Raw genomic sequence first — 218,107 nt, forward strand, 5'->3', positions numbered from 1 at the left:
TAGCCCATGTTATATCTTGCATTTTTTAGGAAAAACTGCTTGTAGCATGAAAAGTGCCCATTGCAGATAAAGCTCAAATTCGAAAAACAAACACATATTCCTGTTCCCCCGGCTCACCGAAGACCAAAAAACCATGAGTTTTGCAGATCTGAGGTCTCCTTGCGGAGATAGCCCATGTTATATCTTGCATTTGTTAGGAAAAACTGCTTGTAGCATGAAAAGTGCCCATTGCAGATAGAGCTCAAATTCGAAAAACAAACACATATTCATGTTCCCCCGCCTCCCCGAAGACCAAAAACCAGGAGTTTTGCAGATCTGATGTTTCCTTGCAGAGATAGCCCATGTTATATCTTGCATTTGTTAGGAAAAACTGCTTATAGCATGAAAAGTGCCAATTGCAGATAGAGCTGAAATTCGCAAAACAAACACATATTCATGTTCCCCCGCCTCCCCAAAGACCAAAAAATCATGACTTTTGCAAATCTGATGTTTCCTTGCGGAGATAGCCCATGTTATATCTTGCATTTGTTAGGAAAAACTGCTTGTAGCATGAAAAGTGCCCATTGCAGATAGAGCTCAAATTCGCAAAAGAAACACATATTCATGTTCCCCCGCCTCCCCGAAGACCAAAAAACCATGACTTTTGCAGATCTGATGTTTCCTTGCGGAGATAGCCCATGCTATATCTTGCATTTGTTAGGAATAACTGCTTGTAGCATGAAAAGTGTCCATTGCAGATAGAGATCAAATTCGCAAAACAAACACATATTCATGTTCCCCCGCCTCCCCGAAGACCAAAAAACCATGACTTTTGCAGATCTGATGTTTCGTTGCGGAGATAGCCCATGTTATATCTTGCATTTGTTAGGAAAAACTGCTTGTAGCATGAAAAGTGCCCATTGCAGATAGAGCTGAAATTTGCAAAACAAACACATATTCCTGTTCCCCCGCCTCCCCGAAGACCAAAAAGCAGGAGTTTTGCAGATCTGATGTCTCCTTGCAGAGATAGCCCATGTTATATCTTGCATTTGTTAGGAAAAACTGCTTATAGCATGAATAGTGCCCATTGCAGATAGAGCTCAAATTCGAAAAACAAACACATATTCATGTTCCCCCGCCTCCCCGAAGACCAAAAAACCATGACTTTTGCAGATCTGATGTTTCCTTGCGGAGATAGCCCATGCTATATCTTGCATTTGTTAGGAAAAACTGCTTGTAGCATGAAAAGTGCCCATTGCAGATAGAGCTCAAATTCGCAAAACAAACACATATTCATGTTCCCCCGCCTCCCCGAAGACCAAAAAACCATGACTTTTGCAAATCTGATGTTTCCTTGCAGAGATAGCCCATGTTATATCTTGCATTTGTTAGGAAAAACTGCTTATAGCATGAAAAGTGCCCATTGGAAATAGAGCTCAAATTCGCAAAAGAAACACATATTCATGTTCCCCCACCTCCCTGAAGACCAAAAAACCATGACTTTTGCAGATCTGATATTTCCTTGCGGAGATTGCCCATGTTATATCTTGCATTTGTTAGGAAAAACTGCTTGTAGCATGAAAAGTGCCCATTGCAGATAGAGCTCAAATTCGAAAAACAAACACATATTCATGTTCCCCCGCCTCCCCGAAGACCAAAAAACCATGAGTTTTGCAGATCTGATGTCTCCTTGCGGAGATAGCCCATGTTATATCTTGCATTTGTTAGGAAAAACTGCTTATAGCATGAAAAGTGCCCATTGCAGATAGAGCTCAAATTCGAAAAACAAACACATATTCATGTACCCCCGCCTCCCTGAAGACCAAAAAACCATGACTTTTGCAGATCTGATGTTTCCTTGCGGAGATAGCCCATGTTATATCTTGCATTTTTTAGGAAAAACTGCTTGTAGCATGAAAAGTGCCCATTGCAGATAGAGCTCAAATTTGAAAAACAAACACATATTCCTGTTCCCCCGCCTCCACGAATACCAAAAAACCATGACTTTTGCAGATCTGATGTCTCCTTGCGGAGATAGACCATGTTATATCTTGCATTTGTTAGGAAAAACTGCTTATAGCATGAAAAGTGCCCATTGCAGATAGAGCTCAAATTAGCAAAACAAACACATATTCATGTTCCCCAGCCTCCCCGAAGACCAAAAAACCATGACTTTTGCAGATCTGATGTTTCGTTGCGGAGATAGCCCATGTTATATCTTGCATTTGTTAGGAAAAACTGCTTGTAGCATGAAAAGTGCCCATTGCAGATAGAGCTCAAATTCACAAAAGAAACACATATTCATGTTCCCCCGGCTCACCGAAGACCAAAAAACCATGAGTTTTGCAGATCTGAGGTCTCCTTGCGGAGATAGCCCATGTTATATCTTGCATTTGTTAGGAAAAACTGCTTGTAGCATGAAAAGTGCCCATTGCAGATAGAGCTGAAATTCGCAAAACAAACACATATTCCTGTTCCCCCGGCTCACCGAAGACCAAAAAACCATGAGTTTTGCAGATCTGATGTCTCCTTGCGGAGATAGCCCATGTTATATCTTGCATTTGTTAGGAAAAACTGCTTGTAGCATGAAAAGTGCCCATTGCAGATAGAGCTCAAATTCGAAAAACAAACACATATTCATGTTCCCCCGCCTCCCCGAAGACCAAAAAGCAGGAGTTTTGCAGATCTGATGTCTCCTTGCAGAGATAGCCCATGTTATATCTTGCATTTGTTAGGAAAAACTGCTTATAGCATGAAAAGTGCCCATTGGAAATAGAGCTCAAATTCGCAAAAGAAACACATATTCATGTTCCCCCACCTCCCTGAAGACCAAAAAACCATGACTTTTGCAGATCTGATGTTTCCTTGCGGAGATTGCCCATGTTATATCTTGCATTTGTTAGGAAAAACTGCTTGTAGCATGAAAAGTGCCCATTGCAGATAGAGCTCAAATTCGAAAAACAAACACATATTCATGTTCCCCCGCCTCCCCGAAGACCAAAAAACCATGAGTTTTGCAGATCTGATGTCTCCTTGCGGAGATAGCCCATGCTATATCTTGCATTTGTTAGGTAAAACTGCTTATAGCATGAAAAGTGCCCATTGCAGATAGAGCTCAAATTCGCAAAAGAAACACATATTCATGTTCCCCCGCCTCCCCGAAGACCAAAAAACCATGACTTTTGCAGATCTGATGTTTCCTTGCGGAGATAGCCCATGTTATATCTTGCATTTTTTAGGAAAAACTGCTTGTAGCATGAAAAGTGCCCATTGCAGATAAAGCTCAAATTCGAAAAACAAACACATATTCCTGTTCCCCCGGCTCACCGAAGACCAAAAAACCATGAGTTTTGCAGATCTGAGGTCTCCTTGCGGAGATAGCCCATGTTATATCTTGCATTTGTTAGGAAAAACTGCTTGTAGCATGAAAAGTGCCCATTGCAGATAGAGCTCAAATTCGCAAAAGAAACACATATTCATGTTCCCCCGCCTCCCCGAAGACCAAAAAGCAGGAGTTTTGCAGATCTGATGTCTCCTTGCAGAGATAGCCCATGTTATATCTTGCATTTGTTAGGAAAAACTGCTTATAGCATGAAAAGTGCCAATTGCAGATAGAGCTCAAATTCGCAAAACAAACACATATTCATGTTCCCCCGCCTCCCCGAAGACCAAAAAACCATGACTTTTGCAGAATGATGTTTCCTTGCGGAGATAGCCCATGCTATATCTTGCATTTGTTAGGAAAAACTGCTTGTAGCATGAAAAGTGCCCATTGCAGATAGAGCTCAAATTCGCAAAACAAACACATATTCATGTTCCCCCGCCTCCCCGAAGACCAAAAAACCATGACTTTTGCAAATCTGATGTTTCCTTGCAGAGATAGCCCATGTTATATCTTGCATTTGTTAGGAAAAACTGCTTATAGCATGAAAAGTGCCCATTGGAAATAGAGCTCAAATTCGCAAAAGAAACACATATTCATGTTCCCCCACCTCCCTGAAGACCAAAAAACCATGACTTTTGCAGATCTGATGTTTCCTTGCGGAGATTGCCCATGTTATATCTTGCATTTGTTAGGAAAAACTGCTTGTAGCATGAAAAGTGCCCATTGCAGATAGAGCTCAAATTCGAAAAACAAACACATATTCATGTTCCCCCGCCTCCCCGAAGACCAAAAAACCATGAGTTTTGCAGATCTGATGTCTCCTTGCGGAGATAGCCCATGTTATATCTTGCATTTGTTAGGAAAAACTGCTTATAGCATGAAAAGTGCCCATTGCAGATAGAGCTCAAATTCGAAAAACAAACACATATTCATGTACCCCCGCCTCCCTGAAGACCAAAAAACCATGACTTTTGCAGATCTGATGTTTCCTTGCGGAGATAGCCCATGTTATATCTTGCATTTTTTAGGAAAAACTGCTTGTAGCATGAAAAGTGCCCATTGCAGATAGAGCTCAAATTTGAAAAACAAACACATATTCCTGTTCCCCCGCCTCCACGAATACCAAAAAACCATGACTTTTGCAGATCTGATGTCTCCTTGCGGAGATAGACCATGTTATATCTTGCATTTGTTAGGAAAAACTGCTTATAGCATGAAAAGTGCCCATTGCAGATAGAGCTCAAATTAGCAAAACAAACACATATTCATGTTCCCCAGCCTCCCCGAAGACCAAAAAACCATGACTTTTGCAGATCTGATGTTTCGTTGCGGAGATAGCCCATGTTATATCTTGCATTTGTTAGGAAAAACTGCTTGTAGCATGAAAAGTGCCCATTGCAGATAGAGCTGAAATTCGCAAAACAAACACATATTCATGTTCCCCCGCCTCCCCGAAGACCAAAAAACCATGACTTTTGCAAATCTGATGTTTCCTTGCGGAGATAGCCCATGTTATATCTTGCATTTGTTAGGAAAAACTGCTTGTAGCATGAAAAGTGCCCATTGCAGATAGAGCTCAAATTCGAAAAAGAAACACATATTCATGTTCCCCCGCCTCCCCGAAGACCAAAAAACCATGACTTTTGCAGATCTGATGTTTCCTTGCGGAGATAGCCCATGTTATATCTTGCATTTTTTAGGAAAAACTGCTTGTAGCATGAAAAGTGCCCATTGCAGATAAAGCTCAAATTCGAAAAACAAACACATATTCCTGTTCCCCCGGCTCACCGAAGACCAAAAAACCATGAGTTTTGCAGATCTGAGGTCTCCTTGCGGAGATAGCCCATGTTATATCTTGCATTTGTTAGGAAAAACTGCTTGTAGCATGAAAAGTGCCAATTGCAGATAGAGCTCAAATTCGAAAAACAAACACATATTCATGTTCCCCCGCCTCCCCGAAGACCAAAAACCAGGAGTTTTGCAGATCTGATGTTTCCTTGCAGAGATAGCCCATGTTATATCTTGCATTTGTTAGGAAAAAATGCTTATAGCATGAAAAGTGCCAATTGCAGATAGAGCTCAAATTCGCAAAACAAACACATATTCATGTTCCCCCGCCTCCCCGAAGACCAAAAAACCATGACTTTTGCAGATCTGATGTTTCCTTGCGGAGATAGCCCATGTTATATCTTGCATTTGTTAGGAAAAACTGCTTGTAGCATGAAAAGTGCCCATTGCAGATAGAGCTCAAATTCGCAAAACAAACACATATTCATGTTCCCCCGCCTCCCCAAAGACAAAAAAACCATGACTTTTGCAGATCTGATGTTTCGTTGCGGAGATAGCCCATGTTATATCTTGCATTTTTTAGGAAAAACTGCTTGTAGCATGAAAAGTGCCCATTGCAGATAAAGCTCAAATTCGAAAAACAAACACATATTCCTGTTCCCCCGGCTCACCGAAGACCAAAAAACCATGAGTTTTGCAGATCTGAGGTCTCCTTGCGGAGATAGCCCATGTTATATCTTGCATTTGTTAGGAAAAACTGCTTGTAGCATGAAAAGTGCCAATTGCATATAGAGCTCAAATTCGAAAAACAAACACATATTCATGTTCCCCCGCCTCCCCGAAGACCAAAAACCAGGAGTTTTGCAGATCTGATGTTTCCTTGCAGAGATAGCCCATGTTATATCTTGCATTTGTTAGGAAAAACTGCTTATAGCATGAAAAGTGCCAATTGCAGATAGAGCTCAAATTCGCAAAACAAACACATATTCATGTTCCCCCGCCTCCCCGAAGACCAAAAAACCATGACTTTTGCAGATCTGATGTTTCCTTGCGGAGATAGCCCATGTTATATCTTGCATTTGTTAGGAAAAACTGCTTGTAGCATGAAAAGTGCCCATTGCAGATAGAGCTCAAATTCGCAAAACAAACACATATTCATGTTCCCCCGCCTCCCCAAAGACCAAAAAACCATGACTTTTGCAGATCTGATGTCTCCTTGCGGAGATTGACCATGTTATATCTTGCATTTGTTAGGAAAAACTGCTTATCAAAAACTGCAGTTTTATTTGCGCATGCCCAAGATGGCGGACGTGCTTGGCTGAGCTCCGCGGGGAGCTCTGGCAATTTTGGTGACCCTGGGAGCCCCACAGGAATGTCATTCTCTCTGTATCGGGGTCTGGATTAGGGTCGAGGAAAGCTTCTGATGGTTACTCTTGGAGCTGCTGTGCTGCTTGTCTGGCTTTTCGGAGGGCCCCGGCTGTTCGGAGGAGTTTGGGAGAGCCGTGCAGGCCCGGAAGAACTGGCTGAGCCCCGTGCTGTGCTTTTCGGCGCCGACCAGCTGACTGTGCTCTGCGGCGCCGACCAGCTGTTTGTCGGGGCCGCGGGAGCTCAATGAAGCCAGAGGGAGCGGCTGTGCTGTTTCCTCTCTAAGTGCTGTGCTGTGCTCTCTAAGTTTGGAGTTTTGGAGGTTCGGGAGAGCCGTGCAAGCCCGGAAGATCTGGCTGAGCTCCGTGACCAGCTGACTGTGCTCTGCCGCGCCGACCAGCTGTTTGTCGGGGCCGCGGGAGCTCAACGAAGCCAGAGGGAGCGGCTGTGCTGTTTGCCGTCGGCTCTCTAAGTTTTGTTCTGAACCAGCCCTCTTCTAGCAAACCCCTATTCAAAAAGAAGAGACTGGAGAGCGTCCAAGGCTAAAAGGCTTCTGCCAAGATTTAATTACGCAGTTAACAAAAACACTAGAGCTTGTCTTCTCAAGCGGAAAAGTTGCTTTCAGCAACCAGCCCCTCCCCAAACACTCCTTTTATAGAGAGCTCAGGGCGTGGTCTCCCTGTGCCTCCTCCCGAGGAGTCCCATAGCCTTTCTTTGTTTGTTCCTGCTCGACTGCCTCCTGCGTCGGGCGTCCTTGAACAGGGCCAGCTGTGGGTCATCATCCTCCGCACTCTCGGGCTCACGCAGCTGAGAAGAGGTCCCCGGCTGAGGACTCTGCAAAGCCTCCAAACCATCATCAGCCGGTTCGTCTCCCTCCTCCCCCTCATCTGAGTCCTCCGATACATCGGACCCGGCTGTCGGACCCACAGGCTGGCCCTGAGTCACAACAAGTTTGGAGTTTCGGAGGTTCGGGAGAGCTGTGCGGGCTCGGAAGAGCTGGCTGTGCCCCGTGCTGTGCTCTGCGGCGCCGACCAGCTGATTGTCGGGCCGCGGGAGCTCAGCTGATTGTCGGGCCGCCGGAGCTCAACGAAGCCAAATGGAGGCCTCCGGAGGCTCTGGAAGAACGCGGAAGAACTCAGTAGAGCCTTGCTTTGTACAACATCGACTGGCTGGCTGTCGGAGCTGCAGGAACCCAGTGAAGCCTAGAGTAGTGTGGTGGAGGTCTTGGAAGATCCTGGGAGACCCGCACCCCGCGCCCCGCCAACCTGCTGATTCTGGCTGCGGCTATGCTGTTACGGGAGCCTGGTGGAGTCTTGCGGAGCCCGGAATAACTCGACGGAGCTTGGCGACCTTGGGGAGAACTTTCCAGTTGCTTGAGAAGCCGGATGCTGGTTGATTTACGACTGCTATTATGAACTACGGCTTGGAGCAGCGTCAGCGTTTTAAGTTGGAGTGGTGGAGATGGCCCTGGTTGGCGTCTGGGACGGTTGGCGGTGAAGGAGTTGGAGTGCCGCGACCGCCTTGGTACGGTGACTATGGTTGGGTGGTGGAGTATGGACTTCTATGCCTGGACATCTGGAGGCATGGACTATTATAGCTCAGTGGACCATATCCTTGAGCCCCACTCCGTGACTTTATGGGTTTTTACCCTAATCCATCTCGCTGACTGGTTTGCCCTATTGTCCTCCCTTTTTCCTTTCCCCTTGGGTTGTGGAAGGTGCCGGGTGTATAACCACTGTGAGAGAGTGGTTAAGAGTTAAGAGTTTCCATCTGTTCCGTCTTAGAGGTGAGAGCTCTAGGCGGTATCTCTCTCCCCGGCTGTATATCTCAGGCTGCTCCCCGGTTCTGACCGTTGTGAGAGAATGGGGATTGTCCCGGGGTTACCCAGCTCTAGTGGCAGAAGAGCTGGGTTTGCAGTCTGGATATTCTCCTTCCATTTTAAGATCCTCCCATTTTATTTATTTTGATCTGGGTCTGTTTTTGCTGTATTACCCAATTATTATCATGGTTTTGAGGTACTCCAGCACGGTTTTACTCGCCCTCAGGGGTGCCCCCCCATCCTGGGTGCGACCCGCCTTACCTTTTAATCTGCCTCTTGATGACGGGCCCGATTGCTGGGACCCTGAGAGGTGGCCGGGCAGGAACAGGGGCCTAAGATATAAATTTAATAAGAGGCCCCTGATTACTTTTTTAGCCAAATTTTTTGTAGGGTTAGGGAGGGGGGAGGGTTGTGGTTGGTAGGAGATGGGGGGTAATCCGCCAACTGTTGTTCAGGCCAGGCCCAGGAGAGATCGCGTTGAGGGGGAGCCGGGGTCGGTCATCTCCGGAGCTCTGGAGCGGGTCGTGGGATTGCCAATTCCCACGACGATAGGGAATGGCAGCAGGTGTAAGATCAGAGGGCCGTATCGACCTCCGGGAGGGCTTCTCCGCTATTTACAAGCGGTGAGGCGCTCCGACCCTCTGTCTTCGACCCAAGGTTCTGGGAGCGGGGATGTGCAGCCACCTGAGCTCCGGCTGGTGTACCTGAATGCCAGGTCCGTTGCTAACAAGGCTCCTCTCGTCCGGGATCTGGTCGAGGGTGAGCATGCGGACCTGGCCTGCATCACGGAAACCTGGTTGGGCCCAGAGGGTGGTATCCCCCTGGTTGATCTTTGCCCACCAGGCTTCCGGGTGCTACACCGGCCTCGGACTCAGGGTAGGGGTGGGGGAGTGGCTGTGGTTATGAGGGAGACCTTATGTCCGCAGGAGGCCACCGTTCCTCAGATAGTTGGGTGTGAATCTCTCCTATTGAGGTTTGGTCCTAGGGCGCAGTTGGGCTTGCTGCTGGCGTACCTTTCGCCTAGTCGCGCAGCAGCAGCCCTGCCTGAGCTTCTCGATATCCTCTCAGGGCTGGTGATTGAGTTTCCCAAACTTATGGTTTTGGGAGACTTCAATCTACCATCCCTGGGAGGAGCATCTGAGTTAGCTCGGGAGTTCATGGCTTCCATGACGGCCATGGACCTGACGCAGGTAATTCATGGACCGACTCATGAGGGAGGCCACACCCTTGACTTGGTTTTCTTATCTGGTCGGTGGTTAGATGATCTTGGTGGGGGCTCCCCAATTGTTATGCCCCTGACATGGACCGATCATCATCTCCTGCGGCTGGTCTTCCGTTTTGCCACTCCCCACCGTGGGGTTGTTGAGCCAACTAGATGGTTCCGCCCCAGGTGCTTAATGGACCCTGAGAGGTTCCAGGCAGCACTGGGGTCCCCACATGCCTCCTCAGCTCACAGCTCGGCAGATGCCTTAGTGGAAGCCTGGGAAAAAACGGCCACGGAGGCACTTGACCGAGTTGTACCCTTGCGGCCCCTGACCCGGCGCAGATCCCAATGGGCTCCATGGTTCTCTGCGGAGCTCCGGGAGATGAAGCGTCGGAGACGGGGCCTAGAGAACGTTTGGAGGTCCAGCCGATCTGAATCCGACCAATTGCGACTAAGAACCCATATTAGGTCTTATCTCGCAGCGATGAGGGTAGCGAGGTCTAATTACTTCGCTGCCCTCATCGCGTCCGCAGATAATCGCCCGGCCGCCCTGTTTAGGGTGACCCGCTCCCTCCTTAATCAGGAGGTGAGTGAGGAACCCTTGCAGGGGCGTGCCGAGGAATTTAGTCAACATCTGTCGGACAAAATCGCTCGGATTCGGACCGGTTTGGACTCCGACTGGGCAGTATCGGACGATCAGGACACGAGCGGTCTTGTCAATGTCACCTGGGAGGAGTTCGATCCTGTAACTCCGGAGGAAGTGGACAGGATCATGGGGAGGCTGAGCTCCACCACATGTTTATTGGACCCGTGCCCTTCCTGGCTGGTTTATGCAGCCCGGGAGGGGACACGAGGCTGGTTCCAGGCGGTTATATCTGCCTCTCTGAGTGAAGGTAGTTTTCCCGCCGCCTTGAAAGAGGCGGTGGTAAGACCTCTCCTCAAGAAGCCTGCCTTGGACCCGGCTGTTTTGAATAACTTTCGTCCGGTCTCCAACCTTCGCTTTCTTGCGAAGGTTGTTGAGAGTGTGGTGGCGCATCAGCTCCCTCTGGTCCTGGATGAAGCGGATTATCTAGACCCGTACCAATCGGGCTTCAGGCTCGGTTACAGCACGGAGACGGCATTGGTCGCGCTGGTGAATGATCTCTGGAGGGCTCGGGACAGGGGATATTCCTCTGTTCTAGTCCTATTAGACCTCTCAGCGGCTTTCGATACCATCGACCATGGTATCCTGCTGCGGCGTCTCAGGGGATTGGGAGTGGGAGGCACGGTTCTTCAGTGGTTCTCCTCCTATCTCCTGGGACGCTCGCAGTTGGTGTTGGCAGGGGGGCAGAGGTCGACCGCGAGGCCTCTCGCTTGTGGAGTTCCTCAGGGGTCGGTCCTCTCGCCTCTCCTGTTCAACATCTACATGAAACCGCTGGGTGAGATCATTCGTGGTTTTGGAGTTGGGTATCATCAGTATGCTGATGATACCCAACTTTTCATTTCGACCCCAAACCACCCCAGTGATGCCCTCGACGTGATGTCCCGGTGCCTGGAGGCGGTCCGGGTCTGGATGGGGAGGAACAGGCTTCGACTCAACCCTGACAAGACTGAGTGGCTGTGCGTACCGGCATCTTGGGATATTCAGGATATCCCACCCCTCATTATGGGGGGTGAGTCATTACCTCCTGTAGATAGGGCTCGCAACTTGGGAGTCCTGCTAGATTCACAACTCTCCTTAGAAGACCATATTGTAGCTGTGACTAGGGGGGCCTTCGCCCAGGTTCGCCTGGTGCGCCAGTTGCGGCCCTATCTAGACCTTACGTACGGTCACTCATGCGCTCGTGACCTCTCGTCTTGATTACTGCAACACTCTCTACATGGGGCTACCCTTGAAGACCACTCGGAGGCTCCAACTGGTACAGAATGCAGCCACGAGAGTTGTACTGGGAGTTTCCCGATACTCCCATGTCACACCTTTGCTCCGCGAGCTGCATTGGTTACCAGTTGTCTTCCGGGTGAGGTTCAAGGTGTTGGTAATGACCTACAAAGCCCTTCATGGCATGGGTCCAGAATACCTTGGGGAGCACCTGCAGCATGAAAAGTGCCCATTGCAGATAGAGCTCAAATTCAAAAAACAAACACATATTCATGTTCCCCTGGCTAAGCAAAGACCAAAAAACCATGACTTTTGCAGATCTGATGTTTCCTTGCGGAGATAGCCCATGTTATATCTTGCATTTGTTAGGAAAAACTTCTTAAAGCATGAAAAGTGCCCATTGCAGATAGAGCTCAAATTCGAAAAACAAACACATATTCATGTTCCCCTGGCTAAGCAAAGACCAAAAAAACATGATTTTTGCAGATCTGATGTCTCCTTGCAGAGATAGCCCATGTTATATCTTGCATTTGTTAGGAAAAACTGCTTATGTCATGAAAAGTGCCCATTGCAGATAGAGCTCAAATTCAAAAAACAAACACATATGACTTCCGGTGGCGACGCGACGCCGAAGACAGCCGTCTCCGGGCTGCCCGCTCCGCAGCTGTGTTTTTTCCATCGTAAACAGCGCCGATCAGCTGTTTAGATGGATTTGAAGCCCCCTCCTCGGGAGAAGAGGAGGGGGTGAGGCCCCAGGTAGGGGTTGAGCTCTCCGTGGCCACCTGAGCTGAGAGTTTGGGCGGCTGAAGGATTGAGCCCCCCCAAAGCCTGGGTTGCTCCGAGCTGCGCAGCGTCTCTGCTCCGTGATTTTTGGAGCAGAGCCAGGCGTTAGCAACCACCCCTGCCAAAAGGAAATACTTTTGAGTATCAAGATGCAGGCAGAGCGGTACAGGAGGTCAAGGTGATGTGGACTTTTAGCTTTACTCTCTAGCTCAATGGTTTTTATAGCTTTAAAGTGAAAGTGCGCAATAAGTGAAAGTGGGGAAAGATGGCGGCCAAGACTTCTAAAGCTCTTCGGAGTGCGGGGTCTTCCCCGGTGCAACAGACCTCGTTGCAAGCTTTGCTTCTTCCTGCATTTCCTCCGGCACTGACACTTAAGGATTTACAAGATGCCCTTGAAAAGCATTCACGGTTAATGTCTGATATGATGGATGAAAAGTTGAAAAAGCTGGAGGAGAAATTGGAGAAGAAGATGGAAGAGAAGTTTAGAGCAATGAGGGTAGACATGTTGTCTATGATTGAAAGTGTAGCTGAATGTGTGCAACAGCTGGGTGAAAAAGTGGAGGATCTCAATCAAAAGAACTCTATATTAGAAGCAAAGGTATTAGAGAATGTATTAGAGAATGAAAATATAAGGGACAAAATGGACGGAGAATTGAGCCTTGTTCAGTACCAACAGATGCAGTATGCTATTAGAATTAGGGGTTTAAAGGAGAATTCTAAGGAAGATTTAAAACAGCTGATCTCTGAGGCTTTGGAACCGGTATTGGGCCAGCCAGCATCTGAAATTGAGGGAAGTATGGATAAAATTTTTCGTGTAAATTCATGGATTGCAAGACAGAGGAAGTTACCCAGAGATGTGGTGGTCTATTTTACAAAGAGAGTAATTAGAGATGAAGTCATTCAAGCTGCTTATGATACTAAATTGGTAGTTGCTGAGCAAGACGTTTTGGTTTTAAAAGAGATTCCTCCAAAGATTTTAAGGAGAAGGAAAGATTTTGCATTTCTTGTACAGGAACTTAAGAAATGTGATGTCAAGTTTAGATGGGAGATTCCAGTTGGACTGGTGGTGATGCACGAAGGTAAAAGACATCGTTTGGCTACTGTGGCCCAGGCACGTGATTTTTATAGCAATGTGTTAAAAGCAACCCCCCCTATCACTTCTGGAAGCTGCAAAGGGACATGGCGAGGGAAAGCCTCAAGATGTTGCAGATAGACAGACAGAGGAGAACGGTGCTGGAGAGGATCAAGTTACAGCCTCATCGGTTGCTGTTGGAGAGCAGAGGATGACGCGTGCCGCCCTAAGACGAGCGAGACGAGAGCAAGAGCAAGACAAGCAGAAAGTTATGGAACCTCCAAAGCGTACTTATAGTGAAGCTGTGGGAAGGGCGCGGTCCAAAGAAGATACAGGGGTCATTTCAGACGTGCTCCAAAAGCTTTGGAGCGTCAAGATTGGTGACTAAATCTCTAATTTAGAATATCAATGGATTAAATTCATCATAGAGGAGAAAGAAAGTTTTTCAATATTTAAAACAATTTAAGACTGATGCTATTTGTTTGCAAGAAACGTATATTAGGGTTATGGACTAAAAGTATTTATTGAATTTAAGATTGGGTACGCAAGCTCCTAATCAATAACAAGTTGATTTTTCTTAACTTACTACATATAAAGGTTACTTAATTGGATTATAAATTTTTTAATTTTTTTATTTTATTTTCATTTTAGATTGGAATGGTGTCCTAGACATATAGATGGATGATCTGGAACTGTGAGACATTTGGTGTGATATATGCAAGAACTATTTTTGATCATAGTTTAGTTTGGTTGGAGATTAATAAGGTTAATAGAGATAGGCGCTTTTGGCGCGTAATTGAGAATTTGTTTAGAATTTAGAGAAATGTGGGAGAATGTAAATAGTAGATGGATTATTTTTTTCTTTTTTGAAATTAATATGAATAAGGATTGGGATTAAGAAATTTTATTTAGTATTTGAGTAAAGTTCCTTTTCTGTTTTCTTTCTTTTTTTTCTTATCTGTTCATGTTGAAATTAATCATAAAAGGCCTGAAATGCAAGCAATAAGGTCCCTGGAGAAGACATTCTACCAACTATGTAACTGATAAGAAAATATCCCTAGTTGTTGGCCTAGTTTCTAGGTTTGCCCCAGGTGAGACTGCGGGAGAGGAGGAGGAGGGGTTGGCTGTTGTCATCCATGGTTTGTTAAAGGCTCTCAGGAGGCTGCATTTAGACCTGTGTTTTGTCTCAGGGTCTGCAGGAATATTTCCCCGGCCTGGTGAAGTATGTTGTGTGGATAAGGACTTTGCAGGAAGAAAAGGATCCTCATCTTATTCCAATTATACACTGTGGTTCAACTTCTCACCACTGAATTAATGTACTTCGGGGTTCCCCTAATGCACCGACCTATTGGCCAACAGGTTCAAACTCAGAAAACAAACCAGGGTTAAAAGCTGCAAGTGTGAATGCAGCTGTTGGTGAAGTAATCAGGTTAAGTGGGTTGTATGGATATCGCCAGAGTGGTTAAGGCATTGGGAGACCATGAGTTATAGTCCTATCTTGATCACAAAGCCAGCTAGATGACCCTGGGCCAGACACTTTCTCAGAGCCCTAGCAAAAAGGCAATGGCAAACCACTTCCAAAGAATCTTGCCAACGTCAGCTCCATCTGTGGCCTTTGACAACCTTCACAAATGGCTGGCTGAGGTTGTGGGCCTCACTGCACCTGGCTTCATTCTTGTAAGCCCAGTGAAGTGACCTCCAACTTGCTAAACTCGGGCAGATTTTTGCAGCTGGTTCTGCTGTGCAGAGGCAGCTGGTAAGCCCTGGTTGTGACCAGGAGAACAAGTTTCAAGTCCTCATGAAGGGAATGGGGGTGGCAATGAAGTAGGGCTCCTGGAGGTTTGCATCCCTTTCTGGCAAGGGAGGGTGTGCTGGAAAAGAGGAAGGCAGGCAAACATCCCTACCCACCGATCAGACCGAGCAGCGACAGGCATGGTCAGAGACCTCTCCTCCAAGGGAGGGGCTTCCCTTGCTCAGCGGCACTGACCCCACAAGGTGCCTTCCACAGCTTCCATTTTATGATTTGTGGCAGTGGGTTCCTGGGTTCCTAGCAGGGTTAGACTAGATTATCATGTCATAGCTGACATTCCACAATTCTCTGAATGTGTGCAAAACAGGTTGTCCTTGACTTATGAACATTCATTTAGATTAGAACTACTGAAAGTTACCACACAGCTGAAAAACACAACTTAAAAGCAGATCATTACAGTGTCCCTGCAATCACATGATCACAATCTAGGTGCTTGGCAACTGGCTCACATTGATGATAGTTGCAGCCTCCCAGGGTTACCTAGTGACCATTTGGACTCTTCTCAAGAGGCTCCCAACAAGCAAAGTCAATGGGAAAGCCAGCAGGGAAGGTTGCAAGTCATGGTCAGGTGACGTCTTACTGTACAATGAATTTCTCTGTCCTCATTGTGGTTTAAAGTCAAGGACTTCCTGGACTCTGTTCCTCTAAAAGGATAGATCAGTTTGAGGGACTCTCCAGAATATCATTAATTCATACTAAAGTTGCTAAGACTGGTGAATGGCTTTGATAGACAGCTAGACAACCGGATTTAAACCCTTTCTCAATTTCCCAGAACAAGACAAAGGGAGATTTTGGTCCAAGCAAAGTAGGAGTGAATTTCAATGATTCTGCTTGCGTTGTGCTTGAGATCTGAAGGAGAAAGGGCTTTGGGGATGGGGAGGAGGCCATGGAGAAGCCCCCAGTCAGAAATCTGGAGGAGGCTGAGAAAGTGAAGGAAGAAAAAGGAGATAGAAACATGAAAGAGATAGAAGATAAGTCCATTTCCCACTGATCTCATCACTGGCAACAAAGTGCAGGTGCCCACAAAGAATAACAGAATCACAGAGTTGGAAGGGACCTTGGAAGTCTTCCAGTCCAGCCCTCTGCTCAAGCAGGAGACTCTGCCTTAAATTCACCCCTTAACCCACCCACCCCCTCAATAAAAATGTACAGCTGCTGAGAAAAAGCCGACATTTTCAGTTCAGCTCCCTTGGAGGCACTGCTAGGGCACCAAGCCTCTCTCACAGCCTCTGAGAAGCCCAAAGGTGGAAATGCAACATGCCCAGTCTGAAAATGCCTCCCCCTCCCCAGCCACTCCTCCCTTCCTCCTGCTTCCTTCCAAGAGAAACTCCCAGCAGCCTTTCCCAATGTCCCCAAACCATTGGGGATTGGATGAGTGGGGGCAAAGCCAACCACAATCTTGGTAACAGGCTGAAAATCCTGGGTTGGTTTCAGGAAGCCTGTTTGTTGCCAGAGGCACCTGGACCCTTCACCAGAGCAAGGGGACCGTTCAGCACCCACCCAATTTGGGTGGGGGAATAGCGGAGAGGAGCCTCACATAGTTGCAGGATTGGGGAGGGTCACGTGTGACCATTTGCACCCTTGATGTGCTGGCAAAGCAGGAGATTCCCACATTGCTTCAGTTGTAACCTGCCATTTTTATTTAGGCTTGTTATAATGGGAACTCTGAGATGCCAAGTCCAGGAAAGAAAGCAAGCTGGAAAACCCTGCAAGGAGAACTCGAAAGCAGCTTAAAAATCAGTAGAAAAACTGATGTCTCCTTCAGCACGAAAGAATGTTTAGGAGAGATTGGAAAGTCGGTTTCAGGGCTGAACCAGCGTAAACCAGTGTTTCTCAACCTTGGTGACTTTAAGATGGGTGGACTTTAACTCCCAGAATTCTCTAGCCAGCTAAACTAAAGAAACATTGGGGTAAATGGCAGTTGACTGCACAATACACAATTTACATTGCAGTCTAAAAGTTTTGAGGGTCATTCAGAGAGGTTGAAACAGATGCCTCAAACCTCTGCATGCACCCATTTTGCTCCTTAAACCTCGTTCGATCCAAGAAAAATCACAATTTTTCAATCCTCCTTCCTCTCTAGGGGTGCTGAAGGGATTGAGAAAAAAACATTGATGGTTTTCTGCACACACACACACACACACATGCCACACTTTGCTAGTGCTAGCTTCTATGTAGCGCAATGTTTCTCCATCTTGGCATCTTTCAAATGGGAGAACTTCAACTCCCAGAATTCCCCAGTCTACCCTAACCTTAATGTGTGCTGGCTGTGGAATTCTGGGAGTTGAAGCCCACCCATCTTGAAGTTGCCCAGGTTGAGAAACAGTGAGCCAGTGTGTGAGCTGAGTTTAGTTAAAGGTGCTTAAAACAAGTGACATAACATGGCATCATTCTCTGAGCACGATGCACATGATGTCACCATGATGCAAAAACGGGCTTCCTTGATGTGATGATGGTGCAGTGGACTAAAGCAGCCCATGGTGTTTTCCAAGTTGGATGGTTCCATAACAGGCAGAGTACCAGTGTCCTGCCTGACTGAGCCTGTAAAGCTCAAGGCTATTTGATTCATTGTAGCCCCCAAAGCTGCTTTCAAAAACTGAGACCCTCAGGGGGGAAGCCACCTGGGGGCTAACCAAGCATCTGATGCACCCCGAGTCCAGTAGGACCATGAGAACCTGCTTACTCCCAAGAAGGAACCAAAACCTTCACCCTGGCTGTCATAGGGATGATAGTGTCATTTATCATTGGGTCATCTTCCCCCTTGCGGTCACTTTGTACAAGACTGGGCCCGCTTTGGTGGGGGTCGGAGATCCCTCCTCCTCACTGGATTGAGGAGAGAACTCCATAACCTGCTGTCCCACATGTCTTCTGTTTTGGCTTCAAGGGGGCCCTTTTCTCTTTGTTTTGTCCTTCCTGAAATTGGTAAACCAGCATGCACTTGGGCCAGTCTCTCATATGGCTGGCCAGACTGTGTAAGTGCACTCTGTCCCTGGCTGCTTGCTTTGCTTCAGCATGTGGATGCAGGCCCCTCTGTGTTGAGCTCGTTCAAAAACAGCAACTGTGAGAGGGACTTTGGAGTCCTAGTGGATGATCCCTTAAACATGAACCAGCAGTGTGCAGCAGCAGCCAAAAAAGCTAATACAAACCTTGGTTGTATAAACAGAGGCATAGAATCAAAATCACGTTAAGTATTAATACCACTTTATAAAGTCTTAGTAAGGCCACATCTAGAATACTGCATCCCGTTTTGCTCACCACATTACAAAAAAAAATTGAGATTTTGGAAAAAGTGCAAAGAAGAGCAACTAAGATGATTAAAGGCCTGGAGACAAAAACATATGAAGAACGATTGCAGGATTTGGGTATGGCCAGTCTAGAAAAAGAAGGACTAGGGGGGACATGATAGCAGTATTCCACTATTTGAGAGGCTGCCAAAAGGAGGAGGACGGGGTCAACTTATTTTCCAAGGGACCAGAGGGCAAGACAAAAAATAATGGATGGAAACTAACCAAGGAGAGAAGCAACCTGGAATTAAAGAGAAATTTCCTAACAGTGTGGACAATTAACCAGTGGAATGGCTTGCCTTCAGAAGTTTTGGGTGCTCCATCATTGGAGGTTTTTAATACTGGGCAGCCACTTGTTTGAAATGATATAGGGATTCCTGCTTGACTAGAAGACCTCTAAGATCCCTTCCAGCTCTATTCTGATTGTTATATAGTACCAAGTCCCTTGGGACACCCACAGATCAAGAAAGCCAAGATGACAACTAAATCAGAATGAGTGAAACTCCCATCTGTTTTTTATGTGACACACCCATTATAAAAAGATGGTTTTGATCACACTATTGTGGCTGCCAACTTGATTTTCTTGCCTATGCTGGAAGCCTGAACTGAGCACCAGTAACAGGGATGAATGCCTAAGAATATCACTCTTGTCATGCAGTTTGTATCTTGTGTTTCATTTCCCTTTCATTCTGATCTTTAAAAGATTTGGTTCTATTTCAGTTGTGAAGGTCTTTGCCAAGTTCTTTTTCCAAAATGAATGGATCCAAAACCATAACTATCTTCGGGTTTTTGTTCCTTGGTTCAACCTGAGCACTGGACTAAGGTCCAGAACGCCTTTAGTTGGGATGATGCCCTTTTAGTCTTTGAAATCTGGATGGAAATCAGGTTCTCATCAGGTATCCAGCAATCGTATAATGTAGATGTGAATGTATCCATAATGGTACCATCTCAACTTTAATAAACTAATGTCTAATTAAACTTTTATTCTCAGTGTTGCCCACCCCATGTCTACGATTGTTTACCCCACTTTCCGCAATGCCAGTAATCCTGGGAGTTGCAATCCCATCTGGAGAGTTCCTAGTTTAGGAAAGGCTGGTCAACAAACATGATCCCCAAATCCCAATTCTTCCATTTCTTTTAGTTAGAGGCTAGATCAGATTTGTCTTCATTGGTCTTTCAGGAGGAAAGTCTGGTTGAGTCAAAAAGGAGTTCTTCTGAGAGAAAGACTACTGAGGAATGAAAGGAGGTCAAAGCAAGGAAATTCCACAATTCATGGTGGAAGCCTGTTTCAAAGGAATGCTTGTTGCCCTGTCCTCTTGAAGAACCATCTCTGTGCCTGTTGCTTCTCCACAGCCAGGTGTTATGTTCCAACACATAGAAACTGTAATTGGCTAATCTCACAGAATGGTGACTTGCCCCAAGAATGAAGGAATGCAGGAGATTCAGGTCTCAAGTTGTAACATCAGATAGGGATGATGGAAACTGTTGACCAGAGGGATTCCAAGTTCTTGACTGAGCATCCAGTCTGAATTTATTTATTTATCAAATTTATTGACTGCCCATCTCACCTGAGGTAATTCTGGGTGGCTTTACTTAAGGTTCTGTCCTGTTCATCAGGACAGAATAAGGCTATAAGGATCTGGGAATCCATCTGAGTCTTGGGATACCTGAAACCCTAAAATGTAGAATTTTTAGCAGAAGGACTTACTAGTAACATTTCTTATTGAATTTTTATAAAATGATTGCTGTATCCTATTCTGAGCCATTTTCACTACTGCCTGGCTTAAAAGCTCCCAAGGGTTCTTCCACTGTTCTCTAAAGGTCATGTTTCTGACTACGCATCAGTTTGAAGCTTTCGTCCAATATAGATCGCTTGTTGCGTCTCAACTTCTTTTGTCTCTTGAGGTGAATGATCACACCAAGAAGAACACTGGCAGTGATGAAGAGCACAACCCCAGCAATAACAAGAGTAATAATTGCTGCTTCTAAATGTCTATGGTCTAGCCTTGAGCCAAACAAAATGATGTCATGGGAGATTTTTTCTTCAGAAGCTTCCACATGTTCTTCTCCAGAAGGACCCCCAGTTACCTCATCAGAAGTTTCTGCTGGAAATAGAACAAATTATGTAAAAGCCAAACTACGAAAAAAGAGGAATTAAATAACTTAAGCCACTGAAAACTGGAAAACAACAGCGATAATCATATAATAGTTGACTGAAGTAAATAAAAAACCATGGCTAAACTGGAAATCCTGTGAAATCATTTAGAATTTGGGATTGAAATAAATTGGCCAAACAGAATCTCTTGCAGTTGTGTCATTCTTGAGCTTAAGCCTGGGTTCATATATTACACTAGTCCCTGGTTTTTCCTGAAATTGCCAAGCCAAAACCAAGAACTGACCTGTCTTGTTCATACAGTATATGATTCAAGTACAGCATGGCTGAGCATGATGTTTAATCATGCTTCAGCTAAAATGCCATAGCTAAGACGCAGCAGCTTTACCTATACCACAGCCTGAAATCAGAAAACCATGGGTAAGAGGCAATCCTGCTAGCATAAATTGTGATGAATAAGGGTGCACCAGTTAATATTAAGAGAATTTCCAGAAGACAGAGGAAAATTGCTGGAGAGTGAGTTGTAAGAGATTACCGTATATACTTGAGTATAAGCCGACTCGAGTATAAGCCGAGACCCCCAATTTCACCCCCAAAAACTGGAAAAAGTTGTTGACTCGAGTATAAGCCGATCCGCCGTTCTGCAAGCCTCTGCCGCCAGCAGAGGCTCGATCCGCCATTTTGCAAGCCTGAATACACAGGAATACCCTGTGTGGCCGCGGCTCTCGGGGAAGCCCTGGCTGTCAGCTTCCTCGCTCCACGCTGCCATTCGGGGCCCGCGCGTTCCCCGGGCAAATCGCGGCGCCCAGCAGGCGAGGAAACACGCCCGCTCCAGTCGCCCCCCCTTCCCTCAGGAGACGCGAAGCAAGTGACCGCCCGGAGCTTACCGAGGACTTGCTTCGGTGCTTCCAGGATCGCGCGCACCTCTCCCAAGCCGCCGCCGTCCGGAGACCTGCCGAAGTTTGGGGAGGTTTGGGGAGGTGCGCGCGCACCTCCCCAAACCTCCCCAAACGTCGGCAGGTCTCCGGACCTCTGCGCCCTGCCTGCCTGCTTCTTTCCGCAGCGGAAAGAAGCAGGCAGGCAGGGCGCGGAGGAACGGACACCTGCCGACGTTTGGGGAGGTTTGGGCGCCTCCCCAAACCTCCCCAAACGTCGCCGGGTCTCCGTTCCTCCGTGCCCTGCCTGCCTGCTTCTTTCCACAGCGGAAAGAAGCAGGCAGGCAGGGCGCGGAGGAACGGACACCTGCCGACGTTTGGGGAGGTTTGGGCGCCTCCCCAAACCTCCCCAAACGTCGCCGGGTCTCCGTTCCTCCGTGCCCTGCCTGCCTGCTTCTTTCCACAGCGGAAAGAAGCAGGCAGGCAGGGCGCGGAGGAACGGACACCTGCCGACGTTTGGGGAGGTTTGGGCGCGTCCCCAAACCTCCCCAAACGTCGCCGGGTCTCCGTTCCTCTGCGCCCTGCCTGCCTGCTTCTTTCCACAGCGGAAAGAAGCAGGCAGGCAGGGCGCGGAGGAACGGACACCTGCCGACGTTTGGGGAGGTTTGGGCGCCTCCCCAAACCTCCCCAAACGTCGCCGGGTCTCCGTTCCTCCGCGCCCTGCCTGCCTGCTTCTTTCCACAGCGGAAAGAAGCAGGCAGGCAGGGCGCGGAGGAACGGACACCTGCCGACGTTTGGGGAGGTTTGGGCGCCTCCCCAAACCTCCCCAAACGTCGCCGGGTCTCCGTTCCTCCGCGCCCTGCCTGCCTGCTTCTTTCCACAGCGGAAAGAAGCAGGCAGGCAGGGCGCGGAGGAACGGACACCTGCCGACGTTTGGGGAGGTTTGGGCGCCTCCCCAAACCTCCCCAAACGTCGCCGGGTCTCCGTTCCTCCGCGCCCTGCCTGCCTGCTTCTTTCCACAGCGGAAAGAAGCAGGCAGGCAGGGCGCGGAGGAACGGACACCTGCCGACGTTTGGGGAGGTTTGGGCGCCTCCCCAAACCTCCCCAAACGTCGCCGGGTCTCCGTTCCTCCGCGCCCTGCCTGCCTGCTTCTTTCCGCTGTGGAAAGAAGCAGGCAGGCAGGGCGCGGAGGAACGGAGACCCGGCGACGTTTGGGGAGGTTTGGGGAGGCGCCCAAACCTCCCCAAACGTCGGCAGGTCTGCGCGGAGGAACGGAGACCTGGGGAGGTTTGGGGAGGTGCCCAAACCTCCCCAAACGTCGGCAGGAGGAACGGAGACCTGCCGACGTTTGGGGAGGTTTGGGGAGGCGCCCAAACCTCCCCAAACGTCGGCAGGTCTGCGCGGAGGAACGGAGACCTGGGGAGGTTTGGGGAGGTGCCCAAACCTCCCCAAACTTCGGCAGGAGGAACGGAGACCTGCCGACGTTTGGGGAGGTTTGGGGAGGCGCCCAAACCTCCCCAAACGTCGGCAGGTCTGCGCGGAGGAACGGAGACCTGGGGAGGTTTGGGGAGGCGCCCAAACCTCCCCAAACGTCGGCAGGAGGAACGGAGACCTGCCGACGTTTGGGGAGGTTTGGGGAGGCGCCCAAACCTCCCCAAACGTCGGCAGGTCTGTGCGGAGGAACGGAGACCTGGGGAGGTTTGGGGAGGCGCCCAAACCTCCCCAAACGTCGGCAGGAGGAACGGAGACCTGCCGACGTTTGGGGAGGTTTGGGGAGGCGCCCAAACCTCCCCAAACGTCGGCAGGTCTGCGCGGAGGAACGGAGACCTGGGGAGGTTTGGGGAGGCGCCCAAACCTCCCCAAACGTCGGCAGGAGGAACGGAGACCTGCCGACGTTTGGGGAGGTTTGGGGAGGCGCCCAAACCTCCCCAAACGTCGGCAGGTCTGCGCGGAGGAACGGAGACCTGGGGAGGTTTGGGGAGGCGCCCAAACCTCCCCAAACGTCAGCAGGAGGAACGGAGACCTGCCGACGTTTGGGGAGGTTTGGGGAGGCGCCCAAACCTCCCCAAACTTCGGCAGGTCTGCGCGGAGGAACGGAGACCTGGGGAGGTTTGGGGAGGTGCCCAAACCTCCCCAAACGTCGGCAGGAGGAACGGAGACCTGCCGACGTTTGGGGAGGTTTGGGGAGGCGCCCAAACCTCCCCAAACGTCGGCAGGTCTGCGCGGAGGAACGGAGACCTGGGGAGGTTTGGGGAGGCGCCCAAACCTCCCCAAACGTCGGCAGGAGGAACGGAGACCTGCCGACGTTTGGGGAGGTTTGGGGAGGCGCCCAAACCTCCCCAAACGTCGGCAGGTCTGTGCGGAGGAACGGAGACCTGGGGAGGTTTGGGGAGGCGCCCAAACCTCCCCAAACGTCGGCAGGAGGAACGGAGACCTGCCGACGTTTGGGGAGGTTTGGGGAGGCGCCCAAACCTCCCCAAACGTCGGCAGTTCTGTGCGGAGGAACGGAGACCTGGGGAGGTTTGGGGAGGCGCCCAAACCTCCCCAAACGTCGGCAGGAGGAACGGAGACCTGCCGACGTTTGGGGAGGTTTGGGGAGGCGCCCAAACCTCCCCAAACGTCGGCAGGTCTGCGCGGAGGAACGGAGACCTGGGGAGGTTTGGGGAGGCGCCCAAACCTCCCCAAACGTCGGCAGGAGGAACGGAGACCTGCCGACGTTTGGGGAGGTTTGGGGAGGCGCCCAAACCTCCCCAAACGTCGGCAGGTCTGCGCGGAGGAATGGAGACCTAGGGAGGTTTGGGGAGGCGCCCAAACCTCCCCAAACGTCGGCAGGTCTGCGCGGAGGAACGGAGACCTGGGGAGGTTTGGGGAGGCGCCCAAACCTCCCCAAACGTCGGCAGGAGGAACGGAGACCTGCCGACGTTTGGGGAGGTTTGGGGAGGCGCCCAAACCTCCCCAAACGTCGGCAGGAGGAACGGAGACCTGCCGACGTTTGGGGAGGTTTGGGGAGGCGCCCAAACCTCCCCAAACGTCGGCAGGTCTGTGCGGAGGAACGGAGACCTGGGGAGGTTTGGGGAGGTGCCCAAACCTCCCCAAACGTCGGCAGGAGGAACGGAGACCTGCCGACGTTTGGGGAGGTTTGGGGAGGCGCCCAAACCTCCCCAAACGTCGGCAGGTCTCCGTTCCTCCGCGCCCTGCCTGCCTGCTTCTTTCCGCTGCGGAAAGAAGCAGGCAGGCAGGGCGCGGAGGAACGGAGACCTGCCGACGTTTGGGGAGGTTTGGGGAGGTGCGCGCGCACCTCCCCAAACCTCCCCAAACTTCGGCAGGTCTTGGACGGCAGTGGCTTGGGAGAGGTGCGCGCGATCCCGGAAGCACCAAAGCCTCGGCCGCACACAAGTCCTCGGTAAGTTTTTTTGTTGACTGGAGTATAAGCCGAAGTGGAATTTTTCAGCCCTGAAAAATTCAGGCTGAAAAATTCGGCTTATACTCAAGTATATACGGTAACAATATTTCAGGATGATTATTTGGGACCACAGGAAAAGAACAATGGAAGAGAGAAAAGATTTCAAATTTTGAATATCTCTATCAATCGTGATATCTGAAAGAGATATCTGAAAAGAAGTATGAAAAGAAAACACGGTACCTGTAATTTTGAATACATGGTATCTGCAATGCTCTGCACCTGAAAAGAAATAAATTGCAGAATCAGGACTGTTTTGTGTAGCACAAAGGGAATTGAGGATCACAAAGCAGCTCAAAAGATCTGTGTGTGGAATCCAGCTTCTACAAAGAGAAGTGAATCTGGATCTACTTTTTCGTTAAGCATCACATTCAGCCCTTGAACTGCGGCAAACAGACATTTATGTCCATCCCCAGAACTCTATTGTGCTGCTGGATTAGCAACTGAGACTGAGGTTTTGAATGGTTCTGACTGAATCGAATACTGGAATGGACCTGGACTGCACTTAGATAGAACAGAGCTGGAAGGGACATTGGAGATCTTCTAGTGACAGCTCAACCAGGAGACATTTCAGACAAGTGACTTTTTTATGTTCATTTCAGTTTTAATAACTTACAGAGTCAATATGAATTGATTATACAACTGTTTTGTACTTCAACTATTTTTATAAGCGTTTTTATTGAATTTTTTAGGGTTAGGAAGGGGATCAGGATTTGGGATGGGTTTAGGATCGGGATTGGGGTAGGAACGGGGTTGGGAACAACCTTGGGGTTGCCCCCCAATAACATTTTCAAGCTTTAGCAAACAGACTATTGTCTGGGTACATATGTTCAATTAACACTAATTAATATAACAGTAAATAGCTATAATATATATGCTAAACGATAATCATAAATGGTATCAGTTAATACATATCATTCTCCTTACTAATATAAATTCAAAATAACATATAACATTCATTTCTTGCAAGTTCGTTTTCCTAACCATTGGTAAAATTTATCCCATGTTTTAAAATAAATTGAATCCTCTTTCTCTTTAATCTGTAAGGTTAATCTGTCCATTTCTGCTAAACTTTTCTTGATTAAAATCTCCTCACTTGGTAGGTTTTCACTTTTCCAGTATTGGGCAAATGCTATTCTCACTGCTGTCAATACATGCAATATTAGATACTCATTCTCCTTCTCATACTTAGCTCCTAATATTCCTAACAGAGACAATTCTGGTTTAAATTCAACCTGTATTTTAGTCATCTTTTCCAACCCTGTATGTATCTTAAGCCAGAACTTTTTTGCTTTAGGGCATACCCACCAGATATGGTAGTAGGTACCTGGCCTTTGTTTACATTTCCAGCAATTATTCGAAGTATTTTTAAACATTTTAGCTAATCTTACTGGTGTCATACGCCATCTATAAAACATTTTATACAGATTTTCTTTATATGAAACTGCTTTAGTCAACTGCTTTAGTCCTTCGGGAGAAGGGCGGGATATAAATAAAATTAATAATAATAATAATAATAATAATAATAATAATAATAATAATAATAATAATAATAATAATAATAATAATAATAATAATAATAATAATAATAATAATAATAATAATAATAATAATAATAATTTTTGCCAGTCTTCCAGATCTATAGAATATCCAAAGTTTTTTGCCCATGTTATCATTGTATCTTTTACTTGTTCTTCTTCCATCTTCAAGTTTCTTAATTAGGTTTTCATCTGTTTTTAATAATATTTGATCAAATTCTGTCTGTTATTTATAAAATCCCATTGTCTTTGCATCTTTTCTATATCTTGTTTGAATTTGCAAATATGGCCACCATGCTAAGTCAATACCTTGTCGATGTAAGTCTTGTCTGTCTTTCAATTTTCCTTCCTTATCTAGAATATCTTTGTAGGTAACGACTTTGTCATAGTTAATTAAGTTTGGGTAAGCAAAAGCTTCCATTGTTGAAAGCCACTCAGATTTTGTGCTTTATTCTTTCCCATTCTGAAAGAAGTACATTCCTTATAAAGTGATTTTGGAAGTATCTATGTATTTTACTTTTCTCGTACCATAGAAAGGCACGACAACCAATTTGTAGGTCATGCCCCTCTAGGTACAATAGTCTTTTATTTCTCAACGTAATCCATTATTTAAGCCTGAGGTCTTCAAACTCGGCCCTTTTATGACTCACGGACTTCAACTCCCAGAATTTCTCAGCCAGGCATGCTGGCTGAGGAATTCTGGGAGTTGAAGTCCATGAGTCATAAAAGGGCCGAGTTTGAAGACCCCTGATTTAAGCCATGGTAAAATGGCTGCTTGATAATAGTCTCCAGTCTGGGAGTCCAAATCCTCCACTATTTTTAGCTTCTTGTAACATTTTTACTTTGATTCGTGTTTTCTTCCCTTGCCAGATAAATCTCAATATTGTTGCATTTAGGTCATCAAAGAAAACCTTTCCCAATTTTACAGGGATCATTTGAAATCAGAACAGTACTTTCGGTAAAATATTCCATTTTGACTGTAGCTATTCTTCCTAACAGCGACAGTTGAAGATTTTTCAACTTTTCCAAGTCCAGTTTTATTTGTTTCAACAATCTTTCATAGTTTGACTCAGCCTTCCATCCTTCCGAGGTAGGTAAAATGAGGACCCAGATTGTTGGGGGCAATTAAGCTGACTTTGTAATAATGCTGCTTGGTGTGTGTGTGTGAAAGCCCTAATAAGCACGCATATACATAGAATGAAGGCTACTGCTAAGTTTGTAAGCCGCCCTGAGTCTTCGGAGAAGGGCGGGATATAAATGGAATTAAAATAAAAAAATAAAATAAAATAGTTATCTTCTTTTAATGTTATACATCTTGCTGTTAGGTGGATTCCTAGATACTTAACTTTTTTAGTTATTTGTAGGTTTGTCTTTTTTATGTTGAGTTTTCTGTTTGTCTGTTAGGTTTTTTGTTAATACTTTATTTATTTATTTATTTATTTATTTATTTATTTATTTATTTATTTATTTAATTAATTAAATTTTTATACCGCCCTTCTCCTTACTCAGGGCGGTGAACAGGGCATATCTTAAAACTACAAAAGTACAAAAGTTAAAAAAGAATTAAATTATTGCCCACAATAAAAACAATAAAAAATATATATGAATATTAAACCCCTAAGTAATTCCCCATCAGGCCAGGCCAGCTTGTTCAAATAAATGGGTCTTTAACCCGCGCCGGAAGGAGCGGAGATCCGGTGCCATCCGGAGCTCAACCGGCAGCTGATTCCACAAAGCCGGAGCGCCCACAGAGAAGGCCCTCCCCCTGGGGGCCACCAGCTGACATTCTCTGACTGGAGGCACCCTGAGGAGGCCCTCTCTGTGGGAACGCACGGGGCGGAGGGGAGTCGACGCCGGCAGCAGGTGGTCCCCGAGGTATTCCGGACCCATGCCATGTAAGGACTTAAAAACCATCACTAAGACCTTGAACCTCACCCGGAAGACAACTGGTAACCAATGCAGCTCGCGGAGCAAAGGTGTAACATGGGAGTACCGGGAAACTCCCAAGACAACTCTCCTCTCCAGGAGGACTCCCAAGTTGTGAGCCGTAGGGGGGGTAAAGACTCACCCCCCATAGAAAGTGATGGAACATTTTGAATGTCCCGGGATGCCGGAATGTACAGCCACTCAGTCTTGTCAGGGTTGAGTTGAAGTCTGTTCCTCCCCATCCAGACCCGAACCGCCTCCAGGCAACGGGACATCACAGCGAGGGCATCACTGGGGTGGTTTGGGGTCGAAATGAAAAGTTGGGTATCATCAGCATATTGATGATACCCAACTCCAAAACCACGAATGATCTCACCCAGCGGTTTCATGTAGATGTTGAACAGGAGAGGCGAGAGAACCGAACCCTGAGGAACTCCACAAACGAGAGACCTAGGGGCCGATCTCTGCCCCCCTGCCAACACCGACTGCGAACGTCCCAGGAGATAGGAGGAGAACCACCGAAGAACTGTGCCTCCCACTCCCAATCCCCTGAGACGCCGCAGCAGGATACCATGGTCGATGGTATCGAAAGCCGCCGAGAGGTCTAATAGGACCAGGACAGAGGAATATCCCCTATCCCGGGCCCTCCAGAGATCATTCACCAGAGCGACCAATGCCGTCTCCGTGCTGTACCCGGGCCTGAAACCCGATTGGTACGGGTCCAGATAATCCGCTTCATCCAGGACCAGAGGGAGCTGATGCGCCACCACACTCTCAACAACCTTCGCAAGAAAGCGAAGGTTGGAGACTGGACGAAAGTTGTTCAAGACAGCTGGGTCCAAGGCAGGCTTCTTGAGGAGAGGTCTCACCACCGCCTCCTTCAAGACGGTGGGGAAATTACCCTCACTCAAAGAAGCAGATATCACCGCCTGGAACCAGCCTCGTGTCCTCTCCCTGGCTGCATAAACCAGCCAGGAAGGGCACGGATCCAATAAACATGTGGTGGAGCTCAGCCTCCCCATGATCCTGTCCACTTCATCAGGGGTCACAGAATCAAACTCCTCCCAGATAACATTGACAAGACCGCCCGTGTCCTGATCGTCAGACTCTGCCCAGCTGGAGTCCAAACCGGTCCGAATCCGAGCGATTTTATCCGACAGATGTTGACCAAACTCCTCGGCACGACCCTGCAAGGGATCCTCCCTCACCTCCTGATTAAGGAGGGAGCGAGTCACCCTAAACAGGGCGGCCGGGCGATTATCTGCGGACGCGATGAGGGCAGAGAAGTAATTGCACCTCGCTGCCCTCATTGCTGCGAGATAAGACCTAATATAGGTTCTTAACCGCAACCGGTCGGATTCGGATCGGCTGGACCTCCAGCAGCTCTCTAGGCCCCGTTTCCGACACTTCATCTCCCGGAGCTCCGCGGAGAACCATGGAGCTCGATGGGATCTGCACCGGGTCAGGGGCCGCAGGGGTACAACTCGGTCCAGTGCCTCAGTGGCTGCTCTTTCCTAGGCTTCCACTAAGGCATCCGCCGAGCTGTGAGCGACAGAGGCAGGTGGGGATCCCAGCGCTGCCTGGAACCCGAGAGGGTCCATTAAGCGTCTGGGGCGGTACCATCTAGTTGGTTCCGCATCCCCACAGTGGGGGGTGGCAAGACGGAAGACCAGCCGCAGGAGGTGATGATCGGTCCATGACAGGGGCATAATAAATGGAGAGCCCCCACCAAGATCATCCAACCACCGTCCAGATAAAAAAACCAAGTCAAGGGTGTGGCCTCCCTCATGAGTTGGTTCAGAAATTACCTGCATCAGGTCCATGGCCGTCATGGAAGCCATGAACTCCCGGGCTAACTCAGATGACCCTCCCAGGGATGGTAGATTGAAGTCACCCAAAACTAGAAGTTTGGGGAACTCAATCACCAAACCGGAGAGGACATCGAGTAGCACGGGCAGGGCTGCCGCTGTGTGACTAGGTGAAACGTACACCAGCAGCAAGCCCAACTGCGCCCCCGAACCAAACCTCAAAAAGAGAGACTCACACCCGACTATCTGAGGAACGGTGGTCTCCCGCGGACATAAGGTCTCCCTAATAACAACCGCCACTCCCCCGCCTCTACCTTGAGCCCGAGGCCGGTGTAGCGCTCGGAAACCTGGTGGGCAAAGGTCAACCAAAGGGACCCCACCCTCTGGACCCAACCAGGTCTCGGTAATACAAGCCAGGTCCGCATGCTCACCCTCCACCAGATCCCACACAAGGGGAGCCTTATTAACCACGGACCTGGCATTCAGGTACACCAGCCGGAGCTCAGGAGGCTGCACATCCTCGCTCCCGGCACCTCGGGGAAGAACCAGAGGGTCGGAGCGCCTCACCGCTTGCAAACAGCGGAGACGGCCCTCCCGGTAACGATACGGCCCTCTGTCCATACGCCTGCTGCCATACCCCAGTGTCGTGGGAATCGGTAATCCCACGACCCGCTCCCGAGCCCCAGATGTAACCACAACCCGCTCCCCCCGAACGCCGTCAGACCCAGGCCTGGCCTGCAACACGGTTGTATGGCCACCCCCCACAGCCAGACAACCACTACCTCCCACCCCCCTCCCCAACCCCCTAAAAATTTGACTAAAAAATTAATCAGGGGCCTCTTATTAAATTTATATCGAGAGCCCCTGGCCTTACCCGGCCATCTCTCAGGGTCCCAATAATTGGGCCCTTCATCGAGACTGGGGATAGGAAAGAAGGCGGGACGCACCCAGGAGAGGGGGGCACCCCTGAGGGCGAGCAAGTCCGTATCGGAATATCGGTACATACAGTCCGAGCAAGTCCAGAGAGGGCAGTCCAATGGTTAAAAAATCCAACAGGAGGTTCGAAGGTAAGGAGTGGAACATTTGGGCCATCCACCAACCTACTGCCACTCGGTTGGATGCTCCCAGGGGCAGACCACAACCCGTCCTCTCACAACGGGGCGCGAGTCTGCTCCCGGGGATGGTCCAAAATGCACACCCTGGGTGGGGCAGAACCCATAGAGCTCCCACCTCTATGGGGCTGCCGATGTAAAACAAGCCACTCTCCCACTGTGGCTTGTGCCCAGGTCCGTCCCAGTCCAAAGGGGAAAAAAAGGAGGCAGATGGAGAATTAATAAATAAATTAATAAATAAGTTGGTAGTCCGCTATGTCGCCGCCGTTGCCACAGCCATCGTCGCTGCCGGTAAAACAGGCCAGCGGGCCTCGAAGACGCCGCCATCGCCATCACCGTCGCCGCCATCACCTCAAGCAGCCGGAACCAAACGTGTCGCTGTCGCCATGGTCGTCCTCTCCACCGCCCAGAGCAGCCCAAGGACGCCGTCGCCATAACCGCCTCCGTCGCCGGCAGCGGCTCAAAACCAGCACAGTGGGCAGCCTTGTCAATAAAGTAGCAAGCAGCCGTCTTCTCCGCCGCCAAACGGCCCGAAGACGCCGCAGCCGCCAAAGAAACAGCACAGGCAGGTCCAATAATAGAATGTCTCCGCCGCCGCTGCCGCCAGAATGGTCTGCAGGCATCTCGCACAGGCTCTCCTCCCCTCTCCCGGAAGCGCCGATCAGCTGGGGCTCCGAGGACGCCGAGAACTCCGAGGACGCTGAGAACACTGCCGAAAACGGCCGAAAACCGTCCAAGACAGCAGCGCCAACCCAACGGCCCATGGCGGCCCAAAACAGCTGGAAACACCCCCGCCGCCAACCGCAGCCTCCTAGGAGAGGCCCGGAGACACCAGGGCAGCAGGAACCGGCAGGCCGAAGAAGCCGAGCCCAGCAACACCGCGGAAGACGAACAGGCGATGGAAAAGGCAACACGCAAATGGAACAGGCAAATAGCAAAACTACCTCCTTATTTGCCTCATAAATTCAGCTTCATGGATTTAACAATCCACATCCCCTACCCAGAGGGACCAAAAAGACCCCTGAGGGGCTCCCAAGGGACGCCCAACAACTGGAGCTCACGGAGCTCAGCCCGACACGTCCGCCATCTTCAAAAGCCGGAAGCCTTTTTTTTAGTCTTATCTATATTTATTTTCAAACCTGCCAGTTCTCCAAACTTTTCTATTTTCTCCAACGGTTAGCAGCTGTTTCAAGTGGCTCCTCCAAAATAAAAACCAAGTCATCCGCAAAGGCTTGTAATTTATATTTTTGTTCTTTTATCTCCAATCCTTTAATTTCTATGTCTTGTCTAATATTTCTGGTCAATACTTCCAATGTTTATATAAATAACAGTGAGGATAATGGACATCCCTGGCTTGTACCTTTTTTGGTATCTAAGTTTTCTGTATAGTCTCCATTTAGGATTATTCTAGCCATTTGTTTATGGTAAATTGCTTGAACTGCATTTATCAAGTTTTTCCCGAAATCCATTTCCATCAACTGCTGGAACATAAATTGCCAGTTTAAGTTGTCAAAAGCTTTTTGTGCATCAAGAAATATTAATGACATCTGTTTCCCTGGATGATTTTCATAGTACTCCAAGACATCCAAAATCATTCTTAAGTTGTTTTTTATCTGTCTTTTAGGTAGAAAGCCATTTTGATCTGTATGTATGAATTCAGTCAGGAATTTCTTAATTCTTTCTGCCATTATTGAAGCAAAAATTTCATAGTCCACATTTAATAACAATATTGGTCTATAGTTTTTTATTTTATTATTATTTTTCTGTATATATTTTATTGGTATTTTTTAACATAACATAAATCATTCAGTAATTTGTAAACAGTATGTTGCCTGGGTAACATTTATAAGACAATCTTTAACAACTGATTTCTATAATCTATATTCCATACGTTAATTTCATTTGATTTTCCCTTTTCCCAAAGTATCTTTCTTTGCAAAACATTAGATTAAGACAATTCTCATTGTTTTGATAAACAACAATTAAGTATATAGTTTTTCCAATAATTCTATTTGTCATTTTAGTTGCCTTATCGTAAATCCTGTTACCGTGCTTATTTCAGCTTATTTCTCCCCCCAAATTCTAAATATTCTTACTAGTGACAATTTTCTCAACAATTAACTACATTTACATTGGTGGATTTAATTCTATTTTTTCCATATAAGCCCTCTCATACTTTTATATTTCTTAATCAATAAGTAAAAAAGTAAAAAGAGAAAAGTAAAGAGGAGAGAGACAAAAAAGAGGAAAGAAAGAAGAAAGAAAAAAAAAGCACGGAGATACAAAAAAATAACATACGACTTAAAATATGTATCCCTAATTTAATATATATTTATTCCCTCAATTTCTTATTCTTTTTGACCATAGCTGAGAATGTATTTAATCTATTTAAACTTTAAGCATTCCATTCAGTAAATCTAATCATCTAATCCTTTAACTCTCATTCAAAACACATTTTTAATGCTTTTCTTATCATCACATTTAAATAACTAAAACGTTTGCTTTGTTTAAATCATTTCAACTTTTTTTACAGAAAAGAAAAAAAAACATATTGTATTAATTTTAAAAAAAATCATCCCTCTAAGAGTAATATATTCCAAAGTTTTAGTTTTTCCATTTCTTTAGCCATATTCAAACAAATGTCTTATTGTATTAGTTAACAAAAAGTTCATTTCTCTAAGAGTAATATATTCCAAAGTCTTTCCATTTTTAGCCATATTCAAACAAATGTTTGTTTTTTAAATATTCTCTCTGATAACTCCCATCATCTATTTTCTTGATTTCCATTTTAATCTTTTTTCTCTGGCCATTGCCTTTCTTAATCAGTATGTTTTGCTGCATCATTCGTTTCCCTGTGAAGTATTTTTTCCTCATTCTTTTCCTTATCTTCAAAGTTGCTTAGACATGTTGAAATATTTCCCATTTGAATTAAATCATGATTTTTTATTTTATACGGTTCCATCTTTAAGTCTCTATTCTCAGAATTATGTTCAGTCTAGAGATGACTGAAAATACAGTAATATTTTCCTGGGAAAATTCTTGGAGTGAAATTAAGTTGGAGATAAGTTGATTCATATTCTCAAGGTTGCTCTGTATTTCTTTGTGGTTTAAAATCATTGTCCTTTGAAATGGTTGCCGCTTATCATATGTTTCCTTTTGTAAAGTATTCATTGCTTCAGATTTGTTACTCTCACTTTGTTTACACAGCTGCATTTTTAAAGAACTTTGAGGGTCAGAGAAAAAAAAATCCAGTAGGTGTCAGTGTTTGCTCATTTTTCAGGTCTTTCTAGTCTTTTTTTTCTGTCTCTAAAGGGTAAGTTTCGCCACTTCCGGTAACCAAAAGGAGGGAGTAAAATCCCCCTCCTTTTTTCCCCCCTGGAGATCTCTTATTTTTGGGACTTTCTTCTTCAGGAAAATAGGTAGGATAGAGAAAATCAATATTCTTACCGGATTCAAGCATGCTGTTTAAGATCCGTTTAGTTTAAAAGCTTATGACTTCTGTTGTTTTCAGCTATGGCTGGACATTCTGTTGGTTTCTGGGAGGCTTCTCCTGGACTGTTTGGAGAGACCACCATCTCTCCTAAGTCCCTGGGATTTCCTTCCTTCATTCCACTCCTTCAGGGTGGGTTCTGGCCCCTTAGGGTCCCCAACAAAAAGAAATTTCAGCCGAAGGGTTCGGCATTCTGAATCTTCCAACTGCTCTGCTGAAAAACAGGAACCGTAAGCCCTGGTCTGTAGTTTTTTATATGTGTCAGATCAGTATCTTCTTGATATTAGCTTCAGTCCACGACTTTGGTATTTTAGTCTCCAAAAAGATTTCATTGCACAGTTCTATCAACCTCAGACCTAATACATCTTGTAATGCAATGTAAAATTCTGCAGGAAGTCCATCTGGCCCCAGAGTCTTATGTTTCTTTTGTCTTTTTATGGCTTCAGTAATCTCCATCATTGATATTTTCCCATTTAATATATTTCTGATATTCTCCGGGATTTTTGGCAAGTCTGTCTCTTTGAGTTTTGACTGTCTTGTCTCTTCTTAAAAACCTCCAGTGATGGAGCGCCCACTATTTCAGAAGGCCAGCTGTTCCATTGGTTAATTGTCCTCACTGTTAGAAAGTTGCTCCTTAATTCCAGGTTGCTTTTTTCTTTGATCAGTTTCCAACCATTGTTTCTTGTCCTGCCTTCTGGTGCTTTGGAGAATAGTTTGACTTGCTCTTCTTTGTGGCAGCCTGTTGTGGCTGGTTAATTGTTCTAACTGTCACTGGTTAATTGTTCTAACTGTCAGGAAGTTTCTCCTTAGTTTTAGGTTGCTTCTCTCTTTGACTAATTTCCATCCATTGCTTCTTGTCCTGCTTTCAGGTGCTTTGGAGAATAGCTTGACTCCCTCTTCTTTGTGGCAGCCCGAGATATTGGAACACTGCTATCATGTCACCCCTCACTCACCCTTCATTAAACTAGACATACCCAATTTCAGCAACCGTTCTTTGTAGGTTTTAGCCTCCAGTCCCTTAATCTTTGTTGCTCTTCTCTGTACTCTTTCTAGAGTCTCAACATCTTTTTTACATCGTGGTAACAAAAACTGGATGCAGTATTCTAGGTGTGGCCTTAACAAGGCATTGTAAAGTGGTATTAGTACTTCACTTGATCTTGATTCTATCCCTCTGTTAATGCAGCCTAGCACTGTGTTGGCTTTTTTGGCAGCTGCAGCACACTGCTGGCTCATATTGAAGTGATTGTCTACTAGGACTCCGAGATCCCTCTCACAGTTACTACTATTGAGCAAGGTACCACCTATGCTATACCTGTGCATTCGATTTTTCTTGCCTAAATGTAGAACCTTACTTTTTTCACCACTGAATTTCATTTTGTTAGATAGCGCCGAGTGTTCGAGTCTGTCCAGATCCTCCTGTATTTTAAGCCTATCTTCATGCCAGCTTGGTGTCGTCTACTTTTTTGGATCTTCCAGCTGCTGTTCTCTACTGATCCATCACTTATCCTGAAACTTTCCTAGTTCTGGAATTTCATCCTTGCTTTCCAAGGAGGTCAGATATGCCTTGGAGCCACTGAATGATTTTGACGGGCACAGTCCCGAAAACAGATTAAGCCCATGACCTTTCTTCTTACAACACAAGCTTTCTTCTTACCTTGGTGGGGTAGGATTGTGAAAAGGGCCTCCATGCCAGCATGGATATGGTCAGCCACATGGCAGTGAAGAAGCCAGGTGCCAGGATTGCCAACCTGCATCTCTACCATTTCGAAGGTCCCAGGGAAGAGATCCACCACATCGGCCTGGTAACTCTTGCCATTCTGACACACAAAATGGAAGGATAATGAGTGAAAATCTAGAACAGGGGTAATAGCTAGAGGGTAATGTTTAGCTACTACCAATTCCACGGCCAGAAAGCTAGGCATTTTATAAGTTTGCTCAACTTAGTTTGCTTGGTGAGATGTGGGGAGAGGAAATAAATCAACCTGCCAAGTTGGGACACACAAATTAACTGCAAGACAGACTCTTTCCCCAGATTGATTTTATAAGTGGGGTGGGAGGAAGCCTCTGCATCAGTTTTGGGAGAGACTTACCCGGTAAATGAATGTCTCTGCATGGAAGTGAACGGTGTGCATGTCAATCTCCTGGCCCATTCCCAGCAGATACCAGTTCACCCAGTCTCCTTCACACATCTCCAGTCCGGGCAAGTTTGCATATATTTTACCATTGATTGCTAAGGAAAGAAGAGATCTTTGCTTAATAATGATAGGGCATTTGTCTCGTGAAGAATCAAAGAACCACTCACCCTTCCAAAATGAGCCTTTGCATTTCTCCTTAGCATCAGAGCCTTTTGTCTCTGAAAAACTGTCAGCAATTATTCTGCCTGCCTGTGACTCGATCACAGCCACCATAAACAATGTGGTTAACTACAATCTTTATCCCAAGGAGGACTTTGAACTGCATTTCACTTTGCTGCTCTACTTTTGGAGTTTTGGCTTCTTCTCTCTCTCATGTCTTCTGTCAAATCTTGCCTAATGAAGAATTTAGAGACTATCATAAATTATATAGACCAAAAGGTCTATACAAATAATCCTCAACTTATGACCAGTTGCTTAGCAACCATTCAAAGTTACAATGGACCCCCCCCAAAGGTACTTATGATTTGGTTCTGAAGTTTCAATGACTTCCCCCCTCCATCACATGATGCCCATTTTTGGCGCTTGGCAAATGGCCTATGTTTACTGCCATATGCAGCATCCTGTGGTCACATGACCACGAATTACAATATTTTTGCCAAAACCCAGGTTCACTTAATTACTGACCCCCCTCCCAAAGCCCTCCTACAATTGTGTCGGTCAAACTTTACAACTGTCACAACTTCAACTGGTAGGTTCCATTATGGTTGTAAATCAAGGCCTGCCTGTAATTGCTTTGTAGAGGTAAGAAAATCATCTTAATCAGAACAGAGCTGGGGCTGAAGGTTAGAGAACAAGAATATAAAGTTCCGGCATTTGCAGACGACCTAGTCTTTGTCTTAGAAGAGCCATTAACTTCTGGCTGCCGACTTATTGATAGGATACAGAAATTTGGTGAAGTAGCTGGATTACAAATAAATAAAGAAAAAACGAATATTATAGTTAAAAACATGACGGGAATACAGAGATTAGAACTACAAAATACTTTGGGCTTCCAGATAGTTCGTAAAATTAAATATTTGCGTATATGACTGTCTGATAGATGTTCCTCAATAAAGGTGGATAATCATTTAAAATTGGTCGGACAATTGGAGAAAGACTTAGAGAAATGGGGTAAGCTACAACTTTCGCTAATGGGTTGGATAGCTTTGATCAAAACCCAGGTCTTGCCTAGATTGGTATTCCTTTTTCAGACGGCCCCGGTTAGATTAGATAAAACTTTTTTTAGGAATTTGGATAGGAGTACCAGTAGATTTATTTGGCAGGGCAAGAAACCCCGAATTAGGTTAAAAATGATGCAGAAACTGAAAGAACAAGGTGGATTCAGGGTTCCAAATTGGCAAAACTATTATAATTCGGCGATCCTGGTATGAAATTCGTGAATGGGTCACACTGGCACGTAAACGTTTGTTGGTAATTGAAGGCCACGATCTCCAGCAGGGGTGGCACGCCCACCTATGGTGGGAAAGAGGTAGACCCCCAGAATACTTTACTAAACATTTTTTATGTGGAGTTTTGATTGAGATCTGGGCCAGAATTAGGAAAATATATTATAATAAAGTGCCACCTTGGACCTCACCCCTGGAAGCTGTGATCTATCCGACTTTATACAATTTTGAGAAAAAGTTGACTTATAAACAGTTATTAGATCTAAATGGGAACTTAAAAACAAAGTTATCACTTCAGGAACAGGGGTTAAATTTAGATTGGTGGACCTATCTGCAAATTAGTAGTAAATACACGAAGGACAGGCAGAGGCCTGGAATTTGTCGAGAGCTCCATACCCTGGATAGGATTTTGTTGGGAGTGGATGATAAGATCTTATCTAAGTGTTATAAATTTTTTATGGCTATGGAATTAGCTGAGGAGGGCGTGAAGGCCTTGATCCATGCCTGGGTGAGAGATTTAGGTTGCTCAATAGATATTGAGAGGTGGAGCGAAATTTGAGTTAAGAACATTAAGTTAACACGGTCAATAGCATACAAAGAAAATATATATAAAATGGCATATCATTGGCATTTACTGCCGGCCAGGCTCGCCAAAATGTTTCCGGGAACATCCCCAATTTGTTGGAAATGTGGTGTCAAAGAAGGCACATATTTCCACCAATGGTGGACCTGCCGAGAGGCTATGAATTTCTGGAAGAATATTCAGAAATGGCTAAGTGAGATGTTGGGATACCATATACAATTGTGTCCTGAGGTATTTTTATTGGGGATAAGACCACGAAATATAAACAGAACTGCGTGGTACCTGTTGTTACATATAACCACTGCTGCAAGATTGGCGTGGGCCCAATATTGGAAGATGGATGTTAGCCCACCCGACCAAATAGTAATTCAGAAAATAATGAACTGTGCGGAATCAGATCGGCTCACTATGATGTTAAGGGGATGAGGGGACACAGATTATTATTTGTCTTGGAGTCAATGGTAAAATTGGATGTCAAAAAGAGCTATTAATTGAACTTTATTACTTGTTATATGCAATAATTTTTCCTTTCTTTGTGGTTGCTTTCTTATATGTAACGGGACAACCTTATTTCCTCCTCGCAATGTGATGTAAACTGCTATTGACTTAATGTTTGCTTGATACACAAATAAACAAATAATAATAAAAAAGAACAGAGCTGGAAGGGAAGGGACTGTGAGACTCACAGAAATTGGAACAAATCTGTGAGAAGGACAGAAGCAATTATTAGGGGACTGTCAAATAAAACCTATGAAGAACGATTGGACAAGTACCTTGTTTCCCTGAAAGTAAGACACTGCCTTATATTATTTTTGCCTCCAAAAGAGGCATTAGGTCTTAATTTTGGGGATGTCTTATATTTTTCGTGACACCTGCCTCACCTCGCGGTGGCGGCACCAACAGCCCTGTGTGGCTGCTGGCCCACTTCTGCTGTGGCCGCTTGTGGTTGGAGGCTGTGCAGCCCATCGCACCACTGCCACCACAACGAGGTGATGCAGGTAGAGGAGGGGGTGGAGCTGCCCCACGGGCCCCGCACCCGCTTACTGGTACTTCAGCCCCCACCCACCAGGCCATTTCTTGATAGGCGACCTTTCATTCCCCTTCTGAGCTAGACGGCCATGCTATGGCGGATGGGATGGGCGGGGTAGGCCCAGTCCACCTCCACCATTTCGGAGCCAGGGGGGAGTGCCAGCGAATGGCTCTGCTGCCATTGTGTGCTGCTGGAGGAGAAACAGCAGGAAATGGGGCTGCCATTTCCAGTAGGGAGATGTGGGGCAATGCAGGGAGCAAGCAAGTGCTGTTCTCTGCTCTGCATCCCTGCACAGAGCCATTGTGTTCTCTGTTCTCTGTTCTCCATGAGACAGGCAACAAAGGGCTGGTGGAGGCAGGCGACCGAGAGAGTTGGTGGAAGACAAAGAGATGGCAACTACACCCGGGCAGGGTGAAGCTTAAGCCCCTCCAGCAGCGCACAGCAGCAGTGGAGCCTTTCGCCGTCACTCCCCCCTGGCTCAAAAATAGTGGAGGGGGACCGGGCCTACCCTGCCTATCCCATCCGTCGTGGCATGGCAGTCCGGCTCGGGAGGGAACATTCACTGATCAAGCAATGGCCTGGCGGGTGTGTGTGTGAAGTACCGGTAAGCGGATAGGAGTGGATGAGGCCTGTGGGACAGCTCCACCCCCTCCCCCACCTGCCTTGCCGTGTTGTGGTGGCAGGGGCATGATGTGCTGCATGGCCTCCTGCCCCATTGCGACAGCGAGGTGAGACAGAGTGGTCAGGGTCCTAACTAGGGCTTATTTTTGGGTAGGGCTTATATTAGCCCCCCAAAAAAATCAAGGTACGTCTTAGTTTAGGGGAGGGGCTTATTTTTGGGGTAACATGGTATGTTCCCAGTTATTGATGTTAGGCTGATTTTTCTGTAGTTTCCTGGGTTCTGTTTTTTCCCTCCTCCTTTTTTAAAGATGGGAACCATATCAGCTCTTTTCCAATCCTCTGGTAGTTCCCTGTGCTCCAGGATTTTTTAAAGATATGGTACAGTGGTTCTGAGATATCTGCCAGTTCCTTCAGAACTCTGGGATGTAATCCGTCATCCTGGTGATTTATATGCATCCAGATGCATATAACCATTTTCTTGCTTATTTTAATTTTTATTTATAGTCTGTTTTTTACAGCTATGTTTTTGGCAGGTTGAGCTATAGTTTTTTTTTTGTGTGTGAAGACAGATGCAAAGAATGAGTTAAGCAGCTTTGCTTTCTCTCTACTGCCAGTTACTTCATTGCCATCTTTCCTTGACTTTTTTTGTTATTTATATGTTGAAATATTTTTTTAATTATCTTTGACTTTTTATTCCGTCTGAGCCTTTGCTTTCCTGACTTTATCTTTGCATGTTCTGGCTGTCTGTTGATATTCTGCCTTAGTTATGTGTCTGTCTTTCCATTTTTTGTATTTTTCCTTTTTGTCTTTCAGTTTATCAGAGAGATCTTTGTGCAGCCGTGTTGGTTTCTACTTGGATTTCTTGTTTTTGTTTTTCAGTGGTATTGTGTTGGACTGGGCTTTGTGATCATATTTTTCATGCCTCTTGAGTTGTTTTCCCCTTTAGGATTTTTATCCATGAGTTTTTGCGTAGGGCTCTCTGAGTTTGTTAAAAAATCAGCTCTTTTGAACCTTAAGACACTGGTTGGATTATATTCTGTTGTTTGTGTTTGCATTATATTGAATTCCAAATGTCAAGGTTCCGACTAATGAACGCAACCAAGTAAGCACCAATGAGATGATTCAATCTCTTTATGCTAAACTTTATTGAGGACATCATTTCAGCATGACTGAAATCAAAACCAGCTCTGATTATTTCCTGTACGAACTGCTATAATTAAAACATACAATTCTCCCTTCCCCTATTAGTGCCTGTCACATTGTCCAATCAAGTGTCAAAAGTTTGTTATGAGAAAGTGTCTTTGTCAGTTGGTAAACACCTGCTGAAACATCCTTGATTCACATAGTTGGATTTTTTTGTTGTTTGGAGTCTGCATTCTATTTTCCCCCCTCCCCTCACCCAGCGTGTTGGCAAGCTAAGAAGCAGTAAGGGTGGCAATATCGTGCACACACTTTAAGCTTGAAGTTTCCATATGTTGCATTACAGTCTCTGCTATGAGTCCTGAGAGTGGTGATCCCAGGGCTATTCCTCTGATTTGTTGGTGTATCTATTCATGAAACTGAAGCTAGAAAGTGAGGAAGAGGTCCATGATTCTGGACATTTCAATACATGAAACAATCAACAACTTCTTCAAAGGAATAAAATTCACAAGGAAAGAAGAAAATAACAGGCTATCCTTTCTGGTTGTTGTTATCAGCAGAGGAAATGATAGCAAATCAGAAGCACAACTCTATCACTAACACTAACCAAGTGCTCCATTACCAAAGTTACAACTCAACTCCCCAGAATAGAAGCTGTATAAGAACATTATTCAGATGAATACAAACACACTACAACAACCCAGAACACCAGAAAAAGAAAACAGATGTTTTATACAAATATCTTTCAACCAAATGGATAACTACACAATTTTTTCAAAATGTGCCTGACCAGTCAACCCACCACAGCACAACCAACACAAGCTATGGAAAGTATAACACTATCAAGCATAAAAAATATCTCAGAAATAACCAACAGACTATTACAACCACACATCACTGTAGCACAGAAACCAACTGAACTCCTCCAAAATATCTTAACTAAACCAAAACACCAATTAGCTCCCACCCCCCAAAACCCAGGAGTCATCTATAACATACACTGTAAAAAAATGTAACAGCCACCACCATGTAGGACAAACTGGCAGAAGACTAGCAAAGCGCATCCGTGAACAACTGGTAAACTCCTTACCATCTGGTAAACTTGCAAGATTAATTTTTCTCGCCATGCACATATATACATAACCCAAACTAGACTGTTGTTTCTCTGTGTCATATAATATATATGGGTATATGCATAATTCTGTATTTATTTGTTTATTTTTATCATATTTATGTAGTGTATATTGGAGGTGGTGATCCTTTGAGAACTGTATGCAATGAAATTTCATTTTAATTAGTGTACATTCAAAGTGACAGTAAAATTATTATTCTATTCTATTATTCTAACTAGCAGTATCAAGGCTGAATCGCTAAGATGCCTGCTAACTTCTATCACTACTCAACATGCCCTACAAACAGAGTGTAGGGGTAGAAAGCGTAGGGAAGAAATGGGATTCTAAGAAGCCGTTCACAGACCGTGAGAGCCTGCAAGAATGTTAAGGTCACTAACACAAGTGTCTGATGGAGAAGTGGACCATTCCCATAACAAAGTAAAGATCTATAATTGGACAACGTGAACACACGGAGGGTTGAGGTTAAGGGAAGCTATTGTTTAACTAGGCAGATTTTCGCATGGGAAAACCAGAACTGGTTTTGCTTCTTCAGTTCCAAGATTGCAAGGCACTGATGAAACGGCAGGGCTCAAGTTCTAAGATGGCGGCGCCTGGAATGGCTGCGGCTGCATTGGCTCTTGAAGGTGAATAGTTTTGGGAGGGACAGTAAAGGCTATAGGCCACATGATCAGGAAGATTTTAATGTGTTTGAGCAACATGGTGGAACTAAGGTAACATACGACATACGACCGACAATCTTTGCTGGCATGGCGAGTTTCTAGTTGTTTTGGAACTGTTGGTGAGACCGTTAAAAGTCGTTGGCGCTGTTTGAATTTGTTCTACCAGCAGCAAGATCTGACTGCTGGCCCAGTGATGGATTCTAATGCAAATCAGGGCTGTTTCCAGAGGAGGCAGAGGAGGAGAGGACCTGGAGCTTATGGAGCGAAGGAACTGGATGAGGCTGTCGGCAGGCCCAGAGGAAGAGAGAGAGGCTTTTGGAGGAGTTGGTGGCGGCGGCAGCAGTATGCTCCAGGGGCGAAAAGAAGCAAGGCCTCTTTAAGGAAAGGGTGGAAGAGTCAGCATCAGAAAAAGGAAAGAAGGCGAGGTTGTCAGAATACAAGCTAACTTGAGGGCTAATCCACATGGAGCCCCATTTCCATCTGTCCTGTTTGCCATTGTTCACTCCCTAGAGACTAAAATGGACAATGTGAAATTTGAGCAGGCCCCGAACAAGGAGTATATATAGGAGGTGATGACCCTTTGAGAGCTGTATGCAATGAAATTTCATTTTGATGTATGCCGATTGGTGTACATTCAAAGTGACAATAAAGTTATCATCATTATGTGTACTCAATAAAGCTTATCTTTTATGGCCTTCAAAGCCTTGAAGATTTCTTTTTCTGGGTTTGCTAGTTGGACAGTTGACAAGCAGTTCAGAACATACAATGGAAACTCCTTGCAAGACATTTCATAATGCATGGACCAAAGTTTCAACATGGAAACTGTGAAATCCAAAATGCTAGGGAATTAATGGAATTTTGGCATCCAGATAAAACCATTAATAGATACATGCAGGATTGGCAACTTGCCAATCCTGCATGTATCTATTAATGGTTTTATCTGGATGCCAAAATTCCATTAATTTTGGCATCCAGATAGATGGATGGCTTATATGGATAAACATTTACACACCAGGTTAAAAGAGACAATAAAAAGCTAAGAAGGAATCATCATCATCAAGTTGGAAGGGATCTTGGAGGCCATCTAGTCCACCCCCCTGCTCAGGCAGGAAACCCTATACCATTTCAGACAAACGGCTGTCCAATCTCTTCTTAAAGATTTCCAGTGTTAGAGCATTCACAGCTTCTAGAGGCAGGTTGTTCCACTGATTAATTGTTCTAACTGTCAGAAAGTTTCTCTTTAGTTCTAGGTTGCTTCACTCTTTGATTAGTTTCCATCCATTGCTTCTTGTCTTGCCTTCAGGTGCTTTGGAAAATAGCTTGACTCCCTCTTCTATGTGGCAACCCCTGAGATATTGGAATACTGCTATCATGTCCCCCTAGTCCTTCTCTTCATTAAACTAGACATACCCAATTTCAGCAACCGTTCTTTGTAGGTTTTAGCCTCCAGTCCCTTAATCTTTGTTGCTCTTCTCTGTACTCTTTCTAGAGTCTCAACATCTTTTTTACATCGTGGTAACAAAAACTGGATGCAGTATTCTAGGTGTGGCCTTACCAAGGCATTGTAAAGTGGTATTAGTACTTCACGTGATCTTGATTCTATCCCTCTGTTAATGCACTCACTCGCACTGTGTTGGCTTTTTTGGCAGCTGCAACACACTGCTGGCTCATATTTCAGTGATTGTCAACTAGGACTCTGAGATCCCTCTCACAGTTGCTACTATTGAGCAAGGTTCCCTCTAAACTATACCTGTGCATTTGGTTTTTCTTGCCTAAATGTAGAACCTTACTTTTTTCACCACTGAATTTCATTTTGTTAGATAGTGCCCAGAACACATCCTATCTAACAACCAACACCAGATAAATGATCAAGCAGAAAACAATACCATAATCAGGAAGCTACCAAGGGGAAAACCACATATCCCCACCAACATAGGCAGAACAGAGAACAAACCCCACACTCACTCGCACTGATGAGGTTAACGAAACATCTGCAAGCTCAGAGAGCAACTCCACAGTTCAACCCTGAACTACAGATATTTTCTTCTATTGAAAATGTGTTTTCTGACAAAACCTATATACAATGAGCTCTTCCTAAGGAAATTAGAGTTGTATGCATATTGGCACTCCAGAAATCTCCCACCACTCAAGCGGAATGTGCACATGGAACCGTCAATTTTGTTTTAGAAATTTCTTGTTTTTCAGTAAGAAAGGCAATCTTCTTTTTGCAATGTGAAAAGACATCATTGGCGTTAATGCAAAAAACACAAGAGATCTACAAACCATGCATTTTGTTGCTTTCCATAAATTCTTCGTCCTGCTGGTGGGAATGGTTCCAATCACCTTGGATATAAGTCTTCACATTCTCCTCAAGGTACCAAGACTGATTTTCATCAAAAATCAAAAAGAGGAGGGCGAATTCCTTGCTAACACCTTTCCTTCTCCCGTTGGAATCCAGTGTCCCTTTACGACAAACTTTCAAGGGGCCAATGAGGCCGCTGTACAAATCCTGCCAGAAAAGGAGAGAGCAAAACTCTTTGCAAACATTTGCTAGAAGTAGAACTCCACATATTTTTCATTAACATACAAGCAGAGCACAGCCAGCTGTGTCAAGGTCTTAAAGTTTACATAGGTGTGGTACCGCAGAACAAAGGAATACTAAAACTCAGTACCATTCTATTCAGTTGGTTTCGCCTCAGCCAATGCCAAAGTGGTCCTCAGCCGGCAACCAGTTATAATGGACTTTCCCAGTCTAACCACTTGCAACATGGATGTGAAGTTCTGCCCACTTTCTGGGGCCACATTTTGGGTGTTTGGCAACTGGCCAGCATTTACAGCCACCTGTAGTGTCCCATGGTCACCTGACCACAATTTGCAACATTTTTGCCAGAATCCAGCATTTATTTCAGGTTTCCAGAAAAAAGCAATGATAATGGTTTTGTTTAATAACCACAGCATTCACTTAATGACCATGGTGTTTACAACCACTATGTTTGCTTAATGACCACTGCAAAAAAAGATTGTAAAATTGGGTATGGTCACATAGTGACCCGCTTAACAATTGGCATGATTTGTAACTGCAGTTCTGGGCTCAATTACGGTTATGAGCCAAGGACGACCTACAGAGTGTGACAGCTGTTGTAAAAGCTGCAGGCAACAGTAGGACACAACATGACAGAACTGGGGCTAAGACCAGTGTGGAAAGAAAGATGGCACCATACGCTGCAGGTCAGACTTCTTTGAAAGGAAAAGCTGCTTCTTCATCTTCTGGGCAGGAAGAACGAAGGGAAGAGAAAAGCCAAGGTACGAACACTGCTTTGAGGAGCCTGATGCATGTTCACGTCTCTTTTGCTTTATTACTTATTTTTGTGAACAGCTTCTAGCATGCAGATTTGTTTGTGAGGGATATATCACCAAACACACATACACACACAAACACCACTTCCTCCAGAAGCTCAAGATGGCATGCATGAGACTCCCTCTGCTATTTTCCCCACAACTGCTAGCCCCTGAGGTAGTCTTGGCTGAGGGAGAATGACAGTCTCAGCTGCCCAGGCAGCTGCTATGGTTGGGGCTTTAGCCATTCCTAATCTCCACCTTGACCACTAACACTTCCTTGGGCAGCTCCCTCTCATCCTGGGAGAGGACATCAACAGCAAGGAATGAAAGAATGCACACCTTGACACGATCCACTGTGGAATAGTAGATCCAACTCAAACAGGCAGAATCATTTGGTCCTGGACCAGATCTTTCAGGAACATTCCATTGATAGGTTACAATTTCTCCTGGAAGAGAGAGATTTCAACACTTTTGTTAGGAATTTTAGCTACAGAGGATTGTACATCTGAAAATTAAGGCCTTCAGATATAAAGCCCTCCTCATAAACACCAAGCTACAAAAGAGAGTACACATGATGAGAAAAGCAACATATTTATCAGCAGACTTAAGTTACTACAGGGCATCAGCTAAAATCTAGGACCACTTTTTCCCATTGTTGATTCAACAATACCTTTATTTGGAACAATAGTTTCCATGTGTTCTTCTTTGATCTGTACTAATTTTCACAAGCCAAATAGAACAGAATTTTTTATTGGCCAAATGGGATTGGACATACAAGGAATTTGTCTCGGTACATAAGCTCTCAGTGTACATACAAGCAACAGGTGATAAATCATGATCATAATCATCATAAAAATATATTCATCATAAATCATAAGATGCAATGCTTAGTGATAGGATACTAGATAAGCAAACAACATACATCATACTAGGATATTAAATAAAACAATACAAATCATAAGATACAAGCCACAAAGTTATAGTCATAAGAAGATAGGTAATAGGAAATATGAGAATAATATAGCTTTACTAGGTAATCTGACAGTGTTGAGTGAATTAGTTGTTTAGCAGAATGATGGCATGGGAGAAAAAAAATTGTCTTTGTGTCTGGTTGTTATGGTGTGCAATGCCATATAAGTGTCGTCTTGAGGGAAGAAGTTGAAACAACTTCTGTAGATAGATATTTTCACAGCCCTCTTTTTTGCTTGTGCAGTATACAGGACTTCAATGGAAGGCAGGCTGGTAGCAACTGTTTTTTCTGCTAACTACTGATGTCTGTGTCAGTCTTGTTTGGTTGAAGTGCCAAATCAGACAGTCATAGAGGTGCAAATGACAGACTCAATAATTCCTTTGTAGAACCATATAAGCAGCTCTTTGGGCAGTCTGAACTTTCTGAGTTGGCACAGGAAGAACATTCTTTGTTGTATTTTTTTGATGACATTTTTGATGTTAGGTCTCCATTTTAAGTCTTGAGATATTATAGAACCTAGAAACTTGAAGGTCTCTACTGTTGATACTGCTGTTTAGTATTGTAAAATAGGAGGTTTTTCCTAAAATCTACTATCATTTCTACCATTTTGAATGTGTTCAGTTTAAGATTGTTCCAGCCGTACCACAAGGCTAGTTATTCAATCTCATTCTCATGGTCTGAAATGAGAGCAACTCCACATCATCTGCAAACTTCAGTACTTTAACAGAGGGATCCTTTGAGATGCAGTTGTTGGTATAGGGCAGGGGTAGGCAACCTAGGCTCTTTTATGACTCATGGACTTCAACTCCCAGAATTCCTGAGCTGACTCAGGAATTCTGGGAGTTGAAGTCCATGAGTCATAAAAGAGCAGAGGTTGCCTACCCCTGGTATAGGGAGAGAAGTGGAGAAGCCTGGGGAGGAGGGCTGTGCTAATTGTACAGGTGGTGTGATTTAGCCTAGCTTTACCTGCTGCTTCCTATCTGTTTAGAAAGCTTATGATCCACTTACAAGTGTGGTCAGTCATGGCTAGCTGAATTAGTTTAGTTTGAAGAATATCTAGAATGATGGTATTGAATGCCAAGCTGAAGTCTACAAAAAGGATCCTTGCATAGGTCCTTGGAGCTTCAAGATGTTGCAGGATTAAGATTATTAATTTAAATGCTTCCACCAGCACACCCCTACCTAACTGACTGGTTAAGAATATGTAAGGACCCGCTTCAAAACCTCATCCCAAGAAAGCAGGACTCTTGGAACAAATCCATTCCAAAAGGAACTTTTATTGGGAGAAGCTGATTGCAGGCATGGAAGGCAGGATCTGAGGGGTTCCTGCTCAGATCAATAAGTTAAAAGAGCATCAAGCAAACCCCACCCCAATAGTTCACCAGGTCAGTTCAAACGAGCCAATCCCCAGTTGTTAAGTCCGCTGTGGGAATGGAGCTGATAACAGAGCCCGTTCCCATGCCTGTGAAGACATTGTTGGGTCTTCGCATCTTTCTCTTCTGCAGCAAGAGATAAGCCAGATGGCCGGAGGCACATTCCTTTCTCACCCCTGATTGACATCAAGGGGAAACAGTTCAAAGAGCAAGTGGATAGAAACAGCAGACAGGATACACTGTGTCCAAGCAAAAGGAGAAATAAACATCCGATAGGGCCTCCCCCCCTCCCCTCAGGAGAATGACAGAACCCACAGAAAGAAACTGGAAAAGGACAGAGTCCAATACCCCCCAACAAGGAAATGGGTTCTGACAGTTCTCTGCTATTGTGCAACTAAAAATTACTTGATTGGAGTGTTTGGGTTTTTCTTTTACAATAATGTTCTTTTTAGCTGTTGCTTTACAAACCATGTTTTAACTCTGTTCTTCTGTATTTATTTAAATATATTTAAATACTTCTGCATTTTTTAAGATATTTATTGCCTCTATTCAGTTTTCACAAATTGTTTGCTCTAATGAGACTTTGGGGGCTCTTGGAGGACACTGTTGTGATTCAGGGTCAGCCGGTGGGTTCGGCAGTTGGGTCGGACGACTCAGAGGAGGAGGAGGGGGGTGTTGAAGAGCTTGCTGATGATGGCCTTGAGGCTCCGCAGAGCCCTCAGCCGCGCCCCTCCCACCTGGTCACGACGGAGACCCAGCTGTGTGAGCCTGACAGCGTGGATGAAGATGACCCACAGCTGGCCCTGTTCAAGGACGCCCGATGCAGGAGGCAGTCAATCAGGAGTAAACAGAGGAAGGCAATGGGGCACCTCAGAAGGAGGCAGAGAGAGGCCACGCCCTGAACTGTATTTAAGGGGAATGTGGGAGGGCTGGTTTGCTGAAGGCAACCGCTTGGATAGTTCCTGTTTCATAGCTCCTGTTTCATGGTTGGTGTCTTGTCTTGCTCTGTTTAATGTTAATAAATTTGGCAGGCTTTATTCCAGCCTTTTGCCGTTTGTAAAGGGGTTGTCCCTGCTTTTGCTGCAGGGCCGGTAGCAAAACAGAACAGACACCATAGCAATTGCAGGTGAAAAGAGACAGAATAATGCAACTAGTGTTGTTAAGTGAGCCAGTTGGACTCCATAATTAGCTTTCAGATGACAACTGGGGAAATCTGAGATCAAAACTCCATTAAGCCACAAAGTTCCCTGCTGATCTAGGACCAAGTTTCCACTCGCAGCCTAAACTCCCTCACTGGACTATGGTATACATCAGTCTTTCTCAACCTCGGCAACTTTAAGATGTGTGGACTTCAACTCCCAGAATTCTAGCTGGCTGGGGAAATCTGGGAGTTGAAGTCCACAGACCTTAAAGTTGCTGAGGCTGAGAAACACTGGCATTAAAAAATGGGATTACTATGATCTTTATTATGGTCACTGACCAAAACAAAAAGGGGGGTGAAGGAAAAAAGAATTATCTCCTCAGTCCTTGGGGAAAAGATGGGGGAGGGGGGCTGAACAAAGGACAAGTGAGAAAAATAAAGTGGCCGCATAGAGAGCTGCTCCTTTTTACATGCCTCTTCATCGACTCAGCCTAGTCCCTGATACTCTGGATTCTTTGAATCTGGGAAAATAATTATAGGCAGGAAGGAAATCTGAGGGCAGTTTGGAAATAAACCTCCATTTGGTTATCAATGACACTCACAGATACAGAACTTCTATTATGCACATTAGAAATCTACAGCATTACATTAATTGCCATTCAAATTGAGGCACTTGTCATAATGTCTTGCAAAGTTTGAAATCCCTTAGTAGTTGCTTGGCACCAAATCTGGGATTTAGGGGGGGAGGGGTAATCAAAAACATCCCAAGAGAACTGCTTCAAAAGTTCTTGGGTGCATCTAGCGGTGTCAACGCTGTGACAATGGATGTTCCCATTATGACCACTGAGCGAAATTGCAGCCATTTTACTTTGCTTTTAACTTGCTTTCTTTGCTTATTAGGAAAACAGACATAGAAGGGGGATGGGGCAAATACTTAAGCTCAGCTAGCCATAACAATAGTGCAGCTTCGTGGGAACTGAAGGATGCAAACTGATAACATTTGGTGGGCTGAGAGAATGGAGGAGAAGCCCGGCGCTTTAAGTTAATTGGAGAACGTGATTTATGACTGTCTGAGGGTGGGAATTGCAACTTGTTACTTTGTGTCTGGGTGCGGGAAGTTTAGTTTTGGGTTCAACTATGTAACGCTGATACTTTGTTTCCTGAATAAAATGTTCTTTAAGGAAGATTCCTTGCCTTGAAGTTCTTTATTGGGTTTCATCTTTCGGAACCATGACAAGCGGTGTGCGGGCAAGAATTATCATGAACCAACACCACGCTGGAAGTGGTGCCATAGAAAATCCTGCCAAATGTGAAGATGCCAAAGGAGTACTGCTAGTGAAGTTTATGGAGCGTGATTCAACCATCAATTCAGAAGTCTATTGTGAAACGTTACAAAAGTCAGACAAGCCATCCATAACAAGCATCGAGGCATGCTGACTTCCAGTGTCGTGTTGGTTCACGATAATGCTCGACCGCACCACCGCTAGAAGCTTTTGAAGCAGTTCCGTTGGGATGTTTTTGATCAAACACACCCCTACTACAAGGAATTTCAAATCTTGTAAGACATTATGACAAGTGCCTCAATTTGAATGTTGTAATGTAATGTTGTAGTTTTCTAATGTTATAATAAAAGTTCTGTATCTGCGAGTATCTGTCATTGATAACCAAACGGAGGTTTATTTCCAAATTGCCCACATATTAGCATCTTTCTTACCAGGAATTTCTGAATTCACTACCCTGTCCATCCAGAAGCTACAGTTTACGTCTGCATTGACAATTCATATTTTTAAGGCTTTTTAAGTCTTAGGGATGGTAGGGCAGATGGTGCAGTTGTGAACTTTTTGATACACACATACACAAACACAACATGTGTAAATGAAGAAACAAAACTCAGGCGTATAGGTTGCCACAGAGAACATGTTGGCAAGACTCACCAGGTACTGCTGTCTTAGAGTCCTTGTTCTTTTCCAGGACTCCGTGGGCATGAATGGAGTAAGGCCGCATGGCTTTGTTCCTAAAAACTATGTTCAGCACATCTCCCACTTCTGCCCAAATAAAGGGACCTGGAGGCAGGAAGGACAAAGCAAAAGAACAGTGACTCAGCTTTTGCGAAATTTCAGCAGGGGTTGGTGGTGGTTCTTCTGATGAACAGCAATGTGTAGCCCCCTCCCAGTGGTTTCAGAGAGCAGCATAACTACTTTGCTTCTGAGAGAAGGAGCCAGCTTGCTTTGCTTTGTGCCACTGGACCTGGCTTCCTGACCAATTCAGAGCATCAGTTTGGGGGGCGGGGCCAGCTGTCAAGCTGACCGGTTGTGTTAAACGGCTCGCCGAAATACACAACCGCTTTACCAGCCGCTTGGGCTAGCTTTTCAGAGCCACAGTTCCTTGGAGGGGAGCCGAGAAGGATGACCTGTAGTGTGAATCCAGGTGGCGACCGGAGCGTGACAGCAGGGAAGAGCCTGGCAGACCGAGCGGGGAAGAAGACGGCCTTCAATGGCTGACATAGAGGCTTGACAGAGGGACAACACAGGCGGTGAAGTAGCTGAACAACAGGTGACTGGAACTGGCTGAAAATTGGTTCTGATGGAGGAACTTCCTTTGGAAGTTTTCCCCGGGTAGCACAGGTCAGAAGGATCCCAGGGAAAAAAGGGGGGAGTTTTTTTTCCTCCTCCCCCCCCAAAAGTGGCGAGAAAGGCTCTTTTGGGGAAAAAATACAAAAAGTCCCAAAATTGAATTTGGAATGAGATAGAGACCTGTTAGCAGGGAAAGAACAGCAATAATGAGAAAGGAACCTAGACCGGAGAGCTTTAAGGACTATATGAGATCGAATTGGCAGTAGAAGAGAGAAAGAGAAGGAGATCTGGAAGAATGAGCTGACATTTTGGAAGTGACATTTTGAAAGTGATAGCACAATTCTCTATGTGGAGCTGAAGTTAAAAAAAGAGCAAGAGGGACATCTAGTGGCTAAAATAGATTTTTTTTCTTTTTTCTTTTCCTTTCCTTGGAACTTATTGACATTGGACACATCCCCTTGGAAGTCTTTCTTTTCTTCTTTGTGGGATTATCGATAGACTTTGGATACAAAAGACTGTTTGGAGTAATAGATAAGATCTAATTGTGGCCGTGGTTTATAAAGTTTAGGCTGTGTATTTATATAAATTATTGCTATTATAATTAAGAAACAGTGAATTTGTGCTCAGAAATTAATATTTAAAATTATAGATATTCTATTTACTGCTATTAATTACCTATCTTATGTTATTTGTATTGTTATTACTACTGTTATTTTAGGTATAATTAAGCTAAGTAGGTTATTCTATTGATTGAAGTGTGGAGAGATATAGTAAAAGGGTGCGTTGGTTTAAAGAATTATTCAAAATGACGAGTATTCCTAGCCTATCCAAGGTAGGGACAGCGAAGAAGGGGGCACAGATTGCCTCAGCTACATCGAGTCAAAAATAAACTGATGAGCTTCTGCAAAGAGAAAGGTCTAATGCATTTAAAGACCTACAGGTCATGTTACAAGCGATGCAGTAGGCCATGGCTAGAAATCATGAGGAGTTGAGGAAAGAGATTGGAGAGGTGAGGAATGACACAAGCTATCTCAAAGAATGTATGCAAGTAATGGATGGAAGACTGGAATCATTCCAACAGCAGATGGCAAAGAATGAACAGAAATTACAAAAGATGGAGGAAAGGATGGAAAAGGAAGAAAAAAGAGTAGAAGAAATTAATGAGAAGCTAACCAGAGCGAAAAAAGAACTAGAAGCAACAGTCATCGCCCTAGAATCTGAAAAAGCTGACCGATACCTACGGTTTCAGAATATAAGAGAGGAAAGGGGAGAGGATTTATTGGAAATGATGGCGGACTTACTGGCAAAAGCTCTGGGAATAGGGAAAGAAGAAATGCTGAGTGAAATGGATGAGGTCTATCAGATCCATACAAACTATGCAAGACGACATAACCTGCCTAAAGAGATTCATGTTAGGTTCGTTAAAAAGTTGATTAGGGATGAGATTCTCCACAGAGTGAGAGATGAGCCATTAGAATGTAGGGGGAAACAGCTGATTGTCCTAAAGCAGGATCTACGAAGACCCTACCACTTCTTGACAACAAAATTCACTAGATATAATGTTAACTTTCGATGGTTGATTCCAGAGGCAATACTGATCTCGTGGCAGGACAAGAAGATTAGAATAGATACTCCAGATAAGGTGGAGGAGTTTTATAAGCAAAACTTTAGCAGTGAAGAAGAACTAGAGAGAGATGTCGAAGAAATGAGGGAGTCAAGGTTGGCTAGAGTAGAAGAGGAGGGACAACAGGGAAAAACGAGAAGTGAGAAGAGAGAGGAAACGGTAAACTATGAAAGGAAACAACAAGAGCTGAGAGAGGAGCCAAGGGAGACTAGAATAACGAGGGGTATAAAAACTAGATATAAGTAGAAACATGATGGGAGAACTCTAAATCCTATCTTTGATATTAATGGCTTAAACTCTCCTCAAAAAAGGAAAAAAACTTTAAATAAATTGATCAGAAGAAATTTAGATGTTATAGTTATCCAAGAGACTCACATTAAGGAACAGCATAGACAGGTGTTGGAATGCCCTAAACTGGGGAAGATGTTTGCATCTTTATCACAGCACAAAAAAAAGTAGTGATATATATCAGAGAGTCAATCTTAACCAAGCAAATCTATAAAGATACAGAAGGTAGGATTTTGGTAGTGGAGATGACAATTAACCAAAAATGGATAATATTAGTAGGAATCTATGCCCCAAATGGGGGGCAAGAACAGTTCTATAGGAAACTATATAATACATTACGGGCGATAGATTGTGAGATAGATTGTATTATGGACCATTTTAATCCAATGATAGACTGGAAGCTAGACTATAAAAGAAAGGAAAAAAGAAAGGGACACAGAAGAATATTGCCAATTTTTTTTTTTATGATGGTGGACGAATTAGAGATGCGAGATATTTGGAGAGAAAGAAACCAAGGGGGAAGCCAATACACGTACTATTCAAGTAGATATAAGACGTGGTCCAGGATAGATATGGTTTGGGTATCGACAGAACTATCGCAGGAAATGGGGGAAGTAGAAATAGAAACGAACCTTTGGGCGGAGCACAACCCGGTGAGAATCAGGTGGAGAGGGGGAAAAAACAACAACAGGCAGATGGACGCTAAAAAGAGCGATTATAAAACACAAAGAATTTAAAATAAAGCTGGAGGAACAGCTAAAGTTGTTCTTCCAGGTAAATAAAAAAGAGGATATGAACATACAAAATTTATGGGATACAATGAAGGCGTATGTGAGAGGAGTGGCTATAGCTTACATGGCAAGGGAAAATAAAAAGAAGAAACAAAAGGGAAAAAACTTAGAAGAGGAATTCCAAAGATTAGAAATAGAACTACTGTCAGAATCCATTTATATCACATTCATAAATGCATGTTTAAAACATCATCCCCCCCATGGCTTCTGCCATCTCCCGAGGAAGGAGGAGCGCATGTGGATTCAGCCTGCCTTAGGTTATTTCAAAGACCAAGGGAATCTTTTGAATTGGGGGAACAAAAGGGAGGGTTAGAGAAGATGGCATCTGGCCTGTGTCTTCTTTTAATTCTGAAGAAGAAGAAGGCAATAACTATAAAGATTTGAAGTTCCTTTTTTCCCACGAAAGGGATGACACGAAGTAAAATGATGGGGGCTGACCAAATGGGGTTGAGGGAAGGGGGGTTGAACCAGGAACCCTTTATAAAGTTTCAATTTGTAAAACAATACTAAGTCCTGTCTTGTATTTCCACAAGCAAGCATGTCCTAGTAAAAATTCCTTTTGGACTAGAACTGACTCCAAGAGTTTTTGTTTTCCTAAGACGTGGATTGGGGTGGGTCCTGACAGTAGACAGGACTTGCACTGAAAGTCAACCTGGAAGGGAGAAACCTTACCGGGGGACTTTGCAATAAATACTATGTCTGGCGACGAAGCAAGAGAGGAGGGAAGCCCCATGGAGAAGGAGTTTTCCCCCTTAATGGAATCCCAGAGACGATGGGAAGCTGAAGCAGCATATTTCCCCGGGGAAGAAGCGGTGGAGCAGCACGACCGAAAACCCCGGTGGTCGATGGGCGTTGGAAGGAAAAATGAGTGGGAAAAGGCATCGGGTGAAGTAACCCTGAGACGAAGCGACCACCAACCGGAATGGAGGCAAGAGATGGAGAGCTCCCTGCACGCTAGTGAGGAGGAGCAGATCCTGGAAAAAGCTATTGATCTGATGAAAGCAACCCTGAGCTCACTAAGGGAGGAGAGAGCTGAAAAACGCAACTGAGACAGCGCCTGGGGCCGCAACTGGAGAGGTAATGGAGGGGATCCAGCACCTGAAACCCCGGGGCCGTCCAACGGAACGGGAGTTGCTGCCTCAGCAGTAACCCCCCCCCCAGAATCCCAGACGGGGAGCAGGAGGAGGAGAGAGACCGTCCACGGCGCAGACAACGTTCCAAAGACTCCCACCCCTGGAAACAAAATTCAAGGGGGAGCCATCACGATTGGGGTTTTTCTTAACCCAAGTCCTTAGCTATATGGAAGAATACGGACGGGACATCCCCAGTGACAAAACCCGCATCCGAATTGTGCAATCCGCCCTGGACAGACCGGCTACAGACTGGGTGATGAACCTACATGACTCCAACGCCCCAGAACTCAATGATTTCAACCGGTTCATGGCATCCTTGAGGCGCCGTTTCGAAGATCCGTTGGCTGATCGTAAAGCCCAGGAGAGAATCAAAACAGTCAGGCAGGGCAGACGACCGGTGGCTGAATACACCCAAGAATTCCGAGCCATTGCCAGCAAGCTGAACTGTCCAGAAGACCTCCTCAGCCATTTCAAAGACAGGCTAAACTATGACCTGTATGATGCTTGCCTGCCTTGAGGAGACCCACACCATCTCGACGACTGGTATGTCATGGCAGAGGAGGGGGAGATAGACCTACTGAAGAGACACCATCGGGGGAAACCATGGGGCTGCCCCCCAACCGAGCAAACACGCGAGAGGGAGAACCCACCGCCCACAGCTAAAAAATCAACACGCTGTTTCAAATGCGGGAGAGAGGGTCACCGCGCCGCAGAATGCCGCTCAAAATCCCCCAGCGTAAAACAGACTCATCACCCTCCAAGAAACTAGGGAAACCCCAAGGCAACCTAAAAGAATCTTCCATGAAGGGGACAGGGGCTGTAGAGTCCACAATTCCTGCCAGGAACTGGGATTGGACTCCGGCCTACACCGCAGGGGCGGTGGATACCTCGGAAGACAGCTCAGAGGGAGAACCATTGGTAAGTGGACCCCTTCCACCTATACTTAAGACAGTGACTATATTAGCTTCCTCTATGCCTAAAGCCTTCAAAATAAAAGCTCTGATAGACTCTGGCTGCATCTGCTGCCTCATCAGCCCAACGCTGGTGGAGAGATTGAGCATTCCAGTGAGGAGGCTAAAACAACCAATCTCCTTTAGTCAATTAGATGGATCAATAGCAGGGGGGGGAACCAGCTACCCTAGCCACCTTACCAATTCACCTGTCCCTGGAGTCTCATGAGGAAGACATAACGTTTATAGTGGCCCCAGGCATGGAATGCCCAATGATTTTAGGACTGGAATGGCTGAAGAAATGGAACCCTGGGATAAACTGGAGGACAGCAGAACTCAACTTCCCCAAAGGGGAGCAGGAAAACGTAACCCCCCAAAGCACCCCCCCAACCCGAAGGGAGGAGACAGCAGCAGTGGGGAAAGAGAAGGGGTTACCAGAGATACCGGAGGAATACAGGGACCTTGCTGAGGTCTTCAGTGAGGAGCGGGCAGATGAGCTTGCCCCCCACCGCCCCACAGACTGCACCATAGAATTCAAACCTGGGGCAAAACTCCCAAAACCCAGGATGTATGCCATGAGCCCAAGGGAAATGACAGAAATGGACAGATTCATAAAGAGCCTTGGTGGAGCAGTGGGCTAATGCCTCCTTAAGTAACACCAGCTGCCTGCAATTAGTGCAGGTTCGCATCCCACCAGGCTCAAGGTTGACTCAGCCTTCCATCCTTCCGAGGTGGGTAAAATGAGGTCCCAGATTGTTGGGGGCAATAAGCTGACTTTGTAATAATGCCGCTTGGGGTTTGTGTGAAAGCCCTAATAAGCAGGCATATACATAGAATGAAGGCTACTGCTAAGCTTGTAAGCCGCCCTGAGTCTTCGGAGAACGGAGGGATATAAATGGAATTTTTTAAAAAATAAAAAAAATAAAAACCTAGAAAGAGGATTCATCGAGCCTGCCAAACCCAAAGCTCCAGTCCTGTTCAGGGAGAAGAAAGATGGTTCTTTCCGTTTGTGTGTAGATTACAGAAATCTGAACACAATTAGTGAATGTAATCTACCCCTAATGAAGGATATGCTATCCCACCTATCGAAAGGAAGGATTTTTACTAAACTAGATCTGAGGGAAGCATATTACCATATTAGGATTAAAGAAGGAGATGAATGGAAGACTGCATTCAACTGCCCAATGGGGTGCTACCAATTCAAAGTATTGCCATTTGGACTGCAAGGGGCCCCCGCAGTCTTTATACAATTAATTAATGATGTGCTAAGGGAGCACCTATATAAGGGGGTCCTGGTTTACTTGGATGACATTCTTATCTTCACAGAGACCAAAGAGGAACATATCAAACTAGTCAGAGCAGTCCTGAAAAAGTTGCGAGCTGCCCACTTATATGCTAAATTATCCAAGTGTGAATTCCATCAGGAAAAAATCGACTACCTGGGATATCGCATATCTCCAGAGGGCATCAAAATGGACCCTGAGAAGGTCAGGGCAGTATTAGAGTGGGCACCCCCCCGCACACGGAAGCAATTGCAAAGTTTCCTGGGGTTTGCAAATTTCTACCGCCAATTCATCCCCGCATTTGGCCAAATAGCCATGCCCTTCACAAACTTGTTGAAAACGAAGGGGGGTGTGTGAAATCCAGCCAGCCTCTAAAATGGACAATGGAATGTCAAGCAGCATTTGAGAGGCTAAAGAGACTCTTTTCTGCTGAACCTGTACTAAAACACCCAGATCCCGACAACCCTTTTCTAATACAGGCAGTTGCGAGTGATGTAGCAGTCGGAGCTGTATTATTACAGGAAAATGATGAGGGGACGTTGCAACCTTGAGCATATACATCCAGAAAACTCACGGAAACAGAACAACGGAGAAGGAAGCATTCTCATTAAGGTGGTCGTTATTAACATGGCGACAATTTTTGGAAGGGAATAAAATACCTTTTCAGGTCTGGACAGACCACAAAAATTTAGAAGCACTAAAGATGCCCAGGAAACTCACTCCTAAGCAAGCCCGCTGGTCCCAACACTTTCACCGATTCAATTTCACTCTCAAACACTTGCCGGGGGGGGGGGGAGAACTCCCTGGCAGACGCATTATCTCGCATGTCCCAATATAACAGCACACGAGTAACTGACTTTAAACCACTTGTACCAGAACAACAACTGGCAGCACCAGTCACCACCAGGGCACAAGTAAAAATGAAGCCGAAAGTGAATAGCCAAACCGGAATAGAATTCCGAAAGTCCTTGGAAAGCGACGAATGGTTCCAGAAAAATAGGCATGTGTGCACAATTAAAGATGGGTTACCTTGGGTGGGTGAGAGGTTATACATACCTACCACCCAGAGGATCAATTTCATGCAACTGTGCCATGATACAAAATCAGCAGGACATTTCGGGTTTGTAAAAACATTACACTTAACTAAAAGGCAATTTTGGTGGCCAGCTATGAAAAAAGACATAGAAAGCTATGTGAGCAGTTGTCAAATTTGCGCGATGGCTAAGAGGTTGCAAGGGAAATCGCCAGGACTGTTACAACCGGTGGCGAATCCCTCAGCCCCATGGAAAGAAATAGCCATGGACTTTATCGTAGAACTACCAGAAAGCAACGGAAACACTGTTGTCTGGACTGTCACAGATCTGTTTTCTAAGCAAGTTCATTTCATACCTTGCCAAAAAATTCCAACTGCAAAAGCATTAGCAAAACTTTTTGTACAGCATATTTACAGATTGCACAAGGCACCACTACGCATCATATCTGACAGAGGGGTGCAATTTACCTCGGCATTTTGGAAGGAATTTTTATCCCTGTTAGGAACTACCCAAGGATTGACATCTAGTCATCATCCTCAAGCTAACGGACAATGTGAAAGATCTAACGCAGTACTTGAGCAATATTTAAGATGTTATGTAAATTTTCAGCAGGAAAATTGGACAGACCTACTGCCTTTTGCAGAAGTGGCCTATAATAATGCAGTCCACTCCAGCACAGGTTACACTCCTTTTCAAGTAGCTACAGGCCAAAGCTTCAACCCCATACCTGAACTAACCCCAAAAGAACCGGTAATTCCAGAACTAAAGGAATGGATTGCTCAATTACAATACACCTGGCCTATTGTCAGAAGAGCGTTAACAGATGCTAGACTAGCAGACAGGAAAGGAGCTGATCCCACACCGTTCAAAGTGGGAGAGATGGTATATCTGTCCACAAAATACCTTAAATCACTCCAACCCTGCAAAAAACAAGGACCAAAATATATTGGACATTTTCCAATTAAAAGAATCATAAACCCAGTAACAGTTGAATTAAGACTACCTAAAAATCTTAGACAAAGATTGGGTGTATTACCCAATCTTTCACTGCAGCCTAATAAAGAGAGAACAACAATCTCCCCTATGAACAAAAATCCCACCACCACCACCTCCCATCATGGTGGAAGGGGAACAACATTTTGAGGTGAAAGAAATTTTGGATTCCAGAAAACATCATGGAATGACCCAATATTTAGTGGCTTGGAAACACCTCCCCTCCTCAGAAAATGAATGGGTCAGCAAACACCACGTTAAAGCACCAAAGCTGCTTAACAGATTTCATACAGAATATCCGAACAAACCGAGTTAACATTTATATATGTTTTTTTTCTTTTTCTTTTCTTTCCCTACAGATGGACATATCTTTCTTTCAAGGAGAGCGGACTGTCAGAATCCATTTATATCACATTCATAAATGCATGTTTAAAACATTATCTCCCCCCCATGGATTCTGCCATCTCCCGAGGAAGGAGAAGCACATGTGGATTCAGCCTGCCTTAGGAAGCTAGACTATAAAAGAAAGGAAAAAAGAAAGGGACACAGAAGAATATTGCCAATATTTTTTTTTATGATGGTGGACGAATTAGAGATGCGAGATATTTGGAGAGAAAGAAACCAAGGGGGAAGCCAATACACGTACTATTCAAGTAGATATAAGACGTGGTCCAGGATAGATATGGTTTGGGTATCGACAGAACTATCGCAGGAAATGGGAGAAGTAGAAATAGAAACGAATCTTTGGGCAGAGCACAACCCGGTGAGAATCAGGTGGAGAGGGGGAAAAAACAACAACAGGCAGATGGACGCTAAAAAGAGCGATTATAAAACACAAAGAATTTAAAATAAAGCTGGAGGAACAGCTAAAGTTGTTCGTCCAGGTAAATAAAAAAGAGGATATGAACATACAAAATTTATGGGATACAATGAAGGCGTATGTGAGAGGAGTGGCTATAGCTTACATGGCAAGGGAAAATAAAAAGAAGAAACAAAAGGGAAAAAACTTAGAAGAGGAATTCCAAAGATTAGAAATAGAACTACTGTCAGAATCCATTTATATCACATTCATAAATGCATGTTTAAAACATCATCCCCCCCATGGCTTCTGCCATCTCCCGAGGAAGGAGGAGCGCATGTGGATTCAGCCTGCCTTAGGTTATTTCAAAGACCAAGGGAATCTTTTGAATTGGGGGAACAAAAGGGAGGGTTAGAGAAGATGGCATCTGGCCTGTGTCTTCTTTTAATTCTGAAGAAGAAGAAGGCAATAACTATAAAGATTTGAAGTTCCTTTTTTCCCACGAAAGGGATGACACGAAGTAAAATGATGGGGGCTGACCAAATGGGGTTGAGGGAAGGGGGGTTGAACCAGGAACCCTTTATATAGTTTCAATTTGTAAAACAATACTAAGTCCTGTCTTGTATTTCCACAAGCAAGCATGTCCTAGTAAAAATTCCTTTTGGACTAGAACTGACTCCAAGAGTTTTTGTTTTCTTAAGACGTGGATTGGGGTGGGTCCTGACAACTACAACACAACCCCCAAAATAAAAGCCTGGAACAACAAATGGAAGTGATTAAACGGACGGTCTCTGGCCCTGGCCCAGAGACCGTCCTTCTGCCAGAGACCCTCAGATCTGTCCCATTCCTGCCCAGGCCCCCATAGGCACCCTTGATGCGAATGATGTAGAGCTGGCCACGCCCACCCAGTAGGCCATATGCACTCTAGCCACACCAACCCAGTAGGCCACGCCCACCCTGGCCATACCCACCCGGCCCCTTGAGGGCAACCACAATGCTGATGCGGCCCTCAATGAAATTGAGTTTGACACCCCTGCGCTAGTACATCCAAATTTCATGAACTTGGGAAAAGTAATTCCGTACAGAGATATTTTAAATGAACAAGGGGAACTTAAATCTAGACAAGAATTAAAAGAAAACGGGGAACAATTAGAATGGTGGGTGTACCTGCAAATCCAGTCAAAGACAAAAAGGAATGGGGTATACGGAGAGATTTGACAACACTAGATAAAATACTATTGGGAACAGAGGAGAAAGCAATCAAAAGAACATATAAATATTTATTGGAATATAAAATGGAAGAGGAGCAGGTAAAAGAAGTGATGATAACATGGGCCCAAAATTTCGGATATAATATTGATTTCGACAAATGGCAAACGTTATGGGAAAAAAATAGAAAGCTAATCCTGGCTACCTCATATAAAGAGAATCTGTACAAAATGTTTTACAAGTGGCACTTCTCCCCAACAAGACTGGCAAAGATGAGAAAAGATATATCACCACAATGTTGGAAGTGCAAGAAAGTGTTAGGGACATTATCATATGTGGTGGACATGTTCCAAAGCAAAAGAATTTTGGCGGTTAATAAAGACTTGGTTGGAGGAAATGTTGGGACTGAAGATAGATCTCAGAACAGAATTGTTTTTACTGGGAATGATAGATGGGAAGTTTAACAAAGGAGAGACATACAGTTGCAATAAAAAGTATGTGAACCCTTTGGGATTATGTGGAGTTTTGCATGAATTGGCCATAAAATGCGCTCTAAACATCATGTAAGTCACAACAATAGAAAAACACAGTCTGCTTAAAATAATACTACACAAACATTAGCTGTTGTCATGTTATAATTGAACATAACATGTAAACATTCACAGTGCAGGGTGGAAAAAGTATGTGAACCCCTAGCCTAATGACTTCTCCAAGAGCCAATTGGAGCCAGGAGTGAGCCAACCTTGACTCCAATCAGTGTGATGATATTGGATGTGTTGCTGACAGCTGTCCTGCCCTTTAAAAACACACACCTGTTTTGGGTTTACTGGTCTCAAGAAGCACTGTCTGATGTGAACCATGCCTTGCAGAAAAGAGCTCTCGGAAGACCTACGATCAAGAATTGTTGACTTGCATGAAGATGGAAAGGGTTACAAAAGTATCTCCAAAAGCCTTGATGTTCATGTGTCCACGGTAAGACAGACTGTCTACAAATGGAGAAAGTTTAGCACTGTTGCTACTCTTCCTAGGCGTGGTTGTCCTGTAAAAATGACTGCAAGAGCACAGCCCATAATGCTTAATGAGGTAAAGAAGAATCCTAGAGTGTCAGCTAAAGACCTACAGAAATCTCTGGCACATGCTAACATTTTTGTTGACACATCTACAACAAGGAAAACATTAAACAAGAATGGAGTACATGGGAGGACACCACGGAGGAAGCCACTGCTGTCCAAAAAAAAATATTGCAGCACGTTTGAAGTTTGCAAAAGAGCACCTGGATGTTCCACAGCACTACTGGCAAAATATACTGTGGACAGATGAAACCAAAATTGAGTTGTTTGGGAAAAACACACAATACTATGTGTGGAGAAAAAAAGGCACAACACACCAACATCAAAACCTCATCCCCACTGTAAAACATGGCGGAGGGAGCATCATGGTTTGGGGCTGCTTTGCTGCCTCAGGGCCTGGACGGATTGTTGTCATTGATGGGAAAATGAATTCCAGAGTTTATCAGGACATTTTGCAGGAAAACGTACAACCATCTGTCCGCCAACTGAAGCTCCACAGAGGATGGGTGATGCAACAGGACAATGACCCAAAGCATACAAGTAATTCAACAAAACAATGGCTTCAACAGAACAGAATACGCCTTCTGGAGTGGCCCAGTCAAAGTCCTGACCTCAACCCGATTGAAATGCTGTGGCATGACCTTAAGAGAGCGATTCACACCAGACACCCCAAGAATATTGCTACACTGAAACAGTTTTGTGAAGAGGAGTGGTCCAAAATTACTCCAGATCGTTGTGCAGGTCTGATCTGCAACTACAGGAAACGTTTGGTTGAGGTTATTGCTGCCAAAGGAGGGTCAACCAGTTATTAAGTCCAAAGGTTCACATACTTTTTCCACCCTGCACTGTGAATGTTTCCATCTTATGTTCAATTAAAACATGACAACAGCTAATGTTTGTGTAGTATTATTTTAAGCAGACTGTGTTTTTCTATTGTTGTGACTTACATGACGTTTAGAGCGCATTTTATGGCCAATACATGCAAAACTCCACGTACTCCCAAAGGGTTCACATACTTTTTCTTGCAACTGTATCTAGAGCTACATATCGAAACAGTAGAAAGCTTGGTGTATGCCCAGAACTGGAAAAATGGAAATACCCCATTGGAGAGTGAGGTCCCTTCTCTGGCCCGTTCTTCCCAGGCTTTGATGAGCTGAGCCAGAGAAGCCAGAAAGACCTGTTGTCCATCACACTTCCTCAAAGCTTGGAGGGACGTCTCCAAAGGATCCAATGTGCTGTCCTAACATTGTATCATGAACATTTCTCTACCTACTCCAATTTGCTCAACTTTCCTTCAAGCATGAGGCCAATGCAGAAGCTCTTTGGGTTTTGGAAAGGAGGGGGGAAGCAGAGAGAAGCTTTGAAATAACCTGAAGTGCTTTCTCAATGCAAATGATGTGATCCCTTTACTGGTGGTCCTTGACTTACAATGGCAATTGGGACCAGAACTTCTGTCCCAAAGACTGTCCAAGCCGGGAACGGCACCCAAGGGTGGTCAAGTGGCAGGTATGGCACAAACGCAGAAAGGGGGTAGTAATGGTACGGGTGGGAGAGACTTAAGTCAGTGACTTGAGACCTTTGGTGTCAGCTTCCCCTTTCACTTCCTTGGGAATCCAGCAGGGAAGATTGCAAGTAGCAATCATGTGATTGTGGGGCCCTGCAGTCAGTCATAAGTGCAAATGGGTGCTGGTGCCCAGATTGCAATCATTTGACTGCAGGCCTCTTGGGAACTCCATGGTGTTGTTGTGACCACAATTTGTTTCATGCCATCGTAACATTTAATGGCTACTGAATGGTCGTAGGCCAAGGACTATCTTGACCTCCCCTCACCCCCCGTTATTTCCTAAGAGCCACATATAGTTGCCCAAAGCAGGAGTCCTTATTCCATCCTGGACAAATCGTTGTTCATCCTATCTGTATTCAAAGAGAATCCTCATTTCTAGAATGGAAATCTCTTGATTGAGAAGCTGCAAAGCTTAACAGGAGTGGATCAAAGACGCCCTCTTGAAAACAATGCACAGAAAGAGTTTAAGATTTTACTAGCTGCAATGAAAATCACAGTGGGTTACCTAATATCCCCAGATGTTGCTCAGCATCTGTTCTATTCTTCGGGGTCTTGAATGTCCCATCTGTGTATTCCCTATAAACGGCTTTCTTGTACTGGGAGCCCAGTCGTCCATTCTCATGGTTGAGAAATATGTCACCATACCTGTGAATTTCAAAATTCCTTTTTGCACGAAAGATGCATGGTTAACACAAATGAACAACTTACAATGGTGTGTGCCAGACTCTCATTCATTGCTTTGGGAAGATTTAACTCAAGGAAATCTGGCTTTAACTGATCTGAACCAGGCTGACAGGAAAGCCAGGAGGGAAATCACACAGATGTAATATGTTTAAAAATATTTATCTTTATCTAAGATTTTTGAGTCCTGATGTGGCCCAAGGAACTTCAGGTTCTGCCTCTGGATTTAAGATTTTGAATGCAATAATTCTTATATAGCAATATCAAGACCTTTAAAGGAAGTTTTGATCCCCCCCCCAGTTTATTTATTTATTCTATTTCTATAGCTAATCATCTCAGACAAGTGACTTTTGATTTGTTCTGTTTTGTGTCTTGCCATACTCCTAAGACGGTTACCCCATGGAGGCTTTTCTCTGGAATATGTTTAGGATTTGGCCACACGTGGCTCTGAGGCTAACAGGTATATTGGGGTGGGCGTGGGGAGTCAAGCAGGTGGCCATAGCCAGACAATCAAAGCCCCACTCTTTTTTACATTGTCACAGTGCTCATATAAAGTGGCAGGGCTTTGATAACATGGTTGCGGCTATCATCTTGTTGTTTTTGACCCCTTCCCTGTGGAAACCTCTGCTGGGTCAAGTGGTTCCTGCTGCAGGAGGGATGCTGAGGCCTTGGCAGAGCAAGGGACTGACAGCCAGCTTCTCTACCTAGCAGGAGGAATAAGGGTGTGCCTCCTCCAAGAGGACCTGTAGCGCTTTTCCCTTCTAGATTCCTGTGCACTAGCCTCAGGAGCTGAACTGAAACCCCAGCAGGAATTAAAGGAGGAAGAAGCTTCTGCAGGGCCTGGGAAGTTGGAGGAGAAATGGCCAGTGGCAAGAACTCAAACCGCAATCAGGCCTTTGTCCGGGAGGAGACAATGATCAGGCCTGCAATCCCATTTGTGTGCCATCCAGCTTCCACAGGTTAAGATGCAAAGTGTAAAAGGGAGCAATACTCAAGAGTGTGCTGGGTGGAAGTTAGAGAAGCAAAACTAAATAAATGCTGCAGAAAATCATCTTTTTCAGAAAGTTCAAATAAGGGAGCAGCCCTCACGAGAGATTCTGCTGAGCCTGAGCTGTCCATGCCACAGTTTGTTGCCCATGGGAATAAAGTGGGGGTCCATTCCCCCTTTCTATTAGCTGACCATCCTAGCAAAGACATAACATAGGAAACCGGCTCCACCTGAAAACCTCTGCTAGCCTACAGAGCCCTCAGTGCAAATAAGTATCTTCTGCATTCTTTGACAAAGTAACAAAATTAGTGGACCAGTGAAATGCTATGGATACAATTTACTTGGACTTCAATAAGGGATTTGATAAAGTAGGCCACAACCTACTACTTAATAAGATAGAAAAGTGTGAGGTAGACATGTCTATGGAGATTCTCAGTCATCCAGGTCATAGTTATCTCCAAGGTGCTTTTTCAAGAGGCAACTGGACTTCCTTGTTTTTCTTTGAAGATGTTTTGCTTCTCATCCAAGAAGCTTCTTCAGCTCTACTTAGATGAGAAGCGAAATGTCTTCAAAGAAAAACAAGAAAGTCCAGTTGCCTTGTGAAAAAGGATGTAAGACAGCATCACTAACAGATGGATTTGTAACTGGATGATCAACTGCACTCAACATGTAGTCCTTAATGGAACTGCATCTACATGGAAGGAAGTATGCAGTGGGGTACCCCAAGGCTCTGCCTTAGGCCCAGTACTCTTCAATATCTTCATCAATGATTCAGATGAGAGCAAAGAAGAGGAATTCATCAAATTTGCACATGACAACAAGCTGACAGGAATAGCCAACACTCCAGAAGATAGTCTCAATATACAGAAGGATCTTGAAAGACTTGAACACTGGACCCTATCTAACAAAATGAAATTCAATGGTGAAAAAAGTAAGGTTCTACATTTAGGCAAGAAAAACCAAATGCACAGGTACAATATAGGTGGTACCAGGCTCAATAGCAGTAACTGTGAGATGGACCTCGAAGTTCTAGTGCAGCAGTCCCCAATCTTTCCAGCTGGGAAGAGGGGATGGTTCTGTTTGAGTGGTATGAGTGAGTACAAGTGCAAGCGGCTCCATTTGTACAAACGGCGGGCACACATGCCTGCCACTCACACAAATGGAGTTTCATGTGCAAGTGTGAGCACCCTTTGCTTCTCCAAGTGGAATTGCATGCATTTGCTCACCAAACACGTGGCCTGGTTCCGAAAAGGCTACGGCCCAGGGGTTGGGGATGCCTGTCCCAGTGGACAATCACTTAAATATGAGCCAGCAGTGTATTGCAGCTGCCCAAAAGCAATGCAGTCTTAGGCTGCATTAACAGTGGGATAGAATCAAGATCACGTGAAATGTCAATGCCAATTTATAAAGCCTTGTTAAAGCCACACTTGGAATATTGCATCCAGTTTTGGTCTCTGTGATATAAAAAAAATGTTGAGGCTTTAGAAAGAGTTCAGAGAAGAACAATAAAAATGATTACAGGGTTGGAGACTAAAACATATGAAGAACCGTTGCTGGAATTGGGTATGACTAGTATAACAAAGAGAAGGACTAGGACGTGCCATGATAGCCGTGTTCCAATATCTGAGGGGTTGCCACAAAGAAGAGGAGGTCAGCCTATTTTCCAGAGCATGAGAGGACAGGACAAGAAAGTAATGGATGGAAACTCATCAAACAGCGCTCCAACCTAGAAGTAAGAAATTTCCTGAGAGTGAGAAAAATTAACCAGTGGAATGACTTGCCTCCAGAAATTGTGGGTGCCCATCACTGGAGGTTTTTATGAAGCAATTGGACAGCCATTTCTCTGAAATAATACAGGGTCTCCTGCTTGAGCAGGAGGTTGGACTAGAAGACTTCCAAGGTCCCTTCTGTTACAACCACTAGATAATAGTTCTGTAAATAAGCTTTTGCTAATATTCAGGCAAAAAATGATCCTCCAGTAACTGAGGATCTTCCAGCCTGAGACAACAGAAACAGCCCTTCGCCTTCTTTTGAGGAAAGTCCTTCAGATCCTTATTGGTTCTTCTCCAGGCTAATTTTCTAGGGCTTCTTCTCATCTCACTAACCAGCTTCCTTACTTTCCTCAGGTTCATTCCCAACTGACCTACCTCTGACCTACATTCTGGCCTATAAGTCTAATTGATTTAAACATCTTTCAAGAGAATTCCCCCAAAACATATTTTTGCAAGAAGGATAGGAAAAGCATGATTGATTGCATCCCACTTCCTGGAAACAAGTCACCAGGAGCAGCTATTTCAAAAGCAGCATTGATACCTTTCCTCTCCAGAGTTGTTGTGCCTTTCTAATTCCCAGCTGCGGTCTGGAGCATAGTCCCACTCCACCTCCTCAGCCATGATGTAAAAGGTTCTCACTGTTCCATATTGTTGGTCTGGAAAATATGCCTTTTCCCCACACTGCCGAACAGAGTAACTGCCTCTCATTCCATTCTGATAGTGGTTGCTTGTCTGACAGTAAACACCAAAAGTGCCTAGAAGGAGGCAAACAAAACTACTGAGAAGACGTCCAGAATCAGGATGGGAGCAAAGAAACCCCTAAAGCTTCTGCACCAGCTGTGGGAAAGGCAGATCTAAGTTCATTTAGATATGGCAACAGGCCAATATTTTTTAAACACTACATGTACGCATCTTCCACTTAAAGAAACAGAAAAAATTGCTTAAACTTTTCCAGGGATTGGGGACGGGGGGCAGAAGCATTTTGATAACTTCTCAGATACCAGTTGTTGCCATGCTTGGAGAGCTCTCAAGAAGGGTTTGCTTGTTCTGAATTTACTGAGAGCAAATAGTAGTTAAGCTGTTGGATCATGACTCCAAAAACTTCAGTAAAAGTCTTCCCCCAAAGCACACTTGGTAGACATGGGCATTTGATTAGCTCAACCAACAACACCGCCTCCTCCTCCCCCTTGTATGTTTCCTTGAGTTCCTAAGGAGACAGGTACACCATCTCTCAATAGGTAAATAAAATAGTATCCATGTGTTTGTCAATTGACCACATTGCTCTACAGGTGTTAAGCTGTTTGCCTTCATCTTAAACTCAGTACGGAAAGGAGCTGAGATCAGATGTGGCAAATTCTAGAGCCTCTGGAAAGCCTAGCCTGTCTGGCCAAATGTGAGGGACAATATGGGGAGCTGTGCTTCCACACAATGTGAAGGGCCAAGTTTCTCAGTCCAGAGAGAGGGAAGAGAGGGTTAGGTCTTTACCTTGGTTATCAGGCTGCATGAGGGCTGTGGCGAAGGTGTGAGGAAAAAGACTGGTTGTATCTCGCCTCATCCCATTCATCAAGATGGTATTTCCTTGGAAAACAACCCCATGAATGTCAGTTTCACTGCCCAGGCCCAACAGGTGCCAGGAAATGGTCTCTCCCTTGCACATATCCAGGAAAGGCAAATTTCCGAAGAGGAATCCATTGATGGCTTCAATGCAAAAGGAAACGGAGAAATCAGCAGTGGGCTCCGTTTTTCAGGGGAGATTTCATCCAGTGACAATATGGGAATGCTCAAACTGAGTAGAAAGCAGGATTCAAAATCCAAAAATCAAAAACTGTGAAAAAGTGGGAGGGGAGACAATTACCAAACGCCTGGGCTGTGGCACTCACAAGGGTTGCCTCAAAGGTGTTTTTTTCAAACAGTAACTGGGCTGTTTTTTCCTTGGGAAGAAAAAGAAGACATTTCGCTTCTCATCCAAGAAGCTTCATCGGTTCTGGCAGGATGGTGGGGGCAATAGAAGGCAAACAGCTGTGGGGCTGTATGCCTGCTTCCCTCCTTCCTGCCTTTTTCCAAGGGCTTTGCCTGCTTACCAATCCCTGCCTCTTTGCTTTGCAGATGTTTGCCCATGGATGCCTCCATGGCCTTCCCTCCCTCCCACACCATTTGATACTGATGCAGACTTTTCTGTTTTCCTTTTTCCCTTTATTGCTGATGCTGCAATAATCAAAGCAGTAGTTCTCCCTACATCCTCTCCAAGTCCATGGTAACTTGCTGGAAGCAAGGAAGAATAAATTGTTCAGCTTCCCAGAAGTAAAACAGCAGAACTTCTACGTGGCAACTTAAATATGTTAAAAAAATAAGGAAGATGCCGTTGGCATGGGGTGGTATACTTTGCCCAGTCTGGGCAGAACTGAAATGATGCCCACTGGGAGACAGAGCAATGAGGTTCTACAGAAGATGGAGAAATGCCAATGAAAATATTTCACTAACTTTATGGGCCATTGCTGGATCAAAAATGGCAAGTGCTGACCAGTCAAAAACATAGGAGATCAGCAGCTCAAGGTAAAATGATTGTCCAGTAGTCACAGAGTTGAGGTTGCTGCTGGCCTGGAACACAGAACTGGAGAACATCTGAAGGGATCCAAGACTCCTAAATCAAAGCAGAACTCCCCCTTTGTTCTACAGAACTGTTCAAGCAATGAAAAGTAATATATATCTGGATTTCATTGCTGTAAGATGAAAACTTAAGCATTAATTGAGAAACTGGAAAGTGGAAAAAACAGGATTCCTAAATATTGGGATCTCCATATGCTGGATTTTAATTCCTATAATTTTCAGCCAGGATGGTGATCGACATACCATGCATTCTATTGGACTCTTTGAAGATGTGATCCTCAAATAGTTCTTCTTTTCCCCATGTGTATTTCAGATACTTCCGATTTGTGTTCAGATACCAGCTTAGGTTTTCATTAAACACACCAAACAAAAGGTAAAACTCTTTATCAATGCCTTTCTAGGAAACAACACAGAGGACATCAGGTTTTGGAATACTTAGAATCTGATTTGATAACCAAGGAGATAGTCTACATCGCTATTTCAACTAGCTCAGCAGAGAGAGGGAGGGAGAGAAGACAATAATTTCTTTTGTAGCTTAGAGTTATGAAGAGGTGAGAGACAGCAAAACATGTAAGAATAAAAAGTGAGAAACTATTAAAACAACAGGACAATTTCTATGGGACAAGCTGTGAGGCAGAGTCCTGTTAAATTATATGGTGAGTACAGAAAAGCAGTAAAAAACTTAACGATTTATTATTGTTTTCATTTAATTTTGTTTTGTTGAAGGACCTATCTAAAATGGTATAGAGTATAGGGTATAGGGTTGGACTAGATGACCTCCAAGGTCCCTTCCAACAACAACTTCTTCTTCTTCTTCTTCTTCTTCTTCTTCTTCTTCTTCTTCTTCTTCTTCTTCTTCTTCTTCTTCTTCTTCTTCTTCTTCTTCTTCTTCTTCTTCTTCTTATTATTATTATTATTATTATTATTATTATTCCAAACTGTGCTTTGTAAGAACTGTATGAAAAAGCAGTGGGGTGCAAGCTTTGGGACATTTTTCCTGCCCCTCTTCATTGGCTCAAATAAAGCCTCCTACTCTGGTCTGTGTTATTGGTTTTGCATACTGGGTTCACAGACAAAAAGGTGGAAAAAATCAGGGACTATAAAATTTATATAAAATATTTATTTTTTATTTTATTTTAATCCCATTTATATCCCGCCCTTCTCCGAAGACTCAGGGCGGCTTACAAGCTTAGCAGTAGCCTTCATTCTATGTATATGCCTGCTTATTAGGGCTTTCACACATACCCCAAGCGGCATTATTACAAAGTCAGCTTAATTGCCCCCAACAATCTGGGTCCTCATTTTACCTACCTCGGAAGGATGGAAGGCTGAGTCAACCTTGAGCCTGGTGGGATGCGAACCTGCACTGATTGCAGGCAGCTGGTGTTACTTAAGGAGGCATTAGCCCACTGCTCCACCAAGGCTCTTGTATAAAATAATATAAAATATAAAATTGTGTCACAAAGCTAAAATGGGGATCTTTGTATAAAGGATGGGACTGCAGCTACAGATACATGCTGTAAGCCACAATGTGTGTGTGTGAGTGTTGCTTTGGCCTATCACCTGTGGTAAATATAGAAAATCTGTGTTGGTAACTTTAGCATATTGTGAAGTCTCGAAATTGGCTCAGACCTCTGACCTCCTTTACCTAACAGTGGTCCCAGGAAAGCCTCTGAAAAGCCACCAACAGGGCAACATGGAGCAATGGCACTCCTCACTTAAAGACCAGTCAATGATCCACTCCTCAAAAGGTCCTTACAATCAGGTTCCAGTTTTGTCGGCCACCAATCCCTCCATGGTCACATTTTGGGCAAATGGCTTGCATCTATAGCTATTTACCATAGTATCAGGATCATGTGATAGCAATTTTCAGAATTTTTTTGCATTTCTTGTATTTACTTCCAGTTTCTGGCAAAAAAATGCCCATTGGATAAAATGGATTCATTTAATAACTGCTGTGTTCACTTAAAGACCACAGCAAAAAAGTGAGGTCATATGGTGACCCGCTTAATAACTGCCATGACTCACAGACCTAATTCTGGGCTTAATTATGGTCATTGAGCACTGCCTTTAGTTGACTTCCTTCTGGATACCGACATTTAATTATTTAATTATAAAGCTCTGCAAAGGCAGAATTAATTATTCTATCTTGTTATTAAACTGACCTAAGACCCCACCACTTAAATAACTTAGAATATTAATTTATTGCACATGTGTGTGCGTATCAGCAATTTTTATTATGCACCAACAGACAGATCTAGATTTATAAAGCAAAGCTGTTGTTTTTGCATTAGGATGAAGGTTTACAGCAACTAGAAAGAAGGTAGAAAACATATTATTCAGTTATTATCCACAAATAGGTTTGTTTACAGCAGGGGTGTCAAACTCAATTTCATTGAGGGCCGCATCAGCATTGCGGTTGCCCTCAGGGGGCCGGGTGGGTGTGGCCTGAGTGGGCATGGCCTACTGTGTGGGCGTGGCTAGAGTGTGTATGGCCTACTGGGTGGGCGTGGCCAGCTCTACATCGTTCGCATCAAGGGTGCCTATGGGGGCCTGGGCAGGAGTGGGACAGATCTGAGGGTCTCTGGCAGAAGGAGGGTCTCTGGGCCAGGGCCAAGGCAGTGGGGGCCGTTCCCTCCCTGTTTCCAGGATAGCTTTGCGGGCCACATGAAACCACTTCGCGGGCCGGATCTGGCCCCCGGGCCTTGTGTTTGACATGTCTGGTTTACAGCATGCTTCTTTTAGCTACTGACTAATAATATTTGTAGATGACTCATATAAGTTGTGATTCAACACATCTGGCAAACAGATGTAGCTAGGGAAGATGGGTCTGCCCCGAAAGCAAATCTGGCCCTGAGGCCTCCCCAGCCCTGACAATGCATGCCCGTGCTGAACTGGGCCTCTTGCATCCAAAACAGATGCTCTGCCTTTCATTTACAACTCTTCCCTCACAGGTTGCATGATTTCTCCACTTCAGATAGGCATGATCAAACAAGACAAAGTACCTGCTTGTTTCTCTCATTGAGCGTGCCAGGCCTACAGATGAGTAAGGGCCCCACTAAACCAGAGTTTGTGTCTCTTGTGGGATCCACTGCAGAAGAATACATCCAGGTCAGGCAAGGAGGATCTGAGGCTGTGGGGCCAACATCTGGTGGTAGCACCCAGATATATGTGAAGTTGCCAAATGGCTTGATGGACACTCCATTTTTGAGTAGGCCTTTAAAATGAAGGAGGGAAAACCCAGTTATTTGTACATTTTCAGTCATTAGTCCATCAAATCATCTCATAGAATGCACTGTGAGAACAGATGTTCCTGGCTGTTTCCAACTACGGGCATATCACCCTGTACAAAATGGCTATCATGGAGAGGGAGTACCCGGATATGTCTGCCAAGACAATAATCACTAATCATTGCAATATCCATTTACTGGAAGGCAAGGGTTGTTGTTGTTAGCTGCAAAGTCGTGTCCGACCCATCACAACCCTATGGACAACGTGTCTCCAGGCCTTCCTGTCCTCTACCATCTGCTGGAGTCCATTTAAGCTCATGCCTACTGCTTCAGTGACTCCATCCAGCCACCTCATTCTCTGTCGTCCCCTTCTTCTCTTGCCCTCAATCTTTCCCAGCATTAGGCTCTTCTCCAGTGACTCCTTCCTTCTCATTAGGTGGCCAAAGTATTTGAGTTTTAGCTTCAGGATCTGGCCGTCTAAAGAGCAGTCAGGGTTGATCTCCTCTAGGACTGACCGGTTTGATCGTCTTGCAGTCCAAGGGACTCGCAGGAGTCTTCTTCAGCAACAGAGTTTAAAGGCCTCAATTCTTTGGCGCTCAGCCTTTTTTATGGTCCAACCTTCACTGCCATACATTGCAACTGGGAAGACCATAGCCTTGACTATACACACTTTTGTTGACAGGGTGATGTCTCTGCTTTTTAGTGTGCTGTCTAGATTTGCCATGGCTTTCCTCCCCAGGAGCAAGCGTCTTTTAATTGCTTGGCTACAGTCCCCATCTGCAGTGATCTTGGAGCCCAGGAAAATAAAATCTGTCACTACCTCCATTTCTTCCCCATCTATTTGCCAGGAATTGAGAGGGCCGGATGCCATGATCTTGGTTTTCTTAATGTTAAGTTTCAACCCAACTTTTGCACTCTCCTTCTTCACCCGCAACACGAGGCTCTTTAGTTCTTCTTCACTTTCTGCCATTAGAGTGGTATCATCTGCATATCTTAGGTTGTTGATATTTCTTCCAGCAATCTTAATTCCAACTTTTGATTCATCTAGCCCTGCCTTTCTCATGATGTGCTCTGCATATAAGTTAAATAGGCAGGGTGACAGTATACAGCCTTGCCGGACTCCTTTCCCAATTTTGAACCAATCAGTGGTTCCGTGTCCAGTTCTCACTGTTGCTTCTTGGCCCACATATAGGTTTCTCAAGAGACAAATAAGATGGTCTGGTACGCCCATCTCTTTAAGAACTTGCCACAGTTTGTTATGATCCACACAATCAAAGGCTTTAGCATAGTCAATGAAGCAAAAGTAGATGTTTTTCTGGAACTCTCTAGCTTTCTCCATGATCCAGCGTATGTTGGCAATTTGATCTCTAGTTCCTCTGCCTCTTCGAAATCCTGCCTGTACTTCTGGTAGTTCTCGATCCACATACTGCTGGAGTCTAGCTTGTAGGATTTTAAGCATAACGTTACTAGCATGTGAAATGAGTGCAATGGTGCGATAGTTTGAACATTCTTTGGCACTGCCTTTCTTTGGAATTGGAATGTAAACTGATCTTTTCCAATCCTGTGGCCACTGTTGAGTTTTCCAAATTTGCTGGCAAATTGAGTGTAGCACTTTTACTGCATCATCTTTTAAGATTTTGAATAGCTCAGCTGGAATACTGTCACCTCCACTAGCTTTGTTGTTGCTCAGGTTTTCTAAGGCCCACTTCACTTCACATTCTAGGATGTCTGGCTTGAGGTCAGTGACCACCTCATTGTGATTATCAGGGACATTAAGCTCATTCTTGTATAGTTCTTCTGTGTAATTTTGCCACCTCTTCTTAATCTCTTCTGCCTCTGTTAGGTCCCTGCCATTTTGGTCCTTTTGCATTAAACTTTCCCTTCATCTCACCAATTTTCTTGAAAAGATCTCTGGTCCTCCCTATTCTATCTAAGGCAAGGTTTATGTTAGCTTAATTTCCAATTTATCCTTTCTTGGGGGGAAGCGAAGGTAGACGCATTTTCAAAGGAAGTGTTGGGTTGCGACCGCCAGTCATTGTTATGTTCAGAAGTTCTCAGAAGGGCTAATGAAATAAGGCAGATTAAGAATGCAAAAAAAAAAGCTTTTAAAGCAGGAAGGAGCAGAAGTTTTCCAAAACTTGGCTTCCTTCACCTCCCATAATCCATAGCCATCATGAAGGTTGGAGAAGACTCTTGTAAGGTTGCCAGTGTTCCAAATGAAGGCTTCCTATAAAACTGCTTCTCTATAACTGGAAACAGCTTCTGTTTCTAAACCCTAAAACATAATTTGCCTGACCTGTTTACTGAGTGAAAGGATCACACCTGTTATATATGTGTTTCATTCTGGAACAGATTAAAAACTGAGCACAAAGAGGTTAGAAGAACAAACCATCCTGGTATGGGGCTTCTTCCCACAGCTTTCTGGAAAAGCCGCCATGGGGCTGGATGCTGAAAGGCCACGAGGCTTTGTTGGCAAAGGTCACCTGAATGGTGTCGCCTACTTCGGCTTTTATCACTGGACCTGCAGGGGAAAAGAGACGAGAAGCTGGATGAGCCACAACCACAATGGAACCAGCTTCAGAGAATCTAGATAAATCTGGGTAGCAAAGAGAAACATCTTGCCCCCTGAGTGCCAGGGCCCCCAGAGTCACCCCAAAGCTTTTCGTGGGGCTCCCAAAACACGCTAACATTGCCTTCAAATTGTCATGTTCAATGTGATAAAAAGGGGGAAACAGAAAGGATTAGAGGCATCTTAATTTATTTTAATGCACAGGTGTCCAACCAGCAGCCCAGGGGCTGCACGTGGCCCTGGACAGCTAGCAATGTGGCCTCACAAGATTATAAAAAATATTAAAAAATAAAGGACATTTGTGATTTTTATATATATATTAACTATATTATATATTTTATATGTGGCTCAGGACAATTCCTCTTCACTCAACATGGCCCAGAGCAAGAGAAAAGGTTGGACAATGTTTTAATGGATGTAATTTGATAGAGATAATTTGAAATTATTTTATTTACTTTTTTGTCCTAACCTGATCAGCTTTTTTGAGTGAAATCCCCAGCTTATCTTTCAAATATCAAGTGAAATTCAGAGACTTCCCACCTCCCCAAATTATTCATCTGACCCCCAAAAATCTAAAAAATAATTCTGCATCTGCTTTGGTGGATCCAAAAAAGCTTATGTTATGGTAACATTCATTTCAAGTTTTAAGTTTACAGAGCTCTAGCTGGCTGGTTTTTGTTTTCAATAAAAACAGTTCAATCAAAAGTCATCAGCTGAGGTCCAGAAACCACCAAAATAACACACTAGCAATAAACACAAAATATTAGATGTTATTTAAAACATTAATTAAAGAGGAAATTCAGAATGAAAGCCCCTATCTTACAAGGCTTAATAATATCTTTCGAAACAGAAATGTTGAGTTAGAGAAATTAGGCACGAACAAGGACATTCGGTGGGCTGGAATTCTTCCCAAATTGCAGGAACATGGGCAAGATGGTGGCCTGGTGGAACTTTGACTGCACCATCTTGGCTGCCATCTTAACATATTGACCACAACTGCCAACACTGCTGCAGAATCATGCCAGCACCTCCTGAATCTGTTGCAAAAACTTTTCCCAGGATTGGAACACCTACTTCCTTTCTTGGCTGTGATCTCCCACTTCCTTGGATTTAAGAGAAAAACTGCCTGGAACTATCACCCTCCTCTCAAACACATGCAAAGTGAGTGTCAGACCTACCCCAGTCAGCCCCCTTCAAGAAAGCAAGACTCTCGAATCCATTAAGTTGAATCAAAAGAACTTTTACTGAGTAACAGGATGCACTAAAGTCAGGGGAATCTGAAAGTCCCACACAAAACACAAAGTGATTATTTTGCTTTCTCAGTTTCAGCCCCCACTGACCAATGGCAGCCAATGTGATGCTAAGATGTTTTGAGAATGCTGAGGTGCTAGGCAGATAACAGTTAACACTCAGAGGCCGATGGCCTTGGAACCAGGCTGGAACCAGATGGAAGGAGCCTGTTCTGTCTCCCCAGACAGTCCCCCTCCCTAATTACCAAGCGAACAGCAGAAGCAAAAAATCCCAAACATGCCATCCCCCCATCCCCTCTCAGCATGATGGCAGGACACCAGAGTACGAATGGTGGACCTGACATGCTGCCCCCCTGTAAGAGACGTTAGTTCTGTAGAACAAAACACAATACACAAAAAGAGAAAAGAGGGTTAAGATTCATAGCTTATTTAGGTTTATCAGGATATTATGAAACCATTTAAATAGCCTAGCAGCCTTAACATGGTGTTGATCAACCCATTCATTGTGGGATTCAGGAAAATCCTTCCACGCAACCAAATATAGATGTCTGCATGAATCTAAAATGACCTCAAAGTGTTGTTCCCCTTCTATCATTAAAGGCTCGTGATTCCTTGCCAGCCAGTGGATCTGGCAGCTGAGTCTGAGGACTCAGATGAGGAGGAAAGGCCTGGAGTGATATTAGAGTCAGAGGAAGGCTCTGAGGAGCTCCAAGACTTACGATTGGATGAAAAGCCTGGCCCCTCTACTTGCGCTCAGGCTGAGACATGGCTGGGTTGGGAGCCTGAGTTGGACATTGATGAGGAACAGTTGTGACAAATCCTGGATGTATGAATGCGCAGACAGGAGAAGTGAGTGGGACAGAGGAATGTAATCGGGCAGCTCCAAAGATAACTTCAGGAGGACAAAATATGAACGCTCTCTGCTGAACATTGACGGCTCCTTTGTGGAGATCGTAAGGAGCACCAAATTTCTTAGTGTTCACTTGGCGGAGAATCTCACTTGGTCCCTCAACACCTGTTCCATAACAAGGAAGGCCCACCAGCGTCTTTACTTTCTGAGGAAACTGAGGAAGTCACATCCTGAGCAGTTGCATTACTGCCTGGTTTGGAAACTGCACCGTTTCGGATCGCAAAACCCTACAGCGAATAGTGAAGATGGCAGAGAAGATCATCGGGGTTGCTCTTCCCTCTGTCATGGATATTTACATTACACGTTGCATCCGTAAAGCCAGAAACATTGTGGCTGATTACACACACCACTCATACACACTCTTCACTCTTTTGCCATCTGGAAAGAGGTACAGGAGCATTTGGGGTCAGACATCCAGATTGTGTAACAGTTTCTTCCTATAAGTCATTAGAATTCTTAACATGAAGAAACTGGAACTATAAATACTTGTATTTGTAGTTTTTTAAGTTTTTAGTTTAGAGTTATGTGTAGTTTGTATTCTGTTCTTCTTTTGATTTGTGTCGTCTGATGTAGCACCTTGGTCCTGGGGAAACGTTGTTTCATTTCACTGTGTACTGTACTGTATATTGTTGAAATGACAATAAAGTCTACTACTACTAAGGCATTAGGAAGCCATGCCTTGGCTGAATTATAAAAGGGGGAGGCTTGGGAGGTGCTTGTTGTGAAAGGCAACCGTTTGTGTTGAGGATTGAGTTTCTGTGGACTGTGTTTGTTTGCCTTGGACACTGACTCAGGTCTATGATAAAAGATAAAAGAGATTGGTTTTTCTTGCGGTTCCTGTTTCTTGGAAGAGGGTTTCTCCTTGTGAGTACAACAAGGACCCATTGCGACCCCATGGACAATGTTCCTTCAGGCCTTCCTGTCCTCTACCATCTTCTGAAGTCCATTTAAGCTCACACCTACTGCTTCAGTGACTCCATCCAGCCACTTCAGTCTCTGTCGTCCCCTTTTTCTCTTTGATCTCCTCTAGGGCTGACCGATTTGATCACCTTGCAGTCCAAGGGACTCGTAGGACTCTTCTCCAGCACCATAGTTCAAAGGCTTCAATTCTTTGGTACTCAGCCTTTCTTATGGTCCAACTTTCACAGCCATACATTGTAATTGGGAAGACCATAGCCTTGACTATACGCACTTTTGTTGGCAGAGTGATGTCTCTGCTTTTTAGTGTGCTGTCTAGATTTGCCATGGCTTTCCTCCCCAGGAGCAAGCGTCTTTTAATTTTTTGGCTGCAGTCCCCATCTGCGGTGATCTTGGAGCCCAGGAAAATAAAATCTGTCACTACCTCCATTTCTTCCCCATCTATTTGCCAGGAATTGAGAGGGCCGGATGCCATGATCTTGGTTTTCTTAATGTTAAGTTTCAATCCAACTTTTGCATTCTCCTTCTTCATCCGCAACAAAAGGCTCTTTAGTTCCTCTTCACTTTCTGCCATTAGAGTGGTATCATCTGCATATCTTAGGTTGTTGATATTTCTCCTGGCAATCTTAATTCCAACTTTTGATTCATCTAGCCCTGCCTTTCTCATGATGTGTTCTGCATATAAGTTAAATAGGCAGGGTGACAGTATACAGCCTTGCCAGACTCCTTTCCCAATTTTGAACCAATCTGTGATTCTGTGTCGAGTTCTCACTGTTGCTTCTTGACCCACATATATGTTTCTCAAGAGACAAATGAGATGGTCTGGTACTCCTATCACTTTAAGAACTTGCCACAGTTTGTTGTGATCCACACAATCAAAGGCTTTAGCATAGTCAATGAAGCAGAAGTAGATGTTTTTCTGGAACTCTCTAGCTTTCTCCATGATCCAGCGTACGTTGGCAATTTGATCTCTAGTTCCTCTGCCTCTTCGAAATCCTGCCTGTACTTCTGGTAGTTCTCGATCCACATACTGCTGGAGTCTAGCTTGTAGGATTTTAAGCATAACTTTACTAGCATGTGAAATGAGTGCAATGGTGCGATAGTTTGAACATTCTTTGGCATTGCCTTTCTTTGGAATTGGAATGTAAACAGATCTTTTCCAATCCTGTGGCCACTGTTGAGTTTTCCAAATTTGCTGGCAAATTGAGTGTAGCACTTTTACTTCATCGTCTTTTAAGATTTTGAATAGCTCAGCTGGAATACTGTCACCTCCATTGGTTTTGTTGTCGTTCAGCCAGTGACCACCTAATTGTGGTTATTAGGGATGTTAAGCTCGTTCTTGTATAGTTCTTCTGTGTGATTTTGCCACCTCTTCTTAATCTCTTCTGCCTCTGTTAGGTCCCTCCGTAACTGGGTTAATAATGTGTTTGATGGGGAAGGGACCCACATATTTGGGTCCTAACTTTTTCAATGGTTGCAAAGATTGCAGGTATTGGGTGGATAGATAAACACAGCCATCCACATTAAAGATTTTAGGTCCCCTGCACTCTTCATCAGCTTGCTTTTTATAAGCTTCCCTAGGATCTGCAAGGGACTTCCTCACAACTGGCCAAGTATTCCATAATTGGGAGACCCATTCTTTTAAAGAAGGCACAGGGGAAGGTCATTCAAAGGCAGCTTGGGCATGGGAGTAAAGTCTTGTTCCATAACCATTTTAAAGGGGTAAACCCTGTACTACTGTGTACCAAATTATTATATGCTACTTCCGCAAATGATAAAAAGTCTGTCCAGTTGTCCTGTTGATAATGAATGTAGCACCTGAGTACAGTTCCAATACTGAGTTCTGTGTTCACACACCCCATTAGTTTGGTGATGGTGACTGGAGTCAAGCCCCTGATCAGTCCTAAGAAGATTTAGGAACGCTTGCCAGTGCTTAGAAGTGAATTACACCCTTCTATTGGAGATTATGTGTTGTGGGGCTTCGTGTAGTTGGTAGACATGTTGCACAAAAAGCTTGGCTAGCACACGTGCTGAGGTTTTTTTTTGGCATGGGACAAAGTGCACCTGCTTGGAAAACAAATCAGTTATAACCCATATAACTGAGATTTCTGGGAGTTCTACTATGAAATCCATGGAAATTTCTCTCCATGCGGCCATTCACTCAGCCACCAGTTGGAGGAGCCCTGGGGTTTTTCCTAGCCACTGCTTGGCAGAGGCACAAATTGGGCAACTTGCCACATAGCTTTCAATGTCATTCTTTAAGGACAGCTACCAAAACTGCCTTTTAATTAAATGTAAAGTTTTTACAAAACCAAAATGCCCAGCAGTTTTGGAATCATGGCTTTTACCCAGGACCAGTAACCTCTGGCTTTTTGGTGCATACAATTTAGCCCTCACCCAGGCTAGACCGTCCCATATGGAGCATTCATTTTTGTGATTTTGAAACCACTTGTCTTCCTGTAATGAGGCTTTAACAGCTGCTGTGACATTGTTGTCGATCTGAGGCTTCTCTCTCCCTTGCGCTCTGGCCAGCTGCTGTGATGGGATTAACAGTTTGACCACGTCTGATTTGGTACAATTATACTGAGGCTTTCATGATAGGGCATCAGCCAGAAAATTCTTTCCTCTGGGAGGTAGTGCAAAGTAAAGTTAAATGATTGAAGTACTGTGCTCATTGGACTTACTTGGGTGACAGCCTCTGCAGGGTTTTCAAAGCCTCTAGGTTTTTGTGGTTGGTCTGCACTTCAAAAGGCACCTTGCTCCCTTCAAGGAAGTACCTTCATGTTAAGAGTGCCCAGTGCATGGTGTATGCCTCCTTTTCCCAGACCGCCATCTCTGTTCAGTCTCAGACAGTTTTCTAGAAGTGTTGGCACAGGGTTGTGGATTCCCTTGTTTGTTTTGTTGTAAGAGTATGACTCTACAGCCACATCCTTAGTGTCTGCCTGAATGATAAATGGGGTGTTTGGATCTGGCTATCTGAGGACAGGTTTGGCTGCAAATAAGCATTTAAGTTTCTCGAACACTGCTTGACACTCCATAGTCCATTTAAAGGTTGGCTAGCTTTGTCTTCTCTTTTTGTCTTTAAAAGGTTATTGATGGGGAGTACAATCTGGGCAAAAGATGGGATAAATTGGCGATAAAAATTGGCAAAGCCCAGGAAGCTTTGCAATTGCTTTCTGTTGTGGGGTGGAGCCCAGTCCAATACCACCTGGACCTTTTGGGGGTCTATCTCGACTCCTTTGTGTGATATGCAGTAGCCTACCTTACTTTACTCTGGTGGAAGTTGCACTTGGAGAGCTTGTCATATAACTTAGCAGCTTTTAGTTTCTTGAGTACCGCTCTCACCAATTTCACATACTCAGCTTTTGTCTCAGTGTAGATCAATATGTCATCTAAGTACAACAGCACCCCTTTTTATAAGTGCTCATGCAGCACCTCATTAATTAGCTGCATGAAGATGGCTGGAGGATCCTGGAGGCCAAAAGGGAGGACATTAAACTGGAAACAGACTAGTGGACTATTAAAAATGGCTTTCCATTCATCCCCCTCTTTGATCCTCACATGATAGTAAGCCTCCCGTAGGTCCAACTTAGTGAAAATCTTGTCCTTTGCTAAGTGCATTAGCTTTGTTCTTCATTAGGGGAAATGGGTAAACGTTCTTCAGCACACTCAATTTAACCCTCTATAGTCCACCAAAAATAAAATGGGGGTGGCCTGCTGAGGTCACACCAGCTGAATAAATCTATGGGTGAGTTTTTTACCAATGAAGGAACGCAATTCCTCTAATTCCCTTGGGGTCATCAAGTAGAGTTTTGCCTTAGGTAGTCTAGCCCCAGGTAAAATTTTTATAGCACAGTCTGTTGGTTGACAAGGGGTGAGCTCATCCGACCCCTTTTCCCTGAACACCTCCCTCAAGTCTTAGTATTCTTTAGGGATAGAGCCAAGGTCTCTTTCCTGCTCTTGCGCTGCGGCCCCTGCCCCACGCTTGCTGGAACAGCTTCCTGAACTTGCTCCAGGCCACATGCTGGGCAGGCTCATTGGATTTTCAGCAGGTCCTTCCTTCAATTTACATACAGGTTTTATTTCTTGAGTCAGGCCAACCTCAGCACCAAGGGAAGCTCTATTCCAGGAACCACTGGAATAGAGTGGTTCCTGGAATAGAGCTTAGAATCTTGGTATTGACCTCCCATCTGCATTTCTACAGGCTCAGTGACAAATGTTGCTGGGATGCCCCCTTCTACAGATCCATCTAGCTGGAACCTTCAGCTCTTTTAATTGTATCTCCAATCTTTCTACTAGGGCAGGGGTAACCAGGCATCTTGTGCAAACTTGACTCCAGGAGGGCTAGTAGGTCCCCTTCCCTAACAGCAGAAATGAAAAATCCCAAGCATACCACCTTCCTCAGCACAATAGCAGGATACCAGAGTACAAATGGTGGACCTGACAGTGATTCTCCTCTTTGTAGTTCTGCCTGTTTTTGTTCCTGCTGTCTGACTAGATGAACTGCCGGCTAATAATTCCAAAGTCTGTCTTTCTTCACTGCTGCATTATCTCTGCATCAGTAAAGATGGTTGGTTCTTCATTCTTATTCTGCTCTCATTCCTTTTCATTGTAAAATATCAGGATAGGGTTATTTCACTATCCAGAATGAAAAGCAAGAAGAATAAAAGGAAATAATCATACAGCAATGGGCTGCTTCCTGAACCGCTTCTGACTAAAGTTTTAATTGTACAGTTGCCCTGTTTGCTTACTGAATTTTACTGAAAGCAGGGCCTCAAGCTCATGATCACCTCCATTTATAATCCTGCCCTATTTGCTGTCTTTTCTCTTTTCATAAAGAAATCCATTAAACACAAAAAATAACCATTATGCAATATTTTTAATTAAATAGCGGGAAAAACAAATTTGTGAGTTTTGATTTGGATGAGTTTCTTATTATTCCAAATTATTTTAAAATATATTTGCACAAAAAATGTATGCATTTACTAATATAGTTAATATGCAGTACATAAAATATTGACTATCTTCAACAATTTCTGCACACACAAAATCTACCCTTAACATGAATATAATGTGAACTATAGTTGTGCATAATTGTGAGCTATAATGTCATCTGATAAAAAAAATTCCACCTACCTATATACAAACTTTGTTTTCCTCAAAATTGAATTGAATAAAATCCTTAACATTCTTTAGCTAGAAGCATTTTGATTTCAATACAGCTTTTAGAAATTTTGTTCTTCATTAAAGATTTCCAAGCTATCAAGCGTTTATTTATTAAATTTGTATTCTGCCTATCTCACTATCACACAAATCTGGGCTGCTCACAGTATCATAAAAGTGATATACACAATTAAAATATTATACAAACATGAAAACATCAAGCCTTAAGCTTGAAACATTGACACAGTAAATTAAATAAAGGATCAGTGTATAAATGGGATTTTTGTTGTAAAATATATTATTATAAAAAATGTTACATTCCTAAATGGAGCAATGAACAGATGTAGGCCATGTTTCTCAACTTGACTGTCAAGTTTGTAGCATACTTTGCTGGTGCGACAATTATGGCTTCTCAGCTTGCCAACGAACTTGGGGGGATGATAGGGAAATGGAATGCAGCTACAAAGATAAGGCAGACCATGTTTCACCAGATGTGTTTGATCCAACTCAGAGACATTTTCTCATAACAATATAATTGCACCTAATTGGGCAATGTGACCTATTCAGGGATGGAAGAGGGAATTCTATGCTTTTACTATAGGGGTTTGGGTTAGGGTTAGACAGAACTGTTTTTGCTTCCATACGTGCCAAAATGATATACTCAATAAAGTTTTATGTTAAGAGATTGGAACGTCTTGAAGGAGTTTGCTTGGTTGGGTTTGTCAGTCAGAACCTTGATATTGGCAACTTTAAGATGGGTGGACTTCAACTCTCAGAATTCCTTAGTCAGCATGCTGGGATTTGGGGAGTTGAAGTCCACACAGCTTAAAGTGGCCAAGTTTGAGAATCACTAATATGAGTGATCAATTAAAAACTCCCTAATCAATTAGAGATGTAATCCTGTCACATTACCAAGTATCCCGAGGTGCTTTTCTTCCTCCGTCCGCTCTTTCTCCACACGAAAAGTACCATCCGTATATTCAACATATTTGGCTTTCCAATATGTTCCGCCAAGTTGACTGGCATTTTGCTTAAAGAACAGCTGTGAGAAACTGAACACAAACAAGCCCACAATAACTTCTTGCATTAGCCAGCAGCCACAGCATTTCTTAAATCTCAGAGCTTTTAAAAGGCGAATTTGTTATGGAGTATTTAATTCTGACTATAAAGAACCGTAGTGAGTTTCACTTTGAAGTGTGCAAACAGCTTTGGCAAATCAACCCTTTTTGTTGCTTTTGAGAGGGTGGTTTAATCTTAACAATGAAGAAATATCCCTGACATTTTTATATTCCACATAATCATGCTAGTGAAAGAAAAACAATCCTTCAACAGAGTAATTACCGGTAGTTTCATTTTTAGCACTTCACATTAGATACACTAAATTCTAATCCTCACCAGTGTTTTTATTTTATCTTTTAGTTTGCAGAGTTTGTACAACCAAGTGCAAATTGATACATGGGCAGACCCAACATCTTTTAGCATCTGGAGTAGGTTGTGAGTAGCCTCCATAGCTTTCCCTGTGACATCTCTGAGCTTCCCTGTGGTTACTTTGGAAAACTTGGCTGGTTATGGCAAAGCCCAGTTGAACTAAAAACTGAACACCTGCAGGGAAATGTCAACACTGAGGCTCCCTTTTTGGCTCTTTCTCCAGGACTGAGCTGGGAAAGAAATGTTCTAAGGACCAAGCTGAGATTTCCTGGTCTAGCAGGATTGGAAGCAGTGAATGGGTGGGCCATCTAGTAGCTGTGAGAGGACACCTGTTTTGCATTCAGCAGAGTTCAGATTCAATTCCTGACATTTTCTGTTAATCCCAGAAAGAGGAAAGATGCTCCTCTCAGTTGGCACGAGCCATTCTTGCAGCTCTCATCCTTGAAGGTCCCTTGGCTGTTTTTCTTAACCCCCCCTCCCCCCTCTCTCTCTCACTCTCTCTCTCTATAAAGGTAAAGGTACAGGTTCCCCCGCACATGCGTGCTAGTCGTTTCCAACTCTAGGGGCCGGTGCTCATCTCCGTTTCAAAGCCGAAGAGCCAGCGCTTGTCTGAGGACGTCTCCGTGGTCATGTGGCCAGCATGACTAGTCGCCAAAGGCGCATGTAACGCTGTTACCTTCCCACCGTAGTGGTCCCTATTTTTCTACTTGCATTTTTACGTGCTTTCGAACTGCTAGGTTGGCAGAAGCTGGGATGAGTAACAGGTGCTCACTCTGTTACGCGGCACTCAGGATTCGACCCGCCAAACTGCCGACCTTCTGATTGACGAGCTTAGCGTCCTAACCCACTGAGCCATCGCGTCCCTAATTTATCATCTATTGCCTACAAAATCAACTGCAACAAATGCTGTTGCAATTATATTGGAGAAACATCTAAAAGACTAAAAACCAGGATACATGAACATATTCTAGCAGTTAAAAGACAGGAACAAGGGTCCCAAGTCTGGGCCCATATAGTTGAATATGGCCATACCTTTGATTTCAAAGGAGCAATAGTCATCTCTCAAGACCCCACTAAAGGTGGCCATCTATTGAAAGAGGCTTGGTTGTCTGATAATAACTCAATTAATAGACATACAGTATCGAATTATTACCACCATACCAAACTCTGAGAAGGCATTTACAACAACACAAAACATCCAAACGCTCAAATACAACCAACAAAGACACAAACACACTACTCCACCCACCTGTCAAACACCATATCAACACAACAGGTGAAATTATTGCAACACAATCCATTCCAATTGAACTAAAGAACAGACAGAATTCTAAACACAACAATGATAGCTTGCATAACCAACACACCATCTGACACTTCTACACATAAAGACAACACCACTTTTGACCACAACACCCAAGACACAAATCTTGCAACTTCACTAAATAACCACACAACAAAACAAACACACACAACATCCAAACAACAAAAGAGTGTTGAGACCATGATCAAAACTGAAATCTGTCCCACCATGCACAATAAAACAAAAAATAACAAACCAGATCAAACATCCCACAAAATCACTCACAACTGACAACCATAACACTTACCTTCATTCAAACACACCAAACAACTGTGCAAAACAAGACAGACACACACAACAACCACACACTAAAAGAGTTTTAAGATCCAACAAACCAAATCACACAACAGAACCGATCTTACAGCAACCAGGTAAAGAAACACAAAGGAGAGCGAATCACTTAAACACTCCACGAGGACATCTGCTCCCTTCCACAGCAGAATCAAGCCTGCGATGACCGCACGCGAGGGAATGAGACAACCTTGACTCTACTTCGAACGAAGAGCCTGTCAGCCAGCGCATGACTGCACGCAGCGCGACGAGGTTTACGCACCTAAGAGCTGATACGTGCCAAGCAGCTGCTAGGCACGACTTTTAAAAATCAACCAGAGACCGGCTTTTCCAACAAAGCCGGAACCACTGTGATTATACACGAGCGAGCATGTCACGAGTTGGCCACACCCACATTCCACAATTTGACCGTTATTACCATATAAGTGTATGTACTGACTCCCTTATCATTCAGCCCTTGCTCTGATGATGTCAACAGCTTGTTGACGAAAGCTCAGCAATAAAGAAGAATTTTTTCTTATATGCCGGAGCTCATCATTTTTATTTTTACTGATTTCAAATACACACACACACACACACATAAACACGCAAACACACACATGTACATATAAGGGAGACTGAGTTTGGGCTGATACAGGCAAAAAGATTTGGCCCATATTTGGGGCGACGGTGTTTCTTTGAGTTGCCGCGCATCCGTTTTTGGGGGATGTAGTTGTCTCTGGGTATCTGTTGTTAAAAGTGAATTGCTGATAGTTCCATGTGTTGTAGCCATAGCTCTATCAGGCACCATGTCACAAGCCTACTTATGACTCATAGACGCTGTCAAACATTATCAGTTACTGAAAAAGAAGCCGTAAAGCAATTACAGGATGACACATCCATCGTCATCCTCCCAGCTGACAAAGACAGAGCAATGGTTGTAATGGACCGACCTGATTATATCCACAAAGCCCTCACACTGCTCAATGACACCAGCGCCTATTGGACTGTCAAAAAAGACCCTATGACAACCCTCAGGAACCAAATTTCCAAGGTACTGGATAGATTAAAACAGCAAGGGAAAATAGGGGAGGAGGCTTTAAGAACTATGCACCCCAAAGACGCGCCCACTGCCAGATTTTATGGACTCCCCAAGATCCATAAGGAAGGAGCTCCCCTAAGACCCATTGTGTCATTTAGGGGAACTCCAACCTCGGGGCTGGCCAAATGGCTATATGGCAGGTTAAGATATCTAGTAATGAACAATGACACCACTGTGAACTCCTCTAGTGAATTTTTAAAGAAAATTAGATCCGTCAGCATAGAGGAGGGGGAGATCATGATTTCCTATGATGTCACCTCCCTATTCACCTCAATTCCACAAGACTTAGCACTTGCTGTAATTGGGGACCGCTTGCAACAACAGGGAGCGGGGCAGCATCAAGATTCACTTAGCAATGAAGATCTGCTTCAGCTTACGTCCTTATGCCTGAAAACGTTTTTTTACGTTTCAAGACACCATTTATGAACAGGTGAAGGGTACCCCTATTGGGTCCCCCATCTCTGGTGTCATTGCAGAGGCAGTCCTGCAACAGTCAGAGACCCGGGTGATGTCCACGTATCGCCCCAAGTTTGAAATTACATTGGGGAGACGGCAAAATGACTGAGTACTAGCATGAACACAAGCTCGCTATTAGAAGACAAGAACAACATTCACAGGTGTGGGCACACATGGCTACACACAACCATGTCTTTAATCTAACAGGGACCGAGGCAATTGCCAGTGACAACACTAAAGGCGGCCGCTTGTTTAAGGAAGCTTGGTTTTCAAACTACTCCTCTATCAACCGGCACATAGACCTCCCCCCTGCATACCAGGCACTAAGGAATTGGGAAGAGGAACGACATGCGCGATATGAAGACAAACAGCGCAAGCATTCACAGAGTGCCTCTTTGTATCAAAATCAAGATTGCAACAACACACAACCACCCTGCATTGTAGAACACAGGGAAGAAGAGCAACAACCATTTAGGACCTCTGGTATGAGAACACGGGCAATGACTAGAGTTATGGCTACAACACATGGAGCTATAAACAATTCACTTTTAACAACAGATACCCAGAGACAACTACATCCCCCCAAAACAGATGTGTGACAACTCAAAGAAATACGGCTGACCTCAACAAATAGACCGGTGACGCGCTCCATGAGCAGAGTGCAGACACCAACAGTATAAACGCGATCTCTCTACCCCAGCGTTCCATCCTGACGACATTGGCAGTTAGCCAATGAAAGCTTGATCTTTTAGCAATAAAAACTGTTTTAGTTTTTCTTATTCCATCCAGTGACACACACACACACACACAAACGTGCGCGCAAATCCAAGGGATGGGAATTGGGACAATGTTTTACAACTATCCCATTACTTCCTGAATGGGTGGAACCAGTCAGTTGTGGAAAGGGACAAGGAGTTGAATCCATGGCTCCTTTTATGTGGTTGCTGCAAAATTCTCTCCTCACCCCTTGCTCTTTAACAACTACATAAAGCCACTGGAGGAGATCATCCTTGGTTTAGAGAGAAATAGCATCAATACTCAGATGGATAACACACTGTACAAGTCCATTGAGCGCTGAATAGGAAATGCAGGCTTTAATTGTCTGGGCAAAACAATGTGAGATTGGATTTTTGCTAGATAGAGAATGTTTAGAGAATCATACAGATGAATTATGCTGGGGAAATGAAGTGTGAGGAAGAAGCTCAAGATTTCCCTCCCTTAAACTCTTTGGCATAAGACACGGGTCGGCAACCCGCGGCTCTGGAGCCGCATGCGGCTCTTTCAGCCATCTCCTGCGGCTCCCAGTCCTCCGGCATGTGCAGTCCCCCCCAAAAAAAAGTGGGACTAAAAAAGTTCAATCAATCAATTCAAACTTCTCACGGAAAAAAAAACTCGTGAAGTTTGAATTGATTGGTTGAACTTCTTTGGTTTATGGGACTGCCCACAAACCTCCTTTCTTCTTCGGACTCCACATGGCAGCAGCAGAGGAAGACACTGGAGAACTGCTGGAAAGGCGAGTGGGCCAATTTTCCATCTGTTGCGCCTTCCTTGGGCTCCCCTCCTCCGAACACACCACTGCCGTCTCACCCGATTCTCTTTCCACCCCACTCTTTCGCGGCAGGGCCGTTTGCCCGTTTTTCCACCTGCTGCACCTTCCTCAGGCTCCCCTCTTCCAAACACACCGCTGCCATCTCGCCCGACTCTCTTTCCACCCCACTCTTTCGCGGCAGGGCTGTTCGCCCATTTTTCCGTGTGCTGTGCCTTCCTCAGGCTCCCCTCCTCCAAACACACCGCTGCCGTCTCGCCCGACTCTCTTTCCACCCCACTCTTTCATGACAGGGCCTTTCAGACATTTTTCCACCTGCTGCAACTTCGTTGGGCTCCCCTCTTCCAAACACACCACTGCAGTCTCACCCGACTCTCTTTCCACCCCACTCTTTTGCGGCAGGGCCGTTCAGGTGTTTTTCCACCTGCTGCAACTTCGTTGGGCTTCCCTCCTCCAAACACACTGCTGTCTCACCCGACTCTCTTGCTACCCCACTCTTTTGCAGCAGGGCCGTTTGGGCGTTTTTCCACCTGCTGCAACTTCGTTGGGCTCCCCTCTTCCAAACAAACCACTGCAGTCTCACCCGACTCTCTTGCTACCCCACTCTTTTGCGGCAGGGCCGTTCAGGTGTTTTTCCACCTGCTGCAACTTCGTTGGGCTCCCCTCCTCCAAACACACCACTGCCGTCTCGCCCGACTCTCTTTCCACCCCACTCTTTCGCAGCAGGGCCGTTCGGGCGTTTTTCCAGCTGCTGCAACTTCGTTGGTCTCCCCTCCTCCAAACACACCGCTGCCGTCTCACCCGACTCTCTCCTATCCTCACTGGGCAAAACAGTGGAGCCCAACGAAGTTGCAGCAGGTGGAAAAATGCCTGAATGCCCCTGCCGCGCAAGAGTGGGGTGGAAAGAGAGTCGGGCGAGACGGCAGTGGTGTGCTTGGAGGAGGGGAGCCTGAGGAAGGCACAGCACATGGAAAAACGCCCGAACGGCCCTGCCGCGAAAGAGTGGGGTGGAAAGAGAGTCGGGTGAGACTGCAGTGGTGTGTTTGGAAGAGGGGAGCCCAACGTAGTTGCAGCAGGTGGAAAACGGCCGAATGGCCCTGCCACGAAAGAGTGGGGTAGAAAGAGAGGCAGGAGAGACGGCAGTGGTGTGTTTGGAGGAGGGGAGTTGAACAAAGTTGCAGCAGGTGGGAAAAGGGCTGGATGGCCCTGCTGCGAAAGAGTGGTGTGGGGAGGGAGTTGGGCGAGTCGGCAGCAGCCCTTTTTCCACCTGCTGTGCCATCCTCGGGCTCCCCTCCTGCGAAAACGCTGCTGCCGTCTCTCATGCCTTTCATTATTTTTTATGACGATGAGGGAATTGCAGGAAAAAGAGAGGGCTGGCAATCTTTAGGCTTGCAGGAGGGAGGAACCGTGCGACTGGATGGCTGGAGAGAAGCCGAGCAGGCAAACTTAAACAATGAAAGCAGAAGAGAGGAAGAGAAACAGCAGGTGGGGGGGGGGAAGCGCCCCGTTTCATCTGGCACAAACTCTGTGCTCAAGCCGGAATGGGGAGGGGGAGGAGGAAGAACAGTGCTTGACAAACTGCCAGCCAAACTCTTTGGGAGAGGGGGAGCAGGATGGAGAGGAGGGCAGCTTGCCTTGGAGAGGGAGGGAGGAGCCCTCCTCGTCTGCCTTTTGTTCTCTCTTTCTCTGCCCTATTCCCCTCACTGCTCTGCCCTTCTTCCTCCTCCTCACCCCCAAGTAAACTGCATGCAAAAATCCCAAAAAAAACCCCAAATCCCGCAGCAAGCTGAGATAGGCAAGTCCGAGCAGCAGCCTCGGAAGATTTGCTGCAGCAGCTCCTTCTTCCCGTCGGCCTCTTCCTCTGCTCCCTCGGAGCAGTCTTTTCCAAGGGGAGGACCAGAGTTGGATGGGGGCAGGGCAGGTGCATGTCTCGCCTTAGGGCAGCTCTACTCTTCAATCAAGCCCGCTGTTCTGTGCATGTGCGTGCACGTGCATGTGCGCACACATTTTGCGGCTCCCCAGGGTTTTGTGGGTTTTTTTGAGGGAACCGGTTCTGAGTGGCTCTTTCACTGTTTGAGGTTGCCGACCCCTGGCCTAAGAGGAAAGGAATGGAAAAGACCACCAGGCTTACAAGATTCTGTGATCAAAGCTAAATTCAATAGTTCCAGGCATTCTTGAAGAAGCTGATTCCTGACCTTTGAAGGGCTGACATCAATCCTGGAAGCCTGATGGCATTTGCTCTGCCTTCCACTTTGATCAAGGAGAGTTAAGGTACAGACAGTTTCAGTTTCTTTCCAGCATTTCCTTCATTTCCCAGGATTAATTTTTGTTCTTCAATATCTTCTCTGTGGTTCCTCAGGGGTTTCACAATACACACAAGTATGTAGTTGTGGTTTTTTTTAAATCAATCAATGAACAAGTATTTGTTTCTTGGATTCTCTTTACCTAGTTTTAGGACTTGCGTGGATCACATATCACATTTTAAGTCATATTTATGCAGAAATATTGAAAAGCCTGTTCGGAAGACACTGTCATGTGACAGTCTCAACGTGCATCAAAAACTAATACTGTAGATGGGACTGTCAATAGTGGCTGGGCTAGGTAATGCTCTCTTTAAAGCCAACTTTAGCTCATCTGCCTTTCTGGTAAGTTATCATTGTTCAACATTCATTGAAACCATCTGCATCCCAACTCAGGCAGCGAATTTAGTTAATCAGCCCATTCTTTTATTACAAAAGTACAGTCAACAGTTTAAAAATCCATTTTTTCCATGATACTTCTTGCATCACTGCAGATGCATACCTGGCTAAAGCATGTAGGCTTTGGATCCAAGGCTTTGAAACCTTGGATCAAAGGGACATACCTGTTTGGCTCACGCAGGCTTTTCCCAGTACTTGGGTCTAATCCGGAAGGGCCATAATTCCACCGCACTTCCTTGGCTGCTATGTAGTATTGCCGTAGTTTCCCTTTCAGGGCAGATCCTGTATCCTGATAGGAGCAATGCTTGACTTCATAGAGAGCTTCCATTCCCGCTGTGGAGGCCAAGAAGAGATCATGAGAGACAGACTCAGTGTCTACTCTGTCAATTTGTGGAGAAGAAAAGAGGGTGGTTCAGCGGATACAGAAAAATAATTTTTATAAGTGGGGTTAGCTGATTGTTGATGTGGTTGACCAGATCCGTCATGAGTTCTTTTATAATTATCACACTCTTTTTATGCTATTATTTGTACTGTACACCACCCAGAGTCAGCTGGGTCATTCCTACATTAAATAAATTAAATTAGGTTGTTCAGTTTTCCAGATGCAAGGAACATGATGATCTATCTCCACATTAGAGAGTTGTACAAACAGAGCAGCTTTGGAATTTAAGTGTTCAACTCAGAAATCCAATATTGATATGATAGATTAATCAGAAAGTCATTAAGTGATCTCTTTGATTCTCCAATAGACATTGGGACCCTCCTTCCCTGGGAGGGTCGTCGGAGTTAGCTCGGGAGTTCATGGCTTCCATGATGGCCATGGACCTGACCCAAGTAATTCAGGGCCCGACTCATGTGGGGGGTCACACTCTCGACCTGGTGTTTTTATCTGGGCAGTGGTTGGATGATCTGGGAGGGGGTTTGCCAGCTATTGTTCCCTTATCATGGTCCGATCATCATCTCCTGCGAATGGTCTTCCATTATGCCACCCCTCGCCTCTGGGCTGCGGAACCGACCAGGTGGTTCCGCCCCAGGCGCCTAATGGATCCAGAACGGTTCCAGATGGCGCTTGGATCTATACCCATCGCCCTCACTCACAACCCGGCCGATGCCTTGGTGGATGCCTGGGAAAGGGCGGCCACTGAGGCACTTGACCATGTTGTACCCTTGCGACCCCTGACTCGGCGCAGATCCCGTTGGGCTCCATGGTTTTTTATGGAGCTCCGGGAGATGAAGTGTCGGAGACGGGGTCTAGAGAGCGGTTGGAGGTCCAGCCGATCCGAATCTGACCGATTGCAGCTAAGAACCTTTATAAGGTCTTATCTTGCGGCGATGAGGACGGCGAAGGCTAATTACTTCGCTGCCCTCATCGCGTCCGCAGATAATCACCCGGCCACCCTGTTTAGGGTGACTCGCTCCCTTCTTAACCAGGAGGTGAGGGAGGATCCCTTACAGGGACGGGCCGAAGAGTTTAGTCATCATCTGATGGACAAAATCGCTCAGATCCGGGCCGGCTTGGACTCTGACTGGGCGGAGTCTGATGTGGAGGAATCGGACGGTCTTGAGCATGTTATCTGGACTGAGTTCGATCCTGTTTCCCCTGATGATGTGGACAGGATTATGGGGAGGCTGAGCTCCACCACCTGTTTGTTGGACCCATGCTACTCCTGGCTGGTTTATGTGGCCTGGGAGGAGACACGAGGCTGGTTCCAGGAAGTAATAACTGCTTCTTTGAAGGAGGGTATCTTCCCCGCCGCCTTGAAGAAGGCGGTGGTGAGACCCCTCCTCAAGAAGCCTGCCCTGGACCCGGCTGTTTTAAATAACTATCATCCGGTCTCCAACCTTCGCTTTTTGGCGAAGGTTGTTGAGAGTGTGGTGGCGCATCAGCTTCCTCTGTTCCTGGAGGAAACTGATTATCTAGACCCGTACCAATCAGGTTTCAGGCCCGGGCACAGCACGGAGACGGCATTGGTCGTGCTGATGAATGATCTCTGGCGGGCTCGGGACAGGGGTTGTTCCTCTGTCCTAGTCCTATTAGATCTCTCAGCGGCTTTTGATACCATCGACCATGGTATCCTACTGCGGCGTCTCAGGGGTTTGGGAGTGGGAGGAACCGTTTTATGGTGGTTCTCCTCCTATCTCCTGGGCCGCTCAGAGTTGATGTTGACGGGAGGGCAGAGATCCGCCCCGAGGCCTCTCGTTTGTGGAGTTCCTCAGGGGTCAGTTCTCTCTCAACATCTACATGAATCCGCTGGGTGAGATCATTCGTGGTTTCGGGGTGGGGTATCATCAGTATGCTGATGATACCCAACTTTTTTTCTCCACCCCGAACCAACCCAGTGATGCCCTCGCCGTGATGTCCTGTTGCCTGGAGGCGGTCCGGGTCTGGATGGGGAGAAACAGGCTTCGTCTCAATCCTGCCAAGACTGAGTGGCTGTGCATACCGGCATCTCGGGTTAACCAGACTATTCCATCTTTAACGATGGGGCACCCCCCGTTGATAGGGCTCGCAACTTGGGCATCCTCCTGGATTCACGGCTCAATTTTGAAGATCACATAGGAGCCGTGACCAGAGGGGCTTTTGCCCAGGTTCGCCTGGTGTGCCAGTTGCAACCCTATCTGGACCAAGATGCCCTACGCTGTCACCCATGCGCTCATGACCTCCCGGTTAGACTACTGCAACGCTCTCTACATGGGGCTGCCCTTGAGGACCACTCGGAGGCTTCAGCTGGTTGTGATGGGGGTTTCCCGATACTCCCATGTAACACCTCTACTCCGCGAGCTGCATTGGCTTCCGGTTGCCCTCCAGGTGAGATTCAAGGTGCTGGTGATGACCTATAAAGCCCTAAATGACTTGGGTCCGGGATATTTGAGGAAACACCTGCTACCGGCATCAAATTCCCTTCGTCCTGTGCGCTCCCACAGGGAGGGCCTTCTCAGGGTGCTGCCGGTAAAAGACTGCTGGCAGATAACACCTAGGGGGAGGGCCTTCTCAGTGGGTGCACCTGCCCTTTGGAACCAGCTGCCCGTGGAGCTTAGGACTGCCCCCGACCGTTCATTCCGCCGGGACCTGAAGACCTGGCTCTTTGAGCTTCCCGGCCCAGGCTGAGAGTTTTTAATTGGGGGTTTTATACTTTTCAGGGATCAAATTTAATTATTTTTAATTGTTTTTAATTTTTGTATTGTATTGACGTTTTTAAATACCTTGTAAACCACCCTGAGTCCTACGGGAAAAGGGCGGTATATAAATTCAATAAACTTAAACTTATTACCTCTAACATGAAGTAGGGGCTGTTATGCAGGGAAAGTACCTCCTTGTCACCTCCAAAGAATATCGAGACCTCCAAGAGGTATTTAGCGAAAGGAGTTCGGATGAACTCCCCCTCAGAGACCAACAGACTGTGCTAAAGAGATCCTGCCCAGTGTTAAGTTGCCAATACCGAAGCTGTATTTGATGATCCTCAGAGAGTTGGAAGAACTCCGGTTGTTCGTTGATAAAAACCTGGCTTGAGGCTTCATTCAGCCAGCATGACCCAGGGTGGCAGCCCTAGTCCTGTTCCAGGAAAAGGATGGGACTCTTCCTCTATGCATGGACTATAGAGGGTTAAACACTATGCATAGAGAATGTTTACTCCCTGCCTTTGGCATGCTGGCCCACCTTGCTAAGGGCAAAATCTTTACTAAAATGGACTTGCGGGAGGCCTATTACCAAGTGAGGATTAGGGAGGGGGATGAGTGGAAAACGGCTTTTAACTGCCTGCTGGGCTGTTTCCAATTTAAAGTGCTCCTTTTCAGACTACAAGGGGCCCCAGCCATGTTTATGCAATTGATTAATGAGGTCCTGCATAAGCATCTGTATAAGGGGGTGCTTGTATTTGGTTGACATTTAATCTACACTGAAACCAAAGTGGAGCATGTGAAGTTCATGAGGGTGGTCTTTCAAAAACTGGCCCAGAACGTGGTCAGCCTTAGATCCATGGGGCCAGTGAGGGACTGCCCCTGCCCCACCCCTGGAGGCATGCACAGGAGGGGACAAGTGTGTGGAGCCAGGCATCCCTGGGGAATGTCTTGCGTTTTGAGCACTTCTGTCAAGCTTGAATTGCTAATTGCTTCCTAACCATTGTAGCTGCTCAATTTGCCATAAAAACAGGGGGAGGGGGAGTCTGGGAAAGAAATGGGAGTTTGAGGAAGCCGTCCATTGACTGTGAAAGCCAAGGTCATCCAAAGCAGCTGTCTGGAAGAGAAGTGGACTGTTCCCATAACAAACAGAAAGAATGTGATTGGCCAATATGAACACATGGTGTGTGGGGGTTATGAAAAGCTATTGGTAACTAACCAGAATTTCGCATGGGAAAACGAGTTGATTTTACTTCTTCAGTGCCGGGACATGTATTCAATAAAAAATTATCTCTTATGGCACCTTAAGACTATACAGTTACTTTAATGTTGAATTTGTTACCAGAAGGTTGACATTAAACCAACTCTCATAAGTTATGAGTGCAGCCTACTTGGAGGCTTCCGAGAGGACTATAGCATAATGACATTAGGAAGAGAAAGGAAGATTGAGACCACAGCCAAACTGGGGCTGACCCTTCCTTGTGAGGCATTCCCAGATGATATGGCCCACGTGAACGCGATCGCAGGAAACCTGGAAGGGGATGCTGCAGAATGGATGGTAGCACTCCATGATGAGGGAGCTCCAGAGTTGGGAGACGCTGACACTTTCCTGGAAGGGCTCCGGGCAAGGTTCAGGGATACCACCCAAGCCTGCTGGGCAGAATCCGACATCTGCTCTTTAAGGCAAGGGAACTGAACCGTGGCTGAGTATATTAGGGAGTTTTGCAGGATAGCCAGGAGAGGGAGGGGGTGGCCGGAGCATCTGCTGGTCTACCAATTTTGAGATGGGCTAAGCAGAGAGGTGTACCAGAACTGCCTTCCCTGAGGGATCCCTGACAATCTCCAAGCTTGGTACCAGCTGGCACCACAGTGGAGCTGAAACTGATGGAGCCGCCCTTGCCGGAGCCAGGAAAAGCGCTTGCCAGCACAGAAGGGGGAAGGGCCCCTCCCCCCTCACCAGAAAGTGAGCCTGCAGTGAGCTTGCTTCTGATGCAAGAAGGAAGCAAATTGCCTGGCTCCCCAACCTGCATCAATGCCCAGGGCTCTGAGCCAACCCTAGCCAAAGAATCCAAAAAAGATGAAGGAGAAAATATGAGTGGCACAAAAGGTCATGGAGTCTTTCCCCCCCCCCCCAATCAAGCAAAGGGACCCCCGGCAAGCCTGGAGAAATCCTCTATGAGAGCGACAGTGAAGGGGAAGATGATATTCAATGGTAAGTGGAGCCATCACCCCGCTGACTGCCCAGGTGGAGGTGGTAGTTCCCCAGTCAGGAGCAAGGGGGGCCTTCACGGCCCTACTAGACAATATCACCACCAGATGGATTTATAACTGACTGACAAACCATACTCAATGGGTAATCCTTAATGGTACTACATCTACATGGAGAGAAGTAAACAGTGGGGTGCCACAAGGTTCTGTCTTAGGCACAGTATTCTTCAATATCTTCATAAATGATTTAGTTGAGGGAATTGAAGGGGAACTCATCAAATTTGCAGATGACACTAAGTTGGTGTCAACGTTGCTAACATTGAATGTTATTGCTTGACAAGAGATGATGAAGTAGTCATTTCATATGTTAAACTTGTGTATTGCTTTAAGAGACTGAATTTAAGGTTGGGAGGGGGGACGAGTAGGATTGTACTTTCAAGGCCATCTCTAACTAAAGAAGATAAGACCTTGGCGGGTTTTCTAACAGAAGGGAAACTGATTCTTTAAATTAATTGGAGAATACGATTAAATTAGAAAGGTGGAGAATTGTGTTTTAATATGTTGTACAAGGGGCGGAGATTTCAGATTCCAGCTTCCTTTGAGCAAGCATTTGCCGGTGTATTAGGCTAATAAAGGACTTTTAAGGAAAACAATGCCTCAGAGTCACTTGAAAAGCCCATAAGTCGGAAACATGACAGTTGGCAGGAATAGCAAGCACCCCAGAAGACAAGCTCAGGATCTAAAAAGATCTTGACAGACTCAAACAATAGGCCCTATCCAACAAAATGAAATTTAATGTGGAGAAAATCAAGTTTTTACACATGGGCAGGAAAAACCAAAGGTACAAGTATAGATTATGTGAAACCTGGCTTAAAAGCAGTAACTGTTCTGATTAAAGAATATAAGTACTTTTGTTTCTACACGGAGATTGGATTTTGTGCTTGAGGTGGAAAAAACTGACACTTTGATTTTGGGTTTTACTGATTAGATTGATTTGTTGTTACAGAAATGTCTAGTTATACTATTATGGAAAAGTAAAAAGTTGAGGCTTGATGTTAATACTTCATTCTACTGCAACAGAGGAAGTCAGAAGTCAATGTCTTTTTTCTCTTTTTCCTTTCTCCCCCTCACTTTCCTTTCCCTTTTCCCTCCCCATTGTGCCCTACTATTTGCTTTGTATTTTGTATTTTACTCTATAATCATATATATATTAGTATTTTTGGCTAATATATATATATATATATAATCAGCCAAAAATGCTAATGTAATCCTTGCTTGTACAAACAGAGGCATAGAATTAAAACCACATGAAGTATTAGTACTGTTTTAAAAATCCTTAGTAAGACCACACCTGGAATACTGCATCCAGTTTTGGTCACCACATTACAAAAAATATGTTGAGAATTTGGAAAAAGTGCAAAGAAGAGCAACTAAGATGATTAAAGGCCTGGAGACTAAAACATATGAAGAACGGTTGCAGGATTTGGGTATGGCCAGTCTAGAGAAAAAAAGGACTAGGGGAGGTATGATAGTTGTATTGAAAGGTTGCCAACAAAAAAGAGGGGGTCCATTTATTTTCCAAAGCACCAGTAGGTAAGACAAGAAACAATAGATGGAAACTAATCAAGGAGAGAAGTAACCTGGAGTAAACTTCCTAACAATAAGGACAATTAACCAGTGGAACGCCTTGCCTTCAGAGGTTATGAGTGCTTCATCACTGGAGGTTTTTAAGAAAAGACTGGACGGCCACCTGTCTGAAATGGTAAGGCTTTAGTTGCCCTATCCAACTATTTGGTATCGTTGGCATATTTGTTAAGTATTTTCTCTACCTTTGTATTCACATTCTCATTGTATTCACATATTCACTCATTTATTAAAATATTTATCATACAAAAATCATACTTATCACATATGAAGCTGCAATTTATTCTAGCTTTCCTTCCTTTCTGTGGTGTTTCCCTTGAATTATTTTTAGTTGTTTTTCCTGTCTTTGGGAAGAGGGAGTTCTCCTAAAAGCATTAGATTTAGAAAATCTAGAAAATGTTCTAGATCTAGGAAATGTTCAGAGTGTGATATTATAAATTGCTAGAACAACTGTGGTATCTGATTTCTTTCAGCCAAAAAAAGAAGGCCCAACTGCAGTACCATTTTTTTCATGGATTATAAAGTACTTCCTCAAAGATACTAAGATGTCCTCTGAATATGATCAAAAAGTTGAGATGACAGCTGTGATAATGGTCTAATAGAAGCCACACATAAAAAGAACAGCTTCTTCTATGCAGTGTCACAGCTGCCATCTTGACTTCTTTGACCATATCCCACAGACAACTGATTCAGAGCATGGCCCTGAAAGAAGAATGTGTTATGAGTTTGGTTCAGCTCTCCCCTCTCTTCTCAAGCAAAATGGGGAAGAGCTTGGCTCTTCTTTGTGGTGGGTGACTTCCAAGGACTGAGGGTGCTCACCTTGCAAGTGGTCAGAGACCTCACAGGTCAACAGCCATTTCCCAACATTGTGAGGGACCATTTCAGCTGCCACGAAGGTTGCTGGGAAAAGGGAGGCCACATCAGTCCGGTGTCCTCGGCTGATCAGTGTCTGTCCATGGAAGAAGGCAGTGTGGACATCAATCTCACTGCCCATCCCAAAGAGATGCCACGAGACCCGATCTCCGGCACATACTGTGATCTCAGGGAGGTTCCCAAAGACATAACCATTAATGGCTGCAGAAAGAAAGAGGAAAGTCACAGGGGGAGGGGGTTCTGGGTTAACCCTTGGATAAAACAGGACAGGACTGGCATGGGTCCTTTCCTTAAAAAGAAATAAAAATTGTAGTTACATTTTCCTAAAAAAAACAATGCCTCTTAATAATGGTTAATAACAAATATACAATAATGTAAACTATAGATTATTATAAGACAAACTATATGCTTAAAAATAATCAAAATTGAAGGGAAAAGAATTAAGACCCGGGTCGATAGAGTTGTCCTGAACCAGCAGGGCAGCCTCGTCTCCAAAAGAACTCTGGAGAGTACACTGCCCGCTGAACTTTTATTCACCTCCAATATTACAAAAATTACATCAGTCTCACACAAACAGGATACACAGAAATAATTGGATACTCAGGTGCTTATGAGATCACACAAAAACAAGATAGCATAAGATGTATGTGAAGTCTTTATCATAGCGTTTCCCAAACCTCCCACATGCCAGGCCCCCCTCCCAGCCAGGAGAGTGTGCTCTGCACTGAAGCTACAGAGAGGCCCAACTAGGAAGGCACGGAAAGGCTGAAAGGTGAAAAACCAAATTCTTGGGAGACCAAATTCTGGCCGTTCCCACAAAAATGTTTAAAAAGCCCACCAAAACAAAACCAATAAACAAAGGGGGAAAAAGTAGACATAGCCATAGTCTGAAGTACAAACTTCTTTCCAGGAATACATGATCACCTTCTTTGTATGGGTCCAAGCACAATATTTTCCAAAGGTCTTCATACACTGAGAATTTCCAAATGTTTTCAGTATAATTTAATATCACTTTAACATTTTTACACTTAACTTCCTTCAAGGAATCAATTCACTACAATACTACTTTACCAATGAAGCATTGCTAGTTGACAGGCCCATATTCTAAGGTTCCTTTACATGTAGGACCTAAGAAGGACAATGGCCGAGTAATAAACTTTTTGGATATTTTTTGTTAAGTGGGATGTCATGGTTCTGATAGATAATACCAGTAGAAATAAGAACTCTGAGGCAACTGCTTTCCTCAAAGAATACTTTTAATCAGGGCTTTTTTTCTCATAGAACGCTCAGAACGGCGTTCCGGCACCTTTTTTTTTTGCAAAAAAAAAAAAAAAAGCTTTTGCACAAGCTGTGCTGCTGTTTGCAGGCTTGGTCTTTTATGACTCATAGACTTCAACTCCCAGAATTCCTGAGTCAGCTATGCTATTGGCTTTTGGAAGCCAATAGGAATGGCTGTTGAGCTTGCCAAAAGACTCGGCAGGCAAATGTTGCAGCGAAGGGAGGAATTTTGCACTCCTCCCTGCTCTCCAACTACACCATCTCAACTAGGTAAGTAAGATATTATTTGCAAATAGGATATACAAGTATGACTCAAGGAAACTTTCCTTGCATGGAGGGAGTAGTGGTTTGTTTCACTTTGTTTTACTTTTCAAATTGCTGTAGGGAAGAAATGATGATTAGAAAAAGGCAGGAAGTTAATTTTATTAGGAAGAATTCATTTATCCCATGCTAGATCTTTGGGAGCTTAGTACCACCCGCACAGAACATTTGCTTTTCTGAAAATTCATTCAAATTCTATTCCTGATAGAGGCATTTGAAAAAAAAAGTTATTTATTAAATTTATATGCTGACTATTTCACCAGGATGACTCTGAAGTCAAGGAGAGGGCTTACAACTTCTGTTTGTAGTTATCCACGTTTCTGCACACTGAGATAATTGGCCATTGTACAAATACAGAGCCTATGATGCTTTTACATTTATATGGAACAGATACATTACCTGAAATTTTTGGAATGTGTAAAAAATTTGAACCAGCCCAGAAACTCATTTCCCATTGTTTGTGTATATAGAAAGTAAACCCTGAAATAGATTTGGAAAGAGCAAGGACTTTGATTAAATGGAAATGTTGTCAAGCATAGAAATGTTGAGTTAATTTGCAGCTGTTTCTGCTGTTTTCTTTTTATGTGCTTATGATTTTACATCGCATTTTAAAATCAGCCAAATTGAATAGGAATAAGATTGTGACTGAAAGAATACTAATTCTGAAATATAGTAAATATCTTTAACAAGTAACGTTAAATTTAGCTTTAGTGTAATTTGCTTGTTTACTGTAGCTAAAACTGGAAATTATATTTCTAAAGCATTAGTTTGGATCATTGGAAAGAAAAAAGATTTAATATTTATGATTCAAAAATATAAATATGTGAGAAACATGTTTTTAAAGACTTTTGCAGCTTGTTCTCATATATACCCTGCCACAAAGGAATAACTAAAATTATGAAATTTAGAATCTACCAAGTTTCCCTCTCATGGACAGAAGACAATCCATGGGAAATGTGAATCCGTAATAACGGATAGCTTTAGCAGCAACAATAAATCTAATTATGCTATGCATATTTAAGTTAGCCAAACCTGGAGCAGTGGTAGCAATCTTCTATCACAATGGCAAGCCCTTTAAGATTATATATTGTTAATCATATAAGTGAAGAAATGAGGAAAACTGTGGTTAAAGAAATTGTTTGATCCAATAATAAAATTTCATTGATAATTGATGAATCAACCACAATAAGCAAAAAAAAAACACACCCTCATAGTATTTGTTCGATACTGTATTGAAGGTATGGGAATGAATTCACCAGTAAATTTGTTTTTGGACTTGGCAGAACTTGAAAAAGCAACAGCAGAAGGAATGTTGTTGTTGTTGTTAGCTGCGAAGTCGTGTCCGACCCATCGCGACCCTAAGGATAATGTTCCTCCAGGCCTTCCTGTCCTCCACCATCTTCTGGAGTCCATTTAAGCTCACGCCCACTGCTTCAGTGACTCCATCCAGCCACCTCATTCTCTGTCGTCCCCTTCTTCTATTGCCCTCAATCTTTCCCAGCATTAGGCTCTTCTCCAGTGAGTCCTTCCTTCTCATTAGGTGGCCAAAGTATTTGAGTTTTAGTTTCAGGATCTGGCCTTCTAAAGAGCAGTCAGGGTTGATCTCCTCTAGGACTGACCGGTTTGATCGCCTTGCAGTCCAAGGGACTTGCAGGAGTCTTCTCCAGCACCAGAGTTCAAAGGCCTCAATTCTTTGGCGCTCAGCCTTTTTTATGGTCCAACTTTCACTGCCATACATTGCAACTGGGAAGACCATAGCCTTGACTATATGCACTTTTGTTGACAGGGTGATATCTCTGCTTTTTAGTGTGCTATCTAGGTTTGCCATGGCTTTCCTCCCCAGGAGCAAGCGTCTTTTAATTTCTTGGCTACAGTCCCCATCTGCGGTGATCTTGGAGCCCAGGAAAATAAAATCTGTCACATTTCTTCCCCATCTATTTGCCAGGAATTGAGAGGGCCAGATGCCATGATCTTGGTTTTCTTAATGTTAAGTTTCAACCCAACTTTTGCACTCTCCTTCTTCACCTGCAACAAGAGGCTCTTTAGTTCTTCTTCACTTTCTGCCATTAGAGTGGTATCATCTGCATATCTTAGGTTGTTGATATTTCTTCCAGCAATCTTAATGCCAACTTTTGATTCATCTAGCCCTGCCTTTCTCATGATGTGCTCTGCATATAAGTTAAATAGGCAGGGTGACAGTATACAGCCTTGCTGGACTCCTTTCCCAATTTTGAACCAATCAGTGGTTCCGTGTCCAGTTCTCACTGTTGCTTCTTGGCCCGCATATAGGTTTCTCAAGAGACAAATAAGATGGTCTGGTACGCCCATCTCTTTAAGGACTTGCCAGAGTTTGTTATGATCCACACAATCAAAGGCTTAAGCATAGTCAATGAAGCAGAAGTAGATGTTTTTCTGGAACTCTCTAGCTTTCTCCATGATCCAGCGTATGTTGGCAATTTGATCTCTAGTTCCTCTGCCTCTTCGAAATCCTGCCTGTACTTCTGGTAGTTCTCGATCCACATACTGCTGGAGTCTAGCTTGTAGGATTTTAAGCATAACTTTACTAGCATGAGAAATGAGTGCAATGGTGCGATAGTTTGAACATTCTTTGGCACTACCTTTCTTTGGAATTCGAATGTAAACTGATCTTTTCCAATCCTGTGGCCACTGTTGAGTTTTCCAAATTTGCTGGCAAATTGAGTGTAGCACTTTTACTGCATCGTCTTTTTTAAGATTTTGAATACCTCAGCTGGAATACTGTCACCTCCACTAGCTTTGTTGTTGCTCAGCTTTTCTAAAGCCCACTTCACTTCACATTCTAGGATGTCTGGTTCGAGGTCAGTGACCACCTCATTGTGATTATCAGGGATGTTAAGCTCATTCTTGTATAGTTCTTCTGTATAATTTTGCCACCTCTTCTTAATTTCTTCTGCCTCTGTTAGGTCCCTGCCATTTTGGTTTTTTATCATGCCCATTTTTGCATGAAACGTTCCCTTCATCTCTCCAATTTTCTTGAAAAGATCTCTGGTCCTCCCTATTCTATTGTTTTTTTCTATTTCTTTGCATTGTTCATTTAAGAAGGCATTCTTATCTCTTCTAGCTATTCTTTGGAATTCTGCATTTAATTGGGCATATCTTTCTTTTTCTCCCTTGCCTTTCGCTTCCCTCCTTTCCTCAGCTATTTGCAAAGCTTCCTCAGACAGCCATTTTGCTTTCTTGCATTTCTTTTTCTTTGGGATGGTTTTGGTTGCTACCTCTTGTACAATGTTGCGAACCTCTGTCCATAGTTCTTCAGGCACTCTGTCTATCAGATCTAATTCCTTAAATCTATTTGTCACCTCTACTGTATATTGAACAGGGATATGATTTAATTCATACCTGACTGGCCTAGCACTTTTTCCTACTTTCTTTAATTTAAGCCTAAACTTTGCAACAAGAAGCTCATGGTCTGAGCCACAGTCAGCTCCTGGTCTTGTTTTTACTGACTGTATAGAGCTTCTCCATCTTTGGCTGCAGTGCATATAGTCAATCTGATTTCTGTGTTGACCGTCTGGTGATGTCCATGTGTAAAGCCGTCTCTTGGGTTGTTGGAAAAGAGTGTTTGCTATGACCATCGTATTCTCTTGACAAAATTCTATCAGCCTGTGCCCTGCTTCATTTTGTACTCCAAGGCCAAACTTGCCTGTTATTCCACTTATCTTTTGGCTTCCTACTTTAGCATTCCAATCTCCCATGATGATAAGGACATCATTTTTGGGTGTTAGTTCTATAAGGTGCTGTAGGGCTTCATAGAACCGGTCAATTTCATCCTCTTCAGCACTGGTGGTTGGGGCATAGACTTGGACTACTGTGATATTGAATGGTTTGCCTTGGATTCGAACTGAGATCATTCTGTCATTTTGAGGGTTGTATCCCAGTATTGCTTTTCCTACTTTTTTATTGACTATGAAGGCTACTCCATTTCTTCTGAGGGATTCTTGCCCGCAGTAGTATACCTGATGGTCATCTGAATTAAATTCACCCATTCCTGTCCATTTTAGTTCGCTGATACCTAAGATGTCGATGTTTAGTCTTGTCATCTCTTGTTTGACCACATCCAGCTTTCCTTGATTCATGGATCTTACATTCCAGGTTCCTATGGAGAAAGAATCTTTACAGCATCGGACTTTCCTTTCACCACCAGACATATCCACAGCTGAGCGTCCTTTCGGCTTTGGCCCAGTCGCTTCATTCTTTCTGGCGCTACTAGTACTAGCCCTCTGCTCTTTCCCAGTAGCATATTGGACGCCTTCCGACCTGAGGGGCTCATCTTCCAGCGTCATATCGTTTTGCCTTTTGGTACTGTCCATAGGGTTTTCATGGCAAAGATACTGGAGTGGTTTGCCATTTCCTTCTCCAGTGGATCACGTTTTGTCAGAACTCTCTGGTATGACCTTTCCGTCTTGGGTGGCCCTGCACGGCATAGCTCATAGCTTCATTGAATTACGCAAGCCCCTTCGCCACGACAAGGCAGTAATCCATGAAGGGGGTATTATGTTTAGCATACTGTAAATTAGTTGCCACTTGATCTTCCATCAACATATCAAACTGGCCTCTTAGTAAAGTAATTACCTCTTTAATCTTCCCATCAGATGGATTTAAAATTAGAGCCTTTTCTTTTCTCTTAATTTCCTCCTCTAATTCTTTTCGCCTAAATTCCAATTTACGTCTGTATTTATTATTCAAATATATTAACACTCCTCTCATATAAGCTTTACTTGCATCCCAAACCATTTCAATAGAAGTACCCTTGTACATATTCATTTTAAAAAATTCTTTCATCTGTTTTTTACACTCTTCCACATTTTCTTGATATCTAAACAAATTTTCATTTAGTTGCCAAGACCGTCTGTCTCCATTATCTTTTTCTATTTCCAACCATACTGGACTATGATCTGATATAGTTCTTGGACATATCTTAGTCTTCTTAATCCTAGAAAAAAAATCATTGGTAATTAGTACAAAATCAATCCTGGATAGAGATTGATGCCTATCAGAAAAAAAAGTAAAGTCTTTTTCTTGCAAGTTTCTTTCTCTCCAAACATCTCTCAATTCCAAGTCATCCTTCATCTCAAAAAATGATTTAGGCAATCTAGCATGACTTGGTGTACTTCTAAAAAGCCCTTTTTTGTCGATTTGTATGTCCAAAACTCCATTCCAATCTCCCATAAGATTTGTAATCCAATTGGATGATCTTGCTATGTAATAATTTATAAAATTCTCTTTGCTGTTGATTAGGAGCATATAATCCAACCAGAAGTATTTTCTTGCCTTCTAGTAATAGTTCAATTATAATATATCTTCCTTGTTTATCTGTTTCAATTAAACTAGCTGATAAAGTGTTCTTAACGTAGATAACAACTCAATTTTTCTTATCAGGAGCAGAGGCAATAAACTGTGTACCCAGCCTAAAGTTTATCAAATACTTTTGATCAACTGCTTGAATATGTGTTTCCTGTAAACAAATAAAATCATTTTTAAATTGTTTTAGATATTGAAATACTTTCTTTCTCTTATGCGGGGAATTTAATCCATTAACATTCCAAGGTAGAAGCTTTGTCGCCATCTTTTGCAACCTGAAGCTTTTGGAGCGCCTCTTCCAGAATCACCTGCACTCTCTTCGGTTTCGCTCCTCCCACTGTTTCACTATAAGTAGGTTTTTGAGATGTAATTATGGCTTTCTGTTGTTCTTGTTCTTGTCTCATTTGTCTGGTCGCAGCCCGTGTCACTCTTTGATCTCTAACCTCTTCCATTGGAACCAGAATCTGATCCACTCCTGTAATTTGCTGGGATTCTCTATCTTTCAGCTGAATAACTCCTTCCGCTCCTTGTATACTCTCCCTTCGTGGCTGACACTCTCCTTCACCATTCCTCCTTTTAAATTCCGAAGATGGTGGGGGACCTGCCTTGAAAATATTAGCATAAAAATCTAGTGCCTGCAAAACTGTATTAAGACGATATCTCGTGCCTGCGTGCATCACCACCATGCCTACTGGAATCTCCCATCTAAACTGAATATCCCATTTCCTTAATTCCTCTGCCAAAAAAGCAAATTCTTTTCTTTTCCTTAAAATTCTTGGAGGAATCTCTTTCAGAATTAGAACTTCTTGCTCTGCAACTGTGAATCTATTATTATAGAAGGCTTGAATAACCTCATTTCTAATTGCTCTCTTCGTAAAATAGACCACCACATCTCTAGGTAACTTTCTTTGTCTTGCAATCCAAGAATTAACACGAAATATTTTATCTATATCCCCCATAATATCTTCTGCTGAACGCTCCAAAACCTGTTCAAGAGCCTGCACCAATATTTCTTTCAAATTTTCCTTAGGATCTTCTTTCAAACCTCTGATTCTCACAGCAAACTCCATTTCGCGGTACTGTAGCATTATCACATCATTGTCAATCTTTTCCATCACAGTTTCAGCATCTTGCATTTTAGCATCTAATTTCATGTTATTTTGACTAAGTTCTTCCACACGGTCATCCAGACGTTCAATACACACTGCCAATCCTTGAAATGCAGCCAAAATGTCTGCTCTTATCTCAGTATTCTTCTCCTCAATAAGGGGATTGTATTTTTAAAGCATCCTGCAAATTTTTATTGTTAAAGCTGGTGCGGGTGCAGGAGGAGGCATCAAAGCCTGTAATGAAGACTGCTGAACTGGCGAGGCACCAGCACTTCTAGGAACTTTGGTTGGTTTGGAAGCCATTTTAGCACCGCTTAATTCTATTGCGCACTTTCACTTTCCGCACCGCTGGCAACTTTTTCCACAAAATACTCTGAGTTAAAGTTCAAATACTTGCTATTACAGCATTCTCCTGCACAGCTCTGCCTGCATCCAGGTAATCCACATTTAGCTATCGATGGCAGGGATGGTTGCAGCGTCCTGCTCTGCTCCAAAGCCTTGGAGCAGAGGCGTCCCGGAGTCCAGAGCAAACTCAGGCTTCGGGGGGGCTCACACCCTTCAACCACCAGAGTTTAAACTCTGGCGATCTAGGGGAGCTCTACCCCTGCCTAAGTGCTCACCCCCTCCTCTTCTCCCGAGGAGCGCGTTTCTGAGCTGCCAAACAGCTGATCGTCGCTGTTTTTGGCAGCTCTACGGAAAACAGCGGGGCTGACGGCCGAGACGGCCACCACCAATGGAGCCTTGCCACCCGGAAGACGTTTTCTTCTATTTCTTTGCACTGTTCATTTAAGAAGGCATTCTTATCTCTTCTAGCTATTCTCTGGAATTCTGCATTCAATTGGCCGTATCTTTCTTTTTCTCCCTTGTCTTTCACTTCCCTCCTTTCCTCAGCTATTTGCATAGATTCCTCAGACAGCCATTTTGCTTTCTTGCATTTCTTTTTCTTTGGGATGGTTTTGGTTGCTACCTCTTGTACAATGTTGCGAACCTCTGTCCATAGTTCTTCAGGCACTCTGTCTATCTGATCTAATTCCTTAAATCTATTTGTCACCTTTACTGTATATTCAACAGGAATATGATTTAATTCATACCTGAGTGGCCTAGTGCTTTTCCTTACTTTCTTCAGTTTAAGCCTAAACTTTGCAACGAGAAGCTCATGGTCTGAGCCACAGTCAGCTCCTGGTCTTGTTTTTACTGACTGTATAGAGCTTCTCCATCTTTGGCTGCAGTGCATATAGTCAATCTGATTTCTGTGTTGACCGTCTGGTGATGTCCATGTGTAAAGCCGTCTCTTGGGTTGTTGGAAAAGAGTGTTTGCTATGACCATCGTATTCTCTTGACAAAATTCTATCAGCCTGTGCCCTGCTTCATTTTGTACTCCAAGGCCAAACTTGCCTGTTATTCCACTTATCTTTTGGCTTCCTACTTTAACATTCCAATCCCCCATGATGATAAGGACATCATTTTTTGGTGTTACTTCTATAAGGTGCTATAGGGCTTCATAGAACCGGTCAATTTCATCCTCTTCAGCACTGGTGGTTGGGGGATAGACTTGGACTACTGTGATACTGAATGGTTTGCCTTGGATTCGAACTGAGATCATTCTGTCATTTTGAGGATTGTATCCCAGTATTGCTTTTCCTACTCTTTTATTTATGAAGGCTACTCCATTTCTTCTGAGGGATTCTTGCCTGCAGTAGTATACCTGATGGTCATCTGAACTAAATTCACCCATTCCTGTCCATTTTAGTTCGCTGATACCTAAGATGTCGATGTTCAGTCTTGTCATCTCTTGTTTGACCACATCCAGCTTTCCTTGATTCATGGATCTTACATTCCAGGTTCCTATGGAGAAAAAATCTTTACAGCATTGGACTTTCCTTTCACCACCAGACACATCCACAGCTGAGCGTCCTTTCAGCTTTGACCCAGTCGCTTCATTTTTTCTGGCGCTACTAGTACTAGCCCTCTGCTCTTCCCCAGTAGCATATTGGACGCCTTCCGACCTGAGGGGCTCATCTTCCAGCGTCATATCGTTTTGCCTTTTGGTGCTGTCCATAGGGTTTTCATGGCAAAGATACTGGAGTGGGTTGCCATTTCCTCCTCCAGTGGAATATTTGATTCCTTACTCCAATGTCTTTACTCTTATGGGATGACAGAAGATTATTTGAAAAAATATTTGATTTCTCTGGCATGCGATGGCGCCGCTGTGATGATGGGATGTAAAAGTGGAGTGAAAAAATTGCTTCAGGAATAAATAGATTCCAATCATTTATTGATAAATGGTATGTCATATATCATGCTTCACCAAAGAATAGCAGAGTTGCATTCATGTGCAGAATTACTGGGGACTGAGCTGCTGAAAATCGGAAGAATTTTAAGTACCCGATGGGTGTCATCTAGTTTGCATACAGTTTTGGCTGTATGGAATAATTTTGAATCCCTTGTGTATCATTTTGAACAAGCAATGCAAGATCCTACAAGAGATAAAAATGATAAATGCACTTATGATGGCTTGAAAAGAAAAATAACATCTACAGAATTTTTATTGGACCTAGGATTGATGTGTGATGCTCTCCAAGAATTGTCAGATTTAGGTTTGGATCTACAGGACCACAACATCGACTTGTATAAGGCAAATAAGAAAATAAAAATACTGGTACAGGTTTTTGAAGAAAGAAGACAGAACTTTGGGCCCTATTATAAATGTGCTGTTGCTGCTGTAAATGATCTTCGCTTTCGTGGAGTTTTACTTCACAAAAGAGATTCAAAAAAGGATCCTCCCATTGACCCAAGTATATTTTATACAAAATTAAAGAGTCAATTGAAAAAAGATAACTTGATAGCAAAGACGATGAGTTGGCGTATTGGTCTCACGTACTTGATCAAAAACATTGGCCTGAAGATGTTAATACTCAACTGACATTTGGAGAAGTGGAAATTAGAAACTTATCAATCAGACTGCAACTAAATGAAAGAGAAATGATTCATGGATTCTGTGAATATATTCTCGAAAAGACATATCCAGAAAAACTGTTGCATTTGATACGGACTCTGAATACCATTCCTATTTCTTCAAGTGAATGTGAACGTGGGTTTTCACAGATGAATCTAATTGCCACCCCAACAAGAGCTTCATTAAAGACTAAGACAATTTCAGCACTTTTGTTCATCAAATTTGTCTTGAGACTTTTCGATCCTTCAAAGTACGTTGATCTGTGGTTACTCAGAGGACAACATTCGGCCATAGATACTAAGAGGAAGGAAAGGAGTCAAGAAGATTTGCCAGACGAGAATTGGAGAAAAGTTTGGAATTTTCTATGAACATTTGCCTTAAATACAATAAATTAAATGTATGTTAAGAATTGAATATATAATTGTTTAATTATATAAATAAATATATAAATAAAATTATATAAATAAAAGATTAACAAGATGAGAGTTCCGGCTTTTTTAGAAAAAAAGCCCTGCTTTTAATGGCTATACTTTTAATGGCTATACTTTTAATTGACAAAGATGAACCCAAGACTGAAAGTTCCCACCCCCAAAGGTTAGAAAGTAAAAGTTGAACTCCCCACCCCTACAGTTGTCATAAATCACAATCCCCAATTAACTACTTTGGTTTGCTTTCTAATGGTAGCTCCAGCCTGCCAAAACTTAGGCAGCTTGACCTTGGTTCACAAAAGAATGTATTTGTTATGGCTAAACTAAAAGCACACATCTTCCCCCTCCTATGGCAGCGGCAACTGAAAACGAAGTAAAGATGCTGCAGACAGAATCATTTGAAGGTTGACATGGGATTTATGAAATATACTGTACATTCCTTAAAAACTAAAGCCAGTGAAGAATATTTTAATTCTCTACTCAAACTATATAATGTGTTATTTAGGTTTTATTTTTATAATATTTTATATTTATGATAGTAATACATTGTGAACTTAGTTTCTATGAAGACCTCCTCTAATTCACACAGGCTCTCCAGAGTTTCAAAAGCTGCAATGAAGCCAAACAATGAACATATCAAACATTTAGCTGTTAATTTTTCCATTCAGCTCTTTTATTATTTTTGTAAAATTTCAAATGTATGTTTCTTGATGGCTGAATAACAGCAAAAATCCCATTTTTGACCCTTGTTTTCTACACATGTGCAAAAGCATCACCAGCCATCTAAAGAGAAGAATTAAATATCCTTTCCCAAGACAATTGCAATCAATTTTATTTTATTTTACTTGCTGCTTTCAGTGCTGGAAAAATGATCACATTTTGAGTACAGTGTAGGCAAAACCAAAAATTTGAAGGCTTTAGTCAAGAGAGCTAAATAACTCTCTAGTTAAGCCCATAATGGTAAATGCTATGATCTGTATCAGTTTCATTTCGGTACATTATTGAAGTTATATCCTTTTAAAATTTGGAAAATTAAAGGCACCATCAAATGAGGACCCAGATTGTTGGGGGAAATAAGCTGACTTTGTAATAATGCCGCTTGTGGGGAAAGCCCTAATAAGCAGGCATATACATAGAATGAAGGCTATTGCTAAGCACATTGGTTTGTGCTTAAATTGTAAGCCGCCCTGAGTCTTTGGAGAAGGGCGGGATATAAATGGGATTAAAATAAAAATAAAATAAAAATAAAATGGGAGTCATAACTTTAATGGTGAAATCCTGGGTATTTGTTCTTTTCATCATAAACTGATCAACAGGGGCAATGTCCTCAAAAGTGTATCGAATGATGCAATATTCATTTTCAACATATTGATTCCTTCTCACAAACTCAGTGGTATTTTCATCCATGACTTAAAATCATTTTATACTTAGGTAAGATTGAAATATTCTTATATCCTAGACAAGATATTTTCCCAGGAACAATAATTCCCCTGTATTTAATAAAGTCTGGACAGTAACATCTGAACTTTTGTCTGCTTCTTTGGGGACCATCTTATTCATTAAACAAAACATTAGCCCCAGTCAAAGCAGGAGGCAAAGAGGAGGGCGCTCACCATGCATCCTGTTGCTTTCTTTGAACTGCTCCTCTTCCTTGTCAACTGAGTCTGGCTCCGTGCAGAAGGAAGCAATGTTTTCATCCAGGTGCCAACTTTCGTTCTCATCTACCACACTAAACATCAGGAAGAAATCAAGGTCCACATCATCGCGTCTTGAAGGTAGCATTTTCAGAGTTCCTGGACCAGGAAAGAACGTGAGTGAATGAAGGACACCAACAGGGTGGAAAGTTATAGATTTCACCTGCTTCAACTTCTCTTCCAGGATGACCTGCCAACCTGGGATTCACTGCATGCAAGGGGGGGAAGGGAGGGGTCATCAATCATACTGTTGCTGCCATCTTGAATCTATGTCCACAGATCACATTAAGGCAGAGAATTGTTTATGCTGTATGAAATGATTTGTAAATCAAAGTCTGCGTTTACAATATTTCTATCTTGCAATATTCACTGCATAGAACTGCAAAGTGCCATACACCTCACTAAAAACAAGCAAGTTGTTTAAACATTACATTATGAAAAATCTTTATAAAACTTTTTAAAAACCTGGAGCAATACTATGATTTCAGGCCAGACCAGAAAGGCAGAGCAGCATCAGTTTAACTAACATCTTTGTTCGTTTTTTTAAAAAAATATATTTTATTGATTTTTTAATATAAACATCTTGACATTTGGTAAACAGCGTGCTGTCTGGATTTATATTTACAAAGTAATCACTAACAGTTAATTTCTATATTCCAAAATCCACATTATAACTTTGCTTGATTTTCCCTTCTTCCAATAATATTCTCTTTGCAACCTAAATTAATACAATTCTTATTAATTTGATAGGTAACAATTAAATACGTATAAAGATTTTTCTAAAATTTCTACCAATAATAATCTCATCAATATCATGCTTCTTTTCTATCTGGTCATCTTGGTTACACACACTGCCACCCTTGCTATTGCACTGAGCTCAGGGCTATTTAGAGTTTGGGGCATTTGGCAGTGGCGGCAGTTGGTGAGGTGGGCAGCAGGAGGTATGAAGCCTCCAGACTCCACCACTCTGCGCTCTGCCTGGTTCTCCCTCCGGCTGCCCATGGAAAGTTGTCCCTGTGGTGAGTTGGCCATGTTTAGCTATCCTGCATCAACTTGGCAGAGGCGACTTGGTGGTGGCAAGCGGGCTGTGCCAAGTTGTCCCATTTTGCCCAAAATTACATTTAATATTGTTAAACTAAGAACAATTCCCCATTAAGTCTCAAGAAAAAAGCAGGCAATGTTGTCTAAAAAGTACAAAACGGAAGCCTATTTATGTTACATCATCACCTTGCCCATCCTCCTTAATAACCTCTTGGTTATTAAGTTTAATTTCTAACCAAAATCAAATGGGCCACCCTGAAATAAGTATTTGCTTAAATTAAATTAAGTCTGAACCCTGGAACATTCCAGAAAGGTTTTGTAGCTTATTGTAGCAGAGGCAAGGTCATTGCAAAAAGGAATGACAAAACCAATCTCATTTTTCTGAGTAAATTTACCTTGTTTGCATATCAGCAAAGGCCCAACTAAGCCACTGGCAATATCTTTTGGTGCATTGACATGGGAATGATAGATCCATGTTAAACAGGCTGGATCATCAGCAGTTGGGCCATGGGCTTCAGGAACCGTCCATGTGTAAGTATGGTTTCCTCCTGGTGGGACAGCATCATCTGCCTTATGATTTTCAGAGGACCTATCAGGATACAAGGCCCCTAAAAGAAGGGATCAATGACATCATCCAGTCAAAGGTAGGTTTCACAAGAAATCTAATGGTTAATTCCTCCATCTGTTGATATATATTATTTTATATTATTAACTGTAGGATAGTCTACACAAGGTCCAAACACAATAAATTTGTCATTAGCCTTTTTTGAGTTTACCCTCTGTGTGTGCTGCCACCACGTGGCTGTGTGGAGAAATCACAATGTGGGCAGTCAGATCCTCCTACCCTATGATGTATTTCCTCTTCCCTCCCCTTTCTGGGATGGACTTCCTCCTCCTTTGTCCCTAGAGAGTCCATTCTCCATTAGCCAGAAGACATGGGGTAACTTGCAGACTCAATATGCAGATCCTGGATCGAAGCTGTTGTACTTTAATTAATCCCTTGATAAGACCTCTATGGTCTAAATAAGCAGATTTCCTTAACATTAACAGATCTCTCCAGATAGTTTGAACTCGTAGAAAACACCTTTTATATAGAAATACCTTTATTGCGTGTAGAGTTGAATACAGTAGGTGGATGCATTCAGATGACCTTTGTACAGCATTTCCAAGATATTTCCAAGGTATCTCTAAGGTTAGAAAATGGTAATACTCCCAGGATCTGCATATTGAGTCTGCAAGTTACCCCATGTCTTCTGGCTAATGGAGATTGTACTCTCTAGGGACAAAGGAGGAGGAAGTCCATCCCAGAAAGGGGAGGGAAGAGGAGATACATCATAGGGTAGGAGGGTCTGACTGCCCACATTGTGATTTCTCCACACAGCCACGTGGTGGCAGCACACTTTGCCAATATAACATCCTTTAGACATACTCGATTTGTCACACAACATTCCCAGTCAACAGTGATGGAAGTTGAGGTTCTAGAGATACATATACCTAAGGCTGGTTAAAAGCTTTCAGCTGTTCTGTTCTGAATGGGTTGCCCCATCTGATTTCCAGAGGTCCTTGCTAGATTTTGCAGGGCCATGTTGGAACTCTAAATGGTGGCTTGGGTTTTTCAGTCATCTGTCACATGCAAGCTTTCAGATGTTCATAGGAGATAAAATTCATTTACCTTCTGAATCCTTTGTGTAGAAGACACCATGAGGGTGAATGGTGAATGGGCGGCTAGCAAAATTTTTCAGGTGCACAGTAATGGTGTCTCCCACTTCGCCTCGTATGATGGGCCCAAGGAATCCCAGCCAGGCAGGTTTGGATATCTCTAATGTGTATGTAGAATCATAGTATTGCTTATAGATTGATTTCTTGTAAATCCCACCTATTCTGTCCTTGGCAGGTTGGAGGAAACTGAAGGCTACACTAGAAAAAAAAAGACGAAAGTTGAGACAATACTGGTAGCAATTTCCACCTAAATACACTCCAGTGAATTTGGTTGGATGCTAAAAGCGCTTTGAAAGTTTCTTACGCTATTTGTAGGATGGGATGGGATGGGATAGGACAGAACAGAACAGAACAGAAGCTGGAAGGGACCTTTGAGGTCTTCTAGTCCAGCCCTCTGCTCAAGCAGGAGAACCTATACCATCTCAGACAAGTGACTGTCCAGTCTCTTCTTAAAAACTTCTAGAGATGGAGCGCCCACAATTTTTGAAGGCAAACTGTTCCACTGGTTAATTGTCCTGTTAGGAAGTTTCTTCTTAATTCTAGGTTGCTTCTCTGTCAGGTCCCCAAATTCAATATCATGGTTCCAATAGATGAAACCATTTAAGAGAACTTCAAGGCAAAGATTTCTTCCTTAAAGAACATTTTATTTTGGAAAAAAGATATGAGCATGTACCGAGGTGAACCCAAGACTAAATTCCCCTCCCCTAGGTTACAAAGTTACAAGTTAAATTTCCCACCCCAAATTGCTGTCATAAATCACATTCACAAATTGTTAGATAATATGGGCACTCCTCCCAGCTGCTCCAGCCCGCCAAAATGTTATCAGCACTGACCTTGGTTCCCATACTTGTGAATTGTTTTGGCTAACTGAGAATTACCCCCTCCCTCCTTCTTCTAACTAAAAATGTGGCAACAAAGACAAAATGAAAATGGCTTCAATTCGGTTTGTCGCAGCGTTGACATCCTTATTGTCTTCCTTTCTTATATATTCTTGTGCTTTCCTTTGGGGCCTTCCAATTTGCTTTGGGGCTTGCCATGCTGCTGGGGGGGGAGGGGGATAATTGCTTTCACTTGGGATAACTTTCGCTTTCTGCTTTTCTTCTCCCACCTCTGTCCACTTGAGAAAGGAATGTGTCTCCCTTATCAGGGAGACAGTTACAGAGAAATGAAAACTGGAGAAGACCTTGTGATGCGCGCCAACTGTGCCAGTTACACACACATCATGCCACCTGTGGATTGGCTGGATTTCAAATGGACATTATGACTTTGGTGGGAGGAGGAACATTGCTGGGTTAACTATAAGCAGGATTTTTTCAGATCTCGCCTTGACTTCCCTACTGTCACTAACCCCTAATAAAACTTTCCTTTTAAGACAATGCCTGTTTCAAGAGTTCTGCTTTCTTGGGTGGTTAGCTGAGGTGGGTCCTTACATAAGGTGAGATCTGCATAGTAACTCAACCTGGAGAAGCTGCTGCCTTACCAGGAGAGTCGCAACTAAATTCCAGATGGAGGAATTCCAGGCAGAGAAATGGGTCCAGGATCTCCTGTGTTTGAAACCATATGCAAGCCTCTCCAGGGACCTGGAAGAAGCCGGACCTTCTGGTGAAGATCAAGCCAGATGGTCACTCTGGGTCAGAATCAAAATTGAGGACAATGGAAGCGGTAATGGAGTATGTGAAAAAAGCCCTCGATGAATTTAAGGTGCAGCTGAAAGAAAGCCCCGTATCAGAGGAAGAGTCGGAGAAGGAGAAATCAGAGGTCCGAGAGACAGCAGCGGTTAGAGCCCAAGAGACAGCACTACGGCAAGGCCGTCTGTCTCAAGGAAACAGAGGCAGACCACCCCAACCAGCTGATCAGAGTGAAATTTGATGGAGACCCGAAGCAATTGGCACAAGGGTTCACCTACATGCAAATCTATGGGAGAACACTGCCTACTGATGTCAAGAAGGTCCGGGTAGTTACCCTAGCTTTGGAAGGTGGAGCAACTGACTAGATGGTGACCCTGTACAATTGCAATGCACCAAAAATGTGGAATTTCAGCTGGTTTATGGCTGCCCTCTGCAGACATTTTGAAGACTGGCTGGCAGACAAGAAAGCGCAGGAACGCATAAAAACAGTGAAGCAGGGAAGGAGACTAGTTGCTAAATACACTAAAGAATTCAGAGAGCTGGCCAATCACCTTCGCTGGCCAGAAGACATCCTGGTAAGCTGTTTCCAGGATGGCCTCAATGAAGAGCTATAAAATACCTGCGTGACTTGCGGAGCCCCAGGACGGCTGAATGACTGGTGCCTGCTAGCCGAGGAAGTAGAGATTGATCAACGCAAATACCTACATCGCCCGGTGAGACCAAGCTTCAAACCGCAGTCCGAGAAATGAGGGGAGACTGCATGAGCTTCACCTGCCCCATCTCACAGCATCTCCTGCTTCAAATGTGGTAAAGAGGGACATTGAGCAGTGGATTGCCGCAGCAAGACACCGGCCAAGAGAATACCTCCCCGAGCCTCACCGCATCCCAGGGAGACTACACTGAGATCCAAAGAAGTCGTAGAGCTCCTCTGGGATCACAACCGAGAGGGCTGAGATCCGACTCCACGATACAATGGCCCAGAAGGGGCGGAAGACGACTACGAGAATGACTCATTGGTGAGTGGGCCAACTGACCCCATAACAGTGCCCCTAGAAATTTCTATACCTGGTGCTGGGAAGACAGTAAAATTAGCCGTCTGGCTGGACTCGGGATGTACCTGATGCATGATTAGCCCAGAACTAGTGGGGAAAACGGGAATACCCCTCAGGAGCCTAAAAACCCCAATTACTTTCTGCCAATTGGATGGCTCAGTTACAGGGGGGTACCCACCAGCTTTGCCACCAGACCGTTTATTTATTTATTTATTTATTTATTTATTTATTTATTTATTTATTAGTTTTTATAAACCGCCCTTCTCCCGAGGGACTCGGGGCGATGTACAGAGGAAGGAATGTATACAGATTGAACAATAAAAATAATAAAAAACAATAGTGAAAACAAACTGGGACCCCAATTAACGCTATCATGCCAGGCCGGACTGCTGGAACAAGAAACGCTTCTCATTCAAGAAGCTTCTTCAGCTTTGACTCAGAAGCTGAACTGCAAAAGCTTCTTGGATGAGAAGCGAAATGTCTTCAAAGAAAAACAAGAAAGTCCAGTTGCCTTTTGAAAAAGCACCTTTGGGATAACTGTGTCCTAGATGACCGAGAATCTCCATAGACAAGGGAATTAAATACAATTTGAATGTTTGCTCTCTGTTTATGTAATCATTAGTCCCTGGTGTCTTACGAAACTTTACAGTTCACCAGCAGAATGATGGATCCCAGAGAACTACACGTGGTCCACAAGCGACAAATCACACATTCTGCTCCCAGCTTAGTCACTTCCAGCTCCAACAGTTGAAAATACCGGTGGAAAGATTGTTCTACTGCAGCACAGAACTATACAACCACACCTATCATTAGGGATTTTATCAACCTATCCAGCTGGAGTTCTAAGTCCATGTTGCTCATGGGTGGACTTTGAGTTTCTCTCTGTAGATGAAACAGGAATCTCCCTATAACCAGTAAGATTTCAAACCATGGTAAGTGGGGAGCATTTGGGGCTGAATAAGTTGAATATAAGTCTAGCCCCAGAGATTTTAAAGATTAAATTCAATTGAGACCACAGGTTTTTCTTTTCAGATTGATGGACAGTCATGGAAGTTTGTTTTTACACAGTGAGATTACTGTATGTGCAAAAATGGAAAAAAATTCAGCACTGCCCACATTGGAGGGATGGGCAGTGATGATGATGGCACTTGCTGAGATGGCCAAACTGACTTCTTTGATCAGAGAAAATACAATATCTGTGTTTATTGCTGACTGGAAACCCTTTACAGACATTTTCTGTGAAACAAAAAAATTGAACTTACAATTTATGGTTTTGATGATTAGGCAGAATAGCTATGCTGTCATAAAACAAGAGGTAAATTTATAATTGTACTTATTACTGCTGTAAGGAAGATCAGTAGCCAGTTCTTTGCATCTTTTTCTTTCTCTTCTTTTCTATTTTCTTTTACTTTTCCCTTTTAGCCACACAAGGCAGCTACTTTGACTTGAGGGCAACAGTCAAGAAAATGTCACCAGAGAAAGAATCTAAGCAGAAACATCATCATCATAAATTCAATGGTGTCACAGCAAATTTGGCTCCAAATCATATATGTAAAACTAAGTAATCAAAATGTTACAGTGGTAGACTCAAAAAATTAGCCACTTGTGGACATATATGCCTGTGAGACTTCTAAAATACCATTTAGACTTCCCAAAATTAAATCATCAATTTAAAGCGTGCATTAAAAATATCCAAAAACTCACAAAATTAAAATTATTAGTAATATTGCCTGAAATCTTGGAGGTGAAAATGGCTGAAAATTTGTGAAAATTAGAAATCCTATAAAATTTCAAGCAGTTTTAATTTTATTAATTTCCTAGGCTTATGGTTGGACCTGCCCTCTGAAAAGGTGACTGATTACCCTGCAGCTTGTTTTAGGGAAGGGAAACTCCCTGATCTATGATGAAAACTTTTTAACATTTCCCTTTGATAATCAATGAACATTTTTTACATTATAAATACTGTAGTGTGGAAATTCTCTCATTTTTTAAAGATAAAAGTTGCTTGCCACCGCATCTCACAAGTTGTGACACATGCAATACATTTCAGGTTTATGTATGCAACTTGGAAGTGATTTGATATGCCCAGGTTGTGGGGATGGAGAAAGTGAGACTCACGAGTCATTCATAATGCTCTGTCCTGTGATCGCATTCTTTCCTAGCGGAATGTAGTTCCACTCCACATTATGGATCCCCAAATAATAGAGTCTGGTGGCTCCGTCCACCAGAAGAACCAGCGAAAGGAAATGGAGACAAAGGACAGAGAACTGTATTTGCTGAGAGGAACACATCAAAGCGCTGAAAGTCCCTCCAGGACTCGAGATCTGAAAAAAGGGATGGAATAAAAACAGTACAATATAGAATAACAGAGTTGGAAGAGACCTTGGATGTCTTCTATTCCAACCCCCTGCTCCGGCAGGAGACCCTATACCATTCCAGAAAAATGGCTGTCCAGTCTCTTCTTGAAAGCCTCCAGTGATGGAGCACTCACAGCCTCTGAAGGCAAGCTGTTCCACTGTTTGATTGTTTTCACTGTCAGGAAATTTCTCCTTAGTTCTAGGTATCTTCTCTCCTGTGCTGGCTGGAGAATTCTGGGAGTTGAAGTCCAAGCATCTTAAGCTGCTGAGTGTCAACACTGCGACTGAGCATGGTACAGCCATTTTTTGTCACATAGAATGGAGGGAGGAGGGGGTTGCCCAGGTGCTTCACTAGTCATAATAATCTTTTGTCCCATGGAAACCAAGGTCATCGGTTGCTCCCGAGCCTGCAGGCTGGGCGTTGTGAAAAAAGCCCACCAAATAATTGCATAGCTTGCATAGCTTTATGGGTGAGATTTTTAACTTTGTATTGGGGAATTGTTACGTGTGTATCCAGACTTAGTTTCACTCTGACTGTGCCAATACTTTGTAACTAATAAACATGTTCTTTGAGGAATTTGTCAGTCTCTGTGTTCATGTCTGTCGGAACCATGACACTGAGGCTGAGAAACATTGCACTACATAGGGTTCTAAGTCAGTGAGACATTACACTGGGAAAACTCAAATATGCTCTGGGTCATGGTTCACTGGGCAGTACACAAGATTCTTTCCTGGAAATATAGTGCTATATAGCCAAGGTTTGTTTGTCTGGTGGGTCTTATGACAGATTTCCAAAATGAACAGATAGATTAATATTAGATTTTCACGCCCTTTTCTCTGCAGCTCCCACAGTGTTTAAAACATCTGACCCCTGGGGCAAGGTGCACTTAGCTGGAGCCCTGCAGAAGGTCCTGAGCGATTCTGCTGACTTCCTTGAAACTGATTTCCTTCATAAAGTTTCCTTATCATGGCTAATTCATTAGCCTATAATGGGATGCAGACTGGGCACTTTTGTTCTTTTACATCATTTCTATAGCATTTTGTGAAATTGTATTTCATTCAGTAGCTTGTCAGGAAGACATTTGGCATGAGTTATTTATTATCCAAATATATATTCAAATACCCTGCAACATAGCTACAATTTGCATCATCTTGTGCTCCACACACCAGTTGCTGCTAAAAATAAACAACTGTGCTCTGGTTTGATAGTGACTTGTATTTTTAGGATTTGGCTAGGGATGGTTGTTTTTATGAGAAATCCTTTTGCAGGTTTGCAAGTAATTTGACTTTGTTGATGTGTTGACTGTAACATTTCTTTCTTTTTAGCAGCCTGGGGTTGAGATCTCTACAAATCACAAAACCTCCTGAAGAATGAATACCTTCTAATGCAGAGGAGTTCAAGTTTCCTCCTTCAAAATTCCCCAACTGATCAAATCCACGTGCACCATGGTTTTCCCCAAATTCCCTTCTTTTCACTAGAAACAATTGAAAAGTTTCTGAATAAAGTTTAGGCCCTCTGTACCCTAAACCTTTCTTGAGAGTTTGCCATTCCATTGGCATGTCCATTTGCATATGTCCATTTAGGACTGTAGTCCTGACAACAACTTTCCTTTCAGTGAACCCAAAGGGTTTGCAATTAAGTTAAAAGACGGTTTCCTTACCTTGACAAAGAGGAGTGATCCTCAGAAGCAGAAGCCACGAGAAAGAGTGAAGACGTGCTCCAGAAGCATTTTCTTCCAGCACCTGAAGTCCCAAGGAAATCTCTTGAGATTTAAAGGAGATGAGGAGGGGCAAAGTCTCACTCATAAACCTGCAGCTGACTGTGGGCCTTTCTGCAAGGTCTGCGAATGGACCAGGCAGGATATGCACATTTATTCATTTGCACCTCTTTCATTTTTAGTTTAAATAACCAGGACAACTTTGGCATAATTTCCAACAGGTGGTACGCTAGTTTATGATGGGAGGAACCAGATGATAATATAGCAATAAAAAATAACTTTGTGATAAAAATGCAGAAATGACTAATATAGACTAATCCTGATACTTTCAAGAGGCTCCTTTGCACAATGTCTTTGAAATTTGGTAAAATATAACACCCAAGATTATTAAATACAGCAGTGATAATATAGTAAAAATTATAACTAACACAGATAAAAACTAAAGAAATAAGAACCCATACAATGTTGATAGAACTCAACGTATTGTTAAACCTAAATCATATGGAAACAGATGCCACTCTTCCCATGCTTACGATAGAAAGACATTTCAAAATTGATTTATAAAAATAATTTCCAGTTTTTAACAACAGGTATGTACTTTCTTACCTGTATAGAAGTATTCTCTTGGTTTGCACAATTCATATGTTTTAAAGCATTCATTTAAAACTGAAAAATTAAAGGGTGCTAAACAACTGCCTTGCATGTGTGTATTCAATGACACATCAACGTTTTTCTGCTATATGAATCAAGCTGGGTGTGATTGTGTATGCATTTTTTTCTTTATTTGCCTGAATCAGAGAAATGATTCTCAAAGGTCATTTCAGGATCTTTATTTTAGGAGAAAGATTACCCCTAGTAGTACAGATCAGATGTGATCCTTCTATAGCCTTTTGGAAAGCTCACAAGCAAAGGGTGCTCAGGGCATGGATTGACTCTGATTAGGATTGCACTTTTGGCAGGATCCATTTCTAATTGCCTCAGGATCTCTGGGACCAGCAGAAACTTTTTTTGAAAAATTGATTGCAGAAGAGAGAAATTTTCTTGAGAACACTTCATGTTTCTCAACCTTAGCAACTTTAACAGGTGTGGACTTCAATTTCCATGCTGATTATTGAATTCTGGGAGCTGAAGTCCATACCTCTCAAGAAACAGCCTTAATCATTTCTTTGCAGTCCTGTAGAATATCTATTTAAAAAAGCACACACACACACACACACACACACACACACCCCGAACTGGCATGTACTATAGAGTGGGAAGAAATTCTCAATACTTCCAAGCTATTTTTCTAAGCTTATTTGCTGTACTAATTGAAGGAATACAGATGCTCCCCATATATAGGATATCTCTTGTTCCCAACAGGTTCAGAAAAAATGTTCACTATGCAAGAATATTTCTGCAATATATTGCCAAGCAGCAAAGGGATCGACTGATTTTTTTCATTTTAAACTGAAGATTTTCATGTAGCCTTAATTTAAAGAAGAAAGGCAGTCTCTGTGCCCTGTTTCAGGATCTTCCCACACATATTGGAGCTGAGCTGGGTCAAATAGACCAGGGGGATGGGGGCCCAGATTTACCCTCAAAGCCCATACGAGCAATAGCATAGTGATTCGTGTGACTGATTTTCTACTAAGGGTCTTTTGAGAAATGGGATTACTTTGGCAAAGACAGAAATCCTAGAAATAGTGCAGAGGAGGGTAACAAAGATGCCATGGGATCTGGAGCCAAATGATTGAGAATGCTAGGTATGTAAAAGGACTAGGATGGCATGATAGCAGTCTTCCAATATTTGAAGGGCAGTCATAGAGTAGAGAGAGTTAACTTATTCTCCAAAGTACCAGAAGGCAGTACAAACAGTAATGGGTGGAAGCTTGTTAAGGAGAGAGCCAGTCTAGAACTAAGGAGAAATTTCCTGACTGTGAGAACAATTAACCATTAGAACGGCTTGCCTCCAGAAATCATGTGTATTCCATCACTGGAGGTTCTAAAGAAGAGATTCAACAGGCATTTGTCTGAAATGGTAGAGAATCTCCTGCTTGAGCAGAGGGTTGGACTAGAAGATCTCCAAGGTCCCTTCCAACCCTTTTATTCTATGTTCTACGTTCCACCTCTTTTGCAATCCAAATAGAAGGGCCATTTCAAGAGTTTTCATTTTGGCTGATCCAATTATTGGTGGTGCTTTTGGTAACAAGCCTTATAAGATAGGAAATCGATGCTGTCTGGAAGAAATTGAGAAAAGTAGTTTTGAATAACATTTTCTAAGGAACTTAATAAGAATAAATTAAATTAAAATGGAGCAGTCATAAGAATATGTTTATCATAAATGTAAATAGAAACTTTGCTATTTTGTTTAGTTTTGATTAAACATAAAATTATATAATTTTGGCATCTTCCTTGAGAAAGGCAACTATTGGGGATTGCAGACCTTTCTTGGGAAACTCAAATCTTGGGCATTGCAGATCTTCAAATGTAAAAATGATCACCTTTTTCATTTCAGCTGCTGGTTCTCAGTTCAACTTACTAAGGAAGAATATGAAAAATACAAAGGAAGTGAGTCATCCCTCCCTCAAGCAATGCCCATGAAAAGGCTCGGCTGTGAGGGTCTTTCATGATAACACAAACAAGTGAACCTTCAGAGGAGATCTAAGGAAAGGGATCTCACAGCCTCCATTAATTGTGTTTGCATTCTTAAATAAGACATTGGCTGAGGAGCTGAATATCTTCTTCGCCCGCTACGAGGTTAAAAGACCAGACCCCGTAGCCTTTTCTGGCCGGCCTTCTTACTCTCAGCCACTCACCTTGTGTGAACACCAAGTGAGAGCTGCATTGAAGGCTGTGAATCCCAGCAAAGCCGCAGGCCCAGATGGGGTGCTGGGGATAGTGGTCAGGAATTGTGCCGATCAATTAGCAGGGGTCCTGACAAGGATTTTTAACATCTCCTTGCAAACGGCATGTGTACCATCGTGCTTGAAAGCAGCTATCATTGTCCCAGTCCCCAAGAAAACTGCAGTTGAGTGCCTGAATGACTACAGACCTATTGCATTAACGTCTGTAGTCATGAAATGCTTCGAAAGATTGGTTCTCCAACATCTTAGGACATGCCTCCCACTGGACTTTGATAAACATCAATTTGCCTACAGGGGAAATAGGTCGACAGACGATGCCATAGCTACTGCTTTACACTCTGTAGCAAGTCATCTCGAGAAGCCTGGAAGTTACGTCAGGATGCTTTTTGTTGACTACAGCTCGGCTTTCAACACCATTTTGCTGAGCATTCTCATCGAGAAGCTGACTGACTTGAAATTCTCCCCCGCCATCTGCGATTGGATTCAAGACTTTCTTAGGGATTGGTTACAAACAGTGAGGGTCGGCTCTGCTTTGTCCACCCCCCTGAAGCTTTGCACCGGCACGCCACAGGGCTGTGTGCTTAGCCCCTACCTGTACTCTTTATACACTTATGATTGTGTATCATCTGACCCATCCACTGCGATAATCAAGTTCGCAGATGATACAACTGTGGTGGGTCTTATTACAGGTGGGGATGAGACAGCATATAGGGCGGAGGTACAAAAACTATCCATATGGTGTAGTAACAACAACTTGCACCTAAACATCAGCAAGACGAAAGAGATGGTGTTAGACTTCCGGAGAAAAAAGGAGGAACCTGCCCCACTTTACATCGGAGAGAACTGTGTAGAGAGAGTTTCCTCCTTTAAATTTCTGGGAGTCTACCTCTGTGAAGATCTGACCTGGAAAGTTAACACAACTCAGGTGGCTAGAAAGGCCCAACAGAGGCTTCACTTTCTTAGGGTCTTGCGGAAGAACAGGGTAGAACAACAGCTAATGACCCTCTTTTACCGGTCTACTATAGAGAGCGTCCTCTCGTATGGTATTGTGGTTTGGTATGCTGGTCTGACAGCCGCGGATAGGAAAGTATTACAGAGGGTAGTGAGCACAGCACAAGACATTGTGGGATGTTCCCTGACACCACTGGATGACATTGCCAGGGCTCGTTGCCTTGGAAGAGTGAGGAAGATTCTCAGGGATGACTCACACCCTTTACTCTCCTACCATCCGGTAGGAGATATAGGAATATAGCCAGCCATACCAACAGGCTGAAAAATAGCTTTTATCCGTGGGCTGTTAGGCTTTTAAATGGAACATAATCTTATGCAGAATTGACTTGGGAGGCCGGTGTGTGGTGTAGTTGGTTCACATAGTGTGGTGGGATGGAGGGTTTGTTGTCACTGTGTGTTGGGGGGAGAGCACGGGGGGAGGCTCAGCTAATCTCAATGTACACATGTTGTACTTTGACAATAAAGGTTTATTTATTTATTTATTTGAATGGGACTTTCCTGAACTTTATACTTTCTGCACTCCCATAGATGGAGTCTAATATTTGCTTTAGAATTTGTAGACTACTAATCAACTTGATAAAGAGCGCAACAACATGCAACAGGTATTAGTCACCCACTCATTAACACAAAGAAATCCTTGCCTTGACTTTTGTGCATTAGAAGGGTTTGCTCCTTGAGATTTGGAGCTGTGGGTGCCACATGGACAATGGTGGGGAGTCATGATGGAGGTACTCAACGAAGTATTTTGATAGAGCTTCTGGTGAGCAATTGTGCTTTGCTGCGGAGGCTGGGCACCAGTGCCTCCAGCCCTTAGGGGTATCCGCAGGATAAGAGTCAAAGCAGTCAAGAAGGCAGCCACAATTGTTGGAGTGGAAGTTCTGCTTGTTTTTTATGTGTGTTGCAATGCAGAGATTTTTTTTAAAGGTGAAGTTTTCATTCCTGTGGCACCATCTTGACATTTTTGATTGTTGAATGCAGCTGCCTCTGCCAGACCAGAAGAGCCGGCAAAATCTTCTGCTTGGAGCTCGGGAGAGGGGGATTCTCTGCACCAAATTCCAGTTCTGAACCCTTTACAGAGTTCATCAAGAGCGGTGGACTTTATTTCCCAGCATTCTGGGAGATGAAGGCCACATATTTTTACAGTGGCAGAAGCTGAGAAATACTGATTATCTCTCAACATCCTGCCACAAAGATAGGAAATCTTCTAAGAAATCTGCTAGATAGGTTAGCAAGCAACCAGCCTGACTTTAAAAAAATGCTCCCTCCAGTTGTCAGGCTGTGCAGAAAGTGCCCCTGGAAAGAAGCTTTGTCGAGAATGGAGAAGGTCAGTCTGGGAAAGCCAATGGATATGTGGCAGAACCCTAACACTTTGGCGTTTTTCTTGGCTGCTCCGCTTCAGAGGAAGAAGCTGCGCTCCTTGCTCCGGTCAGCCCAGGGACGGTGCCCCTGTTTGGCTGCGAGAAGCCGTGTACTGCTGGGGACCCTGGGGGGGGGGATCAGTTGCAAGGGCAGGTTCTCCCCACCCCAGTGGGTCTGCCCCGTTTCAGGCTCTTCCAGGCTAAGAACACACTGGAGGTGATTGGACGCCCCTCGCTCGAAGAGTCTGAGGAAACTCAGCCGGCAAGGCTAGAGGGAAACCAGCTGGGTGCCTCCTAAGTATAACAGTAAGATTGCAGGCATTGCTGCTGAGAGCAGAGCTGATGACCATGGTGAAATAAAGAGTCAGCAAGTTCATTGGCTCCTTGTAGTTCCTTTCTAGACAAGGAGAAGACTTGGGATTTCCTATAAAAACTCCAGGTATTTGCTCTATGCAGACACAGAAGAACAGAGCTCGAAGGGGTCTTGGAGGTCCTCTAGTTCAACCCCTTCTCAAGCTGGAGACTCTAGACTATTTCATACAAGTGACTGTCTAGTCTCTTCTTGAAAACATTCAGTGATGAAGCACCCACAACTTCTGGAGGGAAGCTGTTGCACTGGTTGATAGGGCTCGCAACTTGGGCATCCTCCTTGACTCCCGGCTCAATTTTGAAGACCATATAGGAGCCGTGACCAGGGGGGCTTTTGCCCAGGTTCGCCTGGTGCGCCAGTTGCGACCCTACCTGGACCAAGATGCCCTACGCACAGTCACTCATGCGCTCGTGACCTCCTGTTTAGACTACTGCAACGCTCTCTACATGGGGCTGCCCTTGAGGACCACTCGGAGGCTTCAGCTGGTGCAGAATGCGGCTGCGTGAGTTGTGATGGGGGTTTCCCGATACTCCCATGTAACACCTCTACTCCGTGAGCTGCATTGGCTCCCGGTTGCCCTCCGGGTGAGATTCAAGGTGCTGGTGATGACCTATAAAGCCCTAAATGGCTTGGGTCCAGATTATCTGAGGGAACACCTGCTGCCAGCATCAAGTTCCCTTCGTCCAGTGCGCTCCCACAGGGAGGGTCTTCTCAGGGTGCACCTCAGTAAAAGACTGCCGGCGGATAACACCCAGGGGGAGGGCCTTCTCAGTGGGTGCACCTGCCCTCTGGAACCAGCTCCCCGTGGAGCTCAGGACTGCCCCCCCGACCTCCGTTCATTCCGCCGGGACCTGAAGACCTGGCTCTTCGAGCTCTCTGGCCCAAGCTGAGAATTTTAATTTAATTGGGGTTTTTACTTTTTACAGGGATTGATGTAAATTTTTTAATTGTTTTTAACTTTTGTATTTATTTTAAATACCCTGTAAACCGCCATGAGTCCTTCGGGAAAGGGCGGTATATAAATCAAAATAAATAAATAAATAAATAAATAAATAAATAAATAAATAAATAATTCTGTCAGGATTTTTTCCTTAGTTCTGCTTCTCTCAATTGGTTTCCCTTCATTATTTTTCATTTTCCCTCCTGGTGCTTTGGAGAACAGGCTGACACCCCCTGTAAGGACCTGCCTCAATTAGACCTCCCAAGAAAGCAGAACTCTTGAACCGGACATCATTCCAAAATGAAACTTTTATTAGAAGATGTTGACAGCAGTAATAGAAGGCAGGATCTGAGGATTTCCCATGGAAATCAATAGGTTAAAAAGAGACAATGTAAACTCCACCCCAACTGTCCCTACAGAATCCAGATGGTTTAAACAGGCCAACCGGCAGGCATGACAATGCTGTGAGAACTTCCATGGTTGTTAGGTCTTCGCGCTTCTCCTCCTCGTCCGGAGATAAGGCAGATGGTCGGAGGCACATTCCATTCCCACCCCACGAAAGAAACATCAAAGAGGATAGAGCAGGGAGCAAAGCAAAGGAAATACACTTTAGAAGCCCCGAGCTCTCCCTCCCCCTCTCAGAAGACTGGCAGAACCCGAAAAGAACCAGAAGCCCCAACGCTCATAGAGACGGGTTTTGACACCCCCCCTTTCTTTGTGGTAGCCTCTCAAATATTGGAACTCTGTCATCCTGTGCCCCCCCCCCGTCGGTCCTCCTTTTCTCTGGACTGGCCATGCCCAACTCCTGTAACCCTTCTACGTGTGTTTCGGCCTCCCCCCTCCCCCAATCGTCTCAACATCTTTTTCTATCGGGGTCACCGGAACTGGGCACAGTATCGAAAGTGGGGTCTTACCGGCAGTCGAAAAAGCTCCCGCGCTCAAGAGGAAAAACGGCTTTTCAACCACCCGGCAAAGGGGGGGGGGTTCTTAGAGGGGCCACTTCCCTGCAGGAAACCCCGGAAAGCAGCGGGGCGAATTCCTTCCAGACTTCCTCAGCCGGCAGCGCGTCGGCTTCAACCGCCCGAGCGGCTTTAAGGGCCGATCCAGACTCACACGCCGAAAAGGAGAAGCTGCAGCCGAGAAAACCCAGCGCTGCCCCGGGGAGCTGCGGGCAAAGGCTCGAGCACACCGACGCCGAGCGGATTCTTCTACGCCTCTTTTCCAAATCTTACGGCGGGCGCGTGCCCCCCCCCCCGGGGACGCCCCTCCTCCGCTTTCCAGAGAAACGAGGAAAACCGGGCCCCAACCCTGCGAGGAGGCGGGCTCAGCTTTGGGAACCGCCAATAAGAGGCCGGGACCGCGGGCACGCCCCTTAAACGTCACCCCGGCGACGTCCTTCGCCCCTCACGTCGCGCTGCTTTCTGACGCCTTTCCGGTATCGCGGGTCGGTCATGAAGAAAGCGGTGGAGCTGGTGGGCGCGGGGCCGGCCTCGCCTGGCGCCTCCTCCGTCCCCGGCTTCCTGGCCAAACTTTGGGCCCTGGTCGAAGACCCCGGGAGCGACGACGTAATCTCGTGGAGCCGGGTGAGGATCGTAGGACGCATGCGCAGAGGCAGCGGGGAGGCACCGTCAAGGTTGCGGTCCCTCTGGCTGCTGCCCCCCCCCAGCGGGCCGTTTTCCGAAGCCTGCCATGCAGCGCTTCTGTTAGGCCCGCCTGGGACGGTGGAGCAGGCAGAGGGGAACCTTGGCAGCCCCGGGTTGAAAGGGGGAGCCCGCCGAGCTCGCTCACTTTCCTGGGCCTGGCGGCGGCAGCTGTCTTCCTGCCAGGGTTTCATTACCCGAACTCGGCGGCGGGGTCGTGGGCGCCAGCAAGCCTGAGGAGTTTGCTCTCCGTCGTGATAGCCACAGTTGTGAGAGCGAAACCCAACCAACCCCTTGCTGACTCCAATGACTCCGCCGCCGAGTTCGTGTAATTAAACCCCCGCCAGGAAAAGAGCCGCAGCCGCCGCTAGGCCCGGGGGGAGAGCGAGAGCCGAGGACCCCCACCCCCCGTGACAAAGCTTCCGAGGAGGAGAAGCCGCCAGAGCCCGCCGCGAAACGAAAGAGGAGCTGCGCGATGTTGTGCAAGGGGTGAGGGGAGCCGCAGCAGGTCGGAGCTCTGCTACTTCCTGCCGAGACGCCGCTAGAAGAGGCATCTAGTGATTTACTCAGGCTCGGACCCTGGAAGGCCTTGCCGGAACCGGACATCCTGGAGAGTGAATGGACGGGGTCTCGGTACTGGTGTCTCCGCGGCCATCGCCATCCACGAGCAGGAAAGGCGGGGGGGGGGGGCTTGGACAACGGCACCTCCACTTGCCGCTTCTGTCCTTGATAATGTAGGACCTTTTCACCGCTTGTACCACTTTTAGGATATGGCAGTATTCTGGTACCACCTAGCAAGGTGTCAAAAACTTGATGACAAAAAAAACTGTTCAAAGTTGCAATTGCACTGAAATGACTTATTTTATTTATTTATTTATTTTATTACATTTATATACCGCCCTTTCCCAAAGGACTCAGGGTGGTTTACAGGGTGATTAAAAGCAAAAATACAAAAGTTAAAAACAAATTAAAAAAATTATATTCATCCCTGCATAAGTAAAACCCCAGTTAAAATTAAAATTAAAACTAAAATTAGAATTCTCAGCCTGGGCCAGAGAGCTCGAAGAGCCAGGTCTTCAGGTCCCGGCGGAATGAACGGAGGTCGGGGGCAGTCCTAAGCTCCACTGGCAGCTGGTTCCAAAGGGCAGGCGCACCCACTGAGAAGGCCCTATCCCTGGGTGTCGTCCGCCGGCAATCTCTTACTGGTGGCACCCTGAGAAGACCCTCCCTGTGGGAGCGCACTGGACGAAGGGAGCTTGATGCTGGCAGCAGGTGTTCCCTCAGATATCCCGGACCCAAGCCATTTAGGGCTTTATAGGTCATCACCAGCACTTATGACCATTTTCCACACTTACGACCATGTGTTTTATATTTGGGTGCTTGGCAATGGATTCATATTTATGATGGTCACAGTGTCCCAGGTTCATGTGATCCCCTTTTGCAACCTTTTGACAAGCAAAGTCAATGGCAGGGCTACTGGTGGCAAGTGCTAAGGCAGGACTTCCTTACCCGTCTCCCTCTTTCTCATGGCCATCTCCTGAAGGAAGAATTTGAACAACCCCCCCCCATATTTTCCCTCTTCCATATTTTCATCAAACAAGGAAAAGCCTCCAGAGACAGAAAAGACAAGCCACCAAGAGAAAAAGGCGCATTCCGCTTTAAGAATTAGCTACTGGCTAGAAAGGAAAGTTAAGGAGCCAGCAGCTGGCACTTAAGGAAGAAAAAAAAATGTACCGTATATACTTGAGTATAAGCCGACTTTTTCAGCCCACTTTTTGGGCTGAAAAATTCCACTTCGGCTTATACTCCAGTCAACAAAAAAACTTACCGAGGACTTGTGCGCGGCCGAGGCTTTGGTGCTTCCGGGATCGCGCGCACCTCTCCCAAGCCACCGCCGTCCGAGACCTGCCGAAGTTTGGGGAGGTTTGGGGAGGTGCGCGCACACCTCCCCAAACCTCCCCAAACGTCGGCAGGTCTCCGTTCCTCCGCGCCCTGCCTGCCTGCTTCTTTCCGCAGCGGAAAGAAGCAGGCAGGCAGGGCGCGGAGGAACGGAGACCTGACGTTTGGGGAGGTTTGGGCGCCTCCCCAAACCTCCCCAAACGTCGGCAGGTCTCCGTTCCTCCTGCCGACGTTTGGGGAGGTTTGGGCGCCTCCCCAAACCTCCCCAGGTCTCCGTTCCTCCGCGCAGACCTGCCGACGTTTGGGGAGGTTTGGGCGCCTCCCCAAACCTCCCCAAACGTCGGCAGGTCTCCGTTCCTCCTGCCGACGTTTGGGGAGGTTTGGGCGCCTCCCCAAACCTCCCCAGGTCTTCGTTCCTCCGCGCAGACCTGCCGACGTTTGGGGAGGTTTGGGGAGGTGGCGGAGGCTTGCAGAACGGCGGATCGGCTTATACTCGAGTCAACAACCTTTCCCAGTTTTGGGGGGTGAAATTGGGGGTCTCGGCTTATACTCGAGTCGGCTTATACTCAAGTATATACGGTAAGTACTGGCTGCTGGCTAAGGAGCCTCCCCAAATGGCTCCATTCATAGGTAAAGGAATGCTACAGGCAAAATCCTTTCAGGAGAAAAATAATTCAGAATCCCTTGCAGCAAAACTTACAGCTAACAATAGCAGAGCAATAGAAGCTAACAGGAGACATCAGCCATCACCCAAATAGAAATTACCAAACACTCCTTAAGAACACAAAGCCCACATTGCACAAATCCCAGAACTTCAAAGTCACAAAAGCACGTAAGAATCCTTCCACTCTCCATCTTCCTCCCTCCGCCTCACCTCCAGCCGATGCTGCCTTTCTTCATTGGTTCCTTTCTTCCTTGTGGAGGGTGACCCCTCCCCTGTTGCATTTCTTGCCTGTTTGTTGCTGCCAGCACAGATGGCTGCCATAAAGTTGTAGATCAGCTCATGGCCAGCCCGCTTGATCTCCTCTCCCCCCACCCTCCTTCCTTCCCTTGTGCAGCTAGAGCTGACTCCACCTCCTCCCAAGGCTGCCTGTTTTTTCCCCTCTCCCTCCCAAACTGCCTCCTGTCTCCGCCCTCCCCCCCCTTCTCATCCTGGTGAGCTGGAAGTGCTGAGCCTGGGGTCTTTGCCTTGCCCCAGCCACTCTGCAGCTCCAGAGGACTCACAGTAAGTCCTGCACTGCGCTGGCTTGTTTCCTTCCCCACTACACTTGGCTGGGCAGGGCCATGTACCACCTGCCATGTGCTAATGTACCACAGGTGGTATGCATACCACCTGTTGAAAAGCCCTGCTTTAATGCATTTATGGATAAGTATGAGAGGTGTTTGTGGCATCATGTGAGGTGCGTTAGGCCATAACTGGGCATATTTCTGTATGTAGATGATACCCTTTTCTTGGCAGAGGACCCAGATGACTTGTAGCAAAGTATGTAAGTTGTATCATGTAACAGAGCATCAAGCTGAAAAGTAATGCACCAAAGACCATCAAATCATGTGTTTGACAGGGAAGACAGAGGACTGCACGTTAGACCTAATAATCCCAATATCTTAAAGTGGGAAGATCAGCTAATTATTGCCAATCAGTTTATTATGCATAATTGGTAAGTTATGTGAAACTCCTCTGCTGAAAGTTTCTTGATAGGATGATCCAACGAAAAAGTATAGCCAAGGAAGAATATGGGTTTAGGGTTAGAGTCCTCGATTGTATATTAGTGTTTTCCCTTCATCACCTCTTGGCAAAATTTGGACTACTGTAACGCTCTCTACATGGGGCTGCCCTTGAAGACCACTCGGAGGCTTCAACTGGTGCAGAATGCGGCCGCGCGAGTTGTAATGGGGGTCTCCCGATACTCCCATGTAACACCTCTACTCCGCAAGCTGCATTGGCTTCCGGTTGCCCTCCGGGTGAAATTCAAGGTGCTGGTTATCACCTATAAAGCCCTACATGGCCTGGGTCCAGGGTATTTGAGGGAACACCTGCTGCCGGCATCAAATGCCCTTCGCCCAGTGCGCTCCCACAGGGAGGGTCTGCTCAGGGTCCCGCCGGTAAGAGATTGCCGGCGGGTGACACCCAGGGATAGGGCCTTCTCAGTGGGGGCGCCTGCCCTCTGGAACCAGCTGCCGGTGGAGCTGAGGACTGCTCCCGACCTCCGATCATTCCGCCGGGGCCTGAAGACCTGGCTCTTTGAGCTCTCGGGCCCAGGCTGAGGAGACATTCATTTTAATTGGGGTTTTTAATAGTACAGGGTCGATTTAATTTTTTTAAAATTGGGTTTTAACTTTTGTATGGTTGATTTTAACTCCCTGTAAACCGCCCTGAGTCCTCAGGGAAAGGGCGGTATATAAATGCAATAAATAAATAAATAAATAAAATATACCAGTCCATGAGAAAAGTAAGATTACTTTCTGAGGAATTTTGGTAAAAATTAACTTCCTGTGTTAATTGCTGGCTACCCCACTTAATTATTATGTTGCATGAAGGCACCTCAGGGACATAACTACAACTTCTAAAGTATTCAAACAGATCTTCTGTTCCTCCCCACTTGATTTTATACATGATATTGTCTAGCCCCTTAATAGAGCTAAATTTCATCCCTGAGAATCAATTTTTATTTTTCTGTATGCTGAAAATATTGTTATCCTGTATTGCAAGTGGGGCTGTGGGTCAGCTTCCACCTGCTAACATCTTTGGTTGATCTGAAATAACTGAAAACTAAGGTAATTGTATTAAGGTGAAATGCTAAATCAGCCCCCATGTTTAAGAAATAGTCAACTGCTAAATGGAGCAGGTGAAGACATTTTAATATCTAGACATATACTTCCAGTCGTCATCTTCCTGGAAACGCCACTCTTTAAACTTCCTTACCTATGTCTGCTTCCTAATGCAATAATTAGATACACAACCTACAGGAGCAACAACTATGCACCGACAGCAATCAAACTTCTAAAAGCCCAAGTGAGGAGTCCTTGGCGATCTCTGAGCTTGGGTGGTTTCTTGCAGACATGTCATTACCCAAACTGGGTAACATCATCAGTGCTAGACACCATTTAGCACTAATGATATGACCTAGTTAGGTAATGAAATATCTGCAAGAAACCAACCAAGCTCAGAGATCATCAAGGACCGCTCATTTCAGTCCTGAGCTACAAATGCTCTCCCTTATCAGTAAAAAGCCCCAGTATTTGGTGTATTATGCATACTTGAGGGTTTAAAGCAGTCCAATCTAAATTTTTGAGATCCTTGCTCAGTGCCAGTGTACAGTGAAGGGAAAAATTATTTGATCCCCTGCTGATTTTGTACATTTGCCCACTGACAAAAAAATGATCAGTCTATAATTTTAATGGTAGGTTTATTGTAACAGAGAGACAGAATAACAACAAAAAAATCCAGGAAAATGCATTTCAAAAAGTTATAAATTGATTTGCATTTTAATAAGTGAAATAAGTATTGGACTCCTTCGCAAAACATGACTTAGTACTAGGTAGCAAAACCCTTGGCAGTCACAGAGGTCAGACTTTTTTGTAGTTGGCCACCAGGTTTGCACATATCTCAGGAGGGATTTTGTCCCACTCCTCTTTGCAGATCCTCTTCAAGTCATTAAGGTTTCAAGGGTGACATTTGGCAATTCAAAACTGCAGCTCCCTCCCCAGATTTTATATGGGATTAAGGTCTGGAGACTGGCTAAGCCACTCCAGGACCTTAATGTGCTTCTTTGAGCCACTCCTTTGTTGCCTTGGCTGTGTGTTTTGGTCATTGCCATGCTAGAATCCACAACCCATTTTCATTGCCCTGGCTGATGAAAGGAGGTTCTTACCCAAGATTTGACGGTACATGGCCCCGTGCATTGTCCCTTTGATGCAATGAAGTTGTCCCCTTAGCAGAAAAGCACCCCCCAAAGCATAATGTAGCGTTCTTGGGGTCATAGACAGCATACTTCCTCCAAGTACAGCAAGTTGAGCTGATGCCAAATACCTTGATTTTTGTCTCATCTGACCATAACACTTTCATCCAGTTCTCCTCTGAATCATTCAGATGTTCATTGGCAAACTTCAGACAGGCCTGTACAAGTGCTTTCTTGAGCAGGGGAACCTTGCGGACACTGCAGGATTTCAGTCCTTCGTGTGTTACCAATTGTTTTCTTGGTGACTATGGTCCCAGCTGCCTTGAAGTAATTGACAAGATCCTCCCATGTAGTTCTAGGCTGATTCCTCAACGTTCTCATGTTCATTGAAACTCCATGAGGCCCCAGACCGAGAGAGATTGACAGTTAATTTGTGTTTCTTCCATTTGTGAATAATTGCACCAGCTGTTGTCACCTTCTCACCAAGTTGCTTGGCAATAGTCTTGTAGCCCAGAGGTCCCCAAACTTTTGGGCACCAGGAGAGAGGTTTTTCCGTGGACCAGAGGGGGCATGGCTTTGTGTGCTGCCTGCATCCTGTGAATGGGGTTTTCCTTGTTTGTGCAGACCAGTTGTGCAGACAGTCTGGTATTGGTCCATGGACCGGGGGTTGGGGACCCCTGTTGTAGCCCATTCCAGCCTTGTATAGGTCTACAATCTTGTCCCTGACATCCTTGGACAGCTCTTTGGTCTTGGCCATGGTGGAGAGTTTGGAATCTGATTGATTGATTGCTTCTGTGGACAGGTGTCTTTTATACAGGTAACAAGCTGAGATTAGGAGCACTCCCTTTAAGACAGGTTCTGGGGTCAGGTGCCAGAGGCCTTGTGTGTGTGTATGTGTGTGTGTGTTTCCTGCCTTCCAAGGTTCAACTCAATCCAGAACTGTGGCAATCTGCTGTCAAGTCACAGCACAAGTTTGGCTTGGAAATTGACTTACCCTTCAAATCTTAGCTCTCTTTTTTACTAGTTTTTTTGGTACATTTATATTTCTGTAACATTTATAATTTAGGCAATAATGGGGCTTGGGGCACGTTGGGGGGTGGTTGATAGATTAATAACAGATCCTCCTCTCCCCTCTCCCTACTCCTCCCTCTTCATCTTTTAGCTAGAGTTGAGTACTTGTTTTGTATTATTTATAGATGTTGTCTAGCTTTATATTTTAATATTATAAACCACCCAGATTTGCCTTATGCTAAGATGGGTGGCAGTCACTCACTCAATAATATACGTTATCGTTTATATAATGCTACTATATTGGGGTCGCGATGGGTCGGACACGACTTCGCAGCTAGCAACAAAACTGGATATGATAAAAGTGGAATGAAAGCAAAATAAAATAATAAAAAAATAAAAAACCCAAGACTTGATATGTTTAATGTCTGGGGAAAACCAAAACTGGACTCTTACCATTTCACAGATAGAGGTCAAATCAAAATGCATTGTTGGCTTGTGGTTTGGGGGTGGTGCACATATATAAATTTGCAATAAATGTTTCACATCTTTCTGCATCTTACATCCCAACAGTCACTCTGTCCCGCCACATTAAAAACCCAAAGCCCACTTTTCCAGAAAAGGACTTCTATACATTTAGAGGCATTTTGTAAATCAGGTATAGTTTTAAGGACATCAACAGCTGCAACAATTGATAATTCTTAGCTCTGTAATTGTAAAATTACAGCTTATTACTAAGCTTGTAAGCCGCCCTGAGTCTTCGGAGAAGGGCGGGATATAAATGGAATTAAAATAAAAAAATAAAAATAAAAATAAAATGAGTGAAAGGTAGCTGGGGCCAAAGCTGGCGGAAGCTCTTCTACTGATGCTCAACCAAAACATATCCAAATAATTTATTTATTTATTTTATTGAATTTGTATACCGCCCTATTCCCGTAGGACTCAGGGCGGTTTACAGGGCAGTTAAAAGCATGAAATACAAAAATTAAAATCAATTAAAACAAATTAAATTCAAGCCCCAAGAGTAAATCTAAAACCCAGTTAAATTAACAACCCCACAGTCTGGACCAAACAGATCAAAGAGCCAAGTTTTCAGGTCCTGGTAAAATGAGCGAAGGTCTGGGCCAGTCCTACGTTCCGTGGGTAGTTGGTTCCATAGGGCAGGCGCACCCACAGAGAACGCCCTTCCCCTGGGAATAACCCGCCAACATTCATTAACCGGTGGTACCCTGAGAAGGCCCTCCCTGTGGGGTCGCACAGGACGATGGGAAGATGATGCTGGCAGCAGGTGTTCCCTTAGATAGTCTGGACCCAAGCCATTTAGGGCTTTATAGGTCATTACCAGCACCTTGAATCTCACCCAGAGGGCAACTGGAAGCCAATGTAGCTCACGGAGAAGAGGTGTTACACGGGAGTATTGGGAAGCTCCCATCAAAACTCGCGCGGCCGCATTCTGCACCAGTTGAAGCTTTCGGGTGGTCCTCAAGGGCAGCCCCATGTAGAGGGCATTGCAGTAGTCTAACTGGGAGGTCACAAGCGCATGAGTGACTGTACGTAGAGCATCTCAGTCCAGATAGGGACGCAACTGGCGCACCAGGCAAATCTGGGCAAAAGCCTCCCTGGTCACGGCTCCTATATGATCTTCAAAACTGAGCTGTGAATCCAGGAGGACGCCCAAGTTGCGAGCCCTATCAACGGGGGGGGGGGTAATACCTCATCCCCTATTGTTAATGATGGAGAAGGCTGGTCAGACCGAGATGCCGGTATGAACAGCCACTCAGTCTTGTCAGGATTGAGACGAAGCCTGTTTCTCCCCATCCAAACCCGGACCGCCTCCAGGCAACGGGATATCACGGCGAGGGCATCACTGGGTTGATTCGGGGTGGAAAGAAAAAGTTGGGCATCATCAGCGTACTGGTGATACCCCACCCCGAAACCACGAATGATCTCACCCAGCGGCTTCATGTAGATGTTGAACAGAAGGGGAGAGAGGACCGACCCCTGAGGGACTCCACAAACGAGAGATCTCGGGGTGGGCCTCTGTCTTCCCGTCAACACCGACTGCGGGCGGCCCAGGAGGTAGGAGGAGAACCACTGTGAAACAGTGCCCCCCACTCCCAGCCCCCTGAGATGCCGCAGTAGGATTCCATGGTCGATGGTATCAAAAGCCGCTGAGAGGTCTAATAGGACTAGGACAGAGGAACAACCCCTGTCCCGAGCCCGCCAGAGATCATTCACCAGTGCGACCAATGCCGTCTCCGTGCTATGCCCGGATCTGAAACCCGATTGGTACGGGTCGAGTTAATCAGTTTCCTCCAGGAACAGAGGGAGCTGATGTGCTACCACACTCTCAACAACCTTCGCCAAAAAGCGAAGGTTGGAGACAGGACGATAGTTATTCAAAATCGCCGAGTCCAGGGTAGGCTTCTTGAGGAGGGGCCTCACCACCGCCTCTTTCAAGGCGGCAGGGAAAACACCCTCGCTCAAAGAAGCAGTTATTACTGCCTGGAACCAGCCTCGTGTCTTCTCCCGGGCTGCATAAACCAGCCAGGAGGGGCACAGGTCCAATAAACAGGTGGTAGAGCTCAGCCTCCTCATGATCCTGTCCACCTCATCGGGGGTCATAGGATCGAACTCAGTCCAGATAACACTCTCAAGACTGATGAGGGAGAGAGAGAGAGAGATGGGCAAATCCTTCCACCGCCTGCTCCAGGGTGTATTCTTCCACCCTCTCAAGGAAGGTTCCTCTGAGATGCTTCATCTCCTGGTTCAGTAGAGACAGCTAGAGGTGAATTGCTCTGCCATCGTAATCTGGTTGCATTAATGGATTCTCCTTAGTTAAGAGATGGAAGTCGCATCTCTCCCAGTCTGTTCAGTGCACCACCAATATATGCCACTGGATGAGGTGCACTAAAATAACGGACTGAGTGATACCACTGAGCTTGACATGTTTAGTTACATTTTCTTACTGTACTTATTTTTTTTCTTAACTTTCCTAGAATGGACAGAATTTTTGCATTCTGGATGAACAGAGGTTTGCTAAAGAATTGCTTCCTAAGTACTTCAAACACAACAATTTGTCTAGCTTCATACGACAGCTCAACATCTGTAAGTATCAGATTCTGTCTATGTTTGTTATTTTCAGCACCCAGTGTCCGTTAAAATAAAAAACCCTTCTCTACCTAAGCTGTCAGAAAATAAACATAATAATTATTTAAATATTTTATACCATAACTGGGATCATGTAAAAGGTATAATATCCACCTTCTGTACAATAGCTATAAAGCAGTATATGGGTTTTTAAAAGGTGTTTCCAAGCTGCATTTGGGGTATAAAGCAACAACTTCCACTGAAAAGTTCATATTGCTGCTTCAAAACAGGCCCCAACAGGCCATGCTCATGTAGGCCATGTACAGTTGTTTGCTGTGCTGGGAGGCAGCAGAAACACCATCTACATGTAGCTATATCAGCTCCATTACCATGTCCATACATTTAGGGATGGCTTTTGAAGTAGCTGCAGGAGCCTTGTAGAACAGGGCTTTTCAACTTTTTCACCCATTGTACCCCTTTTAGGATATGGCAACATCCGAGTACCACCTGTTGCCTAGCAAGGTGTCAAAAACTTGATAACCAAAAAAAAAGGAAAAAAGTGATGAAGTGCAGGTAGTCCTCAACTTACAACAGTTACAATGGCACTGAAAAAAGTGCCCCTTAAGCCACAGCCGAGCAAGACACCTGCCTGGCCACCTGGCGGCGCTCTTCCTGCTGTCTGAGGTTTTCATTGTTGTGAGCATTTCTGTTGAGGATTGGCAGCGGAGGTGGGGTGGGGAGGTGTTTGGTTTTTATTCCCCCCATCTGCTGGGTGGTTGCAGCAGGTTTTGGTCACTTCACATGACCCTGGGACACTGTGACCATCATAAATATGAATCAGTTGCCAAGCATCTGAATGTAAATCACAAGACCCTGGAGATGCTGCAACATTCCAGCTGATCGGCGCTTCTTCTGGGCTCAGCAGAAGCTCACATAAAAAAAACAACTTTCTGGGAATACAGATGGGTAATCTTGCAATCTCTTTACTCCAGAGAGATTTTGACAGCCCATTTGAGAGCCATTTTCAGCCACAATGTGTCCCTCAATTCTAGAAGCAATTCCACCACCATGGCTCCCTTGGAAGCCTCAACAACCTTAGCTGAAAAGAGAAAGTTGAAGCTAGATTGAAAATTGTCAAATATAAACATAGCAAAAGGTCTTTTTAAAGTCAGATGGTATTACACCTTCCTCAAAGAGACATTGTTGAACCCAGAGGAGTCAAGAGGGGCATAAAAACTAAGTGGCATGGCTTGATACACAAACCCAGCTCACAGCCAGACAAAAAGCAATGGGGGAGGGAGTGTGGGTTGGAATGCAAGGGAGGGGGTAATGGAATCCAAGAGCACTGACTCTGTAGTGAGACATACTAGGGTTCCAAGGTCACCTGCTGGGAAAATTCACCAGAGTCTGTTGCCCAAACAAACTGAACATAATTGATTGGATGGAGTAAAGTGACAATGGGAGGGCCAGGGAAAAGAGGGGAACTTTTAATTATGCTGTTTGTGTGTGAAACCATTAGAATTGGCTGTCAATGCTGTAAACATTGACATGTTTTTGCACTGACAATATAAGAGGCAGCCTTTTGCTTTAACTGTTTGGTTTTGAATCACTGAAGCACGGGTGGAATGCAACCGGATGTTTTGACAAGATATGGGATAGCCCAGGGGTCGGCAACCTAAAAAAGAAAAAGAGCCACTGGGAACCGGTTCCATCACAAATTAAAAAAAGAGGGAGCCGCGTGCGTGTGTCCATGCACGCGCATGCGCAAAAAGGTTTTTTGCGCATGCGCGGACGCACGCGGCTGCCATTTTTTAAAAAATGAGATGGAACCGGTTCCCGGTTGCCCGACGGCGACGGCCCATCTGCAAAGCTGCCGCTTTCGGCAGCTTTGCAGACGGGCCGTGGCAGCTTCCTCAAAGAGCGGCGCCCCTGCCCATTCCGAGAGGTGCGCGCGCACCTCTCCGAACGACCGGAGGTGCGCGCGTACCTCCGCGCGAATGGGCAGCGGTGCCGCTCTTTGAGGAAGCTGCCGCGGCCCGTCTCAGCTTCCTCAAAAAGAGAGGCGCCCCTGCCCATTCCGGAGTTGCGCGCGCACCTCCCCAAACCTTTGGGGAGGTGCGCGCGTACCTCCGTGCGAAGGGGCAGCGGCGCCGCTCTTTGAGGAAGCTGCCGAAAGGAAGTGTTTCCAAAGACAAGTGGTAAGTGGAGATTTGCACATGCTTTGTACATAAGGTGGGTTCCCAAGCACTAATATATGTCCCACCCAATATCTGGTCTGTCAATTCTTGGGTTTTTCCTGTTCTGTTGACAAAGTACATAATCAAATGCTTTGGAAAGTCTCTAGGTATGTTTTATTTGTGATAAGAGTATTGTATAAGGAAAACAATCCTATATTCGCATATATTTTATGATAGTTTAGATTTTAAAAAATCAGTTGAGAGGTTTATGCAAATAATGTTATCTCTTTCAGATAGAAAGGACACTAAATAGTATTCTGTTTTAGATGTAATTCTCTTTAGGGTGGGGGATGGAATATTCACTTGGAGTTGTATAGTTACTGCAGTACTCTTTAATGTGTCTTTTTTAATCGGAACCATGACATCATGCCAGAATCTTCTTTCTTTCAAACATCCTGTGGGGTCCTGAGCCCCCGCTGTTGTCTCCAATCAGGGAGATAAGCTGGCAAAGATTCAGGGAAGAATCCTCACCATGGAAAGAGAAAGCCTGGCTGCTGGTGAAACCTCAGAAGAGGGAGCAATAGACGGCTTGCTGTTTGGGTAGATCTCCAACTCTCAGCAGCTAAGTGAGCCTACCGTATATACTTGAGTATAAGCCGAATTTTTCAGCCCACTTTTTGGGCTGAAAAATTCCACTTCGGCTTATACTCCAGTCAACAAAAAAACTTACCGAGGACTTGTGCGCGGCCGAGGCTTTGGTGCTTCCGGGATCGCGCGCACCTCTCCCAAGCCACCGCCGTCCGAGACCTGCCGAAGTTTGGGGAGGTTTGGGGAGGTGCGCGCGCACCTCCCCAAACCTCCCCAAACGGCAGGTCTCCGTTCCTCCGCGCCCTGCCTGCCTGCTTCTTTCCGCAGCGGAAAGAAGCAGGCAGGCAGGGCACAGAGGAACGGAGACCTGCCGACGTTTGGGGAGGTTTGGGCGCCTCCCCAAATGTTGTGACTCAGGGCCAGCCTGTGGGGGCCGACAGCCGGCTCCGATGTATCGGATGATTCAGATGAGGGGGAGGAGGGAGACGAACCGGCTGATGATGGTTTGGAGGCTTTGCAGAGCCCTCAGCCGGGGACCTCTTCTCAGCTGCGTGAGCCCGATAGTGCGGAGGATGATGACCCACAGCTGGCCCTGTTCAAGGACGCCCGACGCAGGAGGCAGTCGAGCAGGAACAAACAAAGAAAGGCTGTGGGACTCCTCGGGAGGAGGCACAGGGAGACCACGCCCTGAGCTCTCAATAAAAGGAGTGTTTGGGGAGGGGCTGGTTGCTGAAAGCAACCCATCCGCTTGAGGATTCAAGTTCCTGTGTTTTTGTTTCTTGTTCTGTTAATTGACTATTAAATCTTGGCAAACGCTTTTCAGCCTTGGACGCTCTCCAGTCTCTTCTGTTCGAATAGGGGTTTGCCTTACTACAAGGCTGGAAGAGGGCTGGTTCAGAACAGTTTGCTTTCAGCCTCCCACCCCTTATTACTACGATGGAGCAGCTTCGTGCCGAGAATGCTCAGCTCACCCAGCAACTCACTTTGCTGGCAGCTCAGGTGGCTCAACTGCAAGCTCAGGTACATGCTGCACCCCCACCCAGGAGGAAATGTCAGATAGCTATGCCGGATAAATTTGCTGGTAATCCAGAACTGTTTCCTGCCTTCCTGGGACAATGCCAGCTTTTTATCAGCGTGAGAGCAGCTGATTTCCCCACTGACCGAGATAAGGTGGGATTCGTGTTGAGCCTTCTGTCGGGGGATGCAGCTCGTTGGGGCACGCCTCTGCTGGCACAGCCTAGCCCTTTGTTGGATAACTTTGGGGGGTTTTGTGACCATATGCGCCTCATGTACGAGGACCCGATTAAGGCGCAGACTGCCACCCGACGTCTGAAAGCTTTGAGGCAGGGTCAGCGCCCCCTACAGGCCTATATCAGCGATTTCCGGCTGCTTAGTCAGGATTCCGCCTGGAATGAGGCTGCGCTCGTGGATGCCTTCCAGGATGGCTTGTCGGAGGAGATGTTGGATGAGCTGGCCCGCGTGGACATTCCCTCAGACCTGAATGGGCTGATCCATCTTTGTCTGCGGATCGATGCCCGGCTGCAGCAGCGAAAGAGTCGCCGTGCCACCCCACAGACCCCTGCCGCTCCTGTTGTGCGTGAGCCCCCAGTCCAGAGGGAGGAGCCAATGGAGCTGGGTGCCGCCAGGTCCCGTCTCTCGGTGACGGAAATGGACAGACGACGATCGGGGGGGTTGTGTTTTTACTGTGGGGACCCTGGACATTTGGCTGCTTCTTGCCCGAAGAAGCGTCAGCGGGCATCAGTGACCAAGCCTGCCCCGAGAAAGTCTTCTACTTTGCTGTCGGGAAACGGCCCGAGCCCGATCTAGACGGTGTGATAGATCGGGCGACCCACAACGACCACGCCGAGCGACGCCGTTCTGACGGTGCCTGTGAACCTCCACGGCATTTGATTTTGGAGGCACGTCTGATCCTTCCTGGCAAGCCAGAGGGGATTCCGGTCAATGCCTTAATTGACTCTGGGGCTACCACTAACTTTATGGACTCGGCCTTCGTGGCCAAATGGGCTGTTCCCCAGTGTCCGGTGGATCCGCCCATGCTTGTGGAGACCATCGATGGTCGAGTGCTCTTGTCCGGGCCTATTACGGCCGCCACGCAACCCGTGTGTATGGCCATCAGTTCTCATGTGGAGGCCATCCAGTTCTACATCACTTCGGATCTGCACTTCCCCGTGGTCTTGGGTCTGGCGTGGCTCCGGGTGCATGATCCACAGATCTATTGGTCTCAAAACTTGGTCACCTTCCCAAGTTTGCAGTGCGTGGACCACACCCGCCATATCTGTGCCGGCCAGGTGGAGGGTTCCCCAGGGGTTTCCTTGCCTCCCGAACTGTCCGACTTTGCTGACGTGTTCAGCGAGTCAGAGGCGGACCAATTGCCCCCGCACAGGCCCTACGACTGCTCCATTGATCTAGTCCCTGATGCACCTCTCCCAGTGGGGCGTTTGTACTCCATGTCGGAGCCCGAGTTGGCTGCATTGCGGGACTTCCTGACAAAGAATTTGGCTCGTGGTTTCATCCGGCCCTCGTCCTCGCCAGTGTCTGCGCCCGTGCTCTTCGTCAAAAAGAAGTCGGGCGAGTTACGGCTTTGCTGTGACTACCGGAAACTCAACGCCATCACGGTGCGTAACCGCTACCCGCTGCCCCTCATCCCCGAGCTCTTGGATCGACTCCGGGAGGCTAAGATTTTCACGAAACTGGACCTGCGTGGAGCTTACAACCTCGTCAGGGTTCGGCCGGGTGATGAGTGGAAGACGGCGTTTGGTACTCGCTATGGACATTTCGAGTACACGGTGATGCCGTTTGGCCTGACCAACGCCCCCGCTGTGTTTCAGCATTTTATGAACGACATCTTTCGAGATCTGTTGGACCAGTTTGTCGTGATTTACCTGGACGACATCCTGATTTACTCCCCGTCGCGTGAAGCGCATCATCAGCATCTCCGTCAGGTCCTGCAGCGCCTCCGGAAACATCGGCTGTTTGCCAAGTTGGAGAAGTGCCAGTTCTACCAGGTGACCATCGATTTCCTGGGTCATCGCATTTCTCCTGAGGGCATCGCCATGGAACCGAGTAAAGTTGAGTCGTTGCAGAGTTGGCAACCCCCGCGTCGCGTGAAGGACGTTCAGCGACTTCTTGGATTTGCCAACTACTATCGGACATTCATCCCTGGCTTTGCCGCCTTGACAGCCCCCCTCACCCGGCTCCTGCAGAAGAAGACTCGGTTCCAGTGGAACGCCCCCGAACAACAGGCGTTCCAAGCTTTGAAGGATGCCTTCATGAAGGAGCCCATCTTGAAGCATCCTGACCCGCAACGGCCGTTTGTCGTGGAGGCGGACGCCTCCGACATTGCCATTGGGGCCGTGTTACTCCAGGCAGCGACGCCCAACGGTACCCTTTTCCCTTGCGCGTATCACTCTCGGAAATTGAATCCCTCGGAGCGCAACTATACCATCTGGGAGAAGGAGCTGCTGGCCATCAAGGCGGCGTTCGAGGCTTGGAGGCATCATTTGGAGGGGGCGCGGCATCAAATCGAGGTCCGGACGGACCACAAGAATCTGGAAAGCCTGCAGACCGCTCGGAATTTGAACCAACGCCAGATCCGGTGGTCCCTCTTCTTTGCGAGGTTTGACTTCCGGGTGCGGTACATACCAAGCGGGCACAACCAGAGAGCGGATGCTCTGTCCAGGAAGCCCGAGTACACCCGAGTGGAAGACAAGCTTCCGCCCAGGACAGTGATCCCCGTCGAGTCTTTTGCTGCGGTGCGGGAGCCGGTGGATATACGGGCTCGGATCCGGGAGGCGCAGCAGCAGGAGGCGTGGGTGGCTCAGCGGAAGGAAGAGGTGGGGCCAGATTCGCCTTGGTCAGTCACGGATGGACTCCTGTATTATCGTGACCGGCTCTATGTTCCAGGAGGGCCACTCAGGGGACTCGTCCTCAGCCAGTGTCATGATAACCCGGCTGCGGGGCATTTTGGCCTGTTCAAGACTCTGAACCTGGTCTCCCGTACCTTCTGGTGGCCCCGAGTCCGACATGATGTCCAGTCTTATGTCACCTCCTGCGTCCCATGCAGGCAGGCCAAGTCAGCGACAGGGGCCCCGCCTGGTTTACTGCAGCCTTTGCCAACACCCAAGAGACCCTGGGGGGCTGTGTCCATGGACTTTCTGACGGATCTACCCCCATCCTCCGGCTTCACGACAGTGTTTGTGGTGGTGGACATGTTGACCAAGATGGCGCACTTCATCCCCTGTCGCGGCTTACCGTCAGCTCGCGCCACTGGTCGCATGTTCATCCAACAGGTGTTCCGGCTGCACGGCCTTCCCGATAGAGTCGTCTCCGATAGGGGGGCCCAGTTTACAGCCCACTTCTGGCAGGAGTTGATGCGGGCGTTGGACATTAAGGTTTGCCTCTCGTCCGCGCATCATCCTCAGACCGACGGGGGTACCGAGAAGGTCATCGGCATCTTAGAGCAGTATCTGCGCTGCTACGTTAACCTGCAGCAGGACAATTGGGTGGACTATTTGGCCATAGCCGAGTTTGCCTTTAACAACTCGCAGCACACCTCCACGCAGATGACACCGTTCTTGGCCAACGTGGGTTATCACCCCCGGTTTTTCCCCCTTTCTCCCGTGGACTCACCGGAGCCGGCAGCGAACGAATTCATGGCGGAGTTACAGGCGATCCATCGGTTGGTGCGACGGCAGCTGGAGAAGGCCAAGGCCGACTACAAGAGGTTCGCCGATCGGTCGAGAAGGGATACGCCTCCATTATCGGTGGGGGATCGGGTCTGGCTGTCCACCAGGAACCTACCATCCACTCGGCCGGCGAGGAAGCTGGACCACCGTTACCTTGGACCGTTCCCAGTCGAGGCCGTCATCAACCCGGTCGCCTATCGTTTAACTCTGCCACGTTCCCTGCGCGTGCACCCCGTCTTCCATCGGTCCTTGTTGGTCCCCGAACAACCGGCTTGTCCACTTCGCCAAGCGGAACCTCCCCCATCAGGACCTCGTGATGGCGACAGCACCCCCGAGTACGAGGTCGCCAGCATCAGGGATTCCCGCTGGCTGAAAGGTCGCTTCCAGTACCTGATCGAGTGGAAAGGGTACGGGCCGGAGGACTTCACATGGGAAGACGGGACTGCCGTTCATGCCCCTGCGTTGGTGACTGCTTTTCACGAACAGTTCCCATCCCGACCGCATCCGGATCGGCAGACCCGGGGGAAGGGCCCTGCGGTGCGGGATAGTGTTGTGACTCAGGGCCAGCCTGTGGGGCCGACAGCCGGCTCCGATGTATCGGATGATTCAGATGAGGGGGAGGAGGGAGACGAACCGGCTGATGATGGTTTGGAGGCTTTGCAGAGCCCTCAGCCGGGGACCTCTTCTCAGCTGCGTGAGCCCGATAGTGCGGAGGATGATGACCCACAGCTGGCCCTGTTCAAGGACGCCCGACGCAGGAGGCAGTCGAGCAGGAACAAACAAAGAAAGGCTGTGGGACTCCTCGGGAGGAGGCACAGGGAGACCACGCCCTGAGCTCTCAATAAAAGGAGTGTTTGGGGAGGGGCTGGTTGCTGAAAGCAACCCATCCGCTTGAGGATTCAAGTTCCTGTGTTTTTGTTTCTTGTTCTGTTAATTGACTATTAAATCTTGGCAAACGCTTTTCAGCCTTGGACGCTCTCCAGTCTCTTCTGTTCGAATAGGGGTTTGCCTTACTACAGGGCTGGAAGAGGGCTGGTTCAGAACACCAAACCTCCCCAGGTCTCCGTTCCTCCTGCCGACGTTTGGGGAGGTTTGGGCGCCTCCCCAAACCTCCCCAGGTCTCCGTTCCTCCGCGCAGACCTGCCGACGTTTGGGGAGGTTTGGGCGCCTCCCCAAACCTCCCCAAACGTCGGCAGGTCTCCGTTCCTCCTGCCGACGTTTGGGGAGGTTTGGGCACCTCCCCAAACCTCCCCAGGTCTCCGTTCCTCCGCGCAGACCTGCCGACGTTTGGGGAGGTTTGGGTGCCTCCCCAAACCTCCCCAGGTCTCCGTTCCTCCTGCCGACGTTTGGGGAGGTTTGGGCGCCTCCCCAAACCTCCCCAGGTCTCCGTTCCTCCGCGCAGACCTGCCGACGTTTGGGGAGGTTTGGGCGCCTCCCCAAACCTCCCCAAACGTCGGCAGGAGGAACGGAGACCTGCCAACGTTTGGGGAGGTTTGGGCGCCTCCCCAAACCTCCCCAGGTCTCCGTTCCTCCTGCCGACGTTTGGGGAGGTTTGGGCGCCTCCCCAAACCTCCCCAGGTCTCCGTTCCTCCGCACAGACCTGCCGACGTTTGGGGAGGTTTGGGCGCCTCCCCAAACCTCCCCAAACGTTGGCAGGTCTCCGTTCCTCCTGCCGACGTTTGGGGAGGTTTGGGCGCCTCCCCAAACCTCCCCAGGTCTCCGTTCCTCCGCGCAGACCTGCCGACGTTTGGGGAGGTTTGGGCGCCTCTCCAAACCTCCCCAGGTCTCCGTTCCTCCGCGCAGACCTGCCGACGTTTGGGGAGGTTTGGGCGCCTCCCCAAACCTCCCCAGGTCTCCGTTCCTCCTGCCGACGTTTGGGGAGGTTTGGGCACCTCCCCAAACCTCCCCAGGTCTCCGTTCCTCCGCGCAGACCTGCCGACGTTTGGGGAGGTTTGGGCACCTCCCCAAACATCGGCAGGTCTCCGTTCCTCCTGCCGACGTTTAGGGAGGTTTGGGCGCCTCCCCAAACCTCCCCAGGTCTCCGTTCCTCCGCGCAGACCTGCCGACGTTTGGGGAGGTTTGGGCGCCTCCCCAAACCTCCCCAGGTCTCCGTTCCTCCTGCCGACGTTTGGGGAGGTTTGGGCACCTCCCCAAACCTCCCCAGGTCTCAGTTCCTCCTGCCGACGTTTGGGGAGGTTTGGGCGCCTCCCCAAACCTCCCCAAACGTCGCGCAGACCTGCCGACGTTTGGGGAGGCGCCCAAACCTTCCCAAACGTCGGCAGGTCTGCGCGGAGGAACGGAGACCTGGGGAGGTTTGGGGAGGCGCCCAAACCTCCCCAAACGTCGGCAGGAGGAACGGAGACCTGCCGACATTTGGGGAGGTTTGGGGAGGCGCCCAAACCTCCCCAAACGTCGGCAGGTCTGTGCGGAGGAACGGAGACCTGGGGAGGTTTGGGGAGGCGCCCAAACCTCCCCAAACGTCGGCAGGTCTGTGCGGAGGAACGGAGACCTGGGGAGGTTTGGGGAGGTGCCCAAACCTCCCCAAACGTCGGCAGGAGGAACGGAGACCTGCCGACGTTTGGGGAGGTTTGGGGAGGCGCCCAAACCTCCCCAAACGTCGGCAGGTCTGCGCGGAGGAACGGAGACCTGGGGAGGTTTGGGGAGGTGCCCAAACCTCCCCAAACGTCGGCAGGAGGAACGGAGACCTGGGGAGGTTTGGGGAGGCGCCCAAACCTCCCCAAACGTCGGCAGGTCTGTGCGGAGGAACGGAGACCTGGGGAGGTTTGGGGAGGCGCCCAAACCTCCCCAAACGTCGGCAGGAGGAACGGAGACCTGCCGACGTTTGGGGAGGTTTGGGGAGGCGCCCAAACCTCCCCAAACGTCGGCAGGTCTGCGCGGAGGAACGGAGACCTGGGGAGGTTTGGGGAGGCGCCCAAACCTCCCCAAACGTCGGCAGGTCTGTGCGGAGGAACGGAGACCTGCCGACGTTTGGGAAGGTTTGGGGAGGTGCGCGCGCACCTCCCCAAACTTCGGCAGGTCTTCGGACGGCGGCGGCTTGGGAGAGGTGCGTGCGATCCTGGAAGCACCGAAGCCTCGGCCGCGCGCAAGTCCTCGGTAAGCTCCGGGCGGTCACTTGCTTCGCGTCTCCTGAGGGAAGGGGGGGCAACTGGAGCGGGCGTGTTTCCTCGCCTGCTGGGCGCCGCGATTTGCCCGGGGAACGCGCGGGCCCCGAATGGCAGCGTGGAGCGAGGAAGCGGACAGCCAGGGCTTCCCCGAGAGCCGCGGCCACACAGGGTATTCCTGTGTATTCAGGCTTGCAAAATGGCGGATCGAGCCTCTGCTGGCGGCGGAGGCTTGCAGAACGGCGGATCGGCTTATACTCGAGTCAACAACTTTTCCCAGTTTTTGGGGGTGAAATTGGGGGTCTCGGCTTATACTCGAGTCGGCTTATACTCAAGTATATACGGTATTTGGTCGTCAGGCTGGAACCACTCCAGTGGAGACTACAGAGGCTTTGAGACTACACTGCCAGAGTCCCCAAAAGCAGAATGGTGGAGAGCTGCCAGACCATCTGCCACTGAGAATTTGGGTGAGTGGAAAATCCTGTCTGCAGACCAGACAGCCTGCCAGCCCCAGGAGTTCCCTGCCAGGCCCTCCAGACCCACAGAGACAGAGGACCCCAGTCTGGGGCCTCTGCAGCAATGGGAGGTTGGGGAACCCCCACAAGTGAAAGGCCAACAACCTCTCAGCTTGCCACAGCTAATAGAGGCCTTGCAACAGTTGGGGGTGGTGCAGAAGCCTGGAGATCAGAAGCTGGTGGGAGGACAACAACAGCAAGGGTGGCAGCAACAGGGCCTGAACGTGCAACTCCTGAAAATACAGCAGGACCAGTGGGGCCAGCAGCAGTGGGGGCCCCGGCAGCCATTGAACCAACAACCAGGATGGGGCCAGCAGCAACTGGAGACACAACAACAGCAGTGGGGGCCCCAGCAACCATTTAAGCAACAACCAGGGTGGGGCCAGCAGCAGTGGGGGCCCCAGCAACCAACGATGAGCCTGCCCTTCAGAGCAACCTTCGATGGGGACCCAGAGAAACTGATTTTCTTTCTCAACCAAGTACGCTCTCACTTGAATCGCTGGGCCCATCTCTACCCAGACCCAGGTGCTATGGTCGATGTGATTGTGTCCAACCTACAGGGAGAAGCATCCGAATGGTTGAACAAATTATATAATGAGTAAGCCCCTGACTTGGAAGACTTTTTCCTCCTAGGGCTGAGGGAAAGATTTGAGGACCCATCCATTGCCCTTAAAGTGGAAGAGCAAATCCACAAGATAAAACAAGCTGGCCAGCCTGTCCTGGAGTACGTGCGGGAGTTTCGAAAGATGGCCGGTCAGATATAGAGATGGCCTGAGCAATCCATAATTCATCTTTTTAGAGAAGGGTTAGACGACCACCTTTCTCAGGCATGTATCTACCGAGCTGTGCCTGACCAGCTGCATGAATGGTACCAGGCAGCGGTGAAATTAGATGTTCAGCTCACCCACTATAAGAAGCCTCTCCTACCTGAAGCCGAGCTGAGGTCAGAACAACCCGAATGGAAATCACCCCCACGAAAATCTCCAGCTACTGTGATGGCTGAAAGACCCAAGTCACCTGTAGGCCCGGCAATTAAGTGTTTCCGGTGCGGACAGCAGAGATATCGAGCAGCGAAATGCCCAGTCACCTTCCCCCAACAGCAGAACAGGCCAGGACCGGCAATGAGAAAGAGACCTGCACAGCGGCTAATGGGAGAAAAATCCAACTGGATGACACAGGAACCTGTTGCCCAGGTCACTTCCCCCACATGGGGACGCCGGAACTCAGGCTGAATCCACCCCCGTTCTACCCTTTTTCAACAGTGACAACGAAGGAGAGAATGACCCAATGGTGAGCTGACACGTCCCACCTTTTTTACTATCTGCCAAGTTCATAATCCCTAAATTGGGTACGCATGTAGATTTAAAGGTGCTAATTGATTCTGGATGCTCCTGATGCATCATTAGATTGCCATTTGCCTTGAAACTGGGCATACGAGCAAAACTGCTCTCCAAACCTGTGAGGTTCGAGCAAGCTGATGGCTCCTTGATGGGAGGGGCTTTACTCACAAAATTAATGGAGCCCCTACGCTTAGAAATAGGTGAGCACTGGGAATTTATTCGCTTCCTGGTGGCCCCAAAAATGACTGGGACTGTGATTTTAGGATTAGTCTAGTTGGACAAATGGAAGCTGTTTATATGGTGGGAGAAAGGAATGAGAACTGTGAGACTACCTATAGGGCCCGATTCCCCCCCACTGATTCAACAGATGTTGCAGGGAATTTTAGCCCACCCAATGAGTGAGCACACATGGCTGCCTCACAGCCACCAGGCAAGCCGCTCATCCCCAGCGAGTACCAGGAACTAGCGGAGGCATTTACTGAGAAAGAATGAGATACCTTGCCTCCTCACCAGCCCAATGATTGTTCCACTGAACTGTTGCCGGGGGCTAAACTTCCATGACCAAGAATGTACGCTGTGTCCCCCCTTGAAATGGAGGAGATGCAGCAATATGTGGATACAAACCTAGTGAGGGGATTCATTGAACGGGCCAAGTCTACTGTGGGAGCCCCTGTATTGTTCAAAGGAAAAAAAGTTGGGTCTCTTCCTCTCTGCATAGACTATAAGGGCCTTAACCCTTATAGCTCTGAGTGTGGAAAATAAATACCCTCTCCCCCTCCTGAAAGACTTACTAACCCACCTGGCGAAGGGGAGTCTCTTCACTAAGTTAGACCTGAGAGAAGCATATTACCAGGTGAGAATAAAGTGGGGGATGAGTGGAAAATGGCCTTCAACTGCCCTTTGGGCAGCTACCAATTCAAAGTCATGCCATTTGGACTGCAGTGGGCCCTAGCCGTATTTATGCAGTTGATTAATGAGGTCCTACATGGTCATTTATACAAAGGGGTTCTGGTGTATCTTGATGACATTCTAATATACAGTACGAATATGACTGACCACATAAGACTGGTCAGAGAAGTGTTAAACTATTGAATGCCAAACTATGTCAAATTGTCGAAATGTGAATTTCACCAAACCCGATTAGATTATCTCAGCTATAGAATTTCTGACGAATGCATCAAAATGGATCTAGCCAAAGTGAAAGCTATAATTGAATGGCAGCTCCCCAAGACTCGCAAACAGCTCTAGAGCTTCTTAGGGTTTGCCAACTTCTACTGTCAATTCATTCCCTCTTTTGCTGAGATTGCTCTACCCCTTACAGAACTACTCAAAATGGGTAAGGGAGGGGGAAAACTGCGACCTGGCCAACCGCCAGCATGGACTATGAGTTGTCAGAAAGCTTTTGAGAATTTAAAAATACTATTTCCAGCTGAACCAGTTCTAAAGCACCCCTGCCCAGGGGAGCGCTTCGTAATTCAAGCAGATGCCAGGGGCGTGGTAGTCGGAGCTGTGTTATTGCAAAAGAATAAAAGTGGGGTCCTGCAACTTTGTGCCTACACGAAGGCGAAAGGAGATGGACAATCTGGGAGGAGGCCTTCGCAATTAGGTGGGGGCTGTTAAACTGGTAACCCTATTTAGAAGGGAGCAAGGTGCCTTTTGAAGTATGGACAGATCACAAAAATTTAGAGGCACTAAAAACTCCCCGCAAATTGTCCCCAAAGCAAGTGTGATGGGCACAGTACTTTAACCGTTTTAATTTTACTCTAAAATACGTACCAGGAAGAAAAAACCTCCTAGCTGATGCGCTATCCTGATTGCCACAGTACAAAAATGAACGCGAAGAGGTCTACGAGGCACGTATTCCCAGTTCACAACCTGCGGCACAACTCACACCTCGCAGAACCCCTAATCCTGATGACCCGGGAGCGAAGAAGATAAAACGAGAGCTTCTCACCAATCAATGGTTCAAAGATAATCAAACCTCCCTAACATGCAGGGATGGTTTGGCATACAAGGTGGGGGGTGGAACTGTATCTGCCTGAAGCCCTCCGTCTCAATGCTCTCAAACATAGTCATGATGTAAAACAGGCTGGACACTTCGGATATTTAAAAACTCAACACCTCATCCGCCGGCAATTTTGGTGGCCGGGGTTAAAACGAGATGTAGAAAACTATGTCAGGAGTTGTACCATATGTGCCACCATGAAAAGAATTCCAGGGAAAACCCCTGGGTTACTGCAGTCGGTGGCAGACCCTTCTCAACCATGGGAAGAAATAGCTATGGACTTTATTGTTGTTGTTGTTGTTGTTAGTTGCGAAGTCGTGTCCGACCCATCGCGACCCTATGGACAATGTTCCTCCAGGCCTTCCTGTCCTCTACCATCTTCTGGAGTCCATTTAAGCTCACGCCTACTGCTTCAGTGACTCCATCCAGCCACCTCATTCTCTGTCGTCCCCTTCTTCTATTGCCCTCAATCTTTCCCAGCATTAGGCTCTTCTCCAGTGAGTCCTTCCTTCTCATTAGATGGCCAAAGTATTTGAGTTTTAGCTTCAGGATCTGGCCTTCTAAAGAGCAGTCAGGGTTGATCTCCTCTAGGACTGACCGGTTTGATCGCCTTGCAGTCCAAGGGACTCGCAGGAGTCTTCTCCAGCACCATAGTTCAAAGGCTTCAATTCTTTGGCGCTCAGCCTTTCTTATGGTCCAGCTTTCACTGCCATACATTGCAACTGGGAAGACCATAGCCTTGACTATACGCACTTTTGTTGACAGGGTGATGTCTCTGCTTTTTAGTGTGCTGTCTAGATTTGCCATGGCTTTCCTCCCCAGGAGCAAGCGTCTTTTTATTTCTTGGCTACAGTCCCCATCTGCAGTGATCTTGGAGCCCAGGAAAATAAAATCTGTCACTACCTCCATTTCTTCCCCATCTATTTGCCAGGAATTGAGAGGGCCAGATGCCATGATCTTGGTTTTCTTAATGTTTAGTTTCAACCCAAGTTTTGCACTCTCCTTCTTCACTCGCAACAAGAGGCTCTTTAGTTCCTCTTCACTTTCTGCCATTAGAGTGGTATCATCTGCATATCTTAGGTTGTTGATGTTTCTTCCGGCAATCTTAATTCCAACTTTTGATTCATCTAGCCCTGCCTTTTTCATGATGTGCTCTGCATATAAGTTAAATAGGCAAGGCGACAGTATACAGCCTTGCCGGACTCCTTTCCCAATTTTGAACCAATCAGTGGTTCCGTGTCCAGTTCTCACTGTTGCTTCTTGGCCTGCATATAGGTTTCTCAAGAGACAAATAAGATGGTCTGGTATGCCCATCTCTTTAAGGACTTGCCAGAGTTTGTTATGATCCACACAATCAAAGGCTTTAGCATAGTCAATGAAGCAGAAGTAGATGTTTTTCTGGAACTCTCTAGCTTTCTCCATGATCCAGCGTATGTTAGCAATTTGATCTCTAGTTCCTCTGCCTCTTCGAAATCCTGCCTGTACTTCTGGTAGTTCTCGATCCACATACTGCTGGAGTCTAGCTTGTAGAATTTTAAGCATAACTTTACTAGCATGAGAAATGAGTGCAATGGTGCGATAGTTTGAACATTCTTTGGCACTGCCTTTCTTTGGAATTGGAATGTAAACTGATCTTTTCCAATCCTGTGGCCACTGTTGAGTTTTCCAAATTTGCTGGCAAATTGAGTGAAGCACTTTTACTGCATCGTCTTTTAAGATTTTGAATAGCTCAGCTGGAATACTGTCACCTCCACTAGCTTTGTTGTTGCTCAGCTTTTCTAAGGCCCACTTCACTTCACATTCTAGGATGTCTGGCTCGAGCTCAGTGACCACCTCATTGTGATTATCAGGGACATTAAGCTCATTCTTGTATAGTTCTTCTGTGTAATTTTGCCACCTCTTCTTAATCTCTTCTGCCTCTGTTAGGTCCCTGCCATTTTGGTCCTTTATCATGCCCATTTTTGCATGAAACGTTCCCTTCATCTCTCCAATTTTCTTGAAAAGATCTCTGGTCCTCCCTATTCTATTGTTTTTTTCTATTTCTTTGCATTGTTCATTTAAGAAGGCATTCTTATCTCTTCTAGCTATTCTTTGGAATTCTGCATTTAATTGGGCGTATCTTTCTTTTTCTCCCTTGCCTTTCGCTTCCCTCCTTTCCTCAGCTATTTGCAAAGCTTCCTCAGACAGCCATTTTGCTTTCTTGCATTTCTTTTTCTTTGGGATGGTTTTGGTTGCTACCTGTTGTACAATGTTGCGAACCTCTGTCCATAGTTCTTCAGGCACTCTGTCTATCAGATCTAATTCCTTAAATCTATTTGTCACCTCTACTGTATATTCAACAGGGATATGATTTAATTCATACCTGACTGGCCTAGCGCTTTTCCCTACTTTCTTTAATTTAAGCCTAAACTTTGCAACAAGAAGCTCATGGTCTGAGCCACAGTCAGCTCCTGGTCTTGTTTTTACTGACTGTATAGAGCTTCTCCATCTTTGGCTGCAGAGCATATAGTCAATCTGATTTCTGTGTTGACCGTCTGGTGATGTCCATGTGTAAAGCCGTCTCTTGGGTTGTTGGAAAAGAGTGTTTGCTATGACCATCGTATTCTCTTGACAAAATTCTATCAGCCTGTGCCCTGCTTCATTTTGTACTCCAAGGCCAAACTTGCCTGTTATTCCAGTTATCTTTTGGCTTCCTACTTTAGCATTCCAATCTCCCATGATGATAAGGACATCATTTTTGGGTGTTAGTTCTATAAGGTGCTGTAGGGCTTCATAGAACCGGTCAATTTCATCCTCTTCAGCACTGGTGGTTGGGGCATAGACTTGGACTACTGTGATATTGAATGGTTTGCCTTGGATTCGAACTGAGATCATTCTGTCATTTTGAGGGTTGTATCCCAGTATTGCTTTTCCTACTTTTTTATTGACTATGAAGGCTACTCCATTTCTTCTGAGGGATTCTTGCCCGCAGTAGTATACCTGATGGTCGTCTGAATTAAATTCACCCATTCCTGTCCATTTTAGTTCGCTGATACCTAAGATGTCGATGTTTAGTCTTGTCATCTCTTGTTTGACCACATCCAGCTTTCCTTGATTCATGGATCTTACATTCCAGGTTCCTATGGAGAAAGAATCTTTACAGCATCGGACTTTCCTTTCACCACCAGACATATCCACAGCTGAGCGTCCTTTCGGCTTTGGCCCAGTCGCTTCATTCTTTCTGGCGCTACTAGTACTAGCCCTCTGCTCTTCCCCAGTAGCATATTGGACGCCTTCCGACCTGAGGGGCTCATCTTCCAGCGTCATATCGTTTTGCCTTTTGGTACTGTCCATAGGGTTTTCATGGCAAAGATACTGGAGTGGGTTGCCATTTCCTTCTCCAGTGGATCACGTTTTGTCAGAACTCTCTGCTATGACCTTTCCGTCTTGGGTGGCCCTTCACGGCATAGCTCATAGCTTCATTGAATTACGCAAGCCCCTTCGCCACGACAAGGCAGTAATCCATGAAGGGGGGACTTTATTGTAGACCTACCCAAATGTAAAGGAAATACTGTTATCTGGACTGTGATAGACCTGTTTTTGAAGCAGGCTCATTTTATCACCCTTAAAGGACTCCCATCTGCACAGCGACTGACTAAATTGTTCCTGAAACATATCTACCGACTGCATGGCACCCCTAAGCGAATAATTTCATATAGAGGAGTGCAGTTCACAGCGAAATTTTGAGGAAATTTCCTTAAATTAATTGGATCATTTCAAGGCTTATCATCTGCTTTTCATCCAGCTACCAATGGGGCTGCAGAATCCACTAACAAAATGGTGGAGCAATGCCTCAGATGCTATGTTTCCTACCAACAGACAAACTGGACTGACCTCCTTCCTTTTGCTGAGGTGGCCTACAATAATTCTGTTCACAGCAGCACTGTCTACATGCCTTTCAGAGTAGCCACAGGAAGAGTTCAGCCCAATGCCTGACTACCCTCGGTTGCCCTCTGCTTCCCAGACACTTGATCAATGGGTGAGGGGGTGGGAAGAGGTGTGGAGAAACACGAAAATGGTGTTAAAAAAGACTTCTGAGACTTACAAAAAACAGGCTGATAAAAAGAGGGCTCCCCAAAGAACATTCCAAGTGAGGGAAAAGGTTTATCTGTCAACTAAATATATACGCCTCAAATTACCCAGCAAGAAATTAGGACCAAAATTCTTGGGGCCTTTCCCCATTGTGAGAATCATCAACCCGGTCACAGTAGAATTGAAACTTCCCAGACTTTTGGGGAAAATTCACCCGGTTTTCCATTGTAGCTTACTGAAACGTTTTTGGGCCTCCACTTTAAGACCTCCCCCTAAGAAGGCACCCCTGACCCCTCGTAGTAGCGGGTCAGACCCATTATAAAGTGAAATGTATTCTTGAAATGTATTCTAATCTTTAAGGGAAAATTGCAGTACCTAGTACAATGGAAGAGATACCAATTGTCTGAAATCATTTGGGTGAAATCTAGTGATGTGAAAGCTGACAGACTTATCAAAAAGTTTTATGAGAAATACTTCAACAAACCAAAAGCCAGCCCCTAACTTGTGTTTTATTCACATTACAGGATCTGTCCTTTTTGTAAGGGGGCCCCGGATGTCAATGCTGCAAACATTGACATGTTTTTGCACTGACAATATAAGAGGCAGCCTTTTGCTTTAACTGTTTGGTTTTGAATCACTGAAGCGTGGTGGAATGCAACCGGATGTTTTGACAAGATAAGGGATAGCCGCTTCAGAAGGGAAGTGAAACTTTGTGTGTTAAATTAATTGGTAAATGTGATTCATGACGTGTAAATAAGGGAGGGAAATTCTGTATGAGGTGGCGTGTCAAGGGGAGGAGAATTCAGATTCTGGCATCCATCCATGAGTGCCGATGCTGTTCTGCTCATTATACACTTTTTTAATAATAAATAATCATGCAGTACTCTTTGATGTCTTTTTTAATCGGAACCATGACATTGGCTTCTCTATTTTTGGTATTCATATCTGTACAGTAAATTATATTCTTGGAAACAAAGAATGGCCCAGGAGTCTTCGTTTGCTGCATGCACTGAGTGGGGTGGTTTATACTAAATAACATAGCTCATTCTGCAAGCATCTGATTTAGTCTTTTCAGTTTCAAGCACTCAAAAGAATCCCAGGCTGTGTTGTAAGAACTACCCATCTTCCTTCCCTTGACTTTGCCTGCTGGTATCCAGATTCTGTTCTTTCATTGGTCTATTATCACTCTGAAGTCTTCCCTTTGAGGAAGGAAGAAAGGAAGTAGGTTTTGTCATAGCAGAATATGACCACTGTTACTCTTCTTTTGAGTGGGGAGTTACCACCTAACTAAAGGAGAAGGAGAGTCTAAATGAAAGTGGGCTTCTCAGAGACACAAACACATTAATTTCTCCCGATGTTGTTACAGATGGCTTCAGAAAAGTGATTGCACTTGAAAATGGCATGATAACCTGTGACAAGAATCCTGCTACTGAATTTCAGCATCCGTTTTTCAAGAGAGGGAAGGTCGATTTACTGGCAAACATCAAAAGGAAGGTACTGTTTCCTAGTGTGCTGCTTGTTTAAAATTTCTCTGTTCAATGCATTCACATATTAGCTGCTCCACTTTATGTTTAAAGCATTATGAGCAAACTGGATTGGACCTTGGCTGATCTCCCCTCCCCCCTAGAAAAGCCCACCCCTGAAACCTAAGCAGAGCTGAATCTCTTTAGTACTGGGATGGGAGACAATTCCTCCCCTACCTCCCACCCCCATTGTAGGATTGTAGAGTGGAATGAGAAGTTGAAAAGATAATGTAGAAGAAAGCCAAGGCAAGCTGCTTGCCTATGAGTGGGTTCATGAAGTCTCCAGACTTGAGCTTGTCTTGAGGTGGGACTCTTGGCTTTGATGTTTTTCATCCACGCTAATGTGTGTTTTTGTGTAATATATTTTATTGATTTTTTTTAAAAAAACATAAATCACTTAATAATTGATGAACAGTGTGTTGTCTTGGTTACATTTGTAAAACAATCATTAAAATTGATTTCTATAATCCATAATCCGCATAATGGTTTTAGTTGATTTCCTCTTTTCCCAAAATATCCTCTTTTGCAAACATTGAGTTAATACAATTCTTACTGTTTTGATAGATAACAATTAAATATATATTTTCCCCAATATTCCTAAAAATAATAAATCACATCAATATAGGAGCCTTGGTGGAGCAGTGGGCTAATGCCTCCTTAAGTAACACCAGCTGCCTGCAATTAGTGCAGGTTCGAGTCCCACCAGGCTCAAGGTTGACTTAGCCTTCCATCCTTCCAAGGTAGGTAAAATGTGGACCCAGATTGTTGGGGGCAATAAGCTGACTTTGTAATAATGCCGCTTGGGGGGGGGGCGAAAGCCCTAATAAGCAGGCATATACATAGAATGAAGGCTATTGCTAAGCACATTGGTTTGTGCTTAAATTGTAAGCCGCCCTGAGTCTTCGGAGAAGGGCAGGATATAAATGGGATTAAAATAAAATAAAAAATAAAATAAAATATGAAACTTAACATTAAGAAAACCAAGATCATGGCATCTGGCCCTCTCAATTCCTGGCAAATAGATGGAGAAGAAATGGAGGTAGTGACAGATTTTATTTTCCTGGGCTCCAAGATCACTGCAGATGGGGACTGTAGCCAAGAAATTAAAAGACGCTTGCTCCTGGGGAGGAAAGCCATGGCAAATCTAGACAGCACGCTAAAAAGCAGAGACATCACCCTGTCAACAAAAGTGCATATAGTCAAGGCTATGGTCTTCCCAGTTGCAATGTATGGCAGTGAAAGCTGGACCATAAAAAAGGCTGAGCGCCAAAGAATTGAGGCCTTTGAACTGTGGTGCTGGAGAAGACTCCTGCGAGTCCCTTGGACTGCAAGGCGATCAAACCGGTCAGTCCTAGAGGAGATGAACCCTGACTGCTCTTTAGAAGGCCAGATCCTGAAGCTAAAACTCAAATACTTTGGCCACCTAATGAGAAGGAAGGACTCACTGGAGAAGAGCCTAATGTTGGGAAAGATTGAGGGCAATAGAAGAAGAGGACGACAGAGAATGAGGTGGCTGGATGGAGTCACTGAAGCAGTAGGCGTGAGCTTAAATGGACTCCAGAAGATGGTAGAGGACAGGAAGACCTGGAGTAACGTCCATAGGGTCGTGATGGGTCGGACACAACTTCGCAGCTAACAACAACAATATCAATATAATATTTCTTTTCTATCCAGTCATTCTGGTTGCCTTATCATAGATCCTGTTACAGTCCTTATTTTAGTTTATTTCTCCCACCAAATTCTAGGTGGGAGATTTTCTCAAAAATTAATTACATTTAAAAATTTAACTCTATTTTTCCATATGAACCATCTCACACTTTTACATTTCTTAAGGAATAGATAAACAATGAAAAAAAAGAAAGAAAAGAGAGCAAGAGTAAAGAAACATAAAAAATAACATACTACTTAAAATATATATCTCTCCTAAGCCAATATATATTTATTTCCTAAATTTTTTATTCTTTTTAACCATAATTAAAAATATGTTTAATCTTTAAACATTCCATTTAATACATCTAGTCATCTGGTCCTTTAACTCTTATTCAAAACATTTTTATCCATTATAATTTTCTTAAATTCAATCACATTTAAGTATCTAAAACATTTCCTTTATCTAAGTCATTTCAACTTTTTTATATTACTCATATCAAGAAAGAGAACAAACAAAAAAGGAAAAAAAGCATACTATATTATTAAGGGAATTCATTCCTCTTCGAATGACATATATATTCCAAAACATTTCTATTTCTTTAACCATATTCAAACAAATGTTTCTTTTTTTAAGTATTCTCTCTTTTTTAAGTATCATCTATTTTCTTGGTTTCCACTTTAGTCTTTTTCCTTTGCCCAGTATCTTAATCAATGTATTTTGCTGAATCAAAAAGTTTTCCCGTATGTTTGTAAATATTGCTGTAGATATAAAAAGTAAATCAGGTGAAGTGTCTTTTTATGGGGCTTCTGCCTTTCCATGTTTGTTGAAAATCTTTTTCTTTCTCTCTGCTTCTCGTATCATTTCCTTTCCCTACGATGTTCCTGACATCTCTACAGTCCATTTTATCCAATCTGTTTTTTTGTCCTCAGATGTATTTTGTAGTCTTAAGGGATAAGTTGTTTCTACCAATTCTTGTGAATTTTTTCCACTAGGATTAAATCATGTTTCCTTGTTTTGTTAAGTTCCATCTTTAAGTCTCTATTCTCAATTCTATATCTCAATTCTATATCTGTTTTATCTGGAAAAAATTTTGTTGTAGAGTTAACTTAGAAATAGACTGATTTATATTTTCAAAGTTATTTTGGATTTCTTTGTGGTTTAAAGTCATTGTTTGAATTAGATGAAGTATACTATATATCTCCTCATGTGAAGTATTTATGTTTTCTTGATAGATTCTTTCTAAATATCTCTGATCCATGATGGCCAAGAATTTGAGTTTTCTCTCCTTTTCTCTGCAAATAACTTTAGAGTCCCAATTAAATAGATATTTGTAATCCAGATAGTTCAAAAAAGATTCCCCCCCCCGAAATTTATAATTCTCTTTGTCTATAGCCCAGATTATTGTCTTTTTTGTCATAGCTGTTGTTTGTTGTTAAAACTTTAAAAGTCATAAACACAGATTAGCTTTTCCCAGGTTTTACCAAGTCTTATATTAAAGTCATAGCTGCTATAGTCTTCATCCACCACTAGGTGTCAGCAACTATTTGTTTTTCAATTTTCAAAATGAACAATTATCTTTAAAATGAGAGTCTTAACAATTCAAACAATTTTAGATTTATACAGATTTAAGTTTTGAATTTCAGGTTTTATATTTATTTCACATATATTCTGATCCTTCATAAAAAGATTAATTTGCCGCTTCTGTTAGTATAAGGATGGGGCGGAAATCCCCCTTCTTCCCTTTTGGAGGTATTTTGCTTCTTGGGGATCTTTTCCAGGAAATTAAATGTAGAATAGAAAAGAGAAGATCAAATTTCTCACCCAGTTTCAAGCACGTTGTTCACAGTTGTGCTGGTTAGTGCTTTTGGACTTCGGTTGCTAGTAGCTTGGGCTGATTGATTCAATATGGCCAGCCTTTCTCCTGTCGGGTTAGAAGACTTTCCCCAAGCCAAACAGAATGGCCGTCGCCATTCCAGAATTGCTGGAGCACCCTTCTTTCTTCATCGCCTCTCTGGGGTGACTTAGACCCATTTAGGGTCCTCAGGCAGGGCAAAATTAGCCATGGGGGTGCAGAGAATCCGCAAGCCCATGACCAGTTGCTACCATGTAAAACCGGAAGTTCCCCATGCTAATGTTTTTTAATGGGTGAAATACTGAGTTACTTGCAAAATTCTGGAGCTGTGAAGGCTGAACAACCAACTAGAAAATGTAATTATAGTTACATACTTTCTGTATGACTGTATATTTCAAATATCGATAAAAGGAAAACAAAACATTGTATATTATATAAAATAACTCAGTTTTTAAATCACAAATTAAACCTTGCCTGTGCAGGATCATAATGATTATGCCAGTGTGATTGTCATTCAAACTCTGAGCGTGAACAAATTTCTTCAGCTTTTGACAACTCAGTATTACCTTGTCATAATATATTAAGAGTACAGTAAGGACAGACCTCTAAATAAATTGATAAATTCCTAAAGTTTGGTACATCTTTAAACTATTTCTCTTCCCAAGATCATATGAACAATGATGTGAACAATAAGTGTCAAGGTTCTGACTAGTGAACCTAACCAAGCAAACACCTTCGAGACTTTTCAAAGCTTTATGCAAAGCTTTATTGAGTACACCATATCAGCACATATGAAAGTAAAACCAGCTCTGACCAGACCTCACCCAAATCACTATAGTAAAAGCTCTTCCCTCTGGGCCAGGTCACATTGCCCAATCAGGTTGAAAAATATTGTGAGAAAGCATTTCTAGACCCAGCCAGACACTTGGCAGTTGTCCTTGGTTCCCACAGTCTGCTTCCTTAACCTTTGAAGTCTGCATTCCAAACCTCTCCTCCCCCTGAGCTTGTTGGCAATTTGAGAAGCAATGTCATCGCACCAGCAAGACTGGGCTTCGAGACTTGACAATTACATCAAAATTGACCAGCCTTTAGGCAAACGGTGTCATAGGTGTCATAGACCTCTGAGATTTAGCCTTTTCCTTTTGCACTTGTGTGAGTGCTTTTCTTAATGGGATGTTGCAATCCTGCTTTCTCAGTACAATTCTGGTAGTGGGGTAGGTGAGTGCCCATTCCCGAATGGACATAAAGAGCACCTTTGGTTTATCATCTATGATTGGCAAGGGGAAGGTTGTGTGTCTGAGTGTTTTCATCGTCCTCACTCCTTATGAGTCAAATTTCAATTGCGTTTGTTCCTTATAAATATGTTCATTTTACCATCTTCAGTCTACTCTGTCATAGGTGGCCATGGTAAGGCCAGAAGATCTCAAATTCTGTCCAGACGACTTGCACAAAGTGTTGTTGGAGGTCCAGGAGATGAGAGAGCAGCAGAACAACATGGACATCAAGCTGGAAAGTATGAAAAGGTGCAGCACCCTAAATGCAGCATGAACAAGTATTTGAGAGACAAATAATGAGAGGAGTTTTCCACCCCATCTATAGAGCTGCGGATAAAATGAAGGGATTCTCCAAGTACAGAAAGGTGGACTTGTTGGCATCCACCCACTTGGAAAAGGAAATAAAGGCTTTTGCTATTGTGGTTACTAATAATTGCAAATCTAGGAGGAAGATTGTTTTCTTATTAATTTTCTTGTCCTCTGTCCCCCAAGATCTTGCTCCTGCTGGTTGCTGAGTTGGCCTGCTCAGTTGCAGAATTTTACCTGAGATTTCACTCCCCTGAAAGTTTAACTGTTGTCCTTTAATGTTTTAATTAAGAATGGTCTAGTGTGGGAAGTGAAAAGATCCATAGTCATTGGGAGAGCAGAAGGTGACCTAAGTCTATAAAAAGCTGCCTGATGAAGGGCTGGACTGATAGGCTGTCTAACCTTTTAATGTCTATAGATACAAAACTTTCTGCCTGTCCCTTTCGAAAGAAATCATTCTTCTTGGAAATGCTGGTGTTTTTTGCCTGCAGGATGAATATTTTGCCCCTGAGCAGTGATCTCTTGTGACTTTGGCCTCCCAAGTCTCCATTTAAAGGATTTCATGGAGCAGAGCTGAGAAACACCCTTCCTCAGAACCCTGGCAGTTACTGTAGTTCAAGCATGATTAGGTGAACCCCTTCCTCACATCATTTCAGAAAAAGCCTCTTTTTGCCCCACAAGCTCCTAGGGGAAAGTCCCGTAAAGTCGTGGCATCTCCTTTTCCATTCTTGGTCTTTTAGAAGGGAAATCTGGTTAGTCTTCTTCTGCTTTCATGCATCTTCCTTCCCTTAAGTGCAGCAACCCAAATCATCTTGCAAAAGTCTCTACCGGACTAGCCTGAACCCTTGGAAGTCTGCTCACTTTCATCCTCTTGCCTCTTTCTGCTCTTCGTTTCTAGGGAAAACAAAGCCCTCTGGAAAGAGGTTGCCTGTCTGCGCCAGAAGCACAACCAGCAGCAGCAGCTCTTGTCGAAGGTATGGTGAACAACCTGGCCTTGGTTTGGAGCCTCCTATGCCGCAGAGTGGCTGTCCCCCACATGGAGCCCTCCAGCCCCACCATCCTGTTGCCACCAGGAGTCAGGAGATCCAGGACAGGCTCTAAGAATGATCTAGCCTGTTCCAGTGCTTAGAAGTAGAGCACCTAGTCCAAATACAAGATAAAACTATTTCTCAGAGAGCCCCCAGATTCCTAGAGATACTGAAAGGAAGAGACTTAACAGACAGTCGCAGAAGGTCTCTCTGGGCTGGAAAGCTGAAGGGTGGAAGTCCTGCTGATTACTTGGAAGGACTGGAATGGAAGAAAAAAGAGCAAAAGAAAAGTCCTGGAGATCTTTTAAAATATTAAAATCAGTGTGGTCTAGATAAATCATTTTGCAGTAGAAAGGCCATTGATTCAGAAGTTTCACTAAGCCAAGAAAGGAACAGCCATTAAATTGCAGGCAAATTTTGTTGGTTGCAAAAAGCTGTGTTTTCTAGTACATCGAATCACCCTATAATTTCATACTATTCTCTGCATATTGGTTCAGGCTGAATTCATCAAAGTCCCACAATAAGATTCATGCACAGGACAAAAACAGTTTTTTATTTATTTTTATTCTGAAAGGTAAATAAAGGGGCCTGATTAGAGAATCAAAAGAATTATAGGAACTAGGAGCCTTGGTGGCGCAGTGGGCTAATGCCTCCTTAAGTAACACCAGCTGCCTGCAATTAGTGCAGGTTCGCATCCCACCAGGCTCAAGGTTGACTCAGCCTTCCATCCTTCCGAGGTAGGTAAAATGAGGACCCAGATTGTTGGGGGCAATAAGCTGACTTTGTAATAATGCTGCTGGGGGCCCCCCAAAAGCCCTAATAAGCAGGCATATACATAGAATGAAGGCTATTGCTAAGCACATTGGATTGTGCTTAAATTGTAAGCCGCCCTGAGTCTTCGGAGAAGGGCGGGATATAAATGGGATTAAAATTAAAAAATTAAATTAAAAATTAAAAGTTCACTGTGCAGTGAACAAAATTATCTTTTAGTTGCATTCTGAGCGGCAAGGAAAATCAGAAGTAGTTAAATCCCTGTGCAGTGAAACTCACAGAGAATGATTGATTATTTAAACTGCCTTTACTCATAACTGAAAGGACTTTTAGAGTATTTTGTAGAACATTTGCAGCAAATGACTCCCTTTGTCCAGGTTTATGCAACACTCAGAGACACCACTGTCAAAGACAAATGGGGAGAAAAGATGAAACGCAGCTTTGAACATCTTTATAGTAGCCATCTTTAAGGAAATATTGCACAAAGGAAGACATCCCTGCTGGACTTGGTCCTGTAATTGGGAGTTCTCTCTGGTGCAACAGATGGATGCGCCTGAGAGAACGGAAGAGAATTGCAGGGGGTCCCAAATCTGAAGAAGGTTTGTCTGCTGACGAGGAAATGGTAGCAAGGATGTTGCCAATGTGATCCATTGCTCTGTTAATACATCTTCTGACCTGATGGCATGTAAGGTGGTGAATGATAATTCAATCCATGTATTATTAGCTCAATCCTCAATTATTCCAATAAAGGTAAATAATTGCACTGGTTAAGGTGCTGGACCAGGACCAGCATTGGGGTTCTTCAACAGATACATTCCCTCACCCCAACCTGTGTCTCTTAGGGGTATAAGGTGAAGGAGGCTCCTTAAATAAACTACTTTGGGCTCAGAGATAAAAGATGGAATATGTATCTAGCAAATAAATACATGGTGAGATATTCAACTTCTAGTAGAAGCTTTAGTTATTGTAATTATTAGTGATAGGATTTTTAAAATGTGCAGATCTTCAATCTTATATAAGTTGGTCTGTGATGATAGCATATCATTGTGTAGTGTAGTGTGTTTGTATTATTTATTTGAAGGAGGTATTAGCTAAAGGCAGGAGTTAATAAGTTTTTAATACCTTTGCCGGTTCTAGTTTGCACCACTGATTATTGTTCTTGTACTTAATTTTGAGGCTGTGAAGGTTGAGTTGAGAGGATTGTTACTTTTCCCCTCTTCTTTCAGATCCTTGAATTTATACTGGGTTTAATGAGTGGAAACTGCATTTTGGGGCTCAAAAGAAAAAGGTAATTGCTCACTTTGTACTTCTGTTGCTATTCAAAATGAGCTGATTCTGATTCAAGCATTCTTAAACTTCATAGGGCTCCTTCCTCCCTGTTAAGAGGAAACAAATGGAACAGTTAAAATGATTCCAAAATGCTGCTCATCCTACTTCTATTTCTGATTACTTTGGCTGTCTTTTCGTGGTCTTTTTGTGAGCATTATTTTTTACCTGTGTTAGAGTATTTCAACTACTATATTTGTGGCTGCTCAGGGCACACCCTCTGCTTATGGCTTGTTGTGAACATGCCAAACACTTGAGTTGACTTCTTTCTGAACTTTTATCTTGATTTACTTTGGACCTTGTAGCAATCTGTCATATGCTTCTCTTACCAGAAAAAAAAATCTAAGAGCCCGCAGCTTGTTTAGGTTTGGTTTTCTTCTTAGCATCAGGTGAAAATTGCTGCAGCTGAAACTTGGAACCTGAACAGGCCAGGGATGCTCTTCGCAAGACACAGGGAAATGGGGAAGAGCAGAGAAAACGTGGCTGCATTTCCTCCAGGTCTTAGACTTCAAAGGAGCATATTGTATGAACCCCTTCTGTACTTCCCTTACTGAGGAAATTATGCAGAAGGATATGAAGGTTTAAAGCCAAGTTTTAAAACTAAAGCTAAAACTAATTTTAGTGGGTGGCTGAGCTTCAGCTTGTAGACCCAGAGACTGCAGAATTGGCAGAGGCTGGCCACTGGCTTCTTTCAATTAGGAATGTTCAGATGATTGTATCCAAATGTTGAACTCATGTCCTTTTTATTCATGTGCACAGAAAAAACATTTTGGATGGTTATAATTAGTGTGTGTGTGTGTGTGTGGGGGGTTTCCAAAAAGGATTAGGTGCATTTGGAAAGCAGATGGTCTTTCATTATATATTAAAATAAATGGCTGTTGTACATTTTCCTAGGCAAAAACTTCCCATATGACAAAATTATGATTTCCTTTTCATTTGAGCACAAGAAAGGGCTGCCTTGGATTTTGTCACTCATATTTATTGGCTGGAGACTGTACTATATTCCAGATGCAAGTGGTTCCTAGGAAAAGTCAGTCCTTTTTAATGCATTAATGATTATGCCTTGATTGTGCTGAAAGCCTGCCTCAATTTTGATTCCTAAATGCAGGCTATCAAAACCTGTAATCCTCCAATCAGTTTGGTAGCTGTAAAGGGGTAAACAATATTTGATTCATCAGGGCTGCTTTTTAAATCAAGATAGATATACAGCAAAATTAGGAAATTGCATTAAGATCGATGTAATCAAATGAACATTTCTTCAGTTTGTCCAGTGTCTTAAAAAGCATCCTTCAGAAGCATGCAAATGTTAATTTGTTTCTTTTAAAAAGGGAGTAAAGATTCCCTCTGCAAATTTATTTTCTTGAACTGTTTAGATGTCTGAGAGGTGATCAAAGCCTATTTTTGTTTTTACCAAGCCATTTCTTTGGTGAAGATTTTCTTACTGGGGAATGCTTCCATTATGTGCATTCAGTGGTTTCTGCATACAAATCTTTGCAGCTCACTTGTCCATCCACCTCCATAGCAATAGAGGTCTCTGTTCTTCTCCCAGGTCTTTGGCTGATGCTTCAGACTCTTCCCCTGCAAAATACAGCCACCAGTACATGCACATTCCTGTGGAAGACTGTGAAACTGTAAGATTTGTTTTGTTTTGGTTTTCCCCTTTATCCTCCTAAGGCAGTTCATGCTGAATTAATTCTAGCTTAGTTGGTTATAAAATTAACCTCTTAATAATGCTTGTTAATTTTTTTAATGATGTATTTCAGTTTCACTAGGAATTCTCCTAATTGCCAGAGCAATAATAGTTTTACTATTCTAACAATTGTCTGAATAAGAAAAATGATGATAAGGGTGTGGGATACACTTCTGGTTGTTCTTGTGCCCTTAGACAGCCCTTTCAGAGCATGGCGCAGGCTGCCAAGACTCCATTATCATTCGTGATATCACAGATGCTCAAGAGGATGCAGAAGATGCTGCCCCCGAGAAGCTGTTGGCGCTGGTGCACTCCAGTCATGGAAGTTGGTGAGGTTATAGATATTTAGATGTTTTTACTGAGAGACAGCACTGAAGCTGAGGCTGGCTGCTTCACCATAAGTGATCGAAGTGCTGAATATTTTTACCCTAGAGGTGTCGCCAGGATATGTCTATATAGCTTTGTTTGCTCTGTAAAATCTATTTGAGATCTGGTTACCACCATGTTCCTGGGGAGGGGGGGAATAGAATTGGGAATTTATCTTTAAAAGTAGATATTTGACGGCTTGGCTTATGCAGCTAAGACGATGAGAGCTTGTGGCATTTGTGGGTGTATGAAAAGATTAAGCACTCTGAAGTTGAACATTGTCAGTTATGGTTTGTTAGGAGCTCCAAGGCTTCTCCCAACTCTGCTAGGCTCAGATCTTGAACCTAGGGCGCAATTGAGGTGTTACCCCCCGTTGATAGGGCTCGCAACTTGGGCGTCGTCCTGGATTCACGACTCAATTTTGAAGACCATATAGGAGCCGTGACCAGGGGGGCTTTTGCCCAGGTTCGCCTGGTGCGCCAGTTGCGACCCTATCTGGACCGAGATGCCCTACGCACAGTCACTCATGCGCTCGTGACCTCCCGTTTAGACTACTGCAACGCTCTCTACATGGGGCTGCCCTTGAGGACCACTCGGAGGCTTCAGCTGGTGCAGAATGCGGCTGCGTGAGTTGTGATGGGGGTTTCCCGATACTCCCATGTAACACCTCTACTCCGCGAGCTGCATTGGCTCCCGGTTGCCCTCCGGGTGAGATTCAAGGTGCTGGTGATGACCTATAAAGCCCTAAATGGCTTGGGTCCGGGATATCTGAGGGAACACCTGCTGCCGGCATCAAGTTCCCTTCGTCCAGTGCGCTCCCACAGGGAGGGTCTTCTCAGGGTGCCACCGGTAAGAGATTGCCGGCGGACGACACCCAGGGATAGGGCCTTCTCAGTGGGTGCGCCTGCCCTTTGGAACCAGCTGCCAGTGGAGCTGAGGACTGCCCCCTACCTCCGTTCATTCCGCCGGGACCTGAAGACCTGGCTCTTTGAGCTCTCTGGCCCAGGCTGAGAATTCTAATTTTAGCCTTAATCTTAATTTTAACTGGGGTTTTATTTATGCAGGGATGAATATAATTTTTTTAATTTGTTTTTAACTTTTGTATCTTTGCTTTTTAATCACCCTGTAAACCGCCCTGAGTCCTTCGGGAAAGGGCGGTATATAAATGTAATAAAATAAATAAATAAATAAATACTTAGATATAGGCCTGGCCCAAAAGGTGCCCTAATGCTTGACAATGCCATGAAAATGGAGATAGCACCTTCTCAAAAGGCAAATTTAATGGGCTTTCATAATTAAAACCTTCCTTTTAGGGCATTTCATAGAGTGTATTCATTGGATTCTGTTTTAAAGGAGAATTAAAGGCAAAAATGCCCTCAAATCTCTGGTGACTGCATCCATGCAGTATTACAGAAGAAGTTTGCTTTTATCTCCTTATGGAATGTTCTTCCAAATTCTCAGTCTAGTCAACAATATTCAAATTCATATGTGGGTCCCCAGACGAGTATGAACCAAGACTGATCTTGCTTAGATTCTAAGATCAATCCATACCATTAGGGAAAGGAAATCAACATGCTGTTAGAAAAGGATGCAAAACGAGTTCTGTAGCCCTGCCAAGAAAACTGTATGGAAGCTGTGATTTGATCAAGAGTCTCTGCTCTTTTAAAATAGATAATGCCAGCAGTGCCGGGTTCCTGTTGGGAAAAAAAGAGGGTTCTCTCCACTTTGGGCTGCTGTGCGAGGTGCTTTGCTACTTGACTGCACCTTTTAGAGAAAGTGAAAGTTCAGCCTGTGCCTGTTGTGTGTTTTCAGGAAGGCTCCTGTGCCCACCAGAGAAGGAATTCCCACTTGTGGACTACTAGAGACCTCAAAGCCAGAACTGCCCCAACACGACCATTCGGTTCAACTCACGGATGGCTGTCTCCAGTCCTGTGCTGTGGAGTTGCAGACTCCACGGGTCACCGCTAATGAAGAAGCTGCAGCAGTGATCAATTCCATCATGAATGAAAACCAAACAACAGCATCGAGTGACTCTTTCCTTCACAGGTGCGTCTCCTTTCAGAGAGGCAACACCTAGCAGCATTATCCACTGCCACAGAACTATGGCATTGAAGGAGGTTAGTCTCTTCCTTGCCATCCATGACAAGTACCTATCTGGCATCAGACAGCACCCCCCCACCTCCCCTAATTTCTTGCTGGGTAATTTGAGGCGTAAATATTTAATTGACAGATAAACCTTTTCCCTCACTTGGAATGTTCTTTGGGGAGACCTCTTTTTATCAGCCTGTTTTTTATAAGTCTCAGAAGTCTTTTTTAACGCCATTTTCGTGTTTTTCCAAACCTCTTCCCACCCCCTCACCCATTGATCAAGTGTCTGGGAAGCGGAGGGCACCCGAGGGTAGTCAGGCATTGGGCTGAACTCTTTTCCTGTGGCTACTCTGAAAGGCATGTAGCCAGTGCTGCTGTGAACAGAATTATTGTAGGCCACCTCAGCAAAAGGAAGGTGGTCAGTCCAGTTTGTCTGTTGGTAGGAAACATAGCATCTGAGATAGTAAGTAGTCCATCATTTTGTTGGTAGCTGGATGAAAAGCAGATGATAAGCCTTGAGATGATCCAATTAGTTTAAGGAAATTTCTCCAAAATTTCGCTGTGAACTGCACTCCTCTATCTGAAATTATTCGCTTAGGGGTGCCATGCAGTCGGTAGATATGTTTCAGGAACAATTTAGTCAGTCGCTGTGCAGATGGGAGTCCTTTAAGGGTGATAAAATGAGCCTGCTTCAAAAACAGGTCTATCACAGTCCAGATAACAGTATTTCCTTTACATTTGGGTAGATCTACAATAAAGTCCATAGCTATTTCTTCCCATGGTTGAGAAGGGTCTGCCACCGACTGCAGTAACCCAGGGGTTTTCCCTGGAATTCTTTTCATGGTGGCACATATGGTACAACTCCTGACATAGTTTTCTACATCTTGTTTTAGCCCCGGCCACCAAAATTGCCGGCAGATGAGGTGTAGAGTTTTTAAATATCCAAAGTGTCCAGCCTGTTTTACGTCATGACTATGTTTGAGAGCATTGAGACGGAGGGTAGATACAGTTCCCCCCCCCTTGTATGCCAAACCATCCCTGCATGTTAGGGTGGTTTGATTATCTTTGAACCATTGATCGGTGAGGAGCTCTTCTTCACATCTGGGTCATCAGGATTAGGGGTTCTGCGAGGTGTGAGTTGTGCCGCAGGTTGTGAACTGGGGATAATTGCCTTGTAGACTTCTTTGCGTTTGTTTTTGTACTGTGGCAATCGGGATAGCACATCAGCTAGGAGGTTTTTTCTTCCTGGTATGTATTTTAGAGTAAAATTAAAACTGTTAAAGTACTGTGACCATCGCACTTGCTTTGGGGACAATTTGCGAGGAGTTTTTAGTGCCTCTAAAGTTTTGTGATCTGTCCATACTTCAAAAGGCACCTTGCTCCCTTCTAAATAGGGTTACCAGTTTAACAGCCCCCACCTAATTGCGAAGGCCTCCTTCTCCAAGACTGTCCATCTCCTCTTGCTTTTGTGTAGGCACAAGGCTGCAGGACCCCACTTTTATTCTTTTGCAGTAACACAGCTCCAACTGCTACGTCCCTGGCGTCTGCTTGAATTATGAAGGGCTCCCCTGGGCAGGGGTGCTTTAGAACCGGTTCAGCTACAAATAGTATTTTTAAATTCTCAAAAGCTTTCTGACAACTCATAGTCCATGCTAGTGGTTGGCCAAGTAACAGTTTTCCCCCTTCCTTGCCCGTTTTGAGTAGTTCTGTAAAGGATAGAGCAATCTCAGCAAAAGAGGGAATGAATTGGCGGTAGAAATTGGCAAACCCTAGGAAGCTCTGGAGCTGTTTCCGAGTGTTTGGGGGCTGCCATTCAATTATAGCTTTCACTTTGGCTGGGTCCATTTCGATGCCCTCATCGGAAATTCTATAGCCAAGATAATCTAATCGGGTTTGGTGAAATTCACATTTTGACAATTTGACATAAAGTTTGGCATTCAATAGTTTCTTTAACACTTCTCTGACCAGTCTTATGTGGTCAGTCATATTCGTACTGTGTATTAGAATGTCATCAAGATACACCAGAACCGCTTTGAATCAATGATCACTTAGGACCTCATTGATCAACTGCATAAATACGGCTAGGGCCTTCTGCAGTCCAAGTGGCATGACTTTGAATTGGGTAGTTGAAGGCTGTTTTCCACTCATCCGAAGTTCTCAGTGGCAGATGGTCTGGTAGCTCCCTACCATTCTGCTTTTGAAGACTCTGGCAGTGCAGTCTTGAGGCATCTGTAGTCTCCGCTGGAGTAGTTCCAGCCTGATGACCAGATAGGCTCACTTAACTGCTTGGGTTTGGAAATCTGCCCAAACTCATATTCCCACAGCAAGCCGTCTATTACTCCTTCCTCTGAGGTTTCATCAGCAGCCGGGTTATCGTCTCCAAGCAGGCTTCCTCTTTCCATGATGAAGATTTTTCCCTGAATCTTTGCCAGCTTCTCCCCCTTACTAGAGACAGCGGTGGAGGCTCAGGACCCCCCAGGATGTTTGAAAGAAAGAAGATTCTGGCATGATGTCATGGTTCCGATTAATGAGACAGATCAAAGAAAACTGCATGATTGTTTATTCTAAAAAGACTATTATAGAACAGAGCATTGGCGCTCATGGATGGATGCCAGAATCTGAATTTTCCTCCCCTTTACACATCATATGCTACAGAATTCCCTCCCTTAATTACACTTCATAAATCACATTCACCAATTAGTTTAACCCCCGAAGTTTCACTTCCCTTCTGAAGCGCTATCCCTTCTCAAAACATCCAGGTTGAATTCCTCCCACACTTTAGTGATTCAAAGCCAAACAGTTAAAGCTAAAGGCTGCCTCATATTGTCAGTGCAAAAACATGTCAGTGTTTGCAGCATTGACACTCAGGTTGTGGCCCTGGCCTGGCCTGCAACACTGCCAGGGCCTCTTGGGCCAGCAGCTCCCCTGGCTTCTTCCTCTCCTATTCTCTGCCTGCTGCTAACATATCAGGGCTACTGACCTCTTGGTGGGGTCCAGGTGGGCACTGGTGTGAGAACTGACTTAATGTCAACTGTCTTATTTGACACATTCAATGAAAGAAACTCCCAACTCTTTAAAAGTATCAAGAGTACAGCTTTATTGAAAGAACCATGTAGGCACAGCAAAAGCAAAATCAATTCTGGGATTTTCCCACAAAAGCTCCCATAGGTAACACCCTTTTCCCCTCTCCAGGCCACCCACAGTTCATCAATTGATTTAGTTCTTTTGTTGTGGAAAACAGTTCTGTGCTGCTGAACATATTTCAGAACTTGACCTTGGTGGATAACGTTCCATAGCCTCCCCCCTCCCTAGGAATTCACCATCACCCTCCCATTTCTATTTGGCAAAAAGTGAGTTGGAATCAGGTTCAAGCAACGATGGAGCTGAGTTAGTTTGGACATCCTGCTACTCCAAATCAATCTGGCCCTTCTGAGTTTCTTCTTGGAACATGGTAAAAAGCCATCTTCCTCCTTCTGTCTGTCCCTCTGTTACATTTATATTTCCCTGCTTCCCTTCACAGAGAAGAGATCCAAGACTTCTTGAATTGTATCGATGCGAGTCTTGAGGAGCTTCAGGCAATGCTGCCTGGGAAAAAAATCAACTATGCTTCGGAAACACTTACTGGTGTGAGTCCACTTTTCTGTGTCGATTTATTAGCTAGGCTGCTGCCTCATTACCTAGAGAAGAAAAACTGTTTTCTTACGGTGTGGCAGGACACCCTAGAGTTGGGGGAGTCCTCCTCTCACTGTGGAGGTAGAGCTAAGAAACATTTTGCCAATGTTCCAGTGTGGTTTCCCCAGTGCTACTTTCCCAGTTCTGTCCCTGCCTTGCTCCAGAAAGTGTGTCTCCCCAGTTGCTGCTGCTCTTCTTTCTACCATTCTCTGTCTTCTTTTTCTTCCCTTCCCTCCCCTATGATCAGTAAATTCCCCAAGCACCCCTGACAGCAAATTGGTGGGTAGGCAAGAAACCAATTTGCTGTCAGGGGTGCTTGGACAATTTCTGACAGCTGGGGCCGACCTAGGGATGGCCAGTTCTGTACCTGTTAAGTCATTGGACAAAGCATGTGGCTTCCCTACCTCCTGACTCAGGCTCCATCACCACCAAAGCTCAGACTGTACACTTCTCCCCTGTTAGAAGTCATAACTTACCAAAACCCTCTGAATCAGGACTGGACAATGTGTGTCTAAAGCAGTGGAAAACACCATTTTGGTAATCTTAACCCAACTGAACCATGGAGGGTGAAGTGAAGAAGGAAGTGATGCTGTTCCCTTCCCCTCTCCTTAGAGACCTCCTGGCTGAGACCTCACAAGGATAAGGACAGTCAACCTCCCTCCTCGCCATAATTAAGATACCTCCCTTCAGGACAGGAGTGCCCTGAGAAATAGCAGACAGTATGGATTTGCTCTCCATGGGGCCCAAGAATGGGAGAAGAACCAATGAGTGGAAGTTTTATAGAGGAGGTCATGACAACTGTTGAGCAGTGTGGCATTGTGAGGATTCCTCCATCAGTGGAGGATTTCAAGCAGAGGCTGCACAGCTGTTTGTTTGGGCTAGTCCTAGGATTCCTGGCCAGGGGGGTGGGCAGCTCACACCAGAAGACCTCGAGGATCCCTTCCAACTCTTTGATTTTATGATTCTACAGTATTTATTTTTATTTCTTATATTTATATGCCACCCCTTTCACTTATAAGGCAACTCTGCTTCTAGGATTGAGGGACATCATCTTTTAGTCTCAGTGTAGTGATAACACTTTAGCTAACTTGAAGGAAGCTTATTTTAAGTTTATTTGTGTTTAAGTCTTTGATTTGTCTCAAGAGAGGTTCTTGTCATATTTTTGTTTAAACTGTTTCTGATCAATAAAACAAATCAGATTGCCTTCATTTCTACCTCCAGACCTTCAGTCCTGAGCTTCCTGTGTTGGATTCAAGCATACCGGAAGCTCCTCTCAGATTGGAAAAGGTAGATAGTGGGTCTTCCTTGGCTCCTGGGAAGGAGGGGAGCAGTGAATTGGGAAAATGTGGGGGGGAGGGCTCTTGGAGTTGAAGGTACCAGAACGCATTTCTTTCTGATCAGCAAAGTTGCTTAGAAAGTTGAATTTGAAGAATACTTTGCTAGGTGAATGGAGTACTAGAAAAAGAGATTAAGAGCACTGTTTCAAATGAAGAAAGTTAATGGATACAAGCCTCTCTCTCTTTCTCTCTCTCTCTCTCTCTCTCTTTCACACACACACACACACACAAGGTTTTAGTATTTATACATTTTTCATAGGAACTTTCAGCAGATCACAATAACAACAATTTCAAAGTGGTTTACATATTTGGTATAAACTTGATTTGTGGACAATTTTAGTCAGCTTAAGAACCTGCTCAATGGAGAAAGAATAAAGGTGGGTATTGAGGGGTTGCTGAAGATCTTGGAGACATTTTTCTCTTTCTTCTCCTTACTAGTTCTCTTTTTTAAGATAAAAAAACCCCCAATAAGTCAAATAATAAAACTAAAGGGCAAATCCATGGCTTGATTGTCCAGTGTTAAATGGGGCTTTCAGATCTGACTTCTGCATTGGGAGTGGGGAGGGCATAAAGGATCCAGTTGCCTACAATCACTTTCCTCAGATCACAGATGAGCTGTAGGAAGGCAACTTTTGCCCTGGAAACCCTTCCTTTCAGGCCACTGAGTTCAACAAAAAGCAACTTTAGTGTTGTATGTAAGCCACCCAGAATTGCCTTGCAGAGAGGTGAATGGGAAAAAAATTAATAAATAAATCAACTTGCCAAATGGCATTTGTGCTATCAATATTGCTGGCTGGGCTTCTGAAAAGATTGGATTACCTTTTCCAATCTTCAGATTGACGAACTAATGCTTCCGTCATTCCCACTGAGCCTGAGGATTGCTAGCACTGTCCTTCCTTTTTCAACCCAATTTTTTTCCTATCAGTTCTAGCCCATAGCACGGATTCAGTGGTTTTGCCCCCGTCTCTTTCCCACCTTCCATAGAGCCAAACTTGTGTTGAGCTCAGGTTCCTCAGCCTCCCCTGGGATCAGAATCGACTCCTGTTCTGAGGGGATGCCCCTGAGGGCTTTGTAGAGCCAGCCACAGGCTTGTGGGCCAATTCCTTCCCTGGCTCAGCAGGTTCTGTTCAGTTTATGTTAGGAACAATTTTGCCATTAGCGGAGGTTTTGCACCAAACAAGCCCTTTTACTTTACTTTACTTTGCTTTTATTAAATTTGTATACCGCCCTTCTCCCGAAGGACTCAGGGCGGTTAACAGGGCATATATTCCTGGGGCGCAGTTGGGCCTGCTGCTGGCGTTCCTTCCTCCTAATCGCGCAGCGGCAGCCCTGCCTAAGCTACTCGATGTCCTCTCGGGGTTGGTGGTTGAATTCCCCAAACTTATAGTTTTGGGCGACTTCAATCTACCATCCCTAGGAGGTTCGTCTGAGCTAGCTCGGGAGTTCATGGCTTCCATGACGGCCATGGACCTGACGCAAATAATTCTTGGACCGACTCATGAGGGAGGCCACACCCCTGACTTGGTTTTCTTATCTGGACGGTGGCATGATGATCTTGGTGGGGGCTCTCCAACCGTTATGCCCCTGTCAAGGACCGATCATCACCTCCTGCGGCTGGTCTTCCGCTTTGCCACCCCCCGCCGTGGGTGCGCGGAGCCAACCAGATGGTACTGCCCCAGGCGCCTAATGGACCCTGAGAGGTTCCAGGCAGCACTTGGGAACCCACCTGCACTCCCTGCTCACAACCCTGCTCACAACTCGGCGGATGCCTTAGTGGAAGCCTGGGAAAAGGCAGCCACGGAGGCACTTGACCGAGTTGTACCCTTGCGGCCCTTGACCCGGCGCAGATCCCAGCGAGCCCCATGGTTCACCGCGGAACTCCGGGAGATGAAGCGTCGGAGACGGGGCCTAGAGAGCCGTTGGAGGTCCAATCAATCCGAATCCGACCGGTTGCGACTAAGAACCCACACTAGGTCTTATCTCGCAGCGATAAGGGAGGCGAGATCCAATTACTTCTCCGCCCTCATCGCATCCGCAGATAATCGCCCGGCTGCCCTGTTTAGAGTGACCCGCTCCCTTCTGAATCAAGAGGTGAGGGAGGAGCCCTTACAGGGTCGAGCTGAGGAATTTGGTCAATATCTGTTGGATAAAATCGCTCGGATTCGAACCGGCCTGGACTCCAACTGGGCAGAGTCTGACGAACAGGACACGGGCAGTCTTGTCGATGTCATCTGGGAGGAGTTTGATCCTGTGAAATAAAGGAAGTGGACAGGATTATGAGGAGGTTGAGCTCCTCCACATGCCTATTGGACCCGTGCCCTTCCTGGCTGGCTTATGCAGCTCGGGAGGGGACACGAGGCTGGTTCCAGGCGGTCATATCTGCTTCTCTGAGTGAGGGTCACTTCCCCGCCTCCTTGAAGGAGGCGGTGGTGAGACCTCTCCTCAAGAAGCACACCTTGGTCCCAGCTACATTGAATAACTTTCGTCCGGTCTCCAACCTTCGCTTTCTTGCAAAGGTTGTTGAGAGTGTGGTGGCTCATCAACTTCCTCAGGTCCTGGATGAAACGGATTATCTAGACCCGTGCCAATCGGGTTTCAGGCCGGGCTACAGCACGGAGACGGCATTGGTCGCTCTGATGAATGATCTCTGGAGGGCCCGGGACAAGGGTTACTCCTCTGTCCTAGTCTTATTAGACCTCTCGGCAGCTTTCGATACCATCGACCATGGTATCCTGCTGCGGCGCCTCAGGGGACTGGGAGTGGAAGGCACAGTTCTTCGGTGGTTCTCCTCCTTTCTCCTGGGACGCTCGCAGTCGGTGTTGGCAGGGGGACAGAGGTCGACCCCAAGGTCTCTCGTTTGTGGAGTTCCTCAGGGATCGGTCCTCTCGCCTCTCCTGTTCAACATCTACATGAAACCGCTGGGTGAGATCATTCGTGGTTTTGGAGTAGGATACCATCAGTATGCTGATGACACCCAGCTTTTCATCTCGACTCCAAACCACATCAGTGATGCCCTCGACGTGATGTCCCGTTGCCTGGAAGCGGTCCGGGAATGGATGGGGAGGAACAGGCTTCAACTCAACCCGGACAAGACTGAATGGCTGTACGTACCGGCATGCCAGGATACTCAGAGTATTCCATCCCTTAATATTGGGGGTGAGTTATTGCCCCCCGTTGATAGGGCCCGCAACCTGGGTGTCCTCCTAGATTCACAGCTCTCCTTAGAAGATCACATAGGAGCTGTGACCAGGGGGGCCTTCACTCGGGTTCGCCTGGTGCGCCAACTACGACCTTATCTGGACCTGGATGCCTTACGTACAGTCACCCATGCACTTGTGACCTCTCGCCTTGACTACTGCAACGCTCTTTACATGGGGCTGCCCTTGAGAGCCACTCGGAAGCTTCAGCTGGTACAGAGTGCAGCTGCACGAACACTTTTGGGAGCTTCCCGATACTCCCATATTACACCTCTCCTCCGTGAGCTGCACTGGCTTCCAGTTGCCTTCCGAGTGAAATTCAAGGTGTTAGTGATGACATACAAAGCCCTACATGGCTTGGGTCCGGATTACCTACGGGAGCACCTACTGCCAGCGTCAACACCCCTCCGTCCTGTGTGCTCCCACAGAGAGGGCCTCCTCAGGGTGCCACCGGTCAGAGAATGCCGGCTGGTGGCCCCCAGGGGGAGAGCATTCTCTGTGGGTGCGCCAATCCTCTGGAACCGCTTACCAGCCGAAATCCGGACGGCCCCCGACCTTCGCACCTTCCGGCGTGACTTAAAAACCTACCTATTCCAGCAAGTCGGCCTGGCCTGATAGATTTTGGGGTTTCATTTGTTCTACTATTGTTTTACTGTATACTTACCTTGCTCTGTACACCGCCCCGAGTCCTTCGGGAGAAGGGCGGTATATAAAAACAAACAAACAAATAAATAAATAAATATATAAATAACAATACAAAAATTAAAAAGGAATTAAACAAGTGCCCAATTAAAAATTACAATAACAATAAAAGACCCATTAAAAACCCTAACGTTCCCCATCAGGCCAGACCAGCTAGTTCAAATAAGTGGGTCTTGAGACCGCGCCGGAAGGAGCGAAGGTCCGATGCCATCCGGAGCTCAACCGGCAGTTGGTTCCATAGCGCCGGAGCGCCCACAGAGAAGGCCCTCCCCCTGGGGGCCACCAATCGACATTCCCTGACCGGAGGCACCCTGAGGAGGCCCTCTCTGTGGGAACGCACAGGGCGGAGGGGAGTTGACGCCGGCAGCAGGTGGTCCTCGAGGTACCCCGGACCCATGCCATGTAAGGACCTGAAGATCATAACCAAAACCTTGAATCTCACCCGGAAGACAACTGGTAACCAATGTAGCTCGCGGAGCAAAGGTGTAACATGGGAGTACCGGGAAACTCCCAAGACAACTCTCGCGGCCGCATTTTGTACCAGTTGGAGCCTCCGAGTGGTCTTCAAGGGAAGCCCCATGTAAAGAGCATTGCAGTAGTCCAGGCGAGAGGTCACGAGCGCATGAGTGACCGTACACAGGGCATCCCGGTCCAGATAGGGCCGCAACTGGCGCACCAGGCGAACCTGGGCGAAAGCCCCCCTTTTAAAGGCAGAGTGTGTTTGGTTGGAACTCTGGCTTGTTTGGGGTTCAATCTCCAATGTTTTCTGTTTATTGGGGGCATTTTCCAAAGTCTGGTTTGGCAGTTTTTTTCTGATAACACTTGAGTAGTTAAAGATTGGACTTGGGCAGATAAGCCTGGAAGCCCTTTTCTTAGCCAGTTCAGCTCTAATTGTGTATTCTGCAAGACTGTTGTACTGCATGGTCAGAACAGCCTCCCTAATAAAAAGATTCAATTTTAAATTTTATTATGATAGAGACCTCTGCCAAATCTTTTGTCAACTGAGTTCTTAGAAGGAAATCCATTCATTTTTCTTTTCAAATGAGCTCCTTTTTCAGAATGGTTTGGATTCTGAAAATTGGAGTAAAACTCTGGCAGCTTCCATCAGCGATCTGGACTTTGAAAGTGGTGCTCAGAAGAACTGTGTTGGACCTATGCAGCACACAGGTCTCATAGGAGGAGATGGGAGTGGGATGTGGGGCCTTTTGCTTCCAAATGAGTGTAGAAGACTGAGGCACAGACTTCCTCTGTTTCCAGAGCTTGTGCTCTGCAAACAGACCATCCTGGTTTCCTGGAGAGACAGTGTTGCTAGCCGAGATAGTATGTTTCAGTAGAGAGTCCCAAAATGAAATGTAAGCTGTCAAGTACTTGCAGTGATCATCATTTGTGTGATGCGCATAAAAGTATAGTTTACTAGAATTATTTTTAATCTTATATCCTTAATTTACAGCACTCCGTTGCAGCAGAAATGCCAAAACATGTCAGGACCCACCCCAAACCACGTCTTAGGAAGACAAAACTCTTGGAGCCAAATCTTAGTCCAAAAGAAATCTTTAATATGACATGCTTGGTTGTAGGAATACAAGACAGGACTTAATATTGTTCTACAAACTAAACCCTTAAAAAGAGTTCCCGGTTCAACCCCCCCTTAACCCCATTTGGTCAGTCCCCCATCATTTACCTCGTATCATCCTTCTCGTGGGAAAAAGGAACTTAGGACCTTTTATGTTTATTGCTCTCTTCCGTGGCACAAGCCAGATGCTCCTACCCTAACCCCCCCTTTTGTTCCCCCAGTTCAAAAGGCTTCTCTTTTCCTTTGAAATGCCTAATACAGGCTCAATACACATCCGTTCCCTCCTCCTCAGGAGATGGCAGGATCCATGGAATAATGTTTTAAACATACATTTATGAATATGATATAAATGGATTCTGACAAAACATCTGTAAATATTTCAGCTGTAGAATAGATGAAAAACAAACATGAGATATACTGTCAGCCAGGGTCCTTGTGTGAAGCAATGATGCTTTAAGTTGAGCATTACCAACTGAAGCTGGGGAAGCAAAGCATTGCCTAGACCAGGGGTCAGCAACCTGAAACAGTGAAAGAGCCACTCGGAACCGGTTCCCTCACAAAAGGAAAAACTGGGAGCCGCAAAAAATGTGCACATGCGCGTACACGCGCGCATGCACAGAACAGGGTTTGAGTGGAGCCAAGGCGAGATATGCACCTACCCTGCATATTTGAATTGATTGGTTGAACTTTTTTAGTCCCACTTTTTTTGGGGGGGACTGCACATGGCAGAGGACTGGGAGCTGCAGGAGACGGCTGAAAGAGCCACATGTGGCTCCGGAGCCGCGGGTTGCAGACCTGTGGCCTAGACTATTATAACCAGAGTGATAGTTAAACTGATTAGGACACAGTTGGCTCTCTTTGTGTTTTAAAAAAGGTAGCATTTGAAAAATATATTCTAAAAATATTTTTCTGTGCATTTGTTTCTTTTTTTAGACAGAAGACTTAGCAGCAATTTTAGACACAGATGGAATAAATGATGAGGAAACCTCAGGGAAGAATGGTGAGCAGGACAAGAAATTGGAAATTGTTTTACCAAATCAGTCTGGAGAAGCTAAGCAGGGGTGGATCCATTTGGAGGGAACATCCCTTTCAGTTCATGTGTGGTTTACAGCATCTGTTCCATAAGAGTTGGTGTTCTCCAGATGACTTGGACATCACCTTCCATAATCTTGAGCCCATGTGGCTCAAGAGGACTAGGAATTCAGAAAGTCAGACCCCAGCCCATTTGAGAGCATGCAGTTGGGAGGAGCTGACCCCCAAATGCCTAAACTTGCCTGGCACACTGGCTTTCATGCACTGCAAGAGCGGACATCCCTGAGCACCTACTCTTTTCCACACAAAACTTTATTCTTAGCATCTTCTTATAGTTTGAAAGAGTCTTTTTGTGCTTCACATTTGGAGAGTAGAGAAAGGAAGAGAGGAATCAGGCTTGTGCAACGAAAGGTACAATCCTATTTTTAAAGGCAATTCTGGGCACGTCCCCCAGTTGCCAGAGGGCTGAGTGGACAGCGCAGGAATCCCTGCCAGCTCTGCTTGTGTTTCTGACCTCATAGTCTGGCTTTCACTTTCCCAGCACGTGGAATCTTTTGTAGATCAGAGTCGGAGGTCTTTTCTGTGGGGCTGGAAATCGAGGGGGTTGGCACCAGAGGAGGGATGTTCACAGGAAATACTTTTCAAAGGCAAGAAAGGTAGCTGCAGCGGTGAGATTGAAGTTGCCAGTTTGGCCTTTTGTCTGGGCAGAGTTTTTGATTTCCTTACCATGCCCTGTACACGCCCCTACGTGTTTTACTACAGAGCTTCAGGGTCACTATTTTATTTTGTGCATTTTTTTCTTCTTGCTTCTTGAAGACTGCAGTGACAACACAAGTAGCTTTTACATATTTGATAACTTCTTTAGCTTTTCTATAGACCCTTCGAAGGGTGTCCAGTTTTGTGAAGTCACTAAGAAGTAAGTTTAGTCCATGAGATGCACATCCTATTGCAGTAATATGTGGATACTTGTCCATTATGATTTCATATTATTTGCATTGTCCGTCAGCAAAGCAAATCTCTAAAACTACACATATTTCACTGCTGATATACTCTGCAGAGTATGTCTATTCTCTCAGTTTCAATGCTTCTATAAAAGACTGATTGAGGTGTTGTTATCACAAAGTTCTTTATTCCTTCTCCCCAAATATTTGTCCATCCATCTGTAAGTACTGCAAGACATAGTGCTTCACTGATTTTTGCTTGTACAGATTCCATCACACACTCATATTCTGACTCCAAAAGAGCCTTGCTCAAGGAATGTCTGCTTGGCAAATGGTATGATGGTTGTAATAATTTAAAAGCTTCCTGCCCATATGCATCTTCAGTTATTGACAATGCTGATCCAGAAGCATGTATTGCTCTTTCAAGAGTGAGCGATTTTCTCCTGATTTTCAAGTGTCATTTTATCTATAAACTATTATGTATTTTGCAATACTTCCTTACTTGAAGATGCTGCTGGTGAAGAAACACATGTGATGATCCAGAAGCAGCAGAAAAAGTGTTTCTGGAATTAGAACTCTGTAAGAAAAAGCTACTTGCTCTTTCATTCTGGTCCTCATCATTTAATTTGATAAAGTATTTTTTAATGTCTTTAAGGCACCTCTGGCATGCAAGGATGTGTTTTGTCATCCTTGTGGGATTTGGAAAAGAATATTTCTTCTCACAATATTTTCAGATTGCGGCTTTGCTCTCGGTAGAAATTGCACTGTGGAAATGTTTCCAAATGTTGGTCTCGCCATTTTACTGAGTGGAGGAAAAGAAAAACCAATTTATTGACCAGACTACAGATAAACATTATGCTGTGAAGGTGGAGAACATTAATAGGTATTGTTTAAGGGTTACCAAAGAGAAATACTTATTAAATGTGGATTACAAAATTTTTGCTTCAATAATAGCAGAAAGACTGAAGAGATTTTTGATTGAATTTATACATCCAGACCAAAATGGATTTTTACCAGAGACAAATAAAGAACAACCTAAGAATGATTTTAGATACTTTGGAATATTATGAAATGCATCCAGGAAAACAAATGGCATTAATTTTCTTTTTTCTTTTTTTTAAAAGAAGTTTTTATTGGTTTTCTTTCCATACATTCAGTAGTATTTATTCAACAAACGTGCTGTCTGAGTTTACATTCGCTAATACATATTTAGTTCCTAATCCTTTATTCCTTCCTCTAGACATTGATAAAATAAGTCCCAAGTTTGGTAATATTCCATTTCTTCTTTTTCCTTCAGTCTCATAGACAGTCTATCCATCTGTGCATTCTAATATTTTTTTAATTATTTCATCTGATGGTATTCCTTCATTTTTCCAGTATTGCGCAAATATAATTCTTGCCGCTGCTGTAACATGCAAAATCAAATATATACTTTGTTTATCAGTCTTTTCTGGCATTATACCTAATAAAAAAAGGTCAGGTTTAAAATTAATGTGTTCTCCCAACATCTTTTCTAGCCAAGCATGTATCTTTTTCCAATAACTCTTTGCTTTGTCACATGTTCACCAAACGTGTAATAAGTTCCTGACTTGTGCTTACATTTACATTTCCAACATCTGTCTGACATGTTTTTTAAACATTTTTGCTAATCTTGCTGGTGGCAAGGGCCATCTATGAAACATTTTTATATAAATTTTCCTTGTACGAAGTTGACATTGTCAGTTTATAATTTGTTTCCCATAAATTTTGCCATTTTTCTAATTCTATATTGTATCCAAAATTTTTCACCCATCTTATTGTTTCCTTAACTTGTTCACTTTCTATTTTCAAAGTTAATAAAAAGTTCTACGTTTTCTTAATTAGTTTCTTATCAGAAGTTAAAAATATGGAATCAACTGCCAACGGAACTCCGGACTGCCCCCGACCTTCATTCATTTCGCCGGGACCTAAAAACCTGGCTCTTTGAGCTATCTGGTCTGGACTGAGGGGTTTAATGTTTTTAAATTGTGATTTAATTTTTGTGGCTAGACTTAATTTAATTTATTTTAATTTATTTTAATTTTATATTGGATTGTTTTTAAATTTTGCCTTGTAAACCGCCTTGAGTCCTTTGGGAATAGGGCGGTATATAAACCAAATAATAAATAAATAAATAAATAAATAAATAAATAAATAAATAAATAAATAAATAAATATATATCTTGTCAAGAGCCCTGGTGGAGCAGTGGGCTAATGCCTCCTTAAGTAACACCAGCTACCTGCAATTGGTGCAGGTTCGAGTCCCACCAGGCTCAAGGTTGACTCAGCCTTCCATCCTTCCGAGGTAGGTAAAATGAGGACCCAGATTGTTGGGGGCAATAAGCTGACTTTGTAATAATGCCGCTTGGGGGGGGCGAAAGCCCTAATAAGCAGGCATATACATAGAATGAAGGCTATTGCTAAGCACATTGATTTGTGCTTTAGATTGTAAGCCACCCTAAGTCTTCGGAGAAGGGCGGGATATGAATGGGATTATATATATATATATATATATATATATATATATATATATATATATATATATATATATATATATATATATATATATATATATATATATATATATATATATATATATATATATATATATATATATATATATATATATCTTATCAAACACAGTTTGCTCCTTATAAAATCCATAGTTTAACATCTTTATCATATCAAGTTTGCATTTGTAAATGTGCCCACCATGATAAATTGATACCCTGATTTTCCATTTCTTGTTTAGATTTTAAATTCCCTTCAGAGTTTAGAATATATCTCCAGATTTTTTTCAAAGTCTACTAAATTTGGGTGTACAAATGCTTTCGTTGTTGACAACCACTCTGGAATTTTCAAATATATTTTACATTTTATTTTTCCCCATGTTAACAATGCATTTCTTATATAGTGATTTTGGAAATATTTATGAATTTTATTTTTCCCATACCCAGTGCTTTTTTTGTAAAAGAAAAAGGTGCCGGAACTCACACATGTCATACAACCCGCCTTGCCTACCCTACAAAGTTCCAGAACTGTCCATATGAGCCATGACGGCCATGGGCCTGACCCAAGTTATTGAGGGCCCGACTCATGTGGGGGATCATACTCTCGACCTGGTGTTCCTATCTGGATAGTGGTTGGATGATCTGGAAGGGGGTTCACCAACCATCACCCCCCTGTCATGGTCAGATCATTACCTCCTGCGGCTGGTTTTCTGTTATGCCAACCCCCGCTGCTGGGCGGTGGAACCGACCAGGTGGTTCCGCCCCAGGCGTCTAATGGACCCGGAACGGTTCCAGAGGGCGCTTGGGCCTATACCCATCACCCTTACCCACAGCCCAGTCGATGCTCTGGTGGATGCCTGGGAAAGGGCGGCCGCCGGGGCACTTGACTGTGTTGTACCCTTGCGACCTCTGACCCGGCGCAGATCCCGCTGTGCTCCATGGTTCTCTGTGGAGCTCTGGGAGATGAAGCGTCGGAGACGAGGTCTAGAGAGCGGTTGGAGGTCCAGCCGATCCGAATCTGACCGATTGCAGTTAAGAACCTTTATAAGGTCTTATCTTGCGGCGATAAGGACGGCGAAGTCTAACTACTTTGCTGCCCTTATCGCGTCCGCAGATAATCGCCCGGCCGCCCTGTTTAGGGTAACTCGCTCCCTCCTTAATCAGGAGGTGAGGGAGGATCCCTTGCGGGGACGAGCCGAGGAGTTTAGTCATCATCTGGCGGACAAAATCGCTCAGATCCGGACCGGTCTGGACTCTGACTGGGCAGAGTCTGACGTGGAGGAATCGGACGGTCTTGAGCATGTTATCTGGACTGAGTTCGACCCTGTTTCCCCTGATGATGTGGACAGGATCATGGGGAGGCTGAGCACCACCACCTGTTTGTTGGATCCGTGCCCCTCCTGGCTAGCTTATGCGGCCCGGGAGGGGACACGAGGCTGGTTCCAGGCAGTAATAACTGCTTCTTTGAAGGAGGGTGTCTTCCCTGCCGCCTTGAAGGAGGCGGTGGTGAGACCCCTCCTCAAGAAGCCTGCCTTGGACCCGGCTGTTTTAAATAACTATCGTCCAGTCTCCAACCTTCGCTTTTTAGCGAAGGTTGTTGAGAGTGTGGTGGCGCATCAGCTTCCTCTGTTCCTGGAGGAAACTGATTATCTGGACCCGTACCAATCGGGTTTCAGACCCGGATACAGCACAGAGACGGCATTGGTCGCGCTGGTGAATGATCTCTGGAGGGCTAGGGACAGGGGTTGTTCCTCTGTCCTGGTCCTATTAGATCTCTCAGCGGCTTTTGATACCATCGACCATGGTATCCTACTGCGGCGTCTCAGGGGGTTGGGAGTGGGAAGCACCGTTTTACGGTGGTTCTCCTCCTATCTCCTGGGCCGCTCGCAGTCGGTGTTGACGGGAGGGCAGAGATCCGCCCCGAGGCCTCTCATTTGTGGAGTTCCTCAGGGGTTGGTTCTCTTGCCCCTCCTGTTCAACATCTATATGAAGCCGCTGGGTGAGATCATTCGTGGTTTCGGGGTGGGGTATCATCAGTACGCTGATGATACCCAACTTTTTCTTTCCACCCCGAACCAACCTGGCGATGCCCTCGCCGTGATGTCCCGGTGCCTGGAGGCGGTTCAGGTCTGGATGGGGAGAAACAGGCTTCGTCTCAATCCCGCCAAGACTGAGTGGCTGTGCATATCGGCATCTCGGGTCAACCAGACTATTCCATCTCTAACGATGGGGGGTGAGGTGTTACCCCTCGTTGATAGGGCTCGCAACTTGGGCGTCCTCCTGGATTCACGACTCAATTTTGAAGACCATATAGGAGCCGTGACCAGGGGGGCTTTTGCCCAGGTTCGCCTGGTGCGCCAGTTGCGACCCTATCTGGACCGAGATGCCTTACGCACTGATTATCGACCCGTACCATGCGCTCGTGACCTCCTGTTTGGACTACTGCAACGCTCTCTACATGGGGCTGCCCTTGAGGACCACGCGGAGGCTTCAACTGGTGCAGAATGCGGCCGCGCGAGTTGTGATGGGGGTCTCCCGATACTCCCACGTAACACCTCTACTCCGCGAGCTGCATTGGCTTCTGGTTGCCCTCCGGGTGAGATTCAAGGTGCTGGTGATGACCTATAAAGCCCTACATGGCTTGGGTCCGGGATATCTGAGGGAACACCTGCTGCCGGCATCAAGTTCCCTTCGTCCAGTGCGCTCCCACAGGGAGGGTCTTCTCAGGGTGCCACCGGTAAGAGATTGCCGGCAGGTAACACCCAGGAATAGGGCCTTCTCAGTGGGGGCGCCTGCCCTTTGGAACCAGCTGCCAGTGGAGCTGAGGACTGCCCCCGACCTCCGTTCATTCCGCCGGGGCCTGAAGACCTGGCTCTTTGAGCTCTCCGGCCCAGGCTGAGGATTAATTTATTTTAATTGGGGTTTTATTTATACAGGGATAAATTTAATCTTTTTTAAACTTGGTCTTAACTTTTGTATTGTTGGTTTTAATTACCCTGTAAACCGCCCTGAGTCCTCCGGGAAAGGGCGGTATATAAATGTAATAAAATAAAATAAAAATAAATAAATCCAAAAAAGGTGCCGGAATTCCATTGTGAGCGTTCTATGACAAAAAAGCCCTGCCCATACCATAAAAAAGTGTGCCACCCCAATCATGCCCCTCCAAATGTAACAACCTTTTGTTTCTGTCAGAATCCATTTATATTTCATTTCTAAGTATTGCCTCTGATCTAAATGCAAGTCTCACCTTTCCCTGGATTCTGCCATACTCCCAAGGGGGAGTGGGGACATACATGCGGGTTTTATTGCTTTCACTTCCTCTATTAACTACAGTGTAACCTTTTGTTTATTTTCCTTGTGTCTGCTATCCATTACAATGTAACAAATTGCCTCCTATACTCTGCATCCCTCTGAACTTCTCCTCCCTAACTGGGCCTCTGGAGAAAAGGGAGGTGGGGGGGGGGAGAGATACAACCCTCCAGGACCTGGTTTATTTCTCCATCCTCAAAATGAGGTGTGAAGACCTGTGGAATGATCATGCACAAATAGAGCCAGACTGATGTTATCTTTTTCCATCGATGAAGTTAACACCTGGGGATTTGCCGGTCTGCACTACCCAGATGAACTGTAGGGTGGGGTTTGCTTAGGGACACTTTAAAATACCAATCTGTAACTATTTGCAATTTTATTTTTTCTGACATTTGGGTTTTTTTGTTTATCTGTAAGATTTTTAACTATTACTTTGGTTTTTTCTCTGTTTATAGTTCTGCCATTTCTTCATATTATTCTGTCTTTCCCAGTAGTTTAGGAGTCATCTCCAAAGATTCTTCTAAAATAAATACCAAATTATCATCAATTGCTTGTAATTTTTATGTTTTACTTTTTATTTCTAGTCCTTTAATTTCTGTATCTTGTCTAATATTTCTATTTAGAACTTCCAAGGTCAAACTAAATAACAATAGAGATAATGGACATCCTTGCCTTGTACCTTTTCTTATCTCAAAGTTCTCAGTATAATCTCCATTTGCAATTCGCTGTTTGTTTATTGTATATTGTTTTAATCATATTTATAAAATTCTGTCCAAAGTCCATTATTTTTAATTGCTGAGTCATAAGTTGCCAGGAAACATGTATCAAGTGCCTTTTGGGCATCTAGAAATATTAGTGCCAGTTGTTTCCCTGGATGTAATTCATAATATTTCAATATGTCCATTAGCACTCTTAAATTATTCTTAATTTGTCTCTTTGGTAAAAAAAAACATTTTGGTCTGAATGTATAAATTCAGTTAAGAATCTTTTCAGTCTCTGCCATTTTTTTTTAATTGAAAAGTTTTACAGTACATTTTTTAAAAAGAAAAACTCCCTCCCCCTCCCCTCCCCCTTCCCTTCCCTTACCCTCCCCTCCCCCGCCGACTTCCCAGAGCTGAATACAGGGTATAAACTTTACAAACGTAAGCTAAAATATGCTAACGAGCTAAAATAAAACATTAAATTCTATCGCACTTTAACTCCCCTTAAACATAACTATATTACTAACAAATAACATAACTAATAATACATCATATAAAACCAATACTTATTCAAATGCTAAATGAAACTTTTTAGTCCCATATTTATTCTGAATATATTCGATCCATCTTCTCCATTCCACAATATATCTCTGTTGCGATTGTTCTTTGAAATATGCTGAAATCTTTGCCATTTCTGCCAAGTTATTTATTTATTTATTTATTTATTTATTAGTTTTTATAAACCGCCCTTCTCCCGAGGGACTCGGGGCGGTGTACAGAGGAAGGAAGGTATACAGACCGAACAATAAAATAATAAGAAACACTAATAACACAAACTGGGACCCCAATTAACGTTATCATGCCAGGCCAGCCTGCTGGAATAGGAAAGTTTTTAAGTCGCGACGGAAGGTACGGAGGTCAGGGGCCATCCGGATTTCGGTTGGTAAGGTGTTCCAGAGGGCTGGCGCACCCACTGAGAATGCTCTCCCCCTGGGGGCCATTAGCCGACATTCCTTGAGCGGTGGCACCCTGAGGAGGCCCTCTCTGTGGGAGCGCACAGGACGGTGGGGTGCTGACATCGGCAGAAGGTGCTCCCGTAGGTAGTCCGGACCCATGCCATGTAGGGCTTTGAATGTCATTGTTAGCACCTTGAACTTCACACGGAAGGCAACCGGAAGCCAGTGCAGCGCACGGAGGAGAGGTGTGATATGGGAGTATCGGGAGGCTCCCAAGAGTGTCCGTGCCGCCGCACTTTGCACCAGTTGAAGCTTCCGAGTGGATCTCAAGGGCAGCCCCATGTAGAGAGCGTTACAATAGTCTAGGCGAGATGTCACAAGGGCATGGGTGACTGTACGTAAGGAATCCAGGTCCAGATAAGGCCGTAGTTGGCGAACTAGCCGAACCCGGGAGAAGGCCCCCTTGGTCACAGCTCCAATGTGGTCTTCCAGGGAGAGCTGCGAGTCTAGGAGGACACCCAGGTTGCGGGCCCTATCAACAGGGGGAAGTAACTTGTCCCCAATGTTAAGCAGTGGGACGTTCTGAATCTCCTGGCTTGCCGGTACGTACAGCCATTCAGTCTTGTCCGGGTTCAGTTGAAGCCTGTTTCTCCCCATCCATTCCCGGACCGCTTTCAGGCAGCGGGACATCACGTCTAGGGCATCACTGATATTGTTAGGAGTTGAGATAAAAAGCTGGGTGTCATCAGCATACTGATGGTACCCTACTCCAAAACTGCGAATGATCTCACCCAGCGGTTTCATGTAGATGTTGAACAGGAGAGGCGAGAGGACCGACCCCTGAGGGACTCCGCAAGCGAGAGGCCTCGGGGCCGACCTCTGTCCCCCTGTCAGCACCGACTGCGAGCGACCCTGGAGAAAGGAGGAGAACCAACGCAGAACCGTGCCTCCCACTCCCAGTCCCCTGAGGCGTCGCAGCAAGATACCATGGTCGATGGTATCGAAAGCCGCTGAGAGGTCTAATAAGACTAGGACAGAGGAATGGCCCCTGTCCCGGGCTCTCCAGAGATCATTCATCAGAGCGACCAATGCCGTCTCCGTGCTGTAGCCCGGCCTGAAACCCGATTGGTACGGGTCTAGATAAACCGCTTCATCCAGGATCTGAGGAAGTTGGTGCGCCACCACGCTCTCAACAACCTTCGCAAGGAAGCGAAGATTGGAGACTGGACGAAAGTTATTCAAAGAGGATGGGTCCAAGGTGGGCTTCTTGAGGAGAGGTCTCACCACCGCCTCCTTCAAGGCGGTGGGGAAGTGACCCTCACTCAGAGAAGCAGAGATGACCGCTAGGAACCAGCCTCGTGTCGCCTCTCGAGCTGCATAGGCCAGCCAGGAAGGGCACGGGTCCAGTAAGCATGTGGAGGAGCTCAACCTTCTCATAATCCTGTCCACTTCCTTAGGAGTTACAGGATCAAATTCTTCCCAGATGACGTCGACAAGACTGTCCAAGTCTTGTTCTTCCATCTCAGCCCAGTTGGAGTCCAGACCAGTTCGGATCCGAGCGATTTTATCCAGCAGATATTGACCAAATTCCTCGGCTCGACCCTGCAAGGGTTCCTCCCTCACCTCTTGGTTTAATAGGGAGCGAGTCACCCTGAACAAGGCAGCCGGGCGATTATCTGCGGACGCGATGAGGGTGGAAAAGTAGTTGGATTTTGCCACCCTTATCGCAGCGAGATAAGACCTGGTGAGGGTTCTTAGTCGCAATCGGTCGGATTCGGATCAACTGGACCTCCAACGGCTCTCTAGGCCCCGTCTCCGACGCTTCATCTCCCGGAGCTCCTCGGTGAACCATGGGGCTCGCTGGGATCTGCGTCGGGTCAGAGGCCGCAAGGGTACAACTCGGTCCAGAGCCTCCGTGGCTGCCTTTTCCCAGGCTTCCACTAAGGCTTCCACCGAGTTGTGAGCAGGGGGTGCATGCGAGTCCCTAAGCGCTGCCTGGAACTTATCAGGGTCCATTAGGCGCCTAGGGCGGTACCATCTGACTGGCACCGTGCACCCACGGTGGGGAGTGGCAAGGGGGAAGTCTAGCCGCAGGAGGTGGTGATCGGTCCATGACAGGGGCGTAATAGTTGTGGCACCCCCACCGACATCATCGCGCCACCGTCCAGACAAGAACACCAAGTCTGGGTTGTGGCCTCTCTCATGAGTCGGCCCAGAAATTATTTGCAACAGGTCCATGGCCGTCATGGAAGCCATGAACTCCCGAGCCAGTTCGGACGATCCTCCCAGGGACGGTAGATTAAAGTCGCCCAAGACCATGAGTCTTGGGAATTCAACCACCAACCCTGAGAGGACATCGAGTAGCTCGGGTAGGGCCGCCGCTGCACGATTAGGTGGTAGGTACGCCAGCAGCAGACCCAACTGCGCCCCTGGGCCGAATCTCAGTAGGAGAGACTCACACCCGACCATCTGAGGGACGGTGGTCTCTCGCGGGCTAAGGGATTCCCTGATGATAACTGCCACTCCCCCGCCCCTCCCATGAGCCCGGGGCTGGTGCAGTACCTGGAAACCTGGCGGGCAGAGGTCAACCAGAGGAACACCCCCCTCTGGGCCCAGCCAGGTTTCCGTGATGCAGGCCAGGTCCGCATGCTCACTCTCCACTAGGTCACGAATGAGGTGAGCTTTGTTAGCTGCGGACCTTGCATTCAGGTAGACCAGCCTTAGCATGGGAGGGTGCGCACCTTTGCTCCCGGGTCCTCCGGGGGAGAACAGAGGGTCGGAGCGTCTCACCGCCTGTACAGGGCGGAGATGACACTCCCGGTGACGATACGGCCCTCTGTCTGTGCACCTTCTGCCATTCCCCACCATCCTAGGGATGGGACGCCACTGGGTGTTATCGGCGACTGGTCCTCGTTGTACGCCGTCGTGGACGGCCGTGGGCCTGGCATGCGTTATGGTGGCTGGAAGGCGTGCCTTTCCCGCGCAACCATAGTCTCCTCCCTCCCCCCTCCCTAACCCCACAAAAAACTTAACTAAAAACTTAATCAGGGGCTTCTTGTTGGGCTTATGCTGGAGGCCCCTGACCCTGCCCGGCCATCTCTCAGAGGCCCAGTGGTTGAGCCCGTCATCAAGATTGGATGTGATGCAGGCGGGTCGCACCCACGAGAGTGGGGAACCCCTGAGGGCGTGCAGTGCTATGCTAGAGTATTGAACAAGCATAGTCACAGGTGGTTCTGGGAAGGCTGTCCCCTGGATGGTGCATTTGCAGGAGGGTCGAGTCGGGTAGGTGCGTATCTGGATCGTCGCCCTGCCACTGCCACTTGGCCGGGCGAACCCCCAGAAGCAGGCCACTCCTCATCCTCTCACGATGGGTTGTGTCTCTGCTTCCGGAGGTGGTCCAGAACGTACTCTGGGTGAGGCATACCCCATAGAGCTCTCACCTCTATGGGGTAGCAGGTGTAAGGCCCAGCCACTCTGCCACTGTGGCTAGCACCCAGGCCCGTTATGTCCTGTGGGGAGAGAATGGGCAAAGATGGGTGAGAGTGGGCAGAAGGCAGGATGGAGGGATCCATTAATTGGCGTCAGCTCCGGTGGTTCAGCCGCCCCAAACAGTTCCCTCCCTGATCCTCTGGGCGTTGTTCCCGGCCACAGTTCCATGGCCCCTATTGGTTGAGGACCATCCAGAGCGTGGCCTCCCAGAGGTACGGGAGTCCCTGGTGTCATGCCCCTGGTGTTGCCGTCTCCGATCAAGGTGTCTCGAGGAGGTGGCTCGGGCCGTCGCCTCCATTGTCCAGCGTCTCCTTTGGTGTGAATCTTTCGGAGGCACCGCCGTCCAGGGGCAGCCCACGGTGGTCGAGACGCCGCACCGCTGTTACTAGCGTCTCTGTCAGGGCCTCTGTCAAGGCCCCTCGGAGGACGGTCGACCAGGGCCCAGAGCAGCTGCCTCACCGCCCATGTCTTCGTTGTTGCCGCTACCGTTGTAAAGCTGGTCTGCGGCGTCTCCTTGAGGATTGTTGCAACGGCCGTAGCGGTACAGGGGGCGGGTCGAAGATGCCACGCCGTCAGTGCTACCGCCGCTGTCAAGGCCCCTGGGTGGCGAACGACTAGGCCTGGAGAAGCAGTCCCGGCCGCGGTCGTCTTCGCTGCCGCCTCTTCCACCGCCCAGCTGATCCGCGGCGCCTTCTCTGATCCTCGGAGACGCCGCCGCTGCCCGTTGCTGCTGCTGTTGGTTTCGTTGCCGGCGCCTCCGCCGCACAGCTGATCTGCGGAGACGCCGTCCTTGCCCGGTGATCGGCATCGGAGGAGACCGCAGACCAGGGCTCGCTGGGCTCTCACCGCCGAAGATGCCGCCGCCACCCGGGAGCCGGTCAGGGGCAGAGCAGAGCCTTCGGCCCCTCCTGTATGGCTGCGAGGGCTGCCGTGGTCCAGGGCTGTCGTGGTCCAGGGGTGGGCCTCTCGACGCCGATGCCGCCGCTTCCGCCACCCAGCTGGTCCAGCTGGTCCGTGGCGTCTCCGTCGATAGTCCGGAGACGCCGCCGTCCCCGGGAGCCGGTCAGGGGGCCGGGGCAGAGCAGAGCCTCCGGCCCCTCCTGGATGGCTGCGACGGCTGTCGTGGTCCAGGGGCGGGTCTCTCACCTCCGGCGCCGCCGATGCCTCCGCCTCCGCCACCCAGCTGGTCCAGCTGGTCCGCGGCGTCTCCGCTGATAACCTGGAGACGCCGCCGTCACCCGGGAGCCGGTGGGGGGGCCGGGGCAGAGCAGAGCCTCCGGCCCCTCCTGGATGGCCAGGGGGGGGCCTGGAGACGCCCCGCCGCCACCGCCATCGCCGTTGCCAGGCTCCCTGGATCAACGACCAGCCTGGGGGCTTGAAAATCGTCGCCGCAGCCGCTGCCATCCTTTCCGCCGGGGCCTCTGCCGCACAGCTGATCGGCGGAGGCGCCGCCCTTGCTCGGCAGTTGACAAGCGGCAGAGGCAGGGCGGAGGGTGCTGGCTCCGTTTATAACGGTGGGGCAGGGATGTCCTGGCGCCCCTGCAGTTGTTTCGGGAGGCAGCGGGCGGCATAATTACCCAGTTCATTTGCCCGAAATTCTTGCCCCACCCCAGGGGTCCATTGACGGCCCTGGGGGGCTCCTGGGGGGACGCCTTACTGTTGGGGGCTACGGAGCTCTCCCCAGCGCGTCCGCCATCTTCGGAGCCGGCAAAAAAAAAAAAAAAAAGTTAGAAACTTTTTTTAGAAAGTTAGAAACTTTCAAAGTCCATTCTTCTATAGTAGGCAGTTCCTCCTTCTTCCAATATTGCGCTACTAAAAGTCTTGCTGCCATAATTAGATTCAACATCAATTTAGTATCTATGACAGTAAAATCTGTAACAATACCCAACAAAAACAACTGTGGAGAAAACCTTATCTTTTTCTTAAATATCTTCTGCATGTTCCACCAAATTTTAATCCAAAAAGTTTTGACTTTTTTACAAGTCCACCATATATGATAATACGTTGCATCCTCACAACCACACCTCCAACATTTGGGCTGGCAGTTCGGATACATACTTGCTAGCTTTTTAGGGTCTAAGTGCCACCTATAAAACATTTTATAAAAATTCTCTTAAATTTTGAGCCTGTGTAAATTTTACATTTCTAACCCAAATCTTTTCCCAAGTATCCATTGTTATAACCTCCTGAAAGTTCTGGGCCCACTTTATCATACAATCTTTAACAAGTTCCGTTTCTGAGTCAATTTCTATCAGTGCATTATATATCCTTTTTATATGTGCCTGGCCTTGATCTCTAATTTGTTTTACCAAATTTCCATCAGTTATTGAAATACCAACTTTCTGATCTTCTTTCCATCTTGCTTGTAACTGCCCATACTGAAACCAAGTTTGTACAATCTTTTCTTCTTTTAAAATATTATATGGCTTTAATTGCCATACATTCCTTTCTATCCTTAAAATTTCTTTGTATGTAATCACATCATGTTTAAATCCAACATTTATATTTTCTATTGCAGGTTTAGGTATTGCCCAAATTGGTATTTTATAATTTAACTTATGCCTATATTTTTTCAATACTCGCAACAGAGCATACCTTAATATATGTATCTTAAAAACATTATCCACCTTATCATACAATAAATATGCATGCCAACCAAATAACAAATCATAACCCTCAAGATTTAATAATCTCCCTTGTGTTAAATTAAACCAATCACTAATTGATGATAAAGCAGCAGCCTCATAATATAACTTAAGATTAGGCATTTTAAGACCATCTCTTTCACGTATGTCTTGCATTATCTTAAATTTAACTCGTGGTTTTTTCCCTGCCCAAACAAATTTATTAATACCTTTCTGCCATTCCTCCAAATTTGAGTCCTTTTTAAGTATAGGTATCATTTGAAACAAAAATAAAAATTTTGGCAAAACATTCATTTTTACTGCTGCAATTCTTCCCAATAAGGATAATTGTAATTTTTCCCAACCATCTAGCTCTTTTTGTATTTTAACCATAACAATTCATAATTATTTTTGTATAATTTTACATTTGAAGCGTTTTTTGCGTGTTTATCTTAAATCCAGAAACTTTCCCATATGACATTATTATCTCCATCAATTCTACAACTGAATAAGTCGGTTGACTTACTGTAATAACCAGGTCATCTGCAAACACTCTTAATCTATAATCTTGATCTCTTATTTTAGTTCCCTTAATTTTATTCGAATCTCGTATTTTAATCAATAATATTTCCAATGTTAAAACAAACAGCAAAGGTGACAACGGACACCCCTGTCTTGTACCCTTTTCAATATTACATGTTTCTGTCAAACTACCATTAACTACTATTTGAGCTGTTTGCTTCTGATATATTGCTCTAATAGATTGTAAATTTTTTTTCCCAAACTCTATTTTCTCCAATGCCTTAAATAAAAATTGCCAGTCTAATTGATCAAAGGCTTTTTCAGCATCCAAAAAAATCAGCGCTGCAGGAACCTGGTTATTTCTATCCAAAAATTCCAATAAATCTACAATATGTTTCACATTATTCTTCATTTGTCTACCACTTATAAATCCAGTTTGGTCACTATGAATCATTTGCTCCATTACCTTCATTAATCTATTTGCTAAAATTTTTGCAAATATCTTGTAATCAGTATTTAAAAGCAATATTGGCCTATAGTTTTTGTCTTGGGTGATATCTTGATCTTCCTTCGGAATCAGCGATATAAAGGCTGTTTTCCACGATGGAGGCACTTCTCCTCCCAGTTGAATTGTCCTAAACAATTCTCTTAAAGGTTCCACCATTTCTTACTGTAAATCTTTATAATAGACGGCAGTCAAAGCATCTGTTCCTGGTGCTTTCCCCACCTTTAATTGCTTAATTGCTAAAATAATTTCTTCATCATTTATCAATTGATTCATCCCTTCCCTTTGCTCTTGTGTAAGAACAGGAATATTAACTTCTCATAAATATCTATCTATATCTACATCTTGAATCTTGTCTCTAACATACAACTTAGAACAAAAATCAACAAAGGCCTTTTTAATAAGATTCTGCTGAAACACCACCTTACCCTTGTAATCTATTCTATCTATATTATGTAACCTTTGTTTCTTCCTTAACAAATAAGCTAACCACCTACCCGGCTTATTAGCATTGCAAAAAGTATTATGTGTAGCATACCGTAAATTGGTTGCCACTTGATCTGCCATCAACATATCAAACTGACCTCTTAATAAAGTAATTACCTCTTTAATCTTCCCATCAGATGGATTCAAAATTAAAGCCTTCTCTTTCCTCTTAATTTCCTCCTCTAATTCTTTTCGCCTATGTTCCAGTTTGCGTCTGTACTTATTATTCAAATATATTAACACTCCTCTCATATAAGCTTTACTTGCATCCCAAACCATTTCAATAGAAATACCCTTGTACATATTCATATTAAAAAATTCTTTCATCTGTTTTTTACACTCTTCCACATTTTCTTGATATCTAAACAAATTTTCATTAAGTCTCCAAGAGCGCCTGTCTCCACTGTCTTTTTCTATTTCCAACCATACTGGACTATGATCTGATATAGTTCTTGGACATATCTTAATCTTCTTAATCCTAGAAAAAAGATCATTAGTAATTAATACAAAATCAATCCTAGAAAAAGATTGATGCCTATCAGAAAAAAAGTTAAAGTTAAAGTCTTTTTCTTGCAAATTGCTTTCTCTCCAAACATCTCTCAATTCCAAATCGTCTTTCATCTCAAAAAAAATTTTAGGCAATCTGGCATGACTTGGTATACTTCTAAAAAGGCCTTTTTTGTCCATTTGTACATCCAAAACACCATTCAAGTCTCCCATAAAAATACAAGATTTATAATCCCATTGAGTTATCTTGCTGTGTAATAGTTTATAAAATTCTCCTTGCTGTTGATTAGGAGTGTATAATCCAACCAAAAGTATTTTCTTGCCTTCTATTAATAGTTCAATTATAACATATCTTCCTTGTTTATCTGTTTCAATTAAATTAGCTGTTAACATAAATAACTACTCCATTTTTCTTGTCAGGAGCAGACGCAATAAACTGTGTCCCCAGCCTAAAATTTATCAAATATTTTTGATCAGCTGCTTGAATATGCGTTTCCTGTAGACAAATAACATCATTTCTAAATTGTTTTAAATACTGAAATCCTTTCTTTCTCTTGTGCGGGGAGTTTAATCCATTAACATTCCAAGTTAGAAACTTTGTCGCCATCTTTTGCGACCTGAAGCTTTCAGAGCGCCTCTTCCAAAACCACCTGCACTCTCTTCGGTTTCGCTCCTCCCACTGCTTCACTGCAAGTAGGTTTTTGAGATATAATTGCAGCTTTCTGTTGTTCTTGTTCTTGTCTCATTCGTCTAATTGCAGCCCGTGTCATTCTTTGTTCTCTAACCTCTTCTGTTGGCACCTGGGTCTGATCCACTCCTGTAGTTTGCTGGGATTCTTTATCCTTCTGCAGAGTAACTCCTTCAGCTCCTTGTATACTCCCCATTCGCGACTGACTCTCTCCTTCACCATTCCTTCCTCTAAATTCTGAAGATGGCGGAGAGCCTGCCTTCAAAATATTAGAATAAAAATCTCGTGCCTGCAAAGCTGTATTGAGACGATATCTTGTGCCTGCGTACATCTAAACTGTGTACATCTAAATTGAATCTGCTGTTTCCTTAATTCATCTGCCAAAAAAGCAAATTCTTTTCTTTTCCTTAAAATTCTTTCAGAATTAAAACTTCTTCCTCAGCAACTGTAAATCTATTGTTATAGAAGGCTTGGATGACCACATTTCTAATTGCTCTCTTTGTAACCACCACATCTCTAGGTAACTTTCTTTGTCTTGCAATCCAAGAGTTAACACGAAATATTTTATCTATATCCCCCATAATAGCTTCTGCTGGACGCTCTAAAACCGATTCAGGGGCCTGTGCCAGTAATTCTTCCAAATCTTCCTTAGGATCTTCTTTCAAACCTCTGATCCTCACAGCAAATTCCATATCCCTATATTGTAACATTACTACATCATCATCAATCTTTTCCATTACATTTTCAGCATCCAGCATTTTAGCATCTAATCTCATATTGTTTTGACTGAGCTCTTCCACACGCTCATCCAGACGCTCAATACAAACTGCAAGCCCTTGAAATGCAGCCAAAATGTCTGCTCTTATTTCAGTATTCTTCTCCTCAATAAGTTCAGCTATTTGTTGGGATTGTGTTTTCAAAGCCTGTTACAAAGCCTCTTGCAAATCTTTTATTGTTAATGCTGGTGCGGGTGTGGGTGCTACAGGAGGAGGCATCAAAGCCTGTAATGAAGAATGCTGAACTGGCAAAGCACCAGCACTTCTAGGAACTTTGGTTGATTTAGAAGCCATCTTAACACCAGTTAATTTCTATTACGCACTTTCACTTTCTGCACCACTTGCATCTTCTTCTCTCAAAGTATTCAGAGTTAAAGTTCAAATACTTGCTATTACAGCATTCTCCTGCACAGCTCTGCCTGCATCCAAGTAATCCACAATTTATTATCGATGGCAGGGATGGTTGCAGCGTCCTGCTCTGCTCCAAAGCCTTGGAGCAGAGACGTCCCAGAGTCCGGAGCAAACTCAGGCTTCGGGGGGGCTCACACCCTTCAACCACCAGAGTTTAAACTCTGGTGGTCTAGGGGAGCTCTACCCCTGCCTAAGCGCTCACCCCCCCTCTTTTCCCGAGGAGCGGGTTTCCGAGCCGCCAAACAGCTGATCGTCACTGTTTTTAGCGGCTCTACGGAAAGCAGCGGGTCTGATGGCCGAAACGGCCGCCATCAACGGAGCCTTGCCACCCGGAAGTCAGTCTCTGCCATTATTGAAGTAAAAATTTTATAATCCACATTTAGTAACGATATCGGTCTATAATTTTTTATCTGTGTCAAGTCTGAATCTTCTTTTGGTATTAAGGTAATATTTGCTTCTATCCATGTATTTGGGAGTTTAACCTCCAACATAAGTTTATTGCAAACCAGAAGTCAGAAGTACAATGTTACTTTAACTGTATTCCCAGGATTTGCTTGTCTTCAGCTGAGAGAACATGCAATAATTTAAGACTTTACAAAAAGTCTCAGAAATCTTTCATTAAGCTCTTTGTGTTATATAGTTTGAATACCATGTCATAGATATATTATTTATCATTGGAAAAGAACATATTCCACACTCCTTTTTTTCAATTTTTCTGGGTTTTTTCCAGGCCTTCCCATCTCTAGGTGTGACTCAGATGACAAAGCTTCTGCTTGAATATTTCCTATTCTGGGATCTTGTCTGTGCTCTGCTTGGATGGGCAAGGGGTGGTTTGTTCCTCCCAGGACTCTACATGCCAGCATGAGCATTTAGCTTAGCTATTAACCATTTATTAACTGGGTATTCCCTCCCTCCCTCCCAGACATGCAGCTGATTCAGTATCGGGGGAACCCTTTGCTTTCACTGTTCGAAGAACTGCCTTCCAGTGATGAAGTTGGCAGCCTGGGGAACGCCAGAGGGGATCTGCTGGGTTCAATAGAGAGCAACGAAGCAGAGCAACAAGTTGCCGGCCCAGAAAGCCAAACAGACGGAGCCGTTCTGCTGGAGCCCCTGGATCAGCCCCTTCTCTCAGAAGACATGAATGCCGAATATAAACTCTTTCCTCTTCTGCTTCTCAGCCCAGTTGCAAATTTCATAGAGGAGGCCTCGGAAATAGAAACAACTTGAATTGCTGACCAGGACTTTCACAAAACAGTATCAAGAACCACTGCAGGTTGCAGTTCTGCTTCCCTTGCTGAATTTCATCCACAAAGAAGGGAAAGCTATTTTTACCCAAAGAATGTAGTTTTAGGAAGGCCAGTTGCAAATTGTACTGATTTAAAAAAAAGCAAAGAAGAGCAAATTTCAAATCTGCTTTTAAACTATTTTATACACAAATATGCTATAAATAAGATTAATGTTTATATTGTAGTGTACAATTTGCATATTCATATGAGGGGTTTTAGGTTGTTTGATCCCATGGTAGCAAATACATTTATTTTTCTTCCTGAAATGTGTTGGAGATACAAGTGTGTTAGAATTATGTTGGGTTCTTTTATAACTCTTAACCTTTCTTTGTTCCAAATTTTTGCCTTAGTCCTGACTACTCTGACTTTGTCTTCCGCTACAGTATATCACCTTTTATGTATTATTTTAAGTTTTCCCTCTAATTATTAATGTAAGTAAATTCTGTTTCCTATGGAAAACAATATATTTAAACATTTGTTTTAAAACAATGGTATGTGGACCTTGCTACATATTTAGATAAGTTGCAAAAGCTCGTTTCTGATGCACATTGCATGTCAAACCTTTTGTTCCTGAGATGGGTTTCCCACTAGTAAATAATGGAATTATCCAAGAAGAAGTATCATCAAAGCCACCTTTGCTCTCTAGATCAACATTTTCTTGCATAGGCCCTGAACCCTGAGGGTGTTGCTGACCTGTTCTGTCCAGGTACCTCAGGCAGGTGCACTTGGTGTTTGGTACTTGATGCTCATGGGGTTTATTGGTTCCAGCGATTTTCATCCAGACTGCAGGTTCTGCTTTCCCCCTTGTCTTCAAAAGCAGAATTATGAGGCCATTTGGCATGTTGAGATATATAGAAAAATAATATTTTTTCTCGATGTGCAGGACATCTCCTGAAATTGCTTGTCCCTTTGCCCATAAATAAAATATGGTGGCCAAATCCTACAGTCATCCCAACAAGCGGCATGAGGGCCAATCCTTTCATTCTACATCATCCATGGGCAGAGCCATGGTGATTTGGGGCAATTTGCACCTTAGCTCTCCTGTAAATGGCATAATGGTAACATCAGATAATGACCTTCAAAATGAAGGTTCCCTTTTAAAAATAACTTGTTTGTATGAAAAATTGACTTGGGGCTTTTGCCTCTTGATTTCATAGATACAGATAATCTTCAGCATATGACTGGTTACTTAGAGACTGATTGAAATTTAGACAGACTACCCCAAAAGGTTATTTTTTATACACACACACACACACACACACACACACACACACACACACACACACACAACTGGGATAAGTATAAAACAGCTGTTTATTGTTAAAAAATAATAAAAGCAATGAAAACAACCATTTATAAAATGTAAAAATCAACTGTCTTAGCTTTCACTGGTCCACTGCCAGCGTCAGCAGAGTTGGGGGGTGGGGAGAGACAGGATTGGGGGATAGATTGGCAGTAACATCAAACAACTGAGCAAGAGAAAGGCGGGTGGGGAAGATAAGGAAAGGGGGAGAAGGACCCCCAGAATTGACATGCATGCCAGGGGATGAGACACAGTGAAGGAGGGTAGGTGTCAGAATCCAGGTTATATTTCATTTCTATCTACTCTGATATAAAACCAATTCTTACTATCTTACTATATATATTCACACATCACATGACTGAATTTTGATGCTTGGCAATGCTCGTGTTTACAGTCATTTGCAGCATCCCACAATCACGTAGCCAGTTTATAACAAAACCTGGCACTTCTATTTTTTTGCGAAAACATGCCATAACAAACCGAGTTTGCTTAAAACTGCTGCCCAAAGTTGTAAAATCGGGTTGGTCATGTGATACCCACTTCACAACATATGACTGTAATAGGCAAACTCCATTACAGTCATAATTTTAGGACTAGCTGTAATGAAAAACCACAGTGTTTTGGTACTTTGTTTCAAAAGTGAATGTATTCAAAAATGAATGGTTAGGAAAACTAAAATTGTTACTGGTTTTGAACAGTCTGCTCCAAGTGCAGGAAAACTTCCCTGAGTTTTCCTGTGCCAGATTTTGTAAATTTCCCATCACCATGGCTGCAATACCTAAACAAGAACTGGTTTGTGTAATTAAACTCTAATTTTATTGGGCCAGGAGATCCGACTTTGCTTGCTCAGATACTCAACATACTTGATAGTATGAGCTGGAATGATGAGTGAGGCTGAGGATATGAGTGACTAACCTCAGTCTGTTTCAGATAAGGTTGCACCTAGAATCACCTTTTGAATCACTAGTCCTTTTATCTTCTGGAAAAGACCTTATGTTTCTCTCAACCAAGCCCTCATAGTCTTCAGGTAAGATGTTCTCATACATTTCCTACAGGACCTTGGGTAGTGAGGTGCAACTGGGTATCATCAGCTTATTGATCCTACCTTACCCTAAATTGGCAGATCTGTTCTAGCAGCCCCATGTAGGTACTAAATAGGATTAAACAGAAAAGACCAAACTCAGGGTTGGCGGTGGAGTTCCCCAGGCTTATAGTTCTGGGGGACTTCAACTTGCCTTCACTGGGAGGGTCGTCTGAGTTAGCTCGGGAGTTCATGGCTTCCATGACGGCCATGGGCCTGTCCCAAGTAATTCAGGGCCCAACTCATGTGGGGGGGGTCACACCCTCGACCTGGTGTTCCTGTCTGGACAGTGGTTGGATGATCTGGGAGGGGGTTCTCCAACCATTGTTCCCCTGTCATGGTCAGATCATCACCTCCTGCGGCTGGTCTTCCGTTATGCCACCCCCCACCGCTGGGCGGCGGAACCGACTAGGTGGTTCCGCCCCAGGCGCCTAATGGACCCGGAACGGTTCCAGATGGCGCTTGGTTCTATACCCATCGCCCTCACCCACAGCCCAGTCGATGCCTTGGTGGATGCCTGGGAAAGGGCGGCCACCAGGGCACTTGACTGTGTTGTACCCTCGCGACCTCTGACCTGTGTTGTACCCTTGCGACCCCTCTGACCCGGCGCAGATCCCGCTGGGCTCCATGGTTTTCTGCGGAGCTCCGGGAGATGAAGCATCGGAGACGGGGTCTAGAGAGCGGTTGGAGGTCCAGCCGATCCGAATCTGACTGATTGCAGTTAAGAACCTTTATAAGGTCTTATCTTGCGGCGATGAGGACGGTGAAGTCTAATTACTTCGCTGCCCTCATCGCGTCCGCAGATAATCTCCCGGCCGCCCTGTTTAGGGTGACTTGCTCCCTCCTTAACCAGGAGGTGAGGGAGGATCCCTTACAGGGACGGGCCGAGGAGTTTAGTCATCATCTGACGGACAAAATCGCTCAGATCCGGGCCGGCCTGGACTCTGACTGGGCGGAGTCTGACGTGGAGGAATCGGACGGTCTTGAGCATGTTATCTGGACTGAGTTTGATCCTGTTTCCCCTGATGATGTGGACAGGATTATCAGGAGGCTGAGCTCCACCACCTGTTTGTTGGATCCGTGCCCCTCCTGGCTGGTTTATGCGGCCTGGGAGGAGACACGAGGCTGGTTCCAGGCAGTAATAACTGCTTCTTTGAAGAAGGGTGTCTTCCCCGCCACCTTGAAGGAGGCGGTGGTGAGCCCTCCTCAAAAAGCCTGCCCTGGACCCGGCTGTTTTAAATAATTATCGTCCAGTCTCCAACCTTCACTTTTTGGCGAAGTTTGTTGAGAGTGTGGTGGCGCATCAGCTTCCTCTGTTCCTGGAGGAAACCGATTATCTGGACCCGTACCAATCGGGTTTCAGGCCTGGACACAGCACGGAGACAGCATTGGTCGCGCTGGTGAATGATCTCTGGCGGGCTCGGGACAGGGGTTGTTCCTCTGTCCTAGTCCTATTAGATCTCTCAGCGGCTTTTGATACCATCGACCATGGTATCCTACTGCGGCGTCTCAGGGGGTTGGGAGTGGGAGGCACCGTTTTACAGTGGTTCTCCTATCTCCTGGGCCGCTCGCAGTCAGTGTTGACGGGAGGGCAGAGATCCGCCCCGAGGCCTCTTGTTTGTGGAGTTCCTCAGGGGTCGGTTCTCTCGCCCCTCCTGTTCAACATCTATATGAAGCCGCTGGGTGAGATCATTCGTGGTTTCGGGGTAGGGTATCATCAGTATGCTGATGATACCCAACTTTTTCTTTCCACCCCGAACCAACCCAGCGATGCCCTCGCCGTGCTGTCCCGTTGCCTGGAGGCGGTCCAGGTGTGGATGGGGAGAAACAGGCTTTGTCTCAATCCTGCCAAGACCGAGTGGCTGTGCATATCGGCATCTCGGGTTAACCAGATCATTCCACCTTTAACGATGGGGGGTGAGGTGTTACGCCCCGTTGATAGGGCTCGCAACTTGGGCGTCCTTCACTCCCGGCTCAATTTTGAAGACCACATAGGAGCCGTGACCAGGGGGGCTTTTGCTCAGGTTCGCCTGGTGCGCCAGTTGCGACCCTACCTGGACCGAGATACCCTACGGACAGTCACTCATGCGCTCGTGACCTCCTGTTTAGACTACTGCAACGCTCTCTACATGGGGCTGCCCTTGAGGACCACTCGGAGGCTTCAGCTGGTGCAGAATGCGGCTGCGTGAGTTGTGATGGGGGTTTCCCGATACTCCCATGTAACACCTCTAATCTGCAAGCTGCATTGGCTTCAAGGTGCTGGTAATGACCTATAAAGCCCTAAATGGCTTGGGTCCGGGATATCTGAGGGAACACCTGCTGCTGGCATCAAGCTCCCTTCGTCCAGTGCGCTCCCACAGGGAGGGACTTCTCAGGGTGCCGCCAGTAAAAGATTGCCGGCGGGTAACACCCAGGGGGAGGGCCTTCTTAGTGGGTGCGCCTGCCCTCTGGAACCAGCTGCCCATGGAGCTTAGGACTGCCCCCGACCTCCGTTCATTCCGCCGGGACCTGAAGACCTGGCTCTTCGAGCTCTCCGGCCCAGGCTGAGAATTTTAATTTTAATTTTAATTAGGGTTTTTTACTTTTTCAGGGACTGTTGTAATTATTTTTAATTGTTTTTAACTTTTGTATTTCTTGTTTTAAATACCCTGTAAACCGCCCTGAGTCCTGCGGGAAAGGGCGGTATATAAATCCAAATAAATAAATAAATAAATAAATCCCATAACAAATGGCTTGGGGCCCATAATGTTCTCCCTACTCAGGACTTATCTGTTAAGAAAAAGAACCACCATAGGTGGCCCACAAGAATACTGGGGTTGATAAGGATGGTCATACTTCCAGGCCTTGTCACAAGTGATCATGAGGATAGCCAATGGGGTTTCTGTTTCAGGCCGGACTCTAAATCCCATCTGCCACAGATCCAGATCATCCATACTCTAGAGTATGATTGCAACACTGATAGAATGGGAAACAAGAATGATGTTAGTGGTAGGCAAATGGGAAGTTCTACACTTGGGTAACTTGAAAGGAGGGTACTTGTTTTGGCAGTTGTGGACGTGCAATGTTGCGATTCCTATCAGTCATGAACTGAACATGAATCAGCTGTGTTATGCTGTTGCCAAAGAGCAGACATGGAATAGTTGTGAAACTTAAATTCTGATAGGGTTACACCCATTCCTGCACTGTTGATTGAACTTCAAAAGATGAGTCATGGTTAGCATCAATTCAATTGATTACATTTTTATCCTGTTTTTATTACTTTATAAGTAACTCAAGGATGAACATACCTAATGCTCCTTCCGCCTCTTATTTTCACAATAACAACCCTGGTGGGTTGTGCTGAAAAAGATTGGTTCAAAATCAACCAGATAGCTTTCGTTCCTAAGGCAGGACTAGAACTCACCATCTTCTGGTGATTGGCACAAAGTCACCCAGACAACCTTGGCAAATCTCTTTTTAATGGACTCCTACAACTTGAAGATGACTACAAATGTTTAGGTCACAGAATACACATGTGAAATGATTGCAAAGTCAACTTCAAATTAAATACCAACAATTTTTTAAAAATTGGGCAGATGCAAAATAAGAGGTCTCAGTGCTTCCCTTGATTTGATCCACCTTATTCTAGAGCTGGCCTTAAAGAATGGAAGTGTCTCTGTACATTAAAAGGTGGGTTATTTCAGAGCAGGGTTGGGTGCCCTGAGTCCCTAAGAGCTCTAGGCAGAGAGACAACTAGGTTGGTAGAGAGAGAGGAGACGGGATTGACATGATGCAATGTCTGGTCTAATGTTTAAACCTCTGGCGGTTTTGAAAACTGGAAAAATACAACTATTATAACAGTAGCAATAATCATAATAGTAATGGTGTCGGAATCCATTTATATTCCATTTATATTCCATTCCTAATTTCCTATCTACGCAAACCTAAATCTCACCCCCTTACTGGATTCTGCCATCCACAAGGAGGGGGAGAGAAGATGTTAATTGGCCACTCCTATCCATTAGACAAAAGATGGTTTATTCAGCCTGCCTGGAGGCCATCATCAAAGACCAGAGGAAGAACCTTTGAACTGAGAAGAACAAAAGGAAGGGGGGGTTCTGGTTTGCATCTCCGACTGAATTTTAAAGGGAGGAAGTAGCGATGCTGTAAATGCGTGAAGTTTCTCTTTTCCCACGAAGGGTTTTGACGCATGAAACTTAACTGATCCGGGACTGACCAAATGGACTGAGGGGAGGGGTTTTACTCGGGGACACTTTAAAAGTATTAATCTGCAACACAGTTTCCAGATCCTGTCTAGATTATCCACTGTCAACCATGTTTTTGTAAAAGTTCCTGCTTGGACAATCCTGTCTCCAAGAGTTCTTTCCTAAGATGTGGATTGGGGTGGATCCTGACAAATGCTTCCATGGGGGCTTAGGAACAAGAAAGAATGGGCGTCCTAATCCATTATTTGCCTCGGTGTCACCTGCCATGGAGCCTCAGATTCCCTTGAGGAAATGAAAGGCTCCCCACACCAAGAGGTTCCTACCTCCCTTTTTCCTAACTTTTTAGATGGAAGTTAGTGAAGAGGTGGACTCCTTGAAGCACAATGAGGGGATAAATTATAAAAGGACTCAAAGAAATGAGCTGCGATTGTCTCCTTCCACCTTTCTGTGGAGGCTTTTGAAAGAGGAGGAAGCCTGGTGGGATTTGGTTGTGGGGCTTCATAGCAGCTGCAGGGCTGCTCTCCAATCCATGCTGCTGTAATCCCTGTGCTCTGCCTCTGCAAAAGAGACGAGGGACTCAAGTTCCACCCTGTAGCAATGCTGCTTTGCTTTGGCCAAGACATTTATTTTCTGCTGTTCTTCTCACAAGCAAAGAACAAAGTTTACTTCCAAGGCATCCAGATCACATTCACGGCACAAAATGTTGAATGAGCGTTCGTTTAAGGGAACAATAGGGTCCCTCCAGAAGTTTATCGTATGCACAGAGAATGAAAGGATGAGCTTTTCATTTCATCTTGGAGAAAAGCCTAAAAGCAAGCAAAGTTATAACTAATAGCCCATGTGGGTTTGTCAAAAACAGACCATGCCAAACCTTACTTCATTCTTTGAAATGATTAAATTAGTGGACCAGCGAAAAGCTATGGACATCGTATACTTAGATTTCAGCAAGGCATTTGACAAAGCAGACCACAACCTACTTCTTGATAAGCTAGAAAAATTTGGGACAAGACAACATTTGGATTTGGATGGATTTGTAAATGGCTGACAAACCGCACTCAAAGTGTAGTCCTTAATGGTACTACGTCTACATGGAGAGAAGTAAGCAGCAGGGTACCCAGGACTCTTCAATTTCTTCATCAATGACTTAGATGAGTGAATCGAAGGAGAACTCATCAAATCTGCAGATGACACCAAGCTGGCAGGAATTGCCAACACCCCAGAAGATCTCAAAATCCAGATGGATCTTGACAGACTTGAATACTGGGCTAGAATAGAATAGAATAGAATAGAATAGAATAGAATAGAATAGAATAGAATAGAATAGAATAGAATAGAATAGAATAGAATAGAATAGAATAGAATAGAATAGAATCTGGAAGGAACCTTGGAGGTCTTCTAGTCCAGCCCCCTGCTCAAGCAGGAGAACCTATACTATTTCAGAAAGTGACTGTCTAGTCCAGGGGTGTCAAACTGCTGGTCCACAGGCCAGTTGCATACTATGGAGACCGCGCCCACCCCAGCTCCGGCAATGCAAAAAACATCACGATACATCATAACACGGCACATGACATGGTGAGTTTGACACCTATAGTCTAGTCTCTTCTTTAAAAAACCCACGATTTCTGAAGACAAGCTGTTCCACTAGTTAATTGTCCTCACTGTTAGGAAATGAAATTCAGTATAGAGAAAAACAAGGTTTTAGGAAAGAAAAACCAAATGTACAATTACAGATTAGGTGAAATGTGGTTCAATAACAGTAACTATGAGAAGGATCTTGGAGTCCTAGTGGACAACCACTTAAATATGATCCAACTGTGTGTCAGCAGCCAAAAAAAGCCAATGCAATCTTAGGCTGCATTAACAGAGTGATAGAATCAAGATCATGTGAAGTGTTAGTACTACTTTATAAAGCCTTAGACCACACTTTGAATACTGTATCCAGTTTTGGTCACCACAATATAAAGAAGATGTTGAGACCCTGGAAAGAGTGCAGAGAAGAGCAACAAAGATGATTTGGGGACTGGAGGCTAAAACATGAACAGTTGCAGGAATTGTAGTCTAGTGTAGTCTAGTGAAAAGAAAGAAAATTGTAGTCTAGTGAAAAGAAGGACTAGAGGTGACATAACAGTCTTCCATATTTGAGGGGCTGCTATAAAGAACATATTGGACCATTGAAGTAAGGTTGTAAAGCACAATCATAGTTTCACTTGGACCAAGTTGCCAGTCCCAATTGTGGTTGCTAAATGAGGACTATATATGTTTCTGTTCATTTCTTCCTGGAGTGTAGACTAGTTGGTTAATCTCACAGACAAAGCTGCCATGAAGTTCCACCTGTGGAATGTTGAAGTGGGGTTGGAGGAGCTGGTGGGGAAATCATTTTCCCCTGCAGGAGATCACAGAATGGTTCCATTTCTCTAAGGCAGAGGGGGGAAAACTATGGCCCTTTTATGTCTTGTGGACTAACTCCCAGAATTCCTGAGCCAGCCATGGTTGTTGCACAGGTCATAAAATGGCCATAGTTCCCCACCCCTGTTCTAAGGGATGAGAGGATTAGAATCTCTCCAAAGACACGGATCCTCTTCCCCATCCTGATGGGAAATTGGAGATATCCTGTCAGAACCCACTCCAATCCACATCTTAAGAAAGAAAGACTCCTAGAGGCAAGATTGTCCAAGCAGGAACTTTTACTAAGACATGGATGATAGAAGGTATAATAGGATCTGAAAATTTTTTACACAGATCGATATTTTTAAAGTGTCCCTGAGCAAAACCCCACCCCTCAGTCCATTTAGTCAGTTCCAGATCAGTCAAGTTTCAGGTGGCAAGCCCCTCATGGGAAAGGGAGCACCATTAGTTCATTCGCAGCACATTTACTCCCTCCCCTTCACATTCCATCTGGAGAAACAAACCCACCCCCTTTCTTAGTTGCTCGTAAGATAAGAGGGAGAATGCCTCTCATCGATCTTATTGTGATGAGTAACAGGCAAGCTAGATAAACAAAAAGTTACATCCAAGGAGAGGAAATGGAGGCAATAAACTCCCCTATTTATTCCCTTTCCTCCTTGAGAATGGCAGAATCCAAGGGGGGTTGAGATTTGGGTTTGCACAGAAAAAGAGTTAGAAATGAAATATAAATATTTTTTAAAAAGAGAGGTCCACCTGTAGAGAAAACAAAAATATAGAGGTTAGCCCGGTTTGCTGGGATGTTCTGTATGAAACTTCTTTAGCAACTTGGGTGCTCTAATGTGATGTTTATTGACCCACTCATTTTCTGAGGAGGGGAGGTGTTTCCAAGCTACTAAGTATTGAATTACTCCGTGGTGTTTCCTAGAGTCTAGGATTTCTTTTTCCTTGAAGTGTTGTTCTCCATCAACCATGATAGGAGGTGGTGTGTTTGTGTGTGTGTGTGGGGGGGTTGGTCATAGGGGTGACTGTTGTTCCCTTTTTAGTAAACTGCAGTGAAAAATTGGGTGTATCTGCCTAAGATTTTTGGGTAGTCCTAATTCTACTGTTACTGGGTTTATGATTCTTTTAATTGGAAAAGGTCCAATATATTTTGGTTTGAGTTTTTTACAGGGTTGTAGTGATTCAAGGTATTTTGTGGATAAATATACCATCTCTCCCACCCTGAATGGTTTGGGATCGACTTTCTTTTTGTCGGCCTGTGCTTTGTATGCCTGTCTAACTTCATCTAAAGCTTTCCTAATGAATGGCCAGGTGTTTTGTAATTGTGCAATCCATTCCTTCAGCAATGGGATTTCCAGTTTGTTTGGGATCAGTTCTGGCATAGGGTTTGTTAAGGAATGCAGAGGTCTCCTTGTGCTACCAAAGAGTTGCACAGACAAGGAAGGGTACTGAGAGCAGCAAGAGTCACACAAGAATACACTGAGTTATAAAAGTAAAAAGTAGTTTACTTTTGAGGTGGTGTAAAAACAAAAATGCACAGTCAAAAACAAACAGTCCAAGGTCATAAACAATAGCAACAGTCCAAACTACAAAGTCTTCTTACCGGTCCAGAGGTCAATACACAGTTCAGGTTACAACAGTAGTAAACCAACAGCAGAGCAAAAACAGTAACAGTAGAGAGCAGTGAATTCAGAGAGAGAGAGAGAAGCTACTTTCCTAGCTTCCTCTTATGGCCATGAGAACACTTACACACCCATTGGCCAATTAACTTCTTAAAGCCATAGCATTATGGTTAATATATTTTCAACCCAACATTGTAGGCTAACACCATATGCCTAACATTCTCCCCTTTGGGTAGAATAATATATAACTCTTACAATCTTATGCACATTCTTTCACAATTAACATTGTGTTTCACAGCACTTTGTACCTTCGTAAAATGGTCTGCAATATTTACATCAGATGAACAATACTCTAGCTGTATTAATTTATCCTTGACACATTGTCTGACATTTAAATAACGAAGATCAGTATGTTTAGATCTTGTTCTTACTGCAGCATTATTAGCCATCTTTATTGCAGCTTGATTGTCCTCATATACAATAAATGGATCATTTACATTTAAACCCATATCTAACAATAGTTGTTTGTACACTAGCAGTTCTGTACATAACACTGATAGACATGAAAATTCAGCCTCCATTGTAGACAAGCTTATGTGTTTTTGCCTAATGGACTTCCATCCACTCAAAGAATCACCCAACATTATAGCCAACCCTGAGGTAGATTTACGAGTGTTTGTATCAGAGGCAAAACTCGCATCTGCATATGCAGTAAGGATTAACTCACGATTTGGCTCTAGATATAACGAGTAGTGAATAGTCTGTTTCAAATACCTTAATACTCGTTTAGCTGATTGCCAGTGT

At 45.1% G+C, this 218,107-nt stretch overlaps 2 protein-coding genes across 17 annotated transcripts; one reads left to right on the top strand and one right to left on the bottom strand.

The window, feature by feature from the left end:
• Window positions 1-18,169: 18,169 nt before the first annotated feature.
• HEPH (hephaestin) lies at window positions 18,170-132,810 on the bottom strand. 5 transcript variants are annotated; one of them, XM_081336708.1, is made up of 22 exons: window positions 132,424-132,810; window positions 124,928-125,009; window positions 123,028-123,233; window positions 118,183-118,427; window positions 116,906-117,118; window positions 115,389-115,568; window positions 102,290-102,544; window positions 94,666-94,834; window positions 86,550-86,689; window positions 77,217-77,348; window positions 74,603-74,814; window positions 71,841-71,994; window positions 70,476-70,688; window positions 69,532-69,745; window positions 66,055-66,194; window positions 52,173-52,301; window positions 47,094-47,200; window positions 45,699-45,924; window positions 36,760-36,899; window positions 36,324-36,486; window positions 24,979-25,017; window positions 18,170-20,449 (listed from the first exon to the last, which is right to left on the bottom strand). In XM_081336708.1, exons 3-22 carry the CDS (start codon window positions 123,198-123,200, stop codon window positions 20,163-20,165), a joined length of 3,531 nt encoding a protein of 1,176 aa, XP_081192834.1. In that variant the 5' UTR covers window positions 123,201-123,233; window positions 124,928-125,009; window positions 132,424-132,810; the 3' UTR covers window positions 18,170-20,162. The 5 variants fall into 5 exon arrangements, 4 of the variants coding, with proteins under 4 accessions (XP_081192834.1, XP_081192832.1, XP_081192833.1 ...); XM_081336706.1 differs by having other exon boundaries at window positions 18,170-20,452; XM_081336707.1 differs by having other exon boundaries at window positions 18,170-20,452; window positions 124,928-125,029.
• A 138-nt stretch (window positions 132,811-132,948) lies between these two features.
• Window positions 132,949-207,175, top strand: LOC308673083 (heat shock factor protein 3-like). Of its 12 annotated transcripts, none has more exons than XR_014027570.1 (14): window positions 132,949-133,092; window positions 142,955-143,063; window positions 162,936-163,063; window positions 167,994-168,118; window positions 169,074-169,149; window positions 171,201-171,262; window positions 172,850-172,931; window positions 173,186-173,319; window positions 175,169-175,402; window positions 178,965-179,070; window positions 180,338-180,403; window positions 186,859-186,925; window positions 188,554-188,781; window positions 206,323-206,442. XR_014027570.1 is itself a non-coding variant. In XM_081336482.1 (14 exons), exons 1-13 carry the CDS (start codon window positions 132,961-132,963, stop codon window positions 188,731-188,733), a joined length of 1,422 nt encoding a protein of 473 aa, XP_081192608.1. In that variant the 5' UTR covers window positions 132,949-132,960; the 3' UTR covers window positions 188,734-188,781; window positions 206,323-206,442. The 12 variants fall into 12 exon arrangements, 10 of the variants coding, with proteins under 10 accessions (XP_081192608.1, XP_081192602.1, XP_081192606.1 ...); XR_014027571.1 differs by lacking the exon at window positions 206,323-206,442 and adding an exon at window positions 206,131-206,312; XM_081336482.1 differs by having other exon boundaries at window positions 188,633-188,781.
• Window positions 207,176-218,107: the final 10,932 nt, after the last annotated feature.

Source organism: Vipera berus (assembly GCF_964194415.1).
Source record: "Vipera berus genome assembly, chromosome: 11".
NCBI lineage: Eukaryota > Metazoa > Chordata > Lepidosauria > Squamata > Viperidae > Vipera > Vipera berus.

What these genes read in the sequence shown, in the direction of transcription:
- HEPH (XM_081336706.1), bottom strand. Translation starts at nt 123,200, where the DNA reads ATGTGTTCCTCTCAGCAAATACAGTTCTCTGTCCTTTGTCTCCATTTC. An exon ending in TTTGCTGATATGCAAACAAG is followed by an intron (nt 115,569 to 116,905) that starts GTAAATTTACTC and finishes TTCCTGGTCCAG; the next exon opens with GAACTCTGAAAATGCTACCT. An exon ending in AAAGCACCTCGGGATACTTG is followed by an intron (nt 77,349 to 86,549) that starts GTAATGTGACAG and finishes TTTCCCCTGCAG; the next exon opens with GTCCAGTGATAAAAGCCGAA.
- LOC308673083 (XM_081336476.1), top strand. Translation starts at nt 132,961, where the DNA reads ATGAAGAAAGCGGTGGAGCTGGTGGGCGCGGGGCCGGCCTCGCCTGGC. An exon ending in ACGTAATCTCGTGGAGCCGG is followed by an intron (nt 133,093 to 142,954) that starts GTGAGGATCGTA and finishes TAACTTTCCTAG; the next exon opens with AATGGACAGAATTTTTGCAT. An exon ending in TGGCAAACATCAAAAGGAAG is followed by an intron (nt 163,064 to 167,993) that starts GTACTGTTTCCT and finishes ACTCTGTCATAG; the next exon opens with GTGGCCATGGTAAGGCCAGA.